Genomic DNA, 288,358 nt, shown 5'->3' with positions numbered 1-288,358 from the left:
ATGATGGGCTCCGTCTTCTTGATACAGTGGGCACTGGATGCTTTACTTACAGTCAGAGGCAGTGGGGCTACAATGGGACAGCAGGCTGTCCAGCCTCCATTTATTCCCACAGATTCTAGCTGACCCAGAGGGTCCTGCCGACAACTAAAAGGACAGAAAGACACGTCCCAGCCACCTGATGGACACCATGATCACCTAGAGTGAACTCTGGGTGGCATGCAAAGTGAAATTCATGACATAAATATCTGAAACTGCTTTGGGAATCTGCAAACGCTTTCATACTTCAACATTCCAGAAATCATTTTTAAATTTCTTGGATGACTAGGGAATCCATTATAGATCCATTTCTTTCCTCTCAACAAACTGAATTCCTTGAAACTAGCTGTCCTAACAGGGGGTTAATTTTCATTTCCTTTATTGCATTTTCAACCAAGTGATTGTGAGGAGACTGGGAATAACCAACAATCCAGGAAGTTCCTCCACTGTCTTAAAGCTTCAGGGACCCCCACCTCCCCAGACTTCAAGCCATTGCTGATATGCAGTGGACAATCATATCACACAATGAACAGACAGATATTTACTTGAATTTGACTTTTAAGGAAGCAACGGGGTTTAGGGTGAAAGGAAATCAATCTTGAGAGATCACAAAAATGCCAAATTGCAAAAAAATAAAAAATAACCCCCCCCCCGCAAACAGTACGTGAGCCGCTGCTTTCTTTGCACTTCAGTCCAAGCTGGAGGGAGGAGGGGTTCTGGTGCCTCTCAAAAAAATTACTTCTCATCAGAACTTTCCATTAATCATGCTGCCTGCGGTCAGAAGCCGGGATGCTGTGAAGGAGTGCAAAGTCTGCCTGAAACACAGACAATCTTCCAACTTGGGGATGTGCCCTTGGAGCTCTGGATGCCAACCACAATCACCTCTCACATTTACAAAGCCTGGTTTGGTTTGCAGAGAGCATCCTGGAACAGCCCATCATTTGAAATGTAATCTGGGGAGTAGGGTTTGATGGAGCTGCGGGTAAATAAATGAATGGACATCCAAAGAGAGGGACTGCATGGCTCTGCTTCTCTGAGGGGGAGATTCAGACAGCTAAGGTGTCCGGAAGGTGAATGGACTAGACTTATTAGTGGCTTCTGCTCCCAGGTGCAGCGTAACAAGCAAGCTGCCTATTGTTCCCATCACTGTCTTCTGGAAGCCACTTTAGTTTTTAAATGAAAGAGTGTTTTCACAAAGCAAGAGCTGGTGTTTCACCTCTTGGCTTTCTGAGGCCACCAGGTGAAGCTGGGAGCAGCTGCAGAGCAGGATTTCCTGATCTCAGCCTCAAGCAACTTCATTGCCCTAAAAGTAAAGTGTGCCCACAGGCGGGTACTAATCACCCTTGGAGCCAAATGCTGGCTGCCCTGTGTGCATTTTTATACCGATTCAGGAGCTGGTTCAGTGTGTGTCCTCACCACTGAGGGAGCACTGCCTATTTCCCCCTCACCCCACCCAGCCTGCAGAGTGTGTGGTGGGGCATGGATTCTTTCTTTCTAAAGCACAGAAGGGCATGCTAGACCTGGGTGGAAAGACAGGCCTGATGTGGCTGCCCGAGACTCAGTGGGTCCTTTTCCTCACCAGCAGAAATGCAGAGTCCCCAAAACACAGGACATTAACCCACCAGAAGCAGTCACCATGCCGGACATTAGCCTCGCCTCTTAAAACTTCTCCCAAAAAGATGTATGGGGCGGGGGGTGGCACACAAAAAGTATCATAAAGCTGTCTTCTCTTCTTCTCTAGTATATATGTTTCTCTGGCCTTATTCCTTCTGTTTTATCTTTCAACTAAAGGAAGCTCACCATGGAAAAGTTTAAAAAATACAGAAAAATCAAAATTAAAGAAGGATGTGCTATGCTGCTCCCTATAGAAAACACAGGTGGATTTTCTTCCTGTCTTTTCTCTATACGTTTATATACAACTTCCCAGGTGGCTCAGTGGTAAAGAATTCTCCTGCCAATGCAGGAGCCACAGGAGACATGGGTTCAGTCCCTATGTCAGAAGATTGCCTGGAGAAGGAAATGGCAACCCACTCCAGTATTCTTGCCAGGATAATCTCATGAACAGAGGAGCCGTTCGGGCTACAGTCCATGGGGTAGCAAAGAGTTGGACATGACTGAGCAACTGAGCATATATTTTATATAAGCATTTTATTTATAGTCTGTCTTTTCTTCATCTGCATACATTTATGTATTTCTGAATGCTCTCATGGGATACGTGTTCTTTTAACCTTGTTCTTTATAGTTTATAAATCTCGAGTATCTCCCTACATCTTTAACTTTAACATAATATACAAAGCTGGGTGACATTTTGAGAGATTAATTTCTGCTTCTCCTCCCTATATTTCCCCTTCCTTCCCTCCCTACTCTGGCCCTACCCTTAAAGTAGAGAGTAAGCTCTGTTTCCCCACCCAGTAAGAGTTTACAGATAGACAGAAAGAAGTTGCCATCAAAATGCCTCCTGTCCTGGAATTTGTTTCAAAAAGTCTGAGCCCCCTGGGGGTGGGGGGGAATAGTGAGCTGAGTCAGGTGAAAGGAGAGTCTGGGAGAGAAAGATGGAGGGAGGAAGGGGTGGATGTTAAGAGGCCTCTGGGATGTGTAAGAGTGAGTCTGAGAAGGTGGCCAGGGATGAGAGGAAATGGTCTGATGACGTGTCCAGAAAGACAGGATCTGGAGACAAGCTCCCAGCACCAGCAGAGACCTCATCCCCGGGGAGACCGAGGACAGTCAGGAGCCCCCCACTTGAGGGGATCTGTGTTCAGGGTAGAGGATGCTTGTGGTCACTGTTGTGAAAAGACGATTGTAATTACAGCCCCTACCCTTTCATTATCTCCCCAGCTATAACACTGAAGATGATCCAAAGCTTCATCATGACCAAGAGGTAAAATGGGTGGAGCCTTCAAAACAACAAGGGACTTGAATCCAACACATAGGTTGAGTCAATAAAGAAAATGGGCTTCCCCGGTAGCTCAGACAGTACGGTAAAGAATCTGCCCACATTGCAGGAGACCTGGGTTCGATCTCTGGGTTGGTAAGATCTCCTGGAGGAGAGCATGGCAACCCACTCCAGTATTCTTGCCTGGAGAATCCCCATGGACAGAGGAGTCTGGAGAGTTACGGTCCATGGGGTCTCAAAGAGTCTGACGTGACTGAGTGACTTTCACTTCACTTCAATAAAGAAAATGAGGCTTTCTGCAGAGCTGGGCTTCAAAAGTGGAGTCAGGCTCATTCTGTGTACTTAACCCACCCTTCCCACAGAGTTTAGCACAAAGTATTTCTAATTTCCCCACCATCTGATCTCCTGAATCTTAACTGTCATTTTGTTATCAAATCAATGTCTTTGTAAAATTTCACTTATCATTTCCCCCCTAATTTTTTGGTCTAATTTTATCTGTTTAATGCAACATTTTTTATTTGTATACAGCCCTTGTGTGCGTGCGTGCTCAGTCATGTCTGACTTTTTGTGACTCTATGAACCATAGCCCACCAGCTTCCTCTGTCCATCGGATTTTCTAGGCAAGAATACTAGAGTGGGTTGCCATGTCCTCCTCCAGGGGATCTTCCCAATTCAGGGATCAAACCTGTGTCTCCTGAACTGCAGGCAGATTCTTTACCCTTGAGCCACTGGGAAAGCCCATGGCAAGTGGGAAGTGTCCCCACCAGGCAGCCTGCAGGGAGGTTGATCTGTGGCCTGAGCAAGCCAGCCAGGGCATCGTCCTTCCCACCGCTGAGCCTGCAGTGACCATCCCCACCTCTGGGAGCAAGTCACATCACGTTCTCTGCAGAGAGGAACAAACAGGAGAGGCTGCCTGAATCGCTTTTGAATCTGGACAGTCCAGGCAAAGCCCGGATCAGAGTTCTCCCTCACAGTGAACAAGTCCTTCTCTCTTTGCAGGTTTCCCAGGTGGTGCCAGTGGTTAAAAAAAAAAAAAAAATCCAGCTGCCAATGGAGGAGACACAGGGGACCTGGGTTGGGAAGATCCACTGGAGGAAGGAATGGCAACCCACTCCAGTAGTCTTGCTTGGGAAATCCCATGGACAGAAGAGCCTGGCAGACTACAGTCCATAGGGTCACAGAGTCAGACATAACTGAGTATGCACGCAGCAGCAATCTTCTTTCACAGGTTCACAGGAAACCTCAGTCAGGAGACAGCAGCTCCTCCTATGCTACTAGCCTGGCAACCACTGTACTTGGATTTCTGCTGATCCCTAGCAGTGGGGTGTCTGCGTCTCAGTCAGGAACACACTGTGGCCTGGGTGGGGAAAGGAGGGGTCACAAGAGTCAACTTTTACTGAAAGGATCTCTCTGAGTGGAGACTGCAGAAGCAAAGACTCCTCTTTGGGGAAGTTGAAGAGAGAGATCGCGTGGTAATTGTGGCAGGCATGGTTCAAAAGAGGATTTGTTTGGATCAAGAGAGTTGTATGCTTCTAGACTGAGAGGAAACAATATAGGCAGAGAGAAAGGTTGAAGTGGTAGGATCAGGGGAGGTCTGAGCAGCGAGGCACTGGGGAGAATGTAAGAAAATGGGGTCAAGAAACTCATTTTTCAGAGTCACCCCTGAATCTTATCTGAATGACCGCTGCCCACTTGGGTCACTTTCTAATATCTGCTATTTAAGAATATCATAATGAACAGGAAAAAATAACATTTAAAAGTCAAAAGAGACGGGCTTCCCTGGTAGTCCAGTGGTTAAGAATCTGCCTTGCAATGCAAGGGACACCGGTTTGATCCCTGGTCTGGGAAGATCCCACATGCCACAGAGGAACTAAGTCCATGTGCCACAACAACTGAGCCCGAGCTCTAGAGCCCACAAGCTGCGACTACCGAGACGTCATGCTGCAACTACTGAAGCTGGCGCTAGAGCCTGTGCTCCGCAACAAGAGGGACCACCGCAATGAGAAGCCCACGCACCGCAGTGAAGAGTAGCCCCCCCACCCGCCACAACTAGAGAAAGCCCGCATGCAGCAAAAAAAGACCCACCACAGCCAAAAATCAAAAAATAAGTAAATAAACCTTTTTAAAAAATGGTCAAAAGAGAATAAAAATCTACCTCTCTTCTTGTTGTGAATTGTGGTTAAACCGATTTATATGATTGTCAAAGCTCATTGAACTGAATATTTATAGTTGGTGTATTTTATTTTATGTGTCCCAAGGTAAAAAAATAAACTTACCTCTCCTAGGAACTATAAAAATATTAATTAGGCATTCTATTGACAAACATGATTACAGTATTTAGAGACAGTCAGAATTATAAGATTTGAAAGCAAGAGTAATACAATGCTTTCATTTCCCAAATATGATTCTAAAAATGCATATAGAAGCTGGAAAATCACCATTAATTCTGCCCTTATTGGTGCAAATTAGATGGGAATCTGTCCCCATAAGTGCTGAGCTGAATCAATATATGGTTTGCATTTTGTGATCAATAATACTGATAGCTAAGATTATAATTATAACTAACATTATTTACCATTTCTATAAGCCAAGCGTTTCAAGAATGTTATCTCATTTCATCCTCATTATGAGCCTTTGAAGTAATGGCATTTTTGTAATGGCATTTTCCCAATGAGGAGCCTGAGGCTCAGAATGGCTGTACTATCTGCTTGAGGAAAATAACATATCTAGGGTTCAAGTCGATCTCTGCCTGTGTCCAGAGCTCAACTTTTGAATCACTTTGTGGCACTGAAATTTAAAAAAAAAAATCATTTTATTTCTGACATCTTATTGTAAATGTAACGGAGTTAGGGAGGGAGACCCGATAGTCAAAGAAACCAAGTGAGTAGTATTTTGGGTGAAATGAAACACTTTGTAATGTGATGAATCAGGGCATCTGTCCATTTCCTCACGATGGGTATGCCCATGTGACCAGGGCTAAGGGGAGGAAATGTCTCAGCCAGGAGTCTTTCTTTAATGAGGCAGAGACATGAATACTTAAGAGAGGAAGGCCACTTCTTTCATAAACATTAGTAAAAAAAAAATCTACCTACAATTTCTGCTCACACCTCCTTGGTTTGAACTGCGGCACATGGCAAGGGAAGTGGGGAAATAAATGTCACCTTTTGCAGCGTATACCTTCATTCCCAATTAAATCACTTGTTCCTTAAGCAGAAGGATACTGAGAACCCAGCTAGAAGCCCCCACCAGAGAGAAAGTGAAGCCAGGATTATGGGAAACCTGAGCCCAGACTCAAGAGCAGGCACAGTGGCAAGATGGGAGGCAGGAGTGTCTGGGTGTGAAGGTGGGAAGAACTCCTCAGCCCTCCACCCTGGTGCCAGCGCTGGAAGGGAGGTCAGCTCTTCTTCTCCTGGCTTCGCTCAGCTCAAAGTATGGAGGCTGGGAGAGGAGTCCTGGGAGCACGTGTAGATGAAGAGTTTGCTCCTGGCTTAGACACACAGCACCTGATGGACACACCAAAGCAGGTCTATAGGACCGTGGAGGGAAAGGCTCCCTCCTCCAAAACACATCCACGGCACCTCTAGGAAGGAATAATGATGCCAAGAGGCCAGAAATCACAAACATTCACACCCATTACACATGTCTTGCTGGTATATCAGGGTTGGAATGTGTGTGTGCATTGACTGCTACGTGGGTGCGTCTACTGGGGGAAGAAGAGTGGCCAGGACCCCTCTTCTTAGCAGGTCAGCAGGGCTATAGCCCTGTCCTATGATGCTGCTGTCATGTGGGTTGAATTGAATGGACTAAAATTGAGGACTATTGATTTCAAAAAGAAGCAAAGAAAATACACTGTAGTATTTATCAAAGTGTGCTCGGTGGACAAATTGCATCAGAATCACCTGGAAGTCTAGTTTAAAAACATTCATTCATTTATTCTTTCACTGAACAAACAGATATTGATTTCATGTGTGTGACAGGCATAGTGTGAGCAGCTGAGAACAAAGCAGGAAACAGGGCAGACATCATCCCTGACCTTCTGGAACATTCCGTTTAGTGAGGAAAATTTGTTGTTGTTTAGTCACTAAGTTTGTGTTTGATTCTTTTGCAACCCCGTGGACTGTAGCCCGCCAGGATCCTCTACACATACAATTTTCCAGGCAAGAATACTGGAGTGGTTTGCCATTTCCTTCTCCAGGGGATCTTCCTGGCCCAGGGATCTAACCCATGTCTCTTTCTTGACAGACCGATTCTTTACCGCTGAGCCACCTGGGAAGCCCAGTGAGGAAAAGAATGAAAAGTAGAAACTGTAGTAATAAGAAAGTAAAGAAAGCAATTGCACATTGTGATGTATTTCTGTGAAAGAAGCAAATCCTGGTGGTGACCACAAATTTCAGAAGTCTACAGGCTGTCTTCTATTATTCAGGTGCCGACTAAGTCCTTGAGCCCTCTCTTGTTAAGCCCTGGAAAAGGGAATGAGACCTTAACACAAACCGAGATCACTTATCTGACCACTTTGGATACCCTATAGGCAGTGTTAGTTTGATTTAGAAAACTAAAGGGACTTTTCAAAAAACATGACACATGAACTTTCCATGTTTATCTCCTTCACCAAATCCACTAAAACTGCAGGTATTAACCCACAAGTTCTGAGAGATTAGGAAGGAGAAAACAGCTATTGAAAGATGTCAGTGTGTTTTGGAAGACAGAATGCAAATGAAATAATGACAGCAGACGGCAGGAAGTTACCACCCGTGTGTGTGTGTTTCAGGGGAGAGGTAGAGAGACGGGAGGATGCTGATGACAAGAGATTCAGTTCGTCCTACAGAACTTCAAGCTCAAGCTCGGCACCACAGACTGTGGGAAGCAGACAGAGGAGGTCGATCCAAAAGAGGGTGGTTGGTTGTCTTTGCAGTATGCAATTGTCTCCCCACCTACCACCACCAGCTCCTCTCTGCCACCCCACACAGCCACAAACAAGCTCCACCTATCTTCCTTCTATAGAAAATGGACTGCTTAGTATGTGGAGAAATGTATACAGAAACCTACAAGCTCAGGGACATCAGAAGGAAATTCCAGGAGGCACAGAGATAAAAGAGTAAGACAAGTCAAGGTCTGCCTTCTGAACCCTGGGATTCCCAGCCTACCTCCCAAATTCTGCTCCTAGGACCCTAAAGCAAGATATACACTCCCTAAGCCAGAGATGAGCATGTACATTTAGGAAAACACTTACTGTAAAAAGACTGTAACATACCAAATATTCTGAGTTGCCCTGGGGATAGCAGGCTGGCTGATCACCCACACTGGAACCTATCAATTAATCAGCCCTCTGCCCTCAATCTAAGGCAGAGATCCACGTGAGTGTTTTTAGAGCTTATCATTTAATAAAGGTGGGAAAATAGCAATTTAAGGAAAATGGAAGATGAAAGAAAGTAATCTGAGGAAAATAAGGTTGGAAGGAAAACAGGATGAAGCAGAAACAAAAGTGTTTTTTAATTGTTATAGTTGATTTAGAAACTATTTTTTTTTTAAATACAGTTATTACTTAATGGTCCTTGGGGGAGATGAAGAAGCCATTCTACCCATAAAACAAGAACAAAATGTTTTTAGAAAATAACAATGGAAAATAAGATATAACTCTTAAAAATACAAATCTGTTGTTGTTGTTTAGTGGCTAAGTCATGTCCTACTCTTTTGCAGCCCCATGTACTCCAGCCTGCCAAGCTCCTCTGTCCATAGGATTTCCCAGGCAAGACTATTAGAGTGGGTTACCGTTTCCTTCTCCAGGAGATCTACCAGACCCAGGGGTTGAACCTGCATCTCCAGCATTGCAGGTAGATTCTTTACCACTGAGCCACCAGGGAAGCCTAAATTTTTTAAAAATCTGAGAGGCGTTTAAAGATAGTTTTAAAGAGTAACCCAGAAATCACCCAGGAAAATAAAACCAAAATATGAATAACAGAAGAGAGGAGAAATGCAATGAGAGAATATATCTGCAAGAGTCCTAGCAATAGGAGTTCTAAAGTGTGAGGTCAGAGAAACAGATAGGAAGAAATTGTTAAGAAAATAATGCAAGAAAATTTCCCAGAACTAAATTTGGGTCTCTTGACTGAAAAGGTTTGTTGGGTGTCCAGTCCTATGGACAGCAAAACATCCATAACAAACTTCAACATGATAATATTTCTGAATACTAGAATGAAAAGAAAACCACACACTTCCAGGGAGCAAAAACAACGGGCTACATGCAAAGTAGCAGGAATCAGAAAGTTATCAGTCTTCTCTGTAGCAAGACTGGATGTTAGACAATGGTGAGAAAGTCCTTTAAAAGAAGATGAGGGAAGGTTATTTTCAACCTAGAATTCTACACTGCCTGAAGGGTGAGAGTAGAATAAAGACCTTTTTTGAAGTGTAAGGACTCGAAGCTTTACCTAAAAGGCACATTTCTTTAGAAAGCAACTGAAGAATGTGCGTTCACAACATGAGAGAGCAAACCAAAGAAGACATTGGAAACAGAAATTCAATCCAGGAGATGGTGAAGAGCGGTCTAAGATCCACTGGACAGAGTCCTAGAGAACAATCCATGGACACTAGGACCAGAACATAGAGGGTAGTGGGAGAAAGGTCCCCAGCTAAAATTGGGACTGGCAGGTTTTTGTTATGGACTGAATGTTTGTGTCCCCTCCCCCAAATTTCATCTGTTGACGTGTGGACTCTAATGTGATGGCATTAGGAGGTGGGGGCCTTTGGGAGGTATTTGGGTCATGAGGATGGAGCCCTCATGAACTGGATTAGTGCCCTTATAAAAGGGACCCCAGAGGAGTTCTTTCACCTTCTTTCTGCCATTTGAGGACACCATGGAAGTCCGCAGGCTATAACTTGAAAGAGGACCCTCACCAGAACTGGGTCATCCTGGAACCTATCGCAGACTTCCAGGCTCCAAAACTATGAGAAATAAATCTCTGTTGTTTATAAGTCACCAGTCTCTGGAACTTTGTTATGGCAGCTCAGACGAAGATAATTATCCAGTGTGTATGGGTACTTTCTTTAAATATGGTAAAAATTTTAGGTGAATTTAGGAGGGAATTGACAATAGAACAATAGAAAATTATGCAAATTATCAACTATAAGGAAGACAGAACTATATATGAGAGAAAATAGTCATCATGTAATTACTTGGTACAATAGTAAATAATGTAGATGATAGCAATATAAGCATTTTTATATATATGATATTTACCAGGAATTGTGATACAATTCTATTGGTTAACTGGTAGTGATGGTAAGAGTTAATAGCCAATTATACTACAGTAAAAAATCAGTAAGTAGTATCGCCTAACACTGATAACTGAGAAAATAGTACTGTAAATACATTAGAAAAATAAAATTCCCAAATATTATGTCATCTAAATGCATTTTAAGTATTTGATAAATGTCATCACCTGACAAAGATAGCTGATATTAAGTTTATATTCAATATCTTTAAGCAGTAATTTCAAGATGTCAAATCGCACTTTATTACCATCCCAACTTACAAGAGCTGGAAAATATTGACTACCATTGCTTTCCTGTGTTGAAGTGGTGAAATCTAATTTCGTTAGCATTATGGAACAATTTACCAAGTGCATGATAACTATGAAATGGAGATTTTATATTGTCCCCCAAACCAATTTCATTTTTCCCTATTCATGCTTCTGGGTATAATTTAAAAGGTCTTAAAATCTGAATCACCCTGTACTATTTTCAGGCCCTATAATGTTAAGAAACACAAATATATACTTGACTTCTATTTTCCATTTGTTAATTTTTTTTGTCATGAGAAAGTCATACAAACAGAATGAGGACAGATTGAACATTAAGATTCAATAGACTCATTTTAATGAGAAAGGTTATAATAGGAAGAGGAAATAGAATAAAATTCACCCCGAGACAGCAAATGATCCGATGCTAACTCCTTCTTCTGGCTGCTTTATGCTTGCAGTCATCATTCTAGATGCCTTGGCCTGAAGGATCTTTTAGGTAATTTAAACATATCCTCTGTTCTCAGAACTGAGATAACCAATTTCGTATTTTCCATTTCGCTAGCAAAGTGGAAGAGGCTCTGGGTAGAAATGAGAGGAATGCTTAGTCTAGGCAAATATATAATTGCTCTGTTAGAAACACCTTCATCCAGAAAGATAAATTAATGTAACTCATTTTGGTGGCATCTTCTTGAGCCAAATACATTTCAAAGTGGGGACAGGATAGGATGTAAGCTCTAAAATTAAAATGCAGAGATACATTTATATCAAAATCATTTTCTCTCCATCCCTGTAAAACTGCCCAGAATGACCAGAGAGCACTTACCCACAGAGGTGATGCAAATAGAAAAATTCAACACTTCACATTGCTATTCTGATGCCAACCCTCACAAGGGGAGAAAAATCCACACTATATCCTAGACCTATCTCTACCAGGACTGCTCCAGGTTATTATCACATCTTTGGAGCCTTAATTATAATTTTCAACTTTTTTCCCACAGTGGGGAAAGGACTCAGTTGACTAGATGTTCTAATGAACTAAATGAAAAATCTTCATGAAACTAAAAAAGAACAATTTTTATTTAAGACTACTTTATTTAATGAAAATAAAATAAAACTAAAGTTAAACTAAAAGTTTTAATGAAAATAACAACTGAAAAACATTTGGGGTGGGGGGATTATTTCTCAAAGGCAGGTAAGACCCATGGATGAAGAAAATACTTTTGGCAAAGTTTGAATGGTCTCATTTGAACTCAGTGAAAATGAAAATAGTAATTATTTTACTGTCATTATTGTATTTTTGATTGAGAAAAAAACGAACTGCAGAATTTGTGTTTGTGTAATTCAAGAGATGGTTGCCAGCTGTCAAGTATTAAGTCCACAGGTAGAAATCTCAGTTTTGCTAAATTTTGTTTGACATTTGCTACTGAAAATACTGACTTAAATGTGCTCAGTTGCCCAGTCATGTCCAACTCTGTGCAATCTCAAGGACTGTAGCCTGCCAGGTTCCTCTGTCCATGGAATTTCCCAGGTAGGAATACTAGAGTGGGTTGCCATTTCCTTCTCCAGGGGATCTTCCCAACTCAGGGATCAAACCCAGGTCTCTTGCATCTCATGCATTGGCAAATAAGTTCTTTACCACTAGCGCCACCTGGGAAGAGCAGCTTTAAAATATACTACATCAAAGGTGGATAAAAACATTCATCAGTATTTCAGACGGGCATGTTATTGACAAGTTTCCTTCTGGAAAGACCTTGCCCCGAAACCCCAGGAGAAACACTGCCTCCTATGAAAATACAGGGGATTACTTGACGACATCACATTGCCTCTCAGTGTCTCAAAGAGCCAGGTGCACAAAGACCAAATGCCATGTGGTTGTCTGCCTTGACTTAAGATGGGGAAGGCTTGGAGCCCATGTGGGACACCCAGGCCCTGGAGTGCTGAGATAAGGAGCCAGTTTCCAGAGGGGCCAGAGAGGCGGGCTGAGGACGATTCCAGCATATGCCTGGTGATGTGACCTCTCCTCCTGTCCACTGTGCCCCCCAGAGGTGACCTCTAACTTGGCTGAAGGAAGGACGTCCCCTCCCCATCCAGCCCCAGGGCATTGCCTCTTCACCTGCTCTCTCCACAGCCTTTGGTCAAGAGCTTTGTACTCAGGGGCCTGGACTCCACTCCGGTTGTGCCAACCGTAGCTGCTACGTTCCCAGCAAGGGACTTCAGCGCTCTTTCCCCCTCTTTTCTCATCTAACAAGGAAGGTGATTCCAATACCTACGGCTTGGCGCATCGAGGTGATGATGTGTTTAGTCCTGATCCTGTGTACAATGTGTGAGGAGTGGCAGTTACTCATTGTTTGTTGATCTACTGATGCTTTTAACATCTGTTGGCCCCCTACGAGGGATTACCTAGTGGTGCTAGTGGTAAAGAATCCGCCTGCCAAGGCAGGAGACGCGAGAGACATGGATTCAATCCCTGGGTTGGGATGATCCCCTGGAGAAGGGCGTGGCAACCCACTCCAGTATTCCTGTCTGAAGAATCCCATGGACAGAAGAGCTTGGTGGGCTACCATCCCTGTGGTCACAAAGAGTTGGACATGACTGAGCAGCTGAACACACATGGCCCCCTACTGAGTGGCCATGCCCGGGGACACAGAGATGAATCAAACACAGTCATCCCCCAGAGAGACCACAGTTCCCATGTGGCTGCATGCCTGATACAAGCCCTCTGACTGTTTGGGACAGAGACTTCAGACTCCGTTTCAGGGCACACCTGTGATCCTCTGCCCCAGGCCTCCACCCAGCCTGTGTGTCCCACCCAAGATGTCACAGCTGCTTGTCCCTCTCTATAATTGCTATCTGCTCTCCTAGCTTCAGAAAATCTTTATCCAAGGGCTTTCTGCCCTCTCCGAGTCTTGTGGGGATGATGATAAACAGGTTTTGGAATTCATAAAGTGGGAGAGGTACAGTTTCACAAAGAGAAGGGATGAGAGAGAGACAAAATAGCAGGGATCCACTTTCCTAAGTGCTTGGCCAGAGCTTGTTGATTGGATTTAACAAACAGCTCACAGAGAGAAAGTTTTGTTCCTGACTAATGGCATTCATCCCACGCCCCAAATAACCAGGAACCATGAATACAGTCAGCAATCAAAGAGCAAGCAGGTAGCCAGTCCCCACCTACCCCGTTGTGCTAAAGGCATAAAAGGCCACTAGCCGAGCATGCCTTGAGCATTTGGCTGAATGGAAGTGGACAGCAATCACACCCCCCAGGAATTTTGCTGCCTGGTGACAAGCCTTCAGAATCGATCCCAACTTTTAGAGCTCCAAGTCCTCAGGGTCCTCATTATTTTATGCTGCAAAAGCATAAGTGCCCACAGAATAAGAAACGAGCAGAGGAGGCAGAATGGGAATGAGGAAGACTTGTGCTTGCAGGCGAATGCACAAGTGGTTAATATCATTTAACTCATGGGAGCCAAATGCATTTGGAAGCTGGATTTCTTTTCAGGATGCAGGGAGCAGATGGGTGTGCCGAATCCACAGAAGGATCCTTTAGCGTTTGGGAGGCACTCGGGCCCAGAAGGTAAGACTGGTTTTCCCTATGGATCTTCATCCTCAATGGCCCCACCAAGAGTCATCTCACAGAAGGGGGTTATTGAGGGCTTTCAACAAGCTTGCAGGAAGTCGGCCCTCCCTCCCCACTTGGCATGCTGAGATTTGCCTGATTACAATTTCCTTCCTTTCTTTTTAAAGAACTATATCCAACATATTAACATCCCAGAGAGAAAATGATCATATTAAAAGTTTAAAAGTTATAAAGATGTCTTCTAACTTTACGTAGTACAGTGTTTTTCAAACTTATTTGAACATTTGAATATAGACTTGTGTGTATGCAAAACTCCCACTAACACCCCAACTCTAGAGCCCTATGATAGCCTGCCTAGGAGCAAGAGCCAGGAGAGGGGGCTGTCCATGGCCTCACCCCAAGGAGTCTGCACTCACTGTCGGTCACTGTTACATCCACCTCTCTGATCAACCCATTGCCTGCTGCCCAAGTACCATCTTGAGAATCACTAACAACAGCTTGCTGAGCAGAGAATCCCATACAGTGTACAATTCTAGCCCTGTAGTGATCCTTTGCATTTATCTGATACAAACCAGTAATCATTCAGATGAGAAAACATCTAGAAAGGGGAAGCAAGTTGATAGCTAAGATGGAAATCAAATTTGGATTCTCCAGCTCTTTTTCCAGTGTTACTTTGTTCGTTCTGTTCTTTCCCCCACCAGTTACCCACCTCTGATTCACCTTGTCTAGGAGACTAGCAGTCCTGGTTACATACCCCAGATCATCTGACAACACTCCCCATTCCAATCCTGAGCTCTACTTCTCATTGAACATGACCACCATTCTTGTAATTACTTGCACTTGGAACACAAGAGCCATCTGGGATCCCTCTTATTCCTAAACATAATCAAAGACACAAACTTACATAAAAGTAGAAACATGAGGAGGTTTGCATGTTAGAACAACCACTCAGGCTGCAGTAACAAAATGGATGGGCCTGAGGCTGGTCTCTCTGCCAGGAAAGTCTTTCTCCCAAGTACCCACATGATTGACTCCCATCTCTGCTTAAATATCAACCTGTCATCTTCTCAGTGAGGCCTTCAGATGGCTACCTTAGACAAAATAGCCACCTCTCCCCATTCTTTTTAACTTGGTTTTTCTAAATGTCATTTATTAGCCCCTCCCATTACACACTATTTTTGTTCATTTGTCTTTTCTCTACTTGCCTGCATGACCTTATTAAGTACAAGGCTTTGCTTTAAAAAGAAATACATTGCCATGTATCTAATGCCTAGAACATAGTATCTGCTCATTAAATTTTTTGAACAATGTTCTAAAAATATTTTTGTACTTAGCCTCTTTTTTAGGAACATCAGGGTTTTTCTCAGGTATAAATCTAGAAATGGAATTGCTGGGTCAAAGAGCTTGTGCAAATCCAGTTTCTCTTATGATTTCCAAATTGTTTTTCAGTGTGGTTGTATTAAGTTACATGCCTACAGGTTGTGTTGCCAAATTCCTGCATCTTTATCAACCATTGATATTCTGTCTTTCTAAATTTCAGCAATAAGGGTAATGATTTTTAGTTATATAGGAAGAATGATTCCCAAGTATAGAAAATATATATTTTGTAATACTAGAAGGAAATGTATCAAAATATTAATGAAATAGTAATTGCTGGGTGATGGCTAGTGGGGCAGTGAAAGTGAAAGTTGCTCAGTTATGTCCGACTCTTTGCAATTCCATGGACTGTCCATGGAATTCTCCAGGCCAGAATACTGGAGTGGGTAGCCTTTCCCTTCTCCAGGGGATCTTCCCAACCCAGGGATGGAACCCAGGTCTTCCACATTGTGGGTGGATTCTTTACCAGCTGAGCCCCAAAGGAAACCCAGTGGGGCAGAGTTATACCTTGTTGTATAAATTTCCCTGTTTCTATGTGTCTTCCCCATCTCTCTTATCCCTTCGGACCACAAGGGCCATTTTTCCTTATGTTAAGCCATACTGAAAAGGAGCAAAGTCTCAAAACGGCCTCTTAATAAGATATGGAAATAACGCCAAGGTCCATCAACAAATGAATGGATAAAGACATGTAATACATATGTACAATGAAATATTATTCAGCCTCAATAAAGAGAGAAATACTGTCATTTTTGAAAACATGGATGTATCTTGAGGACATCATACTAGGTGAAATAAACCGGATAGAGAAATGAAAAACCCTGCATGATCTTGCTTATATGTGGAATCTAAAATCGTTAAATTCATAGAAGCAAAGAGTAGAATGCTGGTACCCAGGGGCTGAGGGAAGGTGAAATGGAAAGTTACTGTTCAACGGGTATAAAGCTTAAAGGAGAAGGAGGCGGCAGAGGATGAGAGGTTAGATAGTGTCACCGACTCAATGGACAGAAATCTGAGCAAACTCCTGGAGAGAGTTAAGGACAGGGTTGCCTGGCGTGCTACAGTCCACGGGGTTGCAAAAAGTCAGACATGACTTAGTGATTGAACAATAACAACATGCAAGATGGGTTAGATCTAGAGATCTGCTGTACAAGATTATGTCAAGTCAACAAAACTATACTGTGCACTTAAAAAGAAGATGGGTCTCATATTAAGTGTTCTTACTACAGAAAACAAAAAACTAAAAAAGCCCCAAAGGAACACAAAGGAAACTTTTGGGGGTGACGGGTGTATCTTTTACTTTGCTTGTGGTGATGGTTTCACAAGAGTATGCGTGCATCCAAACTCCTCAAATTGTTCACATTAAATATGTGCAGTGTGTTGCATATCAATTAAAACTCAGTAGAGCTGTTTCAAAGATAACACAGCATGGGACAAAGATGCAGTACCGACTTGCAAAGCCAGTTTCTCTCCCGCAAAGATGAGGCAAGGCTGAGGCAGAGGGAGGAGAGATGAGGCTGGAGAGGGAGGAGTAGGGACAGCAGAGTCTGAGAAGGGGACTCAGACTCTCAGAAGGAGAGCAGAGCTGCCTCCTGTCCTGAAATCTAGGAGCCGAGTAGGAGAAGGAGGGAGTCAAACTGTCATAGCATATGGGCAGGTGACCTCCTCACCCAAACCCTTTTGTGACCGATTTACAAGCTAACAGTCCTCACGTGGTGATGGTTCCAAGTAATACGTGGTGATGGACCTACAAATAATACATCTGCATTTCTTCTGAGTTTTGTAAAACCTCCTTGGATCCCCCCTCCCCCAAGGAGGACCTTTCTCCTACATTCTGCTTGAACTAAGGCACATGCCCCCACTAAGCAGTGATCACCCTGTTGTTCTTGTTTTAGTGACTGTCTCCTCACTGGGTTGCAAGATCCCTGAGGCCAGGGATCATCTCTGTCCACTGCGGTATCCACAGACCCTTGTGCAAGCTTACACTTCAGGCTCTTGATAAGTTTGGGTGCGTGCTCAGTCATATCTGACTCTTTCTGACCCCATGGACTGTAGCCCACCAGGCTTCCCTGTCCATGGGATTCTCCAGGCAAGAATATTGGAGTGGACTGTCATACCCTCCTCCAGGGTATCTTCCTGACCCAGGGATTGAATTCCCGTCTCCTGGATTGCACGTGGATCTTCACCATTGAGCCACTGGGGAAGCCCTTGATAAGTACATGTTGATATAATTATCGCCTCTGATCTCAGGAACCAGAAAACAGTGGTGCAGATGGTTCTGAAGAAAGTCACGTTTTGTCCCAGATTTCTTTTACTATCCTTTTTGAAAGAGGCATCCCAGACTCTGTAGGTGCTACAAAGGAGTCTCCGGCAGCAGCTAGAGGGTGGGAACCAGGCAGCCCTGGATCAGACTCAGGTTATGAGAGGACAGCTGTGACTCAGGAGTTGTGGACTCTGGAAGGATCAATGCAAATCTCTCCCTACTCCAGAGAAATAGCACAAAGCCTGTGCTTTTCAGGAACTTCCCCACAGGCTCAGCAGTAAAGAATCCACCTGCCAATGCAGGAGATGCGGGTTCAATCCCTGGGTCAGGAAGATCCCCTGGAGAAGGAAATAGCAACCCACTGCAGTATCCTTGCCTGGGCAATGCCATGGACAGAGGAGCCTGGCAGCCTACAGTCCATGGGGTCACAAGAATCAGACAGGACTTAAGCAACTAAGCAACAACAACTGTGCCTTCCTAGGGGGTGGTCCACAGGGCACGCCCAGCCCTCACTAGTGAATTATTCCAGAGACCCAAGGCAATCCGAAGGGGAATAATCACACTTTTTCCCTGACATCACTTTTAAAATATCTCCCCCTGCAAATAATCAAATGGAATGAAGCTGCCCCATTTTAAAGCCAGATCTTGCAAAAGATACTTCTGAGAGAAAAACAGCAATTTTCAGACTTTACCACTTACATATTGCTCAGATGAAGATTGTGTAAAACCTGCCCCAGTAAGTAAGAAATAACTTTTATGGCCAAGACCTAAGCCTCTGGGGCCTAAGCTTCTACTGTGTTTACCTCCTAATGGGCTCAGAGGGGACTGTGTTCTAAGAACTCAAATGAGCACAGATTCATGGTTTGTTGTTGTCACTGTTTAGTTGTTCTAAAAGGATAATTTCTGCATGTTAAATCCACATATGGATTTCAGCAATGTTACTATTAAGATTTATGTAGGTTTAGTTATGGAACCAGCTTAGAACAGAACATATGCCTGCTGTGAAGCGATAGTCATCACCTCCATATATCACATTATCAGGGCAGAGAGGACCTACCAGATTGCCATAATTTGTAAAAGCCTAAATATGTATTTGCATTCCCTCTGGGACTTGAACTGGGAAGGCCCCTTAGAGGGCTTCCCTGCAGGGATGAATTCACTCTATTATGGCCACGCAAGCATATTCCAGAGCCTTTGGCCTCTTCATCCCAGCATAGGTATGGGTCTTTGACAAGTCAGAGGAAACTCTGATTGCTTTCAAACATTATCATCCTGACTGTCCCTAAATACTATAATCATGTTTGTCAATAGAACCCCTAATTAATGTTTTTTATAGCTCCTCGAAGAGGTAGCTTTATTTTTTTTAATGTTGGGATATACAAAATAAAATGCACCAACTATAAGTATTGTATTTAGTTCAATGAGCTTTGAAAATCATATAAATTTGTATAACTACAATTCAAAACAAGAAGAAAGGTTGGTTTTAATTCTGCTTTCAAACTAGAGCTTGCCTTAGAATCACCAAGGAGACTTGTTACAAAAATATTGTTATACCCATCACCAGGGTCTCTCATTTTGTGAGTAAAGTAAGGTATTGAGAACTGGCATTTCTAGTAAGTTCTCAGATGAGGGCAATGTGCTTCTTGCAACTTTCCAGGTGATCTTAATGCTGTTGGTCCAATACTTGGAGAACCATGGTGTGCCTGATACTGCTCAGCCCTGACTCTGCATTAGAACACCCTGGGAAATCTTTAAGACCTGACAACCCTCTTCTCCTCCTCTCGTGTCTGACTTAGTTGGGGCTAAAGGAGACGGGGGCTTCCCAAGTGGCACTAGTGGTAAAGAACCTGCCTGCCAATGCAGGAGACATAAGAGACGAGGGTTCGATCTCTGGGTCAGAAAGATCCCCTGGAGCAGGGTATGGCAACCCACTCCAGTATTCTTGCCTGGAGAATCCCACGGACAAAGGAGCCTGGTGGGCTACAGTCCATGGGGTCATATAGAGTCAGACACAGCTAAGCGAGTAAATAGCGGCAGCAGCAAAGGAGACAGAGTAACCTGCCCTGCCTCTCTGGATTAGAGGCCAGCACCACCTTTAAAAAATAAAAATAGAGAAGCACACACAACAAATGTATAGCTCAGTGGATTATTGAATGGTGAGTATCTGCGTAACCACCAGACAGGGCAAGAAATTCAACTTGGTCAGCCACCCAGAGCTGTCCCTTCTCAGTCACAGTGCCCTCCATTCTGACTTTCACAGCAATCACTTTGGTTTCTTTTTAGTTTTTTTCATACTTATGAAAAAGTATGTATACTTGTATCCCTACACACTAGTTTCATCTTGCTTCATTAAAAACGTTGACACATCTTTTAAATTTCTTTTAATTTTCAGAATTACCTCCATTCCCTTCTTTTCCTTATGCGTATGTGTTGAAAAACCCAAGTGATTTAACCTGTGGCTTCCAACAGTGTGGATTTTGTTGGTTGTGTACTTGTCTTGCTGTTAGTATGTCCCTCTTTCTTACATGTTTCTAGGTCTGCTCATCCCCTGGGGATTTCAAAATGGTGGTATTCTAATTCCATATTTCTTTTTATGTTTTTAATTGGAATGATTTTATAACAGAGAATGTTGTCCCTGATATACTATTTGGAGACGCAGTAGGACAGTTCATATAGGGAAAAGATGAATAAATGCATCCTTCTTTCTCAGTTTTTAAGAAAATGAAACCCCATGAAGTTAGCCAGTTAGTTTGGGTTAAAACTATTATCAATAATTCATGGACCTAAAACATATTTGATGGATTTTAATTCCTTTCAATTGTTATCCTTATTGGAGCAAAACTGGGTCTTATATGTCAATTGGGAGCCTATTCAGGTTGGTCACTGAATCTTTTTGATATGACCTTAGTGGTCTTTGATAACTTTTTTGCCATATTCTAGGCTTATTGGTTGTTGTTTTTTTTTTTTTTTCTGTCTCAGACTTGGGATCAGCCATAATTTCTTTTAACAGGAAATGAAATCTGAAGATCACTTGTGGGTGGGTCATTGTTTCTAGGTTTTAAGTGAAAAGGGTATATATATATATACACACACACACACATATACATAGTCCATGGAATTTTCCAGGCCAGAATACTGGAGTGGATAGCCTTTAAAAAGGGAGGGAGTAAGAAGAGCATACAGAAGAAGGGGTAGCCTTTCCCTTCTCCAAGGGATCTCTCCAACCCAGGGATTAAACCCAGGTCTCCCACATTGTAGGCAGATTCTTTACCAGCTGAGCCACAAGGGAAGCCCAAGAATACTGGAGTGGGTAGCCTATCCCTTCACCAGCAGATCTTCCCGACCCAGGAATTGAACCGGGGTCTCCTGCATTGCAGGTGGATTCTTTATCAATTGAGCTATCAGGGAATTTCATATATATGTATATATTCCATATATATATATATATATATTCCTATTTATATATATGTGCTGAAAAGATAAAATGCTTCATGAGGTGATACAGCTATGTCTAATTTAAATGAAGGACTACAGGTCCCTTTTACACGTTAGACCTGTATTTCCATTGTTCCACCCTAAGAATCCTGATGAAATCCTCAGAACCAGAGGATTACTTATTTGTTCCATTTCACAATACACATCCACCAACTTCAGAATACCAATATCAATACAACAAATACCAATATGATTATGAAAAATAATTAAAGAAGTTCTTACGTATGCTCTTCTTACTCCCTCCCTTTTTAAAATTGTTGTACCATATCTACATTGTCACAGCAGATACATACCTCTTAATACTTTCTCTTTTTTACCTTTATTTAGAATTCATTCTATAAATAGCTGTATATGCAATGTTCACTGCCAGGCTTTATGTAAATATCTCTCTAGTTCCTTTGAGGATCTGAAGCTCATTCTCTGGTATATTTTCTGGGAAGGAGCCTGTAAACAATATTCACTGAGATCTTGCTTGTTGATAATACATTATACCCTTTATACTTATTTTATTCCTAAATCTTTCCTGAGTTGGTGTTTCCTTTTGAGTTTTTCCAATTTTAATGGATATTGTTATTTCATGTCATGTATCATTTTCCAAATGTCATTTTGCTCATTTTGAAATAGTGGATTATAGTTTTCTGGGCTTGTATTTCTGGCATGCATTCATCATCTTTAAGGATATTATCCTGCTCCTTATTCTCAGTTTTTCTACTATTAACTCTGAATGAACATGACTTTGAATCATACTTGCTGCTCATTTTTGTATGAATTTATTTTCTCCTGAACTTTTAGTAGGAGGCAAGGTCCAGAATAGCTTTTCTCATTTCTCAGAGTTCCTGCTTCTGTTGTTTTTGTTTGTTTTAGGAAGTGTGCAAAAGTTGGATAGCTGACTTCCTGAATTTTCTTGGTGTTTCCCCCCTCCTCCTTCTTTTTTAAAATTTTTATTTATATTTAGTTTTGGCTGTGCCGAGTCTTTGTTGCTGCAAGGGCTTTTCTCTAGTTGCGGTGAGCAGAGGGTACTCACTAGTTGTGGTGCCCAGGTTTCTCATTGCTGTGGCTTCTCTTGTTTCAGAGTATGGACCCTCGGACACGTGGGCCCAGTAGTTGCAGATCCTGGGCTCTGAGCACAGTTTAATAGCTGTGGTGCATGGGCTCTGCAGTATGTGAGATCTTCTTGGATCAGGAATCGAACCCGTGTCTCTTGCACTGGCAGGCAGATTCTTTACCCCTGAGCCACCAGGGAAGCCCTTCCCTCTGCTCCTTCTCTCTGGACTTTCTCTTTCCTTTTTCTCTGTTGTACACGTCCTGCTCAATTTTGTTTCCACTCCCAGATGTTTCTCTTCCATTTGAGTGTCTGTCCTGGAAAGCAGTTCTGATAAGTCAATTTCAAGTTCATTCAAACTGCCTGATCTTTCAAAACTTGCCAAGGAAAGCCTCCATTTACTCACTAATAGTTTTATCCACTGTTCACAAATCGATCGAATTTCATTTTCCAGGGAATACCCCCTGGGTATTTGGAGTTCTCCTCCTTCACAACCTTCAGATGCCCCATTGCCACCTTCCACTTCCTTCCATAGAAAGTGCTTTTAGACAACCTTCTTAGAACACTGGCATACTTTTCTTTCCTCTGCTGTTTCAATCAAGAAAATTCACCATGACAGTGTGAATTTTACAATCTATCCCTCCCTTGGAAAATATTTTAAAATATGATTAAGAAGGTGGTTACACTATAGGATTACAACAACACTGTGGGACACTCATAGAATCTACCTGAATCTCCACCAAAAAAATACATGAAAGAAATTAGACACTAAACTAAAAACTCATGGACAATATATATTTACACAATCATTAAGGGATAAGATATACCCCCTGCCCTGCACCCTGTAATAAAAGGAGAGGGGGACAAACCTGAATTGGTCAATACATGCCCCTTGTTTTTCCAAGAGAAACTTGTTTGTGTTTCACATTTTAGAAGAAATGAAACGTTTCAAGACGCTTCCTTTTAGCTGTGACTAAAGAAAATTACATCCCACACCCAAATATACACAGCTGGGTATGGGGGAGGGGGGAGTAAGAGCTTTAATGGAGTTATTAAAGCTGCAGCATAAGAAATAAAATTCTCAATGGAAATTCTTTTAAGCTCATGAAATTTGAGAGAAACAAAAAATTTAAGACCCAGTTTATTATTTGATTTCACAAAAATGCCTGGTGTGAAAGCAATTACCCATTTTAAATGCTTCAGCAGAGAAAATATACACTTCCTCATCTGAGATTTGGGGGGAAGAAGGCAGACAGTAGCTAGTAGCATCATAAATCTTTGAAGGATCTGAACAAGCATCTTCTGCACAATTTAAGAGTTTAACGAGTGCTAAACTTCAGCCCTGAAGAAACAAACCAGAGAGCAGTTTCATCTTTAGTAAATCTCAGCTTCCATCTGGAGCCTTTCTTTCAGGGGGGAAGTAAACATCATCCTTTTTAAGAAGAGATAAAATCTTAATTGCCTGTTTGACCCTCACACAGCTTTTCCCCATAAGCAAAATTTAATGTAGCCTGTTTGGATATTGATAGCTTATCATGAATATTCCTAGTGATATAAAATCAAGACAGATCTGTGAACACTTCCGAAAAATGGCAGTCTTTCTTTGGAGAGAGGGAGAAAGTTGCATCATCAAATACATCATCAAATACAAGCTATGTTCCCAAATGACACTAGAATTTTTTAAGTTATATTAATAAAGATGATGGCAAATAATCATACAAATCCAGTTATGACACAAATCAAGATAGTAAAGGAATCTCTGGTATTGATATTTTTTAAAAAAGACTATAGTCTACGAAGGGCAGTATAATCTAATTTTCTGAGTCGGCTGCACCAGAGAATTGCTTGAAAGGGGATCCACTTAGAATTCACATTTCCTGCCACAGATTATTGTCAGGGTGTTGAAGTGTAGTTTCCAGTATGTTCTTTCATTTTTGTTCCTTGAAACCTTGGACAAGGACTATCACATGATTAACAAAATCTTTCTGAAGCAGAATGATGGCCCAGGGACAAACTATGCTTAAAGACAGAGGAGCAAGAGCTAGAGAAGTCAGTAAAAGCCACACGTGATAAATTTGCAAATGATTGTCACTGCCAGATGGAAAACGACAGTTGGCTTATTAGGATTCAACGGATACATAGAGGAGTCATCAGAAAATTATGAGAGGTGCCACAGCATGATGCTTCAAAGCCTGTGCTTTAGATAGATGCACTGGGGTAGAATTTTTGTCTACCAGTTGTGTGATCCTGGGCAAGTAACTTAACCTGATCCATCATATTGCGCTAATGATAGTATCAATCTTGTAGTGTGTGTGAGAATGAAAAGAGATGATGCTCATAGATGCTTAGCACTGGGATAATTTCATAAAATTTTTACACATCACTCAAACATTGAGGAGGGATAAGGCTGACAGTACAAGTTGACATCCTAAGCTAACACTAGATGCAATTTGGTAGGTGAGCTAGTCTTATTTGGAAAGTAGTGAAGTTGCTCAGTCATGTCCGACTCTTCACGACCCCATGGACTGCAGCCTACCAGGCTCCTCCATCCATGGGATTTTCCAGGCAAGAGTACTGGAGTGGGATGCCATTGCCTTCTCCCTTGGAAAGTAGAGACCACCCCAAATGCCAAAAACATTGCAGCTGAAGAACTGAAAAGGAAATTAGGAGAATAAATTGTCTTATGTATAACAAAGCTGATTTTCAGACAAGAGCATAAGAGAGTGGAGAGTTTGTCTCATTAACTTCCTAAGAATCTGGGGTCTATTTGACTTTCCCTAGGTGAAGTAGACATGTTTGGGGTGTCCACTACTTTTTCCTTCCCTTTCTTCAAGGACACACAAAGGTGAGCCCTTGTGGTCATTTTTGTGTCACATCTCCCTACTCCTCCCTGAAACAGTCATTGAGACCAGCAATGGACGCAACCAAGCCCAATGAGGCCAATCTGATCCTCTTTCCAGGAGAAACTTGTCTCATGTCTGGATGCCATGTTATCTCAAGCCATTTTGCAAAATTCATCAACAGTTTCCAAATAAAATTAATTTAGATTTATAACTTTAACAATACATACTTGTAGTGTGTGTGTGTGTGTGTGTGTGTGTGTGCACGTGCGCTTAGTTGCTCAGTCGTGCCCAACTCTGTGACCCTTTGGACAGTGGCCACCAGCTCCTCTATCCATGAGATTTTTCAGGCAAGAATACTGAAGTGGGTTGCCATTTCCTCCTCCAGGGGATCTTCCTGACCCAGGGATCGAGCCTGTGTCTCTTGCATTGCAGGTGGATTCTTTACCTGCTGAGCCATTGGGGAAGCCCACTTGTAGTAGAACAGTCTTCGGGATAAGAAAGAAATTGTAATATTAGATCAGAGATGAGGAGTTCTAAACCTAGGAAGCCAATAAACTCAGTGCTGTCAGAGGCATTCTGTGGGTACAAGGAGTAAGAGTCTGGCTGGGAAGAGCAGAGAAGGCACAAAGCGATGCAATGCCAAGAGTTAAATTGACGCACAAAGAAGAAGTGAGAGATGGAACTCTGCTGAGAAGTGTTCTAATTCTCCTGGTTCCAAAGCCCTTTGCTTATTGAGATGAGTAGCTGGAAATGGCTACTGGGAACACCCAATATCTTCTACTCCTGCAGTAATTTCCAAAGGACATTTGCTTATTTTTGTTCTTGGTTCTCTATTTTTTAAAATCTCCATCAGCACAGTAGAGAAATATTTTTAAAATTTGAAGAACTGAGTAATGGAATTTTCACTTTGACCAAGGAATAACAAACTATAGAGGTTAAATGAAAACTCGAAACATCATTGAAGGCCAGTCTTCTCCTTTACTGCCTTTTATATTTTTCCTTTCTTCTTCCTAGACAGCTACAGGAAACTCACTTCAGGAACCAGGGAGGACCGTGTATGCTAAGCAGTCTGGCTCCTTCATCTCTCAGACTGACAGAACCAACCCTTTGTATCCTGTTCTTAGAAAGCTGGCTAGGTCTTTCACCACAGGGTGAGCAGAACCATTTTGCAACAGAGTAGCACAGCCTGAAGGCAGCTGGCAGGGTAAGCTATCTCTTCCTTTCTTTCCTTTGGCTGAGTTATGACTCATGTTTTCTATTCCTTGCTCCCCTTTAGCTATAGCTTTGGGCCAGTGATCTTGTTATGATATCAGCATTATGACACAATGTCAAGGTTTCACGTGGCCCTTGGGTTCACTTAAGAAGAAAGCTCTGAGCATATCTTCTCTGGGAAAGTTTGACACAGTAGAATATGAGGAGCAGGAATGAGGACAGGAAAGCCTACTTATTTACTAAATATCCATAAACTCACTGAGTTGGGGATGGCCCAGTCCAGAGAATTTTTCAGGCTTCAGTTCAGTTCAGTTGCTCAGTCATGTCCAACTCTTTGCGACTCCATGAATCGCAGCATGCCAGGCCTCCCCCTCCATCACCAACTCCCAGAGTTCACCCAAACTCATGTGCATCAAGTCGGTGATGGCATCCAACCATTTCAGCCTCTGTCGTCCCCTTCTCCTCCTGCCCCCAATCACTCCCGGCATCAGGGTCTTTTCCAATGAGTCAACTCTTCGCATGAGGTGGCCAAAGTATTGGAGTTTCAGCCTCAGCATCAGTCCTTCCAATGATCACCCAGGACTGATCTCCATTAGGATGGACTGGTTGGATCTCCTTGCAGTCCAAGGGACTCTCAAGAGTCTTCTCCAACACCACAGTTCAAAAGCATCAATTCTTCGGCGCTCAGCTTTCTTCACAGTCCAACTCTCACATCCATACATGACTACTGGAAAAACCATAGCCTTGACTAGATGGACCTTTGTTGGCAAAGTAATATCTCTGCTTTTTAATATGCTATCTAGGTTGGTCATAACTTTCCTTCCAAGGAGTAAGCGTCTTTTAATTTCATGGCTGCAATCACCATCTGCAGTGATTTTGGAGCCCCCCAAAATTAAGTCTGACACTGTTTCCACTGTTTCCCCTTCTATTTCCCATGAAGTGATGGGACCAGATGCCCTGATCTTAGTTTTCTGAATGTTGAGCTCTAAGCCAACTTTTTCACTCTCCACTTTCACTTTCATCAAGAGGCTTTTTAGTTCCTCTTCACTTTCTGCCATAAGGGTGGTGTCATCTGCATATCTGAGGTTATTGATTTTCAGGCTTATTCATGCCCAAATGGAGATCGCTAGGCTGTATAAAGCTGTTTCCCTTGTAGTTCAGTTGGTAAAGAATCTGCCTGCAATGCAGAAGACCTGGGTTCGATTCCTCGGTTGGGAAGATCCTCTGGAGAAGGAAATGGCAACCCACTCCAGTATTCTTGCCTGGAGAATCCCATGGACAGAGGAACCTGGAGGGCTATAGTCCATGGGGTCATAAAGAGTCAGACACGACTTAGCTACTAAACCACCAACACCAGGCTGTATAAAAGAGACTGAGACTAGCCGAATATCAAATTATTCCTGACGGTCAGATTCGTACAAAGACCATATCTCTTGAAAAGATACGTGGGGCTTTGAGAATTATTTGATAATTAGTATTGGAAAGAAAGAGCATTTAAATAGCTAAGGTTTGTTCTTCACTTACACAAATTCATAAAACGTGCAGTTTTCCCCTCAATTAAATAGTGATTTTTGTCCACAACGAGACATCACGACACACTGATTAGAATGGCTAATAGTTTTAAAAACTGTTGACAAGGATGAGGAGAAACTGAAACTCATATATTCCTCGTGTGTGTGTGCTCAGTCACGTCCAACTCTCTTCGACCACATGGACTATAGCCTGCTGGGCTCCTCTGTCCATGGGATTCTCCAGGCAAGAATCCTGGAGTGGGTTGCCATTTTCTACTCCAGGAGATAATCCTGACCTAGGGATTGAACCCACGTCTCTTGTATTTCCTGCATTTCCTGCATTGGCAGGCAGTTTCTTTACCACTATGCACTTCCTGGTAGAGGTGTCAAAAGTATATAACTAGTTTGAAAAACAGACAATTTCTTAAAAAGTTAACCATATAGCTGTCATGTGATTCAGCCATTCTTATTCTAGATATTTACCTAAGAGAAATGAAAGTACACTTCTATATAAAGATTTGTGCATGAATGTTCACAGCCGCTTTAGTTGGAATAGCCAAAAACTGGAAGCAATCCAAATGTCTATCAAAGGAGAAAGAATCAATAAGTTATAGTTTGTCCATACAATGGAGTACTACTCAGCAATAAAGAGGAATGAGTTATTGAAAAATTCAACGTTGAAGAAGCTCAAAATAATGATCCTGAATGAAAGAAGTCAGAAAGAATACAGCACATGCCATCTCATTTCATTTACATAAAGTCCTAGGAAATGTAAATTAATCTGTCATGACAAAAAATGCATCAGTGGTTGTTAGGGATGTGAAGGAGAAGAGGGGCAGCAGAAGGGTTTATCAAGGGGCAAGGAGAAACCTTTGGAGGTGATAATATTTTCAATGCCTTGACTGTGGTGATGGTGTCATAAGTATATAAATGAGTAAAACTTTATCCAACTGAACACTTTAAATATGTGCAATTTATTGCCTGTCAATTTTGTCTCAACTATTCAATTTTTTAATTAAAAAATCATGTCATTATGTTTAACATCTGTCTCTCCTAGAGACATAAGCTCTTTGTGGATCAAGCCTGGGATGATCTGGCTCACTACTATATCTGCAGTAACTAAAACAGTGCCTGGCCCACAGAAGGTATATAATAATTATTTATTACATGAATTAATGGATGAACTAATCCCTACTTAGGCAAGAATTTGATATTATTATGTCTTCCATTGTCAAGTTGAAGTTTACATTCCTAATGATTTTTTAAAGAACCTAATTGGCTATTCTTAGTCTGGCATTGAAAGATGTGCAACCTTACAGGTTATGACAAATATATCTTTGAATTTAAAATAATTCTTGCTTCTACTTATAACATGCTTATCATAGAAAATTTGGGAATATAGAATAAAATGGAAACTTTTTTTTAAAGACTGTGTCCTTGTTTCTTACCCTGAAATGTGACTAAATATGGAGATAACATGTTTCAAAGAATGAATATAATGAACTTGAATAAACTTTTTAAAAAATGGTTCTCCAGACTCTGTATGATTTCAGTACCTTTAGACCATGAAATTTTTGCACCTTGCTTTATGTCCTGGATATGCTCCAATGTCTCCTGGTTTGTAGTCTACAGGAACCCAATAGAATCTGTATCCTCCTGTGTGTGAAAATTGTATAAATCTTAATTATGTTGAATTGGTTCATAGTGCTTTTTAGCCTTACTATATACCCTTCTACTTTTCTGTCTATTCATTCTACTAATTTTTGAGAGCTTGATATTGAAATTCCAACTAAAAATCTTAATTTATCTACTTAAAAATAATTACACTATATAGTAGAACTATATGTAACTTTGTTCTATATTTAAGTTTCTGTAAATGTGTTATCATACTTTCATGTTTTAAAGAATAAAGAAGAAAGAAAAATAATGGTTCTCATCTCTAAGTTATATTACCAAAACCTGAGTGGAGTGAGCAAAACATACCTAATTTTCCTTTTTATATCAGATCAAGTCAGAAGGTTGACATGACTTCACTATTGACTTTGATAATCAGATATTACAGTTTATTCCTTAGAATACTTGAAAACAGGATGTAGGACTTTCATTCATACTGGAAAATAAAGTCAAACAAACCACAATGAATATGAAACAGAAGACAAGACCAACGAAATAGCAAAGATATAGAACCTCCCCCCATCCAAGAACATTCTCCAAAGAGTAGAGAAAAAGATTAGAGAATTAAGACCAAACATACAGAAATTACTTAAGTAATTCTAAACAGTTTAACTTCGACTGTTAAAAAACATATGGAACCTAAAATAAACCAAACAACCAAGCTCAGAGTTACACAGAACAGACTGTTGGTTGCTTGGAAATTGGGTTTGGGGAGTGGAAGAAACAATGGTTTTTGCTTTTTTTTTTTTTTTTAGTTTAAATAAATTGATTCATTTTTTTAAGAAAATGAATTAGTTAAAAATAATTGGACACTAGACTCAAACAGAGTTGGGCTCTAAGGAAAGAAGGAGAATGTGTAAGGAGGCTCACACACAAACATTTTTTTTTCCTTTTTTGTTTTTTGTCACACCCTGAAGCATGTGGGGTCTTAGGTCCCCAACCAGGAATCTAACCCGTGTCCCCTGCATTGGAAGCACAGAATCTTAACCACTGGACTGCTAGGAAAGTTCCACATACACATTTCTACCCTCAATTTATCTTTCTTCTGCATTTTAAAATTTGACTCTTCTATGTGAGCCACATTCCAGAAAACTTCTACAAAAAAAAGTTAGGGTCTAGGAACCTAAATTAGAGCTTTTCAGTCAAAGCTGTATGACCTACAACTGCAGGAAGAGGATTCCAAGCTCATTTGGAATGAGGTGGGTTTCTCTACCCTCTGAGCTTTAGGTGACCTTTGGATTCAATGACTGGTGGTTAAACCAATTTTTGTTTTCCTTTTTTCTTCCTGCTGAAATTCTACAAGGAAGAAAAAAAAAAACAAGGAAAAGGGACATCCATTTAAAACCTGGTCCTGGACTCAGCACATTTTACAAACTCTTGCATTCACGAGACTAATCTCATGACCACAGTTCCACAAAAGGATGGCTGGCCAAAGCAGAATGGGATGGGCATTTACCTCCCAGAAGTAACATCATCCTGGAGTGTGTTTGGTGGGGGTACTTTTTGAATGGACAGCCAGTTGTCCAGCCTCAGTGCCAAGTCGCTTAGCTTGGGGCCTGTCACACAGTAGGAGCTCAACAACAGAGCAAAAAGTCTCCCCATTAGCTGGCTTGATCATCGTAGACAAATTATTTGTTTAAAGTGAGGTTTCAAGCTGTGTCCTGGTAGGAACTGCATATTTAAATATAATGGGTTTGATTACAAGTGCTTCTTAATGATTTAAGTATTTAAGCTTTGTATTAGTTGTAAATCTCTTATTTTGGAAAAGGAAAAGTAAAAAATAACAGGCTTCTGAAAGCATGATGGGGAATGTCTCATATTTTTGAGTTGGGTTGGGAGGGACATTTGAGTCACCTTCTGGGGTCTGACTCCAGATAGACAACATCCCTGTGGTGTAAATGACCCCAGCTGGGCTGTGTTCTTTACAGACTCAAAACCTTCGGTGTTTCACCATGTGTTAATTTCCTATGCCATGTAACGAAGCAGAGGTAGAGAGTCAAACAGAGGTAGTCCCTGTGAAAGAATGCCTAGTAACCAGGGTCCAAGTTTGATTTCAGGTGCCCAGAATCCCTAAATTATCCCCGGGGAGCTTGGCCAAGAGGGCAGGATAGGAATGAGACCTTGCCTGGGTGGTGAATTCCTCCTGTAGTGAAAATATTGAGCCCCAGCAGGACCCTCGCCAAGTGCAAAGCCCCACGGTACTTGAGCACAGGCAGGAGGACTTGGTTTTGCTTTATTCCTCTTCTCTCCCTCCCAAAAGGAGTTCCCATGGAGCTGGGGCTCCCAGGCAGGGCTGGGTGGAGATGAGCCAGCACCATCTCTTCTTTGAACCAGGACAGATACTGGCTGGAGCTGTCCTTCCATGCTGCCTGATGAGCCCACACACCAGCCCAGAAGAGAAAGCCCATGTCTCTGCTAAGATAGCCAGGAACCCAGCACACACCAAGTTAACTCTCAGCCCAACGCTTTGCTAAATAGTCTTAAACCCAGGTGTCTAAAAACATCTGACTGGGATTCAAAAGCAGGTAGAAAATACTTGGTGGAGAGTTAAAAAAGCTGTGGCTGAAGTCACCTTCTTCTCATGCTGCTTTTTTGGGGGAGGGCATTACAAAGCCAGCCTTCATAATCTAGGCTTGTCAGCTAACCTGTTGTAATTTATAACTCACGTCTAATTTTATAACTCGGTCCTCTGTCCCATGCCTTCCCCCCACTGTTCCACTGTTTGCCATCTCTGGCTCTTTGTCACTGTTTGTTTGTAAAATGACACCTGGGATAATAAAAGAGCATTCCTGCAATCTCCCAGGCAGACCCAGTGAGGTGTAAAGGGTTCTGGATGGATGTCAGTTCAGTTCAGTTGCTCAGTCGTGTCTGACTCTTTGTGACCCCACAGACTGCAGCACGCCAGGCTTCCCTGTCCATCACCAACTCCTGGAGCTTACTCAAACTCAAGTCCATTGAGTTGGTGATGCCATCCAACCATCTCATCCTCTGTTGTCCCCTTCTCCTCCTGCCTTCAATCTTTCCCAGCATCAAGCTCTTTTCCAATGAGCCAGTTCCTCACATCAGGTGGCCAAAGTATTGGAGCTTTAGCTTCAGCATGTCCTTCCAATGAGTATTCAGGGTTGATTTCCTTTAGGATTGACTGGTTTGATTTCCTCGCAGTCCAAGGGACTCTCAAGAGTCTTCTTCAACACCACAGGTCAAAAGCATCAATTCGTCGGTTCTCAGCTTTCTTTATGGTCCAACTCACATCCATACACGGCTACTGGAAAAATCATAGCTTTGACTAGACAGACATAAAGTAATGTCTCTGCTTTTTAATATGCTATCTAGGTTGGTCATAGCTTTTCCTCCAAGGAGCAAGTGTCTTTTAATTTCATGGCTGCAGTCACCATCTGCAGTGAATTTGGAGCCCAAGAAAATAAAGTCTGCCACTGTTTCCATTGTTTCCCCATCTATTTGCCATGAAGTGATGGGACTGGATGCCATGATTTTAGTTTTCTGAATGTTGAGTTTTAAGCCAACTTCTTCACTCTCTTCTTTCATTTTCATCAAGAGGCTCTTTAGTTCCTCTTCACTTTCTGCCATAAGGGTAATGTCATCTGCATGTTTGAGGTTATTGATATTTCTCCCAGCAATCTTGATCCAGCTTGTGCTTCATCCAGTCTGGCATTTTGCATGATGTACTCTGCATATAAGTTAAATAAGCAGAGTGACAATATACAGCCTTGACGTACTCCTTTCCCAGTTTGGAACCAGTCTGTTGTTCCACGTCTGGTTCTAACTGTTGCTTCTTGACCTGCATACAGATTTCTCAGGAGGCAGGCAAGTGGTCTGGTATTTCCATCTCTTTAAGAATTTTCCACAGTTTTGAGATGGGTGTCAGGAAACAGGAACTCTGAGCCCTGTGACCTTCAACAATGCACTTAACCTCTTGGGAATTCAATTAACATTAATAAAAGTCAGCCAATGCAGGAAACACAGGTTCAATCTCTGGGTCAGGAAGATCTCCTGGAGAAGGAAATGTCCACCCACTTCAGTGTTCTTGCCTGGGAAATCCCATGGACAGAGGAGCCTGGCAGGGTACAGTCCATGGGACTGCAAAAGAATCGAACACAACTTAGTGACTAAAGAACATCAAATCTCTAAGGTCCCTTGTAGCCCCTAAATATATAACCCTATGTAGGGGAATAGGAAATGTCTGCAAAGAATAATGCTAGGGAAAACTGAAAATCCATTGCTGTGGAAGAATTCAATGGATTTGGGTATCCAGGGTTGCGTGTGCATGCTTGCTAAGTCGCTTCAGTTGTGTCCAACTCTTTGGGACCCCATGAGCTATAGCTCGCCGGGTTCCTCTGTCCACGGGATTCTCCAGGCAAGAATACTGGAGTGGGTTGCCATGCCCTCCTCAGGGGATCTTTGCGACCCAGGGATGGAACCCGCATTGGCCGGCAGTTTCTTTATCACTTGCACCATCTGGGGAGCCCATCCAAGGTTACTAAGGAGGAAATATTTGCCCACTGAGGCATTCCATGAGCTGTATGAATTACACATGGATAGTCTCCAAGGGCGAGTTCATACTGCCATTCGCCACCAGTACAATGAACTCAAATCAGTAATGCACAAAGCTCCAAGGGTAAATTTAATTTTGATAGAGAACAGGAAATTAATGCTCTGCCCTTGCTCTCTAGAAAAAGAAACAGATCCTGTCGTGAATGAACCTCTTACTACATTTTATGAGAGGGAAGCTGAAGAGTCTTGCTCCAGAGCTTTTACAGGCGTGCCTCTTTCCTGGTGAGGGTGTGCGCGGAAAGCTATTTAGTTCAGACCGGTTTCCCCAGGACTGTGTCATGCTCGGCTTCTTCCTGCCTTGGTTACTTTTCCATGAGATTGTGATGAGGTTGTCATGTCTGCAGGTTTATAGTGAAGGATGACACTAACCCACATGTTCCCAGACTGTGAGAACAGCAAGACACTGGCTCTTCTTGTCAATAAATGATGAGTTGTAGAGGTTTAAATGAAGTTGACACGGGTGACTAAGTGTTATACCTGAAGAACCAAATGTCCTGATAGATGTCAAAGAACTTTTCATCCTGAAAAGAGGGTTGAGAGGTTAGTCATTATTTGGGGCTGTTCTATTCAAACCCCTTCTTATAGATGAAGAAAACGAAGGCCAGAGAGGGGACTGCCAGCCAGAAGTCACCAGCAGGAGAATGGCAGAGCCACGCCTGGAAAGCGGGGCTCCAGGGAGAGCCCAGAGACCCAGACCAAGCTCTGTCCCTGCGTAAACCACATGTGATACTGAGGACAATTTTTTTTTCGCAGCTTAAAATTTTTGACTTCAAAGAATCTTAGATGCTTTCTTTGTGATCCCGTGTGTGTTTTGCAATTAAATTCTAAGAATTAAAACAACTTAAGAAAGTAAAGCCCTGGTTTGCCAGAAATCCTACGGAATGGGGAGTTTGGTCTAATTGAAATGTACAGCACTTTTATTTCACAATTAAAAGCTCCCATTTTGGAGTACTTTCATGTCACTGACTTGTGTGCAAGATGCATGGTCCTGATTGGCCCAGCATCCTCTGCGCACTGCTAAGCCCATCCACTTCCCTGACTTCATACCCTTTGCCCAGCAGGACTTAAGAAGTTCAGTTCTCCCAGGATTAGATGGCATCTGCGATTTTTCTGCACAAGTGCATACTCTCTCACCTACCCCTCCAAGTGGGCTGGAAGGTAACTCTTGAATCTGAAGAGATGGACTGGTTCCTTATTCTCCAAGATGACTTTGGTGGATTTGACTGCTCAGTGGTAACTGTAGCTGCTCCACATACCTCCCCTCTGCCAGGAGAGGCACCCAGCCTTGCTCACATGTGTTTCAGATGTATCCTGAGCACCTGTCCTGAATGCCAGGTACTGAACTAAGTACTGAGGATGCCGGAGTTGACAAAACACAGACCCTGACTTCAAGAACTCCAAGACCAGCAGATATTCCTCCTGGTCCAGTGGTTAAGACTTTGCATTTCCAATGCAAGGGGGTGCAGGTTCAATCCCTGGCTGGGGAGCTGTGATCTCACATGCTTCAAGCGGAAAAGCCCAAACATAAAACAGAAGCAGTACTGTAACAAATTCAATAAAGACTTAAGAAAGAAAAAAAAAAAGAACTTCAAGACCCGGAGGCAAGAGAGGCAAGGAAGGATTCATTACACGACTGTGGGCCACGTGTATTGGGGATTCTGACACGCGGGCTGCAAAATGGCCAAGGGGATTCTGGAATTCTGGAGAAATTTTCCTCTTCTGCCTTCCGGCCTTACGTGTGACCCACCCACCTGCTGAGGGCCAGTTGTGCTAAGGAGAGAGCTGCCACCCATCACTGATTTCCATCACCGTTACCGGTTCATGCAAAATTCAGGTGAGGATCTCAGCTCTCTGCCGTGAATGACTGATCAGTGGGTGCATATGAATCAGTCACATCAACATGCCTCGCTCTCCCTCCGAGAGGAACCATGGATGAGAGACCTCATTTAGCTGATGGGACCATAAGCCCAGCTTTCATCAGGAAGCATCCCAGGCTGCTCTGAAGGAAGCACTGGACCTCGTGAGGAGTTGATGTGGGCAACATCATTAAGTGATTCATTTTCCAACTGCTTCATCATGAGTTCCTTTTAAACACATGAGGCTAATAAAGAGAGCTTGCCGTTTGGTGATTTTTCTCGTGGTCCCTTTAGGCAGCCTACGTGAAGACACTGGTTATGTAGCTTCCTCGCTTAAACCATGGCCTAAGGTAGGAACAGCCTCTGGAGAGAGGTGGGCTGGCGCTGCCTCTGTGACCGCCCGGCCTGTGTCTGAAAACACACATAGGTGGGACAACCAGGCAGGACTCCAGAGAGGCCCTGGGCAGAGGACAGAGTTCCCACTCTCTCTGACTCCTCTCCTCTGTGTGAAAGTTCAGAATAAACCTAGTTTCCACAATGTTCCTGCTTTCTTTTCTCATCCCTGAGAAATGGAATGCTCTCTGTTTGCTCTTTCTCTCACCTTCCTTCCTCCAGCTCTTTGGTTTAAAGTCAGCTTCCTACAATCAAAAACATGTTCCAAAAGTATCTCCTTTGCCCTCTGCTGTATCCCAGCAGGTCCCAAAGTGCCTGACACCTCATAGGTAAGACCAAATAGTTGTTGAATGAATGAGTGACTCTTCTTCACTCTTCAATTTCCGCACTCCTCTGTTGGGGACAACTCCAGCCTCAAACTGTCTCCTAAACAAAGTCCCGCATCTCCAGCTGTTTGTCTGCATTTCTTTCTGCTGCCTGCTCACATTCAACATGCTTGCAACAGAAACCTTTTTCTTTTTCTCCAAACCGGCACCCCCATTTGACCTTCCTCTTTCTGCCAGCAACACCATCATTCACTCAACAACTCCAGGACCAAACTTCCGTGTGGGGCTGCCTCCCCTCCTTCTGTCCTAAAGCCACAGCTTGTCCTAAAGCCTGCTTACCTGTCCACCGCCCAGTTTCCAGCCACCTTTCCTTTCCTACCAATCCGAGTCCAAGGTCTACCTCGGAATCTCATCCCCTTAGATCTACCCTCTTACAACAGCCTCCTAACTGGTTTCATTGCTTTCTTCATTCATTGGAAAATTCTTCTCCAGTCAGTGTTCTCCAAGTTCTTTGTTCATCTTCCATTTCTCTATCCTAATCAAGATTCATTAGGCACTCTCTCGTGCCTACTGCTTTGAATTTGGCATTCAAAATTCTCCACGGTCACTCTTCAAATATTGCCCAATCACACCTCCAGTGATTCCCAAGATAGAACCTTCCTTTGATCGAGTATTATTTCTGAACATGTTTTAAATCTTCCCCCATCTGGATTCAAGTCCTCTCCTGTCCCTCCCCCAGGATTCTCTCTCCTCAACTCTTTCCAGGGAACTCTGACCCAGCCTTCAAGACCAGCTCAGATCACACCTCCTCCAGGAAGCCTTCCCTAACCAGCTGAGCCCACAGTTGTTTCTACTTCCTCTGAGTTCCTATAGATCATGTCCTCGGTATCCTCATTTGATCTTAGCATCAGAGCTATGTGGATATAGTGAGTCATTAGTAATTTTGTCATGTGTATTAGTCTTATCTCCCCAGCCAGCTTGTGAACTCCTTTTGAACAAAGCTCATGGCTCATGTTCTCTTATATTCCTACAGCAGTTAATCTCCTTGTTTTCCCAATCAAGACCTTGCACAGAGTAGGAACTCAGCTGATACTAGTTGATTTTTAAGTAAGATTAAGACTGAAATAAATGAACATCAGGATAGGAATCAAACTATGCACATTTAGGAAATGGCTTTCCTGAGGGTATTTTAACACATTTTCCCCTCAATAAAAATGAATATTTTAAACAATATTAACATCACATATTAGAGGTGAAATACACTAGCTTATGTTAGAGTTTATTTCATTATTATTCATTTACAGAAGAAAGAAAAGTAGAGAATGTTTTAAATTCCAGTAACAAAAGTAGGTCATCTGCAAATTGATCTTAATTTTCCATATTTAAATCACCTAATTTCAACAATAACATGGTAGATTTAGTAATGATGAAGGGCTCACAAAGTAACTCTTCTGTAGTGTTTGTGTTTTAAATCAACACGAAAGTGTTACTCATGCTGTTCTGATTCAAATTGGTTAAACTACATTGACTCTGGATTTTAGGAAAAGTCTACAATATGGTTCTTGACTCTAAAGCCCAGATTTGGCTCACCCCCTTTTCCTCTCTGTGGTGTTGAAGAAGACTCTTGAGAGTCCCTTGGACTGCAAGGAGATCCAACCAGTCAATCCTAAATGAAATCAGTCCTGAATATTCACTGGAAGGACTGATGCTGAAGTTCAAGCTCCAATACTCTGGCCACCTGATGTGAAGGACTGATTCATTGGAAAAGACTCTGATGCTGGGAAAGATTGAAGGCAGGAGGAGAAGGGGATGACAGAGGATGAGGTGGTTGGATGACATCACCAACTTGATGGACGTGAGTTTGAATAAGCTCCAGGAGTTGGTGATGGACAGGGAAGCCTGGCGTGCTGCAGTCTGTGGGGTCACAAAGAGTTGGACACGACTGAGTAACTGCACTGACTGACTCTTCGTTCTTTGTCGGGGATAAACGTCTGTGCCCCTCCCACAAATCATATGTTAAAGCCTAATCCCCAAACTGATGAAATAAGGAAGTGAGGCATTTGGGTGCTGACTAGGTCATGAGGGTAGAACCCTTATAAATGGGATTAGTGCCCTTATAATAAGGGACAGGAGAGAGCTTCCCCTCCCCACTCTGTTCTCCACCACCTATGGATAGAGGACAGCTGTGTGCAAACCAGGAAGCAGGTTCTCACCAGACACAGGCTCTAGCAGCACCTTGCTACCTTCATCTTAGGCTTCCCAGTCTCTGAAACTGACAAATAAGTGGTTTTCGCTTAAACCAGTCTGTGGTATACTTGTTATACCAGCTTGAAGAGTCCACTTTTCTACAAAGAAAGTCTGACCCCCAAATCTGACCAAATGCTGCTCTCTCCTGTTCTTTCTATGTGAGGGACATTAAAACGTGAAAATCTCATCCTCAGTTTTCTGATTAATTTCCCTGGTTAGACTCTGACCTGATTGATCCCAGAGGCGACATCCTATTTAGCTGTGTATCCACAGCTCCCATACAGTGTCTGTCCCACTGTTGCTCTTTGAATGCACACATGAATAAACGATGACCGCCCAGAGAGGTGTACAAGGGCAGCGGTAGCACAGAGGAGCAAGGGCTCTGAGCTGCTAGAGGGCTTTCCAAAGACTCTACAAAGGAAGTAATGTTTCCCTGGCTGGCTCTCCCCCTGTCCCCTCTCCCCAAGTCTGTCCCCAATCTGTGCCATCTGGGCATTTTCTGACAAATACAGTTTCCAGGCTCCAGTCTCAGAGCTATGGCTAATACTCTCTTGGGTGGGGCTAGGGACACGCATGCCAAAATGTTCCACTGGTGATTCTGATGAGAAATCAGCTTTGGGAATCTCTGATCTTCAGGCATGGGGGCTTCCCTGTTGGCTCAATGCTAAAGAATCTGCCTGCAATGCAAGAGAGATGGGTTCAATCCCTGGGTCAGGAAAATCCCCTGAAGGAGGGCATGGCAGTCTGTTCCAATATCCTTGCGGGGAAAACCCCATGGATAGCAGAGCCTGGTGGGCTCCATTCCATTGGGTCACAAAGAGTCAGACACGACTGAAGTGACTAAGCACAGCACAGTACAGACGGACTGAGCACAGCAGAGCACAGATCTCAAGCACAAAAAATCTAAGTGGCTTCTACAAGCAAGAGTGGCCTACAGTCAGTTCAGTTCAGTCACTCAGTCGTGTCCGACTCTTTGCAACCCCATGAATCGCAGCACACCAGGCCTCCCTGTCCATCACCAACTCCCGGAGTTTACCCAAACCCATGTCAATCGAGTCGGTGATGCCATCCAGCCATCTTATCCTCTGTCGTCCCCTTCTCCTCATGCCCCCAATCCCTCCCAGCATCAGGGTCTTTTCCAATGAGTCAACTCTTCGCATGAGGTGGCCAAAGTATTGGAGTTTCAGCTTCAGCATCAGTCCTTCCAATGAACACCCAGGACTGATCTCCTTCAGGATGGACTGGTTGGATCTCCTTGCAGTCCAAGGGACTTTCAAGAGTCTTCTCCAACACCACAGTTCAAAAGCATCAATTTTTTGGCGCTCAGCTTTCTTCACCGTTCAACTCTCACATCCATACATGACCACTGGAAAAACCATAGCCTTGACTAGATGGACCTTTGTTGGCAAAGTAATGTCTCTGCTTTTAAATATGCTATCCAGGTTGGTCATAACTTTCCTTCCAAGGAGTAAGCGTCTTTTAATTTCATGGCTGCAATCACCATCTGCAGTGATTTTGGAGCCCAAAAAGTAGTCAGCCACTGTTTCCACTGTTTCCCCATCTATTTCCCATGAAGTGATGGGACCAGATGCCCTGATCTTAGTTTTCTGAATGTTGAGCTTTAAGCCGACTTTTTCACCCTCCTGCTTCACTTTCATCAAGAGGCTTTTTAGTTCCTCACCACTTCACTCCTCACAGGGTGGTGTCATCTGCATGTCTGAGGTTATTGATATTTCTCCCAGCAATCTTGATTCCAGCTTGTGCTTCTTCCAGCCCAGCATTTCTCATGATGTACTCTGCATATAAGTTAAATAAGCAGGGTGACAATATAGAGCCTTGACGTACCACCAGGACAGCCTCATTTTGAACCACCCCACTCTCTCTAAGAGGGTGTGTACACAACACACACCTACCTGTCTACTCACACCTCTGTGCCTCTGCTCAGCTCTCCACATGTCTAGGTTACACTTTCCTACCTTGCCTATTCACCCAGCCCCTCCAGAGGAAATGTTATTTCCTTTGTAAGGTCTTTTGGAAAGCCCTGTAAAGCAGCTCAGAGCCCTTGCTCCTCTGTGTCACCGCTGCCCTGGTGCACCTCTTTGGGAGATCATCATTTATTCTTGTATGCATTCAAAGAGCATCAGTGTAGCTCCAGTTGTGTACCAGGCACTCTATGGGGGCTGTGGATACACAGCTAAATAGGCGTCACCTCTGGGATCAAGCAGGTTAGAGCTTAACCCAGGAGATTAACCAGAAAACCCAGGATGAGATTTTCAGGCTTTAATGTCCCTGACATAGAAAGGACAGGAAAGAGCAGCATTTGGTCAGATTTTGGGGTCAGAGTTTTCTTGTTGAAAAGCTGGCTCCTCACCTGAGGTTTTCTACAATATTAGGTGGCCCTAGTGGTAAAGAATCATTCTGCCAATAATACACCATGTTATCATCATTAATTTAAGATCAAACTATTGTCTAAATATCCTTTCTAGAAGTCCAGATGCATTCAGTACTTTTTCAAGTCCATCTTCCTAAGGAAACTCTCTCCCAGGGCCTTCAGCCAGGCTCCAGGCTGGCTGGTGACCCTGTGTGCCCAGCACTCAATGGTGGTCCTGGATCTCCTTATATCAGCATCCTTGGGACTCCCTCCCCTCTGCCCTGTGTACCAGGGCAGTAACCAGGCTGCTTTCTGCATCCCATGTCTTCCCCTTCTTTGGTTTATGGCCCTGTTTTGGAAAAGCACATTCTCTGGTATCTTCCTAAAAAGTGCCTAGAAGGTACATTTTTTGAGGCTTTGCATGTCTGAAAAAAGTTTTCCTTGTAACATGACACTTGGTTAATTGCTTAGCAGTTGGGTCTCTAGCTCTACTTTAAATGGCTCTACTCAGGCCAGTTTTCACAGTTTAAATGCTTCAGTTCTTGGGGAAATGTGTGTAGGAAGTAATTCATAGTATAGCGACAACCACAAAATCTTGGGATAACTCAAATGTCTTTTTAACAGGCAACTCTTAAAAATAATCAAAGATTCATTAATTAATCCACTTAGTCATTTCCCCAGCTAACACTTACTGAGCAGCTGCCATATGTCGGGCCAGGTTCTAAGTGCTACAGACATAACATAAGTTCCTGTCAGCAGGTACTTTATACTATCTACCTTTTTCTCACACTTAGGTGTATCTTTCTACATCCTAAGTGGAATCTGATTCTTGAATCTCTTTCAAGTCAAGGCCACCTGGGACAACACAAGAGTCAACCCTATTTTTTTTTTTTCACAATTGAAAGACCTACTTAATCCACATTTCTGTTTATGTAAGCATATAAGAGTCAGATATGACTAAGCGATTGAGCACACACACAAAACAACTTCAGTAGTTCAGTTCTGTTCAGTTACTCCATCATGTCCGACTCTTCGCAACCCCATGGACTGCAGCACACCAGGCTTCCCTGTCCATCACCACACACTTACTCAAATTCATGTCCATTGAGATGGTGATGCCATCCAACCATCTCATCCTCTGTTGTCCCCTTCTCTTCCTGCCTTCAATCTTTCCCAGCACCAGGGTCTTTTCCAATGAGTCAGTTTTTCACATTAGGTGGCCAGAGTATCGGAGTTTCAGCTTCAGCCTCAGTCCTTCCGATGAACACCCAGGACTGATTTCCTTTAGGATGAACTGGTTGGATCTCCTTGCAGAAGACTCTCAAGAGTCTTCTCCAACACCACAGTTCAAAAGCATCAATTCTTTGGCGCTCAGCTTTGTTTATAGTCCAGCTCTCACATCCATACATGACCACTGGAAAAACCATAGCTTTGACTAGATGGACCTTTGTTGGCAAAGTAATGTCAGTAGTAAAATACCAAATACTGCCATTCTTTGGTGTCTTTTCAAGGTCAATTACCTTTCAATTACTGTTGAAGCTAAAGACTTAGTAAAGATTTAAGATAATTTACCTAGTGTTTTTGTGTAGAGTGAATTTTCAAATCATAGACTCAAATTGCTAATTTATAATTTATAAATTATACATATTATAAATATATACTTATAACATATAAATATATAATTTATACCATAAATTTATAAATTAATTTATAATTAAAATTAAATTATAATTAATAATCTAATTTAATATTAAATAATGTAATTTAATATTAATTTAATTTAATATTAATTAATTTAGGTTAATTTATAGCTGAATTCACTGCATAAAATCTAAGTATCAACTTTAAAATTTTCTTTGCAATTTTAACAGGAAAGTTACTAAGGGGTTACTATAAGTTTGGAAAGCCACAAGAAAGAAAGAACTGAAGCAGTATCCTTAGAGGCCCCAGGTTTCAGGCTTTTCTCTGGAATACCTGGAGACAGTTTTGGCTGTCGCAGTGGAAGAACAGGGTGAGAGAGTGGTAGGGGTTCTAGTGGCATCTAGTGTGTAGGGGCCAGCCTTCTAAACATCTTGCAATGCACAGGACAGCCCCAGAGCAAAGGACTTCCCAGTCCCAAATATCAGGATGCTAAGCCTGAGAAACCCTGGTTCAAAATATTAGCCATAATAATAACAATAATAATCAGGTATTACATAAACAAAATAAGTATTTATTCAGGAAGTGGTAGCAAAAGTTTAAATCATGGTAATTTTAAGAGATATTTTTGAACATTAGATTGGAACCCCTGACTCTTTCTGTGCCTCTTTGAATTGTGTGTGTGCTACTGTAGGACTTTCACCTTTGGCTAGGAGACTACACTTTCATTCTTTCTAACCCTAACCCTAACCCTAACCCTGGAATATTTGGAATATTCCAAATGCCCTCTGAGGGAAGAGGACAAGCTGGTTGAGTAACACTGTTCTGAATAAAGACTTTGACTGTCATCTACTTGTTCTCCGCAATTGCATGTCCTGCTGGTACTTAGAAAATAAGACTGCCATGTACAGTTGGCCAGGTTACTCACTGTGTAAGGGCAGCTGGCCAAAGATGTAAGGAAAAGCCAAAATCCAGCCCTTGTTCTGCTTTCCACATCATGGTCCCTGTAATGGGTCTCTGTCCTGGAGGGAGAGACTTCTTTAGAACTCACATATTAGGTGCCTTGTGGGCTATCTTCTTGTAGCAACATTAAAAAGTAAGAGGAAGACAAGAATGTCAGATGGAAAACTCATCTAGCCCAACTCCTTCACTCTTAAATATAGGAAAACTGAGGCCCAGGAAATTATGGAAGGATAACTTTGAGAAATGTATTCAGGCTGTAATTGAAAACTTGGGAAGAAAAGGGAGACGCTGATTATACTTTAGGGAGCTTGAGTATCAAACGGGAAAATCTAACGTATATCTTGGAGAAGGGCCCTTGCATGGGTGGTGGGGAGGAAGCACAATCCAGTTTACAGGCAGACACAAGACAAAGAGATAAACTTTCATATGAAAGGCAGTGTAGACAGGAGGAATGGGATGTAATGAGCCACACAGAAAAATGTCCCTGGAGAAGAACATGCTGATGGTCACTGCTGCTGGGGGATCAGCTCAAAACCAAGACCAGAGTCTGATTCATCTTTGTGGCCTTTGGGTTCATTCCTGGCCCACATTGGCAAAGAGCAGAAGCACAGCAAAGTGCCAGCCTGGGTAAAACACTATTGACTGTGGAGACCACGGAGGCAGAAACAGGAAGCCCTCCTGGTGGAAAGCACGGGTGGTCCAGGAGGAGAATGTTCCAAGAAGCCACTGCCTCAGTCTCCCTGACCCTCAGAGAGTTCTCCTCTCTGTCTCTACGAAAGCACGGCTAAATATGACACCCTCCCTTCTCCAGTTGGCCCACTCACTGCAGGTGATACAGCAAGCTGTATTTTACCACCGTCTGCCCTGGTGAGTCCAGCTGCACCCACACACCCTGGACTCACCCGTTGAACCCACCCTCCCCAGGACAAGCTGGGCTCTGGGGCTCTGAGCCCACTGACCTCCTGGAACTTCAGCATGTGGGGATCTGGCCCAAGCACATGCTATTCCCCTTACTCTTGTAGATCAGCTTAACCTTGGCCAAGAGCTCCGTCCCTCTCACCGTCCCAGCGAGAAACCTGACAAATCCATGACAGAGTTAACAGAAGCTGCTCAGCACAGATGCTCAGAAGCCACCAGTAACACATCTCTCCTCCCTGGGCTTCTGGCTGCAACCCCGCAGCGGGTCTCCTCCTTTCTTCCAGTTCAGGGAACTCACAGCTTCACTGGTTCCTGTCTTTCCTGTTCCTCAGGGGCAGTAGTTGAACATTGAGGAAGCAACTAGAACGCATCAACTAGGAGCTTCCCCAGTGGCTCAATGGTTAAAGAATCTGCCTGCAATGCAGGAGATGTAGGAGATGCAAATCCGATTCCTGGGTCAGGAAGATCCCCCAGAGGAGGAAATGTCAACCCACTGAGTATTCTTGCCTGGAAAATCCCATGGACAGAGGAGCCTGGCGAACTATAGTCCATGGTGTCGTAAAGAGTCCATGCATAATGCACCAATTAACCAGGAGAGATGCCCAGAGGCCCCCTTCTGGGTCAGGTGTTAATTACTAGGGACTGGATCACCTGGAGGTGTCGGGTGTTGGGGACCATTTCCACTGGCACAGGAGTATTTCAAGGTTTTTACCCCTGGTGGGGTCTTCCCAGTGGCTATCAGACCCAGTATCTCTCTACTTCTTGGAAGTACAGTTTGACTCTGCTGGGCTCTTGCAAACACAGAGAAGCATCTGTGGCTTTTAACAGGTCCCCCGAGGGCAGTTCAGATTAGCAATCCACACGCTTTCAGAGGTGATGGGGTCCGGCAATAACCCGTGTCTCCCCTTGCAGGTCTCCTTTCCACAGAGCACCTACTGTGGCACTTTTTCAGGAGGAGCCTAATAATACAGTCCAGGCCACTAACTCCTCTACTTTGCTGCCAAACTTTACAGATGTTTCTGCAGGGTCTGACTCTGTAACAATCCATAAAGCACCAACTACAGCTATAATTAAATTGTAAAAATCAATCCAGACACGGCACGCAGCTGGGGAGGAATTCATCTCCTGCGATGTCCCCAGTGGGCCATAACCCTCCTCTGGCTGCCATGGCAGGTGGCAGAGGGCACTAAGTCAGCAGCACGGGAGCCCAGAGTGCACCTGTGGCTCTTGTTTCCATGGCAGGGTTTTGGGAACCATCAGAGACTCAGCAGAGCTGCAGCGACAATGACATGGAAAAATAGTCCATAGGATATGTGTTGTCAGGTTGAGAGACACTCCAACCGGAGCTCATAGAACTCAGAAATGATGGTGTAAGATCTGGTGTCTGGAAGGGACCAGCCAGGGTTGGATGTGCGACTGGGCAGAGAGGGTGGGAGACCCGGAATCAGGATAATGAAGGAAGAATGTGATCCAGGCTAAAGCAGGGGCAGAACCCCTAGCGCTTCAGACAACGGTTGTCATTGGTAGAGATTGCCAGCCAGACTAATTAATTAAATTTGTATGGTATTTAAAATTTTCTATGTATCTGCTTAAGTTGTGTGTGTGTGTGTGTGTGTGTGTGTGTGCATGTGTGGCTTATTCTACAATGTAAATTTTATTTTCAACGAGTCCATCTGTTATCTATATGAAATGTTGGAATTAAAATGAATCGCCTTGGATATTGTCAAGATGAAGTACTAAACTGAATTTGCATTTGGAACAAGTCTTTGGCAGCCTGGGCTGGAAACAGCTGGTGACCACTTGCCTCACGTCCACTTTCTCTTTTATGTGGGTTGAATGCTGCCCCAACTCCCAATCCCCCCCTTTCAGGATATGTCCTTCCTATTCAGGAAAAGTCTTTCAGGAGTAATTAAGGATCTCAATTAAGGATCTCAACTAAGGATTAGGATGGATCCTAAATTCGATGACAAGTATCTAGAAGAAATAAGAAGGGAGGGACTTCCCTGGCAGTCTAGGGCTTAAGACTTCACCTTCCACTGCAAGGGGTGCGGGTTCAATCTCTGGTTGAGCTAAGACTCCCACATGCCTCACAGTCAAAAAACCAAAACATAAACAGAAGCAATATTGTAACAAATTCAATGAAGACTTTTAAAATGGTCCACATTAAAAAAAAAAAAAAAAAAACCTTAAAAAGAAAGCAAAGGAGAAACTACAAGTCTACAGAGTGGCGCAGTGGTAAAGAATTCACCTGCCAATGTAGGAGACGCGGGTTTGATCCCTGGGTCAGGAAGAGCCCCTGTGGGTTTGATCCCTGGGTCAGGAAGATCCCCCGGAGGAGGAAATGGCAACCCACTCCAGTATTCTTGCCTGGGAAATCCCATAGACAGAGGAGCCTGGTGGGCTACAGTCCATGGGGTCCCAAAGAGTCGGACGTGACTGAGCACGCGCTCATGCATGTATGCACACATGAGTCTACAAGCCAAGGAACCCCAGCAATTGCCAGCAGCCACCAGAAGTTTAGAGGAGAAGCGTGGGACGAACTCTCCCTCAGAGCCAACTCTGCCAGTACCTTGATTTCAGACATCTGACTTGCAGACTGTGAGAGAATAGATATGCTGTTTTAAGCCCCCCAGTTTATGGAAGTTTGATATGGCAACCACAGGATTATTGTAATATACATGGTCACTCATGACATGGGGAGGAGCATCTGATACTAGTTTTGGAGTCACAATTACCTGAATTTGGATTTTATTTGTGTCTCTGCCATTTTCTACTTATATGATTTTAGTTAGTTCAGTATTTTAGACAGATGATTTCTCAATGTTCCCCTCTGTGCAGTGGGCTGGTAATATTTATTTTACAAAGTTAGAAGAATGAAATGAGATGCAGCCACATAGCATCTGGCACATAATGACAACTGGATAAATGTTAGGTCATTATCATGCCTCTATTATTAGAAGTTGGTTGGACACCCAAGTTAATGACTAGTTAAAGGGAAGACAGGAAGTTACTTTTTTTTTTTTTTTTAAGGAAGTTGCTTTTGAAATAGGCGTTCCAGAAAGAGATGATGGCTCCTCTTCTGGGAAGAAGTAGGGAGAGAGGACATTTGGGAGAAAAACTAAGGAAGGGAGTCCATTGTCTGTATTTGAAAAGAAGAGAGAAAAGAGAAGACAGAGGAATAACTAGGAAAGACATGGAGGAGGACTGGTTTTAAAATAAAACAACTATTGCTATTATGGAAGATGAATGGAGGGTGTTGGTCTATGTTTAGGAGAAGGACGGAAATAGAGAAATTGCTCTTTTCGAGGACAGAAGGAGAGAGGCTGTAATTATAAAGGGAGTATATGTATCTCTCATGCTGAGTAGTTAAATGAACAAGTCTTTATGGAGGCTTCTCTCATTATGGAGAAGCCAAGGAAGAGTGAACTTCCTTTTCAGGATGCCACCAGGTATCAGAAGGGGTACCTGCCCATCTGCTGGGCTGTGGGTGATAACAGGAAACAGAGACATTTCCAGGCAACTGCCCAGGATAGGGGAAGTGCACTGCCTAGGAACTCATGTTGGGCAGAAATTTAGATCCTCTCCCCTTTCCTCCTATACCACCAAAAGGATACAGAATATGTTCATCAGTTCTCATCAAGCTAGTCCTGTGACCCCATGCACTGTAGCCCACCAGGCTCCTCTGAATCCATCAGAAATTCTCCAGGCAAGAGTATTGGAGTGGGTTGCCATGCCCTCCTGTAGGGGATATTCCTGACCCAGGGATTGAACCCAGGTCTCCTGCATCATAGGAATATTCTTTACCATCAGAGCCACCAGGGAAGCCCTGAACTAGTCCTAAAGGGGTATTTCTGACAGCTGAGGGGGTGGCGTATGTTCTGGGAGGAAAAACAGGTTCAACAAAGACAGCAAGTGAATAAAAAACAAAGGTAGTACAGGAGGAGGTCACAAGCCTGCAGGATATATACAGGGGAGGAGTAGGAAAGAGGAGAGACACTGGGGCACCCATCACCCCGAGCAAGGGGGTACATGAGCACTGCTCGGGAAGGCCGATTAGGGATCTCCATGTAGAAATGGGAGGGGAAGGAGTGCTCAGAGTGTTTTGTTAACAAGTTTAAATTAGCCAACATTTGAGAATCGAGAGTTTTTCCTTGAAAAGCCAGATTACTAGCATCAAGAGAAAACAGAAGGTCCGGCAGTTCTGGCTCCTTACTGTGATGTAGTCGAAGGGAGGCTGAGGCAAGAGGCTGCTGATGGAAGGCTCAAGCTCTCTTTGCCACGGCCCCACCTTACGCTGCACTTCACACATTCACATGACCTGCCCAGGCCCCGGTGGCCAGAGGCAGCAAATGTAGATGACTGCAAGGGAGAGACTTCCCACCCTCTCTCCCCTCAGGCCCTAGTGCTAAAATGCATCTCTGATGTTGGCAGTTGATTGACAGCATTAATCAGACTTTCTTTATTCTTAACTATTTTTTATTTTGTCTACTGGTTCTATGAATTCTTGAGAAAGCAGTGTGTGTGTGTGTGTGTGTGTGTGTGTGTGTGTGTGTGTGTGTGTGTGTGTGTGTGTGTGTGTGTGTGTGTGTGTGTGTGTGTATGCATTTTAACCAGCTTCTTAGGAAGGAAAAACTAGTCAGAAATTAGAGCTGTCACACATAACCTGGCACATAAGTAGTCTATTGACCTGCACCTAGTTCTCCTTCCAGAGTGCAGGTTCAGACGTTCTCCTGGCAACTTCATGATGTCTTTAGCCAAGTGTGAAGATACAGTCTCTGGATGAATCCTCTTAGGCTTAATAAATCAATATTCTGAAAGTCAGAGTTGCTTAAACCAGGCTAACTGCTACAAATACTGTCTAATAAGGCTTCTTTTTTTTTTTTCTTGAGTAGAATACAGGATGTGAAGAAAAAGTATGGCTGTTTTCTGTTTTTTTCTGTGGTTTCAAACTCAGGGCAGGTATATCTACAGGCCACATTAACTGGATACCAGACTTTGTGTCAATACAGGCATCACCCCCAGGGTGATTTTTCCCAGGGAATTTCTTTGGAAAGCTTTCTTAATGTGAAGATGCTACAACACTCTTCAGTCAGCCTTGGGAGTTGCAAATGCAACCCAGAGATGGAACTAGCACTGACTTTCTTTAAAAAGACAGAATCCTAATGCTTATAGCTTAAACTGCAAAGAACTAACAGTCATCATGCAATTCCATTTGATGGTAATTAATATCTATTATTTCTACCAATTCATGGAATTTCCTCAGACTTATTTCCATCCTTTGAGCTAAATTTTGTTTATTCTCCATGAAAGTTGCTGATCCAATTTATGCAAGTCAAACAGTGACACTCCAGTGGTCCATGTTTTGACTTGACTAGGAATCAGTTTCAGGAGCAAAATAGATGCTGGCAAGAAACACTACATCCCAGCAAGGATCCTGGAACATATGATAAAATGAGATTACAATAAGGATGGACTGGAGTTGAGCTTGAAGTCTAGAATGTAGGTAGGCAGAGAGGACAGATGGGGTCTTCCTGATGGGGGTTGGGGAAGGAGTATAGCCAAAGAAAAACCACCTCTAATGACAATCTCCCCCACTGACCTTGACCTTCCTTGCTACATGATGGCATCATCTTTCACGTACATGTTGTTTAGGCTAAGTGCCCAGGATAAGACAATAATACACAGTCCTAATTAGCACCTGTTGTCACTGCTCAGAAAATAATGACTGGGATGGGATGGGTCAATATTGACCACAGGAAAGGGGAAGAATTTCTTTAAGCCAGGCTTAGATGGTACCCGAGTGGCTCTGTTCTAAACAGAGAAGATCAGGGCATGGCCAGCCTGTGCATCTCTACTGTTCTACCCCTTGGGGAGTCACTTATATGACTGTCTTCCCATTGCGTTATGATCTTCTCCCACCAGAGGGTCCTACTTTCCATTCAATTGCTTTATTTTCTGATGAACTGTTGGTTGCAGAAACGGTGCAAAAATGCACTGGAGACTAGGAAACTGAGAATGTCTAGTTCTGGTCGTGACAAGTGAACTGGTAGCAGACTTATCTTCCCACCATGAACTACTAGAAAACCAACAACTGTTTTCAGGTATGGGATAGTAGACAGCATAAGAATATGATCCCTAGAGACAAGAGATAAACAAGGTGAAAAAGATAAGCTCTACAATGACCTTAGTTTTCTGCCTGGGGGCACTTTGCAGATCTCAGTGTGAGGAGAGAGATGCCAAGCAGAACACAATGTGCTTGTTAAATTGAGAAGTGAAAGGGAAAGTTTTAGTCACTCAGTCGTGTCTGACTCTTTGCAACCCCATGGACTGTAGCCCACCAGGTTCCTCTGGCCGTGGAATTCTCCGGGAAATATTAGAGTGGGTTGCCATTCCCTTCTCCAGGATACCTTCCAGACTCAGGGATTGAACCCACGTCTCCTGCATTGCAGGCAGATTCTTTACCATCTGAGCCACCAGAGGATCACTCTAAAAAAGCTTAAACACCTAGGATCTTCCAAAGGAACAGTTTGCTCTCCAAATAAATTGCCTGCCTGCCAGAGCAAAGGCCAACTCTCTTTAAAAGAAAGTGACAAAATCTATATGATCAACAAGGTAAAATTTACAGTGTCCAGCATACAATTAAAATGTTCTAAGCATGCCATGATGGTGGGCTATAACCAGGAGAGGGAAAAAAATTAGTTTGTAGAAATAGAGAGTAAGAGCCTAAAGCTTTTAGGTATATTTGGGTCTCATATCCAAATTCTCCTCTTCATAATTAGCAACTTATTTTACTCCTGTCAGACTCTTTGAATAAAAAGCTACTCCTGTTTACCTACCATCTGATGTGCTTGACATCTAATTAACTAAAAATTTATAACAAGTCCTCAGAGGCCAGATGATAGTTTCTGCCTTGGAAAAAACAAAGGCTGGGCTTGTTTGGGTGAGATAAAGAAAAGTTGCTCACCCTAGCACATGAGAATAAATACTAGATAAATTCTTTTCAGGGAAGTGATGTGCCAATTTGCTCTTCAGCTTCTCTGGGTTTTAAATTGTCTCCGCTTCCTCCTTGCCCATCTCCACGCCTACAGTGATCTCAAAACCAACGAATGAGAACACACACATAGCAAATGTTGGCAGGATCCCGAAGAGACTCTATTTGGATGGTGCCTTGGGTTTCTCTATTATTCTTAGGGAATTGTGCCACATTATTTCTTTTCTTTAACAAGTACATTAAAAAGCAAGCCAATGTTCAATCACTATGATTTTACAAATAGCTGCCTAGTACAGCCTGCAGAAGTGGCCATCACCGAGTATGTAGCATACAGAGTGCCAAGAACAGGTGGGAGCAGGGCAGGTTTTCCATCTCCACTTCTATGTGGTAGTTTAGGAACTTCGCTTCATTTAATCAAGTGATCAGTTCAAATTTAAGTATTTACTTTGAATGTCAACCACCCCTACCACCACCACACACCATACAAAGCTCTTGATGTGTGGATTTGAGTGTGACAGCAAATTTTTAAACATAAGACGGATATTTGTCCACTCTTTGAGTGGGCTTCCCTGATAGCTCAGTTGGTAAAGAATCCTGCGATGCAGGAGACCCCAGTTCGATTCCTGGGTCAGGAAGATCTTCTGGAGAAGGGATAGGCTACCCGTTCCAGTATTCTTGGGCTTCCCTTGTGGCTCAGCTGGTGAAGAAGCCGTGTGTGAGTAGTGAGGTCCTGGCCAACAATGACCACGCATGGGTAGCTACCCGTTCCAGTATTCTTGGGCTTCCCTTGTGGCTCAGCTGGTGAAGAAGCCGTGTGTGAGTAGTGAGGTCCTGGCCAACAATGACCACGCATGGGTAGCTACCCGTTCCAGTATTCTTGGGCTTCCCTTGTGGCTCAGCTGGTGAAGAAGCCGTGTGTGAGTAGTGAGGTCCTGGCCAACAATGACCACGCATGGGTAGCTACCCGTTCCAGTATTCTTGGGCTTCCCTTGTGGCTCAGCTGGTAAAGAAGCCGTGTGTGAGTAGTGAGGTCCTGGCCAACAATGACCACGCATGGGTAGCTACCCGTTCCAGTATTCTTGGGCTTCCCTTGTGGCTCAGCTGGTGAAGAAGCCGTGTGTGAGTAGTGAGGTCCTGGCCAACAATGACCACGCATGGGTTGGGACTGAGTGACTTTTATAACCATCTCATCACTAGGTTCTGAGAGCTCCCCAGAGCTGACAGCACAGGGCTAATTAGAAAGGCAACTCAAGTAATTGACTAGGTAATGAGGGGAAATGCCTGTGATTTAACTTGTACCTACTATTGCTCCCTGTGGGGTTTTTGAAGGGAAGTAATCACCTCCTCATTACCACAAGTGTTACTTGATGTGTGTTTTGCGGTTGCTGCCATATTTGTTTCTTCTTCTGAACTCTCCAGGCTCCTGAGGTACAGGCAGACCTGTTTAGCATGCCTCACCTTAATGTGTTTTTCACAGATGGAAGGTTTGTGACAACCTTGCATCAAGCAAGTCTATTGGTACCATTTTTTCCAACAGCATTGGCTCACTTCCTGTCTCTGTGTCACGTTTTAGTAATTCTCACAATATTTCAAGCTTTTTCATGATTATCTTTGCTATGGTGATCTCTGATGTTATTGCAAAAGACTGACTCACTGAAGGCTCAGATGATAGTTAGCAGTTTTAGCAATAAATTATTTTTAAATTAATGTACACACATTGTTTCTCTTAGACATCAAGCATACTTAATAGACTACAGAATTGTGTAAACAATATTTATATGCATTGGGAAACCAAAGAGTTTATGGATTGTGATATTCACTTTATTGCGGTGGTCTGGAACTGAGCTCACAGCCTCTCTGAGGTGTGTCTGTATTTGCTTCCAAGAGGTTTGAGCTTCTCTTAGGGATCCTATTAAGATCACTTCAATTTTCAAGCATCAAACGTGAAACATAGACTCTGAGCAGTGAGTTAGTCTTACTTTTCCCCCAGTGAATGAATTCCTTCGTTGACACCCTGTAGGTGTCTGGTCTCTGCTTGCACATTCCCTGAGAGGGAACTCACTACCTCACTTGAAAACCCATTTCTCTACTAAGCAAGTTCTTAAAATTGAACTGAAGTCTCTCTCTTACTGTTGCTTCTAATTCTTCCTTCTGTCATGCAAGAAACAGTCTACTCAGGTTTCCAAATGATGGTTCTTATGTCATACTCTGCTCCAACCCTTCAACTGCTTCCCAAACCCCATCACCTCCCAAGTGTCCTCCCCTCAAGTGACACTACAATAGAATTGGCCCTTTCAGTTTCCTTTTCTTTTCCCTCTTTTTCTGTTTTTCCTCTGTCTTCCTTCCTTCTTCCCCTCTTTTTTCCTTCCTTCCTTCCTTGTTAAAAAAATATCAGGCAATGACAAATATATATGATATCACCCATACATGGAATCTAAAAAATACAATAAACTAGTGAATATAACAAAACAGGAGCAGACTCAAAGATGCAGAGAACAAACTAGTGGTTACGGTGAGGAGAGGGGAGGGTGGAGGGGCAACAGAGGGGTAGAGGATTAAGAGGAGAAACTATTAGGTATAAAATAAGCTACAAGGACATATTGTACAACACAGGGAATATAGCCAATATTTTATAATAACTACAAGCAGAGTATAACACTTAAAAATTATGAACCACTATATTGTACACATGTAACTTCTATAATATTGTACATCAACTATACTTAAATAAAAAATACACACACACACACACACATATATATATCAAAAATATATGCACAATTTGAAACATTGTTCAGAAACACCAATCACATACCTCCAGTACTCCCCAAGTCTCTTTGGAAGTACTAGACTCAAATCTGCTCCTAATCTAGTAGCTTTTTGCTCCATGAAAATAGACTCATGGATCCTATTTACTCAAAGGATCATGGTGAAAATTTTGCTTTGGGATCTTACTTTTTCCAGAGTGCCTATAGCTACCAGCCTCAGACTCCCAGTTTTCATTTCACTACACATCTCCTGAGCACAAAATAACTGAGGGTTAAGACAATAACTTGGTTCAATTCAGATGACAGATTTTTGGTCCCATGTAGCAGCTGATAGAAGAAAAGGAATTTCATGAACATGAGGCCTTTGGTGAGTGTCCTAAGCCTGCACACCATCACACAATGTAAAGAAAGACACTGTCTCTGGGGCACACCAAGCATAGGGACTCCTCTTTTCATAACCATAATCTGAGACTCTCAAAACTCCCAGCCTGCCTGCAGGGAGACAAGTCATTCACAAATCAAGGCAACTGTCCCAATGCTTGATGGAAGACGAATATCATAATTGTAAAAATAATTCTCAAATAGTATTTAATGTGTTTCATTATTCTTTGTGATATTGATGGTGTATTAACCTACTTTCTTCTTGTTTCTTTGGGAAACAAACCACGGGGACTGCCTTTTCTCTTCATGTCACATCAAAGTAAGGGTGGATTTAAATGTGGAGTTATTGATTTATATACACATATTTGGAAAAATTGGACAGCTATTTTCCTACATTTTCTGAAATGACATAGCAGGTATCAATAACAGGGTGAAACCGTGACTCTGAGCTGTCAGAAATGGAAGTCTCAGCCCAGCTGAGTGTATACACTCAGGCTGATGAAGTAAGGCCCTGGAATTCTAACCAGCACAGTGAGATGCTCTGCATTCAGCCTGCATCACCCGAGGCAGAAAGCAGTGCACTGATGAGGGAGAAGCATGAATAACACAAAGTTCCACTGGACAGGCTCCAGGCATCAGCCAGAAAACGGAGTGCAATGGCTGACTCAAGGGCTGAAGGTGAGCCAGAGAAAGGACCAGGAGCAAATGAAACATAAAAGGAATGCAAGTCTCAGAAAGACTCCCACTCAAAAGAAAGGAGACCAGTGAACAGGGAGGAAGTGGGCACTGCTTGGGTTTTAGGGCTTGTATTGGCACTTGCTGAAAGCAGTATCTGTTTTATTTGGTCACCTGGGATGCAGAATGAAACTAAACCTGGCTAAAGCAGAAAAAGGAATTCATTGGTTCAAGTAACTTAAAAGTCAGAGGTAGGGTTGGTTTCTGGAACAGATGGTGGAGAGGCCCAGACAATGTCTTCCACTTCACTTTCTCTATCTTTTGGTTCTGAATTCCTCTGTGTGGGCCCCACTTACAAGCAGATGCCTTCTTCTGGTAAGATGGCTGCAGCTGTTTGAAGCTTCCATTCCATCCTGACAGCAATCTCAAGCAACAGAGAACTTCTCTTTTTCTATGGGTCCCACAGAAGTTCTGAAACTGAGTCTCAACAGCTCTGAGTGGTCTGCTTTGGGTCACATGCTTGCCCCTTTACCAATCATTACACTCAGAAGCATGCAGCACACTGATTGGCCAGGCTCAGTCACATGCTTCACCCCTGAAGCTAAGATGGGGCAAGCCTCTTACTTACCACTTGGACAGAGAAAAGAATGGGTAGTTTTTCCCCAAAGTTGAGAGCTACCAAGGAGAAAGGCTGCAGAACAGGACACAAAATTACATAACCACTTCAAGGTAACAAAAGTGATTGAAGGGGCTGGGACAGAGTCTATGGATTACATGAAACTGCTAAATACAAGACTAAATGGTGACTTCATTTGCTATCATCCCAGATGAGCCTACACCTTCTGGGGATTCTGTTACCCATTAGGAGTCTGGTCTTTCCAGCCACCATTTTGACCATGGCCATTACTAAAGAACCATGGTACCCATCATGGTCTTATCTGTGGAAAAAAGCATGAGATTATCCAGGACAGTTAAAAATGAATTTGTTCACATCAACAGTCAGTCAGACATTTTGAGGACTGATAATGTTTAAAATATATAGGGATTGCCTTTAATTATTCTTGACAAACTTATTCTTGTAAGTTTCCATGTTTCCTCTTGTTGTTCAGTCACTCAGTTGCATCTGACTCCTTGGGACCCCATGGACTGCAGCATGCCAGACTTCTCTGACCTTCACCATCTCCCGGAATTTGCCCAAACTCATGTCCTTTGAGTTAGTGATGCCATCCAACCATCTCATCCTCTGTTGTCCTCTTCTCCTCCTGCCTTCAATCTTTCCCTATCAGGGTCTTTTCTAATGACTTGGCTCTTCGCATCAAGTGGTCAAAGTATTGGAGCTTTAGCGTCAACTACAGTCCTTCCAATGAATATTCAGGTTTGATTTCCTTTAGGATTGACTGGTTGGATCTCGTTGTAGTCCAAAGGACTCTCAAGAGTCTTCTCCAACACCACAGTTCAAAAGCATTGTTCTTCAGTGCTAAGCCTTCTTTATCATCCAACTCTCACATCCATACCTGACTACTGGAAAAACCATAGCTGTGACTATACTGACCTTTGTTGGCAAAGTAATGCCTCTGCTTTTTAATATGCCATTTAGATTTGTCATAGCTTGTCTTCCAGGGAGCAAGCGTCTTTTAATTTCATGGCTGCAGTCACCATCTTCAGTGATTTTGGAGTCCAAGGAAATAGTCTGTCACTGTTTCCAATGTTTCCCCATCTATTTGCCATGAAGTGACAGGACCAGATGTTTTCTTCACTCACTCTTAATAGTGAAATACTGACTGTTAATAGTTATGATTCATTATTTATAAGGTAGGTTTCCAATGTAAACTTGTAAAGTCATAGATGTTTCTGTTAAAAAAAAAAATTCAACCAAGTAAATTTGAAGTTTCAATTGATTGTGTTCATGAATTCTTGAGCCAGGCAGCATCCAACTCTTTTCAGAGGAGTTGTACAAAATGAAAAGTTTTAGAGGATAAGGAAAGAAGTTATTAGCAAAATAAAAGAAAGAATTGTTTCAGGCCAGGCCACCTTCCTTTGGGGGAAAAGAACAGGAGGGGTCTTTACTGTGCAGTTAACTCACCGGTATTAGTGTTGATCCTTGATCAGGAAATTTTAGATTAACTGTTTTAAAGGTCATTTCTGGGAGGGACTGAAACTGCAGTGAAGTCTTGGTTTGCTCTCGGGGGGGGGGGGGGGGGGCGGGAGATGATATTATTTTGACTTGTTATTTCTTTCTAACATTTCCCTGTTATTTTCTGTCTTATTAGAAGTTCAGGGATCATCATTTCTAAGTTTGTTCATTATGTTGATGTCTCTCCCAAGTGTTCTATTACTCTTAGTGGTAAACAACTGGGAGAGATCATTCTGAAAGTCATAGTGAGCAGCCTTCTGAGTGATGAATTCATTATGAGGCCATGACACATCAACGGCTTCCCTCTAGAATCTCTCTTAGTCACTCCTACTGACTCAGAGCAGTTCCCTCTCGGAGTAGAAGTTTCCCTGAGGCAAGTCCCCACCATTTGGCTGTTTTGACTAGTGGAAGAATTCAAAGTGATGCTCACAAAGCGAAGAGGTCTTGTGACTCCCAGGCAGCAGATCACTGTCAAGCGGAAGGGAGCAAGCTTGACTACTGAGCTAGCACTGCCAAGGGTGTCATTTTAACTTCCACACTCTGCTTCATGACAACCCACAGATGCTTGACTACAGATGGAAGGACATAAGTGAATAAGAGAGAGAACATGAAATATTGTCCAGTCATATTGTAAGCTTCCATACTCATTGTCTCAGATGAGCTGGAAGGAAATAAAAATATGTAACCCCAAAATATGAACACTTTGGCAAAAAGACTGCTTTTGAATTGAAAGCAATGAAGACAAAGCAGTTACCAAAAGAAAAATTGTTCTGCCTTCTCACTATTTGCCTAGAAGCAGGACTTTCTATCTAGAAGGACAAAAGTTTGTCACTGGACACAACTTTGTGTTGTCGAGACACTACTTTAGACAACTTCATATCCATCTGGAGACAAATTTACATAATAAACTTTACTAACTAGCTTTGATCTGCCACTGGTTTCCAATAGATTTACCTTCTTGCAGTTTGCCATCCTTGAAAGCCTAAAATCACCTTCTATGTTCTGTTATTTCTCTACAAATTTATTGTCTGCTGAAGATGTTACTTCAGCCTGAGTTCCAAGCCACCTCTCTTAGTTACTCACCTGTTGATGTTCCCATGTGCTACATGTACTCATGTTGATCAACTTGTTTTTCTCCTTTTAATCTGTGCTTTGTTTCAGGGCTCCAGCTGAGAATATAGAAAAATAAAAGGGAAAGATTTTCCCCTCTGCTTTATTCTTGGTCATTATCTTGTTGAGTTTACTAGGGCAAGTATTGCCACATTACAGATAAGAAGACTGAGGCTTGTACTATGTAGCCATCTTGGATCAACTACCTAATGGTACTTGAGGAATCCATCTCAAAGGGATTGAAGACATGGAAGGTCTGGCCTGCAGACACTTAACAGTCAAGATCATCTGCATATTGAGGACAGTTACCACCCTTGCTCTCCTACCACTTCATATAGCTCATTCCCAAGCTCTAGGCCTATTTGAAGCCACTGTCCTTCATCCCTCCCAAGGGACCAAAAGGTAAGGTAACCAAAGGGCCCTTGAATAAGCCCATTCCAATAAAGACCCAGAGTTTATGCAAGTGAAAAGCCTTGTTAAAGTTCTAGCCCCCTTCTAGCAAATTATTTTCTGGGAGTAAGATGAGCCAACTTATTTGTTTCAATGTCTTCTCCACTCTTCTTTTTCTTTTTCATTTATTTTTCAAATTAGCCATTCACTCTTTGGGGCAATTTTCATCACCTACTGGAAAGCAAATGTTGCAACCAATGTTGCAACGTAGGAAAGATGTGTTTATGAACCAGGCTGAGAATGCTGCAGTATACACAACCCAAACACTGCCTTATCTTCTTCCTGAATGATTCAGATGGTTGATTGGTCTTTTGTGAACCCCAGATCTTCCTCAATAAAGCATCGAGCCACTGTATTCTTAGTATTCTTAGTCTAATTTGCAATCATACCTTTAACCCAGTGTTAGTTAAAGGAAGAGAGGAGACTAAACCATATGAGATGCCATTGTCCTTGAGAATTAGAGAAGGACAGAACTTTAGACGTCATCTAGTTCAAAACTTCATGATGGGTCATCTCTAATGGTCCCTTTCTCCAAGATTAGTCAGTAAGAAAAAGTAAAAATTAGAGTCAGTACTTCTCAGCTACTTGTCAGATGCCAAGCACTTTTACCTCCATGCTTTACATGTATTGGTTTTCTTAATTCTCATATAACATCTCAGATAAATACTACCATGATCACCATTTTACAGATGCAACAAACTGAAGGTAAGAGAATCTATGTAACTTGCCCAAGGTCACATGATATAAGTGAGACATAAATCTGTGGGTGTGAATCTGTGTTTGAGCTAAGATCTGAAAAATCTAGAGCTGTCACTCTTACCCATTCAACTATGTTTTTTTTTTTTCAACCAAAACATAAGACTGAATTAACAGATATAAAGGGAATAAGGGACAATATTCTGTAGAGCAAAAAATTCATGTATCTGTACAACGCTGTGGAGCACACACTTTCCACTGAAGCCTGAGTCAGACTTAGAAGTTATTTACTTAAGTGGGGCAACACAGGTCAAATTACTTTATTTTCTTTAAGTCAAATTAATTTTGATTTTGAGTCCCCAACTCAATCCTTCTGGCCTGGCAAGGAACCCAGGCTGAGTGAATTGGGGGCTGTTCTAACCCAGCTCTGGGAAGGGCTCTGGGGGTCTCAGAGGAGAACATTTGGGGGCAGAGGAGCCCATGGTTTCCAATCCTTGCCAAGCCACTCTGCCCAAGCCCGTGCAGTCCCTTAGGTGCAGTGATTCTGCTCCTTCTTGCAGCTCTGGTGTCTGTCGATCTGGGTTAAATTTCAGGGTCTTGGTTAAGGTTGAGGGCTCCAAGGTGTAGGCAGGGTACCCCCTCTTCAGGAAGGTCACACAGCCAAACCTCCACTTCTCTCCCACGTTACTCAGGAAGCCCTTTTCCCTCATTGAGACCATCATTCTCGGTCTCTACCCAGTGTGGGCTCCACACGTGCAGGAATATCTGTCTCTTTTGTGTACTGATGTCTCCTCAATGCCTAAGTGACAGCTTGACACGTGGACTTGTGCTGCTTCTGCTCCCCCCCCACCCCTGTAGGAAGCCCTTCCTGCCTCCCTGCTCCCCTGGAACACCCAGCACCATCCCCACAGTAACCCCAGCTGGTTCTCGGGATCTGGAGGAGTGAGAAACCCAGAGAACAGGACAATAAAGCCTCTCATCATGTTGATTTCCCCTGCTGCAAAGACAGAACCCAAACTAATATCTCAATAAATCACTCTCCCCTTCGTGGATCAGCCAGTGGGCATTCAGCACTGTTCACCCGCATTTTAACTGTTGGGTAAAAGTAGACAGGAATGTGCAGATAATTATAAAGATTTCAAAGGTCTTTCTTACTGAAATGACAAAGTTTGAGACGTTCCTCTCTCCAGCCCCCGGATAATGAGATAGCATTCCTACACTTAAAAGGATTTCTCTGTCTCCTGGGTGGAACAAAACAGCTCGGCTTTCAGTGTGAGGGAGGCTGATGAAGTTTTACACAGACTGTCAGGCTCTGCACCACCAGAGCAGTGGCCAGAGAAAGTGAGAGGGAGTGTGGGAGCAGAGATACACTGGCAGAAGGAAAGATAAGTGTAGAAGTCACAGACACACATCAATGTACAGAAACCCAGAAAAGACACTCTGAAGGACACAGAGACAGAGAAGGAACCGTTAAAAAGAAAAGAGCAAGAGTTAGAACACACCGTTGCCGAACTGCAAATTAAATGCTCTATTATTCCCCAAACTTAACTAATTTCCCATTAAAGTGATAGCTATATCACTTAGGCACCATGAGAAAAAAAGACTTCCCTTAATGAACTGTCTCATTGCAAACCTGCTTCAGCGTTCAGCCACTTAAAGAAATAATATATTTGCTCTCCTTTGCCTGCCCTCATTTCCCAGACACTTTTCCATGTGTACAAGCAGACTTCAGAGATAATGTGGGTTGGCTCCAGACCGCTGCAATAAAGCAAATATCGAAATATAGTGAGCCGCTCCAGTTTTTTTGGTTTCCCAGTGCCTATAAAAGATGTTTACACTATCCTACAGTCTATCAAGGTGCTTCCCAGGTGGCTCAGTGGTAAAGAATCCATCTGTCAAGCAGGAGACACAGGTTCGATCCCTGGGCTGGGAAGATCCCCTGGAGAAGGAAATGGCAACACACTCCAGTATTCTTGCCTGGGAAATCCCATGGACAGAGGAATCTGGAGGGCTACAGTCCACAGGGTCGCAAAGAGTCAGACATGACTTACTGCCTAAACAGCAGCAGCCTAAGTGTGCAATAGCCCCATGTCTAAACAAATACACATATCTTACTTTAAAAACGCTTTACTGCTAAAACACACTAACCATCGTTTGAATCTCAAGAGTTACAGTACTAGCATCCAAGATCACTGATCACAGATCACCATAACAAATATTATAATAATAATAAAGTTTGAAATGTTGCAAGAATACTAACATGTGACACAGGGACACAACGTGAGAAAACGCTGTTGGGAAAACGGTGCTGATTGACTTGCTTGATGCACGGTGGCCACAGACCTTCAACTGGTAAAAAGTACAATATCTGCAAAGCATGATAAAGCAGAGCTCCATAAACTTGGTGGTTTGAATTTGCTCTCTCGCAGTTCTTCGGGTGTCAAATTAAGAGCTACCTGTCCTCTTCTTTTCTAGTCTTTTTGGCAAATACCTCTTGGTTTTGTAAAAAGTTAACAAAGAGATGCCAAGTCGCTTCAGTCGCGTTCCACTCTTTGAGACCCCATGGACTATAGCGTGCCAGGCTCCTCTCTCCATGGGGATTCTCCAGGCAAGAATCCTGGAGTGGGTTGCCATGCCCTCCTCAATAAACAGAAGCTTCAATTAAATTCAGTTGGGAGACCAGAAGGGGGAGCTCTCACGCCCTGTGAGGATGGTAGAGCCCGACAGGAAGAAGAATCTCCTTTCCTGACAAGGACTCAGTCAGTGGAAAGCCTAGTCTCTGTTCACTGTAGTCCGCCCAGCTTCCTTTTCCCTCTATACCAGTGTTCTCCTCTTGCCAGGGGGCGACTTGATTGCTGTGATTGCAGACCCTGAATGGAATTTTCTGCTGATACCAAATAAACCCATCTTTTTTGGAGAAATATCTGGTGGTCTATTTATCTCAGGTCAACAGCTTATAGGTATGTTTTAATCAACAGGCAAGTGTGCAATAGATAGGTTCTTGAAAGATTTTTGTAAATCAAATTGTAATATAGCAGTACTATTTACAACAGCCAAGCATGGAAGCAATTAGTGTCGGTTGACAGATGAATAGACAAAATATATACAATAGAAAATGACTCAGCCATATAAAGAATGAAACTGCCATTTGCAGCAACATAGACATAGAGATTATCATAATAAATGAAGTCAGACAGAGAAAGACAAATGTCATATGATATCACTTACATGTGGAATCTTAAAAAAGGATACAAATAAACTTATTTCTAAAATAGAAATAGAATCATAGACCCAGAGAACAAATGGATGGTTCCCAACAGGGGGAATTAGGAGATTGGAATTAAAATACACACACTACTAAATACAAAATAGGCAACAAAAAGGACCTACTGTACGGCATAGGGAACTAGACTCAGTATCTTGTAATCACCTCTAAAGGAAGAGAATGTAAAAAAAAAATAAAGTCTATAGATAGATAAATAGAGATATATATAGATAGATAAATAGAGAGAGTGAGTCTATTTTTTTTTTACATTCTCTGGAGCGGGTAGCTGTTCCCTTCTCCAGGGAATCTTCCAAACCCAGGGATCGAACCCAGGTCTCCCACATTGCAGGTGGATTCTTTACCAGCTGAGCTATCGGAGAAGCACTTATATATAACTGAATCATTTTACACCAGAAACTGACAAAGCATTATAAATCAACTATATTTCAATAAAAATTTAAAAATAAAATTGTAATAAATTAGATCATATGAGGATGGGTTGGGATAATAGTGTGATGTTCAATATTTAGGTTAAGGAAAGAAGTCTTTTGTTAAGTTGGTTGGTTTGCTTTGTTTAATGTAAACAACCTCCTTCAAGGTATCCAGTTTTGGCTGATACGTTGTTTTGTTGTTATTTTTGCTTCTCCCTCCACAGCCCAGGGGCTTCCTCAGTGGCTCAGTGATTAAGAATCTGCCTGCAATGTAGGAGACCTGTGTTCAATCCCTGGCTCGGGAAGATTCCCTGCAGGAAGAAATGGCAACCCACCCTAGTATTCTTGCTTAGAAAGTTCTCTAGACAGAGGAGCCTGCTGGACTACAGTCCATGGGGTCACAAATAGTTGGACAAGATTGAGTAAGCAGGCAGGCAGGCCACAGCCCAAATGTAAACCTTCTGAAGCACTTCAAGGAGAACTAGCATTCCATATTCTATGAGAAGGGAAGGCTGGTTGATTTTCTTTTTTTTTTCAAGCTGGCCCTCAGGGAACTATGGAATAATTGGAATGATGCAGGACCAGGAATCAAAAATTCTCTTGCTTTTAGCTGTGTCACCTTGAGCAGGTAACTTAAACTTCATGAGCCAACCTTAGAAGGATAACCGTGAGAAAGAATAAGAGGATGTTCCCATTCACTAATTCAGCAACACATCAAGGGCCTCCTCTGTGCCGGGCCCTGGGAAGAGAACTGTGCACGAGACAGATGGGTCCTTCACCCACCAGACCTACATGCCGGTGAGGACAGGATGGAAAAAAAATCTATTTGATTGCTCAGGCTGCAGTAACAAAGTACCACAAGCTGGTGCCTTAAACAACAGAAACCTATCATCTCACAGTTCTGGAGCTAAGAGTCCAAGGCTAAGGTGTCAGCAGGGTGGGGTCCTCTGAGGGTTGTGAGTGAAGGGTCTGTCGAGGCTTCTCTCCCTAGCGTGTCCATGGTGGTTTTCACTCAGTCTTCCCTCTGTATGGCCTATCTCCAAGCTTCCCCTTTCTATAAAGACATTGATCATATTGGATTAGTACTACCCTAATGCCAACTTGTTGGAAAAGACCCTGATGCTGGGAAAGATTGAAGGCAGCCAGAGAAAGGGGCGACAGAGGATGAGGTGGTTGGAGGGCCTCACCGATCCAATGGACATGAGTTTCAGCAAACTCCGGGAGACAGTGAAGGACAACAAAGCCCGGCATGCTTCAGTCCATGGGGGTAGCAAAGAGTTGGACACGACTGAGAGAATGAAAAACAACAATGACCTCATTTTAACTTTGGTTACCTCTGCAAAGACCCTCTCTCCCTAAAAGGTCACATCCTAGGATACTGGGTGTTTGGACTTCAATAGATGAATTTTAAGGGAGGCAATTCAACCTGTAAGAATACATGAATAATGTAATTACGACATGAAGGAACTTAATAGGGGAACCTGAGGGGAACCTGTGTGTGTGCATGCGAGTGAAGAGTAGAAGATTGGCCTGGTGAATGATGCTCAGAGGAGAAGGCATCTGAGTTGAGACCAGGAAAAAAAGAAAGAGGAAGAGCCAGGCAGAGCTGCTGGGTGCAGAGGGCACAGAGATGCAGAGACGATAAACCACTCAGCTGATTTATGAACCAAGAGGAGGCAGCCAGAGCAGATGTGAGGGAGGAGGCTAGATGGCAAAAGCAGACAGAAGTCAGAAACAAAAGGCCACATATTATGTGCTTGTATTTATATGACATTCTAGAAAAGGTACAGAGCTTCTCAGGTGGTGGGAGTGGTAAAGAATCCACTTGCCAATGCAGGAGATGTAAGAGACAGAAGTTCGATCCCTGGGTCGAGAAGATCCCCTGGATAAGGGCATGGCAACCCAGTCCAGTATTCTTGCCTGGAGAATCCCAAGGACAGAGGTGCCTGGCGGGCTACAATCCATAGGGTCACAAAGAGTTGGATATAACTAAAGCTACTTAGCATGCATGCATGCAGAAAATGTATAACCTTACAACAGAAAGCAGATCCACAGTCATCTGGGGCTAGAGATGGAGAAGGGCGTGGAAAACAGAGACAAAAAAGGAACCTTCCAGGAGGAGAGAGCACTTCTAATCAGTGGTGGTGGTCACATAGCTGTGTACAGTGATCAAAATTCAAAACACTGGACATTCAAAAAAGGTTGAGTTTATTCTATATAAATAGTACTGTGGTTCAGTCATGTCCGACTCTTCATGACCCCGTGGACTGTAGCCTGCCAGGCTCCTCTGTCCATGAGATTTCCCAGGCAAGAATACTGGAATGGGCTGCCATTTCCTCCTCCAGAGAATCTTCCCTACTCAGGGATTGAACCCACATCTCATGAGTCTCCTGCATTGGCAGGCAGATTCTTTACCACTGAGCTACCTGGGAAGCCCAATATAAATAATACCTGAATAAAAAAAGAAGACAGTTATGATGTGATTTGTTTTCTGTGAAACTTATAGGGTTTAAGCCATGTTTTTAGGACATGTTAAGTAGCCCGAAACAGAGAACGTCCACGTGAGTTGTTTTGAAAGACCTGCCGTAGGACTGTGGGTGTCCACGAGAGATAAACTAAGGGGGGAACCTGAGATAAGAAGTTTGATGGGCCACGTACATCACGGACACAGAAGGGACAACTGTTAGAGCCAAGAACCCTCCCCTGTTCCTCCTTAAAAAAAGACCCCCAAGTCACGTGGCTGCAAGGCTCTTCTGCTGAAAGGACCCGACTCCAGGCTGCTGGCAGCTGTTCTGGACAAAGCCGCCCTGCGCCCTGTTGTCTGACTGTTTGTGCAGAGTCATCTCCTTCTTGGACTTCTCCTGGGAGGGCTCACTACCCACTTGTTCTATTTTCCCTACTCTGTCTAACCTGTGTCGTGTGCTAATTGGGTGCAATAAACCGTGTGAGTTGTGAATTACATATTGACTATATTTCATACATCTCCTGCCCCAGGATATTCACCTGGTCTCAGGGCTGGGCCCTGCAACACACACACACATATACACACACGGATACTTTGGCTCCTGAGTGGATCGTGGATTAGGCGGCAGAAGTGGACGTGGTGAGGTAGGTAGGAGGCATCACAGCGGTTCACGTGAGATAGGGTGACCCCCTGGACTAGGGTGGCCACAGCTAAGGTCGGGGGGTGGGGGCGGGAAGTGGGTGAGTGAGGCATGGGCAAGTGTGGGGAGTATTTTGAAGGTAAAACCAAGAAGTGTTGCTTATGCATCGGATGAAGGGAATCAGGGAAAAGAAACCATCAAGGGAGACTCTGGGGATTTGGACTTCAGAGGATGAACTAACTGTGGCTCCATGGGACACAGCACGCAGCACAGATGGAAATGCCAACAGAAAATAAAACAACATGATCATCTCCGAGACCCTTCCCTCCCAGAGAAGAAGACGCCCTGAGAACAGCTCCATAGACTAGCCCCCTGCCCCTCCAGCCTGTCCCTCTGGGAGAAAGGGAGGCAGGAGAAAGACTTTCAGGCATGGGGTCTGAGAACTGCTTGTGAGTCCTCACTACAGATTCAGGGTTGTCTTTCCCCAGTGTCTAATTCAGGAGCTCTGGGGTGGCACCTGGGAATCAGTAACCAGATGAACAAGAAAACTACCACGCCTCCATGTGCAAGTAACCTGAGGACCTGGAGAAAGGGAGCGGAGGAAAATGATGCGGACTCTCCCCTGCAAGCCCCCTGACTTCTGGTTGGCCACAGGACAGAGTTCTAGCCAGTGCAGATGGACTCTGAGCACGCTCTCTCGGGTAGGGAAGAGCCTCACGGATTACAGCTTTTGGCTGGGCTCTGTGTGAACCGTCTACAACCTGCTTTGCCAGAAACTGAATTAGTAACCCCTCACATTCAAAAAAGACCAGGGGCTGGGGAACACATGACTTCATTCTCAGCCATTTTATTAGTGCTTTGTGATGCTACATTTCCTTCATCTTAATAGAGCATGAAATTAAAACACATGCACCCACAGAAACACCTGCCTTTTGTGAACTGGCTCATCCTGTTAATTATGTCTCCTAAGGATCCTGCCATACACTTCATGTTATTACATCCTTAGTGATTTTAATTACAATTTAATGAAAGCTTTTACATGACCTGTCTTAGGACTTTCAATTTAATAATCATCAGCAGTAACAATGCTCTGGGCTTTGTTACTTTTCGGCGTCCTTCTATTTATCGTTAAACGTAAGCTTTTATATTAAATTTACATTTCATGGTCCAGAGTGCTAAGTCATCATCATGAACTGAAGTGTGGTTCTCTCACTTTCCTCCTGCTTGCTATGCAGAGTAGGGGGAAAACCAGAATCAAAGAAATATACGGCTGGCATTGGGTGGATTGTTTTTAACAGCAGGTAGCAAAAGGATTCTTTTCCTGTATTTTTATATTTGACTTTAGTTTCAAAATTATAGAATTTTTAGTAAGATCAGAATACTGTTTCAATTTTTATATTTTATATGAATTTTGGCTCTGGATTTAAAATTGCTGCATGCTTTGTCTCTTTAATCATGTCCAACTCTTTGTGACCCCATGGACTGTAGCTTGCCAGTTTCCTCTGTCCATGGGATATTTTCCAGGCGAGGATACTGGAGTGGGTAGCCATTCCTACTCCAGGGAATCTTCCTGACCCAAGGTTCAAACCCTCATCTCCTCTGTCTCCTGCATTGCATGTGGGTTCTTTACCACTGAGCCATCAGGGAAGTCAGATTTAAAATTGTCTTATGAATTGCTATGATTTAGCTTTTAAAGTATCTCATACATGTTTTCAAAGTTACTCGTGAATGTAACTGCTGCAATTTAAAAATATCTGACTTTGGAAGGACTTCAAGACGTCCCCTCCCCTTACCCCACAATAGGATAGTTGCTCCCTGTTGGGTGTGGACACAGGGTTGAAATGATCATAGCTCTAGAGAGCTGCACTGGAGCTCACCTGATAAGATCTTTACAAGTGGTACAGGCACTCCTAGGCTTAGCCCACAGCCGAGGTGGCTGATCAAGGACCCCCTGATGGTTCTAACTGGCATGCCCAGGGCAGAGCTATAAGGGCGACCGCTTCGACAGCCACTCGAGTCCCTACAGATGCAGGCTGTTACAGGGACTGCTGGAAAGTGACAGTCTTCAGACATCGGAAATGCATCCTGTGGTTGGAGGATCTGGAGAACCACTTGGCACGTCTGATCAGAACCGAACGGAAGGTTGCTCGCTGCTTTGAAAAGAACAAGCTGGCCGAGGAGTGGCGGGCTCTGTACTCAGACTGCACACAGTTCTCCTCTGGCCACCTTTAAACAGTGAGAAGAGCTGAGCCAGAGACAGCGTATTTCTGTTTCTGTTCTGGCACCTTCTGCAGGAGCCCCATCATGCTGAAACGCCACCAGCCACACAGGATTGGGGACCCGCTGCTGCCATGTGAAGGACCCTTCGAGCACCAGGATCCTAAAGGGGAAAACCTCCTACCCAGGGGCAGCTTTTACTCCAGCATCACCCAGCCGTACCCTTGAAAGTATAGGGTACCTTCTGCCCTCAGAACACTGCTTTGACCCTCTCCCCATACTCTCGATCTTTATTTTCCTCCTGTTTGGTAGAAACCTATGTGTGAGATGATTCATCTCATTTCCTTCTAGATTTGTAACAGAGAAGAACAAAATCTGACTGCACCTTGTGTTTCTTTTACTTTAACCTTTGCTTTCTGTTGCTTTTGTTACTCTAATCACTGAAAGGATGCTATCTGTAATTATAAGCACACATAATGGCCTGTCTCAGGGAACCCCGCCCCTCAGCCTGAATGTTAAACTAAAGTGTCTTTGTTCAGCTCACAGGGAAACTCCCTGCCCTGCCCATGTGTGAATGGCTGTAGGAAAGAAGAAATTAATACATCCCCTCCCCTAGGATGACCAAACCAGGAGATATTCTGCAAGACTTATGGCCTTGTTTTTCCCTGACCTCCTTCCTCTCTCTGTTCCATAAAAAGAACTAGCATCCAGACCCCATCAGACAGTGCTGTAGGGCATTAGTCCACCATTTCCTTGGATGCCTGACTTTCCAGATAAAGTCACTATTCCTTGCCTCAAAACCTTGTCTCCCAATTATTGGCTCAGTGGGATGACCAGATTGAGCTTGGACTTGGTAACAGATTCAGTGATTCAAAGAGCCCTAGAGATATCAATGGAGAAGGCAATGGCAACCCACTCCAGTACTCTTGCCTGGAGAATCCCATGGATGGAGGAGCCTGGTAGGCTGCAGTCCATGGGCTCGTGAAGAGTCGGACACGACTGAGTGACTTCACTTTCACTTTTCACTTTCATGCATTGGAGAAGGAAATGGCAACCCACTCCAGTGATCTTGCCTGGAGAATCCCAGGGACGGCGGAGACTGGTGGGCTGCCGTCTGTGGGGTCACACAGAGTCGGACACGACTGAAGAGACTTAGCAGCAGCAGCAGCAGAGATATCAAGGCTGCAGCTCCACTCTGCAACTCCATTTCAGAGCTGTGATCAGCTGACAGTTCTCAAAGGTTGTCAGCCTCCACCCACAGCTCAGTACCTAGAACAACCACAGCTAGAGCTGGGCCGGTTCTCCACCCTGGGGGTGGATGTGAAACTCACCATGGCCCGGAATGATCTGTGCACTGAACTGCCAACACCATGTCTTCCAGGTGGGATGTTTTATTATGTTTTACAACCATGAAAACATAGGACGGTGGCCATGACAGCAAACATTTCGGAAGGAGGAATCAACAAGGCTGCACCCACCCACCCTGGCAGCCTCCTTCCACGTGTCTCTCACAAAATGTTCCTGGGCCCTTCTCTTGACCAGTTCAGGAGAGTTGAAAGTAGACATGGAATGTAGCAGGATCACCATCGGCAAAATGGGAGCAGAAGGAGAACTTGGAGAAACAACGGATGAGAAACATATTACAGAAAACTCTTCTACTGTGTGATGAGGTCAGGGTGGAAGAGCGTGGTCTGAGCTCAGAGTCCATCCCCCGAGGTCTGGGTCATACGGGGCCCTCGGTGATCCCCTCCAGGGGCAGGCTGGGCGCACTGTCGGCCGTGGGCCTCTCATCTTTCTTCAGCGAGGGCGGGACTCGGAGACTGACATAGGGTTTGTGACAGGCTGTGTTGGCCAGAGGTGGGTAATGCTGTCTGTAGCAAATGTAGGCAAAAATGAGGCCAATGACTCCGCCAACAAATGAATCTAGGACAGAAGAGCAGAACCGGGAGAAATGCATTATGATTCATTCAAATGAGGCCAGTTGTGATTTCCAGAAAGCACTTTCCTACTGATTTCGGTGACTGGCTTGCTGATGAGACCCTTCGAAAGACTATAAGGGGAGAGAAACAACCCTGCAGGTGTACATCTTGGTGGCCTCCGCAAACCCTTACCATTTCTAGAACTTAAACATCCCCTTTTCAGGGTGTACTTGACTCTTCTCGTTATTGATGGGATATGCAGCAAAGCACAGCACAAATTCAGAATTGCATTCTTGATTTTGAAAATCAATTCTGAATTCTGCAAGAAGAGTTCCAGCCATCTCCATGGAATATGAATACCCTCGGGGGCTGTCATTTTTCTTTAGCAAGTTTCTGCTGGAGTCCTGCACTGTTGCTGGTACACCACGGAAAGCCAGCGGGCATGCTGGTCTCCTCCTCAAAGTTAAGTGATTTCCCAGGGATGGAATGAGACTTCTGAGTCACAGAGTGAATACAACATTTTATGCTGCACCAGGGTGGGCAAAGTCAACATTCCCAGTGGGAGGGGCCTAAACCCTCTAACAAGCTGCAGGTTTTATCAAGTCAGAGGACGTGGTGGGGGCCCCCGCAGACAAGGTAGGAGATGGAACCTGTGGGCAAAACAGGCCCTTTCACCACCTCTGGTGACCCCGTGCCAAAGAGGGCGTTCAGCTAATGTCCACCAGAGACCCCATGAAAGTGGCCCACCCCAACAACCCTCACTCTGTGTGTGTGTGTGTGTGTGTGTGTGTGTGTGTATGTGCATGCCCTTTAAACTGTGTCTATGGGTTTATTCTTGCCAAAAAGATCCTAACGCAATGGAGAAACCTCCCCTGCCAAGAGAAACTTTGATTTCTCGTGAAGGGTAATGCCAGGCTGAAGTGTCATCCTCCGGTGGGGGGTTTCCACTTTCACCATCATTATCTTGTTGAATCGCCCACACCTCCTCTGGGCAGGGATACACTTTCTCATCTCCTGGGGATGAGAATGGCAAGTGGTGTGTCGAGCTGTGTGATGATGTAACATTAACACTGGAATCTCTGCTCCACCAGGGCAGGGGCTCTGTGGGGCTTGCTGACTGTTGATTCCTCAACAGCTGGAACAGCACTTTGCTCATCTACTGCAGAATTAAATTGGTGAATGGAAGTGGCTGAATGAATGTTGTTGCTTAGTTGCTAAGTCGTATCCGACTCTTTTGCGACCCCATGGGCTATAGCCCGCCAGGCTCCTCCGTCTGTGGGATTGCCCAGGCAAGAATACTGGAGTGGGTTGCCACTTCCTTCTCTGGGGATCTTCCTGTCTCAGGGATCAAACCCATGTCTCCTGCATTGGCAGGCGGATTCTTTACCACTGAGCCATCAGGGAGGCCCAGATGAATGAATACGTGCACAGTAATTGGGAGCTAGGCTCTGGTTACTGTCCTGTGTTGTCCCTATTCCCCTCTCTGAACCTAAGTTCCCTCACCAGGAATAAGTGTTTGGCAGCTGAGACTCTTTCTCATGTGAATGTTCTAGGAATTTGGTCCCCAGGGTCAACCTACTGAGACCAGCCTGCAGATCATTACGAAACTCTGCTGAGCATCTTCAGAAAATAGGTCATACCCTTCATTGGGATAAAATATCACTTGCAAACAAAAGTCATTCTAACAGGCCAGAGAGACTGAATAATTGTGGCTACTTCCTCTGCATAGGAGTGCAAACACGGTGCAACTGTGGCCACCACCTGGCAGAAAGAGGAGGGAAAGAGATTAGTGGCCACTCAGCCCTGATGAGTAGCCACCAAGGTGAGAGGGGTGGAGAGGACCACTTGTGAGATACGGTGAAACCCAGGTGCCCAGCTCTGCTCCCAGAGCAGATGCCTGGGGCCGCGGTAAGTTATCCAGCCTCTATTCTCACCCCGGACCTGAGAATCCTCTTGGCTGAGAAATCCATCACAAAGACACTGTAGACACACCAGGGCAAGTCACTGCACCTCTGAACCTCAGTTTCCCCAGCTCTCAAGTGGAAACCTCAATATCCAAGTCATTTAATCGTGACAATGATTTGATGAGATCTGCTTCTGAACAGTGCATGCCACAAAATAAGGCCTTGAAATGCAATATCTAAAACAATAGTCTTAGACTTCTATGGCAGTCCAGTGGTTAAGATGCTGTGTTTCCAATGTAGGGGACAAGGGTTTGATCCATGGTCAGGGAATTAAGGCCTCACATGCTATGTTATGTAGCCAAAAAAACTTTTTTAATTAAAAAAAAAAAATAGCATGCATCACTGTTACTCTGTTCCTCTCCAGCACTGCGTGCTGTCGCTTCAGATGTGGCTGACTCTTTTTGACCCTATAGACCGCAGCCGACCAGACTTCTCTGTCCATGGGATCCTCGAGGCAAGAATACTGGAGTGGGTTGCCATTTCCTCCTCCAGCGGATCTTCTCAGAACTACTGGCGACTTTCTAATCCTTCCCCACCCTTCCCTTCACACAGTAACTCAACAGTCTATAGTTGTCATCTCTTTGGCATGGCCACACTTTCACAGCATTTTAAATAAACTCATGAACTTAAAAAAAATTTCACCCAAGAAATTAGAAAGTAATGCTTACTATGAATTCCTCCGTGGGGTCATGAGGCAGGGGTCACATTAATTATGTGATTAAATCAAGTTCCTCATATTGAGAAACTTCATACCTCCTATGGGCAGGAGCCTGTGCCAGCAAATGTGCCAGGCTTTTTCATGTAAGTCTTGGAGACACACCATTGTTTTGTTTTTCCAATAACCCCAGAGAACAGGCCCACGGGGTATTACTTTTATGAGTATCTGAAATGACCCAGGACAACTGTGTTTGAGTCATTGACTATTGAACAGACCACACAGAGAAACCTATAAATAATGCCACTTGACTTTTATTTTCTGTGACAAGGCATTTGTCACACGCACGAGGTGTATCATGGACCAAAAGATACCAAATCATTCTGAATGTACGTTCCCCAAGCTTACTGACGTGGCAGCAAGCCAGAGCACGTGAGTGCTGTCAATGCTGTTTTCCCATTTAATGGAGTGAGCAAAAAGTGGTATCGTAGGTGCCACCGTAGTTATTAGAAGCAACTAGGGCAATGGAAGGTCTAGCGAAGGCGCCTTCTCAGCTGTTATTCAGGGCTTTGTTTATCACAAAGATGATGAATCAGATTTAAAAAATGACTTACTTAAAGAGAGAGACTCTCATTAAGTGCCACTTAATGAAATCCCATTCCCATCCCATAGAGCATGTGTTTAGAGAAAAGCAGGCAGGAGACAGGCGGCCCTTGTTAGGGAAAAAACTGCTTGGGATTGACTTCACCCCAAATATGGTCGCATGGAACTAGAGGGCTCCAAGGGGGGGTGTGTGGACCTCCATGTCCCCCGAGTACACAAGTTGGGCTCTCCTCACTCAGCATCGATGTCATTCATCCATCACGTATTTTGCAAGGGGATCAGGTGTCAGGAGTGATGCCCAGTACCAGAACACAAGGCTGAACCAAAGAGATGTGTTCCCAATCCTAGGGGCTAAGACGGACACTGAGAAGCGACAGTCTTATCAGCGAGTGGCAGCTGTGGTGAGCGCCGTGAAGGAGAAGGCGGGTCTGTGAGATCAGCCAGCAGGGTGGTCTGGCTTGTCTGGATCAGGGGAGTTTTGCTGAGGACAAGACCCAAGGGTCAGCCCTGCAGGATGAGCAGGTGCAAACCAGCAGTGTGGGAAGTGGAGGCAGGGATGGCAGCGCAGTCTTCTGGGCAGAGGAAGGAGGGGGCGTGGCAAGTTTGAGAAACTGAAAGGAGTGGTCCATCTTCTCCCAGAGAGGTGTGTCTCTATAGTTCTATAGGACATAAGTTGACCAGGCTTCTGGTGTGGGCTGGAGAAGATGGTTTTCCATGTCCCCTTGGGACTTTGTCGAGGACCAGGGGCTCCACTAGCTTTCTAGGCTGTTGTCTGTGCACCTCTCAGCTCACATCCACCTGTCAGCATTAACTGCCCCTTGAGTACCTCATCTTCATCTCCCCAGAGCCCAGCAGTTGTGTGCACTACAAACAAAGCTAGTGGAGGTGATGGAATTCCAGTTGAGCTATCTCAAATCCTGAAAGATGATGCTGTGAAAGTGCTGCAGTCAATATGCCAGCAAATTTGAAAAACTCAGCAGCGGCCACAGGACTGGAAAAGGTCAGTTTTCATTTCCATCCCAAAGAAAGGCAATGCCAAAGAATGCTCAAACTACTGCACAATTGCACTCATCTCACATGCTAGTAAAGTAACGCTCAAAATTCTCCAAGCCAGGCTTCAGCAATACGTGAACCGTGAACTTCCAGATGGTCAAGCTGGTTTTAGGAAAGGCAGAGGAACCAGAGATCAAGTTGCCAACATCTGCTGGATCATGGAAAAGCAAAGGAGTTCCAGAAAAACATCTATTTCTGCTTTATTGACTATGCCAAAGCCTTTGACTGTGTGGATCACAATAAACTGTGGAAAATTCTTAAAGAGATGGGAATACCAGACCACCTCTTGAGAAACCTATATGCAGGTCAGGAAGCAACAGTTAGAACTGGACATGGAACAACAGACTGGTTCCAAATAGGAAAAGGAGTACATCAAGGCTGTATATTGTCACCCTGCTTATTTAACTTATATGCAGAGTACATCATGAGAAACACTGGGCTGGAAGAAGCACAAGCCGGAATCAAGATTGCTGGGAGAAATATCAATAACCTCAGATATGCAGATAACACCACCCTTATGGCAGAGAGTGAAGAGGAACTAAAAAGCCTCTTGATGAAAGTGAAAGAGGAGAGTGAAAAAGTTGGCTTAAAGCTCAACATTTAGAAAACTAAGATCATGGCATCTGGTCCTATCACTTCATGGGAGATAGATGGGGAAACAGTGGAAACAGTGTCAGACTTTATTTTGGGGGGTCCAAAATTACTGCAGATGGAGATTGTAGCCATGAAATTAAAAGACACTTACTCCTTGGACAGAAAGTTATGACCAACCTAGATAGCATATTAAAAAGCAGAGACCTTACTTTGCCAACAAAGGTCCGTCTGGTCAAGGCTATGTTTTTTCCAGTGGTCATGTATGGATGTGAGAGTTGGACTGTGAAGAAAGCTGAGTGCCAAAGAATTGATGCTTTTGAACTGTGGTGTTGGAGAAGACTCTTGAAAGTCCCTTGGAATGCAAGGAGATCCAACCAGTCCCTTGTAAAAGAAATCAGTCCTGAATATTCATTGGAAGGAGTGATGCTGAAGCTGAAGCTCCAATACTTTGACCACCTGATGCGGAGAGTTGACTCATTGGAAAAGACCCTGATGCTGGGAGGGATTGGGGGCAGGACAAGAAGGGGACGACAGAGGATGAGATGGCTGGATGGCATCACTGACTCGATGGACATGAGTTTGAGTAGACTTCGGGAGTTGGTGATAGACATGGAGTCCTGGCATGCTGCGATTCGTGGGGTCACAAAGAGTTGGACACGACTGAGCGACTGAATTGAACTGAACTGAATTGTGTATGTGCAGTCACTAAGTTGCGTCTGACTCTGCGACCCCATGGAATGTAGCCTGCCAGGCTCTTCTGTCCATGGCAAGAATACTGGAGTTGGTTGCCATTTCCTCCTTCAGGGGATCTTCCCAACCCAGGGATCAAACTCGGTCTCCTGCTTGGCAGGCTGACTCTTTACCACTGAGCCACTTGAAAGCCCAACCCAGCAGTTATTACTCAGTAAATGTTGAGAGGCCCTGAACAACATTTACAAGATGCACTAAAGAATAGATACCACAAGACACAAAAGGCCACATATTATGTGATGCCAGGAATATGCAATGTCCAAAAGATGGAAATCCACAGAGAAAGAAAGTAGATTTCTGATTGCCAGGGGCTGTGGCGGCCGATATGAACATTTTCTGGAATTAGACAGTGGTGATGGCTGCACAGCTCTGAATATACTAAAAACCATTTAATTATACATTTTAAAGGGAGAACCTATGCATTATGAGTTATGAATTACACCTCAACAAAGCTATTTGAAAGGGGAGGTTAGAATCAATACCTAGTGGGCTCCAATGGTAATAGAAAGAGGGTTAGACTTTGAATCAGGTGACCTGTATTTCAATCCTTACCTGGAAAATGAGCATGACCTCAACCTCTTCTCATGAGGTTGAAGGGCAGGAAAGGATCTTGTGAGGTCTGGCCTATTGAGGTGCCAGTACTCAGCTCTGGCACCAACAAGCAGAAAGTGTTCTGATGACGTGCCATCAGGTCCCCAGGAGGAACACATCCCTCCCTGTTGTCATAGCAACATCCAACATCACTCAGCTGGCTTACTTGGGACCTTGTATGCCTTGGGCTTTATGACCCAAGACCCTAAGAGTAATGACCATTTCTGGAAAACTCAACAACCTCACATGATTGTTTCTGTTCTTTTTATTCTACTACTAATAACACATCTCATTTTTGTGACTTTGAGCTTTTATAAAAGAACTTACACAGCACAGAGAATGCACAATCTACCCGCTACACTGTAAGCTGGCAGGGCAGCACCAAGTCTGTCTGCGTCAATACTGTGCCTCCATCAGAGAATATGCCTGACACACAGGTACAAGAGATATAATGAAGGAGTGAGCGGATGGTTTTTGAAGTTTACTTTTTGGTTCATTTTTGAAGAGAAAGAACTTGCAAAGAGTAAGAATAGTTTTAGTAAAACCAGTGCATAGAGAAGATAAAATTAGAAAGGAATATGATTTAACAAAAACTATTAATTCCTGCATTACACACTTAGGTACTGAGCACTGTTAAACATAAAGAATTGTTCCTCCAAAAGATACGCTTAAGTCCTAAACCTCAGTACCTCAGAATGCAACCATATTTGGATATAGAATCTGTACAGAGATAATCAAGCCCAAATGAGATCAGTAGAATGGGCTCTAATCTGACTGGTGTGCTTACAGAAAGGGGAAATTTGAACACAGAGACAGATACACACAGAGGGAAGGTGATGTGAAGAAACTCAAGGGAAATGCCATGTGAAGATAGAGGCAGAGATTGGAATTATGTTTGCAGAAGCTGAGAACTATGTGGGGCTGATCAGCTGCAAGACGCAAGGAAAGCTCTTTCCGGTGCAGGTGTCAGAGGGAGAGGGGCCGCCAACACCTTGACCTTGGGCTTCTGGCCTCCAGAACCATGAGACAACCTTTATTCTTCTATTCAGTTTGTAGAATCTGGGAAACTAACACAAGCTCCTACTATGTGCCATACCAGCAAAAGAGACACAAATCCTTCCCCACGGGGAGAATATATTCTAGTACAGACAGCAGCAAACTATGTGAACCATTCATTTATAGGCTGGTGTTCACACCACCATCACCAGCTCGAGCAGTTACAATACAGACTTTATGGCCCACATAAAGCCCTAGGTAGTGACTATCTGATCCTTCACAGAGGAACTGTGCAGACTCTTGTTCAAGTGGATAAGAACAGACAAAAATCAATACCTAAGAAATGACTGGGATTTCCCCAGTGGCTCAGTGGTAAAGAATTTGCCTGCAATGCAGGGGACATGTGTTCGAACCCTGGGTCAGGAAGATCACCTGGAGGAGGGCATGGCAACCCACTCCAGTATTTTTGCTTGGAGAATCCCATAGACAGAGGAGCCTGGCAGGTTACAGTCCGTAGAGTTGCAAAGAGCTGGACATGACTGAAGTGACTGAGCAAGAAATGACTGGGTTTGTCAGAAGGTGGTAGATGAGCAAGGTGAGCACCACAGAGAGTGTGGGGACTGGGTTGCAATTTCAACAGAGTGGTCACTATAAGACAGCCTCACTTGAGCTAAGATCAGGAGGAGGGAAGGGAAGAGCCATACACACATCTGAAAGAAGTGAATTCTGGGCATAGGAGACAGCCAGTGCAAAGGCCCTGGGGTGGGAAAGCACTGGCATGAACAAGGAAGGGCAGTGCAGAACACCGTCAGAGAAGCAAGAACTGCAGGACCAGGTCTCATAGTCGCTGTAGGACCTGGGCTTTGATGCTGATGGACACAAGGAGTCCCCAGGGGCGGAGGAGCAGGCACCACATGTGACAGGGTTTAAAGGTTCTTCCTGGCTGCAGCGTAAGCGGCAGAGGAGAAAGGAAGGGAGATGGTAGCAGGGCTTCAGCAATAACCCAGGCAGCAGGTGATGGTGGTCTGGACTACAGCGGGAAGAAGAAGGTGGCTTCTGGAATTATTTTGAACATAAAGCCAACAGCAGAAAGCACAGTTAAATGAAGCCAGGTTGTCAAGAGACTTGGGAGCAGCCAACGCCTGTCTTCCCTGGGAACTAAGCAATAAGGGAGGTCAGGGCAGAGGGCAGGGGGCCTGGCTGAGAAAGCCTCTCAGGGCCTAATGCTCTCTGCCCAGTGGATTGTTTTTTAAAATATTTACTTATTTGGCCGCATTGTGTCCTAGTTGCAGCATGTGGGATATTCGTGTGGTGGCTGGGCTTCTCTCTGGCTGAGGCGCATGGACTCAGCAGCTGTGGCATTCGGGCTTAATTGCCCCGTGGCATGTGGGATCTTAGTCTCTGACCAGGGATCGAACCCGCATCCTCCGCACTGGAAAGCGGATTCTTAACCACTGGTCCATCCAGGGAAGTCCCTGTTTGGTGCATTCTGACCCCAGAAATGGGGCTCAAGCCCTCCCGCAGGGATGCCCCCGGTATGGTGGCAGAGACGGGTGGATTCACGGGCAGTCAAGGCCAGAGGTCCCAGACCCCAAGCAGCATTTGGCAGCTGGTGATAAATGTGAATGCAGACACACCACATGGGCAGCCAGTTGTGGAAGGAGGAAGAGATGAGATCGGTTCACCTGGGAAGGAGGATCTTGGAGGGAGGAATTTAGCGCTCCTGTTCTATGTAAGGCTGGTGGGTTTTGGTGGGAACCCTGATACATTCCAAAGTCTTCTTTTCAAGTCACTTCATTTAGAGAATCTAGAGATTGTTTCCGACTGCCCAGGGAGGCCTGGTGAGCAGGGTGTGTCCCTCACTGTGTGTGTGTTGGGGGGTGAATGGGACTGCGCGAGGAGGGAGCAGACTCCGCCTGGCTTTTTAGTCTGGTTCAGGTACTTAGGTGCAGGGCGCTCACTACGCTGCTCAGTCATGTCTGACTCTTTGTGACCCCCTGGTCTGTAGCCTGCCAGGCTCCTCAGTCCATGGGATTTTCCGGGTAAGAATACTGGAGTGGGTTGCCATTTCCTTCTCCATGTAGGCGCAGTGTCTTCATCCTCAAACACCCCATCTGCAGGGACCAGAAACTACACCTGAACTCATTGCATATCACAGACCCTTCACGGCCAAGTCAGGAAACCCGGCAAAAGTAGTGGCGCCATCTTGAAATTTTCAGGCCAGTCAGGCATGGTGCCTGTGACTGACATGGATGTGTCCCGGCCTCAGGCTGGGTGGGAACAAACGACTGCTTCCTCCCTTGAGGCTTGTTTCTCTGGATTACATTCAGACCTAGGTGCCCTTTCTTATGACGAAACACTACCTGAGGCACCCAGGGCTGCTTAAAATGGGCTATGGTTAGAGAATCAGTGTTGGTTAGAAGGTTACTTGCAAGCTGGAGTCACATAAGGAAACACTGGAATCAGATACAAGGATCTGAGGGCAGAAGGAGCTTGTTATGTCCGTTCACGAAGAAACCAACACACTCCTGCCACTTCCGGCTCTAACTGTCCCCTGACAGGAAGCATAAACCCACGAGACTATGAACTGAGGCGGAAGACGGTTCAGGGAGGTACTCTCTTCTTCCTGTGCATTTTTCTCCACAGATGTTCCCCCTGGCATGGGAGTTCTACAAGTCTTAATGCTAAAAACACACAGTTAATCACAAAGCTAGGCTTCTTTGTGAAGCGTTGACAATACCCAGGGATTCTCAAGTTTCCAGCTGGCCCAAAAGCCAGCATGTCACAGAGACAAGGAGAATTTCAGGCAGAGAAAGATTTATAATCTATCCAGCGGTTTTATTTGTGAAGAAGCCCTGTTACGTGTCTTACTGCCCCTCCAGACCATGGCCTGTGCCCTCCAATGTTCCTCACTTAATAAAACAACAGACTTGAGTGTTTGGAGTGGAGCTGGGAAGGCAGAGAAGACCGAAAGGGCGTCGATAACCATGATAATGAACAGAGCAAAGCATTTGAGATTATGGGTTATTTACTGGATATGAATATGTAATCGAGTAATTGGATATACTTCCACATTAGACACAGTTGCTTAAATCAAAATTGAAATGGAGTCATAAAAATCTCATAATATTAATGTTGTTAACTAAAGTCTATAATGAGAGGTTCTCAGGTTGTACTGCTGCCTAGGGGTCTCCCCATGAATTTTCATCATGATGGATGGCCCCTGCCCACGGTCACTGGGCAGCTCAATCCACCAACAAACAATACCTCCTTAAGCTCAGCCAAGCATCCTGCCTCCAACACCCTCCCACACAGCAGCCAAGGGCCTCACCGTCTATCCCTTCTCCAAGCCGCAAACCTCTCCAGCCTCCTTGATTACTTCCTTAAAAAGTGAGTGTTGAACGAATCAAATTTTCCACTCATTGAACACTGCTGCTCTTAACGTGTAATAGGGAAAGAAAGATGGAGCTGAGAGGTGGGGTGTGTGTGTGTATGCACTTAGTTGCTTCAGTTGTGTCCGATTCTGTCCAATCCTAGGGACTGTAGCCCACCAGGATCCTCTGTCCATGGGATTCTCCAGGCAAGAATACTGGAGTTTGGGTCGCCATGCCCTCCTCCAGAGTATCTTCCCAACCCAGGGATCGAACCTGTGTCTCTTATGTCTCCTGCATTGGCAGGTGGTTGCTTTACCACTAGCACCACCTGGGAGGCCCGAGAGGTGGTGTAGGTCAGGCTCTCTCAACCTCAGCCGTAGATGTTTGGGGCTGAGGAGTCTTCCCTGCGGAGGAGGTGCTATCTTGTACGCTGTAGGATGTTGACGAGCATCCCTGGCCTCTAGCCACTAGATGCCAGTAGGCACCACCACTCCCACCACCCCATCTGTGAAGATGTCCCCAGACATTGCTAAATGTCCCCTAGGAGGTTCAGTTGCTCCCCATTGAGACCACTGGTATAGATAGTGGCAGATGACCCCCTAAAGGGGAATTCAGATAAAATGAGTCCAAACCAGGGCCCATTAGAGGATCCAAGGAAAGGCACACTCTGCTCCTGGCTACCTCCAGGGTACAAGCTGAACAGGTGATGGCACAGCTGAATGGGTAGCTGGGCCACATCCATGACCTGTAACCCACTCAGGCACATTCAGTTTGGGCTGCAGGATGGGTCTACCATGATGCAACTTTGGCTTGCCCCTCCCACCCCCAAAGTAGGGCCCTACATATCACTGATCATAAATTCTCTTGCTTTGTTTTCCCATCAGCTCACAGAGCATTAGTATTCTCCCTCTACTGCTCCAAGTTCCCTTCTGTGCCAGTTGGATAGGATGGGCATGAAGCTCCGCTGCCAGCAGGGCTTGGGGGCACCAGCTGCATCAAGTCCAGCATCTCCCCAAAGCCAAGAACTGCGATTCTTCATCCTTTCATGATGCACCAACCACAGATCAATAGTAACAAAGGAGCATTTAAGACAGGCCAACCTCTCTTCCTAGGTTTTCAGGACAAGATCACCACACAAAGGTTCTTACTATCTTCCAAGATGAAGCCAAAATGTCAACTCTGAAATCCTTCATCATTTCTCAGATCCAATGTGGAGGAATAAAAGTGGAAACTAGGGATTCAGAGCTTACAAACGGACCATGTGCCAAAAGCATGTCTACCTCAAAATCAGTGGCTTGGGAGACACAACACATCTTTCTTTAGAAATGATGCACTAAGCAATTTCAATATCGATTCACAGTTGTGCAACATGCTTTCATTTACAAGTACACTCAGATCCATTATTTCATTTAGTCTATAAAATGGCTCTGGGAAATGTTGGGGGATTATCGTTCCCATGTTCAGAAGAAGAAACTACAGTTTACAAGGGATAAATGAGAAGCAGTTCATGAAATGCCATCCAGCCCATAACAGTCCTCATGGGGACATGCTCTAATCATATGCGTCACCATGATTCTGTTGGAAAATATTCCTAGTTCCAAGGGTGTGATGGGTCTGCCCTTGTGGTATTGGCTCAGAGATTCTCTTCCTGCCTACTCCCCCGCCCCCCATTGTGTGGCCTCATTATCCAGAATTTCATCCAAGTCACTGATAAAAGCGAGAACAAGGGAAGGCTCAGGGTGCAGCTCAATGGGCCTCTACTGACCACCCCCATCAGCAGGGCCTCAAACCTCCTTGATGCCTCCACCTGTCTAGACCATGCATCAGCCTCCTTTTCTCCCAGACCCTTCACCCCCAGGTTGAAGCTGCTGCTGGAAGCTCATGACACTCAGCGTGTGAGTTCCAGGAGGGTAGAAAGTGGAGCTGAAGCCAGAGAAGGAGCAGAAGGCCCCTGGAGAAGATGGGGCAAAGGTACCTCCAAGCAGGAGTTCCCCTCATCTCTGGCCTCAACTGCTGCCTCACTACCACTGGGACAAACACCTGGGAAGAGGTGAGAAGAGGGTAGTCAGAAAAGGGGGCAGAGGGGAATGAGCCCGGGGGACAGCAGGAGGACAGGAAAGGAAGAGGAGGGTCTGGCTACAGACATATCATGGAAGGCCATTCATCCAGGGAAGCCGGATTAGGATTAGGCACATTTCATTCAGTGTGTTTGCTGAAAGCTGACACAGTGGAGCTCTCCATGGTGCTTCTCAGACTTCATCAGAATTAATGGACTGCCTTGCTAACAATGCACACTTTTGGCGGTCACTCCAAACCCACTTCCAAGAGTCCAATCCCTAGCTCGGAGTGGCCTGATCAAGGTGATCTGAGTATCGGATTCTGGGAAACAGCCCTAAGCCCTGCACTCCTGGAGGGCACACCTTCTATGGACACTGCCTCTGTCTCTGCTCCCTTTCTTGCCGTGGCAGATGCTGCCATGGTTCAGGCAAGCTGAGAGCTGCAGCTGATCTGCAGAGGGGTATGGCACGGTTTTGCTTTATTCCAGGAACAAGCACCTCACTTGTCCTGTGTTATTCTTACTTGGCACAGACACCCCCAGGGCTGAAACATACAGGTGAGCCTCACCCAGCCCTGCAGTGGCTGCTGGCATCCATCCCTGGGCTGGAAACCTCTTCTGGAAGAGTATCGCTGGTGAGAAACACACCTTTGTAGGGTGGATGTGATAGGAGCCAACCACCACTTGGCACCAAGTCTGAGAACAGAGGCAAGGGATCCAGCAGGGAAGTCACATCTGAGTCTGTGACTGAGGTCCTGCCTTCCTGGGAAGACTCGAGCCACCTAGTTGAGCATGAAGGAATGGGAGGAGCTCTGATTCTGTCCCCTGCAAGGCCAGAGCTCACCTGAACACGTGCATTTTCTTTAAAACTGTGCCTGCTCTGTTATTTCAGCTAGCTCTAGTTTCTCACAGCAGGCACTTACTTCTCCCCGCAGAAGGTGCAAGTATCCCCCCATCCCTGCAGGAGAGTGGCAGATGGCGTGTGGACCGGGTGGGCCCGGGGCAGGGACTCACCTTGCCAGTGATGCTTGTAGTCACACATGCGGGACAGGGCGATCATCATGGCGCAGTACAGGGGCAGGATGGCAGCACAGAGCCGCCAGCTCTTCCCCCGCCCACTCTCCGTGAAGCAGTGCAGCTTGCCAGCCAAGTAGAACGTTGTGAAGCCAAGGCCTGAAAAGGCAACTGCCAAAGAGAAACAGCAGGTGTTACCCTAGCAGGTGGGAAGCGGCAGGGACACAGGGCACCCTGAGCATCCTGTCTGCTATCTTGCAACACCCCCAGGGTCAAGACCATGTTGGCACCAGACACCATCTCGGCAATCTGTGCTCTTGCTAGAACCACGCTGGTGTGAAGCTTTCAACAATGAGAACAACTTTTCAGGCTTGCATGTGATCAAAATCTACTCAATCTCATTCATTCATTCATTCAACAATGATCTGAGGGGTGGCTACTGTGTGCTAGACAGGCACTGTTCAAGGTGGAGGAAATAAAAAGTTGATTCAGAGGCTGTCTCTGCTTTCAAGGGGCTCATGGACTGATTGAGGGTCACGGTTGCGCGAACAGAGAGTTTTAATACTGTGTTTGGAGTTCTATATGAAAAAAGTGCCTGCAGAACAAATGACTGATGACAGCTTAGCTTTGAAAAGCGAGGGAAAGAAAGGGAGTTTTAGCTTGGAAGATGGGACCAGCAAATGCTATGGAAAAGTGGGTTTGATGGAGAAGCCAGTGGTGACAAATTTCTTATTTTCTCTCAGAAATTATGGTTATTAGTTTTTAGAACTGCAAAAACAACTCATAGCTTCACTGGATCCATTGTCAGAAGTGTGGAGTCAGATGGAGTAGGTAAGCCCTGAGCTTTTCATCTAGTCAGGTTTAATACACAGTTGAAGTCAGTGAGATTTAAGGTGAGTTTTCTGTGGACTTACAACAACAGTCCTCAACCCCGGGCGACATTCGGGCCACCTTTAAAACCTGGGAAGTTTTCAAAAATACTGGTAGTCAAACCTCATTATAGAACCTTCTACTTGCACCAGTCTGGAGTGAACCCTAATGGTGCACATGTGCATGCATGTGTGTGTGCGCGTGTGTGTGTTTGTGTGTGTGTGTGTATGTATGTGTGTGTGTGTGTTTGTGTGTGTATATGTGTGTGCGTGCGTGTGTGTTTGTGTGTGTGTGTGTGCGCGCACATGCGTGTGTGTGTGTGTGTGTGTGTGTGTGTGTGTGTGTGTACTCCCTGGGTGATTCTAACGGCAGCCAGGAGTGAGTTTAGATGCTTCTCCTGAGGACAGGGGCTACAGCCCTCACCTCCTCTGGACACCAGCCTACTCAAAACTTTCCTCTTGATCAGAAAATACTCCTGAGTGGCAAGGCTCCTAGGCAACCAGCCTGCACAGTGACTTGACAGAGTCGGTAGGATGGGGCTAAAGCTAGGGCATCAAGGACTTTAACAGACTGTCTGAAGCCTGAGCAGCAGCCTCGGCGCCAGTGAGTTAGTCACAAATACAGAACCTCGGACCTGCCCCGGATGTACGAAGTTAGAATCCCCTTTCACAAGATCCACAAGTGAGCTATGTGCACCCTGAAGTCTGAGGAGGCCTGGCCCATAGAACATCCATCCTCTTGATTTGATGTGTCTGAGAATCCATCTTCAAGAAATAATAAAAAACCATGGGGAGATGTAGAAGATATTCTGCTTAAAATTGTTTGTAATTATGGGAGGGGGGGAAAGTAAAGATAAAGAACTAGAATACTTCCATTCAATGAATTATGATGCAGCCGTGGAAATTATTCTGACTATGTGAAGGAGATCACACCAGTCAGTCCTAAAGGAAGTCAAGTCTGAATGTTCATTGGAAGGACTGATGCTGAAGCTGAAGCTCCAATACTTTGGCCACCTGATATGAAGGGTCGACTCACTGGAAAAGACCCTGATGGTGAGAAAGATTGAAGGCAGAAGGAGAAGGGGATGACAGAGGATGAGATGGTTGGATGGCATCACCGACTCAATGGACATGAATTTGAGCAAATTCTGGAAGATGGTGATGGACAGGAAAGCCTGGTGGGCTGCAGCCCATGGGGTCACAAAAAGTCAGACATGACTGAGCAACTGAACAACAACAAATGTAGCACTACAGACAATACTTAGGATACAACGTTAAGTGAAAGAAGCAGGACTCTAAGTTGTAAGTTCATGATACTCAGGGTTATAGTACATAAAGATGAATAACCTGCAGTTTTAATGAATTATCTCTGATAATAATGTGTCTTCTTAAATAGGGTTCCCCAAGTATGAACACAAGCTTATGCCAAAGCAGAACTTTTTCAGCAATCAAATTAAACAAGGTAACAGAGGATTGCTTGTTTTTATTTTTTATTAATAAAACAATATTAAGCCAGGTTTATCTTAGGAATAAAAATGAAGCACTTAAATATTTTGAATAATGATTTGTACTCAAACAGTAAAGCAGTGCCAACATATATTGAATATTCTGTTTAAAGTAAAACTCTGTGCAAAACTGCATTGCCCAGGCCAGTTCTAAATTGTTTGCTGTGATGAAGCGTATTATTAATAAATGGTTTACCAAGTGTTCCAAAGAGGCCCCATTTGGCCACCATCCTAGCAAGTGCAATGGGCTCTTAATTCCCCATCCTCATCCATTTTACTCTGTTTTGTCTCTTCATTCACTCTGCCCTGAGATATCAGAGTGGGCAGAAGAGGCTGGACACTTGGCTTTGGTGGGTACTGGCCTCATTCTGAGCTCTTAAGGGAGGTGTAATAGACTTTGTTCAAACCTGACAGCCTAGCCGTCTACCCACCTAACTACTACTACTCCCTTTATATAAGGATCTTGAGCATCGATGGATTTTGGTGTTCACAGGAGCCCTGGAACCAATCCCCTGAAGAATACTGAGGGGTGACTGTACATTGAATGTGATGAGCATAAAAGATCTGCCCTGAGGCTTTGTAGGGTTATGGATGGAAGTTTTCATGATTTGAATCGGAAGAGAGGCAGTCCTGAGTGTTGCCAAGTTGTCAATATTAAAAACAAGGTCAGTGGATATAGGGTGGATGTTGAGCAGGAATTTCTATGTGTCCCCATAATCAATGGTTTGGAGACTTTAAGATAGATGAGTCCAGACTCAACAGCCAACAGTCTTTGGGCAGATTCACAAGATGAACATGAGAAGGGGCTGCTGAAAATCCATGAAAGTCAAGTCCTGGGGCATGTGGTCCAAGGCCAGACCCTTGACCTCCACCCGGTCACCTCCCTGCCCCCAGGAACTCACGGGGCTGTGGCTCAAAGGAGAGCAGGCAAAGCACATACTCTCTCTCACAGTGGGGCCCACGCTGCAGGTGCTCCAAAATGGAGAGTTATCTGCTTCTTGGAAAAGAAGTGAAGTGAAGTGAAAGTCGCTCAGTCGTGTCCGACTCTTTGCAGCCCCATGGACTATATAGTCCATGGAACTCTCTAGGCCAGAATACTGGAGTAGGTAGCCTTTTCCTCCTCCAGGGGATCATCCCAACCTAGGGATCAAACCCAGGTGTCCTGCATTGCAGGCAGATTATCAGCTGAGCCACAGGGAAACCCTCTGGAAAAGAAAGAAGGGTTCAAAGGAATTTTAAAGGCTGAGTTCAACAGCCTAGATCCTGTGGGCATCCCGCAGCAGCTGATCTCCTTCAACACATCTTATTGGTCCTCTGGGCAGCATGTCTAAAGCAGCACGGTGTGTCCTCACTTGTCTAGCTGACATGACAGACTCTGATTCCATGTTAAACCTTATGCTTGTCACTTTCTCACTGATACTCCTAGAGTTATTGAACTGGCAAGCGGTCCTTTGACAAAAGGCTTCTGAGGCATCTCCTTCCAGCCGAGCCATGGGCAGCTCAGGTGCTTTGCCAAAACTGCTGTTTCCCCAAATACCAAATGAATGCAAATTAGGCTCTACCAAACCATAGCATCCTACGAACTCATAGGATCCCACAGTTTTCTGCCCCCTCCTCCTTTGAGGCTGGCAGTTTGGGACCGGGATGCTCCTCATGAGCATCTCATGAGCCTTTCAGCTCTGAGATCCTGGGAGTCAGAGGTAATACCAAGGCTTCAATTTAAGTTCAATTGGGAGAAAAAGAAAGCAGAAAGGTTTTTAAAGAAACGCTTTCCAACTCAAGCCAAACAACACCCTCCTCTTCTCAAAGAAACGAGCTTGTGAGACACTGAAGGGCCACAGAAGCTTGTATGCTAGTGAGGAGCAGGGAGATGACATTTGTTCCAAGGGTCCGCCTTCCCCCTGAAACATGGTCCCTGCTTCCAGCATGATTAGGAGATAAAACTGAGCATTCAAAGATACAGGCAGAGTACCAGACATTTTGGAAGATGGAGATGATAAAGTATGATAAATGCCTTCATATTTTGCTAACATTATTAGCAACAGAAATACGATTACAACAATGGTATGAGAGAAAAGAGTCGACCTCTCCTGGGGGCTCAGAACGTGTTTATTTGCTCTCCAGAGTTTAGAACACACACACACACACACATACACACACATATACAAGCACTCACACGGATCAAGGTAAGACCATACACCCCTTGTTTTCAAAGTCTGTAGCAGGTTTTCTCGGCAGGAAGCAGCTGATTGTAAATATTTCTCTGTTGGACTGGCTGTGAGAAGTAAAAATACTCTTGAAACCTCTAAACTAGGAAGCAGATGAAGGAGGGTGGTTTCCCCACTTGTTCCTGGCACTTTCGGGGCTCACTTGGCTGTCATCAGTGAGAGTCGATAACCAAAACCTCACAATACAAGTTGCTGGTCCAAGTGGTGATGCTAGGCATGTGGTCTGAACAGGGCTATCTGCCTGCCTGGTGATTCTGAAAGGGAGTTACTGATTCATCTCTCCGACTACGCAGATGAACTGTCACAGGTTTACAACATTCCCTTTGCAAGAAAGGTCTATTTACTGAGTCAGCTTAGGTGGCAACTGACTAGTATCCTTGCCTGGAGAATCCCATGGACAGAGGAACCTGGTGGGCTACAGTCCAGGGGGTCACAAAGAGTCGGACACGACGGAGCTACTAACACACACACACACACTTAGGCGAAATAAAGTCATTTTGCCTTTTCCTACCCAGCTGACTTTTAAACCAAGTGAAAGAGGTTTGGACTCCAACGACTGCAAGAAATGAGGAAACTGGCACCAAAGAAAAGGCTTTAAACACAAATGCGATAACAATCAGGGGGACAGACTCAGCTTTGGAGGTTGTATTTTTTACTCTAATTATAATGAGTTTCCCCAAACTGATTAGACCTGACACCACATATGGAATTGTGTTATAATGAGGTAATTGTACAAATTTTCCACGTGATGCTCAAAGAGTACGTATTTTCTTCTCCAAGAGGGAGAAAGGTGATACTGGGTAGTGGAATAAATTTTTTTTTGATTAATTAATTTATTTTTGGCTGTACTGTGTCTTCATTCTGCACGCAGGCTTTCTGTAGTTGCGGTGAGTGGGGGCTACTCTCTAGCTGCAACGCCCTGGCTTCTCACTGCGGTGGCTTCTCTTGCTGCAGAGTGCAAGCTGTAGGGTGCGTGGGCTTCAGTAGTTGTGGCTCACAGGCTTAGCTGCTCTGCAGCATGTGGGATCTTCCTGGACCAGGGATAGAACCCATGTCCCCTGCATTGGCAGGCGGATTCCTAACCACTGGACCACCAGAGAAGTCTCTGAATAAATCTTAATGTTGAAGGGTGTTTTGAGGCATTTGCCAGTACATCTCCACAAGACCACCCAAAACCAAGGATGCAGAACATGCATGCCTGGTCAGTCCCTACAGACTCCTAACAAGCAGTGGGGTGCTGTTGAGAGCATGGGGTACAGATTCCCATTCTGGCTCTGCCATTGACTGAATGCATGATCCTAGGCAAGTCTCTTTCTCACTCTGGGCCTCAGTTTGCTCTGTAAAATAAGAGGCTGATCCACAAGGGGCTACCACAACGTGACTGGAGGAGCCAGGTAGATAGGGAGCATGAGTTAAGTAGCTGGATGATGAGTCAACATTTTTGCAATAGAAAGCCTTCTTGGTCTGTCTTCTGTTACTCCTCTATTGCTGGACACTCAGATCCAAGAGATATTTTCAGAAAAAATCTCAATGGTTCATTTGTGATGATAAATGGCAACTAATACCCGGCCTCACCATTGAGAGACATTTGAGAGTGGTGAGGACTGGGGAAAACAGCAACATTTGCCTATTTAAAGATGCAGCCCCTTCCCTCTGCTCAAGGTGGTATCTGCCACATGGGTTCAGAGTTCCCAGAAGTTTTGATCTTCTAACAGAAGAGGGAAACCCTGATATTTGTGAGAAGTGTCTCCATTTAAATGTGAACAATTTATCAAAAATGAATACAGTACAGACCACATGAAACTCATCTGTGTACTAACAGGGTTGGGTCAGTGGGCTGCCAACTTGAGATCACTTAAATCTTGCTTCCAAGTGCTAGTGGTCCACTGTCAAACTGTGCTAAACGTGATGGACATCAATTTATCCCTTCTCTCCACACTAGAGCAAAGAAGCACTTGAAAAGTTTTAGAGTTGGTCTTGCATAAACCAATAGCAACAACAAATTAAGTGACACAGGAGATTCAGGGATTGAATACTCAGTTCAACAGGAGGGAGTACTGTGTGCTGTTGAGAAAAGCAGACCTTTCAGGACTCAGCTCTGCCACTTTCTCCCGTGTGAGCTCATCTCTGGGGGCCTCAGTTTCCTCATCTGTACAATGGGGTTAGTAGCACTCAACTCACAAAGCCATCTTGAGGATGAGCTCACAAGGAATTTTAACAGGCTTTTAACAGGTGTTGAGTGACTGCTCTCCTAACTCTGTCAGCTCTGCAGCTGCTGTTGAGTCCTGCCTGGTTCTGGAAAGTTTCATCCTCAAAGAAAAGCCTTCCTAAGCTCTATTCTTGCAATCTGCAGTTCATCAGTTATATAACTGCATGCTTGCTTACAGAGAATTCTGGAGCTGGGTTCCTAGCCTCTTAGCATTTTGTAGCCCCTGCAGCTCTCAGCAGATGTAAAACGATCTCAGCTGGTAAAATGAACAAACTTACAGACCCGGTGAGAGGAGCCAGCAGAGACACTGTTCCCGCTCTACTCGGGAGATGCCTGAAGCTCTCTGATGAGAGGGTCAGACAGCCAGGAAGCATTCTAATGGCAAATGACCCATCATGTAGCTTGTCTCCTATGAATCTGAGTTTCACCATGTTGACACCTACTTTTACATCCCTTTGGCCCCAAATTTCTTTTTTTTTTTTTCCCCAAATTTCTTAAAAGGACTAGTTTCTCATTATAGTTTCAGTTTCACAGTTTCTTAATTCATAGTTCATTCTAGCTAAGATGCTCACTGTTTTCTTTATATGACAAGCTATATTTATTAATATTCTAAGTTATTAAGAGATTTCACTTTCAAAAAAAGGATGAGAGAACACTGCTACAAATCTTAGAGAGACTGTGGATCCACAGGGCATCTATTGTCTAAACCATTCAACTGAACAAGAAAGACAGTTATTTATTCCTCATGAAATGACTGACAGAAGATCATTAGCCTCTGATGTAGCTATCGAACCAGAATCATAATTTCAAGGGGAAATTTTGATAAAAAAATAGAACAAACTCAGTAACACAGTGATTTTTTTTTTTAATTTCTCCTTTCTAATCCAGTGGTAAAGAGATGTTTTCGCTATGATGTAGGAGACGTGTCTAGCTTTGCTGGAATGAAGAGAATTCTCAAGATCTAGGAAATTTTCTAAATCTCACACCAATGATACCTCTTGATACAATTACAAAGAAATTGTAATAAAATTTTTTTCATTATAATTGATATAATCCAAGGGTGTTGGGGAGGCAGGGTTAAAAGTATTCATCCATGCAGTAAAGTTGCCTGTGATTCCAGAAACAGTCAGAATGCCCAACAGCCTCAGGTAGAATTACTTTTTCCAGTACCATCAGTCATAAGAGTTAATAAGAACTGCTCTGCTGGTGAGGAGCTGAAAGTCACCTGCTGAGACAAAGGAGACTGGATGGGTCCTAAGCACCTTGGGGAAGGCAGGCGGAATTTGAGCTGTTGAAGCCAAAGCCCTTCGACCACCTGATCCAGAGGGATGGAGAGAGCTATTTCAACCCACCGGAGGGGGCCAGGTAGCCAAGAAGACCCATGGCTGCAACACCAGAGATGTCACATGAATTGAGACCCCACAGCAAGGCAAGGGTGGTGTGGGGACTGAGCACGGGTCAGATGCTCTTGAGCACAGCTGGAGGGATCCGGGTAGGCACACTGACCCCCACCTCCTCCCTATGTGACCTAGGGTCAGGTGCTTAACTTCCGAAGCTCAGGCTTGTCATCTCTAAAATGGACACGCCAACAGTTGTCCACAGAGCCACTGAAAGAACCAATGATAGAGTGTCCAGGGCACACTGGACAAAGTGTCCGGCATGCTGTAAGCCCTAAGTTAAAATCTGATCTCTTTCCCCTCCATTTGCTTTTTCTACTTATTCTCTTCCTCTCTACTTATTCTCATCCCTGGAGTGAATCTGAGAACGTGAAGAGGAAATAAAGCAAACGCGCATAGAAAGCTAAAAGGATGTGAGTTCCGGGTTGGCTCCACGACCACGCCAACAAGATGGCATCTGTGTCTGTTGCCATTATATGCCCCACATCAAAAACTGGTGCTCGAGATGAGTGAATGAACAAATTAGTGACAGGAAGGATAATATGAAAACTGGACCAGATGGTGTGTACTCTTGGGGGCTCCAAGGAAACACAGTGATGAGCCTCCCTTTTCTGCCCAACGAACTTCTACTCCGCCCTGCAAGTCTTTCTTGGTTTACCTGACACTGCCTCAGAGGTCTTCCCCAGCTCCACCAGCAGGTGTAATGGGCTCTGATTGCCCTCTGCACCTGCCTTCATAACACTTAACACTACTCCTCTCATGTATGTGACTGTCCAGCATCTCTCTCCCTTCCACTAGATTCTCAGTTCTGGGGGCAGAGCCTGTGTCCCCTGTGTCTGCACTCACGAGGGGCTCCACCAACTCACACATTGAATGAATGGCTGAAGACCTGATAATCAGGGAAGGTTTCACCAAAGAAGATAGGGATGTACCTAGGGGAGGAGAAGGGCTAGAGCCAGGCTTGAACTGCACTGGGTTAGCATAGCGTGTGGGAGGAAGGTGAGTTGGGCCTCCATTTAATTCTTCCTTATCACACCCCACCCTTCAGACATACACAGAGAGTGTGTGCATCTCTTTTAAATATACTCACACACTTCCCTGCCCTCCTCCTACAAGAATGACCCCAGAGCTCTCCTGGAGCCTTCAGAGCATGGGTTTCTCTATTTTTCAGAGACTGGTAGCCACCTCCCAGATATCTGGGCTAGTTTCTGAGGAACAATGTGAAAAATTCTACAAAAGGAAGCCATGAAATTCTCAGAGTCTGAAGGATGGGTGGGTGGAGCAGCAATTTCAGTGAATGAGTAAAGAAGGAAAGCAGAAACTGTCTACTCGAATAGGTACCAGGAGTGTTCTGTCAGAAGGAGGATAAGGCCATCAGGCACAGAGAGCCGCCCTCTGTCAGACTCTGTGCTAGAAGCTTCCGCACCTTGGCTTCACTGCATCCCCAGAAAAACACAATGACAGAGCTATTGGGCCATTACATGGATGAGAAATGGAGGCTCAGGTCGAATTATCTACTGAAGGTTAATGCAGTCCTTAACAAATTGTTAATTAAGTAACTAGCCTCCAATTAAAATAAATTAATTTACAAAAATAAAATAAGAAAAAAAAGAAACTGAATTATTTCTAAACAGAGCAAAAGAAATCACATATTTTCTTGGCATGGTTGTACTTACAGCCCTTCTAGCTGCCTATTTGTTTTATACTCCCTGTAGGCATGTGAAGATCAGGGTCACTGTTCAAGCCTTAGAACCCAGCACACTGCCTGGGAGGAGAAGTCAGCGACACATGGTGACTGAATGAATATATAAATGGCAGAGATGATTTAGTCCTTTCACAAACATAACTTCACTCGAACAAGTACTCTGGCAAGAGGCCAAGCTCCTTAGAGAAAGAAAGACATACATGGCCATGAAAGGTCATGTCCTCCACCCACTGTTTCAGGCAGCATGATTCTGCAGCTACCTGAGCCAGAAGATGATTCCCACCTCATGATGGAAAGGATCACACCGCCTTTTTTGAGAAAGCGCCATGGGGAAAAGTAACTGGAAAGCTCGTAATTAGTCTGAATGCAAATGTCAGAGGCAGGAAGTGCAAACAGAGAAAAGCAGACTGTAAACTCTTTGTATAACCTTGGTTTGCATCCCCAAAGAGGACATTGTTCTGGAAAAAAAAAAAGAATCAACTCAGGCACAATGCACAAAAAATGCAGAGGAAGCAGGAGAAGTAGGGAAGAAACTGACTTTGGGAGAAGAAGGTGGTGGTCTTTTTGTCAAGCTCCAGAGGTACCAATCCTGGGAAGGGAAGCAGCTCAGCAGAGGAGGATTAAGGATTTCTAAATGACAGAAGTCACTTTGTCTCTCCCCCATCCACCCTCTACAGCTTGATGAAAAATTATCATTAGGAATCATAAATGTTACTCCTCGCTCCAGAGAGAGCTAAGTAAGAACAGGCACCAAGATGGAATGTGGTTTTGCATATCACTCTCTCCTAATCTATCGGAGGTCTAAATCCCCAGGACAACTTTTGTTCTTTTCAGTCTTGATTATACATCACAATGACTTGAAACATGAATATAAGAATAAACCTTCAAAAGGGAGAGATTACCTTTTTCCATAACACTATTAGAGGAGCCTATAAAAGCATGGGCAGGATTCAGATAAAGATAACATTTTAATGGAAAATCATTTTATTTTACCTCCAAAGGATGGCCTTAGCAGAACATAAATTTGATGGCGAGACTTGAATAGTAATGTACATATTTGAAAAACAACTAAAAAGAAACAACTAAAGGTAGCCATTAACTGACGCTAGTGGTAAAGAACCTGCCTGCCAATGCAGGAGACATAAGAGACCTGGGTTCAGTCCCTGGGTTGGGAAGATCCCCTGGAGGAGGGCATGGCAACGCACTCCAGTATTCTTGCCTGGGAAATCTCCATGGACAGAGGAGCCTGGTGGGCTACTGTTCATAAGATCACAAAGAGTCGGACATGACTGAAGCGACATAGCACACACGTGCTCATCTGATTAGCCTCTTCCCAGGGTGTATGGTCTTCAGGAGAAACCCTGGAAGTCTCACCGACTGATACTGCCCAGCTATCTTCTCAAGATGTGGCCTCAACAGCATCTGCCTTTTATGAAATGTTGTACCACCTGCAGTGTGATTTGTCAGTGAGAACACCCTTCGAACATGCCCCTGGCAGCCTTGATTGGGGCTCTCAGCCCAAACAGGAAGGGCGTGTGTGAAATAATAGAAATATAGCTCATGACACAGAGCTCCTAAAATCCTTGAAAATCCCAAGGAATGACAAGAGTATATTGTTCCTGTTAAGTTGCTAAGTTGTGTCTGACTCTTCTGCGACCCCATGGACTGTAGCCCACCAGGTTCCCCTGTCCATGAGATTCTCCAGGCCAGAATACTGGAGTGGGTTGTCATTTCCTTCTCCAGGGGATCTTCCCAACCCAGGGATTGAACCTGGTACTCCTGCATTGGCAGACGGGTTCTTTACCACTGAGCTACCAGGGAAGCCCGATAAAGAGTATGAGGAGCATCTTTTGTTCTATTGTGGTGACTCTGGGTGGGCTCCTGGAGCGGGGCTGGTCCAGAAAGATCAAGCCAAGATGAGAAGCTTAGAATTTTCATCTCCCATTCTCCAGAGTGGAGAGAGGGACTGTAAACAGAGTTCATGATAGATCAGACCTACATGATGAAGCCTCCACAAAAATCCCAAAGGTACAAGATTCAGAGAGCTAATAGGCTGGTGAACATATTCATATACCAGGAAGGTGGCCTTGACTCCATGGGGACAGAATTTCCTGTGCCCAGGACCCTCCCAGACTTCACCTTATTATCTTTCTTATCTGGCTATTCATCGGCATTGTTTATCACAGCCCTTAATGGATTGGTAAATGTCAGGAAGTTTCCCTGAGTTCTGTGGCTGCTCTAGCAAATGAATCAAACTGGAGGAGGGGGTCACGAGAACCTCAGATCTGCAGCTGATTAATGAGAAGTACAAATGACAACCTGGACCTGTGAAGGGCATCTGAAATAGGGGAAGTTTTGTAGGGATGAACCCTTTACCATGGGATCTGAGACTCTTCAGGCAGAGATGTTGGAAATGAGTGAAACTGTAGGACGCCCAGCAGAGAGCAGCTTGGTGGGGAAACCCCTGCACCTCTGGTATCAGAGGCAATGTAAGTGTGATAGGCATGTGGGAGGAGAGGAAAAACACAGGAGGAAGACTGGGTTGTAGCCACAGGCTGTAAACGGGCTGGCATTAAGAGGATCTACTACCTCCGAGGTGTTCGGCTCAAATGCTGGCCTCTAGGGCAGCTGGTGATGAGTGCTGACCACACAGTCCAACGAAACCTTCCCAATACTGTGTAACTGGAAAAGGGGAAGGAGAATGGACTTGACCCTTCTGTCCTAAGCTAGGCTTGACCAGTGTTTTGGTAACTGAAGAAAACCACAGCATCTGTCAGTTTTAGAACCAAAGTCTTAGGTGACTGGGTAGCTGGTGAGGCGGCTTCCCAGCTTTCTCCGACATCCCTGTCTCTCTGACAACAAACTTTCATCAACAAAGACCAGCTCAGTTCATCTCTCACTTACACCTCTAATGAAACTGATCGTAAACAGGACAAGAGCTTCATTTATTTGATGTATGCAAAGACTCTCTCTCTGTTACTTCAAAAGAGATTTGTTTGATGTTGATATGAATCGTGGATTTTTTTTTTTTAAGTTATGATGGCCATTTAAATTTTGGAAAGCAAATATATGGCAATTCATCTCCTGTGGTCTTGGCAACAAAGGACTTTATGCAGAAGCCAGCTTTGGACTCACAAACTTCCTTAAGGCAGAGTCCATGTAGTGACTTGCCCCACACAACAAGGTGAAATCCACCTTGGCTTCTTTTAAATCACTTCATCGAGGACTGCACAAAACAGAACAAAAATAGGACACTTCTGGGTGTTAGAAGATCTGGTTCTAGCACAGCGTGGGGTCGCCCTCGGTGGTCTCACCTGTTCACCAAATGGGGAACATCGTCCAGCTCTCAAAAGACATGGTGTTGGTGAAAATACTTAGGAAACGGAAATTCAACATAGAAATGGAAGGCGTTAGTAAAGCCGAGGAACGGGTAACTAGAAATGCTGAAGCTGGATTCAAGCCCAGACCTGACTGCTTCTAAGCCCAAGTTTAATCCTCTTTCTCAATACAGAAATAGCTGTAATTCTCAAACCCAGGACTTTATTTCCAGCTATGTGGCAGACTATATATCCTGATGGAAATAATTACATGTTCGATGAAATATAAATCAAACAAAAAGCTTATAAACCTATCACTGAGTTGACACCAAGAGAATTAAGGAAATTAATCCTTAATTAAAGAATTAGTGGAAACAAGGTTTCCCCAAATGACAGGAAAAAGAGGGTCTTAGATGCAAGGAAACAGCATAGCCAGATTGAGCCCTGAGTGTTTATGGAAATCTGCAGACCCTGGGCTTTGCAGGGTTGATGTCTCCCTGGGGCACAGGAGTGAAGAGACAGAGTCTCAGGCCCACCCAAGGTGAAGAATGTAACACAAGACCCCTGAATAAACATGAAATCCTAAAGCTTCAGAGCGAGTAAGAAAGGAAGCCTGATTTTCAGAAGAAAAGGCAAGGGAACTTGTCTGTCTCCATTTTCCTACTGGGTACAGAGATTCCATAAATATGACTTGTGTATATTTTTGCTGTCCCATTCATGCTTCTCATATGGTCCCCCAAAAACCTAAGGGGAGAATTAATTTCGGATGGTCCTGGAGTTGGTAGAGGTCTCTGGAGGAATTCATTTCAACTCAGACATCAAAATACTCCCCAAAATAAAGTTCTAGGGGAAGTTAAAAGCCCAGTGTAAGAAAACTCAAAACACAAAATATTTCAGGGCATATATACAAAAAGCAGATTCACAACAACTTTAGATGTTGTTAAGGCACAGAATATAAAATAGTTATTTGCAATATGTTTAAGGAAATTACAGGGAAGTATGAAAATGAGGACAAAGAAGAAGCATTAAAAAATAATGAAGCAGATTTTTTAAAATCCTAAATAAAATTTCTATAAATAAAAAATGAGTCTGGAACTTAAACTAGGGTTAAATGATAACCTGACAGATAAAATGGGAGGTGAGACAAAGCTGAATAGAGAATTAGTACATTGGAAGATAGATTCAGAATTTTTCTAGAGTAGAAGGAGGAAGAGAAGAGAGGAGAGAGTGAGAGAGAGAGAGATGAAAAATATGAAGAGAGGTTATGGTGAAAAATTCTAATAAGTGTACAACTGGAATTCCAAATTAGAGGAAAAGATAATTGAGAAAAGGGGGAAGAAGCAATATTCAAATAGCTAATGACAGAGGATATCTCAGCATGTAGAAAGATACAAACCTAAGAATTAGAAAGCCCAGTAAATCTCATACAAGATGCAGAAAGGAAACCCACACCGAGACACAGAGTAATAAAACTTAATCACACACAAAAAACCAAGATGCTAAAAGCATCTCGACAGGAAGAACAGAACACCAACAAGGGGCAGCAGGGACACAACTGGCTTCAAGCAGAAAATGATAGAAAACAGCAAAATAATAATATCTTCAAAATCCAGAGAGACAGTAAGTGCCAAATTAGAACTCCATATTTAGTAAAGCTATCTTTCAAGAATGGGGTCAAAGAAAATTTAGAAAAATGAAAAACAGTATTTTCCACAAAAGATGTATCAAAGAAGGAAATTTAAAAGATATATTTTTGGCAGCAAGTAGAACAACTGAGATGGAAAAGAGAATGGTATGTACATGGCTAAACTATGCACAGGTTAGTGGTTTTGTTGGTGGGAGAGAAGAATCAGGCTAGAATTAAAACACCAAAGAAAACTACCAGATGTGTTAGAATGTGTTCATCAGAGCTAAAATATTCAAAGTCTTTACATTGCTCAGAAGAAGAAAAATAAAAAATTAATTAATTAATTTGAGATTTCATTAACTACATATGTTAACCAAGAGTCTTAGTCCAACTTGCAAACAAAAAGAGTAAAGTAATGGAATATGAGGATGAAAATGGTACAAGAAGTAAGGAGAACACAGTACATAATGAATGATGTAAATAAGTCCTAATATATGAGTATTAACAACTATAATTGAAATTAGCTCCCTAGGTAAATGTTTAAAAAAATACATAGCTAAAACATAGAACATAATCAGTATAGGACAGAAAAAGATATAAGAAGCAGAATTTAATCAATAGAAAGTTTGTCTCAATAATAAAGTCAAATTGTAAAAAATAACACTAGAAATAAAGATGGACATGAACTTCATTATAAAGGTAGAAGAAGCAGTAGAAGGTATAATAAGAAGTAGGACAATTCTAAACTATATTTACACATCACTTCAAAATATATATATCAAAAATGGGCAAAAGAACGAAAACCACAGAACTACAAGATCTACTGTAAGAATGGAATTTTTAATGTACATTAAAAAATTAAGCATAAATTAATACTTTGATTAATTGTATGAACTAAGCATTAGGTAATCAGAAACAGAATTTAGAGAGTATATGTTAAGATTTGAACAACACAATTAACAAGTTTAGTCCAATGGACATATATACAGCTTTATTTCTAGCTGTTAAAAAATTTATATTCTTTTTAACCATATGAAACATTTATGAAAACTAAACATATGCTAAGCCACAAAACTAGCCTCAAGATCAAGAGTGATAATTTTTGTAGATCATATTATCTAACCACAAGTAATTAAACTATAAACCATTTAAAAAATAGAACAAGAAAAAATCATGCTTAGGATTTTTTTTGAAAGCTCTTCTAAACAACTTATGAGTCACAGGAGAAAAATTAAAATTAGAAAATTTTCAAAAGTAAATTTAATGAAAACAATATGGGGACTTCCCTGGTGGTCCAGTGGTTAAGAATCTGCCTTGCAATGCAGGGGACATGGGTTCAATTCCTGGTTGGGGAAGAAAGATCCCCCCTGCCATGGAGCAACTAAGCCAAGTGCCTGCAACTACTGAAGCCCGCAAACCACAACTAGAGAGCAACACTACAGAAGACCCCGCATGCCGAACTAAGACCCAATGCAAGCAAATAAATAATAAGAAAATTGAAAAAAACAACATGTATTAAAATTTATAGAATGTAGCTAAAGAAAGATTTATAGGAAAATTTATAGCCCAAATTGCTTAAGTTTAGAAAAGAAGAAAGGCTAGCATTATCAAGCAATGCATTTAAGTTAACTTAGTAAGTTCAAAAAAGAACAGAGTATACTTAAAGTTGATAGAGGGAAATAATAAAGATAACAGCAGAAATAATGAAAAATAGAACAAGCACATGGTAAAGAGGTTCATAGCAAAAGTTGGCTCATTGAGGAGACTAATAGACTAACTCAGTCAAGACTAGCAAGAAAAAAAATTTAGGAGAGAGAGAGAATATACATATATACAATACAGAAATGAACAATGCAGATAAAACCTGAAAACAAATGATATTTTAAAATACTATGTCAATACATTTGAAGGTTCATGTGAAAGAACTAAGTTCTAAAAATAAATTGAAGTTGCCAAAAATTTCTCAAGAAAAAAATTTTAAAACACGAAGAGTTTTATAACTTTAAGTAAATTGATTCAGTGTTTTAAATCTAGGACCAAATACTTTATAGGCATATCTGCCAGATATCCCAAAAGGAAATAAATTATCTTACACAGACTCTTTACAGAGAATTAAAAATAAGGGAGCACTCACTTTCACGAAGCTTGTTAACTGTGCTTTTCAAATCTTATATATTTTCCTATTTATATTTGATTTGTTAGTCACTGAAATGAATATTTAAAATTTCCAATCATTTTGGGGAATTTTGTAAGTCTTGTACTTCCTTTTTGTGCTTCCACCTGGTTTGATAACACTGATTATCAGACAACTGTGCCACAAGAAATGAGAATTATTGACCAACATCACTCAAATATATATATACATATATACATAAACATCAAACAGAATGTTATCAACCAAAGCTAGTAGTAAATTAAAAGGAGAATACATCTTCATCAAAGGGTGTTAATTACAGAAATTAATACTGGTTTAATATTTTTTTTTACTGGAGAAGGCAATGGTACCCCACTCCGGTACTCTTGCCTGGAAAATACCATGGACGGAGGATCCTGGTAGGCTACGGTCCATTGGGTCGCAAAGGGTCGGACATGGCTGAGCGACTTCACTTTCACTTTTCTAATGTTTTTAAAGTTACTCACCACATTAACACATTAAAGGGAAAGTAAACAACTTGTTGGAGGCACCAAACTTAACATCCGTTCTTAGCAGACTAGAAATAAAAGGACCTTTATAAAGAATGTCTACTCAAAAAAGCTATACTTAATGGTAAAATGTTTAAAGCATTCCTTTTGTATCAGTAATAAGACATGGATGCTTGCTATCCCCACTTCTAGAACCTTTACAGGGAGGTCCTCGCTAATAAAGTGATACAAAAACTAGATTAAAAGCTTAAGAACTGGAAAGGAAAAAATAAAACTGTCATTTGTAGGTAATATGATTTTCTTTGTAGAAAATCCCAAATCATCTATGAATAAGAAATGAGAATTACTAGGAGAGTTCAGCAAAATTTCTGCACTAAAAATCAATATACCAAACTCAACTGTATTTTTGGACACTAAGAAAAAATCAGACAGAAAATGTAAAAAAGTATTGACAATATAAACAATAATATAAACTACCTATGAATTACTGTAATAAGTAATAGGCAAGACCTTTAAGGAAGAAGTATAAAATGACTAAAAGATACTATCACCCAAAGTGACAAATATACCATACACTTAGATAGGAAGATGCCATTTCTCCCCAAATTAAAATCTCAATAAGGATTTTCATGAAACTTCACCAAGTGATTCTAAAATACCAATATAAGAGCATAGGGCTGAGAATAACCAAAATACTACTGAAAAAGAACAAAGTCACAAAGGGCAAACGATTCTCTAGTTCCAACTATAGAAGAATTGAATTGCCTTACACCTTTGAAATCAGGGTGGTCACGTGACTAGTTCTGTCAATGAAACAGGAGCAGAACCTAGGCGTGTCACTTCTGGGAGGAGGCGTTAGCAGCTGACTCTCCACACTCTCTTCTCCCCTCTGGAAGCACATGTTGAGATGGTAACAGAGCTTCAGTTTGTCTGGGTCCCGAGTGACTACAATTCTATGTGTAACATAAGGAAGAAACAATCTCTTTTGGTTTTAAGCCACTGAGATTTATATTCAAAGGTAGCCCACCTATGCTGACTAACAGGGAGATTTTCCCTATTAAATCTCAAGTCCTTATAAAGCTGTAACAATAAAAACACTGCAGCGTTGGTACAAAAATAAGCAAACTGACACATGGATTAGAATAGAGAGAGCCAATTAAAAGACCCATCCTTGAGTGGACACAAGACAGGCCAGAGGTTGTGTTATAGATCAATAAATAGTGTTGGGAAAGATAAGTCCACAGGGACAATAAGACTGGACCAGTACTGGACACTATTCACCATCAGCAGCTCCAGATGGATTACAGACCTAAAAGAGACCAATGAAATGGAAGAGCAATTAGAAGATAACACAGTCTTAGGAGTGGGAGATAAGTCTAAAAAGCCACAAAAAGTACTGACCATAAAGGAAAAAACAGATGAAGCTGACTACACTTAATACTGAACATTTGTTTTTTCCAAATATGCAATAAATTCCAGATTGGATATTGGTTTGACCACATCTACAAAGGATATTGGTAGTAGAGGGAGGAAATCTGAAGATGGTTTGCATATGCCATGTGATGAAAATTTACTGAAAGGCAAAGATGGAAACTGTTGACTGAACTTGCATTTTGATCACATACACACAAACACATACACACATACACAAATGCAACTCAGTAGAATATTCACTGAGATGTTTAGGCTGATGACTTCTAGGCAGTAGAAATACAAAGTTCTTTAAAAAAATTGTTTGCATCTCTGTATATCCTAACTTGCTACAGTATGCATGTACTGCTTCTATGATAATAAACAATTATTAAAATAAATGAATGAATAAGTAAATGAAACAATGAATAGACAAACTGTGGGAGGCTAAAACCAACACATAAAGATAATGAAAAAAGCAGAGAGAGGGGAAGATGTTTGCCTCACAAATAACCAACAAATACCTAATATGGAGAATTTCATTAACCTTGTAAGTCAGTGATATAAAGGCAGACAACCTATTTAAAAAATCAGCAAAATACATGAGGAGTAATGTCATATAAAGAAAAAATCTAAATTGCATTAAATTTATGAGAAGATGGGTCCAGCTCATTAGTCATCTATAAGAAACATATCACAACCCCTGGGAGCTACTATCACACCCTCCAGATCGGCAAAAATTAAATTCTGATGATGCCAAGTCCTGGCAAGACTGTGGGTGATGGGCACCCTCATAACTTGCTGGCAAGAATATATATAAAGTATGACATTATTTGTTAAAGTCACAGATGAGCAAATGCCCCAGAAATCTCATTGCCAGGAATACATCTGAGAATTATTTTTGCAGAGGAGAGTTCGTAGCAACACTGTTCATAACTGGTCCAAACTGGAGATGAGCCAAATTTTCATTAACATTAAAATGATTTTTAAAAAATTGTGGTATTATCATGTCTTGGAATACCATAAAGCAGTGAACATGAATAAATTCCTGTTACATATATCAATAAACAGAAGAACCTCAAAAACAGTGGTGAGCAAAAGTAACAAATCACAAAAATACATTCTGTATGACTCCATTGAAGTCCAAAACCAGGCAAAATCAAGTAATACATTATTTAGGAATATGTGTGTGCATGTGTGTGTGTGTGTGTGTGTATGTAAAACTATCTAGAAAAGCAAATAAATTAGTTTTAAAATGTCAAGACAATAGCTAAAGTGTGAGTAAAAACAATAAGCCAGGGGGTGGGGGCAAGGGTGGCAGGGGGTTGGACAGGATTTCTAAGACTATAGTTAGATTCTATATTTTAATTCCCAGTGGTGGGTATACCAGGGTCTGTTTTTCATTATTACTTAACATTTATTGATATTATTTAATAATAACAATAATATCTTTCTGTGTGTTTGTGTGTGTGTGTGCTCAGTCATGTCCAATTCTGTGTGATCCCACAGACTGTAGTCTGCCAGGCTCCTTTGACCATGGAATTTTCCAGGCAAGAATACTGGAGTGGGTTGCCATTTCCTTCTCCAGGGGATCTTCTTCATCCAGGGATTGAACCCGCGTCTCTTGCATCTCCTGCATTGGCAAGCGGATTCTTTACCAGTGCGCCACCTGGGAAGCTTTAATAATATTACATAATATTATACAGATATCAGTTATTGCAGATTATGTTTCATGTGTGATTTTGTACATGTCTTTCATGATTAAGTTATCCCTATAAAACAAGAGCAGGATATCAAGAAATGTATACAGTCCAGGAGGAAATGCAAAATTAAAACCAGTCACAAAACTGTACTAGTCACTGTAACAGAGACTATACAGCTATTCATTTGGTCATCAAGCAAGTCAGGCCGTTAAAAGAGGAACAAGTAAAATATAAAAAAAAAAAAGAAAGGAACAAGTTCAAGCACCAACCCTGGTCTCCTTTCTCTGTGACGCTTAACTGTAAAAGCTCCATGTTTCCAGGCAGGCACTCCGCATGCCAAGGCTACATGCACTGGCTCTAGCAGCTCACTAGTGAACCTGAAGTCCTGGATTTGGTTTTAGGAGACGCTGAGTGTCATGATCATGCAGGCTATAAATTGCATTTTTATGACGACAGTGATTGTTTAACCAGAAAAACAGAAGCAATGCGCCTGAAGAAAAAACAACAAAGGAAGCCTACCCAAACATCACCTCATTATTCAAGTGCAATGAACTCCGACTAATACTTAATTACAAGAGGCGCGTGGAGGCTCTGAGCAGAATAAGACATGGCACTCTCCCGAGGCACTTGATTGATTTCTCAGATTACTAAATTCAAGCCACTGAGAATTCTGAAAACATTGATTTAGCAAGAGTGAGCCCAGGGAACACTCAAGGCTTCTAATGGGAATAAATACAGAATAAATGAAACTGGCCAGGCTGCCTGTTACAGATCTTATACCAGGATGGATTTCAAACTTCGCTGATACTTTATTGTTCTAATGTAGCTATTTCTTAAAGGGGAAAAGACAGACCTCATCCCTTTTACACCTGTTCAGTGCAACAAAGGCCTGCGGCTCTGTGCCGTCTGTTGTGATGTTCTGCACGGTTTACATAGCTCAGAAATATGCTAAGCCAGGACTTGGATTATTTGTTTTTCTTTGAAAATTATTACCAAGGAAGCATGCCCTACACATATGAACATAAAATACTTTGGTTACCAAGTTTTCAAGGAAAGAAATAGCTTCTTCCTGCATGAATCATCAATGGGAGATTTCTTCACTAATATCTTGAATTAAATATCAGATAGAGTGATAGTTGGGCAAAAGCATTAGTCGTTCAGTCGTGTCCGACTCTTGGCAACCCCATGGACTGTAGCCCGCCAGGCTCTTCTGTCCATGGAATTCTCCAGGCAAGAATGCCAGAGTGGGTTGCCATGCCGTTCTTCGGATGGTTACGCAAAGTCACATCAAAATGCCTGGGTTTGAATCCTAGCTTCACTGCTTACTAGCTGTGACCTGGAGCAAGACACTTAACCCTCTGGGTCTCACCTGCAAAATGGGATTAATAAGAATATCTACCTCCTGAGTTTTTCCTGAGGACTAAATAAAATAATGCATGTAAAACATTTGGTGCTTGTCTAGAATACAGTAAAAGCTCAACAAACAGCTGTATAAAGTCAGTAGAAAGACTCAATGCTTAGTTCAAGATGCTCTACAGGAGACTGAATCTTCTCTGAGTCCCCACTATTGCAAATGGCAAGCTTAAATTTTATCCTCATGTCCATACCATTTGACATTCTGCTCATGCCATGTGAACACATCCTGCATCTACAAACAGAAGCTTGGGCCAGAAATAGTTGAACAGTTCCCGTGTCCTCGGTGGTTACCCACATGAGAAAGAGAACAATTTCTCCCCAGGACAAAAGAGCCCCTCCCCAAGTGACCAAAAATTACTTCTAGGGATCTTTGTAAAAGCAGGGGTAGTAAGAAAGGTTCTGGAAGCCTGATGGCAGGGGAATATCCTCGTTTGTCTTTTAATAAAGGCTTGGGGCTTCCCTGGGGGCTGTGGTTAAGACTCTGCCTGCTAATGAAGGAGACATGGGTTTGATCCCTGGTCCAGGAGGATCCCATATGATGTGGAGCAATTAGGTCCACACACCACAACTACTGAATCTGAATGCCTAGAGCCTGGGCTTTGCAACAGGAGAAGCCACTACAATGAGAAGACTGGGCCCTGCAACTAGAGAGCAGCTCCTGCTTGATACAACTCGAGAAAAGCCCATGCAGCAATGAAGACCCAGCACAGCCAAAATAAATAAATTTAAATATATATATATATATATATATATTTTTTTTTTTTTAAACCCTAAGGAAGCAATGAGATTCTGGAAGTTAAAGACTGAAGTATCTTCTATCAGTCTCTGGAAATAGTCACAGAAGGGGGTATTATTTCCTCACAGGGCTCACCACTTTCCTAAGGCAAGGACAGGAAAGGGCACCAGCCTGCAGAAACAACAGATCGGGGATAACTGCACCTCTAACTTGGTCTCCTGGTACACTGGGCCAGTGAGTCTCCTGCAAGAATCCCTCCCTTACTGTCTTTACCATCTTACAAGACCTTGAGGAGAGATGCTGTCTTATTCACCTTTGTAGCCTCAACACTTAATTTAGTGTCTGAAACCCAGAAGGCAATCAATAAATGGCTCCTGTGTGAATTAAGAAGTCAATAACTTGCTAAGGGTCACTGCTGGAAGTGATAGGTATAGGACTCAAGATTCCATCCATCCATCTATCCATCTATCCATCCATTCAGGCAAATAGGTGCTAAGTTAGTCAGACCTCTCAAGTCCCATGCTTTCTCCGCCTGCCACAGTGACACTCAGTGGGTCTTAATTTTAGTGAGGCATTTGCCAAAGTCACACCTGAGAACTTTACCAGAGTGCTGTTTTGGAGTTTTGGTAGCTGGCTGAAAAAGCAACTAAAAAAGTACAGATGCCAACCTAACCAGGAGCCCTTGGTCTTGTTTCTATCAAAAGTCTTCCTGGATGATTTGGATAAGAGATTGAAAAGGCAGGTGCCAAATAAAGTCCCTGTGATGCAGACAAGAAGTCAAAGTGCTTTCTACCCAAGCAGCTCCACATGCCCTGGGTACAACGCACAGACAATATAAAATCTGATTCAAACACTAAGGAAAAAGTCAATCGGGGCCAGCTCACCATTTGGAAGTTTCTGTATTATTCAAACCAGTCAATCCTAAATCAACCCTGAATATTCATTAGAAGGACTAATGCTGAAGCTCCAATACTTTGGGCACCTGATGAGAAGAGCCAACTCACTGGAAAAGACCCTGATGCTGAGGAAGATTGAAGGCAGGAGGAGAAGGGGATGACAGAGGATGAGATGGTTGGATGACATCATCGACTCAATGGACATGAGTTTGAGCAAACTCTGGGAGATGGTGAAGGACTGGGAAACCTGGTGTGCTGCAGTCTATGGGGTCGCAAAGAGTCAGACATGACTGAGCAACTGCATAGCAACAACATTTTACTCAGGTCAACTACAGTACAGAGTCAATTTTTTTTTTCAATCTAACTATGAGAGTAAAGGTTGGATTTGGGTTTTCCCTTTTCTTCTCTAGAGGCAAAGATCAATGCTTTGCTATTTGGGTTCTACTTGGTTTTGGTGTCCTGGATTTGTTTTTGCCTTTCTAGAACTAATCTCATTCCCTTCTGTCCCTCAGATTTGGCACTCAGTGTAACTACCAGCCTCTGGAAGGTTATCAACATTCCCAGGACTTCCAGAATATAGGTTTGAGGGTCCTATGCTGCCCAGAGGGGGCAGGCAGAGCTGTCTGCTATGGATCTAGGGGTGTGTGGGTGCTGGGGACAGCAAGGGGAATGGTCAAGTCTGGGTCACAGCTCCGTCCACCACACTGGTCCTCTCAGACCTCTCTCTCTCCACCTCTGTGATTCTCAAGGAGTCTCACATACTCATAGGCATCAGGAGGCCTCAGGTACACAGCATCCAGGTTACTGTCAGGGACAGGCACCCTTGATAACAGAAAGTTACTTAAAGCAAGTCCACTCAAAACCAAGAGCAAGCTTTCATATTAAAAACTGAAAAAAAAAGCTTTTATTAAGATTCAACAAAAAAGTTAAAACTCATAAAAATAAATTAATTTTATCTTATAGTTAATAAAATGCGAGCTATAATTGCAATTAAGCTAATTTTTAGAACAAGAGAAATAAAATTTCCATGATTTTTTATATGTGTGTGTTAGTTGCTCAGTCGTGTCTGACTCTTTGCAACCCCACAGACTGTAGCCAGCCAGGCTCCTCTATCTATGGGATTCTCCAGGCAAGAATGCTGGAGTGGCTTGCCATTTCCTTCTCCAGAGGATCTTCCCGACCCAGGGAATGAACCCTGCTCTCCTGCATCGCAGGCAGACTCTTTACCATTTGAGCTACAGGGAAGTCCCGGTTTTTCATATAATTAAAATAAAAACTGGTCTTCAGTTGCTAAGTCGTGTCCATCACTTTGCAACCCCGTGGACTGCAGGACGGGACTGCAGGACACCAGGTTTTCCTGTCCTGCAGCCATAAAATACAACCTGCACCCCTCAAAATCACCAGGAAGATCTTTTTTGAACAAAAATAGAGCAGTATTCATTACTTTTTTCTCAACTACCTCTCAATTTGCTGACATTCATATCGGTCTTTTCTGAAGCAACTCTACTGGCCTCATTCTACTGCATTTGCCTCCTTCCAGTTGTTAACTGGTCTCATTGTCTGAACTGGCAGCTCTGCAGCATCACTTTCACTGACTTCATGAAAGCCTGCATCTTTCTCAAGATGTGCAGTTTGACTTCATCACCACCTTGCAAAGTGTTTGTGTTGTACTGTCATATTAAAACACCCAATAATCAGTGAGAACTGAGCGAGAAGGAGGAAAGAAAAGGGACAGATGTTTGACAGCAGGTTAATTTGAGAGATGGTCAGTTCATTACTCTGCATTTCCTTTCATGGCATATTGACTTCGCCTTTCCTGTGCAACTTCATAAACTTGGTAAAGAATCAGATAATAATGTAAATGCTGAGAACCCCAATGTCTGCACCCTTCTCAAATGCAGTGGAGCTTTGTCTACATCATATAAATAATCAGAAGAGAATTTTGTAGGTGGGAGCCCAGCTTCCTATACTGCAGCATTCAAAGACTTTTTCCTGTATCGATGCCATCAGCTCCAGCTTTTGTCACTCAGCTCCTTGAAGAGATCTGGAAATCAACACAGTCGATTCCTTTCCAACATGCCTTTGCAATCACTGATGCAAATCTACAGCTTTGAGGAAATGAAGCTCAGAGGTGAAAGCTGGTTGGTGTTTTGCAGTGCTGATATGGGTCATGGAGTTAGTCAGTTGACTAACTTTCTTCTAAAAGAAAAGAAGAAGGAAAAAGAAGCTGCAGCAGTCACTTATTAATTCAGTCAAAAAAAAAAAACAAAACCCAGGCCAGACTACTTTCCTGAGAATGAACACAGAAGTTTGTGCATTTGGCATGCAGGAAATGATAAAATTCCTAGACTTCCCAAGATACTCTTTGATAGTCAATGGTGATAGAATGCAGATAGAAAATGTCGAAGACCTACAATTAAACCAGATTTCAATTTTCTACTCAGAGAAGGGATGATGATGTATTGCTCTGATTTTGGCTTCATTGTTTCATCCATTAGATAAAGAAGCTGAAAGGTCACCTAACTTCTGTTATTGTTGTTCAGTTGCTATGTCAAGTCTGACTCTTTTGTGACCCCATGGACTGTAGCTCGCAAGGCTCCTTCTGTCTATGGGATTTCCCAGGCAAGAATACTGGAGTGAGTTGCCATTTCCTTCTCCAGGGGATCTTCCCAACCCAGGGATTTGAACTCAGGTCTCCTGCATTGGCAGACAAGTTCTTTACTACTGAGCCATGAGGGAAGCCCATCTAACTAGAGGCAGCCAAATAATCCAAGTTTAGAGAAAGGTGATTTTATTCCCTATGATAATGTAAGTTTTTGTCGATAAATAATAATTTAGTCTGCCAGGATTTTGAAAAAATATGTAGGCTTCATGAGACACACACACACACTCAAAACAATACCACCTGGCATGATAAGGTTGAGAGTTTTATAATGAAGCCATTATTTCAACAAATATTTATTCAGTTCCTCCTATGTACCAGGTCAAGTGTTAATGTTCAGGTCTGAGATGAGACAAATTTGGTTCTTGGCTTTATGGAACCTAGAAACAGAAATAACGATAAACTACAAAAAGTGTTAGGAAAGGAATAAGCAGGCTTTTGGGAGAGTGTGGCTGACAAGGCCAGGGAGGGGGCACCGCCTTATGTAAATCAGAAAGATGAGAATAAGCTAGATATGCAGGGCATTAGAGAGTATCCAAGGTGGAAAATGGGCTTCCCTGGTGCCTCAGACAGTAAAGAATCTGCCTGCATTGCAGGAGACCCAGGTTCAATCCCTGAGTCAGAAAGATCCCCTGGAGAAGGGAATGGCAACCCACTCCAGTATTCTTACCTGGAAAATTTCATGGACAGGGGAGCCTGGCGGGCTACAGTCCCTGGAGTTGCAAAAGAGCTGGACACAACTGAGCGACTAACACTCACAAGGCAGAAAACAGCAACGTTGGCCTCAGAGAGGGAGAGATGGATACAAGCAAGGAACTGTCAAGTCAGTAGGTTGGCATGGAGCACAGCTGAGATGAAGCTAGAGGATTAGGCAGGGGCTAGATTTTTACAAGGCTTTGTGGAACATGAAAATTCACTTGACTTTTATTCCAAGAGTTGAAATTTTATGCTAAGACTTCTAAAAAGAAGAGTAGCAGAAAATCAATCCGTTGCCGTGTGAAAGATCAAGAAGTGAAATAAAAGAAGGAAGACAGAATAGGAGCCCACTAGTCTGGACAGCCATATCAGTGGACAACAACTGACCTCTGGTTATCTTGCTTTGTCACAGTGTCATTTCAAATGCCACTGAAATGGAATCACAATCTACAACTTGCTTATCTTTCAAGTTAAGATAAATGCTATGTGAAAATCCTCATCAACTACTAAGTTGTTCTTAAATATCCTTGAGATTCACTAATAAATACATAGACAGTATGTTGAAAATTTTTCTTTTTGGTTTAGTTTTTTTTGAAACTGAGCTTAAATTTATACACAGTGAAATGTACAGATCACAAGTCCTGAAAAACACAGACATTCTTGGAAGCACTCCCTCCACCCCTGCAAAAGATAATGTTACAGCCTTTCCTAGTCAGTCCCACCCCTATCTACAACCCCTCCCCTGATCAGAACAATCACTCTGATTTCTACTCCATGGACTAGTTTTGCCAGTTCTTGAACCTCATATAAACAGAATGCTACAGTATATATTCTTTGGTGTCTGGCCTTCTCCTCTTATATGCTTTTGAGATTCATCTCTATTGCGACATGTATTTGTAATTTGTTCTATTTTGCTATCTATTTTCCTATTGATAAACATTTGAATTGATTCCAGTTTAGGTCTCTTAGAGGAGAAGGGGGTGACAGAGGATGAGATAGTTTGATGGCATCACCGACTCAATGGACATGAGTTTGTGCAAACTCTGTGAGACAGTGAAGGATAAGGAGGCCTGGCATGCTGCAGTCCATGGGGTCCCAAAGGGTAGGAAACGATTGAGCGACTGAACAACAACAAAAGAAATAAAACTGCTAAAAACATCTGCACAAGTCCTCTTATGAATATGTGTTCTTCTGTTGGGTAAATACCTGGGAATGGACCTGCTGAATCATAGGGTAAGTATAGGATTGATTTCATTAAAAAGACTCCCAACTTACAAAGTCATTATATCAATTTATACTTCCATAAACAGCATATGAGAGACCCACTCAAATCTACATGTATCAACATTTGATGTTGTCCGTCTTTTTCAATTTAGCCATTAATAAATGGCTGTGAAGTGGTATCTTAATAGGGCTTTAATTTGTATTTCCCTAATGAACAATCATCTAACATCTTTTCATATGCTTACCAGCCATTCATATTATCTTGCTTTATGCAGTCTCTGTTTAGGTCTTTTGCCTACATTCTTATTAGATTGTCTTTCTGTTGCTTACCTGTAGGAGCTCTTTATATACTCTGGATGTGAATACATAAGTCTTTTGTGAGATATATGAATTACAAGTATTTCCTTTCAATAGGTGGCTTGCCCTGTTACTTTCATAATGATATCTTTGGCAAAGCAAAACTTTTAAACTTTGGTGAAGTTCCATTTATCTTTTTTTGTAATTGTTGGTGCTTTTATATTCCTTTTAAGAAGTCTCTGGGGCTTCCCTGGTGGCTCAGTAGTAAAGAATCTACCTGCGAATGCAGGAGACACGGGTTCAATCCCTGGTCCAGGAAGATTCCTGGAGAAGGAAATGGCAACCCACTCTGGTATTCTTGCCTTGAAATCCCCATGGACAGAAGAGCCTGGCAGGCTTCAGACCATGGGGTCACAAAGGAGTCAGACACAACTTAGTACTGAACAACAATAAGAAGAAGCCTCTGACTATCTCAAAGTACCAAAGACATCCTTCTGCATTATCATCTTGATTTAAGTCTCAGCATACAATTTGTTTTGAGTTATTACATATAGTGTGAGGTAGCTGTCAAGGTTAAATTTTTTCATAATTTTATTCAGGTTTTCTGGTCTATTGATTTTAAACTTTTACTTTTGCCACTGAAATGCCTTGGCACCTTTGTCAAAAAGTTTATTCCTATGTATTCATAAATTGATGCTACTGTAAATAGGACTTTTAAAGTAGGCATTTTCTATTATAATTATTTCCTGTTATACAGAAATAAAACTGATTTTTATATTAACCTTTTATCCTATAACCTTCCAAAATTCAAATGTTGATTCTAATATATTTTGTAGATTTCTTAGGATTTTCTAAATAAATAATCAAATTATTTAAATAAAATAAAAATTACTTCTTCTTTGCCTATTACTTTTTTTTTCTGCCTAATTGTACTGACCAGAACAACGATCACAATTTTTAATAGATACAGTTTTATATTTTTACATAGATAAAATAATTAAATGAAAAATTATAGTAAATGGACATCCCTTTATGATACCAATCATAAAAGGAAAGCTTTTGATCGTTAAGTGTGAAGTTAGTAGTAGATTTTTCACAGACACCTTTCATCAAAGTGAAGAAGTTCCATTTTATTTCTACTTTAATGAAAGAAGAATTTTTGAAAATTATGGATGGCTGTTGTTTTTTCTATGTCTATTGATAATATGATTTTTTCCTACATTTTGATAATTTAGTCAATAACAATGATTGATTTTTATTTTTAAATCAACTTTGCATCCTAGGATAAATTCCAATTCCCTCTTATTTATTACTGGACTTGACTTGAAATTTTATTAAAGAATTTTGTGTCTATGTTCATGAGAGACATTTGGCCTATAATTTTTCTTCCTTGCAATGTCTTTGTCAGATGTTATCAGAATTAGTCTATAACTTTATCTGTATAGTCTTACAGAACCAGCTGGGACATGTTCCCTTCTTTTCTACTTTTTTTTTTTTTAAGTTTTGTGTAAGATTGCTTCTTCTTAAATGTTTGATGAAAGATACCAGTGAAACCATCTGAGCCTGGAGATTTCTTTCTACAGAAGCATTCAATTACAAATGCGATTCCTATTTCATCTTTAAATCAGTCTTGGTGAGCAGTGGTTTGCAAAGAATTGGACCATTCTACATACATTGTTGAATTTATTGGCATAAACCTGTTCACAATATCCCCTTAATGTCCTTTTAATGTATTTAGAATCTATAGGAGTGTTTTTTCCCTGATATTGATAATGTGTGTGTTCTCTCTTTTTCCCTTGATTAGTCTTGCTGGAAGCTTATCAATTTTATTAACCTTAAAAATAACAATAAGGGCAAGTCCAATACCAGTTTCTCCCTCATGGCTAGAACTAGAAATTCATTATCCAAAAATTTTGGCATTCCAAACAACACTTGGCATCTAAATCAATCCCCCAAGTATAATACCAACCATCTTGGACCATATGTACTTATTATCCTTAAATTTAATAGAATGTGGCTAAAGCAAATTTTTAAATTAGCATATTTTAAAAGTTCAATGATACAATCCTCACAGTAACATTATGAAATATTATTGCATCCATTTGAAAGATGAGAAAACCAAAGCTTAGAAAAATTAAGCAGTTACCAAGGTCATAAAAACTAGTTCGGATTCACAGTCATGTCCTTCTGATTCTAACAGTCATGAACTTTCCAACAGTCATGAACTTTCCACTCAACCATGAAGTTTCCATGAACAAATGATTCAGGATCATATTATCAGCACTTGAGCAGCCTGCCTTTAGAAAGGTATTGTCCTCATGAAACTGGCCTAAATGCAGCAGGAAAAAGGAAAGTAACAGGAAAAAATGTCCCTTGGTTTTTTTTCACATGGCCAAGAAGCATCACATAGCACTGAATAAAATGTTACTGCTGATGAAAATTACAGAAAGCAATATTTTGACCAAATCTACATGAATGTAGGTTTTTTTTTTTAACTTATTGATGATCAATCATTTTCCTACTAGGTTTCTTCTCTAAATTGCCAATTGTTTATTTTTTAATAAAATTTTTAACCATCACTTTAAAAATCATGATTGATGAGGCTGGGAAATGTCACTTACAAGATTATGCCATGCTATATTTAATAAAAAATCATGCCATTTCTGTTTATCTAATAATGGGTCCTCAGAGCTATGCTTTCTCCTCTAATTCCTTGATATTTATTTCCTTATTCAAGAAATACTAGAGTTTACAGAGATGTACTGTAGCCATGAAATTAAAAGATGCTTGCTCCTTGGGAGAAAGGTTATGGCCAATGTAGACAACATACTAAAAAGCAGACACGTTACTTTGCCAACAAAGATCCTTTCTTCAAAGCTATGGTTTTTCCAGTAGTTATGTATGGATTGGACTATAAAGAAAGCTGAATGCCAAAGAATTGATGCTTTTGAACTCTGATGTTGGAGAAGAGTCTTAAGAGTCCCTTGGTCAGCAAGGAGATCCAACCAGTCCATCCTAAAGGAAATCAGTCCTGAATATTCATTGGAAGGACTGATGTTGAAGCTGAAACTCCAATACTTTGGCCACCTGATGTGAAGAACTGACTCATTGCAAAAGACCCTGATGCTGGGAGGGATTGAAGGCAGGAGGAGAAGGGGATGACGGAGGAGGAGACGGTTAGATGGCATCACCAACTTGATGGACATGAGTTTGAGTAAACTCCGAGAGTTGGTGATGGACAGGGAGGGCTGGCGTGCTGCAGTCTATGGGGTCACAAAGAGTTGGACATGACTGAGTGACTGAACTGAACACAAGAGAGATGTAGAGAACAGGCTTGTGGTGGTTGGAAAGAGCTGGAGCCTGCTAACCACACTGGCATCCACCCAGGCAGGAGACTCTGTGCCAGGCAGCGGTGAGGGTGCCAAGGTCACCTGGGCTCCACCCCTCCTCTGCCTCCACCATCTACAGGTAAGGATCAGTTCAATTCAGTTCAATCACTCAGTCATGTCCGACTCTTTGAGACCCCATGGACTGCAGCATGCCAGGCTTCCCTGTCCATCACCAACTACCGGAGTTTACTCAAACTCAAGTCCATCAAGTTGGTGATGCCAACAGGTAAGGACAGTGCTGTCTGAACAGAAAAGACATACAGACTGCCTCTAGGGGAAGAAAACTTCAAGCCAAGTGAGTGTTACAGATGCATGGAAGAATTTTTGAAGACTCTGGGACATGAAGACATCATTTACCAGCAATCAGGGTAGTCTAGCAGTGGTGGTTAGTTTAATCACTAAGTCATGTCCATCCGACTTTTGCGACCCCAGGGACTGTAGCCCATCAGGCTCTTCTGTCCACAGGATTTCTCAGGCAAGAGTACTGGAGTGGGTTGCCACTTCCTTCTCCAGGGGATCTTCCCAACTCAGGGATCAAACACCTATCTCTTGAACTGCAGATTTATTCTTTACTGACTGAGCCACCAGGGAATCCAATCAGGGGTCTAACTGTAATGTCGGGGACGAGATAAACCATTGAGGACAGCCACATGGCAGTGAGTTTTGTGGTTATTGTTACCACATGAAAAGCTTTTACCAGTTCATTTCTCAGCAGCAATTGAGAAAAAAAGGGCACATATGGGCTGGACGCATGAAAGGAACTAAATATACTTTTACAAAATCACGAGGCTTATACATTCCTGTATTGGGCCGAAGGCCTCCAAAGGCACCTCTTCTCTCCTTGGGGAGGTGGCCAGCTCCTCTGCAATGAACTTACACTGCTAGCCTGTGCTATTGCAAATCCCATGTCATAAAGAGATTGAAGGAGGCTGAGTACCAACCAGCGGTTCCCAGGTTGACTCTGACTGGTTAGGACAACCATCCCAGCCCTACCCAGAGGCCTCCTTGCATCTCAAGCGACTGCCTCCCTAAATCATGTTATTCACTTTGAGAACTGAGTGGTACTTCTGTGCTTCCGCTTTAGCCACCATCCAATGAGGAAAACAAGGGATGACTTAGCGGATGATGACTTCCAATCCTGTGGTCTCAGGTCAGGCTATATCTCTGGTGGTTTGTACTTGGGCCCATGCTGGCTGACATTCTGGCTGACTGCACTCCAATATCCCTGCCACTGTGAACTTTGTAGATGTGGGTGCAACTGTTCACCAACCTTCTAGGAAATGAATCTCCAGCAGGCCTCCCACTTCTCAGTCTGCAGCCATCAGGCAAGCGTGCCATGCTGTGGTCATTGATTTGGCCTGTCCATAAGCCTGGCTCAAGGGAGGCTCTTTGAAACACACACTGGTTTTTAAGAAGGATCTAAGTGGCATGCCATAATTCTTAAATACACAGGAGGCCATGATCAGAGAAATCTTTTTTTAACTTTTTACTTTTGTTTTAAAAAATTGTAAGACAGTGAGTTTCTGAAGTGTATAGATCTGTTGTTAAGTCACTCAGTTGTGCCTGACTCTTTGTGACCCCACGGACTGCAGCCTGCCAGGCTCCTCTGGCCATGAAATTTCCAGGCAAGAATATTGGAGTGGGTTGCCATTTCCCTCTCTGGGGTATCTTCCTGACTCCAGGATCGAACTCGTGTACCCTGTATTGCAGGCAGATTCTTTACCACTGAGTCACCTGTGAACCCCAGATAGATCTGTACATAGAATCAAATTAATACCATAGGTGTAGACAGGAGAACCACTGCAAGAGGAGTATGTTGACTGAATATACTTCACGAATCTCACAGCAAAACACATGCCATGAAGGACATTATTAAGGATGCGATAATCAAACACTCATCTTTCAGTAGGGAACTCAACTTGATGCATCTATAGTCTGCTGTCGTACAATGAAACAAACAAACACATTTGAATCAACACATGTTGGCCAGATTCTGTTTTGTTTTGCTCTTGCTTTTCCATTGCTGCCAAAGGGGACACAGACCAGCGTCTTCTGACCTTTCCCAGAGTCAGAGCTCAAGGGGGAATGGGCACTAAATCATCACATTTAATTTTCCCCACACCTTGAAAGGTAGGGATTAGAAATCCCATTTTACAGATGAATAAACTGAGGCAGAACCTAATGCAGCAACTTGCCCAAGATCACATCATTATAAAGTAATGGAGCCAGGCCAAACTCAGGTCTGTCTGAACCTGAAAATAATTCTTCTGTTTCTATCAAAACTAATACTAAAGTGTTCTTAAGTATGAAATTTTTTATGTAGAGAAATCGAATTATTACAAAAGCAAATTTATCATTTTTTACCCCATGAGAGGTCTTAAAATGGCATTCTTTTGACACCTAGCAATGGGTAGTTATGGACATATTAAAAAAAAGTAAATGAATGCTCTAATCGAATAAGTGGTTAGACCAGAAATCCAGAGGTCTTAACTTATCTAAGTGCCCTGGCTCTCTTCTCCACAGGCACCAAGACGATGGGTGGGGATGCTTGGGGTTCTTCTGGTGAGAAATGTTCTCATGCACTCCTCCTTTGGAATTGTCCCAGACACCTCTGATTATGTGAGACACTACTTAATAATTACGTATTAGGTCCTTTCCTTAATTGTATATGTCAGGCTTGTAATTAAATGTCTATTTGAGTAGTAATTTGTTTAATGTCCACTGCTGTCCATCAGGGACGCCAAGAATGTTTGTTCAGAATACTCACTGCCTAAGGGCTCCCAGCTGATAAAGGACACCTGCTTTCTGCTGATGATGCTTCATACCCGGGACTGCATCTGCTGGGAGCAAGAGACATCTTATCCTAATGGGCTTAAGACATCACTTGTCTCACTGAGGCCATGCTCTGTAAAGGCTGCTAGGACGGGATTGGTGTCTACCTCCTCTCACATAGACCTGGCACATAGAAGGTCTCCATGAAACATGGGTTGAATAAATGGCTGAATCACTAAAGAAATGCGCAAATGAATACTTTCTGAAATACTTACAGGGTATTTGGAGTTCTACCTAAGCTATTGTGACAAAGGCCAGATCATGAAATATGTGGCAGCGTCTCACTTGTTTTTCTTTTTTTGTTTGGTCACGTCATACAGCATGTGGAATCTTAGTTCCCTGACCAGAGATCGAACTGGCACCCCCTGCATCCCTGCATTGGAAGCATGGAGTCTTAACCACTGAACCTCCAGGGAAGTCCCTCTGGATTTTATAGCTAAATCCTAACAACAGAAGGAGACAACCCTCTGAACATAAGACCAAGTAATGAGGAGACATGGGCAGTTCTTCACTGGGCTCCCTGGCTCTATGTAGTCAGCAAATACCAGTCACTTTTCTTCTTTTCCAGAAGGGAGTAATTTTGAAAGAAAATAAATGGATTTTTGCCTTATTTGTAAGGTGTGGTAAAGAATATCCAGGCCATACCATGTTCATGGATTGGAAGAATCAATATTGTCAAAATGACTATACTACCCAAAGCAATCTATAGATTCAATGCAATCCCTATCAAGCTACCAACGGTATTTTTCACAGAACTAGAACAAAAAATTTCACAATTTGTATGGAAATACAAAAAACCTCGAATAGCCAAAGTAATCTTGAGAAATAAGAATGGAACTGGAGGAATCAACCTGCCTGACTTCAGACTTTACTACAAAGCCACAGTCATCAAGACAGTATGGTACTGGCACAAAGACAGAAATATAGATCAATGGAACAGAATAGAAAGCCCAGAGATAAATCCACAAACCTATGGACACCTTATCTTCGACAAAGGAGGCAAGGATATACAATGGAAAAATGACAACCTCTTTAACAAGTGGTGCTGGAAAAATTGGTCAACCACTTGTAAAAGAATGAAACTAGAACACTTTCTAACACCATACACAAAAACAAACTCAAAATGGATTAAAGATCTAAATGTAAGACCAGAAACTATAAAACTCCTAGAGGAGAACATAGGCAAAACATAAATCACAGCAGGATCCTCTATGACCCACCTCCCAGAATATTGGAAATAAAAGCAAAAATAAACAAATGGGACCTAATTAAACTTAAAAGCTTTTGCACAACAAAGGAAACTATAAGCAAGGTGAAAAGACAGCCCTCAGATTGGGAGAAAATAATAGCAAATGAAGCAACAAAGGATTAATCTCAAAATAATACAAGCAACTCCTGCAGCTCAATTCCAGAAAAATAAATGACCCAATCAAAAAATGGGCCAAAGAACTAAATAGACATTTCTCCAAAGAAGACATACAGATGGCTAACAAACACATGAAAAGATGCTCAACATCACTCATTATCAGAGAAATACAAATCAAAACTACAATGAGGTACCATTACACGCCAGTCAGGATGACTGCTATCCAAAAGTCTACAAGCAATAAATGCTGGAGAGGGTGTGGAGAAAAGGGAACCCTCTTACACTATTGGTGGGAATGCAAACTAATATAGCTGCTATGGAGAACAGTGTGGAGATTTCTTAAAAAACTGGAAATAGAACTGCCATATGACCCAGCAATCCCACTTCTGGGCATACACACCGAGGAAACCAGATCTGAAAGAGACATGTGCACCCCAATGTTCATCACAGCACTGTTTATAATAGCCAGGACATGGAAGCAACCTAGATACCCATCAGCAGACGAATGGATAAGGAAGCTGTGGTACATATACACCATGGAATATTACTCAGCCATTAAAAAGAATTCATTTGAATCAGTTCTAATGAGATGGATGAAACTGGAGCCCATTAGACAGAGTGAAGTAAGCCAGAAAGATATAGAACATTACAGCATACTAACACATATATATGGAATTTAGAAAGATGATAATGATAACCCTATATGCAAAACAAAAAGAGACACAGATGGACAGAACAGACTTTTGGACTCTGTGGGAGAAGGCAAGGGTGGGATGTTTCGAGAGAACAGCATCGAAACATGTATATTATCTAGGGTGAAACAGATCACCAGCCCAGGCAGGATGCATGAGACAAGTGCTCGGGCCTGGCGCACAGGGAAGACCCAGAGGGATCGGGTAGAGAGGGAAGTGGGAGGGGGGATCGGGATGGGGAATACATGTAAATCCATGGCTGATTCATGTCAATGTATGACAAAAACCACTACAATATTGTAAAGTAATTAGCCTCCAACTAATAAAAATAAATGGAAAAAAAAAAAAAGAATACCCAGGCCAGAAACCTGAACGTTTGATCAAAAGGACAAAAATATGAGCCATATCTATATATGTATATATATATATATATATATATATATATATATATATATATATATATATATTGTTTTTAACAAATTTACTAATCACCATGGGATCTGAAGTCTGTCGAGTTTCCCCTAGCCTCTAGCTAGTAAATGAACCGTAAAGAAAGCAATGTGTTTTTCGTCCCTTCCTCCCCTTCCTTCCTTGCTTTTGATGAAAAACTGTAGAGATTCTTATGGCCCGGAAAACTGAGAGAGATAATCCTATGAGAGAGAACCAACTGAAATTGAATTCATTTATTGGCAGAAATAAGCACAAAGACACTCCCAAATAAATTTTAACTTCTGAATATGTTTGCTTACAAAAACAAGCAAAGACTCAGGAAGGCCAAAGCTCTGGAGTAAAGAAGCTCATTGGTCTCTCCTCCCAGGAGTCCCCAGTTTCCAGCTCCCAGGCCCCACTCCAGGCTTCCAGGCACAAAGGACCCTCACCCACAGTGTCATCTGGGTCTCTGCAGGCATTAGCAGGATTAACCAGCTCGGCTGGAGGAGTCAGAGAGAGGATCTAGTCACAAAGTACCTACTGGGTGCTCAGCATAGTACAAGTGGCTTCACAGCCTTTATCCCTTTCAATATTCATCACATCTTTGGGAGTTTTTTTTTTTTTTTTTCCCTTTTTCACTTTAAGCAAAGCCTTGATTTTCAAGGCAAAAGTACATTTTTTTTTTTCACTTTCTGTTCTTGGCATAAATTTTAATTATTTCCAGTAGAACCAAAACCTCCTGAACCCCTTTCACTGTCATCTAAAGCTTGAACCTCGTCAATTTCTGGGTAAAATATCCATTCACAAGTAAGTTGTGCAATTCAATCACCCTTTTTGACTTCAAACTTTTCTTTGCCAAAATTAAACAGAACAACACTAACATCTCTATAATCTTCATCTATGACACTCCTACTTCTTATGAAATGTTTTGCCAAGTCAGAATGTGGAGCTTCTCTCCCATAGCACCCAGAAGGAAGAGCTATCTGAATGTTGGTTTTCACAAGGACTTTCTCCATCAGTGGTACTGTGTAATCATAGACCTTGTACAGGTCATACCCTGAGGCACACACGGACCCCATGGTTGGGGCAGTGGTGTGCTCCCAGAGCTGGGCAAAGCAGAGCCTCATGCCTTCCTCCTCCACAACCAGGGGTCACCTGCTGGGGGAGATGACTTGAGTCTCTTGAGAGCTAGGCAAGGGGGGCAGAACATGAGCACAAGAGGGAGCAGGGGAAACAAGAGCCTTTGGGAGGTATTTTTAAACCCTCTTTCAAAACTGATGACAGAGGCTGAAAAAGTATTCCATCATTCAAATGAGTTCTTAAACCTCATCTCAACTGTATCTCTTCATCTCTTAAAAGTGAAAGGGAAGACTGAAAAGTCAAGTGTTTGCCGTGAAATGACATTGCTGATTAGAAGGAGAGCTGACCACATTATTCTAACAGCTCGGGTCCCTTTCTTACTCTAGACAAAGGAAGGCAGGGGAGCTCTGAAAACTCAGTGTTGGTGGTGAATTTGGGGTCCTGAACACACTTTTGGACCATAAATGTAGCTTCAGCTGAGTCTTTATTCAATTAAGTTAACAAATCAATTAGTTCAATAAATATTTGGGGGCACCTACAGTGAGCTATTCACTGTGCAGGCCCTGGGAACATCTCAGTTCTGGGGATAATCAAGTCTCTGCTCTCATGGAGTAGATGCAGATTAAAAAAAAAAAAAAAAAACAGGTAAACAACCAGGATAATTACAGACTCAACCATGTGCTATGACAAGAACGATAAGAGTGTCAGCGTATTCAGGGTGGTTTTCCTGAACAAAGCCACCTTCAGGCTGAAACTCAAGAATAAGCAGGAGCTAGCCATGGTGATACCTTGGTCTGGGTGCCCTCAGGATGAGACCCTGAGATGGATTCAAGTGCAAGTAGCTGCCTAGGAAGATGATCCCAGTTAACACTGGTGGAGAGTGAGACAGGGATGGGCAGGAAGCCGAGAAAGCATATGACATCAAACAAGTCATTCTGTGGGCAGCAAGAGCTCGATCCCACTGGGGAACTCTGGGAGACAGTGTAAAATACACAACTCAGACCTATCCCACCTAAGGGACAAGGGAGCTGGGGTATTTATACACCGACCCCCAGAAATCACTGGCTGAGGGCTGCTCCAGGGAACAGGGTGAGCATTCACCCCCTATGTGCCCAGTCTGTCCTGAGCACAGACAGAGAGGGTTCTGGCAGCCAGCAGAAGCCTCAGAGAGAGAAGCAGGTGTTGGTAGTTGGAAATCAATGTGCAGGACATAGTAAGTGCTAAAGAAATATGAGTGGGTTCTGATAGCATTTGAGAGCTGTGGGAGAAGGGTAAGTTCAAAGCCAAGGAAGAAACAAACAAGAATGTCTCATGTTGAGGGGGCTGTCAAGAGTTGGGCTCTGAAATCAAGAGTCTGGGTTAAAGTCAAATGATTTGGGTACAAAGGCCAGTTTGGGGACACATTGGCTGTGTGACATTGGGAAAAATGATTATCTTCTCTCAGCCTCAGTTTCCTCATCTGGATAAGAAAACTAATAAGAGTTCTGACCTCACAGGTATGCTGTGAAGATTCAATGGGACAAGTCCTTTACAGCCACTAACACAATCCCTGACATGCTTGACATGATTGATGAATGATATCCTTTCACATTATCATCAAAAGGATAAAGTTGCTGGAATGTAGGAAGTAGGGGTTTGGGGGAGGGGAGCAGGACATGAGGGGAAGAGGCAACAGGGGTCAGATCACACAAGGTCTGAAGACTCTGGATTATCCCTGAGATGTGCTGGAAGTCACTGCAGAGTTTGAAGCTATAGAGTCACCTGATATCATCATTCTAGAATGTCCTACTTGTCAAAGGACCTCCCTGGTGGCTCAGTGGCAAAGAATCTGCCTGCCGAGCAGGAGACAAGGATTTGATCCCTGAGTCGGAAAGATTCCCTAAAGAAGGAAATGGCAACCCACTCCATATTCTTGCCTGGGAAACCCCATGGACAGAGGAGCCTGATGGACTACAGTCCATGGAGTTGCAAAGAGTTGGACACAACTTAGCAACTAAACAACTCTTTTAAGGCTTGAAATGCTTTTTCTACTTCTGTATCCCAGTGCTAACTCTACTGCTGGCACAAAAGGAAGGTGCTATTTAGCAGTAATTAGCAGACTCCAGAGGCAGATGGGTGGAAAGAAGCATTGGCTTGAAGCACCCAACAACTGCACACACTTGGCTGTGGGATGATCTGCTTCCTTTGCCTTCAGCAGACTTAACTTCCTAATTAAGTTGGCTCCAGCCAACATTCAAATGACTTTGCATTTTCCAAGTAGATGCCAAAAGAGCCCAGAGAGACGGCCCCCAAAGCCAGTGGGAGAAATGAGGAAGCAGGTCTGGAATGAAATACATGCTGTGGAGACCCTCATGGGAATAACTTATGTACATACACGAGTTCTATCCAAAAGGGAAAAGAAACCACTCTGGTTCTAAGGATATGTACACTAGATATGAATCTGAGAAAACACAAAGAAAGGACTCGGTGTGGTTCTAAAACCAGAAGATAATGTTTCCATGGCAGGTGCCCAGATGAGGCTGGGACTGGGACAGTTTCCAGAGAATGGGATTGTAGAACAGTATTATCTTATATTTATCTACCTATGTCCCTTCTTTCTTTCCATCTATCTATATCCCAAAAGATGTCCACTGCAGAAGACATGTGGTTATCTGAATTTTTATTTTTAGAACATATCTAACATCTTGAATAATCTCTGGGCCCAAATTTGGAAGACTGAGTTAAAAGTCAATGATTTGAAACAGTGATAAAAGAAACACCCACACAAACTAGCTGCCTATCCAATAATTCTTCCTTTATAATTCAAGTCCATTCTACTATCACGGGCCAAGAACAAGATCTATGATGAGCCCAGGGCCCTCACATCCACAAGAAGTCATTACATGCAATGGGAGAGAGAATGGAGAGCAGAGGACATTTCATAATGATTAAGGAAAGGGTCAGACAACACAAATAAATAGCAATCATAAATGTGTGAGTGCCTACAGAAAGAGCTCCAAAACACATGAAGCAAAACCAGCAAAACAAAAAGGAGAAACAGGCAAAATTTATAATCATAGAGAACACTACCAAACTCTCAACTGATGACAATAGACAAAGAAAAAGACTGAGAAATCTCCGAACAACATCTTAATCGGCACATGGGGAATGCCACACCCAACAAATTCAGAATATGTTTTTGGGTGTGAATGAAATAGCCACCAAGATAAAGAATATGCTAGGCAATAAAACAAATCTCCATAAATTTCAAAAGACTGAAATTTTCATGAGTATGTTTTCCAGTCACAATAAAACTAAGTTAACAATTCATTACATTAAAATAGCTGGGAAAGTCTCCAATATTTGGAAATTTAAAAATTCACTTCTGAATAACACATAGATCAAAGAAGAAAGCACAGGGATGTTAGAAAATATTTTAAATATAATAACAATAAAAATACAATATAACAAATTTTGTGGGGTAAAGCTAATATAGAGACATTTATAGCTTTAAATGCTTACATTAGAAAGGAAAAAATCTTTAAACAATTGTTATTTAAATTTCCAACTTAAGCTAGAAAAGTATGAGCAAATTAAACACAAATTAAAAGGAAGGAAATGATGATAAGAACCAGAATTAACAAAGCAGAAAAGACATAAAAATAGACAAAATAAAGACAAAAGTAGGTCTTTTGAAAAGTTTAATAAAATTGATAAACTGCAAGTAAAGTTAATCAAGGAAAAAAAGGATAGGAAAAAAATTACTATATCAGAAATGGAAGAGGGCCTAGCACCACCAATCTCAACAGACATTAAAAAGTCAATAAGGTAATATTATGAACGCCTTTATGTTAACAAACTCAACAGTCTAGATAAATGTACAAATTACTTTAAAATCACAATTTATCAAAAGTGACATAAGGGAGTTTCACTTCCACACTGGCATATGAGAAGCTCTGGGGACCCCACTCCCAAGCTCAACAGCAAAAAATTACTAAAAATATAATCAAGTCTCTGGACGTGATCATAAGAGCATACAGCAAATGAAGAAATATTCATTTAAGAAGACACTAAAACTCAGTAGGGACAGTGAAAATCTCTGACATCTGAACCTCGATCCATTCTTGCTCCTTCCCTCCCAGCCTAGAGTGAAGGAAGGTCCATCCCAGATGGATACGGCCCAGAACACAGGGCTCCCCTTCCCTCTTCTCACAGCTCCTAGTCGAGGGTAATGGCATCATGCTGGGAGAGACAGGCTGTTGGTATTCATCACCCTGAAGATCAGAAGCTACTGTGCTCCCCTCCTTCCAGTGGCCAAGTCCTAGGCATGAGCATCACTCAGAAGGAACCTGCCATTGTCCCTGCCTTCATCTCCAGAGGCAAGGTTCAGGAAGACACATCTTAAAACAGAGAACTCTGGAGCTCTTCTCAAAGGAACTGACTTTATTTGAACATGGTAAAGTTCAAGCCTAAGGGCGCACTCAGAAACACTCGAGGTTGTGATAAAAAGCAATTAAGAGGAAAATGGGAGCTTCACTAGAGATGTGAACTAAATAATACATGTTAACTCTTCTTTTCAAATTCTGTTGATTGAGTGTAATCCCAATTATAATGCCAGAAGACTTTCTTATGAAAATTCATAAACTGATTCCACAGCATATATTTTGGAAAAGTAAAGAACCTATAATTGCCAAAGTAACCTTGAGGGAAAAAAAGAACAAAGATGAAAGACTCCAGCTGCCTGACTTCAACAGACCTACCATAAAGCTACAGTAATCAATACAGTGCAGTTCTAGAAAAAGGATAGGCAGACAGATTAATGACCATTATAGACAGTACAGAAATAGAACCACACTTGTATGGTCTATTAATTTCTGCAAAGGCACTAAAGCTACTTGATGGTGAAAGGAAAAATCTTTTCAATAAATGGTGCTAAAAATGGATATAGATGCAAAAAATATTAACTTTTAAACACTGTCTCACACAATGAACAAAAATCAACTTGGTTTTAAATATAAAACCAAAACCATAAATCTTTTGAAGAAAACATATGAAGACAGGTTTATAACTGGAAGGTGGGAAAGATTTCTTACATAGAAAGCAGAAAGCAATAACCACAAATGAAAAAAGTGACAAGTAAGATTCAACCAAAATTTAAAACTACTACTTATCAACAGATACCATTAAGAAAATGAATAGGCAAGCCACTGATGGGAGAACATATTCACAAAGCATTTATTTGATACAAGGCTTCTAAACAGAATAGGAAGAAACATCACCAGTTAATCATAAATAGACAAAAATAATTAATGGAAAAAGGATTTGAACAGACACTGCACCAAGGAAGATATGTGAACAGCCAATAGGCAAATGAAAATGTCAGTGACATCATTAGTATTAGAGAACTACAATGAGACACTGTACATACCCACTAAAATGACTAAACAAACAAAAAAGACCAGTAACAGCAAATGTTGGTGAAGACCCAGTGTGGCTGAAATTTTCATACACTGCCAGGGGGAATGTAAACTAGCACAAGCATTTTGTGAAAATATCTGGCAGTTTCTTCTAATGTTAAACATATCCTAATGTTTTTACGCTAGCAATATCACTCACAGATATTTAGCCAAGATAAATGTCGGCACAGTTCATTAAAAGAACTGCACACAAATGTTCATAGCAGCTTAATTCACAATTGAAATAACCAGAAAGACAAAAAACCTGTGGAGTATTCATCACAATGAAATACATTGCAGCAATAAAAAAGAACAGATTATGGATACTTATAACAATGTGGATGAACTTCAAGATCTTATACTGAGCAAAAATTGCCAGATTAAAAAAGAATACACTGCATTATTCCATTTAGATGAAGTTCTAAAGTAGGCAAAGCTAATTTAAAGGTTAAAAAAAAAAAAAACAACAGTACAGCAGTTACTTCAAGGGAATGAAGATTGGAAGTGAACCTAAAGAACTTTCCGAGGTGATAGAAATACTTTACTTTGTGATAGGAATATGGGTTACATAAGGAGTCCATTTCTCAGGACCCAATGGCAATGACTTAAGCATTTAAATGTAAATTTTACCTTAAAATGCTAAAATAATTTTAAAAAACATATACTACCATGTGTAAAATAGATAGCTAATGGGAACCTGCTATGAAGCAAAAGGGGCTCAACTCAGTGCTCTGTGACGACCTAGGCGGCAGGGGTGGGGCTGGGGGTGAGAGGGAGGGGATATATGTATACAGACAGCTGATTCAATTCATTGTACAGCAGAGGTGAACACCATGTTGTAAAGCAGTTATTCTCCAATAAAAAGAAACTGTCAGCATTCTTCAGTGGTGGTAGGAAATGGGCAGAGAAAAACAGGAAGGAAGAAGGGCAGATTCTTGTACTTGGAGCATGTGGGGATTCATTAGTTCTGTTTTCTTTCACATGTCTGAATTTCTTTATAATAAAAAATTTAAAAAGAAAGACAGAAATAAAAAGGCATTAGGCTTTAATTACAACCTTTAATCTGACCGTGATCTTTTTTTCATGGAAGTCAAATGGTGAGCCAAGTCTTTGAGGGAGAGTATTTTAAATTAATTAAACAGTAACCATTTCTAAAAATATTCTGTTTATTCAGACCAAGAACCTGGAGAGTGGATGAATTTAACATATGAAAGATCAATATCTTCCATATATTTGCCTAATTATCCTAGAATGGCATTGTCAGCCTGGACATCATTGACGTTTGGGGCTGGATCCTTTTTTGTAGTGAGGCCTGTTCTCTGCACTGTAGGATGTTTGGCGGCATCCCTGGCCTCCACGGAGGAGATGCCAGTAACACCCTCTACACATGACCTTGTGACAACCACAAATGTTTCTGGACTTTGCTAATGTCCCCTGGGGGGCAAAATTGTCCGGTTGAGAACTACTGCCCAAGAACACTCATTCCCAACAAAGACCACATAGCCCTCGTTGTTCACTCACCCAGTCGTGTCCGACTCTTTGAGGGCCCATGGACTGCAGCATGCTAGGCCTCCCCGCTCCTCACCATCTTCCAGAGTTTGCCCAAGTTCATGTCCATTGCATTGGTGACGCCATCCAGCCATCTCATTCTCTGATGTCTTCTTCTTTTGCTGCCCTCAAACTTTCCTAGCATCAGGGACTTCTCTAGTTAGTTGGCTGTTTGCATCAGGTGACCAAAATACTTGAGTTTTACCTTCAGCATCAGTCCTTCCAGTGAGTATTCAGGGTTAACTTCCCTTAAGATTGACTGGTTTGATCTCCCTGCTCTCCAACAGACTCTTAGGGGTCTTCTCCAGCACCACAGTTTGAAGGAATCAATTCTTTGTGGAGCTCTGCCTTCTTTATGGTCCAGCTCTCACAACGATATATGACCACTGGGAAGACCATAGCCTTAACTATAGGGACCTTTGTCAGTCGAGTAATGTCTCTGTTTTTCAACACACTGTCTAGGTTTGTCATAGCTTTCCTGCCAAGAAACAAACGTCTTCTGATTTCATGGCTGCAGTCACCGTCCACAGTGATTTTGGAGCCCAAGAAGAAGAAATATGTCACTACTTCCACCTTTTCCCCCTTCTATTTGCCATGCAGTAATGGGGCCAGATGCCATGATCTTGGGTTTTTTTAATATTTAGTTTTAAGCTGGCTCTTTCACTCCCTTCCTTCACCCTCATCAAGAGGCTCTTTAGCTCCTCTTCACTTTCTGCCACGAGAGTGGTACCCCCCAAGGGGACAAAAATTGGTTATTGGGGAGATGAGAAAATTCTAGATATTACAATTTTTTGTGGCCTTCCAAAGGGCCATAATATTTACACAATATATCCATGGAATTAATATTTCATGGTAGAGAAGAGCAGTTGAGGAGGAAGCCTACAAAAATGAGGATGGGTGATAATGAAAGAAGAAAAAAAGATTGAAAAACATCACCCCATAAAGAGGTCTGATTCTTTTTAATGCCAACTATTTCCTCCAAGGATCTGGCATCCCCAAAGCAAGGCTTTCCAGCATTCAGGGGAGTCTTCATTTCAATGATGAAAAAGTTGCAAAATAAGTGCAGTTGCTTCCCAGAACCTCTGAAACTGTCTTGAAAGTTTGAGATGAAAGATAATACAAATTTAGGGGGAAAAAATAGGAGAGGCTCTTGCCAAGTGTGATGACATCCCATGACAGGACAGTGAATCTGGAAGCTCTCATTTGTCAGTTAGAAGGCAAACCACACAAATCGAACTGACCTCAGATAAGTGACCACCAGTTTGTCCTGGTTGAACATGACACATCAGTCCATGTCATTTTATACCATTTTTAAAAGAAGAAGATGATCTTTTTCAAGCTTCCCATCTAGCAGCAAAAACCCTGGACAGCAATTTCATTTCATTAAAAGATGCAAAACAAACGAATCTTGCATTTTCTTCAGCTCTCCGATTTCCTCTATCTTTATGCAAAAGCCTGTCTAACCACTCCAAAAACCAGCTGGCTTACAACATTAAATATTCATGCTTGATAGAGTTAAACCTGGCTGCTTAGCATAGATGATATCTTATGATAATATTTCAATCCATATTTACAAACCCTTTAGATTTGTTCCACAAAAGCAAACTCCCAGACACTCAGCCTACAGAGACCCTTTGGTGCATGCACTTCACTCTCCAGGACTCTGTCATTGAAATAACACTGAGGTTATATGAGAATCTTCTAACATACAGTGCCCCCACACTAAGGCATCAGAACATTACCAAGGTATTCCTGAATTTAAAATGATAAAGGAAGGAAGGAATAAGACAGTGATGATAATTTTGTGCATCAGCTTGGCTAGGCCATAGCACCCTAGCACCATTGATGTTTGGTCAAACATCAGTCTGGAAGCTGCTTCAAAGACATTTTTTAGATGTGACGAGTATTTGTAGTCAGTTGACTTTAAGTTTAAGGAGCTCACCCTCTATAATGTGGGTGCGCCTCATTCAATTAGTTAAAGGCCTTAGGAGCAAAGACTGAGGTTTCCCAAGTAAGAAATTCTACCTCAAGACTGCAACACAGGGATTTCCCTGCTGGTCCAGTGGTTAAGAATCAGCCTTCCAATGCGGGAGATGCAGGTTCGATCCCTGGTCGGAGAACTAAGCTCTCACATACTGCAGGGCAGCCACCGAGCCTGCGTGCTCTGGAGTCCACACACCACAACTAGAGAGCCCGCCTGCCACAACTAAGACCCAACACAGTCACAAAAAATAAATAATAAGAAAAGAGACTGCAACCTTGGAATCCTACCCAAATCTCTAGGCTGCAGGCCTTTACAAATTTCCGACCTGCCAGTCCTCGCAATCTTGTGAGCCAATTCCTTAAAATAACTGTTCCTCTCCCTCTGTATATACACACATCCTATTGGTTCTGTTTCTCCTGAGAACCCTGACTATGCAAACAGGGAGACAAATTCTATCTTCAGTGGAACGAAAAGCACCTCAACGCCACCCCACAATATACGAGGGTGGGAAGAAGCTGGCAGAGCAGATGCTGACTCAGAGAGGAAAGGCACATCTCCACGTGGTTCTGTAGACGGTGATGCCCGTGAGAAGCCCTAGTTCACCAGGAGGGGCCCTGCAAGGGTTTGAACTGGAGGCAGAGGTACCGCAGAGGGTAGGGGTCAGATGCCGGCTGGACAGGAAAGTAGGTGGGAAGTCCCCAGACAGCAGCTGAACTCTCCAGGTCCCCACCTCATCCTGGAACCAGTTAACTGTCACCTCCTCAACTCTTGAAGAAGGTAGAAGGTTTAACCATCCAAGGCTGTGCGCTTGGAAAAAGCAGTCAAATGGAGAAAAAGGCTAAACAATCAGGCTGAAAACAGCGGGGCTTAGAGAAAGTCTGCAAGGTAACCTGTGAGAAAGCAAGTCCCTGGGCTTGGCTTCCAGAATGCCAGGTTCATATATACCTGGCCAGAGACTGGGGAGGGGGCGGGGTTCCTGCCAATAAATAGAATAGCCTCTAAGTAAAGGCCAGATGCTAGCACTCAGGGTCAACCAGTGAAACCCCAGCTCGCTTCCCACCCACTCTTCAGTGAAGCCCACTTAATGGGCTCTGTCCAGTTAGCTTCAGCACTCCCACCTTAAATAAGAACATCCAGCCGAAGATCGTCAGATATGCAAGGAAAGCTAGACGCCAAAAAACATGCAGATAAAGAGAAGGCGAGGAGCAGATGACGCCTGCAGTCAAAGAGAAAAGAGAGAGTGTACCCATGAGAAAAAGAACCTGATGTTATTTTTTTGTTAAATCAGAGTTCAGGAAAGAGCTCTTGGAAATTAAAAATACAAAATTCATAATAAAATTCAATAGAAGGGTTGGTAAATAAAATTTTTAAACTCTCCTAGAGAGATGAACAAAAACACAAAGAGAAAGACAGTAGGAAATAAAATTAAAAGATAAAGTCAACCCAGGAGATTCAACATCTGCCTAACACAGGATCCAGAGAAAAGAAATGGAATACAGAGGGAGGGACACAGTTCCAGAGTAGAAGGACCTACTGAGAGACAAGAACAATAAATATAAAGAAAAAAATCCCAGGAAGGCACATCATTGTGAAACTTCAGACGACCAGAGATAAAGGCTCCTAAGAAGTTCCAGAGAGAGAAAGAGAAAAACAAGACAGAAGCAGGAAATGTCATAGGGTCTCTCTGATACACACAGTAAACTAGAATCCTGCACAGAACTGATTTTCAACCAAGAATTCTACACTCAGCTGGAGAGTAGCATAAAGATACTTCAAACATAAATGGCCCCAAACACCTGTTCATGTGTACTCTCCTGGGAAATGACAGAAGAGACAGCTTTACCTCCAAAGGCTTTCCCTGTCCCTGCACTGGAATTTCCAGCTCCCCAAACCCAGAGCACTGTGTGAAAGTACCTGGCATTTGCCCTGACCCCAAACAGGACATGGCCATTTCTGAGCATCCTGTACCCTAAATGCAAGCCTGTACCTGCAAAACACTAAGTGCCCAAGAAGAGTCTGTTAAATCACCATTAGTCAGCTTGATCTTGAAATTCTGTCATTTAAAGAATGCATCCCATAAGCACTGATTATCCTTCACGACTTAGAGACTGAACAACAACAACACCCTTTCTGTTCAGTTCAGTTCAGTTGCTCAGTCATGTCCGACTCTTTGCGACCCTATGAACCGCAGCATGCCAAGCCTCCCTGTCCATCACCAACTCCCGGAGTCCACCCAAACCCATGTCCATCAAGTCGGTAATGCCATCCAACCATCTCATCCTCTGTCATCCTCTTCTCCTCCTGTCTTCAATCTTTCCCAGCATCAGGGTCTTTTCAAATGAGTCAGCTCTTCGCATGAGGTGGCCAAAGTATTGGAGTTTCAGCTTCAACATCAGTCCTTCCAATGAACACCCAGGACTGATATCCTTTAAGATGGACTGGTTGGATCTCCTTGCAGTCCAAGGGACTCTCAAGAGTCTTCTCCAACACCACACTTCAAAAGCATCAATTCTTCGGTGCTCAGCCTTCTTCACAGTCCAACTCTCACATCCATATATGACCAGTGGAAAAACCATAGCCTTGACAAGATAGACCTTTGTTGACAAAGTAATATCTCTGCTTTTTAATATGCTGTGTAGGTTGGTCATAACTTTCCTTCCAAGGAGTAAGCATCTTTTAATTTCATGGCTGCAGTCACCATCTGCAGTGATTTTGGAGCCCAGAAAAATAAAGTCATCCACTGTTTCCCCATCTATTTTCCATGAAGTGATGGGACCGGATGCCATGATCTTAGTTTTCTGAATGCTGAGCTTTAAGTCAACTTTTTCACTCTCCTCTTTCACTTTCATCAAGAGGCTCTTTAGTTCTTCACTTTCTGCCATAAGGGTGGTGTCATCTGCCTCCTTTTTCTTCCATAGTGGAGTTGTTTAAAAATGAAACACCTGTGTGCAGAATTCAAGTGCACTGGTCTTGCTTTAGTAATGCCTTTTTCTTAGACTTTAGTTTCTGAGACCAGCATTAGGTATACAGCAAATTTTAAAAGGTACAGAGACTTCCTATAGATGCCAAGTGCCGCGCCCCCACTGCCCCTTCACAGCATCCCTCATTATCAACATCGTCTAACAGCTGTTACAATTGACGAACCTGCACTGACAGACACTTCAGAATCACCCGAAGTCCAAAGTTTACATTAGGGTTCACTCTTAATGCTGTGTAGTCTATGGGTTTCAACAAATGCATAATATAATGACAAGCATCCACCATTATAGAGGCATATAAAGCAGTTTCACTGTCCTAAAAACTCCTAAAAACTTGGCCTATTCTTCTGTCCCCCACCAGGAACCCTGAAGTAATGTTTTATAATACTATTTGTTTGGACTATGGACAGTATGTTTGTGGGCCAGGTCTCTTTTGCAACTACCAACTCTGCCATTATAAAGTAAAAGCCTCCACACACAATATGTAAGTGATGGGCACCTCAGTGTTGCAATAAAACTTTATTTACAAAAACAGGCAGCGCACATGCTGTCATTTGCTGACCACGGACTACAGTATCACTTTGTTCATTCCCACCATTTTATAGAAGAAAGTTTCTTAATACCTTGACTTGGTAATAATAAGGTTTTTTGTTTTTTTTTTTTTTCCAATTTTTCTCTCTGAAGTCTATCCTCTTTCTGCAAGTTGAAACAACACCCAATCAAAAGCTGAGATAATGTGATGAAAGACAGTTCTCTTTACAGAATACCCTTGCTTTGAAGCCACATCGCCTTTCTCCACTTTAAACCCCAAGCTTCTCAAAACTCTGAAGGAAACCACTCGCCCTTTGAAGCTGTGCCTCGCAGAGCCAGTCCCCTAACATGACTGCCACGGGACACGCTGTGCACTGAGAGGCTGTCACACGAGCCCTTCAGGGCAGTGCTGCTTGACTGCATGTGGTAAACTAAGAAAAAGATCTCTGGTTTCTAAGAGACATTAGTGTTTGTTCTTCTGTTCAAAGGAAACCAACTGATCTGCAGGATGACATGTACATGTGGACGTCGACTACCTTCCAGTCATCAATTATCTGTGAACAGAGCAGAAGGAAACCCCTGTTTACCCAGAATGGGGGATTCCTCTCCAGAGGTCCTTGGTCCAGAATCCCTGGGTCCACTCACTCAAGTGCAACCCACAAAAATGGATTTTTATTGAAAGGGGAAAGAGCCTGTGTATCAAAAGTCCACTGAGGTCACCCCTTCTGAAGCCTGCCACCTCCTCTAGGGAGCAATGAGTCACACCAACCTCTAGGCTTCCTATCAGCTACAGTAAGAAATCCAGAAAGCAGCACTGATGGTTTTCTAAGTGGATATGGCAGCTGCCTGCAAGGCAATCACTGATCTGTCATAAAAAAAGAGCAAAGGAAAATAGTCACCAAAAGCCTAGAGGCTAGGGAGGATTCTGTCAGCCAAATAGTAAAATCTTAACATTTTAAGCACATCTTAAGCAAAAGATAGTAATAGCCTCTGTCAGAAAGCTTGTGGAGCACAGAAGAGACATCAGCCTCCCAAGGGACAAGACAGCTGGTGGGCAGACCCACCAGGAAATGCATTTGACAAGGACAGTGTGCCTCTAAAAGAAACTTCTGTGGGCCTTGATTGCTACTCTTTGCAACCCAGCAGTCTCCTAGCGTGAGTCATTCACATGAGAGCTACTTCCTTCCCGAGTTCAGATGCAATGGTAGATACAAAACTGTGCTGCAGTCCTCAGTTAACCATCTGAAAACTAGGATGAAGGTTCCCCCAAAGGGTTTCACTTCTTACTGCTAATAACTTTTGAAGCCCCTTAAAGCTCAGCACCAAATCTTTGGGAGACCAGAACCTGCAGAGAACTTGAGTGACCCCACAAGGATACAGATGAAGAGCAGATGGAAGCTGGCCCCAGGTGAATACTATCCCAGTTATATCTAAAAAAGGCCAGCCAGGGAACTTATGATAACAAGGAGACAGGAAATCAATATAGCAGACCTTTCTCCAACTGGCACCTACACAACCTCCAAAACAGACTGACTTAAAACACGACTTCAGAGAGGAAGAAGAAGCTCAGAGAGGAAGTGATTATTCCAAACGGATGCTTGACCATAAATAACAGGAATGACTAGAGCCTAAAAACACCGTGATCCCTAAGCCTTCATGCATGCCGTGCCCCTGGCCATATTAACCTCAGGAACGCACGTTCTGTCAATCTCCCCTCCCCACCTCCAAGGCTCTAAAGCCAGACCTCTCTGTTAACCAGTATGTGTTCAGTCTGTCTCCTCGTTCCTTACTCAGGGCTGCTGTTGAGAGGCCTGGGACCTGGGACCTTCCCTGCAGTGCCGTGGTGCCTGCACCTGGACACACCTCTCCTTGAGCAACAAAATACAAAGAAACTGTAGGGTCTAAAAATAGCTGTGTGCAGGTGCAGGTGGGGCAAATTCTGGACAAAAGATACAAAGAGACCAAGAAATCCAGCGGCCACTTTTGAGGAGCCTGGAGCACAGAGTGTTGGGAGCAGAAGCAGGGTACTGCACATACCTCCACCTGAGGGGTGGGCAAAACACCTAAGCCGCCCCTCGGCCTGATCCCTGGACACAGCCCGACCCTCACCCCGTACAAGGAGCAAGCTTGCCCCCTGCTCAGGGATTAAGGGGAACCTGTTGCCTGTTCTCCGGAGAAGGCAATGGCACCCCACTCCAGTACTCTTGCCTGGAAAATCCCATGGACGGAGGAGCCTGGTAGGCTACAGTCCATGGGGTCGCGAAGAGTCAGACACGACTGAGCGACTTCACTTTCACTTTTCACTTTCATGCACTGGAGAAGGAAATGGCAACCCACTCCAGTGTTCTTGCCTGGAGAATCCCAGGGACAGGAGCCTGGTGGGCTGCCATCTATGGAGTTGCACAGAGTCAGTCACGACTGAAATGACTTAGCAGCAGCAGCTGCTTGTTCTCGCTCTCCCATGCTGCAGTACAGCTGCCAATAAAACTTTGCCTGAGTTTCTTATCTGGCCTCTAGTCAATTCCTATTGACTGGGAAAGGCCAAGAAGCCTGATGGATACCACTGTGACAAATCATCACAAACATGCAAGCTGAAAATGAAAGAAATGTATTCCCTCCCAGTTCTGAAGACCAGAGTCCCATATTAAGGTGTTGGCCAGTCCACAGTCCCTCTGAAGGCTTCAGGGGAGACTCCTTCCTGCCTCGTCCAGCTTCTAGTGGCTCCAGGGCTCCTTGGCTTGCGACTATATCACCTCAATTCCTGCCTCCATCTTCACATGACTTCCTGTCTCCATCTTCACATGACCTCCTTCCCCATGTCTCTGAGTCTCAATATTCCTCTACTTTTCTCTTATAAGGACATCTGTCATTGGATTTACAGCCCACCCTAAAGCCAAGATGAACTCATCTTGAGATCCTTAACTTAATGACATCTACAAAGACTTTTTTTTTCCAAATAAAGTCACATTCACAGGTCCTGTGGGCTAGGATCTAGACAATTTTTTTTTTTTTGGGTGCCATTATTCAACCCACTATAGTCTCCAATAAACTAGGGGAGGAAAAGTTATTTATTTAAATGAACGTGGACTGTGAATCAATTCAGTCGCTCAGCCAAGTCTGACTCTCTGCAAGTCCATGGACTGCACCACGCCAGGCTTCCCTGTCCATCACCAACTCCTGGAGCTTGCTCAAACTCATGTCCATCGAGGTGGTGATGCCATCCAACCATCTCATCCTCTGTCTTCCCCTTTTCCTCCTGTCTTCAATCTTCCCCAGCATCAGGGTCTTTTCCAATGAGTCAGTTCTTCGCATCAGGTGGCCAAAGTGTGAATACCTTGTTGTATATGTTGCTTAACCATCAAAAGCTCAAGACACTATCACGTTAGAGGCTGGCATGAAGGTCAGCTAGTATCCTTGAATAATCTGCTGAGTCTGTCTAAGCCTCCCTGTCCCTATGCACACAGTGGGGCCAGCTGGGCCTGGCAGGGCTATGGCACAGGCCGACGGAGAGTCACTCAGAGTGCCGGGCACCCCGATATTGCTGACAGGCCCTATTCTCTAGTGACTCTGAGCAAAATGGCCAACAACCACTCTGCAGGAAAGGCCATCCAGTTACTCCTTGGTCCAGCCACCATCAGGGTGTGTATTAGCCACTTAGAAATAAGAAAAAGGATGAGGGTAACAGGCTTGACCAAGGTAAACAAGGACTTCAAGTCATAAGAGCAGCTGGTCGTCTCCCAAGTGGTCACCTGGGGGCCTGGTTCCTCTCCAAGGATTTCAGAATCACCAACCTAAATACACAGCCTGCCACTGCCGAGGGACTCCTCAGGACATGAGCTGTGGCTCATTCATCTCCATGGCCCCAGCACCTGTCACAATGTCTGGCACCTGAGTCACTTGGTAAACACTGATGGAATGAAAGAAGATGTGACCAGGACACTCTGACATGGATAACTTGGTTTATACACCTATACGCTATATGTTGGTACAGTACACACACACACAGACACACAAAACTTTCACTGAAGGAGTAAACTAGAGAAAACACTGAGCTGAAAGGCATGAGGTCCCAGGAACACGGTTAACTCCCTTGCACTGTCAGGATCCTGAAGGATACTGCCAACGGGTAAAGTGTCGCAAGTTTCACTCTGCTGAGTTGACAAGAGCCACACATACAATGTTTTGTAAACTCCAGAGTCTTGGTCTCAGGCTTATTTCTTCCTGGGGAATGTCTTGTTTCTAAGACAACCACCCTACAGTGAAGAAAAGCGAACTACACTTGACATTCAGGTATCGACTCTTTTCCCTCCACCTGAATTCCCAAAAAGAGTGATCAGGAGACATGACCTAGGAATCAGAGTCTCCCAACCAGGGAACTTACAGGAGGAATGGATGCTGGGGAAGCTTTTGCGGCCCTCGGACACCAGATCGGGGTCACCGGTGCAGTGCATTTCCGAGTTCATCACTCCATCTGGAAAGCAGCGGTAAAAGAAATCGGGGCGAGGTCTACAAAAGACACCATGGACAGTTTCAATATAAAACGCTGCCATCACAAACAAACCCCAGCTGACCCCGCCGACCCCTGCTGCTGCCCCAGTTCCTTCTTCTGCCATCACCACTGCAGCCCCCACAGGAAGACACTGTGGGCTTGTGCAAAGCCTTCAGGGTCAGAAAGATCTGGGCTGGAATTCCCCACTCTGCCACTTACTAGTTTTATGACTTAGGGAGTCGCATCGCCACCCTCAGTCTCCACATATGTAAAAAAGGGGTATCAATACCTACTCAAAAGTGAGGTACGGAAGGTCAAGTGCGATGACTTCCGGGAGCCACCTGAGCATAGTGCTGGTGAAATAAAGATGGAGCCAGGGCTCCATCTACGGCTCCACTGGTCAGAGGCTGCTACCAGGATCCAAGCCTCCAGGCTCCTCATGGCCCTGTATCTTGAATCTGATGGCCAACTGCCTACACTTCCTTAAAGAGCAGGTCTCACTTAACCTCACTGAGAAGACCTGAAAACTCAGTTCCAAGCTTTGGCACACAGTCACCAGGCCAGCTCTCGGTCCAGGTTGTGGGGGAAGTAGGTGGGGAACAAGCTGGCCCCAAGGCCGAGTCGGCTGCCACAATCACGGCTAACATGTACTGAGTACTTACTGCATACCAGACCCAGCATTAAGTATTACCCATGGGTCACATCGTACGATTCTTACGACAACCCTGGGGCAGGTCCTGGAACTTCCTTCATGTCACACGTGTGAAAATGAAGGCTTAGAAAGATCACACTCCTGTCCAAGGTCACACACAACCAGTAAGTGCAAAGACAAGCTCTGAACCCTGGCAATTGGATTCCTGCACCTACACACCACACCCCACATGTGTCTACTTCACTCAAGTGCGGATTCCCACGCTGATGAGTGATGGTGGATTCTTCACATGAATTCAACTAACTTTGCCAGATGCCTGCTATGGACAAGGGTTTTCTAACATGGTAAATACAGTCCCCCTTTTCTGCACATACTGGGTTACAGGTCATATGGTTCTCACTGTGAACTATAAGGGCTCACTGGTCCTCCAGCTCTGGGATCTGGGTCCAATAACAATCTATCAGTATCTATAATGTATTGATTATCAATAATCTATCAGAACTGTTGGTGTGCTGTCTCTCCCCTATGTGTTTCTCCAAGTGTGGCTATTCACCTACTGAACCAGAGCCTCAGAGAGGACCTGGGAGTCAGCATTTCACTGGGCCCTCAGCAACTCTAAGCTCGGAAAGTTGGAAGGACAGTGCAGCCCAAGGTCACTCGCTAACCAATCTATATCCATCTTCTACCCCCTCAGTGCCTGACCAGCACTGCACACCAAGTACCTGACCACTAAATACTGAGGTTCCGAAAGGGAAACCAACCTGTTCAAGGCCAACAGCTAGTCAGGGCCTAAGTCAGGTCTCGAACTCAGATCTTTTGACTGTTTTTCTCTACAGAGACTAGCTCACTTCCAGAGCATTTGGGGGAGAAGGCAAGATAAACAGAATATAGAAATCATCTCGCAGGAGGGTAAGAGAAATTTGTCATGAGTCACAGCTCAAATACTAATCCATATTGCTTATCCCAGAGAGAATGATAAATAAGCAAGATTATCTATTTTTTGGATGCCAAAACTGACAAGTGAGTGGGTGTCTGGTGAGGCCCTGGAATAGCAGTGGGCTGGAAATGGGAATGGCTTTCTTGACTTTGGTCCCCAAAAAAGTATAGTCATTAGATACTTCTTTACTATTGATGTCCTGCTTACTGAAATAGTGAGTTCATCATTCAAAGGAGAGGAAAGATCTGAGTTGAGGACAGAAACCCCAGAAAGACAACAATTTAAGGGAAGACCAGATGAGCTCCAATCTGTCCCTCCTGTGGCCAAGGTTTCTATAGGGCTGACCTTGAGACTCTAAGTCACTACTTGTTTCTTTTTGGAACTTACCTTCCCACTATCAATTTAATAGTGTTTGTGCAGACTCCATTCAAAGCAAGAGCCAAGGACACAGCTACAAAACAAAACCAACAAACAGAAAAATAACCAGCTGGCTCTCAAATCAAAATCATCATCATTACCATCATCATCATCATTACTTTTCAATCACACTATTTAATTTATGACCATAGAAATATGAACTAATGCTTTTAAAAAAGGAGGGAAGTTTGAGTGGCTAGAGTAAAACATAATTAGAACTGGACTTTGGAGAGTGAAAGCTCATAAAATTCCAAGCCCCTATGACAATGAAATTCATCTCTTCTCCTAGACTGAAATTTTCAATATCACAGAGAAGCCCATGTATCAAGTTCTGACCTGATAGAACAGATTTAATACTACAGCATGTAGAATTTCTTTTACTGGTAGCAAGAAACATAACATTTTATTTCCTTCTGGCAACCTTCTCAGACATAATTCTAATCAGAGCAGCTGCAGGAATCCCTCTGCAAACAGGCGTGCCCACTCAGCCATCACCTCCTTGTTGACCTGTCCCCTGCTGATGGCTGTCCACTTGTTATCAAACAAATCACTATTTCTAAGAAGGTGAAGTGTCTCAATACCTCATTACTGGTGTTTGTAAAGGTTTGCCCAGATGCTTCTTTCTGCCACCTAAAACAGTAGGTACTTCTGGATGACATTCTTCAAAAATAGACAGCCTGGGGAATTTCTCCAAGCAGCTTGGAAGGACTTTGCTAGATGAAACACAGATTGTCCAAAGGAAGCAGGTGAAACGAGTCATGGAGTTTTCCCTGCAAGGCCCCTGCATCCCTCTCTTGGGTTTATCAAGACTACACAAAAGGCAAGTCAATGCGATGAAAGGTCAAATGCTTTGCATAAGCAATGAAAACCTATCGATGCCCCATTCCATTGATTTGTTGAATAATAAAGCATGTGAGTTACCATTTCCCTTTGGCAAGTATTAACTGTTCAATACTAGCTGAGATTTATGTAAGGAAACAGCAGTGGAGGGCCACTTTCGGGAAGGAGCTGCCTGGAGCAGTTGGTGATCATCAGGGGAGACAAATGTGTTATTCTACAAATGGAAAGGAGAGTGAACAGTCAACACAGTCACTAAGGGCATGGGCCACTGAGATAGAGACAAAAAACCCACCTGCTTGTATCAAGTCACGGGGAAGCAGAGAGAACGGGAGGGACCAGTTCAAATGAGCACCTTTGTCAAAGGGAAACTAGTCCCCAAAGTGGAGGATGGGCCACATTGCAATAGCTGGAAAGGAGGGCGGGGCCCCCTGGGTGCAGAGCAGGGCATGAGTCAGCAGCACCGGACCACCATTAAAACACCCAGCATGCAACGGGGTGTGTAATCTGGAAGCAAGCATGGAAGAACTTGGAGAGATCTGCTGATTACACTCTGCATGCACAGACCCTTCCTTCCTAAAACGCTGGCTTCCCTTCTCTCTCACAAGCTTGGAGTACTGCTGGGAGGTTTCCTATGCAGAAAGGAGGGAGAATTCCCTGGGCCATCATTGCTGCAGGATTCTCCCAAAACCACGACAATCAACAGGCTGTGAGATTGTCCTGAGATGACAGGGGTCTTTTCTTGTTAGGGTTGGTCCAGCAGGCTCACTGCTGCTGTGTTTTCCCAGAGGGGCTGAACTCATTCTCCTCCTGGTCCTAGCAAGGCCTCTGCACAGAAAAGGTCTCCAGGAACAAGCATCACTAGCTGACCTCCCAGTGCCCTTGGGGAAGTTCAGAGACCACAACATCAATCCAGAACGCCATACACGTCCCCAACCTCTGCCCCGGCTGGGTTTACTATAGTGCAGAGCAATTCTCTGAAAAGCTTCAAGTGGCTGAGCTAGAAAAGGTGTGGCTGTGATGGAAGCACCAACAACTGGCAGCTTCCCTCTCTGATCCAAAAGCCTGAAGGAGACAGAAGAGAGCAAGGATCTGAGTGGAAAGCGTCACAGCCTTCCGGAAGTAAGTAAACTGATTACTACGTTCATCTGCATAGCACAACCTCCAGGGGACCCGGACAGGGGACCTCTCACTGACACCACAGGGAAGGCTGGGCTGAGAGAAGAGGCATGACAGGCTGGCCGAGCAGGAAACGGATGACCCCAATCATGGGGGGCTGGCTTGTTGATTAACAAGAACCCAAGGCATCTGGTTCAAAAGGGGTGTACCAACAGCATCCCACAGCACTGCGGGGTTGAGAGGAGAGTCAGAAAGACAAGCCAGACTGTGTTCTGATAAAGAAATGCAAAGCAATGTGTCACGTGAGTTGGCCTGCAAGTGGCCTGTATTGAGGGTGCTCCTGCTTACAAGCACCCCCAGAGGATTAGAGGGGTTTTGTTGCTGTCACTTTTGCTGTTTGGGAATTCAACATTGCAGGCCTTCCAAAACAAGTTTCGCTATTAACACTGTCTTGGCCGTTCTGCAGCCAAATCCCTGGGTGGGGCGAGCCTTACTTGCACATGAACAGATGCACAAAGGGGGCTTCTGTGGACATGCAGCTAAGGGGCATTCTTAGGGTCCAGGTCTGCTGAAGACGCCTGGGTAAAGAAGGGACCTCAGACCAAACCACCCTCACTGAGAAAGTCCTGAATTCCAGATAATGGAGAAAAAGCTATACCTAATTTTCTGTCCTCGGTTTTGAAAGATCACTCCCACCAGCCCCTTCCAAGACTTCCTAAAAGTGGCAACTTTTTTAAAAAATTGTGTACAAAGGGAGGTTCTTCATCATTTTTACAAGGCAGCCTCTCATTTATCTGGGCAAACAGAACATCCAGTTAACTCCACCTTCTCTGTTAACATATAGGAGGCCAGGTATGGTGTACAATTTTGTAGTGTCATCCTAAGGGAGATTTGGCTGAGAATGAAAAGGTCTAGAGAAAGTAACTGTAAGCTCCTCAAGGCAATAACAATCTCCCAGCACCAAAAGCAGCCAGTAAATTATAACTGTAACCATGAGAGACAGTTCCTACCCACAACCATATGTCTCTGGACTCAGTGTCAGGGGAGCGGCTAGAATAAGTGAGGCAAAGAGATTTCCAGGTCAACTGAGAGAGGCTCCCAATGGGACATTTGGGGACCACAGTGATATGTGCCCAAACGCTGTCCCAGCTGCGTCAGCCTCAAGAGGGAGGGCATCCATACCCTTCCTGAAAAACATGACCTTTCCACCACCTCAGTTGAAGAGACACAGACCATGTGATGACCAGAGCCTCAAAGCACAGGTGAGCAGCCTGGGGAACACAGCTGTCTTCAAGCAGAGCATCCACAGGCTAGCCAGAGACACGGGACTTTTGCATCCAGGCTTGAGACTTGAGTCAAGTCCAGAGTCTCCGCCTGGGAAGTCTGGACCACAGGATGCGGTGATGCTTGGAGCTGGCACTGGGGCTGAGCAGTCACGCAGGCGTGGGCCAGGGGCACCCACCACCGCAAGCCCAAGCCTCACACAGACCAAGATGCAGGCAGCAGAGACGCCGTCCTCACAGGAGACTGAGGCGGGGACTGAGCAGAGAGGAAGGAAGCATCACTGGAGGAGTGGGGGGGGCGGGGCATAAGGCAACAGGGTGCCTCCACCCCTCATGGCCTGGATCTCTATTTCATCCCCAAGAGGGTTTCCCCTCTGATTCCTGAAGGTCTGTAAGATTGCTTGTTATAGTCCTATAACCAAACCTCTAATTTACCCGATCCAATTTGAGAGGAATTCTGTTCTTTTCAACTACACAGAGTCTAACCAAAGCCTGGCTATGTAAGAAACGGCCCCGGTCCTTCCACTGCTCTGCACACCCTAGAACTCACACCCACCCTCCTTCCCTTACAAAGAACAGGGAAGATCGAAGTTTGCTACGTTTTTCATTTCCTCGAAGTCCAGTAATTAACAAACACCATTTTTAGTGAAGAATCTCATATTTCCAGATTTACTACCTTACTGAATGGTGAGCCTACACAACACACCAACAACACAATGTGTGTGAGGGTTTGGATAACGTCAAGGCATCATGTCAGAAAATAAACCCAATTCAGTATTCCTGATGATCAAAAAGCTAAAACCCTGGCTTCCGGGGAGTTTATTTTGCTAAACAAGCCAAATAGTTTTGCTTTCTCTTCATGCTGTCATTTACTTTGTCTTTTGATTAATATGCAGATCAGGAAAAAAAAAATGGATTTAACCCTAAAAATATCAAACTCCTGTCACACGCAGATATGGCTCAGCTTAGAGAGAATTTATAAGCATTGTGTCATACTCAATGGCAAAGATTGTAGCATTCTTTATATAATAACAACTGATTAACTGCCAAAATGTCCCCACAGTGGCAATGAGTTATGGAGCTTGTTTCCAATTTATATTAAATTTTACATCTGCTTTTCCACATTTTTGCTTCCAGTCAATGGTGACTGGTCAAGGAGTCTGTGGTTGATGTCTGAATTGCCCCAAATGGGGGCCTATTAATTACAAATGTGGGGTTGGACAGTCAGCGGTGACAAAGTTTCAGATTCACTTTGCTTTACAGCCAAGAGCTGTCCTTCCGGTTTGCTTAGGAAGCACAGAGCTCTGGTAAGGAGCCTGACACTCATTTTCAGCACAAGGGACAGCGGCAATGGGCTGGCCGGCAGATGAGCTACTTACCACGCACTGGCTCTTTAAAAGGGCTAAACGTTTACCTTGTCTTGTGTCTACCAAGCTTAATTTGACCAAGAGAAAAATCAGTTGAGTGCAACTGAGATTTTTCGAAATCTGGTGATCTAATGAAGTTCAGCCCCATCCCCTAAAGCAGGAACTGGGAATACTCTACCTAGGAAGGCTTCCTTAATTTCAGTCTTGTCTGTCCGCCGGATAATTTTCACCACACAAATAACAGCCAGAGGTGTGAGGAAAGAAATTGCCTGAAAGAAATAACAAATAATCCCTTATGAAGGCAGTAGTTTGCTATCAGAGAGCCGAGTGATAATTAGTTCCAGTTAACTTCCTTTGGACTCACTAGTTGAATGATCTCACTGAACTCCTGACCTTACTCTAAGAAGGATTTATATCTATACTGAGAGATTCCACAGACTTGAAAAATCAGAGGTCTGATTATGGGTTATAATTGATTTGTAATTGCTGGGAGTCACATTTAAAGTGGTGACTTTTTAAACAGAAACGAAGAGTCTATAATTACAGTGATATCTTTGCCAGTAACCCTCCTCCCATCCTCCCCTGGGGAGGGGTGGAAGAACCCTTGGCTTCCCATCCCCAGCGCTCTGGCAACATGGGGACACATGGGATTTGCTTGGAGTCTATTGATTCATTCCCCTTCGGCATTCTTTGGTTGAATATTCACTTCCACTGCAAAGTAGAGGTTAGTCCCTTCACATGAAGTCTCTCCTCTTTTCTTCCTGCATCCCCTTTACTTCCCTAGACCAAAGCACTGGGGAGTACAGTATGCACTGCACTTAACGAATCAAGCTGGTGGGATTCAGATGCAAACAACTCTTATTACTGAACCTTCTATGAGGCAGGAGCCATGTTTGGATACCATCCAGTACTGGGGTCTCTTAAATCCTCACGCAGGCTTTGTGACAATCTTTGCCCGGTTCGGGGACTAGGTGATGTGGCCAAGGACACACATCTGGGAAACAGCAAGATGGGCTTCAGAGGTCAGGTTTTCTGCCTCCCATACCTAGTCTTTACGCAGCATTCTATAATTAGTATGCTGTTTGGTTTTTTCCCCAACATTTCAATGACCAAGAAAAAGGTATTACATTGGCCAAAAAGTTCATTCATTCAGGGTTTTCATCCTATCTTACCAAAAAGCCTGAACAAACTTTTTGGCATACAATATTTGTGTTACTTCCTTATGATTATAACATCTCAGGATAACAATCAAAAGGGATTAAATATCTCGCAAATCTACAGCTGGGCTCACAGATGATGGTGGGAGGGGTGGGCGTGGGAGATGGTAACTATTAACCAACAGTGTTCACAATTTGGGAAGTCTCCACCTGGGCTCTAATCAATGTTGCTTTTTGGAAAGGGGGCTTCCTAACAGGTCTAAGGCATGGCTGGAAGATACTTTCCTTTAAAAAAAAAAAAAAAAGAAAACACCAGACTTCCTCCAAATGCACACAGTCTATCAAAATTGGTGATGTCCTACAGACATGCAAGAGCCAGACCGTGAGAGCTCAGAGCATCTTGGGGACTCCTCTTTGGGAGCAATATTCACAGACAGCTCATGAGACATGAGAAAATCCTTCTCCTTACAGGCTGGTTTCTTTCTGACCACAAATGGAGTAACCAGCTTGATGAGCCTCCTTATTGGCCATGGCCCTGAACGACTTAACATCAGTAAGTCCTGTCTCCATGGAGGGTATTCAGAAGAGTGTGGCCCAGGTCTCAGGGAAGCTGCACAAAAGAAGATTCAGAACTGGAGCAGAGAAGCAGAGGATTTACCCCGGGTGACTGAAAAAGGCAACACTCACTCGTGTGTTCCAGCAAGTCTGTGAGTCTCCACCAGTGCCTGGGTGGCTCTCACACCTGCAGTGTTTGTTACACAGCTGCATCCCTCAGACCCTCTTATAGGACAGGTCTGGAATCTACATTGTGTAACAAGCATCTCAAATGACTCTGGTGACAGAAACACTGCATCAGTTCTGATTCACACATTCAGAGTTTAGAGAGTGATGGCTGAAGCCCCAGCTTACCTAAGTTCAAAGTTAAGCTTAAGGTCAAAGAAGTCCCGGGCTTTTGGTTTCCTCTCACTTTGGGCACTACAGACCAGCCGCTGCCCTCAAAGAGGAGAAAGCAGCTCACTGAACAGTGAACAGAATTGCAGCAGCCCCACCAACAGTCAAACCATAAATATGAGAGCAATAGTGAACTAGAGATATGCTGTGTGCTGTGCTTAGCTGCTCAGTCGTGTCTGACCCTTCTCGACCCCATGGACTGTAGCCCTCCAGGCTCCTCTGTCCATGGGGGTTCTCCATTCTGGTGGAAGTAATGATAGCTTTCCTCTTCTTGGGCTCTAAAATCACCGTGGATGGTGACTGCAGTCACGAAATCAGAAGAATTTTGCCTCTTGGCAGGAAAGCTATGACAAACCTAGAAGGTGTGTTGAAAAGCAGAGACATTACTCTGGCAACAAACGTTCACATAGTCAAGGCAATGGTCTTCCCAGTAGTCATGTACAGTTGTGAGAGCTAGTAAAGAAGGTAGAGTGCTGAATAATTAAGGCTTTCCAACTGTGATGCTGGAGAAGACTCCTGAGAGTCTCTTGGACAGCAAGGACCTCAAACCAGTCAATCTTAAGGGAAATCAACCCTGAATACTTGCTGGAAGGACTGATGCTGAAGCTGAAACTCCAATATTTTGGTTACCTGATGCAAACAGCTGACTCACTGAGAAAGTCCCTGATGCTGGGAAAGACTGAGGGCAGAAGGAGAAGAGGGTGTCAGAGGATGAGATGGCTAGACAGCATCAGTGAAGCAATGGACATGAACTTGGAAAACTCTGGGAGATGTGATGGACAGGGAGGCCTGGCATGCTGCAGTCCATGGGGTCGCAAAGAACTGGACAGGACTGGGTAACTGAACAACAACACACACACACACACACACACACACACACACACACATATGTATGCTATTGGTGGCTTCCCTGGTGGTTCAGATGGTAAAGAATCTGCCTGCAATGCAGGCGATCTGGGTTCAATCCCTGGGTCGGGAAGATTCCCTGGAGAAAGGAATGGCTACCCATTCCAGTATTTTTGCCTGGAGAATTCCATGGACAGATTAGCCTAGTGGGCTTGAGTCCCTGGGGTCGCAAAGAGTCAGATAAGACTGAGCAACTAAGTCTCTTAGCACATATATGCTACTAACATAAAAGGAAAGGAAAATGAAGTCGTTTAGTCGTGTCTGACTCTTTGTGACCCCATGGACTGTAGCCTACCAGGCTCCTCCATCCATGGGATTTTCCAGGCAAGGGTACAGAAGTGGGTAGCCATTTATTTCTCCAGGGGATCTTCCCAACCCAGGGATTGAACCCAGGTTTCCCACATTGCAGGCAGACACTTTACCATCTGAACCACCAGAGAAGCCCGCTATTAATATAAGACAGTCCCAGAAGGCATAGTCTAAGGTTAGACAGAATTGGAACCCCAGAGAAAATATGATTTGGGAAGACTTCCCCTCCAAGGTTCCAGAGGCTGCTGCAGGGGATGACCCTGAGCTGGACTGTCCTGACTGAACAGGAGATGGGTTGCTGTGTAGGAGCCCCGTGGCTCCAACCAGGAGCGGGAGCTGGAGGACGCAAGGGCCATGCCTTGTGTATCCACCAGTGAAGCCAACACAGGACGTGCCGTCCGTCCCCAGTCCAGACGATGGGTGACCCCTGGATGCTGATACAAGGCACTGTGTTGCCAGGATACTTCCGGGAATCCACCAAGTATGACACCAGACACAAAGCTTGTCTCCAGGGAAGGGCATGAGTGGCCAAGGACTTTTAACCACCAAAGGGGTTGAAGCCCGGGCACCCGATGCTAGGATGTTTTAGCCACAGAAGAGCTTGTCACTGGGGGTTAGTCACATCAGACAAAACAGTGGGCCCAAAGCGACTGAATTTTCAGCATCCGACAGAAAGGCATGTGTGGTCCACGGTGCTTCTAACAACTCAAGACACACACCCACCTGGGAAGGGCCCTGCGGTGGGCAGACAATCACAGTCTGTCACAGAGCTGGGAGCGAAGACTTGTCAAAAGTGTCTAAAAACTAAACTACCACGAGCCAGCTTTGTCTCTTTTCCTTCCCTCCTCCCCGCAAACTGATTTTATTTTTGTCTTCCTTAGAAGCATCCGATTACAGAATAGAAGCTCCTGTTATTAAATCAACACAATACCAGTAATACGCTACGGAAGTAAATCTTCTGGACACGTCATGGCCAGAGGAAAAAGATTGATCTTGGGCAGAGGATAGGTCTTGGGCAGATTTTTTTTAAATCAAGTTAAGAAATTGCAAAACACCTCCTTTTTCTTCAGTTCCCTGAATCTTGCCTGTCCTTCGAGGGTTTTCCTGGGAAGCCGAATGGTCTGACTTGTGTTCATGTCTCTGCTCCCACTAGACTAGAGACCATACCTACTCAGCTCTGCACCTCCACTACCCACCACCATGCTTGGTTCTAGGAAGGTGCTTCATAACTTTCTGTTGAATTAAGCAATAATCAACTAACTTGAAGTTGTCCACACTCTGCCTGTACCCCTGCCTCCCGCTGCCCCCTCCACCATGCAGTACTCCAAGCAAACTCCCATTCATGGGGCCCCCATGGCCTGGCTCCACTATGTCTGCTCCTTGACACCTGATCTTCTGTGTGTGACAGGCTGCACTCACCACCTGTCCACCTCCCTTCGACCCCCAAGGAGGCAGCACGGCTGAATGGCTCCAAGAGTGTCTGTACGCTGATCGGCGGCATTCAGACCCTGGTCCAGCCACTGATGGTTGTAAACCTGGGATAAGCTGTTTAATCTCATGACAGTTTCATTTTCTCTACTGAAATGATGGGATCACAAAAGTGCCAACCTCAAAGGATTCTGAGAGAATTCACTGAGACGCTATTTGTAAAGTGATGAGCACCATTACTACAGTCAAGAGATGCTAGCTGCTCTTGTGAATTACCATGGTGATGAGAAGGAGGAGGACAATGGTAAGGATGGGGACGAACATCCCTAAAAGTGCCCCTGAGCCTCTCCTCCCCTCTTTCTCAGATTACACTTTGCTTCAGGGTACCATCGCCCTCACAAGCCTGCAGGGGTCAAGTCTGATTTGACTTCACATCACCTGCAATTCCCATGGCTTTCCTCACCCTGGAAGTGTTCTCTGGACACACAAAGACACTACAGGCAACAACAGAGAGGGCACTGAAGAGCAATATGGAATACCAGCTGAGTAATCTTCCTACACCAAAAAGTAGGCTTTCAAAGATGCGCTGATACACTCCACATGTTCAGAAAGGAAGCATGGCCTCTTCTGAATAAGGAAGCGGCTGATAGCCTGTTAATATTTAACAGCAAATGTTAAAGTCAAGACCCAGTATGTGAGAACAGAGTTCTCAGCCTTCCTCTCTGGTCCACAGGAGCACAGGGGCATCATGGGAAACTCTCAGAATCCATGGTCCAACCACACCCAAGTGTCATGTTGACAGATACCCTCACCTTAGCTGATGGTGCCAAAGACAGAGAAAATGCCAGGCAATGGCTTCCAGGTGATGTCATTACTATTTACTCCTTACTTAATTCCCTAACCTTCCAATAATATTTTTGTAACATTTGACCAAGTAGCCCTTTTAAAACTGACACGCACACAAATAAGCACAACTCCAGAGACACTGATTTCACAAAGAAATCTAGATTCACAGCAGCTGCCTTTAAAAAACACTTCGGTTATTAGAAAGTTAGCAAGTTTGACTTTAAACATTCTAAACAAAAATAGAGGAGACCCCAGGATTATCTATGTGTTAACTAATGAAACTGGAGCTTTCTAAGGAAGCCAAGAGATTTTTAAAAAAACATTGAAAATATGTTCTCTTATACATTCTTTTAGAAACACCATAAGGTTTGTAAAGATCAAAAGCAGACAAATGATATCTTGTATTAAACTCTCAATAAAACCCAGGAGAACAAATCTAATTTATGTGGTGACAAAGCATTTTTCATCTTGCGTTGCACATATTCTAAATGTATCTACTGCTTTCCTTGTGTTATTATGGAATCGCACTAAATCTTGCAACCGAATGAATGAAATCCATCAACAACTATTAACAAAACAAAAGGTAGAACTTATTTCATTAGGAGATTAGAGGGTATGAATCAGTGTTTGTGGCTGAATACCCTTCTATTCTCTGAGAATCACAGCACTGAATAACTCCTTTACTGTCTCCTTTCCTCCACTGCCAACATGCAAATGTGCTCCATCCTATTTGTGTCTGCAGCCAGGATATTTGTGGCATTTGTATCTAGACTTCAAAACAATCCATTGTTCATAAATCTAGGACACGGCCACAGATTCATCACAACACCCCATATGAACAGTCATCTCCAAAGTGGGTTTTACAGCACACAAAATGTGAAATCTTTAAAAATGGGGATAAGTGATAAACAGAAGCTCCTCCTACTAAAACCATGGAGTAAACTAGTGAGACACATGCTAGTTACTTTATTTCTAGTATTTATGGAAGATGTGAGTTGGAACAAAAATGGGAAAAAAATCTGGTTTTAATACACAGATGTAAGGCAATGCCCAACTCACAAGACCCTACATTATTCAATTTCCCTGATATTTACAAAAACCTGATTTATTTTCCAGCAGGAAGGAAATTATGAAAAAGCAATAAAAATAAGACTGCAATGTTCATGTAGTGTTCTGGACACTTGGGGATGTCTGCAGACACAAAGATCTTTCCATCATCTTTGAGCCAATCACTGGTGATCTTTCCAATCACTGATGAACTTTTCAATCACTGATGAACAAGATTTCCTCCCCAAATCAGAGGGATTTCTTTCAAAGTGCAAAAATATCCCTTGTGTGCTCTATAAAAGCTCTGGAACACACATTTGAGTTCCCAGAGACAGGACACGTGATGGCTGGTCAATAGGCAAAGTCTTCGAGCTACAGCGTTGCCCATCCAAAAGCTACATTCTTGTTCTGTAACAAGACGGAGCTTCAATATTTCCTCTGCCACAGTAAGGCCTTAAAGCAATTCTCCAGGAGCTGGTGAGCCTTAGCAGAGTCCTAGACACTCAGCTCCAGACTGCAAGGCAACCTCCTGGCTGAGAGCGGGGCTCAGAGCTGGCTGCTCGGGTGCGAATCTGGGCTCTCCCACTCTCTAGCTTGTGTGGCTTTGGGCAAGCTCTCTCATTTCTCTGGGATACAGGTCTGCACCTGCAAAATTCAGACAATAAAGACATCTTCCTCACTGGGAAACAGTCAGTTCAGTTCAGTCGCTCAGTCGTGTCTGACTCTTGGTGACCTCATGGACTGTGGCACGCCAGGCCTCCCTGTCCATCCACCAACTCCTGGAGTTTACTCAAACTCATGTCCATTGAGTCAGTGATGCCATCCAACCATCTCATCCTCTGTCATCCCTTTCTCCTCCCACCGTCAATCAGGGTGGGTCTAAGTGAGATAATCCTTCCTAAGCTTTCAACAAGGGACCAGGACATAGTAGTGTTAGCCACTCAGTCGTGTCCCACTCTTTATGACACCATGAAATATAGCCCGCCAGGCTCCTCCGTCCATAGGATTCTCCAGGCAAGAGTACTGGAGTTGCCATTCCCTTCTCCAGGGGATCTTCTTGACCCAGGGATCAAACCCGGGGCTCCTACTTTGCAGGTGGATTCTTTACCACCCGAGCAACCAGAAAAGCCCATGGGAGGGGAAGTGTAAAAGGCTGTAATCAACATGGGGCAGAATGAAGAGGTAAAAATAGTCCTAATATATCCACCAATTATTTGGGTGTTCACCCACTTATCCTAGTATCAGAGATGCTACCCAGAGTTGAGTCATAACACGGTGGTCTCCTCACCGGTTAACTGACCAGCCAAGCCCAGAAAAGTGGCTAACAGAGCAGCTTAATCGTGTCTGAGCATGGCTAAATCGAGGTCTACTTTAAAAGAAGATGAAGCAGGCAACTCTGTTCACTAGTTTCTCATCTTATTCTACTATGCTGCTGCTGCTAAGTCACTTCAGTCGTGTCCGACTCTTTGCGACCCCATGGACTATAGCCCATCAGGCTCTTCCATCCCTGGGATTCTCCAGGCAAGAATAGTGGAGTGGGTTGCCATTGCCTTCTCCACTTATTCTACTCTAAGTATTTGGAAACAGTTTGGGTTTAGCTAAAGTAAGCAGGGCCCTTCTTTTCCAAAGCCTCGGGCAATTGCTTCTCACAAGACCAAGTGGCAAACCATTCCGATCTGGAATTAAATTTTAATTTGTCTGGCCACTTGCCTCTGTTCTTCAGGCTGCTGGCCGTCATCAGCAGGGGGTGGAAAAACAGAAGTGAAAACCCATGTGCCTCACACTTGGGGGAGTGGTCCCATCAGCCATGAAATCAGCAGTACTTACAAACATGAGGCGGGTGGGGATGTTGTCTGACTGCACCAGAGGATTCTTATAGAGCCAGATCTCTTCTGGCTGGATGACTCTCTGGAAGGGATCCAAAAATTCTGTAAAACTGAAAGAAAACAAAGAAAGAGGCGTGAGCACTGGGGAGAAGGTGGCCTACGCAAGAGCTCAGAGTGGACGAACTGGTCCCTGGGGCGGGGGGACAGGCTGCCCAACTGATGGATCTCGGGCAGCTCCAACGGGGGAAAGATGGAAGAATCACTAAGACTGTAGCATCTTTCGTCACCACCAGCCTGCTAGGACCAGCGGGGGGCATAAGAGAAGAACGGAGAGGCAGACATTCAAAGACCCTAAGAACTCGGGGATCCAAAGGGAACTGGGAGTTGAAGTTCAGAATGGTGGCTCGGACTGGGGCAAGGCCAGGCCAACAGCTGTCTCTGGGGACAAAATGGACTTGAGTTGGAGTGAAAGGGATGGAGCAGCGGGCAGGACTAGAGAAAAGAACCGGTGGTGCTCCTCCTCCACGTTACTCCAGATGGCGCCCCTCCACCATCACCACCACCAGGGGGCAGAGTGAGAGAAAGAAACTTCCAGAAAAGAGAAGGCTGGGACAGGAGAGACAGCAGAGGAGAGGAAAGAAGGAAGGAAGCGGGAAGAGGATGGGGGGCTGCTGTTAAGGAACCAGACAGCTCTAAGCCTCCACCTCCCGACCCCTCTCTCACCCTGGGAACCCGCAACACCCAGGTGGATGAAAAGGATCACCACCAAGAGAAAACCTGCGGGGAAGAACAACAGAGATGGCAGGCTTCTTTAGCCAGCTTTCAGCCCTTGGGTCCCCTCCCAGCTCTCCCGCCCAGTTCTCCACCTGAGTTCGGTTCAGAGTGGCCTCAGATGTGGCTGGGTGAGTCAGTGCTTGAGTGCCAGACTGAGGAATCTGCCTTTTGAACCAAGGAGGAATTTGGCAGGAAAGCATGGAATGAAATGTCCAACAGTGGTGAACGCGGGGCATTGGAGCAGAGCAGAGAGGCAGAGACAGTGAGGAGGTGAGGGCAGCTGTCCCAACAAGAGATGCCTGCAGAGAGAAGCAAAAGGCAGGACTGAAAATGGAAGAACAGGCACAGGCGGGGGTAGGGGTGGTGGTCAGAGCTGATGCCAAGGGCTCTGGCTTGGCCTCTCAGGAAATGGGGTACCATTGCCAAGATGAGGAGGAGGGGAGTTGGGGGACGGGAGTTGGAGGTCAGCAGTCGTCTCATCTAGGAGACCAGCCAGGTGACCAACAGTCCCGGTTTGGCCAGGACTCTCCTGGTTTTAGCACTGAAATTCCTATGTACCAGGAAAAATCTCAGTCTTAGGAGAAACCTGGATGGTGGGTCATCTTAGAGCCACTTCAGCCCCAGGACAGAGTCAGTGATCTGAGAGTCTTGGTTTCTTCCCTAGACTTGCAGCTTTGTTTGATCATTAGTCTGTGTGCCCAGTTACACTGGGAGGGAGTGGAGCATGGGGTCACTCTCCAGGGTTATGTCCTCAGAGTCCAGCAGGGTGGAACTCTCAGTGACTCTCCAGTGACTGCAGAATCTACTCTCTATTCTGGACTTTGAACAGCTGCTACAGGTAAAAAAAAATTACCCTGGGTCTGATCAGCCTCACACTGAATTCTATCATGTATATACATGTAGATATACATGTATATATCTACATGTATATCTAAACGAGACCTAAAATTCAATCTGTCTTTTGTGCCTCTATATACCTGTCCCTCCCTCTCTCTGTCTCCCTCTGTTCCTCTCCTCCCCTCTCTCCCCACAAGTGAGATTTTTCAAGTCGTAAATCTCTGTCCTGTCCTTGTATTTATGAAATTTCAAGAAGAAAGTAGTGCTGGCCCCTGACTGTTTCACTCAGCACTCAGCCCAGAATACATCTACTATAGGATCTTATTGCAATGCCCTAAGACCCCTGCATTAGTGTGTAAGTTAATTTCTGCTAACAGCCCTCCAAGCCTCCTCCAAGACACAAGGCTACATGCCATCTGGGTGCTGGGAAACCTGCTTTCTGCCCGAGCTCCACCATTAAGCTGCTCTGGGTCTCAGAACAACCCACTTCTCACTGGGCCTCAATGTCCTCACTTGTAACCTGGGTGCGTGAGTGCATGCATGCTAAGTCGCTTCAGTCATGTCTGACTTTTTGTGACCCCATAGGCTGCAGCCCACCAGGCTCCTCTGTCCATGGGATTTCCCAGGTAAGAATACTGGAGTGGGTTGCCATTCCCTTCTCCAGCGGATCTTCCCAATCCAGTGACTGAATCCTGTCTCTTCCGTCCCCTGCATTGACAGGTGGGTTCTTTATCACTAGCGTCACTTGGGAAGCTCCCTGCAACACAGGAGGTTGGGTTAGGTCAGAGGTGACAAATAAAGAAGCGTTAGAACCTCTGGAGACACCCTATCCCACACCTACAGCCTTGGTATGGACTGGGCCTGGTATGTGAATTTTAAAATACTCGCCAGGTGATTCTGAAGGGCCCGGCATTAAAGAAAATTCTCCAAGATTCCAAGAACCCTTGTCCACAAGGAGAGAAGACTTAGAAATTTAGCTCTCAACATTAACAATTCTTCTATCTGCTGCAAGACAGGCACTAGAGCCAGTCTCATCCATGTTCAAGTCCCAGCCCCTGCTGTGGGGCTCTCAGTGAGTTCATTAACATCTCTGAGCCTCAGTCTCCCATCTGTAAAATGGGCACACCTTACACCGTGGAAATAAAACTTAAATGAACGAATATAAAGTAACTAACAGAGCACAAACAGAAACCAGCATTTTGTCATTCTATCATTTTACTCTAGCCTCTAATTGCAAGTTTTTACTAGATAGTTTTCTAGTAAGAAACTGTTTTCTGGACAGTTTCCAGGCTTTTTTTGGAGGGATGGGGAGCAGATTTCATTTTGCAACAACTTACTCACTGCACTTGGGTATTTTAAAAGCATTTTAAATATAGCTAAGTAAAAAGAATTTTATTTGCAAGTTATTTTAAAGAATATGTTGGCTTCCCTGGTGGCTCAGATGGTAAGCATCTGCCTGCAATGTGGGAGACCTGAGTTTGATCCCTGGGCCGTGAAGATCCCCTGGAAGAAGGCATGGAGGCCCACTCCAGTTCTTGCCTGGAAAATTTCATGGACAGAGGAGCCTGGTGGGCTACAGTCCACAGGGTAACAGAAGAGTTAGACACGATGAAGTGACTAACACTTTAAGAATATACTTACGAAACCTAAAGCCTCCAGAACACTCCAATTACTCTGGATGCATAACAAATTACCCCAAAACCTAATGTCTTAAACCACTCGTTTTCTTTTGCTCATGATTTTGTGGATCAGGAAATCGAGACAGGTCCAGCTAGGCAGAGCTCACTTAACGTGGTCACAGCAGTTAGACACCAGCTGGGGCTGCATCACCTGAAGGCTTGACCAGGCTGGACATCAGGACGGCCTCTTGCATGGGTGCTGGCTGTCAACCGCCACCTGGAGCACCGCACACACCTCCCCAGCACGACAGACTCAGCATAGTCAGAATTTTTCATGGCTGCTGGCTTCCTCCGGAGTGCAGGTCTCAGGAGGTCCAGGCAGAAGCTGAATGGCTTTTCTGACCCAGGCTCTGAAATCCTGTGGCATCACTGGGTGACAGAAGGTCAGCCCCGATTCAAGACAGGGGAACTGACTTCACCTCTTAGCAGCGGTGTGGCAGAGTCCCATTATAGAAAAGCAGGTAAGATGAGAGATAGGGCTGCAGCCACCTTTCAAATACAATCTGTCCCCCATAGGCTGTCATCATGATAATGGTCTTGCAGCCCCTACTCTCAGAGACCCCAGAACTCTGATTCCCATTTCCTCTGCACACAGCTGGCCCAGGGCCAAGGAGCTGGCACGCTTCTGAGCACATCCTTCCTCATCTCATCTGTCCCCCAGGGGACACTATCCTCATGGTGATTTTTTAAAGCCTCGTGCACCCAGCCTTTCACACAACTCCTCACCCCACCCTGAGTGGCTGCAGCCAGAACACATCTGTCAAGGAAATTGTATCCTCTGGGAGCAGCACACCAGGAAAGATAGATGTCCCTTCTCCCCACACACCAGCCACTGGCGTCTGCCTCCGAGAATCCAGACAGTGAGGCAGCTACACAGAGGATAGGATGTGAGTCTCAAAATGCAGATGGGAGCAGAAGGGCATACAGTAGGATGGAAAGGTCTGGAAACATGAAAGCGTGCCCCCAAGAGAGGGCATGCCAGGCCTGGAAACATCCTTCCAGGAACTCTTTGTAAAGTGGTTTGGAAACCAGGAAATGGAAACCTTGCTTCCAGGGGAGGAATTCAGGCATGGGATCCAACTGCCTGCTCAGCAGGGCTCACTACGCACTGAGGACCTCCCCTCGCCCCCCAGCAGCATGAACGATCAGGGCTTCCCAAACAAGAATGTGCCCAGAAACCTCCTGGGGACTGCTGATACAGCAGGTCCAGGGCTGGCACCTCCAGCAAGCTCCCCGAGGACGCTGATGCTGCTGGTCTGTGGACCAAACCTAGAGTCACAAGAGGCCAGCACATCAGTATCACCTCGGATGGAACTGTTAAAAATACAGAAACTGGGCTTCCCTGGTGGCTCAGGGGTAAGGAGTCCGCCTGCCAAGTAGGAGGCATGGGTTTGATCCCTGGTCTGGATATATCCTACATGTCGCGGAGCAACTAAGCCCATATGCTACAACTACCAAGCCAGTGCTCCACAGCCCAGGAACTGTAACTACCGAAGCCCACACGCCCTAGAGCCGTGCTCTGCAAAAGGAGAAGTCAGCGCAGTGAGAAGCCACGCACCACGCACCACAGCTAGAGAGTAGCCCCCGCTTGTCTCAAGCACAGAAAAGCCCGTGTAGCAACTAACACCCAGCACAGCCAAAAAGAAATAAATTATTTTTAAAAATGCAGAAACTTGGGCCCCAGCTCAGATCCGCTGACTCAGAATCTTCATTTTTCACAAGATTGCTGTGAGCGCTATAGTGGTACAGACAGAGTTCTTGGGGAAAGCCCATGCTTCCCAACTTCAGCCATTCAAGAACCAAGGGAAAAAAAAAAAAAAAAAAGAACCAAGGGGGCCAGTTTTGCTTGATCTGCCCTCCACCTGCACTGTGACTTTTCTTCAGACTTTGTAACCTTCAATGAGTTTATTCTAGAAGAAACCTGATGTCACTGCTGATTTACAGGATTGGCATTCCTTTTATAAACCATTGGTAAATGTTAAAAGCAGGCTATTAAATTCTACCTTGATGCTTTTGCCTCTGGGCAGAGGCCGGCCTTCTCTGTGAGGTCAACAAGACCATTCCGTGCAAGATGGGAGGACAGGAGAGGAAGTGGGGTGCACGTGCCTTCTTCATGATACGGAGTCAGGTGGATCATGTCCATGGACAACGGAAATTCACGTTGCGAAGCCTCTACCATTATCTCCAGCATCACTTGTGCCACAGAAGAGGCAGAAAAAAGATGAAAAGCAAAAATGACAACTCAAAAGCACAGCAATCAGGGGCCATTCACTACAGAAGAAATAGCCCCACGGGTCTTAGGACCTCCTGCCAGCATCACCATAATGACTGACTATGCTGATAATCCCAGCATACCCCAGGCCAGTATAATGACCGATGTCCTTGCATTTTCAAGAAAATGCTGAAGGAAGAGGAGCAACTCTTTGGCCATTAGGAGGTATGTAAACCCACTTCACTTACTTTTATTTCCAATAAATATAATGCAGAGAAGAACATCTCAATGCCCAGAAAGACCCACCAATGCAGAGTTCCTCATACTCTGAGGCTGAGAATCAAAACTATCCCCACTGTGAATGGCATTTCCGCATCACCGCAGAGACTCACGAAGAAAAAGAGTCTTGGTGTGACGATCAGTACCCCAATTCTGTGGCTAAATGCCCCACTTATCCATTTTAAATCCAGACAGGCTTAAGAGTAGAGGGGACTTCTAAGACTTCATCAGACTTGATGACCAAAAGTAAGCAGAAAGGAAGAGTGGGTGCTATGAGAGAAGGATGAATGTAAATCTAACAAGTCAGAAATATCATGTATTAATCATTTCAAAGAAAAAATGCGAGTTAATGAGATCCCATAGGTGTGAAAGCAATGGTACTGATCAACTCTGATTCAGTATCCAGGACCAGTCCAGTCTCAAAATAACTGACTTCTCCCCCGATCAAATGCAGTCACTGAATTTTAACTATTATCAAAAACATCATTGCCCTTAATCATGATTTGAAACTAAAAATAAAATGACTAAACTATATAGGTCAACATGTTCTGATGTGAAAAGCATGAAGTTACTACTATAGGTGGTGATGGCTGAGTCACTAAGCTGTGTCCAGCTCTTGTGACCCTTGGAGCCTGCCAGGCTCCTCTATCCATAGGATTTTCCAGGCAAGAACACTGGAGTGGGGAGCCATTTCCTTCTCCAGGGGATCTTTCTGACCCAGGGATTGAGTCCAGGTCTCCTGCACTGCAGGCAGAGTCTTTACCAACTGAGCTACCAGGGAAATAGGAAATGACTAATTTTCTCTCCTGAAAATGAAAACTGTCCAAAGTCAGGTGACTTGCTGTGGGATTTTGACCCAAGACAAGCTCCTTCGAATTGGACAATTATCTTAGTCTAACCTTCTCTTAATTTCTCCCTGCAAAGTTTAGACAGTGTTACTCATCTTCTTCTTCAGTTCAGTTCAGTCACTCAGTCGTGTCTGACTCTTTGCGACCCCATGAATCGCAGCACACCAGGCCTCCCTGTCCATCACCAACTCCTGGAGTTTACTCAAACTCATGTCCATCGAGTCAGTAATGCCATCCAGCCATCTCATCCTCTGTCGTCCCCTTCTCCCCCTGCCCCCAATCCCTCCCAGCATCAGGGTCTTTTCCAATGAGTCAGTTCTTCACATGAGGTGGCCAAAGTATTGGAGTTTCAGCTTCAGCATCAGTCCTTCCAATGAACACCTAGGACTGATCTCCTTTAGGATGGACTGGTTGGATCTCCTTGCAGTCCAAGGGACTCTCAAGAGTCTTCTCCAATACCACAGTTCAAAAGCATCAATTCTTCAGCACTCAGCCTTCTTCACAGTCCAACTCTCACATCCATACATGACCACTGGAAAAACCATAGCCTTGACTAGGCTTGATTATACAGTGGAAGTGAAAAATAGATTTAAGGGACTAGATCTGATAGACAGAGTGCCTGATGAACTATGGACAGAGTTTTGTGGCATTATACAGAAGACAGGGATAAAGACCATCCCCAAGAAAAAGAAATGCAAAAAAGCAAAATGGTTGTCTGAGGAGGCCTTACAAATAGCTGTGAAAAGAAGAGAAGCGAAAAGCAAAGGAGAAAAGAAAAGATATTCCCATCTGAATGCAGAGTTCCAAAGGATAGCAAGGAGAGGTAAGAAAGCCTTCCTCAGCGATCAATGCAAAGAAATAGAGGAAAACAACAAAAGGGGAAAGACTAGAGATCTCTTCAAGAAAATTAGAGATACCAAGGGAACATTTCATGCAAAGATGGGCTTGATAAAGGACAGAAATGGTAGGGACCTAATAGAAGGAGAAGATATTAAAAAGAGGTGGCAAGAACACACAGAAGAACTGTACAAAAAAAGATCTTCTTCTTAGTTCTCTGATGATACAGAAGAATTTGGAAAACAGACAATAAGAAAATCCAAAGATGTTCTTCTAACTTTTCAGTGTCAGTGTTAGTCACTCAGTTGTGTCCAGTTCACTGCGACCCCATGGACTGTGCCCCGCCAGGCTCCTCTGCCCATGGATTCTCTAGGCAAGGACACTGGAGCGGGTAGCCATTCCCTTCTCTAGGGGATCTTCCCAACCCAGGGATCAAACCCGGGTCTCCTGCATTGCAGGGGGATCCTTTACCATCTGAACCACGAGTCTATGCATAGCATAGATGCTCTAATCCTCCTTAGACCAGATCTTATCTACATATCACACACACACACACACACATACACACACACACACTCCCCAAAACAGAACTTAAGTGAGCAGAAGGCAAGCAGAAGCAAGCAAGTTTCTAAGATACAAGAAGACCTTACCAAAACTAATTGAAATAGAAAAGGGGCAGAAGGAGATTGGATGTTGACACAGAGTGAAAAGCAGGCAGAAAGCTAAAGGAGAAATAAAGCCGAGCAGATAAAAACATCCTGGTGTTTTCCTTTTCCCCTCAGGGAGGTGACCAGTCACTGCTTCTCGCCAAATCACAGACACATGGCCTGCCAGCCTTCCGTGGTCCCCTGAACCCTCGCCCAGGAGAAAAGAATGCAATTCCAGTGTCACACACTGTACCATGAGGGTCTCTCCAGGAAAATAAAAACATTTTTATGTTTTTTTTAAATGTATTTAATTGGAGGCTAATTACTTTATAATATTGTAGTGGTCCATAGCAGACAAATGGATAAGAAAGCTGTGGTACATATACACAATGGAATGTTACTCAGTCATTAAAAAGAATACATTTGAATCTAGGGCGCAGCAGGGGACAGACAATCAACTTCCGCCTTTGCCTGCTATTTATTCATTCAACAAACATTTAGGTGAATGTGATGTACCAGATACTGTCCTATGAACCCTGGTGTATGAAACACATATGACCACACTCTAGTGGAGACTACAGGCAAGGGATGCTAAGCCCCATCAGACTGGGGAATGAGATGTCAAGGCCTTTAGTTACAGGTGTTAGAACTCTGACTACACAAAATCTCACCACCCCAGAGAGTGAATCTATTACTGTCCACTTGCTGAACATGGCAAGAGATTCCGTCCAAAGCTGGGAACCCAGGAAAATGGCCAATCTTGACATCCCAGTAGCAGGAACAGCAAGTCCCTAAACAAGGGACTATGATGCTACAGTCCTCTGGGCCTCTTCTGACTCAAAGTCAAGTTCTCAAAGCCCCAGGATCTCCCCATAATCTTCTAAGAGACTTCATAGATTTGTCAATGACATTTAACTCATGTTCCTTGATAATATGCTTTTTTCAAGATAGGTTAATATTTCTGCCACATACTTGACTCAGATTTCAACATCCTTTTCTCCAAACACGAGTAACACAAGATTATATGGAAATATGAACTTAGACCATTAAACTTGATTCAAGTCACTGATTTGGCATTTGCCAGCTGGGGGACTTGAAAAAAGTCACTTAACCTCTCTGAGATTTCAGATCTCCTTCCTCGCTTCCCAGGATGGCCAGGGCAGGGCAGTAATAATACTGCTATCATTAGCAAAAAAAATATTAGAATCTGGCACAGTGCCTGGGCCACCAAAGGGCTCGGTCAAAGCTGATTTGATTGGCTGCTCTTCTTGCAAATGTGGACAAGAATGATGCTGATGGCTGACATGACCACTGGGTCTAAGAAGTCTTCCCCTCTCCGTTTCTGCTCCACCCGGGACAGTGAGGTTTCATGTTGTGGGGAGGAGATGAGACAGGACAGATGAGTGCCAACAACTACCAACCACATTTTTTGAGCAAACAATGGCCCAGAAAGTCACTTTTGAACCTTGCGAGAGCCGAAGGAGGGGAAAACAAGACACACGATAAAGCTTTCCAGGCGAGAGCAGAAAGCAGGGCATGTTTCTTTATTGTACTATTGACTTTCCCTCTCTAGTGAGCCTCGCTCAGGCAAGAGGGAAAACACTTACAAATGGTCAGCAGAACAGGCAGGCAGCTCCAGTGGTAAGGAGGAGGTGTTTCAGATTTTCCATTAGTCCTGGGGACAGGCCATTGAGAGAACATATTGATGGATTATCTCTGTGAGGCAGTAAACCAGAGACCTGCCACCAGACAGGCTTTACCCTGAGTGGGGGAGCTTGGCCATCCCCATGACAAGTCCAACAAGTATAATAATAGTACCTAGTTATCACATTCGGAGCTGTCTTGTTCCAAGTGCTTTATTGGGTGTTTGCCAACATTACTTCATTTAACCTTCATAAGAATCCTATGAGGGTGAAATTACTGTTATTCCCATTTTAGAGATGGGAGCACTAAGGTTATAAGGCACGGGATGTCTTGCCTAAATCTGCACATTTCTATCTGTGCAGTCCACTGATGGAAGTCCACTCTTCCATGTCCTCTTTGGCACATATTCTGGAATTCTAAAGAGATCAAGGAACATGCATGCACATGCACAAACACACACACACACACACACACACACACACTCACAATTCCCACCAATGTAATGGCATCTGCAATTATTTTAATAAGAGATAAAATTTTCCACAATTAGAAACACAGCCCCACCGTTGGGAAACGCAGGATGTCGATCTCAATTTTCACTCAGTGTGAACAACTGAGATCAAATCCTTGTAAGGAGCAATTTGCTGTTTGTTGTGAAAGAGAAAAAGAGTAACACACCGTGAAGGAGGTAAAAAGAGAAATGGAAGAAGCTGCTCCCACCACCTCCTTCCTCCCTGTCCTTCAGAAAAGCAGTTTCCCTCGCAGCAGTTGACTTAATCAAAGCTACCTGCCCTTCACCTGGATGGAGGAGAACTGCATCCAGGAGACCAGCAATGGACCAGGCAAGAAACAGCTCCTGGAGTTACCACCACCCTCTGTGATGGTCCCCCTTGCTCCGTAATGAGCTCCCGATAAATAGAGAGTCTGGGGCTTCAGCAAGTTTAACTGCCCCTCGAGGCAGAGCCTGGCTTCCTGTCCCCCTTTCTTCACTCTAGATCCCATGTCCTTTTCAATCAAGTGGACACAGACTCCGGAGGGCAGCCTGGGTGAGCGTTCCCACCACCCCCTCTAGCTGCGGGACCTTGGTCAAGGCATTCCCCCTCCCAGGCCTCAGTTTCCTCATCTATAAAGTGGTGCTGCTGGCAGCACCTACCTCAGAGGGTTGGTATGACTGCTGAGGTCATCCCATAAGATGAACTGCTGGGGGCGGTGTGCCCGCGTGGAGAGAGTACTGTGGGGTGTGCTGTACTTCAGCGGAAAGCCAAAAACTAAGGTCCGATATCATGTCCTCCCTTGACATCTGAAACTACAAAGGCTTCTCATATCCTAACCATAAGTTCCCTTCCACTCAGCTCCGTCAGCCAAATAGCCCCCTTTATCCAGGAGACCAGGCACAGTACCTGCCCATCCCCAAAGAGCAGGTTTCAGAAACGCCAGCCCATGGACTTATTCTAACACGTCAATCACATCCTCCTGTGGGAACCAGGGGCTGCTGGAGCCCCTTGATAGTACAAAGCCTGCCTCCCACCGCCCCCGGTTGTTTGCTGTGCCCCTGGGCGGCCTGTGTGACATTCAGTGTCCTGCTTCCCTGGGCTGTGAGTCTGTTACTAATAAACTGCTTCAGTCTCATCTGTCCAGTGTTGGCTGTCATGAACGGTCGGGATCCCTGTAACTCCAGGCCAGGAATCCCTCCCTGACCAAGGGGAAAAACAGGAGGTGATTAAAAGATGCACTCCTCCACTATGCTCTCCTAAATTATGACGGGAACGGATGGGGTGAGTGGTGCTGTCCTTAGCCGTTCAGTTGTGTCTGACTCTTTGTGACCCCAGGGACTACAGCCTGCCAGGCTCCTCTGTCCATGGGGAGTCTCCAGGCAAGAATACTGGAGTGGGTTGCCATGCCCTCCTCCAGGGGATCTTCCCAACCCAGGGATCAAACCCAGGTCTCCTGCATTGTAGGTGGATTCTTTACCATCTGAACCACAGGGAAGCCCAAGAACACTGGAGTGGATAGCCTATCCCTTCTCCAGGGGATCTTCGATTCCCAGGAATTGAACTGGGGTCTCCTGCATTGCAAGTGGATTCTTTACCAGCTGAGCTACCAGGAAAGCCCAGGGGTGAGTGCTGGGACAGTGGAAATATATGGGTCAAGTCTGGAGGTGTTCTCATCCATCTAGAGCCCAGGAAGAAAGACAGAGAACCAGGCACAGCCTGCACGGAAAAGGCAAAGCCAGGGACTCAAAGATGCTCTGCTCACACCGACTCTTCTTCAGCTTTTTTTTTTTTTTTGGAAAAATGGCACAACCTGCACTCCCAACCTGTGGTCACCAATGCTAGGACCACAGACCCCTGCAAATCCCTAACATATGGTTATATGAAGTGCATGGCATCCCCATGAAGCATTCTTCCAAATGTGTATACTCTGAACCTGATCAGTATTTTGGACTCAACTTCCAGCTTGTCAAAATACAGGGGCAGAGGAACAGACAAGTCCAGAAACAAAGTTGCAATATTCCACATTACAAGAATCTAAAGACACAAGACAACCAAATGTGACCACTGTGCACTGACTGGATCTTGGGTCAAAAAGAAAGTATTTTTTTAAACTATTAAAAAGAAACTTTGAGGATGACAGGAAATTTTGGAACTAGAGAATGAGCTGGATATTAGATGACTGTAAGGAAATATTATAATTTCCTTCAATATAGAAGAAATGTAGAAGAATATTTTTGGGGAAGCAGCTTAAACATTTAGGGTGTTTAGGATCATGATATGTCAGCAGCTTGCTTTCAGATCAGAAAGTGTATAAATAAACACAGATACAGAGATAAAGCAAATAGGATAAAACATCAACTGTTTAATCTAGGTGGAGTATATGGTGACTCATTTTGGCTCTTTCTGTTTTTCTGGGATGAACACTGGCAGATGTCCCAGTGCAGGCCCCTGAGTGGGGGAAATAGCATAGAAGGTAGTGTCACCATGAAAGTGCAATGGGAGCATCCAGAGCTGTGGAGTGAAAACCTATTTTCTACCCTTGCCACTTTTTAGCTGTGGCCTTGGGCTAGTGGCATCTTCTCTCTGAGCCTTGCTGCCTCATCTGGGAGTGGAGATAACCATACCACCTGCCTGGAGGGCTGTGATGAGGAATGGGTGTGTGGACTTAGCATGGACTCAGCATCAGATCAGGCTGTTCTTTGCTCAGCTGTCATCCGCCCCGCCCCCCCCCCCCCCCCGAAGTCATCTCCAATAGTAGAGGCATATTCAAAACCACTTCTGCTTCAGGGGGAAAGCAGAACATATTCGGACACACCCGCGATGGAGCACAGGCATAAACGGAAGCTTGTTTTGCAGAAGCACAATGGTCATAAACCATATGTATCACCCCAGAAGTCCAAACATCCAGAGCAATTATTTTCAAACATTTCTACAAAGGGCGCCTTCCCTTTGGAAGGAGGCAAGAGAAGAGAGAAAATGCTTTCATTGCCTGCACCTAATCAGAAAATCCTGGCCTCCATAAACTCAAGCTGCAAAAACTAACACATCCGGTCCAGTCGGGGCTTCATGACCAGGGGCAAACTTCTGCCTCTGTAAAATGGGTAGAACACCTGGCTCGGACATAGTGAGAATCTGGGATCATCGATCATCATCAGGGCCCACAGGAAGCACTCAACAACTAGCAAGGACACACTAATCACTGAAAAATTCTAAATTAAAAAGTCATTCCTAAAATATCTGCACACCAAGTAACCATGTGTGGACCTTATTTGGATCCTGATATGAAGAAATTAATGTTAATTTTATTGGGTGTTACAAACGGTATTGTCGCTTGTGAGGGAGGGGCAATTAGAGAGCTTGTTTTTGTTTTCATTCTCACTAGGTAAAGTTACCTTTTGAAGTATTTAGATGTGATGTCATGCAATATTTGAAATTTTCTTTAAAATACTCCACAAAAAGACTAAACAAGGAGGACAGTGGCGGGAAACAATAAATAAAAGTGCTGATAACTGGAGGCAAGTGCTGTAAAATTCCACAACAAAAGGGGTTTTGTTTTCGGTTTTTCCTAATGATTTCATTCACTGGCTATAAAGACACTTAACAAAATTAAGTATCTTATCAGCCAAAGCAGCTGATACTCTTGGAAAGTATTATTAGCTTTGATTGGATTTCAGTAAAGCATGACAATGGGAAGGGTAATGAAAAAAAATCAGAAAGAAGAAGACAGAGAAATGAAAAGAACTCATCAGGTCATTCACAAAACGAGCAGCCTTCAAAACCCCACACACCTGGACCTACCTGGAAGCCCTCAGGTTAAATGTGCCCCAGAGCCTGGGGTGATGAGAAGCCCTCTTCCTGGCTCGGACGCTGCCTTGGCAAGCAGGTGCCTAATAAGTAATGAGGAGCCTGTGGAAGTGGGCCCTGCGGTGGCCGGTGACTAGGGGCAGAGCCAGGCCACTAAACTTGGGACTCGGGGAAACCTGGCTGCCAGGACTTCTTGGAGCCCAGACCCCACCCCAGCACAGGGCCCTCCTCTCCCAACAGCGCCAGCAACACCGAGCCCTCTAGGACTGAACACTCTCTGGGCCAGACATACTTCCCAGTGGGAAATGATGTTTGGTGCAGAGAATACTGTGCTGGATCTGAACCAGAAGCAAACAAAAGCCATTCCAACAGCAACAGCAAAAAGAAACTAGTAAGAGAAGAGGGAGAAAAGTGTACGTTTCTTTGCTAAGAGACCTCAGTCTCCAATTAATCTTTGACACTACAATGCCCAGTGAACTGTTCATTCCTAGATTAACTAGGAGCCTTTAGGCACTTACCAGAGCTTAAAGTACTCTGGAACATTCTATACACCCATCCCCAGACCAGGTCACAGCAAGATCCTGGGACTCATCACTGAGCCAAGAACTGGGGCAGAAGAAATGCCCCTCAACACTCAGGGCAAAACACAGTGAAGACAGACCTGAACTTGAAGATAGGCTTCTGAGCTATAATTTTAATTAACCACACCAACCAGAGAGCACTTGTTCCTAAATGGGAGACTGCGACATATCTTTGCGATCTTTCTACCCGCTCCCCCCCCACCCCCTTACAGCCTCATCTGATTTTCCCTGGTGTCAGCAGTGGCAAAGGACAGTACTAGGCCTTTCTTACCCCAGTCCTTTGCAGAAATCTGCCAAGTTTTGACCTGGACTAAGCCCCTGACCTTTCTCTCCATGACCTATTTTCCCCAGTGGAGGTACCAGGTCACATTCTCCTAAAATGATCTTCAGTGGGGCTGGCAGGTGAGGGGAGGCTGATGAATGAGATGGAGAAGCCACCAATCTAAAGGCTCAGGGCTGGGAACAGCTGTGATCAGGTGAGAGGCTGAGAGCAGGGCCCAGGCCACAAGTGAGAACAGAAACAGCCAGGCCTATGGCTTTTAAGCAGATCCTTATTTTTGCCCCCAAAGTTTGTTGCTGATGGTAAGCATCACTAAGTGTTTTTGTGGCCATGTGCCCTGCAAACCCCGAGCTCCTCAACACAGAGTCACATTGAGACACAGGCCTATGGATGTGGCTTGACCTTGAACAACTGGAGACATGCCTATGCTGGCGTCTGTGGCCCCAACAATGGCCAGTATCTAAATCAAGAACCAAGCCATGGCTGCCAGTTGGTATCACCGGGCTCTGTGGCTGGGATGTTGTTCAATCAAAATCTTCCTAAGGAGGGGATAAAGATAACCAGGTCATCATCACAGCTTCAAAGATACAGCAGCATGAGGCAGAACGTAAAGGCCACAGTGGAACGGCAACTCCAAGAGGCACCCAGGATCCCTGTCTATATTTAATGAGAGCTGCATTCACAGATCTTAGAACAACACCTGGTATGTAGTAGATGCCCCCAAAATATTTGCTGAGTAAAGGAAACCATCAAAAAAAGAAAAAGACAACCTACTGAATGAGAGAAAATATTTGCAAATGATATGAACAACGAGAGGTTAATATCCAAAATATACAAATAGCTCATTCAACTCAATATAAAAAAATGACTAAACATGGGTATAAGATCTGAGTAGATATTTTTGCAAAGAAGATATATCAACAGGAGATGGTCAAAAGACATATGAAAAGATACTCAAAATCGCTAATCATCAGAGAAATGAGAATCAAAACCACAATGAGATATAACCTCAAACCTGTCAGAAAGGCTATCATCAAAAAGTCTACAAATAACAAATGTTGGCAAGGATATGCGGAAAAGGGAGCCCGAGTATACTGTTGGTAGGATTGTAAATTGGTGAAGCCACTACGGAAAACAGGATGGGGCATCCTCAAAAACAAACAAACAAACAAAACAGAACTACCATATGACCCAGCAATTCCACATCTGAATAACATCCAGAAAAAATGAAAGCGATCATTCAAAAAGATACATGAACCCCAATGTTCAGCTTTATTTACAATAGCCAAGATGTGGAAGCAACCTAAGTGTCCCTCAACAAATGAATAGATAAAGAGGATGTGGTTTACAATGGAGTATTACTCGGCCATCAAAAAGAATGTGATCTTGCCATTTGCAACAATGTGGTTGGACCTAGAGGGTATTATGCTTAGTAAAACAAGTCATACAAAGACAAATATTGTATGTTATCACTAATATGTGGAATCTAAAAAAGAAAACAAAAGAATATATAAAACAAAACAGAAAGAGGCTGACAGATATAGAGAATAAACTAGTGGTTACCAATGGGAAGATGGAAGTGGGAGGGGCAGGATGGGGTAGAGAATTAAGAGGCACAAACTATCGACATTATGTATAAAATAAATAAGCTATAAGGACATATTGTACAGCACAGGAAATATAGCCTTTATTTTGCAATAACTTTAAATAGAAGACCATCTACAAAGATATTGAATCACTGTGCTATACACTGGAAACTAACATAATATTATAAATCAACTATACCTCAATAAAAACAAATAAGTAAATATTTGCTGAATCAAGACTTAACAAATAAGTCCAGCTGTTTCAATATAGATCCACTCCTCCAGCACATAGAATCTTAAGTCAGAGGCTGGTAGCTGGTTATCCTTAAGACTGAATTTTTTTAATGTATGATTTGTAATCAATATTTAAAAGCCAGGAGGTGTTGCAGCAAAGTTTGTATTTCTGGCTTCCACTGAGGAATTTGGTCTGGCAACCTGGGGCCCACATCCCTGCAGGGCAACAGGGAAATGGAGCTGAGAAGCACCCTGACTTTCGGCAAGCAGAGTCCCGTCCAGGGTCCTGCCCACCCATCTGTTTGTGACCCCCCCATTCTGGCCGTGCTGTGTGCCATCTGTGCTCCCCTCTCGTGGAGGGAGACCACCGGCAGATTGCTGGTCAGCCTGAGAGTGGGGGGCATTTAAGCAACCCTAGGACCTCTCGGACCCACTCTTTGAAGTCGGCTCCCCCGTAGGCGATGAGACCCTCTCTCTTCAGGAAGCTGGGCTTTTCAGAGTGCTCATCTGCTGAGTGGTATGTTAAGACTAACCAATGCATAGCACTTGCATATTTATGTTTCCTACCAGCACCACCATCACCACCAATTCTGCACTGAAAGGTCAGCATACAGACCTTGCACTCTTCCTCATCTGTCCCAAGTGGTAGAACCACCCTAGTCCAGGACCACTGAGAACTGGATGGGAGATGTCACGGGCTGCCTGAATGGTTCCTTCTTCCCTTGCTAAATGAGATGCTGTCTGCAGAGACATCTGGAGGGAGGAAGGGAGGAAGAGGAGAAGGGAGAAAGCGAATTGAGGGAGGGAGGGAGGATCCACTGACCCCTTTCTCAGAGCTTCGTACCAGCCAGCTGCCTGCCAGGCGCATCTTACACCTTCTCTCGAACGCTCCTCACAACTAGAAAAAGCAGGCCCTGTTATCCCCATTTTCCAGGGAGAGAAACTGAAGCCAGAGAGGCTTCTTGACCTACCCAAGTTTATTCAGCCAACCTGGAACCCAAACCCAGATCTTCTAACCATAATAATCCTGGGCTCTTTCCACGGCCCCCACCTTGGAAACACAGGCAAGTACACTCTAAGGGGGACGTGGGGCCACGGGTGGGCTGTAGATGACAACTCAGCTCAGTAGAGGGGGCGGTGGGAGGGCCCAGGGCCTGACTAGGTGGTACAGAGCCACAGCCTGGTGCTAGTGAACAGCTCGCTGGACTAGGAAGCAAAAGAGCTGCTAGCTCTGACTCCACCACTGATGACTCTGTAATTGTAGGAAAGTTACTCACCTTTAAAGTCATTATTTCTTAACAGGTAAGATGGAAATGCCCTCACTTAACTCATCCATTCATATGCAGCACAGCAAGGTAGTTAAATGAAAAGCACAGATTTCGAAAGGGGTCTGACCTTGGCCAAATCACTTTACTTTTCTGTGCCTCATCTGCAGAAGGACTACTATAAATGAGACGACTGGCACATAGGAAGCAGGTTCAATACTCATCATCCACTCTTCCAACAAGCATTGATATCACATCCATTGAGTGGGTACTGCAACCCTGGGTTCCTGGGGCACGTCCTCCTGTTCTTCCATCCGTCTCGCTGCTCACATGCTCTGTCCCAAGTGCCTCTCCTTCCTTCTAGGCCCTTCATGAATAATGTTGGCCCTTCAAGACCAAGGCCATCAGGCAGTGGGGACCACACGGTCCCACAGCCAAGCTCACCCCTGACTTCTTGTCTTACCAAATTGAGGTCTCCATCCCTGAGTTCTCACTCTCCCTCCTGGACTGGATCTCTAGTTGCTTATGACCTGACAGCCATGGCTTTCCTTTTGGCTTTGTGAGCAAGTCCCGAGCAGGCAGTAGCCACCAACTCAGGCAGCCAGAATACCTAATCTTGGCTTAGCTGTTAAATGAACTCCAGTAAAGGTTTTCCTCATTTTTTTCAGTAAGGAACTGGACCATCAGAGTTTTCTGTCTCAGTTCAGTTCAGTTCAGTCGGTCATTCGTGTCCAACTCTTTGCGACCCCATGGACTACAGCACACCAGGCCTCCCTGTCCATCACCAGCTCCTGGAGTTTACTCAAACTCATGTCCATTGAGTCGGTGATGCCATTCAACCATCTCATCTCTGTCATCCCCTTCTCCTCGCGCCTTCAGTCTTTTCAAATGAGTCAGTTCTTCGCATCAGGTGGCCAAAGTACTGGAGTTTCAGCTTCAGCATCAGTCCTTCCAATGAATATTCAGGATTGATTTCCTTTAGAAAGGACTGGTTGGATCTCCTTGCAGTTCCCAAGAGACTCTCAAGAATTTTCTGTCTAAAATGCTGCAAATCCTCCCCCTTCCAAACAACGGAGAATTTAACAATTATGCAACACCTATCTTCCAGCTGTGGAATTATGCACTTACCATATTATTTCATTCTACCATACCCTACAAGATAATTTTTACCTATTAAGAAACTGAGTTTGGGAAATGCAAATTAAAATCACACTGAAGTATCACCTTACGCCTATCAGAATGGACATCATCAAAAAGAGAAGAGAGAACAAGTGTTGGTGAGGATGTGACAAAAAGAAAATCCCTGGGAACCGTGGATGGGACCATAAATTGGTACAACTACTACGGATAACAGAATGGAAGTTCCTCAGAAAATTAACAATAGGACCACGATATGAACCTGCCATCTCACTTCTGGATATTTATCTAAAGGAAATGAAAACAGGATATCAAAAAGATATCTGTCCTCTCAAGTTTAGTGCAGGATGATAAAGGCAAGATACGGAAACAACCCTCCTCTGTCAGTGAATGGACAAAGAAGATGCGGTTTACACATACAATGGAATATTATTCAAACATAAGAAGGACATCCTGCCATTTTCAACAACATGATGGACCTTGAGGACCTTAACCAAAGTGAGAAGAGTCAGAGAAAGATAAATGGCTGAATGGTTTCACTTACATGCAGAATCTAAAAAAGCCAAACACAGGAACAAAGACAAGAATGGTGGTTACCAGAGGCCAAGGAGGTGAGTGAAAGCAGGTGATGTTGGTTGAAGGGTGCATTCAGCGTGTGTGCAAATTCAATCACCCAGCTATGCCTGACTCTTTGCAGCCCACCAGGTTTCTCTGTCCACGGAATTTTTCAGGCAAGAATATTGGAGTTGTTAGCCATTTCCTTCTCCAGGGGATCTTCCCAACCCAGGGATCAAACCTGCGTCTCCTGAGTCTGCTGCATAGGGCAGGTGAATTCTTTACTCCTGGGTGGCTGAGTGATAAAGAATCTGCTTGCCAAGCTGGAGACTCAGGTTTGATCCCAGGGTCGGGAAGATCCCCTGGAGGTGGAAACGGCAACCCACTCCAGGATTCTTGCCTGGAGAATCCCATGGACAGAGGAACCTGGAGGCTACAGTCCATGGGGTTGTAAAGAGTCAGACACGACTGACTGAACATGAGCCACCTGGGAAGCCTGGTCAAAGGGCACAAACTTCCAGCTGCTGAGTAAGTGCTGGGGGTCTAACATACGGCAGAGTGATGGCTGTTAGTAATACTGTACTATACACTTGAAATTTGCTGAGAGAGTAGTCTGAAATGTTTTCACCACAAATAAAGAAATATTAATTATGGGATGTAAGGCAGGTATTAGCTAATGCTGATTACTTCCCAATATATAAGTGCATCAAATCAACACATTGTATACAATGTTACATATCAACTGTCTGAGTCAATTGCCTGGTGGCTCAGATAGTAAAGAATCTGCCTGCAATGCAGGAGACCTGGGTCTGATTGCTGGGTCAGAAGATCCCCTGGAGAAGGGAATGGCTTCCCTTTCCAGTATTCTTGCCTGGAGAATCCCAAGACAGAGGAGCCTGGCAAGTTATAGTCCATGGAGTCGCAGAGGCAAACACAACTGAGCAACTATCACTTTCATACATCAATTGTATCTCAATAAGCTGAAAACAGGAAACAACTTGAGTTTAAAGGTCAAGTAGTATTGGGAAAAGGAGGCTAAAAGTATGTTACTAAACAAACCAACTGATGCTTCTGGCCTTAAATGACTTCCTAAACTTTCTTTAATTTTTTATTTTACCAACAGTATCACGTGTCTTCAAATGAATCATCATCCAGTGCAACTGGCAATATTACTAATCAGCATGACAACCTTGCAATATGCCAACAGTGGGTCTGTATCACTATACGCCCAATCAGCAGAAGAGTGGGTACCTTCCCACCTGCACATGTAACATGACAATACAACTCCCTGGCTATCGATGAAATATAAAAACATTCAAAGCAGAAGAATTGTCCTCACCATCCTCAACCTGTTGGCCAATTGACTAGACTTACGAGAGCAACTTCCCTAGAATCTGCGGTCATTATTGGAAGGTCTTAATTGGCTTTCGGGATTTTGTACAGCCTTGCAAATTTGGATAATCAAGTTTGGGAAAGTGTGTAATCAAGCTGATTTATCCACAATTATCTCCCCCTATTATCCTCCTTGTTACCCCATACTGCAATTACTTGCATGGAAAATTTTTATGTACTAGAGACACACAGGAGAAGGCAGCAGGTCCCTTCTAAATACTAGAGTGAGTGAGGGGCTCAGCTCTGTCCACGGAGCCTGGGCCCTGACAGGAGATGGCCCTGAGCAGGCAGACCTCAAGATGGGGAGGATCAATAGGAGTAAATGCCCAGTGAGCCCTCACTTACACTTGCTTAGAAACTCACAATTACTTCCTCCAAGAGAAGACTCTCTCTCGTCCAGTCAAGGAGTGACCCACTGGGCACTGTCCAAAATAAGCTGAAAAGCAACAGTGAAAAATGATGCATCCATTGACGCTTATTACTGGCTCTGATACTTGAACTCTCATTCTCTTCCCTCTATTAATAGCAATTTCATACAATAATATTATTTATAACATCTGGCATTCACAAACCACACACTGTTCTGGGCACTCTGAATGCACTGTATGTCTTCTTTCAAACTTCACAACCCCCACGTAGTATTATTACTACTATCCCCATTTTACAGATGGTCAAACTGAGGCTCTCAGAGGCCATACAATCTTAGTGCTGCCAGATCTCACAGCCTGTGCTCATACTCACCAAGTGGTCCTGCCTCATCAAGGGACGGATGGAGAGAGACAGGCCATGTTTGCATCAAAGCACCAGCTGATCTCTTTAAAAAATTACTAGCTTCTTATATTTTTTTACTTATTATTTTTAATTGGAGGATAACTGCTTTACAATATTGTGTTGGTTTCTGCCACACATCAACACAAACCAGCCATAGGCAAGCTCATGTCCCCTCCCTCTTGAACCTCCGTCCCACCTCCCACCGCATCCCACCCCTCTAGGTTGTCACAGAGCACCAGGCTGAGTTCCCTGAGTCATGCATCAAATTCCCACCGGCGATCTATTCCACATCTGGTAATGTACATGTTTTCAACCCAGTCTTTCCATTTGTCCCACCCTTTCCTTCCCCTACTGTGTCCACAAATCTGTTCTCCATTGCTGCCCTGTAAATAGGTTCATCAGTACCATCTTTCTCGATCCCATATATATGTATTAGTATATGATATTTATTTTTCTCTTTCTGACTTACTTCACTCTGTATAACAGGTTCTAGGTCCATCCACCTCATTAAAACTGATGGACATCAAGGTTGCTTCCATGCCCTAGCTATCGCAAATAGTGCTGCAATGAACATAGGGGTACATATGTCTCTTTCAATTATGGTTTCCTCAAGGTATATGCCCAGTAGTCATATGGTAGTTTTACTTCTAGTTTTTTAAGGAATATCCTTACTGTTTTCCATAGTGGCTACATCAATTCCCATTCCCACCAATAGTGCAAGAGGGTTCCCTTTTCTCCACACCCTCCCCAGCATTTACTGTGTGTAGATGCGTTGATGATGGCCATTCTGATCAGTCTCAGGTGATGCCTCATTGTAGTTTTGATTTTCATTTCTCTAATAATGAGCGATCTTGAGCATCTTTTCATGTGTTTATTAGCCATCTACATATCTTCTGTCAGCTGACATTTTAAAGGCGCATTTGGCACAGATATAGAAAACAGGCTTTGGTTACCAGAGAGGAAGAGAGGGAGGGAAAAATTGGTACATACACACTACTACATATAAAATAGGAGACTAATAAGGACTCACTGCATAGCACAGGGAACTCTACCCGATACTCTGTAACAGCCTATATGGAAAAGAAATCTGAAAAAAAAAAAAAAGTGGACATATGCATATCTATTGCTGATTCACTTTGCTGCACAATAGCAAATAATACAGTTTAGTTTTACAACATAGCTGCAAATCAACTATGCGCCAATAAATGTTTTTTTTTAATAAAGGAGCATTTGGGAAGAAGTAAGAAAAAGTGTGAAAAACTGAAAGAAAGTCACTCACAGATGGAAGCTGGTGGGATCTTTCTGGTTTGAGGCCATCGACAGCACCAGCTGGATCTGTGGAGGGCATGCACAGCCCGCAGGTGGAGGCCCTGGTCTTGGGACCTTGGTTTCTCCATTTGTAAATGCTTGAATGTAATACCAAGTAATAACACTGAATGACTTTCAGGGTTTGGAGGCTTCTCACAGGAGAACAGAGCAAAGCAAGAATGCCCAGGGGCATTGATTCTCAACCCCCTCCAAGTTCACTCCAGGAACTTCTAAAAGTCTCCCTGCCCTTGCCCTGCCCCAGACCAATTAAATCAGACTCTCTGGGCATCCAGCGTGGGGCATCCCTGTTCTGGGGCTTCTATACAAAGACAGGCAGGCAGGAGGTGGCTCGGAAGGTCAACGGCCACATCTCTTCATTCTTTCAGCTCTTTTAGTCCTTTATTCTTTTGTTTGGCTTTTCTCTTCGATTTGTCTTTACCTCACTTATTTCCTTGCTGAATGAATCAATAATGGTCCTTTAAAAAATGTTACAAGGAAGCCACAGTATCCAGCATCAAAAAAAAGGAACACGTGCATGTTTTGAGTTCTGCCCGTGAATTCTTCTCCTTTATAAGGACATCCCTTTGGGAGGAGGCCCCATTAGCTAGGAGCTGAGCAAGAAGGCCGTGCTCTCTCTCCATCAGCGTCACCTGTTCGGGGCTGAGAGTGGCCTGGCCTGACAGCTGGTCCCTAAGCCTTGGAGCCTTTTCCCAGTGGGTAGCATCAAGACTAGAGTTTGGATTTAGGGAAGAGAATCAAGGAGGCCATTCCACCCTTAATTCCAAGGTATAGCTCTTGATCGGGTGCAGAGGTTAGCTAAAGTTTGTTTAGCCTGAAGGCAGTGCCCGGCACTGGGGTCCAGAGTGAATGAGGCATGGCCCCTGCCCTCAGGGAGCTCACGGTCCAACGGGGAGGCCATGGGCTTAAAAATCAACCATAGGGAAGTCCCTGGTGGTCCAGGGGTTAGGGCTCTGTGCTTCCATGCCAGGGGGCCGTAGGCCTGGGTTCAGTCCCAGGTTGGGGAACTGAAATCCCACAAGCTATGAGGCACAGCCAAAACACAAAAAGTGACTAAATGACTATAGTATTAGGTTCCTTTCACCAATGTAACAAATAACCACAAGCTTATTAGTTTTAAACACATGTTCCAGAGGTCAAAAGTCTGATGCAGATCTCACTGAGTGAAGATCAAAATACTAGGCGGGACTGCATTCCTTTCGAGAAGCTCTAACTGAAAATTTACTTCCTTGCCTTTTCCAGCTTCTGGACACTGCCTGCCTTCCTTGCACAGGGGCCCTTCATCTTCAAAGCCAGCAACAGTAGGTCCAGTCCTGTCCACAGGAAATATTTCTGCCTGATCCTCTGATTCTCTTTCCATTTTTAAGGACTCATGGAATGAGACAGATCCTAGCCGGATCATCCAGGATAATCTCCCATCCTCAAGGCTGACTGATTAGCAACCTTAATTACGTCTGCACACTTCATTCCCTTTGGTGTGTAAAGTAACATACTCACAAGCTCCAGGAGTTGGGATGGGGACACCTCTGGGGGAATATATACTGCCACACACTGGTAGTGATAACACACTGGTAGGTGAAGGAGTTTCCTGGGCTCTCCCCTTTTGTTGCTGATGTTATTTACATGACATGCGAACACACACAGGAGAGAAAGAGAGACGTGATGAAAATCCCCCACATGTTAACATATTTATATCTGCTCAGGCACTATTACATCACACTTTGAATTTCCAGCGTGGCACTTACATGCAAATATTTGCTCACTGTTGCTGGGGCCTGCCAGGCTGGAAGCACCATGAGCGCACAGCATACTGTCTGTCTCTCTGTCTTCATCCTGGGACCAGGGCAGTGCCAGGCCCCTGCTAGTGACCACAGCAGATGGTGACCAAGGGTCCATGCTGTGCCCAGCACATTTTGAGTGCTTCTACATGCATTAACTCACTCAGGCCTCGTGAGACCCCTCAAAGCATGAGCTTATTAAGCGTCACTGTCTGCACAAGAGCAAACCACTTCACCTGCCTCTCTCAAGGTCACCTCACGGCCCTGGAAAGGGTCACTTGGCACTCTTACCCGCCCCTGCTAATGGAGGCCAGGACCGACTCCGTGTCCTGTCCTTGAACAATAATTTCTAACACCTTCTAATTCCAGCCTAGATAAATACAATTCCCACAGAGCTTCCACAGGGATGAGGCTGAAACCTGGACAGGGAGTGCCCCACAGGGCGGAGGAGGAAGCAGAGCTCTGTTCCTGGCTGGTGCTGTGGACACCTGCAGGGGTTAATAGTCAGCCACATGTTGCTCTGGCTAAGCCATGAGAAAATCACCACGGGAAAAGAATAAAAGCACAATACAGCAATACAGCGTAACCCAAATAAAGGTACATGGGGTTGATCAGTTGGGGTTGTCACGCCCTGCTCAGCTAAGGAAAATCATAGTTTGCACCTTGGAACGCCAGATCAGTGCAAGTTCAGAACACTGCTTGTACACACCATAAGATGTTTTCCCAAGGCATATGCGGGTCTATGACCTCCAGCTAGGTGATAGCCCTTGTACAAGAAAATAGCAAAGATAAAGTAATCAATAAAATGGGAGACATGACCGGGGACACAGGAGGCTGACTTCATCGCAGCACAACAGATGCTTTCTGCTTGCCGAGATACTAAATAAAAGTGATGTGGCTTCAAGGAACAGGGCTCTTGACCCAAGAGGTCTTGAGTCCCCCGGTCCCATCTTGAAAACTTTAATTCTGTCTCTAGTTTCTTTTTCCCAAACTGTGCATCGACCCCTTTCGATTGCCACCTGCTGCGCTGGCTGCAGCGGACACCTCTGCAGGGCTCGAGCCCCCTAAGTTGAGCGTGTACCCAGGGAACCAGAAGGGTGACTCTTCAGAGCAGAGGGAGAGTGGGGTCTCCACCAGCTCAGCCTGGTGCGAGCTGCAAGGACTTTAGAATCATGTGGATCTAGGTGAGAATCTGGGCTCACTACCCAGAGCTAAGATTCTGGGTGTGTCACCGCCCCACACTACCTCTCAGCGGAGAAGCAGGACTTCTGGACAGTGGGGACCAGCGCAGATGCACAAGGGCAGCTGGACCCAGGGCCTGGCATCTACTGCCCAGGCGATCCGTGCGCTGTCCTCTCTCTCCATTCTGACCACACTGGCCTCCTGAGGGTCCTAGACCTTGCCAAGCAAGCCTGACTCTGGAATTGCGTCCAGGTTTTTCCCTCTACTGGGAATGCTCTTCTCCAGCACCTTCCTGGCTCCCTCCTCACTTCCTTCAGTTTCTGCTCAAGTAACATCTCTCCGTCAGATTTTCTCAAACATTTTTACTTGAAATAGCAACACTGCGTCCCAAATCAGCTCTTTCCTCCTCACCCATATAGCTTTTTCTACTTTTTGTCACCCTCCAATTCACTACTTTTACCTGTGTACTTACTAATCTGGTACTTCTCACCCAATTAGGATTTAAGCTGCAGGAGGGCAAGGTCTCTGTTTTGGTCACTGATACATCATCAGGGTCTGGAATTCTGCCTGACATCTAACAAGTGTTCAGAAGAATTTGTTGAGTTAAAAGATCCTTCTCTATAATTTCAGAGAAGAAAAACCACACACCTATTTACTGATATTCCCTCGAACAAATGGTCTGTAATCATCTTCCTGGCTACAGAAGAGAGTTATAGAAAACACCTTGAGAAGATACACACACACACACCAGACAACTGACAAGGCCAAGGACAGTCAGGATGACAAAGGGCAGCAAGGCCTGGATACAGAATATACCCTGGGTTACATGAGGCCAACAGAGTTCAACAATCTATTTCTGCCCCTTCCCTCTGCCCTGACACCTACTAGGCAGGAAAAGTTCTACACAAAAGTTCTACACATACACACAGTGTGGACATATTAAGTCCATTTTGTTTTCCTGGACATGCTCAGCTTATCTGGACAACAGATTTCTAACCACTTCAATACATGAGCAATACAGCCAAGAATCTGATGGCAGATGGGAACACAAGCCATCTTTTGCCAGGGGGCCCCCTGCATCAGGTGCTTTACAAAACTGGAGGCTAACTCTACATTTCACAGCTGAGGCTCAGAGAGGTTACGTGACTGGACTGGGGACCCACAGCCAGCAAGTGGCAGGGGACACTCAAACCCAGGATTGTCTGGCCTCTGGATCTGAAGGTCTTCCATCACCCTACTATGCCTCAAGGCCCACAGAAGTCAATGTCTGCACATCAACAATGCAGCTGACTGAGCCAGTGAAGGGTTGACACACACACATGGATGGAGGAGGTGGGGAGGGGCTTTAGGAAGCCGGCCCAACTCTGAGGCCACGGAATTTCTACACTTCCCAGATCCTGGAGGAGATGCTACTTCACCTTCAGACAGCAGATTCCCAATATCAGAGGCCCTTAGCATGGGAACAGGCTTTGGTGATCTGCTGCTTACTAGCTGGGTGGCTTGACACAAGGTCTTGGAGTCTCATCTGCTCAGTGGAGATAGAGGACCACCAAACCCCCCAGGGAGGCCGTGAGGACTCAGTTACACAAAGTGCCTGACACCCGGGGAGGCCGTGGAAGGGTTAGCTGTTGTGATGGCTGTTATTATCATTAGCTTTTGGCTTCTACACTTGCAATCTCACCAATTCAGTATTCACAGTTAATGAGTGGCTCCTAGCAAGTCAGCGGTCACATGTGCTCGGACAGCTTCAAGCTGTCTTCATGCTCTGGCATTCAAGGAACCGAGGCTTTCTCCCTGTCGTTCCCTGCACTGCCCTGGAACTCCTGAGATGGTCCACACCCTCCTTTCTCGGAGGCTTACACCTGGGCATGGTCTGGCTGAGCATCTGCAATTCTATTGCCTGTTCCTCAGGGGACAAAGTCTGCAAACCAGTCACTACCTGGTCCAGGACCCTACCCATATTCTGAGAAGGTATATACCCCCAACCAGGGCATCCACTGGCCTCTGTTGTGCACCGATCACAGTGTTACTGCTCAGTTCAGTTCCGTCGCTCAGTCGTGTCTGACTCTTTGCGACCCCATGGACTGCAGCACGCCAGGCCTCCCTGTCCATCACCAACTCCTGGAGTTACTCAAACTCGTGTCCATTGAGTCAGTGATGCCATCCAACCATCTCATCCTCTGTCGTCGCCTTCTCCTCATGCCTTCAAATCTTTCCCAGCATCAGGGTCTTTTCCAATGAATCAGTTCTTCGCATCAGGTGGCCAAAGTATTGGAGTTTCAGCTTCATTTATCACTCCTTCCAATGAATATTCAGGACTTATTTCCTTTAGGATGGACTGGTTGGATCTCCTTGCAGTCCAAGGGACTCTTAAGAGTCTTCTCCAATACCACAGTTCAGAAGCACTGCTCAGAATGGGGCATCCAGGGAGCAGATACAGTCCCTGCCTTCCAGGAGCCCTGGGTCCAAAGAGGAAGATGGACAGTCAGACAGACAGCCACATGGTGTGGGGAGACTGCAATGGGATGCTATTTGAGCACCCAGGAGAGCATAACTCACTCCATCTTACTGGCTCAGGGAAGGTTCCTCAGAGAAGGAGCCCGGCTGGGGTCTGAACACTGTGTGAGTTGGGTGAGGCTGTGGGGAGATGGGCAATGAAGAGACGTTCTTCTGTGGGAAGGAATTCCTATGAGGCAGTTTGCCATCCTTAGATCTGGAGGCCATACTGCTGTTAACAGTATATAAAGCATACTTAGCTTTTTTAAATGCTGCATCTAAGAAACCCATAGACCTTACGAGGTCTTTGCTACCCAAACGGCCTTCAAATCAGGCCCCTCCCATCGCTGGCAGCTGCAGCCGACTCTGTTGAAGTGAGATGCAGGACTTCACACGTAATCCTGTTAGGGCTTACCTTGTTAGTTTCAGACCCATCATTCCTGCCAAGATTTTTATGAATCTTGATTCTATTATCCTACGTATTAGCCTTCCATCTTGGTTTTGTGTTATTCACAAATTTGATAAGCCTGCTTTTTCTGTGTCCTTATCCAAGTTGGTGATAAAAACCTTGGACAGAGGCATGGCCCTTGAGAGCATCCCCCAACCACGGCCCAGATGCACAGACACTGACAATATTCTCTAGATACGCTCGTTGTTCAACATCTAACTACTATGTTAGCCATGCTTCCCCTTGTACTCAAGGGAGAGACAGCTTCAGTAACAAGAATTGCAATGCTTTGCTCATTTGAACTCAACTATCAACACTACCCTCCTATAGTAGTAGTGCTTGTTGCTCAGTTGTGTCCGACTCTTTGCGACCCCACGGAGTGTGGCCTGCCAGGCTCCTCTGTCCATGGGATTCTCCAGGCAAGATTACTGGACTGGATTGTCATTCCCTTCTCCAATCCTTCTATAAGAACCGAAAAAAAAAAAAAGTCAAAAAAGCCTCTGGGCACACAGAATATTCAAGCACTTAAACACAGCAGAGCTATTCAGACCTTCTAGCTAAACCTATTCATTCTTATTTTATACACAATGTTAATAAGGTGGCTTTCTCCTTTCAAAGCTTTAGCAGACTAGTAGCTGCAAATCAGAAGCAGAAACATAACTTGGATAACTGTCTATAACCTTTCAAGAAGAGAGAAAAATTAAGCTAAAAGAAACAAACCACAATAATAATAAACCCGAGTTAGGGCTTGGGAAAGGGGCCTTACCCCTCAGTACACCAAATGGAATCATGGCATCACCTGAGGGCCACTGGTCACCAGCAAGGGGTTAAGTGATGCTTGGCATCCTTTCTTTTAGAATAAAAGTAACAATTTTAATGCATGATGATACAAGTGTCATTGACATTATGGGTAAACATATGTTCATTCAGCAAATTTATCCTGCACACCAAGATGCACAAGTGTAGTGGAAACAGCTGACTGGTTGAAAGGCACTGGCAAACAGCAGTGACCCCCTGCAGGCAAGGTCCCTGCACTCACAGAGCTTACAACCTGCCAAGTGAGTTGCCATTAAACAGGGATGCCAATAAATAATGGACAGCATCATTACAGATTAAAATAAGTGCTATTAAAAAGCAAAGGGGGTGATATGATACAGTGATAGGACGAGACATTGAAAAGAATGTTCAGTGAAGACTTCTCCATCAGGAGACAGTTGAGCAGGAATGGTAAGGAGAACCAACAGATGATATACACTGCAAGCAGCAACGTTAATTGGTACAAACTTTCTGGATGGCAAGCTAATGAAAATAGATGGGAAAAAATGCTTTGACCCAGGAATCCCTCCTCCAAGAATTAAGCCTATGAATATAATTAGAGATGTGTATGGCAAGGCATGAGCCATAAACCCTGTTCAACACAGGAGTGTCTCTAGTTCTAGTTCAATCGCTCAGTCGTGTCTGACTCTGTGACCCCATGGACTGCAGCATGCCAGGCTTCCCTGTCCATTGCCAACTCTCGGAGCTTGCTCAAACTCATGTCCATCGAGTCGGTGATGCCATCCAACCATCTCATCCTCTTTTGTCCCCTTCTCCTCCTGCCTTCAATCTTTCCCAGCATAAGGGTCTTTTGCAATGAGTCAGTTCTTCACATCAAGTGGCCAAAGTATTGGAGTTTCAGTGTCAACATCAGTCTTTCCAATGAACATTCAGGACTGATTTCCTTTAGGATGGACTGCTTGGATCTCCTTGTAATCCAAGGGACTCTCAAGAGTCTTCTTCAATACCACAGTTCAAAAGCATCAATTCTTTGGCACTCAGCTTTCTTTATAGTCCAACTCTCACATCCATACATAACTATTGGAAAAACCATACCCTTGACTAGACGGACCTTTGTTGGCAAAGTAATGTCTCTGCTTTTCAATATGCTGTCTGGGTTGGTTATAGCTTTTCTTCCAAGGAGCAAGCATCTTTTAATTTCATGGCTGCAGTCACCATCTGCAGTGATTTTGGAGCCCAAGAAAATAAAGTCTCTCACTGTTTCCATCGATTCCCCATCTATTTGCCATGAAGTGGTAGGACTGGGTGCTATCATCTTAGTTTTCTGAATGTTGAGTTTTAAGCCAGCTTTTTCACTCTCCTCTTTCACTGTCATCAAGAGGCTCTTCAGTTCCTCTTCACTTTCTGCAATAAGAGTGGTGTCATCTGCATATCTGAGGTTATTGATATTTCTCACAGCAATCTTGATTCCAGCTTATGCTTCATCCAGCCTGGCATTTCCCATGACATACTCTGCATATAAGTTAAACAAACAAGGTGACAATATACATCCTTGATGTACTCCTTTCCCAATTTTGAACCAGTCTGTTGTTCCATGTCTAACTGTTGCTTCTTGACCTGCATTCAGATTTCTTAGGAGGCAGGTCAGGGGGTCTGGTATTCCCATCTTTTGAAGAATTTTCCACAGTTTATTGTGGTCCACATAGTCAAAGGCTTTGGCATAATCAATAAAGCAGAAGTAGATGTTTTTCTGGAACTCTCTTGCTCTTTTGATGATCCAACAGATGTTGGCAATTTCATATCTGGTTCCTGTGTCTACATCAGCTAAAAACCAGAGACAGACCACTAATGCCCAACTCCAGTCTGTTTACTGTATTAGATTATTTGCCTGATTTAATGGATTGTCTTACAGCTGTAGGAGAGGAAAAAAACAACATTCCCTCTACCATCCCGAGTTCTTGGCTGAAACTCCTATAACAAAAGGAAAAAAATTAACAAGAAAAAAAAAGAATCCGAAGTTTATTAACATGGATATCTCATGTATACAAGGGGGATATCCAGGGGAAAATGAGTAACTCTAAGCAGTGGCTTAGAACTCCAGTTTATATAGCACCCCCATGAAAGAACAATGATTTAGTGAAGAAATGACAGGACAAAGGAAAGATGTTTTAGGCTTCCAAGGGCAGCAAACTGTGGGGAGGTTAATACGTAGAAGGAAATATAGTTCAGTTGGTAAAGAATCTGCCTGCAATGCAGGAGACCCCAGTTCGATTCCTGGGTCAGGAAGATCTCCTGAAGAAGGGATAGGCTACCCACTCCCATATTCTTGGGCTTCCCTTGTGGCTCAGACAGTAAAGAATCCACCCACAATGTGGGAGACCTGGGTTTGATCCCTGGGTTGGGAAGGTCCCCTGGAGCAGGGAAAGGCTACCCACTCCAGTATTCTGGCCTGGAGATTTCCATGGACTGTATAGTTCATGGGGTCACAAAGAGTGGGACACAATTGAGTGACTTTCACTTTCACTTTCAAAGGTCTCTGGCCTTCTTGGTACAGATTGGTGGAAGGACACCCTTGAAAGTTAATGCTCTGCTTTTAGGAAAATACGGGAAGGGCAGGAAGCTCTTCCTGCATCTGCTTCCTATCAACTGCCCTCAGCCCCAAATAACCTTTATGCCAGAGTGGCATATTTGGGGGCAGCATATTCTGCCCATCACTCCCCTGCAAGTTGGGGAAGAATATTTATTGGTATAGAAAGATGCTGAGCGTATAATGCCAAATGAAAAAGGCAGCCTACACAATTTTATTTCAGACAAGGCATACCTTCTCTGCAGAAAAAGTATCATGTATCATGGTATGAGTCGGGGTGGGGAAATGGAAGAAGACTAAAAGAATGCAAAACCAAAATGTTAACTCTGGCTTTCTCTGGGTGGTAGGATGATAAATAATTCCATTTTCTTTCTTTCAATTTTTTTTCTTTCTATTGAGCTTTCTGCACTGAGCCTATATTTGTTTCATAATTTTAAAAAAAATCATTAAAGTAAAATGAAAGAATTCTAACAAAGATGACTTGTTTAAAAGCTGAGGTCCCAGAAGAGGTAAACCTCAGGTCAGAGGTAATGCAAACAGACGAAGTAGCTAACCCCCAAGAAGGGATGGGAAGTAACTGACCTCGGAGCCTGCACCTGGGGAAATGAGCGTGACTCCGCTAAGGACCCCTTACCAGAAGGTCGCCCGGAGAGTTGTGGGTGTGGGCCCTGTTAGGGGGCAGGGGAGGCGGAGATGGAGACCTGGCAAAGCCTGGTGTGTGTCTGGACATTTAATCAAACACACACACGCCACACTACCCCACTGCCACTTTGCCACCTCCCTGCTCGCTCCCACCCTGCATGGTCTCTAAACGACAGAGCCCAAGGAGGGCAGACCAGGGGTCTGCCAGGCTCCCCAGGAAGCTGAGAGAATTGCAAACCCACAGGACATCTCCATGCAGCTCCTGGCCCTTTGTGCACTGCACTTCTTCCTGGGGGGGAAATGTTGTCTTCCTTTAGTGACACATGTCCTCCTACAACTGTTCCTCCCAGCTTCTCTGCACTTCTGAGGACAAGCCTTGACTTCTGACTTCCTGTCTGCAGGCCTGGGAGGCCCCGGCCGGAAGAGCTCCTCCTCTAGTAGCTGATAAAGTGACCGGAAATCACCTCACCACAGTTATATCATTCACTCCGCATTTCCTGAGCATCTACTATGTGCCAGGCACATATGAGGGGCGGGACAGAGAGTGGTGAACACAAAAGTCCAGACTCCTCTTCTTGAGAAGCTTATAGTCAAATGAGGAAATGCTTTCAAACCCAAGGCCACACGGGGAAGTTGTGCCAGGACTTGTTTATATCTGACATTGATTTGTACCTAGGACTTGACTCCGTTCAGTGTGAAATCGAACCCCACTTAGTCCGGGGCGAGCCCTGCTTCCTGATTTCCTGACGTAAGCAAGGACTTGTGATTTCCAGCACAGCCAGCAGAAAAACACAGAGTGATTTTTGAAACATGTCAGACACAAGCAAACAAAATTGGCAAGGGGGACACCTCTTTCCTGAGCAGGATCTTCACAGAGTTCTTTTCCCTTCTTTTTTACAAACTTGAAACAATTAAATTGAATCTAAAAATTATTCGACACACCTTCAGATGCTCTAAGAAGTTCAAAGAAAACCCTCAGGCAATAATTCTGAGTGCTGACACAGCAGTAGGGAGATTTGAAACAAAAACAACAAAAAACACTATATGGCTGGATTGATTCAAAGCAGGCAACTCACATTCTTGAGAAGAAAATGAAAACCATGATTCACGCTTTAGGCATAAAAAAAGTACATAGAAAATTAATCAAGCTTCATCGGATGCTTTTTATGTTTGCCGTTCCGAGGCAGGCACTGTTTTCCAACAATGCCTGCTGACATCCAGGGAGAGGTTCCACTTGGTCAAGAAAGAAACAATGATCACATAAGGTGAGACACATAATTCTTACAAACAAATGGCTCTCACAGGCAAGATAAGGTCGGGGTGACAAGAAGACCGCCAGAGAAGTACAGAAAAAGACATGTTGTTCTGAAGACAGGGCAAAAAGGAGGGTAGGAAAATTTCTAGACGAGCGCTTGTGAATGTGACAATAATGGGCATTGACACATATACACTATTGATACTGCGTATAAAACTGGTGTGTACAGTCCACGGGGTCACAAAGAGTCGGACACGACTGCGTGACTGAACAACAACATAAACCAGACCACTGATGCGAGACTATCGTGTAGCATAAGAACTCTCCTTAATGCTCTGTGTGACCTGAAAGGCAGGGAAATCCAAAAGGGGGAGTAGCTATGTATATGTACGGCTGATTCATTTTGCTGTACATACAGCAGAAGCTAACACAACACTGTAAAGTGACTATACTGCAGTAAAAAATAATAAAAAATACACTACACCAGGGCTTCCCTGGTGGCTCAGCTGGTAAAGAATCCATCTGCAATGCAGGAGACCTGGGTTCCCTCTCTGGGTTGGGAAGATCCCCTGGCGGAGGGAAAGGCTACCCACTCCAGTATTCTGGCCTGGAGAATTCCATGGACTGTATAGTCCATGGGGTTGCAAAGAGCTGGACATGACTGAGTGACTTTCACTTTCACATTTAAGCAAGAAAAAAATAATAGGTTACATTTGTGCTCCCTACGTGCCAGGCATCGCTCGGCCAGTATTCATCCCCCGACAGGTTCCAGCAGGTACTATTTCTATCCCCATTTTACAGGTCAGTAGACTGAGGAAGGAGAGGTTAAAGTAACCTAAGCCGAGGTGGAGGCAGCAGTGGATGCCAAGCAGCCTGGCTCCAGATTCTGGGACCTCAGTGCTAGACTCGGCTACATCTGACTATGGGTTTGTTGTGACCAAGATCCACACCAGACAGAGCGGGCAGCAGGGCATCATGTGGGTGGGGGTTTAGTCACTAATCCATGTCCGACTCTGTGCGCCCATGGACTGTAGTCCACCAGGCTCTGTGGAATTTCCCAGGCAAGAATACTGGAATGGGTAGCCATTTCCTTTCCCAAGGATCATCCTGACCCAGGGATCAAACCTGGGCCTCCTGCATTGCAGGCGAATTCTTTACCAACTGAGCCACCAGGGAATCATGTGGGTGACTCGGGGCAAAGCTAATCCCCCACCCAAGTGCAGGCACAGAACAATGGGAACAGAGAGCAATCAGAGCCAGGCGGGCCTGGACTCCAATTCCACCTCCACCACCTATGAGCAGACAACCACAGACAGATCACACCCCTCCCCGCACTTCACCCCTCCACCCCCTGTAAGGTGAAAAAAAATCACAACACTCACATCATGTTGTATGGATGAGATGAGCTAATTGCCCACAAAGCACAGAGTAAGTACTCAGAAAGAAAGAAGCTGCTATTTCTCGTGGCAAAGCAGCTCCAAGGACAGTCCTTGGGGCTGGAGGGCCAGCCGCAGGTCTACCTAGAGAAGGGCATGGCTGGCCCCAGGCAAAGCTGCTCCCCGGCGTCCTCTACGCTACTTTGTCGCCCAGCTCTGAGCACTGTCGTTTTTGCCCCCAAGGCCCTGACCCCACTGCAACCTGCTAACTCCTGGCATGTCCTCTTGCACTGGTAAGTCCCCAAGCCAGAAAGACTGGCCTGGCTGTAACCCAACATACAGAGGCCCTGCTGTCCACTGGCCATGTGACCGGGGCTGGCGTGTGGCATCCTTCATCTCTGTGCCCTGGGCCTGGTACAATGGGACTCAACACAAGCATGGGTCAGGCTGCAGAAGTGAAGGAATGGAGGGGATTTCAACAGTATCTTCAGTGAGGGCAGTGCCTCCCTGCGCTTATACGTCATCTACTCCTGCTCGCAGGAGAAGGGAATTGAGCCAAAGACAGTGATGCGTCAGCAGCTGCAGACACTCTGCCCAAAGCACACACACTCTGAGTGTGACACGTGGTGCCCCTCGGGTTCTAAAGCTGGACTTTGGGGAGAAAACACCTCCAGACACACCCACCCCGGAACTTCAGGTTGCATCCCTTGTCCTGACACTTAGAACAAAGTCCACAGGAAGCCTCAGGTCAGGCTCACCACCAGGAGTGGGCACCACCCTCAGTCATGGCTGGCTCGTCACCTCACCTTCTCTCGGCCTGGAGACACCCCTCTGCTGTGTCCTGTGGAAGTGTGGCAAGCACATGGGAGGGAACTGTCAGGACTTCTTTTTCTCCCAGCTTGATGGAGATAGAGTCGACCTCATGTGTGTTTAAGATGTGCGATGTGCTAGTTTGATAAGCATGTGTTGCAAAATGCTCACTGCAGTAGTGCTAACTTACACTTGCATCGTGTCACATAACCACCGTTTCTTTCTTGTGGACAGAGCAGTTACAACCAACTTTCAAATATATAATAATCATTAACCATCATCACCATGCTGTACATTAGATCCCCAGAATTTATTCATCTTATAACTGGAAGTGGCGGTGGTGGGCAGAGGGAGATGTTGGATCAAGGACTTCCTTTAGAGCAAGAGTGTGTGTGGTTTTTTTTTTTTTAGTTTATTTATTTATTTTAATTGAAGGCTAATTACAATATTGTAATGGTTTTTGCCATACATTGACATGAATCAGCCATGAAAAGCAGCTCCCCAGGTAGCTCCCCACAGAGGCTATCAAGAAAGGCAATACTGCATTCACATGATCCCAACAAGATGGGAAAAAGAGGAGCCCAAATGCAAATGCGCAGGACCTATGCCATATTAGAAGCAGAGGAGGTCACATGCTGAGCAGCCCCTGGGGCCAAGAGTCAAGAGACTGGGAGTCTAGGTGGGCCTTCGTTGCTAAACAAGGAGGACATGATTGAGGCCCTCTGTTAAAGACAGGGGGGAAGAAAAACAGAGGGGGAAGACAGATGAGACGATCCCTCGAGACTCTCCCAGGTCAGACACAGGGTAAGATATAATTCACTCTGTGGTGCCTTCTGGTAAAATGTCAGAGATCCATTTGCTCAGCGTACGTCAATTCCCTTCACGTCCATGACTTCACTGAGGATGTCAGGGTCATTTAATTACCAGAAAGCCACCAGACCCTCTCTCCCCTCTCTATCCAAATTTGATGCAACTGTTCCATCACATTAAACACTCAATTTAAATGTTTCACGGAAGGCACTTTCATCTCACTTATTAACAGTCTGACACGGGGTGAGCTCTTAAACCTCTCTAAGCCTTGGATTTCTCATCCAAAAATATGAAGAATTATAAAATTCCTACCTCATAGGATTGAAGACTTAAAGGGTAAACTGCCTTGGTGCACTGCCTGGCATACAGTGGGTGCTCAATAAATGCTAGCTATTATCATCATCATCACCCCTGGAGCCAAACAACCCCAATCTGCTCCTTTTAGGAAACAATGAAAGGATATTTTGCATTTGGAAAAAAAATCAAAGCATAAGTATCTCTGTTTCTTGTGTTTTTCCATAAATAAGGTATTCATATTTTTTTATATCTGATTTAATATGTTCTCATTACATGGCTGAAGACATTTTCACTTGTCCATAAGACTGAATTAAAACCTAGTACACCCAGAAAATCAAGTATTTCCATCATTGAAAAAAAAAAGACATATGTGGGACTTCTATGTAAGTTTATCATCAGTATTATATACATTCAGAGTTAGTATATTTAAATAAGATACCACAGAAAAGCAAATTCTGAGTCATGTCTTGGAAAATAGGTAGGATTTTATATTAGCAAAGAAGAGATCACTTACTTGATGACTCAGAAAACCATAAAAATATTCACAAGTGTAAGAATCAATTTTTAATATAATATTAATATAAAATATAAACACTGTATCAAAGAAAAATTTGAAAAATGTTTTTGAAAGAGCCATCTAGTTCAAGAAAACTAATTGAACCTGCACATTTTGTCTTTTTTCCCTCTCAGAAGTCCACTCAAAAGAATGAAAAACATAAAATCCATATCCAGGCTGAAGAGCCTCAAGGGGTACCAGTTAGCAAAGCAGAATACAAAAAAAAAAATTATGGAAAACACAAAGAATATGGGGAGAAAATACTGGATAATACAAGAAAGGAGACACATCCCTGTTAAGGAGTTTAGACAGAGAGTGGGAATCCAAAATTCCATGTCCAAATTTCTTTCGAATCACTGGCAAACTCAGAAATTCCAACATGCAAGAGAAGAATACAAACTACAACAATGGAAAGTAACAGCCACATGGAGATGGAAATGGCAACTTACTCCAGTATTCTTGCCTGGGAAATCTCATGGACAGAGGAGCCTGGCCATCTACAGTCCATGGGGTTACAAAAGAGTCAGACATGACTTAGCGACTAAACAACAACAATCTAGTTAACCAGCGGATCAAACTCAATATAATGTTTACTTTGTGTTCTGGGATAATTCAAATTTTTAGTAATGAGTTGTCTCAGGCAAAACTGGTTGTTTAAGAAGCCTATAAACACTGGCCTTTGGCCACAGAAGAACTAAGCTTGCTACCTTAGGTTTATTAAGATTTGCCCCATAAAAACTTAAATTTAATTGAAAATCCCTATGCAGTATTTGAGAGGAGAGTGAAAAAGTTGGCTTAAAACTCAACATTCAGAAAACTAAGATCATGGCATCCGGTCCCATCACTTCATGGAAAATAGATGAGGAGACAGTGGAAATAGCGGCTGAGTTTATTTTTCTGGGCTCCAAAATCACTGCAGATGGTGACTGCAGTCATGAAATTAAAAGACGCTTATTTCTTGGAAGGAAAGTTATGACCAACCTAGACGGCATATTAAAAAGCAGAGACATCACTTTGCCAACAAAAGTCTGTCTAGTCAAGGCTATGGTTTTTCCAGTGGTCATGTATGGATGCAAGAGTTAGACTATAAGGAAAGCTGAGCGCCAAAGAATTGATGCTTTTGAAGTGTGGTGTTGGAGAAGACTCTTGAGAGTCCCTTGGACTGCAAGGAGATCCAACCAGTCCATCCTAAAGGAGATCAGTCCTGGGTGTTCATTGGAAGGACTGATGTTGAAGCTGAAACTCCAATACTTTGGCCACCTCATGCAAAGAGCTGACTCATTTGAAAAGACCCTGATGCTGGGAAAGATTGAGGGCAGGAGGAGAAGGGGACGACAGAGGATGAGACAGTTGGATGGCATCACTGACTCAATGGACATAGGTTTGGGTGGACTCCAAGAGTTGGTGATGGACAGGGAGGCCTGGCGTGCTGCGGTTCATGGGGTCACAAAGAGTCGGACACAACTGAGGGACTGAACTGAACTGAACTGATGCAGGATTTATTTTAGCAACTGTAGATTGGGGTTTAACTAAGTTTTCAAATTTTCTGTGGTTGTGGAAGATAGTATTTGAGGCAAATGGCTGTAGCAACAATACTTCCTAGCGTTATTATTTGGGTACACCTGTTAGTGACAATATTTCTAGGAGTAGAATATCCAGAAATCTCAGTTTGGGCAGTTTTAATTAGTTAAATTGTAAATATGGCTGGAAATGTGAATTCTTCTTCTGAAAAATATATAATTGCTTAAATAATAAGGAAATGCCACCACCTCCGTTAAAGGTTTGGTCTTATTAAGTGCTCTCTCTCACAACATGGGCAATCATGAGTTTCTGTGGTACATTTGACATTATTAACATATGTGTTTGTACTGGAAACACACACACACAGAGTAACACCATAGTCTAAAGAGTGACGGACAGACTTCAGCAGCCTCTATCTCCTGATAGAGTTTGGAGTTGAAATTTCCCCAAGTTACACTTTCTACTGAAACCTCAAAAGGGTCAAACCACAGGAGTAAGAAACACATCCTAGGACTTAAGGACACACCCTAGTATCTAAAGCAAAACCAACACAGACTTATCCAAACACAGCCTAGAACCGAGGCTTCAAGGATTAAGGTGACTCCACAGTAAATTAACTGCACACAAGGATAAAACTCAACATTTTTCAGAGGACAGTAACAGTCAAGTGTCTCCACAATGTGTGACTCATAATATCCAACATATGATTAAAAATTATGACACAAGCAAAGAAACAGGAAAACGTGATCCATAATTTAGAGAGAAAAAAACAAAACCATGGATCATCCTAACAATGGAGATAGCAGAAAAGGACTTTCTACTGTAAAATATGTTTAATTCTAGGGGAAGATGAAAAGAATACGTGAACCAGTGGAAAATATCACAAAGAAGCTAAAACTCTATAAAAAAGAATCAAAAGGAAATTAGCCATATATAACTGAAAGAAATAAGCATTTGAAATAAAACATCTGTTGCATGGGCCTACCAAAAAAACAAAAAACAAAAAATAGATACAGCAGAATAAAGAATTAGTGAATTTGAAGAAAAGTCAATAGATATTATCTTAAACTAAGTCACAGAGAGGGAAATTAAAGAAAAACCAAACTGAAAGAACTACCCAAGACCTATGGAATAATAAAAAAAGGAACTGTCTGATATATGTGTAACTGAAGAACCAGAAGGAGAGGAGAGACAGACTGGGGCTAAAGAAATATTTGAAAAAATAATGTCTTGAGAATAACTAATTGATGAAAGATATCAAACCATTGCTCCAAAAATCTCTATGAACCTAAGCAGCAAAAATACAAATGTGCCACTCCTTTAGGGATGGCCTTCTCCCTTGTCTCAGGAATGTACTATCTACTGTCTATCTAATAAAAGATCTGTCTACTTGAGCTGTAAAAAAAAAAAAAAAAATACAAATGAGACCACATGAGACATATCATAGACAAATTGCTGCCAACCAAAAATGAAAATAAAGTTTTAAAATCAGCCAACTGGAAAACATGTGGCATTCAGAAGAGTGACAGTAACAGTGACTGCTGACTTCTCATCAAAATATTAAAATCTACAATTCAAAGCCATCTCTAAAGTACTGAAAGAAAATTGTCAATCTAGAATTCCATAACAAACAAAAATATCTTTCCAAAGTTAAGGCAAAATAAAGACAAATCCAATAAAGCAAAAGCCAAAAGAATTCATTCCTGGCAAACCTTCCCTACAAGAAATGCTAAAGGAAGTTATCTAGGCTGAAGGGATATAATCCTAAAGGGAAAATCAAATATGCAAGAAGTAATAAAGAGTACTAGAAATGGTAGATGTGTGGGTAAACATATATTTAAAATTTAATTTCTGTAAAAATGTATTAATTGCAAAGACAGAATAATGTAAATGTTTTACGGGGCTTACACATAAAAGTGAAATCTAAGACAATGTACCAAAGGCATGAGAAAAACATGTTTTTTAAAGATTCTTACATTGTACATAAAATGGTATAATATTGACTTAACAATGACAAGTAAAAAGTGCATATTGTAATGTATAGAGAATCATATGAATTTTTTAAAGAGGTATAATTAAAATACAATAAAGGAGATAAAGTAGAATACTAATAAGTATTTGATTAGCCTGAAAGAAGACAGGAAAAGGGAAACAAGAATAGATGGAAAAAAATAAAAATCAAGTAAGAAGGTGGTAGGCTTCAACTCAACCATGTCCATTGCGTTAACTGTAATGGCTTAACCGCTCCAACTGAATGGCAGAGACTGGTCAGACTGGATAAAATTAAAAGGCACAACTAAAAGCTGTTTATAAGACTCATAGTTTTATACATTAAACATAAAAATACAGATAGGTTGAAAATAAAAAGACTGAAAAATACATTCTGTGCAGACATTAATCTCAAGAAACCTAATGTACCTACGTATTAAAAGTAGATAAAGTAGACTTTAAGATAAAAAATATTGAAACAAAGATAGAAACTTTGTAATGATAAGACGTTCAATTTCATCAGAATGAAAGATAATTTAAGAAAACTACCTAGAAATGGACATAGTAATTTCACTTACAAATCATTAAAGGAAAAAAAGGGAGGTAGCAAAGAAAACTTGAACTATTCAGCAAAGCAAGAAAGAAAAGGGGAAAGAAAAACACAAAAATGAGCAGCACTTAAAGAAAACAGAATTAGGTTGGCAGCAATACAAAAGAAATATTAGTTATCTCAAAAAATGTGAAAGCTTTAATTACCCCAGTTTGACATAGGGAGCATATCTTCACATTTAAAGGAACAAATTTAAAGGAGTGAAAATACGAGGATTTGAACAGCACAGATAACTTGCTTTAATATATTTAGAGCTTTATATCCACCAAACAGAAACTATTCATGTCCTTCTCCAAACACTGTAATCATCTCCATATTTAAGACTAGGGAGCTGAAACACAGAGAGATAAAGCAAACCACCCAAGTTCACACAATTAGCCAGCAGCAGATGAGTATTTTGAGCCCCAGACTTCCTGGTTCTGGATCCTACAATCTAAACCTTCTCAGGAAGAAGGGGCCATTTCCCTTCAGATAGCTCAATAAACTGTAAAGTTACAATAATTGAAATGTTATATTGAGCCACAACCAGGCAAACAAATAATCACAATAGAATTCACTTGCAATCTACGGACATACAGAAGTTTGTTACATGATGAAGAAGTCACTGAGAAAACAATGGCTATTTTGTAATTGAAAAACCACATGTCAGAAAAATGTTAAATCCTCCACTTCACTCCATAAGTTTAAAAAATTCTCATACAGAATTAAATTATTAAATCTCACACAGAATTAAAATTGCCATAAAGAATTAAAATTAAAGAGTGAAAGTATAAAATACTAGGCAATACAGAGAAAAGAATGTTTTAGCTGAGAAAAGTGAAAGTGAAAATGAAAGTTGCTCAGTCAGGTCTGACTTATTGCAAACCCAATGGACTATACAGTCCATGGAATTCTCTAGGCCAGAAAACCAGAGTGGGTAGCCTTTCCTTTCTCCAGAGGATCTTCCCAACCCAGAGATTGAACCCAGGTATCCCAAATTGCAGGCAGATTCTTTACCAGCTGAGCCACCTTTCTAAATAGGACAGAAACTCTGAAACCATAAAGGAAAAGGTTGATAGATTTAACTATATCATTGAATTATGCACAATAATAGAAAGTGCAAAGAAACTTAAAAGTCAATCATAGAGGTGTAAAAGTCTTGCAACTTATGAAATAAAAGGCCAATAGCTATTAAGAATAAAGCATTCCTACATATCAGGAAGATAAATGTGAGGATCCAATAAAAGCATGAATAAAGGAAAATGGCAGATATTTTAGTTAAAAATACAAATTTCCCATACATGAGTGAAAAGATGCAAGTGTTATATTCCCTCTCATGGTATAAATATAAAATGTTAATAACATCCAGCATTGGCAAAGATGTTAAAAAAAAAAAACAAACAGATACCTCTGAACTATTGCTAGAATGTTAAGTAGGTATAGCCATTTGGGCAGCAATTTGGTAATACCCAGGGCTTCCCTGATAGCTCAGTTGGTTAAGACTCCGCCTGCAATGTGGGAGACCTGGGTTCGATCTCTGGGTTGGGAAACTCCCCTGGAGAAGGGAAAAGCTACCCACTCTAGGCCTAGAGAATTCCATGGACAGTCCATGGGGTCGCAAAGAGTCAGACACCACTAACTGACTTTCACTTTCCCTTCTGGTAGTACCCATCAGAATTTACAATACATGTGGCCTTTGGCCCAGAGATTTCATTTATTGGGTTTATCACAGCAGTAATTTAGCAGGTACATCACAATATATGCACAACTTCAACGTTGTCTATTATAACAAAAGATGAAAATACTCTTAAAATTCCGTGAATAGGTTAATACAACAGAATACTACACAGCCAGCAAAAAGAATCAAGTAGATCTATAAAGATAGAAAAATATCTCCAAGGTATATTAAGTTAAAAAATTAAGCTATAGATAAAACGTATTTTCTTTTTTATTATATAAATATGTGTTTAAAAGTTTAACTTTAAAAAGTGAAGGGAATGGAATTGGCAGAAGTGCAGGAGTTCTGGGAAACTTACACCTTTTGTATTGTTTTAATTTTTAAAATAATGTTCAAGTGAAGGGGAATATTCATTCCCATCCACCTTCATTTTTTGTAATCTTTTCTAACATTTGTCTGAATCAGACCTATTTCCAAGTCTGGAAATATATATTTTTTGTGTAGTGCTTTCCTTAACATTACTTCATAAAATTTTACCCTGTTTCTTCATGATTTTCAAAAATGCTACTTTAATAGCTATATAGTATTTCTTTATATCCATAACTTCTACAACTTTTCTTCAAACATTGACCATTTGAAATTTTTTTGACCATTTGAACTTTAATTTATTTTTATTTGACAAGTGTATTTGCTTGGCATGGAACATAGCAATGAACACCTTTATATATGAGGATTTTGCATCTTTTATATCAGTGTTTCAACGTATTTTTTAAAGCATTCTAAGTCAAAGAACAGGAATAATCTTTATGGCTATCTATGCACTGTGATATTACTCTTCAAAAGGCTTATGTCCATTTATAATTCCACCTGTAGCATCTGATCATATCTGTTTTACCATGATCTCACACATCCTGTGTGTTAATCCTTACTTTCTGATTTTCCTTTAAACATTTTACTTGACATGAAATATATAGTAAGGTTGATTTTTGACACATTCCCACTTCAGATATTTCTAAAGCAATCAGAAAAGAATCATCCAGTGCCCTGTCTATGGATATTTCATTAGCTTCTTTTTTCCCCCATAACAGGAAACATCTAAGTCAATTTCTAATTATGTATGAAAGTAATAAATGTTTACTGTAAAATAATTACACAACAAATGGTATAATGAAAAAAAGCAAATATTATATAATCCCATCAGCCTGAAATAACCACCATTAAGATTTCGTTGTTTATCTTTATAGCTATTTTCTTACAGACATAGATACAAATTGATTTTATTCTATTACCACATTACAGTAGCTTTATACACACTTATGTAACCTGCTTTTTATCACTTAACAACAGTTTATGGATATCTTCCAAGCTAACAAATAGTTATCTACATTATGTACAAAACTAAGTTCAATGGCTACATTTGTTCATCGGAGCCCATAAAAAGCTTGTGCTAATCTATAGGCAATGTATTTTATCATTTTTAGATGCATATCTTGAACTTCTATGGAAACCAAAGGTTTAAAATAGATTATTTGTAGTTTTGTAGTTTTGTTAGTTCCTGTCCACTGTCCTTTTTTTTGCTTGTTTTTGGAAGAGCTCTTTTCTTCTCCTATTGATTGGTAAGAGTTCTCTGTTTTTGAAGAACATTAAACTCTGTAAATTAGGACAGCAGTATCACCTCCTAGAGTAAAGGATTGAAAAGATTAAGTCATCTAGGGTGTGACAAATGCCTAGTATGAACATGGCATATGGTTAGTATTAAAACTTGTTTCCTGTAACCAAGACGGAGAGACAGGTCAATTAAAGGGTACCCCCCCCCACACACACACACATAAGCAGTCTCCTGCATCGCAGACTGATTCTTTACGACTGAGCCACCAGGAAAGCCCCTATCCACGCATATAAGCCTCTTCTTCTTCTCAGTGACTTCTTGGACAATGATTCAGAATACCCACTCAGCCTTCCCAGATACCAGCTCCAGGTTCATCTCTGCTGTGGCACTGAGAGCTGCACTCGTTATTATTATCACATTGTGACTCCCTTCTTGTCGTTCAGTTGTTCAATCGTGTCTGACTCCTTATGACCCTGTGGACTGCAGCATGCCAGGCTTTTTTGTCCTTCACCATCTCCTGGAGTTTGCACAAACTCATATCCATTGACTCCGTGATGCTATCTAACCATCTCGTCCTATCCAACCCCTTCCTCCTCCTGCCCTCAATCTTTCCCAGCATCAGGGTCTTTTCCAATGAGTCGTTTCTTTGCATCAGGTGGCCAACGTTTTAGAGCTTCAGTTTCAGCATCAGTCCTTCCAATGAATATTCAGGGTTGATTTCCTTTAGGATTGACTGGTTTGATCTCCCTGTTTGTGACATTAGGTATCTTTTATTTACCTCTATCTCAACCTCCCCCTTTTCATACTGTTCATGGAAGAAAAGCTATGATCAACCTAGACAGCATGTTAAAAAGCAGAGACATTACTTTGCCAACAAACGTCCATCTAGTCAAAGCTATGGTTTTTCCAGTAGTCATGGTATGGATGTGAGAGTTAGACCATAAAGAAAGCTTAGCACTTTTGAACTGTGGTATTGGAGAAGACTCAAGAGTCCCTTGGACTGCAAGGAGATCCACCCAGTCCATCCTAAAGAAAATCAGTCCTGAATATTCATTGGAAGGACTGATGCTGAAACTGAGACTCTAACACTTTGGCCACCTGATGTGAAGAGCTGACTCATTGGAAAAGACCCTGACTCTGGGAAAGTTTAAAGGCAGGAGAAGAAGGGGACGACAGAGGATGAGATGGTTGGATGGCATCACCGACTGGATGGACATGAGTTTGAGTAAGCTTTGGGAGTTGGTGATGGACAGGGAGGCCTGGTGTGCTGCAGTCCATGGGGTCACAAAGAGTCAGACACGACTGAGCGACTGAACTGAATCTCGACCTCCCCAGTGGAAGGAAGAGAGGCGGAGGAAGGAAAGGAGCCTGGCTTTAACACATACCATGTGTCACAACATTACATCCCTTTACCTTTAAGCCTCCTCAGCAATGATATCTTGTCCCCACTTTACAGATGAGGAAGCCTGGACACATCTCTCTTACCAGCAATCAGGATACAGCTCCACTGCCCATGAGCAGACTTTGGTGCCAAGCTATCCCACTCCTGCAGAGTAGAGACCCAGGCTCTGGGCATCCTCCTGTCATTCACCACGTGCTTTACACAAAGTGACTGATCAACGGATGGAGATTAAAGCAGCATACAGACTAGTGCTCTCTCTCAGAATCTGAGCCAGACAAAAAGAAGCCAAATCCTCTTTAAAAACCTCAGATGAGTTACTGAGCATTTCCACTCCTCAGTATATAGCCCACAGGAATTACAGATATGTTCATTAAAAACAACAGCAGCATTATGCTTAATAGCCAAAAATAATAAATAATCCAAATATCCATAAATGATATCCATATAATGAGTAAACAAAAAGGGTACCATCATTCAATAACAATGAGAATTAACAAACCAAAACTACGCACAACAAGGAGAAGTCTCCAAAGCATGCCCCAAGCAAAAAGCCCCAAAAAAGCTACAGAAAACAATATACACAGTGCATGATGCCATTTACACAAAGCTCAAAAATGTTGTTAGAAGTTTAGAATGATAGAGACCCTCAGGGTGAAAGAAGGGGCTGTGAGGGTGGAGGGTGCTCTGTACAATCATGAATCATGCACTTTTCTTTGTGGATATTATTTTTAGTTTGGACTGAGATGAAATTCCTGAGTCTGTAGGTCAAAACAGTCAAGTATCAGCAATTCCACATGGTTCAAACTGATACTTCAATAAAAAACACATTTAAAAAACCCTCTGGTAAAGGAGAAAGATATATCTAGTGCTGATCAGCAGACTGTTTCCTTTCTGCAAACCAGCCTAGATGCTCCTGCAGCCTCTGACCCCGTTTCTCACTCCTTTGTCTTCAGTGGAGAAAGAATAACAACTTGTCCCTCACCTCGACGGGACAATTTTTCACAGTCACGTATTAAAAGACTGTGATGAAGCAGTCCTTGGGCTCCACAGCCCCAGCCCCTCCTGGCTTCCTGCTCATCCATCCCAGGCATTGCCAAGTCCTGTACGAATTTACTTCCTCACGGTGAACCAGGGCTTCTAATTCATCCACAGAACACCAAGATTATATTTTTTAAAGAAACAATATTACTGAGACAATTTTCATATTTAAAAACACTATCACAGAAAAATAGAGATATGGAGCTTTTACGAGCCTTGTGTGGGTCATAAAAGGCATAATCTTTATAACTAATTGAGATAACTTTATCCCGAAGCTATAAAACTAATGATCTCTTTTTGGGGCGTTGTAAGCATTTATCTCCCTGTGGGAAAACATCACCAATTCTCAGAATTCTGGGTACAGCCAACTCATTCTACAGTGGCAAATAATATTTCAAACAGAAGGATGCTCCATTTATCAGAAGACAGAGCAGATGCCCTCCTGGGTGGGGGAGAAGCACTGGGTGTACTTGGTCTGGTATGCAGAGATTAGAGGGTACAAGGGGTGTCTGATTGAAGAATTGTCTGCACTAGCAGAACTCTGTGTGACAAGCACAGACTCAAAAGGCAATGATGGGAACACGGCGTTTTCCTTACGTATTAGCGAATGCCGATAACACTTCTGATTCAGTGTCCTAGAATCACTGCTGCAAAAGGGCAGTGATTTGTCACTGCTGAGAAGCTACAGGGCTGAGACGCCATCAGAGAGACAGCACCCCATGCTTTTATACGGGGGTACAGCTCACTGAATGAACTCATGGCAATTTATGTACTCACTTTAGGGGGCTAAAAGCAATCGTTCGAAATATAAAGGAGTTAATTATTTTACAGAAATCTTGTAGTAAATCATTTGCAATAAGAGTATCATTAGCTACCTATGGCAATTTCCTCAGTGTGTACATTACGGATTCATCTCAATAAAAGGATAATAAAAATCATATCACCATTTGTTGAGGCTCTCTCATTTAGTACTCACAAGTCTTACATCCAAGGGTGCTGTTGATGGAGATCAGATGGAGAAACATGGGCTGAACTAGGATAAACACTTTGCTAAAAGGTTCACACAGCTAAGTGACAAAACCAGGATTCAAGCCCCAGTAACCCGATGCCAAGGGCCTTGACTGTGACCACTATACTACACTGCCATGTTCTGACACTACATATAATAAGGATTCACAAGAGTGGGGAGCAGACACCTATTATTGGTGTGTGTACTATAGGCACTTACAGCACCTTAATAAAACCCAGTGAAGTAGGAACTAACCCGTTTCACTCATGAAAAAACTGAGGTTTTAGGCAATTTGCTAGTTGGTAGCAGAGTCAAAATCCCATCCCAGCCCCGATCCATCTAGCTCCAAAGCCCACGGTTTGTCATTTGCACTTTGCCTCAAACAACCCTTTGTTTCTAGAGAGTGAGCAAAATTATTACAGGTATATTAGGTAGAATAGATTTCTGCTACAGTAGCTAAAGTGAAAGTCACTCAGTCATATCTGACTCTTTGCAACCCCATGGATTATACACAGTCCATGGAATTCTCCAGGCCAGAATACTGGAGTGGGTAGCCTTTCCCTTCTCCAGGGGATCTTCCCAACCCAGGGATCGAACCCAGGTCTCCCGCACTGCAGGGTGGATTCTTTACCAGCTGAGCTACCTCAGTCTGCAAATCACAGTTAAGGAAAAAAAGCTTCCTTCTGTCCCACAAGTCCACCTCCAATAGCAGCTGGCATCTGGCAACTTTGCCATCTCAACACAGAGCTCCATGCTTGCCGCCAACAGAGAAGGACAATGACAGGTCACCAAGGGGGCCTGATGCTGCCTCAACCTGAAGCTGACCCCTGTCACTCTGCCCATGTTTCCCAAAGCCCCACCTAAAAGCAGGGATTTGGGAACAGTTGTCTCCCATGTAACCAGAGGAGAAAATAACCAGAGGCAACCCTAGACCACAAGAGGGTCTCAAGCCACTGTAACTGCACATCAGTAGTTCCCAAATGTGGTGGACAGAAGGATCACCTGATGAAAATGCAACATTCCACAGGCTGATGGGAGTGTTGACCCATTCCAGGGTGGGCTCCACTCTGAAGGGTGATCCAGTTAGGCCTGAACGGGCTCAGGCAATTCAGGTACAGGTGGTCCGCAGGCTGCCCTTCAGGAAGCCTTGCTCTCCATGGATGCTGAACATTCAGAGGTCTGTAAACATGATCTTCACAAACCAAGTGCCAGCTGGTGAGCTCTGCTGAACACCAACCTTGCAAGGCCCAGGGGAAAGAGCAGGGAAAGCAAAGGAGGCAGGGATGTGGATTCCTGCACAGAAGGCAGAACAAACCTCGGGCTCCCCGAAAGCACAGAGGAGCCCAGAAGCAGAGCTGCACGTGGTCACTGACAGAAGGACCAGGGCCTCGGTGCCCAAGGGAACTGCTGCACCCCTCCACAGTGGCCACATATCTGTTCATGGTGCTTTTTTGTTTCAAACTTCCCAGGGCTCCCCAGGGACGTTCCACACAGGGGACTATCCAGGCTTCATGCAGGGCACTAAGACGTCCTTGTGCCAGGCTCATTTCCTGACCCTCCTACAACCCAACTCCCCAACCTCGAAACCCACACTTTGTATTGAAGCCACACATGGTGAGCTTAGTTAGTGTTAGTCACTCATTCATGTCCTACTCTTTGCAACCCCATGGACTGTAGCCCAGCAGGCTCCTCCGTCCATGGGATGCTCCAGGCAAGAGTACTGGAGTAGGTTGCCATTCCCTTCTCCAGGGAATCTTCCCAACCCAGTGATCAAACCTGGGTCTCCACTGTAGGCCGATTCTTTACCATCTGAGCCAATTCCACCCAAAATGTGCCTCCAGGCTTTGGCTCCAGGACTCTGTCTGCAGCAATGTTCTCGGGCCCAGGCTCTCTGCACATTCCATGCCCTGCTCAAGACTCAGGTGAGAGATGTCAGCTCTAAGCAACCTTCCTTGGCACCTGTCTCTTCCTTGTCATTCCTCCCAGGGCTAATTAATTCCTCCTTCTAAGTAAGACCGAGCAGTCTGCTCCAAACACCATAGCCCTCCCCAACCTCGAGTCTGAAACTAGAATCCTCGGGGTAATAAAGAAAGATCTATTAGCTACTGCCAATATTCCAAAAATCCATGTCACAGCCAGGGCCCTCGAGCAAGTCACCTGGATCGGCTAAAGCGCCAAGTTACCCTGTGTCTGTTTGGAATTACACAAACAGAGGTTTACTAATGAAAGAGAAAAAAAATAACCACTATAACTGCAGGCACCTACAAGATGCCAAACATGCACCTACAGACTGGATGGATAATAAAAGGGAAATGTTTGGAGGCAAAACTTTCAAAACCAGTGATTGCAAAGTGACGGGGGTTGGGGGTGGGGAATAACAAAAAGCAGTGTGTTGTATGATTGCTCTGCCAGGCTGCGTGCTCCTTGGAGGCCCCCTGGTCTTCCTTACCCAACCATCCCTGCCACCTGCTCAGGCCTCCAGCATAGGAAGTGCTCAAGGAGGGAGGCTGAATTGATCTGAAGTGAAGCAAACACCACTGCTTGGCATCCTGAGCACTGGAGGGACATCCCAGACAGGGACCCTCCGGGAGCCACAGGGAGGGAGAAAAAGAGGATGGAGGGATGTGGGGAGGAAAAGAAAGGTTGAGGACCCCAGACTCACAAATGAAGTAGGCAGCTCATCTGTGCCATCCCCCACCTACCCCATTAGCATTTCAGGTCATCATCATATTTCCAGGGTCCTTTCTGCAGCGCTATAAATAAAGGTTTCTCCCATTTAACTGATGCCCCAGCAGGGAACGGCCAACAATGGCAAGAGAAAGCAGCGCTAGTCCTTTAATGTTTTTACCGGCAACTTCCTCACCACATCATGCTCTCTGGGCTCCAGAGACATTAAGGAAGACCCGTAAAATCTGTAACAAGCCCAACCCCTCCTCTTAGGGAAGGTGAACCACAGCTGGCCCCCTCCACCACTGAGATGTCGGAGAGTCTGGTTTTAGAACTAGAGTGACATTAGTCCAGACCGAGCTTCTCTAAAGATAAGGGACCACATAAAGGGATGGCTTCTAAGAGGTGGTCACTTTGGCTCCAGTCTGGAAGCCTGGAACTGGACACAGTTCGTCTCGGCAGCTTTGGGAAGGGAAGGCAACTGCCTGAAACCATGTTATACCTCTTGCTGACTGAGTACCTGCAGACAAGTTACTTAGCCTTTCTAAACCTTGGTCTCCTTATTTGTAAACTTAGAAAAATTAAGAGGATACCTTCAAGTAAAATGAGGCTTAAAGGAGAAATCGCATGGAGTTCCTTTGGTGGACAGGGAGCCCTCAACAGACCACTGCTGGCTGTTGTTGGTTTTTTGGTTTTTTTTTTTGTTTTTTTTGTTTTTTTGAAGCTGTACAGCGAGCTGACTGAGAGCTGGAGCATTGAGATTTAGATCTCTGTACCCTTACCAGCTCTATGGCAGTTCCTTAATCTGTGTTCCAGATCCTTCATCCATGATTAGAAATGTCAGCACACCCACCTCATCAGGTGCATATAATGGTTAAATAGTACATGCGATTGTCTTTATTAGTGCCTGGCACATAGTAAGCCCTGAATAAACGGTAGTTATTGGAGTGGCCAAGGTGGAAAAGTAGAAATAGTGCACCACTGGTAGTATCCACGCCGTGGGTTATAGGGCCATTGACTGACCACCTTGTATCCACGCTCCACTCACTCAGCAATATCCAGTGCTGGCTTTAGCAGGTGCAGGAACACTCACGGTATCCCTGCTGGCATCTCGGGTGATGGCAGAACGGAGGAGCCTGTGGGCTCCTTCTCTCTGCTTTTCCCACAGCCATTGCCGGGCCATACTAAGTCACTTCAGTCATGTCTGACTCTTTGCGGCTCTATGGACTGCAGCCCACCAGGCTCCATAGGGTTATCTAGGCAAGAATACTAGAGTGGGTTATCAGGCCCTCCTGCAGGGGATCTTCGTGACCCAGGGATTGAACCACATCTCACGTCTCCTGCATTGGCAGGCCGGTTCCTTACCACTAGCGTCACCTGAGAAGCCCTCCCATGGGACCCTTGAGGAAGAGCAAAGCCCACAGTCTCAAAGTACTAAATTCAGCCTCAAAGCTGCACACTGTACTTCGATGTTTCCTAAACACTGATTCCCCAAACCAATTTATTTCCTGGTAAGTTAAATTTTACATACCAACCCTGATGGGCATTACTTGTTACTAATTTTCTCCTCGGAGATTGAGCTTCTCAGGCAGGACAAGCATTTCTCGGGTGCTCTCTGGAGAGTGGTCCATGAAAAGCATCCTCTTAGAATCCTGAGTCATCAAAGTTCAGTGCTAAACCTGGTTTAGAGACAGAGAACCGGTTCCCTAAGAGAACAAGGGAAACCTTGTTTCCTAGTCTATCCCCACTATCCAGGGATCCACAAATGCACTGTAATAGCACTAACCTCACACCTCTATGGGGAGTTTCCCTGGTGGCTCAGCCATAAAGAATCCGCCTCCCAATGTCAGGAGATGCAAGTTTGATCCCTGGGTCAGGAAGAACCCCCTGGAGAAGGAAATCGCAACCCACTCCAGTATTCTTGCCTGAGAAATCCCATGGACAGAGGAGCCTGGTGGGCTACAGTCCACAGGGTCACAAAAGAGTCAGACACGACTTTGGGCACCAGGAAGTGGGGTTCTAATTTCATGCAGAGCAAATCTGATCAGAGAACAGGTACATCTACAGGTGATGTTCCCCAGAGGCACAAGTCTGCAAAGAAATAAAGTATCCCCCAGCAAAAGATTATTCCCTTATCCTCAGAAATAAGGTAGATACATCAAGCAGAACCAGATAGTGTCATCTAAGTTGTACCCAACAGCAGAGAAATGGATTTGGCTTGTCCAGAGGGACTTTCTAAACCTACTAGGATGAAGCCCTCCTACTGAGACCACCACCTTCATGACTAGAGGTGGGTTCAAGCCACTGAAGCCTGCCATCAGACCAGCATCAGCGAAAGGAAGAATAAAACTCCCCCCACCCCCGAAAGCCAGCGTCTGTCATCTCGCCAGAAGCTTATCTAAGAAAACAAAGGGTCATCTGTATCTCCACACCAGTCCTTCCGGAAGTCAGTATCTGCCTGATGATAACAGCATCTGAGTATCCAAGATTCCCACCCAGGGAGTTGAGCACAGATACCGAAGCTGGTCTTTGCAGGTAAAAGAGCCACAAGTTGGACACACTGTTAATATTTCCAATTTGATACAAAACCAGGGAATCGTACGAAAATGCCATCAGCACCCAAGATTTCGGGTGATAACAGATCCCCTCTGGGTGATAGCAGATCCCCCATTAAGTAAGTAATACAAAGGGGAAGCTGGAGAAAAAAATACATAAACTGCCTGGTTTTTACATAACATCTTTAGAGGAAGCAAGAAGCACATAAAATGATAATTATCAAATTTCCAAATCCACTGCATGGACCATTCATTACATATTTGTAAACATGGCATAAATGTTTGGTTGGGGCAGATATTTGAAGGAGTGTTACTTTCATAATACAAATATTAACATATCATTGGATCTTTTTTTTAAAAATTTGATGATTGCCAGTGGCAAACAAAACTAGCAGCCGAAAAGCCTATCTCACTTTATTTCAACATCACTCACACAAACATTCACCCAACAAATGGTAAATTTTGCTGTGCACTGAACACTATTTTATCATCTCTATCACATAATACTTTAATGGGGCTCAGACTAACTGCCAATTGGAAGCTGTCCCCATCTGACCGCAGGGCAAGTACTAGTTTGAATGTATATTCCAAAGGTAGAAAAACAGACTAAGAGGAGGGAAAAGTGTTTTCTGTTTTTTTTCTTAAGTGCCTCAGGAACCACCCGAGTTCTTCTTCCCACTGAATAACACCAGTGTTTAGTCAGAAGCTAGGAGAGGGGGTTTCTGCATCTGGGGGAAGCTCACGGATGTTTTTCTAGCAGTGTGAATAAACACGCTGGATGAATTTAGTCACTGGTAAAGAAAAACATGCCAGAAAGGGCGTTTCTTCGCATTTCTGGATGAACAAAACCAAAGTCGTCTCACAGCCTTCCCACCTGCCACCAAGGACTCCGGATTCGGGGCAGAAATCCAGAGAGGGGCCTCCTGTTTGGAATGGCTCAATGGGCTTTTAAAAAAAAAAAAAAAGCAAATCCAGAAAGTTCATGCAACTTAAATATTTAAAATGTGTCTGAAAACAGCCCTGCGCAGAGGAGGAGAGAGAACCTGAACCCCTAATGGAGGGACAAATGTAGACATGGGCGCCTAGGTGACAGGAGATGACAGAAGGCTAGGAATGGGTCTGAGCGGATGTTCTGGGCTTGAATCTGAAGGGCAGAGACGCGACAGATCGCTGCTGCTTGGGCGCGGGGGAAGCTGCGGGGCGGCGGGTCCCCGGGGGTACAGTGGGGCTCAGACGTCTCTGAAAAAACCCATTGCCAGATACCCCTCCTCCTGCCAAGCACCCGCCGCTCAGGGCCCCCGGGGCATCTCGCTGCTGCCCTAAGTGGACATGGACTCCGCACAGAGCTCTGGGCGTATGGAGCCCACATTCCGGGCTGCCGGCCCTTCGACTTCTCAGCCGGAGCAGCAACAGTTTTCCAGCCGGAGAAGTACCGCAAATGCCTCCAGGGGAAACGCTCACCAGGACCCACCCCCCCAACCCCCCGCGGCGCTAAAGCCAGGGGCGCGAAGGGAGACCCAGCCCGGCCCTGGGCACCGCGCGGATCCAGGAAGGATGGAGCCAGGAGCAGAGACTGCAAACGTCGGGCTCCGAAGATCACACACAGGAAGAAACTTCCCCAGGGCGCCAACGAGGGTGCGCGTCTGCGTTCCCGGGAGCATCCAGAATCCCCGGCAGGTGGTGCAGGGCCGGGGAAAGGCGCCGGCCAGGGGACCTGGCGCTTTGGGGTGACGGGAGCCGGCTCAGTCTCGCGCGCGGGGGTCCCTTCGTGCGCAGAGTCCCAGGAAGAGGGCCAGAAGGGTCTCTCTAGGCCCCCTAGGACGCACCCCTGGGCGGGGAAGGGGCCCTCCAATCCAGGCCCCGGAGGGACGCAAACAAACTTGGGGTGCCCAGACTCTCGGTCCGTGGGTCCCCGAGTCCTCGCGCCCCGACCTGCGGCGCGCCACTACTTACACGAAGACCCCGAAAAGCAGGGCTCGGACCCCGATCTCGATGGCCAGTTCTCGCATGGTGCGGCCGGAACGGCTCCCGCGGCGGCGGCGGCGGCTGATGCTCTCGGTGGCTCCCGCAGCTCGGCCGGTGCCGGCTCGCCAGACCCGGGGCGGCGAGGGAGGCGCGCTCCAGGCCGCGGGCGGGGGCGGGAGGCGGGAGCCGGGAGGGGCGGGCGGGCGGCCGGGAGGGCTCAGCCCAAATCTCCCGCCCGAGGCTCCGGGGTTCGGGGACACCGCGCCGACCGCCCCCGACGCTCCCCGCCCCGCGGCCCCTGCGCCGAGCGGGAGGACGCCTCGGGGACTCCCGGGTCCCCCGCGCCGGCACCGCCTCCGCGCCCTGGGCCGGCCGCGCCTTGCGCTCGCGCCGGGGCGAGGGGAAGCCCGGGGAAGCCCGACCGCCGCCGCCTCTCCTGCGCGCTCCCCGGCTCCCCCGCCAGTGGGCGGCCCCTGGGCTCGGAGCCCGGGCAGCGCGCTCGCTGGGTCTCTGCCTGCGGCCCCTCTGCGTCTCCTCGCTCGGCCTCGCCTCTCGCTGCTCCCGGGGCTCTGGCTCCTTGGCACACGCGCTCACGTGGGCAGGTAGTAGCGGAGCGCTTTGAGGATTCTCTCGGACTCCAGACAGCCCTGGCAGCCACTGTTCGTGCAGGGCAGCGCTCCTTCCTTCCTCTCTGTTCTCCGCCCTTCCCACATTTTTCTAACCTGGATTCCCTCCCCCCATCCCCCCGCAAGAAGTTCCCCGAGATTACTCTCAAGCTTTGCTTTGCCCCCCGGAAGAGCCGGCCAGATTCCAGGGTCCTGGCACAGACTGAGGGCCAAGGGGAGCCTGGCTCTTCGCCAAGCCAACAGCGCCAGGCCAAGGGAAACCGCCCTCACCCCCGACCCCGCGCAGCCCCCGCGCAGCCCTGGACTGCGCTGTGAAACGTGAGAGAGACAGAGAGACTGGCACAGACCCTACCCCAGCCGGTGGGCAGGGTCGCTCTTTGCTGACACAGCATTGTCATCAGCAGCTGGGGCAGCAGGGGCTCCTGGGGGGACCACGAGCCTCATCCAGAGGGTTCGGGGTCAAAGGCCAGATCCTCACCGGTGACCCGAGGGTCAGGACTCAAACCAGAGCCCAGCAGGGGTTAGGTTTGCTTTCCCATCACCTGTCAGGATTATATGTTTCTCAGAATTTGAACTTCTTATGTTTATTAATTTAAAACAAATGGACATTCAAGATGCAAAACTCATATTAACCATAACCATCAGGTTGTCTCTGGGGAGCCCAAATCTCTCCTGGGTTTAGAGATCTGGGGAAATGGTAGTTACTGGGAGGGAGAAGCCAGAGCGCTGCCTCAGACAAGAGGGAGGGTAGGAAGAGGAAGACCTTAGAAGGAGAGCTTAGGCATCAGCAGAGGGCAAACTGACTCCACCTCAGAAGGGACCCATGACAGATCCAAGATTCTGGAGCCAAGACATCTCAAGGACTAGGGAGAGAAAGGCAGACAGACGAGGAACAGTCCTGGCTGGGTGGAAGGGACGCCATCCTGGAAGCCCCAGAGGCAGGCACTGCATCTAGTTAGCCTGTCAATGTATACATTGATGCCTGGCACATTGTGCTTGGTAAGTCTTCCGCGAATGAATGAAGACTATGTATATTACGCATGTGGAGTGTCAGGTGTGGGTAGAGTAATGAGGACTTGGAGGAAGGAGGTCTGTTTTCTCTGTTCCCCAGGCCTTGCAACTACCCTGAACACACTGGACTGAGTTGGGGTGTGGGAGAGTCCATAGTCAACCCAGTGAATGCTAGGAACCCAGATCCAAGAGGATCTGGTCAGGTGGCCAGATTCCAGATTACTAACAAGAGCCAATGATATTAATACATCACTTACCTATGAGCATCAACGGAGCACAGCCTCTGCAAAGCTATGTGTTGGGTACGAGGACTCAATCTAAATCTGCCCTCAAGCAGACAGACAGACAAGGAACCGTGAAGAAACATTAAGGAACTTGGCAAAGCAGTACCAATCAGTCCCAAAGGAGTGCTTCTGAAAACTGGATCACTCTGAGATCAGAGGTTGGAGTCCTCCCTTTGGTCTGGGGTGGTCAGAGCACAAAGCCTTGTTGAGGAGAGTTGGTTCTTAAAAGGTCAAGGAAATTCCTAGTGAGGGCAACAGCATAAATAGGTGAAGGGAGAAGAGGTGGAAGGGGTCTGGAGGGCAGTGGATCAACCTCTCTGGCAGTCAGAAGGGCGGACCAAGGTTAAGTTCGTGGTCAAGACCTAACTGTGTTGGTGCTGCCCACCAGGGACTGTTTCCAAGATAGTAGATTTAGAATCTTTGTGCCACATGTTCCTGATCATTGCTTGCTTGTGTTAGAGATGCCTAGAGAAAGAGTTTGAAAGGGCATGTGACCACACTGCTATCATCATTAAAAAGGGACTTTGAAACACAGCTCTAAAGAGATGCCCAGGTAACCCCCACTTTTGATGCTTGAATTGATTCTATGTTCTCCCCTCAATGTGGTCATTCTGTTTGGATCAAAAATCCTGCTCCTGATAAAGAATTCACCCTTGAGGGAGCCTGTACCCTCTCCAAACAGCTCTGTCAAAATCTCTCCCCTATAGGGAATTACAACAACACACCGTCCTGTAACATATAATGACGGATTAGTCCTACTTCACCTGTTCCCACCCTAGGCCTGCCAGCTGCACCGAACTGATACCATTAGAACTTCTGTGGAGCAAGGAACAGATGGTTCAAGCCAAATTCATTTTAAAGAAGAATTGTAAAGTTCAGAAGAAGATCAGGCTTCAGGCACAGCTGGATTCAGCATCCCAGCAATGTCACCAGGACTTGATTCTTTCTACCTCTCCACTCTGTCTGTATTTGTATTGGCGTCAGTCTTGGGTTCCTGGTGAGCTCCAAGGTGACTGCAAGAATCCCAGCTTTCCATGCTCTTAGGATCAAATCTGATGGGAAAGACCTCTACCTTGAAGCCAGCAGCCCCAACAAAAGTGTCATTGAAGGTCACTGGCCCTGCCCAGCCCTGAACGAGTCACCATGGTCTGGGAATTATGATTGGATTGATTGTCTCAGGCCCGGGCCACATGTTTCATCCCTAAGCTGGGAATGGAAACTTCACCCACAGCTTCTGAGCTGAGAATGGGAAAAGGTAGACCCACAAATGATGCTTTGGAGGAGGAGAAATGTTTCATGTAGAGCAAATGAACATGGACCCAGAAACCCCCTTCCATGCCACAATCGTGCAGATTAAAGAATGCTAGCGTGCCTCCCTGAGTTCTTGTCCAGCCCCTCCATCTTTGAGTAGTAGAAGAGTTACACATGGTAAGGCTGTCTTGCCTTTGCTTTGCCAGGCAGACTGGCAGAACTGCCCTTACACAAAGCGATGATGTCACCCAGGGTCTCCTCCTTCTCTGCTCCCTCTGGTAACTCTGTCATCTGCTCTAATCATCTCCTTTCTCGTTCACCAAAGTCAGCTGTCAAGGGAAAGCTCTAGCCTTCCTCATTACCTGGTGACTCAGATGGTAAAGAGTCTGCCTGCAATGCAGGAGATCTGGTCTCAATCACTGGGTTGGGAAGATCCCCTGGAGAACAGATAAGCAACCCACTCCAGTATTCTTGACTGGAGAATCCCAAGGACAGAGGAGCCTGCCGGACTAAAGTCCATGAAGCTGCAAAGAGTCGGACACGACTGAGCAATTCACACTTTCACTTTCTTCATTACCGATCCTGGATCAGGATATTCCATGGGCTCGCTCTCTGACACACACAGAACAGATTATTTAAGGCGGGTCCCTCTTGAAGGGCAGTTCCCAGAAATAGCCTGAAGATGGCATCCTCTGTGTCCCAAATTGAGCACAATGGGAGGCCACTCCCTTGTGTGGAGGTGGCCGCCTCCAGCAACTGTCCAGCTGTGCATGAGTGGTCAGTCACTTAGTCCAACTCTTTGTAACCCTAGAGATTGTGTAGCCCACCAGGCTCCTCTGTCCATGGGATTTCCCAGTCAAGAATACTGGAGTGGGTTGCCGTTTCCTCCTCTAGGGGATCTTTCCAATCCAGGGATCGAACCCAAGTCTCCTGTGTATTGTGCATTGGCCAGAGGATTTTTTGTGTTTGTGTACCACTGGCACTACCAGGGAAGTCTGGTCTAGCTGTGACTATGTGCCAAATAGTAGAGCCCTTCAAAGTGCCATGATGCTACTGCAGCAATGAGTTGACAAGGGAGTGAAGTAAAGCAGGTTAGATAAAGCTGTCCAGCCAGATGCCCAGCTTGACAGCTCTGCTGGGTCTTCAGAAGACCCCCATGGAACATGATGAGTTCTCCCATGAAGGAAGCATGGGTCAGAGGTTCTAGCAGTCTCAGAAACATTCTATCATAAGAAATGAAATAAACATGCCAATTCCTTACCGAGATAAAGTGAGCACCGTAACTGTAAAGTGTGAGATTGATCTTTGAAAAATCACTGCAGGATGCAAACTCTCAAATGAGTGCATCTTCCTTTGGTGCCTCTGTGGCGGCACACCTTTTCAAAGTGCCAGTCGGGGGAAAATCTCTCATGTTCCATACTGAGCTTATGGGCATGCCAAGGAAATCACCTTTGTCCCTCCATTGTCATGCCTCTGTTGTTGGATTATTTTTTAAATCCCCAAATGGTGTCCAATATGGTGATCCCATATTGATCAGATTTGGGGCTATTTCTAAGAATCAACGCCACTTTCAGAAAACACAAATCTGCAACAATTTCTTATCATTTCCAAAAGTTATACATTGTGATTCAATGACTGCTACCTAGCTGCCCTACGAGTGTGTCCTGGAAAAAGTTAGCCATCATAGCGATCCTTCCCTATGGAGACCCACAAATCCAGTCTTTCCACTCTGGTTGCCTGGTGTGAACTTGCTGATGTGCAGAGATTGAAGAGGAATTTCAGAAGAGGTCATCAAGTTCAACTTGTTCCATAAATATCTTCCACAAGGGTCTCAATAAATATCTGTCTGCTTGAACACCTCCGGGGACGAAGAACGCATTCACTCATCCACTGCTCACTTCACCCCTGAAGAGATCTATTGTCCTTGATGTCTGAGTAGAAAGAGACTTGCCTGTAGCCTAAGGCATCCGTGGGTCCAGTTGTGCTTTGAGGACCACACAATATATTTAATGCCTACTCTTGTACATTATGGCCCTTTAATTATCCCTCAACTGGAAACAGAGATAGAGATGAGAATGGAGGGAGGGAGGCAGAGAAACAGAGGAAGAGAGAGTAGGTCTGCTCCTAAACAAGTTAAATATTCTCAGCTCTTTCACCTTCTGGTAGTAATATTTATTAGACCTCTGAGGATACAGAACTGCAGACCCAACACTGAAGTGCATTAAGCCAAATTCCACATAATAAAAGGGAATTTTTCTACTTCCTGGAAGGAGATAAAGCACACTGAAAGTGACTTAATGCGTTCCTGTCTTCAGAGCAGCTGTTAGGCCATCAAAGCAGAAACCGTACGAATTGATGAAGCCTTCGGGAGAAAATGTTACTGCAGTTCTTAGAAAGCTTTAAGTTAGAAACTTTCTTTTTTAGCAGGATGTTGTCTCTTATTTTCAAACTCATTGTGTGAAAAGTCTGAGTATCCCTACCTTTGGGTATGTGCCAAGTCACTTCATGGGCTTCCCTGGTGGCTCAGATGGTAAAGTGTCTGCCCACAATGCGGGAGACCTGGGTTTAGTCCCTGGGTTGGGAAGATCCACTGGAAAAGGAAATGGCAACCCACTCCAGTACTCTTGCCTAGAAAATCCCATTGATGGGCTACAGTCCACGGGGTCGCAAAGAGTCGGACACGACTGAGCAACTTCACTTAAGTCGCTTCAGTTGTCTGACTCTTTGCAACCCTATGGACCCTGTGGAGCCCGCCAGGCTCCTCTGTCCATGGGATTCTCCAGGCAAGAATACTGGAGTGGGTTGCCATGCCCTCCTCCAGGGGATCTTCCCAACCTAGGGATCAAACCCACATCTCTTATGTCTCCTGCATTGGCAGGCAGATTTTTTACCACTAGCGCCACCTGGGAAGCCCTACCTTTACTTTGCCCCAAAAGAAATCTTTATGCAGGAGCCACCAATAGGATTCTCACTAATATTCCTAATTAGAAACCTGGAATATTAGTGCAAGGGAAAGTGAAAAGTGAAAGTGAAAGTTGCTCAGTTGTGTCCGACTCTTTGCAATCTCATGGACTATACAGTCTATGGAGTTCTCCAGGCTATAATACTGGAGTGGGTGCCCTTACCCTTCTCCAGGGGATCTTCCCAACCCAGGGATGGAACCCAGGTCTCCCGCATTGCAAGCGGATTCTTTACCAGCTGAACCACAAGGGAAGCCCTCCAGTGCAAGGGAAGGAAATTCAAAATTAAGAAGCCTTTGTTCTTAGGGTGCAGCGATTTCTGCTCCTTCTCTTGTGGGTGGTCCATGGCCTTGCCAGGACCCCCACCCCCACCCCAGGGTGTCAGGGACATAGCCAGGAGCAGGACCCAAGTCCCTCATTCACAGTCCCGTGCTCTTGAAAGATACTCAGCTGCATCCTGGCTGACATCTGATTGTGATTGTGGTTTGTGTCTCCCTGATGGTTAACGATGTTGAGCTTCTTTTCATGTGAGTTTTGGCCATTCTTTCATCTTTTCATGTGAAGTATCTCTGTGTTTCTGTTGCCCATTTTTAAATTGGATTTTTGGTTTTTATTATTGATTTGAAGGAATTTTTAATATTTATCTCAACCCCAGTTCCTTCCTAGATGTACATATTACAAATATCTCCTACCTCTGCCTTAACTTTTTCTTTACAGTTCTTTTCGAAGAGTACACACATTTAATTTTGATGAAATCCAATTTATCAATTTCCTCTTTTATACTTGTTCCTTTTGTGTGCAAAGAAATCTTTGCCTGTTCAGTATCTGTGAATATTTCCCTTTGTGTTTCCCTCTAGAAGCTTTATAAATAGCTTTTACATGTAGATCTATGTTATGTCTCAAATTAATTTTTGCATGTGGTATAAAGTAGGGGCTGAGGGACTTCCCTAGTGGTCCAGTGGTTAAGAATCTGCCTTACAATGCAGGGGATGTGAGTTCAATCCCAGGTCGAGGAACTAATATCCCATGTGCCATGGAGCAGCTAGAGAAGCCTGCTTATTGCAACAAAGACCCAGTGTAGCCAAATTACAAAAATAAAATAAAATAAAGTAGGGGCTCTCAGTCAAATAAAAAAATAATAAAGTAGGGGCTGAGATTCTTTTATTTGTAGATTAGTCCAGCATTGCTTGTAAAGAATACAATCTTTTTCAGCTGAATTGCCTTGATGCCTTTGTCAAAAGCTGACCATTGTATGGTCGCCTCAATTCTTTTCATTTTCTCCACCCATCTCTTTGGGGTCCAGCTCAGTGCTAGCCAATATCAAGGGACTTGTACCAATGTTCATTACAGCTTTATGCATGATAACCAAATATTAGAAACAACCCAAATATTTATTAACATAAACACAGATAAAGGATAAATGGTGGCATATTAATACAATGAAATACAGTGCGTGTGTGTTAAGTCACTTCAGTCGTGTCCAACTCTTTGTGACCCTATGGGCTATAGCCCACCAGGCTCCTCTGTCCGTGGAATTCTCCAGGTGAGAATACTGGAGTGGGTTGCCATTCCCTTCTCCAGTGGATCTTCGCAACCCAGTGATCGAACACACGTCTCTTATGTCTCCTGCATTGGCAGGCATGTTCTTTACCTCTAGCACCACCTGGAAAGCCCACAATGAAATCCTATTCAGTGATAAGAAGCAATGAGCTACTGATACCTGCAAACACAAGAATAAACCTGAAAAGCATATTTTGAGCAAAAGAGACCAGACATAAAAGAGAGCATATCATAGGATTCTATTTATATGAGCTTCTAGAACAGGCAAACTGGGCTGTGGCAATAGAGAACGAAAGGGTGGTTACCTCTGAACAGAGTCGAGAAGGTGACCCAGCGGAACTTCCTGAGGTGTTAGGAATATTCTATGCTTAGTTGAGGTGCTGGTTTCATGGGTACATTCGGGCTTGATCCCTGGGTGGGGAAGATCCCCTAGAGGAGGGCATGGCAACCCACTCCAGTACACTCTTTGCCTGGAGAATCCCACGGACAGAGGAGCCTGGTGGGCTACAGTCCATAGGGTCGCAAAGAGTTGGACACTAATGAAGTGAGTTAGCATGCATGCACTTATCTGGTTGTATATTTTATATCTGTGTATTTAATTGTGTACAGGTTATATCTTAACTTCTTTTAAAAGAGGAAGAACACAGGAGAAGAATTAGGTCACAGGATGTGGAGGAAATTCTCAGTGGGATACCTCCAAGCAAACAATGCCAACTCCTCAGTTCGTTCAAGTATTGTGTGTGCCATGGGGTCAGACACACTCAGCAAAACTGCCGTGCTTGTCTTTCAGAGACTCAGACAGAAAGATCTCTTCTGGGGAGTCTGGAAGCTGCCCAAAGGCTCCTTGTGAGGAGGCACTCAGATAACGGTGAAGGTTGTTTCCCTGGCCGCTGACCTGACCAGTGAACTCAATACTCCAGCCCGTTCTTCCAGGTCAACTCCTCATTTGTTTTCAAAATTTTAGCTTTCATTAGCCAAAAATCTTCTTCCTGGGATCTTCTCATGCTGGTCACCTCCATTCCCTCACTCAGCTCCCCACCTGCATTCTTGTCCATCAGGAAACCAGGCTGTCCAGCTGGTCCTTTCTCTCAACACCGCCTCTTCCCTTATGTGTGCATGCTATTGCAGGCATGCTCAGTCACGTCCGACTCTGTGACCCCATGGACTGTAGCCCACCAGGATCCTCTGTCCATGGAGATTCTCCAGGCCAGAATACTAGAGTGGGTTGCCATTTCCTCCTCCAGGGGATCTTCTCGACCCAAGGATGGAACCTGCGTCTCCTGACTCTTATGTCTTCTGCATTGCAGGTGTATTCTTTATCATTTGAGCCATTGAGGAGTGCTGCAAAAATATCTACCAACGAGAAGAAAAATGTTCTCTTTAATGAACAGATTCTTCCAGGTCCTAACTGCTGTCCTGGGAATGAAGTCGGCTGCAGGGTTGGGCTGGGGAGCACATGCCTTCACTGGATAACTCAGTTATCCCCCCAAAACTGTAACCCTGGCTAACGGCTATTATTTCACCATTACAACTTCATTTGTGGGGCCAGGAAATCTTCCCTCCTCAAAGATCCCCTATTAAAGTAGACATTCTCCCAAGCAGAGTGAGACCTTAAGCTTTATTGTTATGTTTATTAACAATGATATCTTCTTTTTCACATGTCGACTTGCTGTTTACAACATCATTCCCATGCATCATCTCCTTGATCCTCACCACAAGATCACATGGAAGAAGAGGTATTATTATTGTTAGTATTATGATCTCCACTTCTTTTTTTGGAATAGAGAGTTCATGGTTATGTGTTCACCCAGACCACCTAGATGGTCCAGAGCAGAGCAGAACTAAGGGGTGAATATTCCAGTAACAGGCTCCATGCCCTCCCCAGGGTGCCAAGGCCCCTAGTCCTCAGTATCCAAGTGAGGATTGATGGGCTGCTGGGAGACCAGAAAGAGAACACAGGACCAGTGTCTGGGGAAGGCAGGCAGACGGCATGCGGCAGGATGCTGGGGAATAAGCAGAGGGCTTGGTGTTAGGAAGGAAGGGGTGACCAGGCCCACCTTCATCTGCTCCATTGTTTGGCACATTCATCCCCATGCGAGCATGCTCAGCTGCTCAGCTGTGTCTGACTCTGCAACACCACTGACTGGAGTCCACCAGGCTTCTCTGTCCACGGGATTTCCCAGGCAAGAAGACTGCAGTGGTTTGCCATTTCCTGCCCCAGGGGATCTTCCTAACCCAGGGATCAGACTCATGTCTCCTGCATCTTCTGTACTGGCAGGCATATTCTTTACCACTGAACCACTTAGAAAGCCTATATCCATCCCCAGAGAACCTTAAATACCCCAGGAATTCTGAATATGCATATAGATGAAACTACTTCACTGAGTCTTCCAGGCCAACAGGAAAATAAATTATGATTTCTCTACTAGCAATTGATAGAAAACCTAACTCAAATTGACCTGGACAATGATCAGAGGGGAACTCTGGGCTCAGGAACAGCTTGATCCAGATTCAAAACAGTGTCATGAAAACTCAGGATCTTTTGCACATCACTCAATATAACTTCACTGTGGTCTTCATACTCAGCTCTACTCTCTCTTGTTAGGCAGCTCCATCTTACAGCCTCTTAGGTTCAAGTTGAGCAGAGAAAAAAAGTGTGTGTGTTTGTGTATGTGTGTGTTTATTTGTTTTCCAATAGCTCTTGCAAAAGTCCTGAGATTTGCTCTGATTAGACCAGTTTGGGTCATGGGTGTAATGACCATGGACCCATGTTGGTGGGGAACTATGCTAATTGGGATAATTCTGGGTCATAAACCCATCCCTTTAACCCAAGAGGATCAAGAGTCGAAAAGGGACAGAACCTTGAGCTAAAGTTGGTTACTATTACCAAAGAAAGGTGAATGGATATAGAGAAAGCAAATTTCAAATTCTCACCACACAACAAGATGCCCACCACAGAGATCTCACTAGAAGGTAATCACCAACAGAATAGAGTTGTTTCCATGCCCAGTGCTATGGCCCCTAGAAAAACACCTGGCACAGAGTACAATAGGTACTTAGTAAATAGTGATATTTATCATACAAATAAGTGAGTGAAACTCTAGCTTTCAGAGGAGCTGCTAATACGGTATCACACGGTTTGTTTTGCTTATCGCTTTCTTGGCCCAAACTAAACTTTCAGGAGAAAACTGGGTGCACGGCCACCTCCAGCAGTTATGCCTGTTTGTGTTACATCATCCATCTGAAAGTTCATTTGCCACTTGAGCTTAAATCAGACAACACATGTCATCTTCTATCATGGTGCAAGTGACACTGATGTATTGACTTGTGTTAAGACTGCATCTTGGAGCCTAGCTTCTAAAGAAATCTTTCCACCCTTTGTTCTTCCTCAAAGAGATTAAGGAGAATCTACTGCAAGGGGACAATGTGTTTATAGCAGAAATGGACAAATATACACACATATTGGCACAACAGCCCCACACAGCCCTGCCAGTGAAACAGCACAGACTTCTAAATTTCCTAAAGGTATTGCCCTGTAGATGTAGTCTTTGCAGTCAAGGAACTGGGAGTAAAGGTTGTGTTATCTGAATTGTGACTCACCAACTTCTCCAAATGTTCCTGAGTAGAGTTCTCTGGGGCTGCCCTGGGGGCTCAGCGGTAAAGAATTCGCCTGCCAATGCAGGAGGTGCAGGTTCAATCCCTGGATAGAGAAGATCCCCTGGAGAAGGAAAATGGCAACCCACTCCATATTCTTGCCTGGGAAATCCCATGGACAGAGGAGCCTAGCAGGTTACAGCCCATGGGATCACAAAGAGTCAGACACAACTTAGCAACTAAACAACAACAATGGAGCTCTCTAATCATAATGCATGTATGACACTGGGACTTCAAGAATAACATGAAAAACTCATAGTTTGTAAAGTCTGGAATTTATTTTATTTTTCTGAGAAGAGTGTCCATAATTTTTACCTGTTTCTCAGAAAGCTTCATAGGAAAAAAAAAAAGTCAAGAACATCTGCTTTAGTGATTATCAGATCAAATCACCTATGAGTCCAATAAGGTTTGATCAGCAGCAACCACAGCCTTGTGCCCCAGAGGCATTAAACAGTTTTTTTTTTATGATTCCAATTGAATAACAAAGATTCCCTCCCATGGTCAGACTTGGAATCAGGTCTATCTGAGCATCTAACCTAAGTCAACCAAAACACTCAATCTACATTTGAATAGGTTGAGGGCCCCTGATCATGAGGAAAGAGGAGTGAAGTGACCTGGGGTGGAGTTGCAGGTCCACCCAGAAAGTGATAGAAGTGTTAGTTGCTCAATCTCCAACTCTTTGTGATCCCATGGACTGTAGACCACCAGGTTCCCCTGTCCATGGGATTTCCCATAAGAATACTAGAGTGTGTTGCCATTTCCTTCCCCAGGGGATCTTCCCACCTCAGGGACAGAACCCAGGTCTCCTGCATCACAGGCAGATTCTTTACCATCTGAGGCACCAGGGAAGCCCAAGGTGAGTCCACCCAGGTGTCCCTGAAGGCTGACATTTCAAAACCATCCACAACAAAGGTTCGCTTCCCAAAAGGAAGACCCACCTTCTCAGAACAGCTGTCCTCGGGGATTTGTCCTGTATTATCCACACTTTCTTCCCTAACCTTCTTCATTAAGACCTTAGAGGCATTTAAACAAGATTCCCAAGACTGGGTCAGCACAAGGATGACCAGTCCAGACAAACCAGAGGACTGGCATTTGATGACCAGTTACCAATGACCACTTTCAGAAAATCTCTTGACTTGAAATAGTGGATGTCCATTGTTTTTCTTGTTGTCGTTCAGTTGCCCATTTGGGTCCAACTCTTTGCAATCCAATGGACTATAGCATGCCATGCTGTTTTTCTATCCAGCATCAATTTGTCCTGGACAACTAACGACTGGTCCCTCATTTTCTTCTGGGAACAACTGTGGTAAAAACCTAAAGCTAAGATCCAGTAGTATATGCTGTGTGGACATCTGGTGAAACCAGGAGGGCCCGAAATGGCCTAGTTTCTAGTTTCCCTCCCTGCTCTGCTGTTGTGCATAGACCCCCTAGGCAATGCTCTCCTTGTCACACGGGAACCAGGCACAGTTTCTGCTTATCCCAAGGGCCAGGCTTCTGGCCTAGAAACTTATTCAAACAGGCCGATCACATCTTCCCGTGGAAACCAGGGTTCACCCACCCCTCTTGCCCAAGCTGTTCCTGAGTGCAGCCCTCACAGGGCCCTGTATGCCATGCTGTGTCCTCCTTCCTGGGACTGTGACTGCACCTGACTGCCTACTGTTTCATCTGTCCAGTGTCATAGGTCATGTGTCCTATGCTGGCCATCCTTATAACCCCAGGTCAGGAAGCCCTCCCTGGCCAAAGACGGGGACAGGAGGTGATTAAGACAGTCACCACACTCATACCTTGTGCTCCCAGGCTGACCTCACCCTAGCCTCAAATATGTGACTTTGACTCAGACCTGGCCAATCAGAGAACAGATTCTTCCAGCCACAGTGATTGGTCAGGGCTGGACATGTGACTTGGTTAGAACCAATGAGATTCAATGCAACATCTCCTCCCACTGCCGAGAAAGCTACTTTTCTTCTTTCATCTTAGACCTTGGAGGAGATGGGACTGGAGTGGTACCTTTTCACCACAAAGATACTGAGAATTAAGCTACCATGGAAGAGAGAAGGGATAAGGTTTAGAGAACTCAGGCCCATTGGCATTGTAAGGGGCCCTGGGGGAAGTTATGCCTAAAGCTACTAACATTTAAGACTTTCGAGTTCTCTAGGCCATAGCATTCTTGGTTTTGGTTAAGACAGTTTGCTTGAGAATTTTTTTTTTTTTTTTTGTCATGGAGATGTTTGCCAAATATCTACCATGTGCCGTGTGCTGGTAAGAGATATGTGTGGGACACAGAGGTATAGGGGCCACAGAGGTTTAGTGAGCGAGATCAACATCCATAAAGCCAAAAGCTAATGAGTAAGGACTGCATTCAATGGCATTGACGCGGGCAGGGATCGTTGAGAGTGACTATCTGTCCGTCTATCAGTTGTAGAATAAAATTCCATTCCAGAATGACTCACTCTCTCATAGCCTCTAGTGATCCACGTGCCTGACCAGGAACTGTCAGCGGCAGACGGGAGGAGAAAGTGATGTCAGCAGAACAAAGCTGGCCCCTTCCCACTTTACCTGAAGCTCATCTCCTTATTCAATTCACAGGTCTGTTTTATAACTTTCCAGGACACAAGATGTCCTGACACCTGAATAATAAGTGATATTCACAAGATGTTTTCCCCTTCTCCATACCAAGGGTGCTAATGAGAATGGTGCCATACCTCCCCTCTTCCCAGCCTTTGTCCAGGCAGAAAGGTGATGGTCCTCCCTCCCTTTCAAGTTCATCATCAGTAGAGCTAGACAACCACAATGCCTCAGTCTACACAGAGAGAAAGCAAAATAGAGATGCCAACTGCCCAGAAGAGTTTCATCAGTTTTGTCCTGGTGAGCTGAAGCAGAAAGTTAATACTAGGCCAGAGGCTCAGTGGTCCCACCTGGCAGGACAGCCAGACAGCTGTAATCACTAAGAGCATCTCCAGAGCAGGGGCCCCTGGATCGGGGGATGGTCATTTGAGTGGCTCAGCCATTCACTAAGAGAAACACCCCACAGGGGATGATCCTGTACTAGCAACAACCACCCTGAGGTTTTTATTGCAAACACAGTTCCAAAGATCTACTGGTAATAGATAAAAATTTAGAGAAGTTGGATCTCTGTGGGTGACAGGTGCTATATATGCTACCCGTTGAATGACTTGTTGTAAAAGTAGGGAACATGACTATACATGATTCTTTGCCAATTTTTACTGAGTCCTACCAACACTGTGAAGATAAAAAGATACCTTCTTTCAAGAGGAAGTGAAGTGAAGTGAAAGTCACTTAGTCGTGTCCAACTCTTTGAGACACCATAGACTATACAGTCCGTGGAATTCTCCAGGCCAGAATACTGGAGTGGGTAGACTTTCCCTTCTCCAGGGGATCTTCCCAGCCCAGGGATTGAACCCAGGTCTCCCTCATTGCAGGCAAAAGTCCCTTATTTTCAGGCCTGCCTCATCCACGCCATTAGGAACAGTTAACACATTTGTGGAATGAAGGAGGCACAGCTTGTACATGGCAGTTAAGCCCATCAGAGACTCCTTTGGAGTTGGAGGGTAGATTTGAACCCCAGCTCTGCCTCTCTTTCACTGTGTGATCTTGAGCAAGTGACTTAACCTCTCTGTGCTCCTTTCCCTATAAATTGGCGATGGTAATTATATCTGCCTCTCAGAGCATTTGCGGTGCCCAGGGAGATGAAGCATGTGCATGCTGCGTACCATGCGTGGGACATGGCCAGTGCTGGGAAAACAAAGCTCCAGGTACTGCAGACTGGAAGAATGAGGAACCAGGAGTTTTGCAGGCTAAACACCAGAATATGGTGGTTTCAAACCTGGCTGTGCTTCAAGGCACTGTAATCAAATGGGTGCTGTTTTAAAATATATTTTAAGCACTTTAAAAACTGTCATAAAACAAAAGAACACACACCTACTTGGGGTGGCATACTAAATCTTAACATATCCAGGATTGCTAGAGCGTGAACTGGTGCAGCCGCATAAACTCATTTTTGTGTGAACTTCAGGAAAGAACGGGTCTTCCATCTCTGTGTTGGCCTGACCTTCATAGGAAGGTGGCACCAATTAGGCACCAATGCACTCTGGTGGGTTTTTTTTTTTAAATCCAGCTTCTGCACATTTCTTTGCCTCTAATGCACAAACGAGGACACCACTGCCTGCCTGGTGCCACCACAGGTGAACATAGGGGCATTCACGCCGCACACCCACGATGCAGCCGTCTCAAGGTAACCCTGTATGCTGGGCCGGGAGAGGTATTGCTTTTCTCAAAGGGTTCTGCTACTTCTTGCTCAATCTCCAGAATGGAAAATGGTTTAATTCTGGGGTGCTTCTCAGGTGAAACCTGAAACTGGCTCCCACATACAGAGGGCCAGGAGAGATGGAGGAAGAGGCAGACCTCCCCAGACGGGCTGTTGTTGTTTAGTCGCTAAGTTGTGTCTGACTCTTTTGCAACCCCATGGACTGTAGCCCACCAGGCTCCTCTGTCCATGGGATGTCCCAGGCAAGAATACTAGAGTGGGTTGCCATTTCCTGCTCCAGGGGAGTCTTCCCAACCCAGGGATCAAGCTCATGTCTTCTGCTTAGCAGGCAAGTTCTTTACCACTAAGCCCCCAGGGAAGCCAGATGGGTAGGTGGCAGGCTTAATAAGCACATGAACTTACGAGGCTTGTCTTGGGTGGTTAGTTCAGTTCAGTCACTCAGTCATGTCCAACTCTTTGCGACCCCATGGACTGCAGCACGCCAGCCTTCCCTGTCCATTACCAACTCCAGGAGCTTGCTCAAACTCAAGTCCATCGAGTTGGTGATGCCATCCAACCATCTCATCATCTGTCATCCCCTTCTCCTCCTGCCTCAATCTTTCCCGGCATCAAGGTCTTTTCCAATCAGTTCTTCACATCAGGTGGCCAAAGAATTGGAGTTTCAGCTTCAGCATCAGTCTTTCCAATAAATATTCAGGACTGATTTCCTTTAGGATGGACTGGATGGATCTTCCTGCAGTCCAAGGGACTCTCAAGAGTCTTCTGCAACACCACACAAGATGAGTTTATCTCTACACCCACTCGCCAGAGTCTTAAAAGTTTGTGCAAAGGCCTTAACGGGGTTCAGTCACGTGCACTGTCCAGATGGTCTCAACAATGCCTGACTCGCAAGGCTGTGACCTTGAAAACAGCTCCCATTGTGAGAACGTTGGGCAGAAGACAGAGTCCAAAGACAGGGCAGGAGTGAGGAGCCCAATTCCAATCTAAGTCAACAAGAGTCACTTCTCCTTAATGACCCCTCCCTATCAAGTGCTTGTTAGAACTTGTGGATGATTAGACCTTGTCAGTCTGAAAATGATTACTACCCATTTCCCACGCTTTTGGGAGTTTAACTGAAGAATGCATACTGTAATTGCAAGGTGAGATCTTAAAAGCCCACTGATAATGCTACTGCCATGTGTAGAATAGACAGCAAGGAGCTTCTCTACAGTACAGGGAACTCAGCTCGGTGATCTATGATGACCTAGAGCGGTGGGATGGGAAGAGTGGCAGGGAGGCTCAAGATGGGGAGGATCTATGTATACATACGACTGATCCACGATGCTTACCGTAGAGACTCACACAACATTGTAAAGCAATTATATTCCAGTTTTTAAGGTCCAAAAAATAAAATGCCAAATCTAGAAGAAAAAAAATTGTTAGATTTGCAACTCTGTGCCGGTGTGAAAAGGGCTTCCCAGGTGGCTCCATGGTAAAGAAGCTGCCTGCTCCTGCAAGAGACATGGGTTCGACCTCTGGGTCAGGAAGATCCTGTGAAGAAGGAAAGGTGGTGGGTGGTAACCCACTCCTGTGCCCATTTTAAAGATGAGTAAACTGAGGCTTGGAGAGATTAAAGAACTGGCTCATGATGCCATCGGTCCATACAATCAACTACAGCACTTGAACCTGGAGCTATCTGACTTCAAACTCCTTGCCCCTTACCATGCCACCGAGGTTCAGTCTCATTCATTCTCATGTATGATGTTAACTAGTTGGTTACTCTGATTTCTAGTCCATAGCAGACTAGAAACAGAAAATGTCAGGCAGACATGTGGCTGCAGCATGCCAGCACTCAGGGATGATGGATCAATCTCACTGTAGAACAGCTCAGCCCAATGACGAACACCCAACGCAAATAATCACAGAAAGCTCAAATGATGTGTAGTACCTCCCAAACAGAACCTAAGGATGCTATGAGGTTTCTGAAAGATTTCCAATAAGAATCACAAGCCATGTTCAGGTTTGTGCTTTGGAAGAGTCTATCTCAATGATCTGATTATCCATGTCCTGGCAGAGCCGAGTTCCCCACTGCAGAATTTCTAAGCCAACGTGATGAGTCTGGAACAGAGAGGGAAAGGGCTGAAGGGCTAAGGGGATCATTTTGGGAGGACGGAGGTGCTGCCTTGTGGGTAGGTGGGGTTAGCAAGGCCACACTCAGGAGGAGGAGGGCTGCGAGGGCAGGCATGGCAGCATCTCAGCTGACAGCTCGTGACACCCCTGCGGGAACAGGACCAGAATTGGTTTTCCGGAGAGGCTGCAAGACCAGATTAAATTAAGGGGGAGCAGCGTGAAGAGAAAGCACCTCCTTTTATCTTCAAAGCCCTTTGCAAAAAGTGAATCTGAAAGCAGTCCGACCTCCTAGGAAGCACTGCATGGGAGGGCTTCTGCCGGCCAGTTTTAAAGGAGGAGTGAGATGGAGGCAGCCTGATGGGGCCAGAACCAAGGAAGAGGACAGAACCAAGGAAGAAGCATCCTTTAAATCAGTGCTCTGGTCTGACTACCCACTGCTGCTCCCAAGAGGGCTACAACTTTGAAAACCTCCTTCAAAGGGACTTGGCTGCAGACCATTCCCTTCAGTCACAGCCTAGGAAATAGACATCTGTCACACCACGAGTCTCACCTAACTGTTTACTCCTTGTCCATTAGGGAGGGGGCAGTTCCTACAAGCTGCTGCCTCTGGTTCTGGTCATGCTGCCTAGTGACTCTTAAATCCACATTATAAACCTGTCAGACAGTTAATAGCAGTGCCTGCCTCTCAGGCTTCCCTGGTGGCTCAGATGGTAAGGAATCCACTGGCAATGCAGAAGACCCAGGTTTGATCTCTGGGTCGGGAAGTTCCCTTAAAGAAGGGGATGGCTACCCACTTCAGTATTCTTGCCTGGAGAATCCCATGGACAGAGGAGCCTGGGGGCCTACAGTCTATGGGGTTGCAAAGAGTCAGACATGACTGAGTGACTAACACACACACACACACACACACACACACACACACACACACACACACACAAACCTGCCTCTCACCTGACATCAGACGAAATTCACCAGGAGTTCCCTTCTGCTCTGCCCTGGTTTAGCCAGCTCTGCAATGACGCACTGGAAACAACACAAATGCAACACATAGACTGGGAGCAACGTTTAACACAAAAGTTTGAAGCTGACGATGTTCTCATCTTCCATCCCACCCTCATCATTATTTTCTGTGATTTCAAATCATCTGGTGGAATTTTTCAGTTGCATTCAATTAAAAAAAACTCTGCCCGAAAGATTTATGAAGCATGTCCTTGTGGGAGAAAATGTGAGAACTTCTAAACTGATGGACTGCAAGAGTAAACTCAGCCTCCAGGGGAATTATGAAGAGCTTGGCCAGTGATTCCAGGGTTTCAGCCATTCACTCACTGCATCTCAAGCTGAGTGTCACTCAAGCAGCAGGAGCCAGACCAGTTCTGGAGTATCAGACCAGACTTGGCAGGGGAAGGTGGGAAAGGGTCATTGCTTTTTATTATTAAAATCCCCTGCTGGAGGACTTGTACGCCAATGTTTATGGCAGCATTATTCACAATAGCCAAAAGATGGAAGCAGTCCAAGTGTCCACAGATAGAGGAATGGATAAACAAAGTATGATTAAACATAAAATGGAATTTTATTCAGCCTTTGGAAGAAGGAAATGCTGACAGCTGCTACAACATGGATGAATCTTGAGGACATTATGCAAAGTGGAATAAGCCAACACAAGAAGATAAGCATTATATGATTCCACTTACAATAAGAGGGACCTGGAGGAGCCAAATTCATGGAGATGTTACCGAGTCCAAGCTCATTCTGCTTGCCACGCTCTAGGCCAGTGAATCCAAGAGGAGGTGTTGAGGCAAGGAATACGACTTTATTTGGAAAGCCAGCTGACTGAGAAGATGGCAGACTAGTGTCTCAAAATAACCATCTTGTCGAGGTTTGGATGCCAGGTTATTTTATGGATCAGAGATGGGGGGAGGTGAGGAAACAGTAAAAAGGACGTTTAATCTTGCTAGTATCTCCTGGAATCCTCGCCTGGGGGTTGTGTTAATTTCTTTTTTCCTGCAGTCTACAGGTGGACAGGCTTATGAACAAAGGCACTTTAGTTTAAGGGTCAGGGAGTGCTCAGTTGTTCAGTCATGTCCGATTCTTTGTGACCTCATGGACTGTAGCCCCCAAGGCTCCTCTGCCCATGGGGATGCTCCAGGCAAGAATACTGGAGAGGGTTGCCATGCTCTCCTCCAGGGGCTCTTCCCAACCCAGGGATTGAACCCAGGTCTCCTGCATTGCAGGTGGATTCTTTACCATCTGAGCCACCAGGGAAGGGTCAGGGAGAAGGGGCAGGATTCTCTGAGGCAGGACATTATGTGTGATTATAATGACAAAAGTGACAGAAAGCAAGTCAAAGAAACAGTTTCACCATGGAGTCCGAATCGACTTCTCCCTGCAACAGAGAAGACAGTAGCATGGTCTGGGGGTGGGGAGGAGAATGGTATGTTAGGATTTAATGGGCATGGAGTTTCGGTTTGGGAGGATGAAAGCTTTCTGCAGATGGTTGGTGGTGATCGTTATTAAACAATGAGAGCACACCAAATGCCACAAAACTATACACTTAAAATGGGTAAATTTTATGTTATTTCCCTTTAACCACAGTAATAAAAAAAAAAATCCCCCACTGGAAGAATTTCCCATTGCGTTGTCTTTCCATCAACCAAAGAACCATGAAGAGCAATGATTCACACCATCCCACAAAATTCATATTGTTTACCATTTTGTCCTCATTTCCATTCTCATCTGCATTTTCTCTTCATCTTTTCCGTGCCTGACAAGGTGTTCTTTTTTAGAAACTGATTTTTTCTAAGTTGGAAGTACTTTTGACTGGATATTAACAAATAAACAAAAAACAGGAAAAAAAAAAAAAAAGGAAGAAACACTGGGTTGTAGTATCCTAACACTAACATTCCAGCCTTCTTATTTCAAAAGTTTGTCACAGAGACTCACATTGGGTTACGCTTTTTAATACAGCATGGTAAAAGCTCTGATTTCTTTCTGGCTGAAGATTTTAGGCACACATAACCTTCTGCTTAATGACCTCTGAGCAATTTATCTAATTTTTCATAATATGCAAGGAATGAAAAGGTCAAATGGAGAAAATGACTTAATGTTTTCGAAGCTCTCTGCACTTCATAAATTCATCCTTTAATGCCATCACACATATCTATCTGGCAGCACTTTTTTCACTTTCTTCCTTTCAAAGGGGACTTGGTGCCAGCAAAAAAAAAAAAAAAAAAACTACACAGAAAATTCTAAAACAATAAAGACATAGTAACATTCCCCTTTAAAAAGGCAGAAGTAGAATTTCCAAAAGTGGGTTTCTTGAACTGCCTGTATTAGAATCACGAATGTGCTGATTAAAGATGTAGATGCCTCACTGAGTCAGAATCTCTGGGGTTCTGGCCCTGAACCCACTTTTTAGAATATTTCACAAGGTCCCAGGTAACTAAAGGAAGGCTGGACTGAGGCAAGATGATGGACAAGACACAACTGGATTGGCTCAGAAGGGCTCCACGTCAAAAGGCTGGCTAAGGAGAGCAGACACGTGAGCCCAGGACTTCACCTACTTGAGGCCCAACCCAGGTGCCTCTCCCCTATGCCGCGGGGCCCCAGCCCTCCATGTCCAGCATCCTCAGACATCCCCACTGGTGGTCTTTGAGTGGACAGCAGACACTGCACTCTTAGCACCCTTACTTAATGAGCACAGAAGAGTAATGGCCAATTTGGGCAGCAGCCTCAACTGCCCTCCTTCAGCCTCCAACTGGCCTCACCACTGTGGGCATTGCCCTGACCTGCTGCCACACTGCATGCACCTCATTCAACCAGAACCCTGTTCCAGGCCTGCTGGAGTGGCAGGGCCAGGGTGAGCAAATGGACCTTGGTCTTAAGCACTCAGTCTCAACCACTGCCCATGACCACCTGGGACCTGTGCTGTCTGGCATGGGCTGGGAAGGGCAGGGCAGTGTCCGTTTCCAGCACGCCCTCTCTGCCCTTTAATTGCTTTAAGACAGGGGTCCCCAGCCTCTCAGATCTAATGCCTGATGATCTGAGGAGGCGCTGATGTGATAATAATAGAAATAAAGTGCACAATGAACGTAAAGTGCTTGAATCATTCCGAAACCATCCCCACCCCCACCCCCAGCCCCAGCCCATGGAAAATTTTTCTCCTAGGAAACCCATCCCTTGTGCCAAAAAGGTTGGGGACCGCTACTTTAAGACAATACTTTTCACAGCTCCATGAATTATTTACTCATTTATTTATAAGTACTTATGTAGCACTTTGTATGTTCCAGAAACCTTCTAAGTGCTTTATAAATATTAACTCATTCAATTCTTATAAAAACATTGAAGCAGAGACTCTTTGTGCTGTCGTGTCTGACTCTTTGCGACCCCATGGACTGTAGCCTGTTAGTCTCCTCTGTCCACGGAATTTTCCAGGCAAGAGTACTGGAATGGGTTGCCATTCCTTCTCCAGGATCTTCCTGATCCAGGGATTGAACCTGCATCTCTTGCGTCTCCTGCATTAGCAGGTGGATTCTTTACCACTAGCACAACATAGGAAGCCCTAGAGACTCTTGACCCTCATTTGAAACTGGGACAGCCGAAGCACAGAGAAGTTCAGAACTTTGCCCACAGTTAACTGGCAGAACCGATTCAAGCCAAGATGGTCTATCTTCACAATCTGTACCAAGCTGTTTAAATAGGGTATATATGAATTAAAGGCAAAATAAAGCACATCAATAAAAACACAGAGGGTATTAAATTCTGGTTACTGTTCCCTATCCTGAGGCTTTGTTGAAAGAGGAAATTAAAGAGCATCTTTGAGAGGTGTTAAAGGAAAAAGCATAGAACTGAAGCTTTCTCATTGGTATTGCTGGAACTGAACGAGAACTGAAAATCAAGCAACTTTCTCCTTTTGTCTGCCAGTGCTACTTAAGGCCACCCAGTGCACGACTGATGGCATCTTTTAGAGAAATAACCTGCTGATAAATTATTGCTTTGTACTTAGCCCACCTTTCTAGTTTCTTTTCTTATAGCTTAAACCTCTTCTTCATATCTATGCATGCTGTGGATTCACTGAAAAGGTCTTATCTTTTTTGGTGCGAACTGACATCTTAGCCCTAGTCACACATGAACCATGCAAGTTGAGTCTAAGTTGAGAACACCTTTATAGTTGAATATCTCCAGCCAACACACAGCATCAGCTGGACTAGGAGAGCAGTTTTCAATACGTGATATCTGACCAGCAGGAGCAGCATCACCCAAGAATGTGTTAGGACAAATTCCCTGTCCCACCCCAGAGCTACTGAAAAACTGGGGACTAGAGTCCTATGTTCTGTGTTTTAACAATTCTCTGAATTTAAGAAAATTAGTCTAGAAAAAATAACCAAATACCATGCATACACTAATAAAAAAAATAATGTCAATTTCTTACTATGAGTTAGTTTTCTAAGAGTTTATCTGGGATTAAATACTGGTTCTACATTGTACACTGGTCCTACATTGTACTGCCTATATGTTTTTAGGCAAGCCATTAACCTCTGTAAATCTCAGTTTTCTTTTCTGTAAGATGGGAATAACAAGACTTGATGTTACCTGGATTAAATGGAAAATATGCATCCAGAATGCTGACAGCACATAGAAGATGACAAATACTCAAGATATGTTTGTGTTAGTATTTATCACTCTGGTCACCTTTATGGGTGCAACAGCATGTGTTAAGGAATATTTTAAAAGGAGAAGGACTGTGTTTTGGGTGGGAATTCTCAGAGAATACCCAGGCAAAGGTTGTAGAAGATTCCATTTTGTTCAAAATATGTGCCTGACCTAGAGGGGGTGGGACTGGGATGGGGGGTGGGAGGGAAGCTCCAGAGGGAGGAGATATATGTATACACACACACACACACACATGCACACACATACACACACACATAAACACATACATACACACACATAAACACACACATACACACACATACACATATACACACATAAACACACACATACACACACATACACACACATAAACACACACATACACACACATACACAGATACACACATAAACACACACATACACACAATACACACATACACACACACATACACACACACACACACACATACACAGATACACACACATACATACACACAGATACACACACATACATACATACACATACACACACATACACACATACACACATACACACACATGCACACACACACATGCACACACATAAACACACACATACACACACATACACACATACACACACATACACACATGCACACACACATACACAGATACACACAGATACACACACATACATACATACACATACACACACATACACACACATACACACATACACACACATACATACACACACATACACACACACACTGAGAGTCACACTGTTGTACAGTAGAAACCAACACAGCACTGTAAAGCAGTTATTCTCCAACTTAAAAAAAAAAAACAAAAAACTATGAGCCTGTCTGGCCAAACTCTTTCCCCACTGGCCCATTAACCTACAGCATCAGCATCCCTGACTTTCAAGATCCCTAGAATGCAGAGATGGTCCTTTCGATAGACCCTGCCAGCCAGACTCTTCTCCTCCCCAGGAAGTATGTGAAGACAGTGGCTGGGGGAGGGGATGGGGTTCAAGGAGGACCCGATAAACAGGGATGGGGGATGAGGAGGAAGATGGGACCATCCTGGGCAGAGCCCAGGTCCTGGGTCTTCCCCTCTGTCACCCCCCCCCACCCCGCCAAGGCCTCTGTCCTCCTGTGGCCACCGTGGCCAGCCTTGAAAACATGCTACTCTCCTGTCTCTGGACACAAACCTTTCCCTCAAACCCTCCCACACAGGCTGGAATTTTCCAACCCAACCTGTACTAAATCCAAAGGCAAGAAGAGGTGGGGGAAAAAAAATGAGCATGAAGAAATCAGAGAAAACTAACACAAATCCCAGACAACCAGGGGTGCTCACCAAGGACTGGGATCTGACCCTACAACAACAGCTCCACAAGCTTCTGCGAACTGATTTTTCTTGTTAAACTGGAATAACGGGGTAGAATAACAGATAGTGGAATAATGGGGTGGAATAACGGTAGTAATCCCAAGGGGAGCGCTACCAGCCAAGGAGAGCCCTCATTGATTCACAGGCTCTTTGATTCTTGTATCTGAATTCCTAACCCTAACCTACCTCTCTTCATTCTTCCCACTTGGTCCTTTGGGCTAAGCTGGCTTAGTGGGAAAGAATCTGCCTGCCAGTGCAGGAGGTGCAGGAGACCCTAGTTCAATCCCTGGATAGGGAAGATCTGGGGAAGGAAATGGCAACCCACTCCAGTATTCTTGCCTGGAGAATTCCATGGACAGAGGAGCCTGGTAGGCTACAGTCCCTGGGGTCACAAAGAGTAGGACACGACTTAGCACACACACCCACACCCCCAACAGCAAGGGAGGTTACGACATTTGCTGACTGACAACAGATAAGTTCAGCAAGCTAGCTCATAGGTGGGTTGAACCATAGCTGAGGATAAGAAAGAGTCCATCAGATGGAAGACAAGAATAACCACAAAGCTGAGCACCTACGAAGTGTCAGGAACTATGCTGAACTTGTTACATCCACCCTCTCATCCACCCTCCTAACAAATCAACAAAGGCAATAATAATAGTTATTGCAATCGACTGAGCACTCACTGTGTACCAAGCACTGGCCTAGATACTTTACATAAAGTCTGCATGTGTTTAATTCTTATTACACCTGTATAATCTGTAGATCATTGTTATGCCTGTTTTCAACATGAGGAATTTGAGACTCCGGGATATTAAATGCTGGACCCGAAGTCACACGGAGTAAATATAGCAGAGGCTGGAGTTGAACCCAGGGGCTGACCAGAAAATCCACCGTCCCCAGCACTAGGAAGAGGGGACAGCAGTCGTCCAGGGAGAGCGGGAGTGGCATTGGCCGGAAGGTTTGCTGAGTGCTGGGAAAGTGCGGTCATTTTAGCTTCAGGAAATGATTTGCATGAGATGAAAAAAATAATAATAATGTGGAACCTGGGTCCACAGGGCATTCAGGAAAAGAAAATTCAGTCTCCAAGGAAAACAAAAGAATTGAGAGTGAAGAGGGTGAGCTGCTTGCTCTCTCAATAGCTACATCAATCAAGGGTTTCAGTAAAGAAAAGAAACAAAGTTCTTAATAGCAGTTCTTTGGATGGATTTTATAACATCAACAGAAAAGACAAAGAACCAGACAAGCAGATCCAAGCAACAAGAAATACACTGCGGCCACACCCCAAAGAACAATCGGGTAGGACTCTCGCTGGACCTTCTGCTGGTACCCTGTCCCCGATTCAGCTACCCTTGGCTCTGAATCACCTCTCAGTTCCCTCCATTGGTGTGTCATATTCTCAGCTGCAGGCACTGGAATGGCTGAGTGTGGACAGGGACAAACCCTCATTCAGCTTCTAGGATCTCTGGCATCAAGATTCACACAACACAGGATGCCCTTCCTTTTCCTCCCAAATCCACACCATCCGCAACAGTTGCTGAGGCCAGCTTGAATAGATACACACCGTGCTAGGTCAACAGAGATCCTGAAGACCAGCAAGCCTGGAATAAAAACAGTTGGCGAGGGATCCAATATAGGGGCGAACTCACATGCCTCTTTGAGTAGATGTATCAGTTTTAATGACTGAGACGCTGAAGCCTTCTTCCTGAGTACCAGCGTCACCAGCCTTGTGAAAAGGTTCCCTCGACTCAGGAGGGTTTAAGACTTCAGGTCCCCATGCCTCCTGACCACGCAGTGGCTGAGGATGATGACCAAGTGCTCCTGGAGTCAGTGGGCTGGAAACTCCTCCCCCGAAGGTCCGCTTGGACCCACCATTCTCTGTGTGACTGATGCTCAGAGGAATGGCAGCAAAAAGTGCCCTCTGGAGGGGCAAGTTCATGGTCATGTGCTGACCTCCTAGCAACAGAAGGAGGCACCATGGCCCTGGAATTTTTTCATCTGTGCAAAGGCTGGCCCTGCACCCAGTTCTTCAGCCTCTGCTGTGCTGACCTGGAAATCTCAGCATGAACTCCCCTGCGCAGTGATAAGCCTTCCCAGCTCCCAGAGCTCCCTTTGTGGGAGATCCCTCTTTTTGCTTAGCTCCAGCAGGGTCAGACAGTGAATCATAAGCAGAACTCATTCATGCTTGCACACGCCACGGCCTAGCAGATCTGGCCATCAGAATCAAGACAGAACGTGCCTCTGGTGGGGAGAGAACAATCACCACCACGAATGGGACCACACAGCTGGCTGAAGATGACAGCGAAAGGAAACGCTCAATGGGGACATTTAACTTCAAAGGAAAAACCTCCAGAAGATGACAAATGCAATCTTTGGATTGAACCATCTGCAGTTGAATAGCTCCCCGTGATCAACACATTGAAACATTTATAGAATTAAGATGCTAAAAAATTAATGTTTACCTATTATAGAAGTGCTTATAATTGTCTGACGTGCGTCCATCATCAAATAACAGTTTCCAACATTCCAGGACAGGCCCCATCCAGCGAAAACTGTCAAAAGAGAACAAGGAAGATTTATTAGAGGGAAAGTTTGTGAGCTGCGAGCCCTCTTGTGGCCACAAAGTGCAGTGCAGCCTGTGTCTCCATCCCCACCCCCAACCCTCAGTGCTGGAGGTGGTGTTGGGGGCTAGAGTGCTGAATTTGTGGCCTGACTCCTTCACCAGACCAAGACCTCTGATTCAAAGAGAGAGACTGCTGGACAGCAATAAAATGCTCTTCCTTCCTTGTGGTATCATCAAGGACATTAGGACAGGGCACAAAGCTTCCCCCACCTCCACTGTTATTCATCAACAGTGCTGTATCCATAAACATTTATGGAACTTTAGAGATGCATTGATAGGCAACATCATTTATCTAGAAAGAAAACACCACTGAAACTGAGGCTCCAGGAGACAATGTGACTTGCCTGAGGTCTCTTATTCTTCCAACCTGATCTTAAATATCACCTCTTCCCGATTTTCAGCAGTCATCTGCCTTTAAATGTCTTCCCTGACCCTCCTGTATAGTCTCACACCAGCACCATCCACACCACCTACTGTCAAACACAGTCCACCGTCTTTGCCTCCATTTCCACAAATGGTCACATGTTGGCTATATGCTCCTCCCACTAGAGTGGAGACGCCAGTGGGTTGAGAACCATCTCATTCACCCATACTCCAGGAAGTATCCGTGGAACCATGAGTGACGTGATCAGTAAGGCATGTGGTGAAACACAAGCACAAATCCATTGACTCCAGACTCACTGGAGAAGCACAGGGCTTGTTGACTTGGTGTCAGCTCCTCGACACCCCGCTGGGCTCAGCCTGCAGACCCCTGTGTGTGAGGTTGACTCTGCCCTTTGTCACGCAAACTCATTCCTCCTCCTTTATCCCCCACGTCAGGCTGGAGGCACCACTCTCCACCCAGTTGTACAAGCAAAACATCAGGAGGTCATCTTGCCTCCACTGCATGTGAACAGCTTCTTCATCTCCACCCATGTCACCAACCCCAAGTCCCACTATTTCTATTAATACCTCCCAAAGGGTCCCTTGTGGCTCAGCTGGTAAAGAGTTCACCTGCAATGCGGGAGATCTGGGTTTGATGCCTGGGTTGGGAAGATCCCCTGGAGAAGGAAAAGGCAACCCACTCCAGTATGCTGGCTTGGAGAATTCCAAGGACTGTATAGTCCATGGGGTCGCAAAGAGTCGGACACGACTGAGCAACTGAACTGAACTGAATGCACTCGCCTGGATGTGCCCACCTGCTCTCCATCCCAGCCATGCTCCCTTGCACAGGTCATCATGAATCATTCACATTAGGGCAGAAGCTTGTCAGCTGTCCTTCCAGCTCTGGGCTGCTGTCCTGGCTGCAGCCAGAGGGTGGTTGCAGAATCGAGCTGCCTTGTCACTTAGAACCCTCCAGAGCCCCTTGTGGCTTTTTGGAGAAAGTCCAAAAGGGTTCATTTGACCCCTTTGGCTCCTGCTGCTTCCTGTCCTCTGCCCCCTGCCCCTAGTTCCACCCCTCAGCTCCAGCCTGGCAGACATTCCTCCAGAGAGCTCCTTACAGCCCGCCACTACACCACACCCTTTCAGGGACATTATCTTGCTAAACTCTCACAATACCTTTTCAAGAGAGCTATTACTGTTCCCATTTCAAAATGAAGCAGCTCAGAGAGGCCAAGGTGACTTGCCTGGAGTCACCAGGCCTCTTGGTTTGAGATTCATTGTACTTTCCTATTCCCTATCCTCATTACTGTCATTGACGGTGTTTGTTAAGCACTTACTGTATACAGGACAACAGGCAAGAAAACTCCAGGGCACTCTTATGAGCAAGTCATAAAGCACCCTTGTTCACACACAGCTACCCAGGCGCTCACTAGAGACCACGTGACCCTTGCATCTTCAATCTCCAGCCTCTAGAGCAGTGCCCAACACACAACAGGTGCCCAGTAAACACGTGTCAAGTGAAAGATTGTCCATTCTCTTTCCCCTTTCAGAGGGCATAGTTTGTAGTGTTTCTAGAGCCATCTGTCTTGTAAAAGACAAAGCACAAGAAAATATGAGCTGGGACTTCACTGGTGGTCCAGTGGCTAAGACTCCATGATCCCAATCCAAGGGACCTCGGTTTGATCCCTGGTCAGGGAACTAGATCCCAGATGCTGCATGCCCCAGCTAAGACCTGGCACAATCAAATAAAATAAAAAATTTTTTTAAAAAAGGAAAGAAAATACGAGCTTTTCTTTTTTTCTTCTTTGGTTCTTCGGGTTCCTATAGGTCTAGAAAAGATTTGTTCATGGCTCCAGATAGAACATGAATTCTGACATCACACAGGTGTCTCACCCCCATCGGCAAGTCCCATGACAATGTGAATAAAAACTGTGTTGAAGATACTAGGAAATGTCAGCCATTCATGGATTTGGTCCCGAGGCAATATGGCAGGGGCTTCAGGTGTGACCTGTATTGGAGCTGGAACACAGAGCGGAGCTCTCGTGAAGTCCCAGTAAAGAAATGACTGCAGGGAGACAGGGGCAGCCCCAGTGGGAGAAATGTTCCAGGCAGCCACTCATCCAGTTACAGGAGTAGTCCGTTCATACTAGTTGCCATGGCAACCCTGCCCTTCAAATTCAGAAAGTTTCATGAACAAGATCACTCTGGTGTTAAAGATTTCATGAAAAAAAAAAAAAACAACAACAAAAAACTGGCCAACTCAGCCCCAGGGGGTAGGTGTACTTTCTTTGGAGGACTTCTCCCCTCAAGCCAACCACAAGATAAAAGGACCCTGAAGGCTGGTAGTAGGTTGGTGCAAACATAATTGCGGTTTTGGACTGTGAATTTTAAATCATTATAACTAAGTTCAAATACATCTTTATTCATCAAACTAGGAAACATTATAATCAACACATTTTGGCCAACGAAAAATATGTTTGCTTATTCCTGTAGTGTAAAACTCCATACTTCGGGATTTGACCAACTCTTGGAAAGCATTTTTCGCATTCTGCTAGTTGTGGAAGCAATTTCCCTGCAAAAAGTTGTCGAGATGCTTGAAGCAGTGGTAGTCGGTTGGCAAGAGGGCAGGTGAATATGGCAGATGAAGCAAAACTTGGGAGCCCAATTCTTTCAGCTATTGAAGTGTTGGTTGTGCGATGTGCGATTGGGCATTTTCATGGAGAAGACTTGAGCCCTTTCTGTTGACCATTGCTGGCTACAGGCCTTACAGTTTTCAGTGCATCTCATCAATTTGCTGAGCATACTTCTCAGATGTAATGGTTTCACCAGGATTCAGAAAGCTGAGTGGATCAGACAGGCAGCAGACCACCAAACAGTGACCATGATCTAATTTTTGGTGCAAGTTTGGCTTTGGAAAGTGCTTTGGAGGCTCTTCTCAGTCCAATCACTGAGCTGGTCATTGCCAGTTGTCATATAAAATTCACTTTTCATCACACATCACAATCCGATTGAGAAATCGTTAGTTGTTGTGTAGACTGAGAGAAAACAACACTTCAGAATGACAGATTGTGGGGGGGGCGGGGGGCGGGTTAGATCAGCTCATGAGGATCCCACTTATCAAACTTTTTCACCTTTCCAATTTGCTTCAAATGCCAAATGACCGTAGAATGATCAATGTCGAGTTCTTCAGCAACTTCTCATGCAGTTGTAAGAGGATCAGCTCCGACGATTACTCTCAATTGGTCACCACTACCTCTGATGGCTGGCCACTGTGTTGCTCATCTTCAAGGCTCTCGGCTCCTTTGCAAAACTTCGTGAACTCCCGCTGCACTGTACATTCGTTAGCAGTTCCTGCCAAATGCATTGTTAATGTGGTGAGTCGTCTCTGATGCTTTATGACCCATTTTGAACTCATAAAAAAATCGCTCGAATTTGCTTTTTGTCTAACATCATTTCCATAGTGTCAAATAAATATAAAGTAGGCAGCAAGTAATTAAGTCATTAGCAAAAAAAAAAAAATACACATTAAAATAATGTATAATGTAACCATATTTATTTAGAATGTATTCCAATATCAAACAGCAAGTTTCAACAATGCAAACACAACAATTATGTTTGCACCAATCTAATAACTATGAATAGGAAAACAACACAAACTGCTTTATTTTTCATCCCACTAGTTAAGGATTTGTGAAAATCAGAAACAATTACCCTGGCATGCAGCTGGTTCGAATACTGTATGCTGAACATATGAGTGAACAAAGGAATATTTTAAAGTACTGACTTGATTAAAATAAAATATTATTTACATTTACAAAAAATTTTAATATTTACAATTTAAAATTTATTTATCTTATAAATAAATACAGATCTAATATAGATATAGATATGTTAAAACTGCCTGGAAAAAATACCTGGCTCTGAAGGTTGGACTTTCGAATGCACTATAATTTATGATTAGAACATAAACACTGACTAGCAGGAAAAGCTTGGGATTTGGGCCTAGGATCATAGTCTACTAGAAAGCTAGTTTTCTCATTTGAGGTAGTCATGATAATAAATAAGAGAGTATATGCTTAAAAAGGGGCTTCCCAGGCAGCCCTAGTGGTAAAGAACCCACCTGCCAATGCAGGAGACATAAGAGATGTGGGTTCGATCCCTAGGTCAGGAAGATCCCCTTAAGGAGGGCATGGCAATCTCCAGTATTCTTGCCTGAAGAATCCCATGGACAAAGGAGCCTGGCAGGGCTACAGTCCATAGGGTCGCAAAGAGTCGTACACGATTGAACAAAACAGCTTGGAAAAGCTAATGTGCTAAACCAACGCTAATAGTGTTTTGTTTAATCACATCTCACCAGGTTCAGATTCTTGTGTTTCTGCAAACTTGGATCCTACTTCTCTTTTATATGGTTAGTAAATATTACTTTCCTTCTGCCTTAGGCAGCCACATCCAACCAGAGGGTTAGACCAAGATGCAGCCTGCAGAGCGGGTATGTTTGTGGGCGCCTGGCTGCATTTGTCTGTCCATGGGTGAACACAGTCGGGGCACCAGTCACCCTGAGCAGAAATCCCTGGCCATCTGGACAGGTAAGCAAATGCCTGGGCACTGAGCTCTGAGCATTCATTCAGTTTGTTTTCTGACAAACTCACAGTTGGAAATGGGAGGCTTCCATGAAAACCCTTCCAGGCTTGTCTGGATGAAATGTCCATTGTCACTTTTTCTGTGCACGTGACCCACACAAATTCCTTCTTCCAGACTCCTATCAGTTTCTTGGCAGGTGGCCGTACCTAGGTGCCATTCGTGATCTAAGGGGCCTTCAAATCACATGCAGACAGAGATCTCTACCCACGTCTCCCACTCACCAACTGACCACACTACCTGCTTCTTCTCCAGAGGCTGGAGGGAATGAAAATGGGCAGACAGTACCTGGAGCAAAAGGAGGCCTCTAACTCATTCATGTCATCCTTTCCTTTCTTCACTCATTGATCCATCCATCACTGATAGACTTTTTTTATGAAGCCGTTGGATACTTACACAGTGATAGGCCCCATGGTAGGCAGTGGGATCCTAGAGTGAACAGGTCCTGACCTCACCTCTGCTCCCCATCCTCCCATCACATGGGCTCTGTTCTTACACACCATGTTCCTGCCCCAGGATGTTTGCACTTGCGGTGTCCTCTGCCTAAACTGTTCTTCCCCCAACTCTTCCTAGAGCTCATGCCTCCCCTATTTATCTGGCCCTCAGCTCACAAGTCACCTTCCAGAGAGGCCTCCCCTGCTCACACTATGTAAAAGAAATCTCCCTTGCCCACCACCCTGCATTTATTTTCTTTATAACCAATGTGAAATTATTCAATTTTTGACAGTTTTGTCTTCTTCCCTGCTGGACCCCCAGACTGATACACTGATTAGCATATAATAAGATGCAATAGATAAAATTTATTTAGCACTCGCTGAATGCCAGTTGGACTTCCCTGGCGGCTCAGGCTCTCTCACCTGCCAATGCGGCAGGTATGTGTTTGATCCCTGGGTTGGGAAAATTCCCTGGAGAAGGAAATGGCAACCCACTGCAGTATGCCAGTTGCCGTTTAGGGTATTTTATACACTCTCCCAATCAATCATTCCTACAAGCCTATGCGCTGGATATTAATAGAGGGTTAGGGAAGCTATGTACCTTAGTCATATAGTTAGTAAGAAACAAGGTTGTTTTTTGAACCCAGGAAGTTTAAGTCCAGTGCCTGGGCTCCTAATCCCTGCCAAAGACAGTCACTGAATCCATCACCCAGTGTTTTGAATAAATGAATAAATATAAGGATGAATGAACGAATGAATCTAAGACAAGCACTAAACTATTATTTGACAGCTACATTAGTGCAAGGAAATATATTACTATGATGTGCGTTTTTGATAGAGAGATCAAACCTAGGTAGAACATCAGGGGAGACCAGCCAAGGGCAGTGACACTTGGACAGCCTGGAGTACGGGCAGGAGGCAGTGAGAGAAGACGGTCACTCGCCAGGTGATCTGCGGGTGACGGCTGAACACAGGCGTCAGGCCTCAGGTTCAGGATAACATCCATTCGGAACGGTGTGGAGGAGCAGGCAGGGCACGTATCAAGGTAGGAGCAAAAGCTGGTTATGTGTTTTGGAAGGCAATTTGCAGAATCCTTGCTATCTACAATCAGTTTGCAGACTTTAAAAGATGCCCACTTCTCAACCCAGCAATTTCACTTTTAACTAGCTAACCTACCAATATGCTTGCCTACCTGTAAAAAGGAGTATGTATAAGGAGGGTAGCCATTGAAATAGCCCCAAAATGAATAAGGAAAACCAAATACTTCTCAACAAATAACACCATACTGTGAGGAATATTCCAGAACAAGTTCTTAAATGATTTTATCAGCAATTCTATCAAGACATAGTAGCACTCTAAGATCTACAAGACATAGTGCCAAGTGAAAAAAAGTCAAGTAACATTTCACTATGTAAAAAATGATCCTATTTATATATTTTTAAAAAGAGAAAATGAAGCTATATGTGTGTGGATACAATGCACACACACACACAGATGTAAATGCATGGTTTGAAAAACCATTCAGCAAATTTTTATCTGTGATTTCCTGGGAGAAAAATAGAGGAGAAAAAGACTCTGACTTAAAAAAAAGCAAAGAATCTAAAATGTTTGAATATTTATAATGAAAATGTAGGCGTATATTACTCTGATTTTTTAAAATCTCATTTTGAAATAAAAAGATTAAAAGCCAGCACTGTAAATAGAAATCCCCCTGAGAGTATCCCACAGGGCTCCAAAGAGGCCCCATCCAGCCGAAACCCTCCCAGCCACACAACTAGATCTGGACCATCTTCCTAGAGTCTCCTGCTGGTCCTGATTTGCTTCCTCATGGCTTCCCTGATAGCTCAGTTGGTAAAGAATCTGCCTGCAATGCAGGAGACCCTGGTTCAATTTCTGGGTCGGGAAGATCCCCTGGAGAAGGAATAGGCTACCCACTCCAGTATTCTTGGGCTTCCCTTATGGCTCAGCTGGTAAAGAATCTGCCGGCAATTCAGGAGACGTGGGTTCATCCCTGGGTTGGGAAGATCCCCTGGAGAAGGGAAAGGTTAGCCACTCCAGTATTCTGGCCTGGAGAATTCCATGGACTGTACAGTCCATGGGGTTGCAAAGAGTCAGACATGACTGAGTGACTTTCACTTTGGCAGGAAGAAGGCTCTCTTCAGTCAGCAGTTCTTGGATTCTGATCCCTGGCTAATTCCTGATTGGACATTTGAACTTCATCCAGGGTCCAGGACACCTGTCTGTCTATCCACCATTCAACCGTGACCCTGATTTGTACCAATCTGTGTAGCTTCACTTAGTTCATCCTCAGGTTTCTGTACTCTCATGGAGAAGCAAGGTAAAATACCCTCCTCGGTCCCTTTGTCTCACAGATGAAAAGACACTCACTTTTAGCATTACCTGGTGATAAGGTTAAGGCCAAGTTTTCCACTGGAATTTCCCTTTTCTCTGCTGTGTTGCTGAATTCTCCATGTGGTTCTGTTCTCTTTCCAGGATTCTGACATAGAGTACCTCAACATACTGGCAGGTGAAATTACTCTTGGTTGGCTGAATCTTTAGCTACATTAATAAAATAATGTCTTAATGATCTGGGATGTTTGGGCAAAGTAGTGACTACTTCTCCGAGACCTTGCCTTCTTAGAGTTTCCAGTCCAGTTTAGGAGACTGACACATAAGTACATAATCTCAACACTATCTGGTGAGTGGTAAAAATAGTCAGATGCATGAGAAAGCTATGAATACAAACATTAGGGGTCCTTGGCTTAGCTGGAAAATTCTGGGATGGCTTCTTGGAGTAGACAGATGGGTGAGTAAGAGTATCTTGGCAGAGAAAGATGAAGAAGCAGAGGGAAAATCATGAGTGAGCACATGGAGATTTGAAATGAACAGATTGACACTGTGCAAAGATTAGCAGTGATTGATGTGGCCGTAGCAGGAGATGGCACAGGAGAGGCAGGCAGGGCCCAGACAACAGAAGGCCTAGAATCCAACTCATACCATTTCCACTGCATCAGAACATGCCAGCTGGCATTTCAGTAGTGACCTCCAAACGACTATGGTTTTAGCACCTTTATACTGATGCTTTTGAACTGTGGTGTTGGAGAAGACTCTTGAGAGTCCCTTGGACTGCAAGGAAATCCAGCTAGTCCATCCTAAGGGAAATCAGTCCTGAATATTCATTGGAAGGACTGATGCTGAAGCTGAAAGTCCAATATTTTGGCCCACCTGAGGCAAAGAACTGACTCATTGGAAAAGACCCTGATGCTGGGAAAGATGGGAGGAGGGAGGAGAAGGGGACAACAGAGGATGAGATGGTTGGATGGCATCACTGACTCGATGGACATGAGTTTGAGTAAACTCCGGGAGTTGGTGGTGGAGAGGGAGCCCTGCCATGTTGCAGTCCATGGGATCGCAGAGTCGGACATGACTGAACAGCTGAACTGATACTGAGCCCATATTATGTTCAAATGGGTTGGGGAAGGGAGAGGTCAGATTTGTTAAATATTGGTGAAAATTGTATTTGACATTCTTTCCTAAAATAAAATGGTCCATTTTTAGAAAGTTCTAGATAATGAGCATTAGGGCGACTGCTTTTCAGAGCCAGCCCCCCACATACGGATGGCTTACAGTCGTAAGGAGGTAAATACAGAGCTTGGTGATGGTGCCAGGCTCAGGATGTACCCTAAAGGATTCCTCTCCATCCTAATGAATCCTGTGTTTGGAAGGTGTTTATGCAGAGGTGATTTGTCTCTCTCTTTAAGAGAGAACAACCAGATGTTCCCCTGCTACTAGGATTTTGTGATAAAGCCTGGACCCCAGCACTGTAGCATACTAGAGGGTACTGATGTGGTACCCACTTGCCATGGTAATTCCAAATGCAACAGAGCCAGGTTTGAACACCAGGTGATTCCGCATACTACAGTTGTCCCTTGGTATCTGGGGATTAGTTCCCTGACCCCCACAGATACCAAAATCCATGGATGCTCAAGTTCCTCATATAAACATGTGTAGTATTTGCATATAAACTACATTCTCCCATATACATTGAATCTTCTCGAAGTGACTTATACAATACGATGTAAATAATTGTAAATACAATATAAAGACTATATAAGTAGTGTTTGCATGCAACAAATCCAAGTTTTGCTTTTTGGAATTTTCAAATATTTTTAGTCTGTGGTTGGTTGAATCTGAGGATGCAGAACCTTCAGATATGGAGGGCCAACTGTTCTAGATTCAAACAGGCATTCTAAATTATATTTATTAGTGCTTTTTTGATAGAATAAAGAATAAGAAAAAAATAACCTACTTTCTATCACTGATAAATTTACTCTATCATCTCAATTTACTTTTACTTTATTTTTTAAAATCTAAGCTTATTGAGGTATAATTTACACACAGCAAAATTTAGCCTTCTGAGGGGAGAGTTCAGTGCATTCGGATAAGACCACGTAACCATGACCCCAACTGAGATACAAAGCATTTTCATTACCCCCAGAAGTTCCTTCATGACTTTGTGTGGGTCATCTCCTTTGCCCACCAATGATCCCTGAAAATCACTAACCCAATTTCTGCCCCTACACTTTTGCCTCAATTATTAAGAAATAATTTAAGAATCAAGTAAGAAATTTCAAATATTAAGCTATGAAAAGAAAGATAAAGGGTAATTTAAGAAGTCATTTCTTCTTTTTTTGTGAACATTCTGGAATTGGAAGGTGAAGTAGAATCCTATTTTGTCAGTTACTTTTCCTTTACTGCATAGTGGTTAGAAAATGTAGTCTTAGACTTCTGACATAATGGAACTTACTGAGATTTTCTCCATAATTATTATATGGTCGATTTTTATAAATACGAAACAACTACCTGAAAATAAGAGTGCTCTCCACCAGTTGATAGGCCAATGTGTATTAGAGTGACCAGATTAATTTTAATTATTGTGTGGGTACTCAGTCGGGTCTGACTCTTTGCGACCCCATGGACTATAGCTGACTTGGCTCCTCTATCCATGGGATTCTCCAGGCAAGAATACTGAAGTGGGTTGACATGCCCTCCTCCAGGGGATCTTCCTGACCCAGGGATCGAACCTACGTCTCCTGCATTGTAGGCAGTTTCTTGACCACTGAGCTACTGGAGAAGCCCAAGCAAGACTAATATATCAAAATAAACAATGACTCAAATGCAGTAAAAGTTTATTTCTCACTCTCATAAAATATTCTGGTCACAAGTGGTTCTCCTGAAAGCACTGGTTCAAAGATCCAACTCTTTCTTCCTTGAGACTCTTCCATGTCTCAAGGCCCTATCATTACCTTGGGGAAAGAGAGAGCAGAGTGAGTTTCTTAAAAGTCTTAGCCCATAAATATCTTACATCAGATTGGCTGGAATTCAGTCACATGGTCATATCTAGCTGCAAAGGAATCTGGGAAATCCAAAGTTGTGTACTTGAGACGAAAAGTACACAGACTCTGATGAGCAGCTAGCAACCCCTGAGCCAGTTCTGTGTGCTAACGGGAGTGAGTTAAAATCTCTTTAATGTTTCTGTGTACTTATCACTGTATTCCTTGCCTTTTTTTGCTGTATCAGGTCTCAGCTGTAGTTGGCGAGATCTACAACTCACCAACTGACCAGGGATCGAACTTGGGCCCCCTGCACTAGGAATACAGAGTCTTAACCACTGAACCACAAGGGAAGTCACTCCTTGCCCTTCATTCTTTACGTAATTTGATGCTTTGTTGTTTGGTACATGTATCTTGTTCAGTCTCTAAGTAATGTCCAACTCTTCACAACCCCATGGACTGCAGCACACCAGGCTCCTCTGTCCTCTACTATCTCCCAGAATTTGCTCAAATTCATGTGTTAATAGTGGCTTAAACAATACAAAGGTATTACCGTACAGCTCTGGGGATCTGAAGACTCACTGGACTAACATCAATGTGTTGGCAGGGCTTCACTTTTTTCTGCAGGCTCCAGGGGAGAATCTGCTTCCTTGCCTTCCTTGTTTCCAGAGGCTACCCTTATTCCTTGGTCTGTGGCCCTCTTCCATCTTCCAAGAGAGAAATTCCATCACTGCAGCCCCAGCTTCCATCATCATAACTCATCCTCTGACACCACTCCCTTCCTGTTTCACTTATGAGGACCCTCATGATAGCATTGGGTCCACGTGGATAATTCAGGATAATCTCCCCATCTCAAAATCTTTAATGGAAATTCATCTACAATGCCCCTTTTGTCGTGGCCACATATTTACAGGCTTCAGGAATTATACACAGTTTCTTTGGGGGAAACCATTATTCTGCCCAACCACAAAATCTGAAGCTCCATATAGGTGATCATCATGGTCTTGCTGTGGATAATATCTTAAATATTTAGGATATCTTAAATATCCTAAATGCCACTTCTGCCTTATTTCAGTTCTTGGCTTTAAATTCAACCTTGCATGACATTAGCACAGTTTGTTAATAGTTGCTTATTGCATCTTTGTCAAGCCTTTTGCTTTTAACCTAATTGAATCACTTATTTTGAATGTCTTTCATTCAAAAATTGAGTTCTTACAAACTTGAGTCTGAAGTTTTCTTTTTTAAGGGCATGAGTTTGACTCTCTTACAGTTACTGCTGTTGTTTTGCCTCATTCTGTCATCTTCTTTTGTGTATGAGCTTCTTTTTAAGTTTTCAGTGAAACTGAAAACTTTTGCTATATGGGTTATCTTTTTGTTATATGGGTTATCTTTTCTCAATCTTATTTAGAGTACTTGCTTTTTCTTCTGATATTTTCAAAGTTTTATTTATCTGATTTTAGTTCTTCAAGTGGTTATAATTATACATTTTCAAGTAAGCTTGAACCTCTTCATTAGTTGGCTTACCAATATTTGACACATCTATTGAACCCTCTCCATGAATAAAAACACTTATCCTTCCTCTCATTTATCTACACAAATACAGCCCTAATTTTCACTTACAATATTATTATTCTTTTTTCTTCCAATTTTATTGAGATATACTTCTAAGTCACTTCAGTCGTGTCCGACTCTGTACGACCCCATAGATGGCAGCCCATCGTGCTCCCCCATCCCTGGGATTCTCCAGGCAAGAACACGGGAGTGGGTTGCCATTTCCTTCTCCAATGCATGAAAGTGAAAAGTGAAAGTGAAGTTGCTCAGTCGTGTCCGACTCTTAGCGACCCGGTGGACCACAGCCTACCAGGCTCCTCCGTCCATGGGATTTTCCAGGCAAGTGTACTGGAGTGGGGTGCCATTGCCTTCTCCATATTGAGATATAAGTGACACACAAAACTGCGTAAGTTTAAGGTGTAAGCACAATGATTTGACTTACGCACATCATGAAATGATTATCACAGTAAGTTTAGTGAACATTCACCATCTCATACAGACACAAAACTAAAATAGAAAAAAAAATTTCCTTATGGTGAGAACTCTTGGGAATTATTCTCTTAACATTCATATATAACCTACAGCAGCATTAATTATATTTACCAACTTGTGCATTTATCTCAAGTACTTACTTATCTTATAACTGGGAATTTGTACCTTTTGACTGCCTTCATCCAATCCCCCCCTCCTCTCATGCCTTGCCTCTAATAATCTGATTTCTTCTTCTGAGTTTGTTTTTTGTTTGCTTGTTTTTGAAGTAAAATTGACCTACAAAACTATGTTAGCCCCTGTTACACAACATAGTGATGTTATATTTCTATACGTTTCAAAATGATCACCAGGATAAGTCTAGTTACAACTTGTCACCGTACAAAGATACTACAGTTAATGACTATATCCCTCACACTGTACATTCCATTCTGATGACTCATTTCTTTTGCAACTGGAAATTCGTACCTCTTAATCTCCTTCACTTGTTTCTTTCATTATTCTTATTGTTGGCATTGTCACAGGATTGAGCACACTTTAAAGATTTATGACATTTGCCATCTACAATTATGATATGCAGTTCTGTTCCTTTCATGATAATCTCAAGTTCAGCGCTCACCCAACTCTTTTGTTACTGCCCCCACTTACCTGTTTCTGCCCAAGCTCTACCTCGAATGTGTCTGGCTTTGCCCCTCAGATATCTGAAGAACTCTTTCTTTCCTTTGGCATTGTATTATCTGTATTGGAGTATGTCTTAGTATCGATCACTCTATATCCTTTTTATTTGGGGCAATAATAAAGACAATGATCAATACTGCCTTTTGATCAGCAGAGGCTTCATTTTAGGAAGAACATGAGTTTTTTTTCCCCAATAAATCTTTGAATAATATTTTTGTTCATTTATTGGATTCTCTGTTAGATCATTTCCATTCAATATCTTTATTTTTATTCTCTGTATGCATTATGATTACCCCAGCTTTGCATTCTCTTTATTGTTGTTGAGTCTCTTATTTTACCTATTATTTTTTGTTTGTTTGTTTTTTTGGCTGTGTCACACAGTTTGTGGGATCTCAGTTTCCAGACCAGGGACTGAACCCTTGCCTTTGACTCTGAAAGCACAGAGTCCTAACTACTGGTCCTCTGAGGAATTCCCAATTCTCTTATTTGTTTTCTTTATTTTGTATTCTTTCTTGAAGGTTTATTACTATTTTAAGTTGCTGATGAACAAATGCATTGCCCTAAGGAAATGATTCAGGGTAACAGGTCTCCCCACTGCACTCCCCCGGGGCACCTTTGATGATTCCGCCAGTGCCCATTTGAACATCCACAGTCCCAGAACCAAGGTTACAGGTTCACAGTCTCAACTTCTTTACTGTTCTGTCATGGGAAGGCTTTACTCCCAGAAAACCAAGCGATAACTATCTGCTTCCTCCTCCTCCACATAGGATGCCCCCAGGGGAAAGGGGTCACTGCACGGTTCCCGGGAACAATTTCCACTTAAAATGACAGGGTAACGTGGTGAAGGGGTTTCTCCAATCCGTCTGCCAATGTAAGAGATGTGGAATCGATCCCTGGGTCTGGAAGATTCCCTGGAGGAGGAAATGGCAACCTGCTCCAGTTTTCTTGCCTGGAAAATTCCATGGACAGAGAAGCCTGGCAGGTTACAGTCTATGGGGTCACAAAAGAGTCAGACAAATGAATACACACACAAAAGATGTTTTAGAGATTCTGAACATAGCCACCTAAAACCCTTCCACGTGTAACTTTCCAGAGAAACTCAGAGAGAAATGTTACAACATTTTAAAGAGATTTGGCATTTGCTGCCACAAGAGAGTTCATAAAGTGAATTAATTATTTAGCTATTTTCTGTAAAGCAGCCTAGAAATACCTTTGAGGCATCTGTGTTTAATTCTGCTAAAGGGTGAGCAGTCTGCCTAATTTCTCCTTTTCATATTTTACTAACATTTTCCTCCTCTATTTACTCCATTAAAGTCTACAACAGCATAAAGGATGAAAGAATGCGTTCAATTGTTTTAAAATGCTAATTTCATCAAGCCTGTGGTGGCTGTTCAAGGTGATTTCTCCTTTAATGAGGAGATGACTTGGTAAATTTCTGACTCTCAATGTAAACTGTTCAGTGTTCCGTTCACAGCCTCACTAATTTATGTGTTAATTTGATCAAGAGTAGTTTACATTGCAAACCACAAAACCTGCATTTCCTACATTGTTGTTGACAACAGGGAATCCACTTCATGTATGTAAATCAGGCATTTACTCCTCTCTGAAAGGCAAAGTGCAGTAATCAGAGGTGATGGAAACCATGAGTTAGTAGAAATTCCATGGGCACGGAAGCTATGAGGAAGTAGAATAGAATAACAGGATACAAAGACATTCACAGTATAGGCAGAAATTATTATTGCTCTGTGGGTTGAACTCCAGAAAAGGGAACACTAAACAGTCACCTTGAGTAGGGGATTAATAATGTGACCTTGAGAATGACATTGGAATCCAAATGGCATCCCAGTCTCCCTAGGAGGCTCAGCTCTACCACTGATTTATCTTTCTAATTAGGAAGTATATTTATAACCATCTCCATTACTGGGGATAATCTGAATGGTCCTGGAAATTAAGATTCAAACCAAAGTCATGGTCCCATGAGGAGACCAGATGGCAGGTATGGCTGGATCAGGGCAAACCAACCAATGGTTTGGTTTCAGTCGCTAAGTCATGTCCGACTCTTGTGACCCCAAGGATTGTAGACTGCCAGGCTTCTCTGTCCATGGGATTCTCCAGGCAAGAATACTGGAATGGGTGGCCATTTCCCTCTCCAGGAGATCTTCCTCCAACCCAGGAATCGAACCCAGGTCTCCTGCATTGCAGGCAGATTCTTTACCAACTGAGCTATGACAGAAGCCCCAAAGCTAACCAATGTCGGAGAGAAAAAACACTCAAATGTAGGTGCAGTCAAGGGAGAGAGGACAGCCTGTCTCCATAGATAAAGGAGGGCATATTTCACTGGTCATGCTAGAGAACAGTCTTCATCACGCATTCAACTAGTAGCATCAGCACGGGACTGGCAGGATCACACACGTGAACACACAGACTGTGCAAAGCCACAGCCCCACCTCCCAGCAGAGGGACGAGAGTACAGAGCCCCTGGCCCTGTGGAGCTCACCTTTGAATGGGGCTCACAGGGGACTGTTTGCTGAACTGCATCACAGGACGGGCGGGGAGCTGGAGCCTTTATCCTCTCACTCCTGCCGTCTCCTGACCAAGGGTTGCTCTGCTCTTCCACGAAATCTCCACACTCACAGCCAATGAACAGCCTTGGACAATCAGGAGGCTACTGTGGGTTAGAGAGCTGTTCCCTGTGGCCTCCAGGCCAGGCTGGGCTAAGGGGAATGGGAGGGACACTCAGCCCCTGTTATGATCACAGGTCACTTTCCAGAAGGGCTGGGCTGCCACGCAAGTGGAAGTGGCTGTCTTAAGACCATAGCATGTGCTCTTCCATGGTCACCAATGGGAGGGAAAAAAACACAGAGGAGTCGGACTGGCTGATGGCAGAGGATGGCAAGGTCTCACCTATTTTCTCAGCGACACGAGAACAGAGGTCATCAGCCAACAGAGCGGACAGGGGAAGATGTTGGAGGTTGGAGGAAAGCTGAACTGTGAAATGGTCATCACAAAGTGTAGGGAGGTGCGTTTACTGAGAAATAGCTTGGAGTGGGATGGTGCTGAGCGCCCTTCCGAGATCAGAAACCACCATCCCAGTTATATGTTTTCTTCCAGCAACACTCAAGCAGCAAACAGGTTGTCTGGTTTAATTAGGGCTGGGACGTTGTCAGATGTGTGTGTGAAGGGGGAGAGGAGATCAGAGAGTTAAGGGTTAAGCTTTGGCATCAGGAGGAATCCAGGTTTGAGGGGGTGGGGCTAAAACGTAGACACTTTGGGTGCCCTCTTTAAGAGAAAGTTTACCAAATCACAGATGTGAAATTAAACTTACAAGTGAATTTTTTTAGAATCAGAAAATAAGAAATTTTAAAACTCAGTGCTTACTACAGATGTCATAACATCCAAAACAATAACATGCTTTTTAATTAGCTGTCTGATACAACTTTCTATTACTTTCTTTCCTGCCCTCTTTTGCCTATTCATGTGAAAATAATCTTAGAGAACAGAAACATAATTCAGTCTTTCCTCTAGCAAGGTTGATGGATATGTTTTTTTTTTTTCCTTATTGATAGTTGCAGAAATAAAACATATGACTTCACACAGATATAATTACTATGTGTAATATTGATACAGGTTTTATGCTACTAATATGGAAAAACTGGTAGATTCTATTATACATCACACCCATCAAAAAAGAGAGGATTTATAAGTGTAAATGTTGCATCACTGAGGATATTCTTTCCTCCAAGGTATCTATGAGAAATTTCCACACACCACCTTCTGGGTCCACACGTTTTAAAACTCGGTTCTCCCTCATTACCCAGACACTTCCCGAGCTGAGCTCTATAGGACCTGCTCAAATCACAATATGACCCTGGGCTCTGACCCCTTGTGTCCTGATGATGGATGGATCAGCATAAAAGGCAGTAGGAATTTTCTGGAAGCGAGGTTTACATGAGGACAGCTAGTGCTATTCTTACTATACTCAACTTTCCCTTAGCCACAAGCTGAAAACTGCCTCTGGGCAATTCAACCCCACCCAACAAAAAGGCATATGCAACAGACTGGAAGTGTGAATAGAAAGATCCAGTGATTTTCAACTGATTGTGGTTTAAATAGCTCACTTTGGCAAATTTTGCAATCACACGTGAACTTATGGCTTCTCTCAAGATCACAGGAGGATCTCCTACAAATGGGGACCCCAGGACCTAGATGTCACTAGCTATACAAATACCTCTTTGAGGCATAACTGTAATAAAGGGTCTTCTTACTTCTAGGCTAGATGAGAAGTGTGGATGTGGAAACACAGCAAGATAAATGTTATTAATAGAAGGTGTGGATCCTGTTGAAAAGTGCTGAGGTGGGTGGTTTGGAGTCAAGGCACCGAAAATACAGATTGAGGTAGGTCTCAGCTGAGATGTCTGAATCCAAGATCTTGGATTTCATGACATTTCAACAGAAATAAGAACTAAAGTAGGACCACCGGGCTTACACAGGATGGAGGCAATGATAGCTGGACACAAAAAAGCCAGGCATTGCATGGATTCCAGAGCCACACTCTCCCGTACGGTGGCCACTAGCCACATTTGATTACTCACATATAACTCAACTAAAAATTCATTTCAAGGGCCCAATACCCATACCTGGTGAGCATATACCCGTATCTGTCTACTACATTGGAAAGTGCAGATATATTGACAGAACAGTCCTCTGATTGAACATTCCACTGGACAGTGCTACTCTAGAAGATGTTGAAATCAGTAAGAATTATGACCAAAGTGTTGGGATATAAAAAAAATGAGCCACGCTGCCTGAGTTCAAGTCCTGGCTCCATCAAGGACTAGCAATGTATCACTTTGGATACATTACTTAGCCTGTCTGTGCCTTAGTTTCCTCATCTTTAAAATGGGTATTATCATAATGTTTACCTTAGAGGGTTGTTGTGAAGATAATACAGCAAATGCTTAGGATAGTACCTGGCACATAGGAAATACTATTCAAGTGTTAGCTATGCTGATTATGTGCTACAAATCTGCACGGAATGACGGAGTGTAAAAGGAGGGGAACCAGGATCAGAAGATGACCGCAGCATTGAGGGGCAGCAGTGCGACAGTCTGAGGGTGGTGCTGGAGAAAAGCTGGAATTTTGAAGAGAGGAGGGCAGAGCCTGCACTGGGAGCCAGCAAGGCACCTAACCCTTCTCTGGGCTCCAAGAAATGTGGCTGGAAACAATACCATATTGGAGAGGGCAGAGAGGGCTATAGTGGAAGCCAAACTCAGGGCACAGCTTCGTTTCTGCTGCTAGGAGAAGGTCGAAGAAACACTCCGAGAAGAGGCCGATGTTGGATGGAATTTTGCTGACGGTAACCCCAGTGTCCCAGATGGCCCAAGACAGAAGCTGGGGAGGCAGGCGTGGTGGAGAACTGGATCAAATGACAAAGCCTTGCCTGGACGAGCATCGCTGTGGCCATGTTCCCCTGGGAAGCTCACGCTTCCAGTGTAACTGAGGCACACCAGAGTGGAGGACATGAAGGTGTGAAGAGGCTGAGGGTCTCCTAGGGGCAGGTGGGGACCCCGTGGTCATCACAGCCTCCTCTGCAGGTCCTTTTGGCAATTTACAATGTATGCTGGACAGTGTCACAGCCAGAGGTGCAGAGGTCTGGGTGACTTAGCGTCAAAAATCAGGTAGCCCTTCTGTTTTAACCCACCTTCCCCCTACATCACTCCATCCTTCCATATCCCCCACCCATCTGTCCACTCACCCATCAAGTCACCCACAAATCCATCCACCCATCTATGCATCCAGCTGCCCACCCACCTACCGAATCCCCACCCAGGTACCTATCTCTGGCTACCCTTATAAGCACCTGATAAATGAAAGGCTTAGCGTGTCATTTACAGGACTGAAGCCTTTTCATGCTTTTTCATTTCCAATCTCATTTTCTCCATTTCTCTTTATCACGATGGATTTTATGCACGTAAATCCCTTGTCTCATTTATAATTTCATCTTCAAGACCACAGTTCAAGCCGTTGTTCTCCCCACAGAGGCCCCTTCTCCTCCACGCTATTTGCAGTGCTTGGGCATGACTAATTAACTTCTCTAACCGTCATAAGCCTCCTCCCAACACTGTCGGCATTAGGCAAGAGCAAGTTGAAAGCATTGTGCCGTTTCCTAAAATTTAATAAGGAAACAATAGCTTGGGATTTATAAGTTTTCCGACAGTACAGACATTTGCCCAAGGAGGGATGGATAAATAAAATCCAGTTCGTCAGCTGGAAAGAAGTGCATAAACAGAGGAAAGGATTGTTGAAAATATATGTTGAGCCTGAGCTCTAGCCAGCATAGTGTTTGGAGGAAGGATGATAAGAGCTGACATTTATGCAGCTCTTACTAAGGGCCAGGTTCTCTGTCTGCATTGTTTTATTTTATTATCACAGCATAAAGGGTAAATTTAGCTGTTATCCCATTTTGCAAATAGGGAAACTGAGGCATTGCTCAATGTCACAGTCAAGTATAGGCAGCTAGGAAGTCTGCCTCTTGAGTCCACGCTCTCTCTCTACTCTACTACGTGGAGGGTTGAGGCTTAACTGGAGACCAGGTACACAGTGGAAATAGTATAGCAGAGCCTGGGGGGCAAGTGTTTCAGGCCCTTGAGCCTCTTTGCTGCCAATACCTCATTGGGTGACCTTGGGTGAGTTTATGAAAACTCTGGTTTTCATAAAATGAAAAGGCTGAGTTGATGATCTCCCGTGGCTGTTCCAGCCCCAAAGCCTGGAAGATCTACATTCCTATATCACTGGCTATGGAATTCATTTACAGCATTAAAGTCAAAGCTGCTGAAAAGTTACCCAAGCAGCCAGAAATAACCAGAGCAAGGACTGTAGGTGGAAATATCAATACACCAACCTTAAAACACAGTCTGGGCAATTCTGTGTCCAGGGAGGGCACCAGAGATGATCCCACCCTTGGAAACTGTGAGTCCACTGCCCATGGATGCCTGGAGAATCTGCAAAACCCAGCTTTACAGAAAACGGCTTACAAGGAGGCATACAACCCATCCCTAGCACAGGCAAGATGCTGAGTAGACTCCTCTGTTCAAAAACCTGCTGTGTACTGCCTACCATTTTGGAAAAGCCCCTGATGCTGGGAAAGATTGAGGGCAGGAAGAGAAGAGGACAACAGAGGACGAGATAGTTGGATGGCGTCACCGACTCAATGTGCCTGAGTTTGAGCAAATTCCGGGAAATGGTGAAGGACAGGGAAACCTGGCGTGCTGCAGTCCGTGGGGCTGCAAAGAGTTGGACATGACTGAGCAATTGAGCAACAACCACCACCACCTACCGTGTGCCCAAGTGCTGAAGACGCCAGGCGACTAATCAGAGACGGTCCACAGACACCCAGCCTGGGGAGCTGGAACACGCCCTGCGTGGGAGCATGTTCTAAAGGTTTGAGGGCCCAGATGGGGGAATCCACATTCTCCCCAGTCTCACTGGCTTCCCTCAGTCCCTCAGACTCGCCAAGCCCCTTCCTTCTGCTTCCCCGGGTTCTGAAATGCTCTTCCCCTGCTCCGGGGACAGCAGGCTCCCTCTCATGCTCCAAGGGACAGATCACCTCCTCAAAGAGCCCCCCTTTCACTCCTCACCTATGAGCTCCTTTATCATTCTCCATCCCAGCATACAGTTATATATATATTTTAATTTTATTGCAGTACAGTTGGTTTATAATATTGAGTTAGTTTCTACTGGACAGCAAAGTGAATCGGCTATATGTATACATATATCCCCCCCCTTTTTTTTATTTCCTTCCCACTTAGGTCCTCACTGAGGGGAGTTCTCTGGGCTACAGGAGGCTCACACTTGTTATCTGTTTTATGCGTGCACACACAGTTGCTTCAGTCATGTTTAACTCTCTGCGACTCTATGGACTATAGCCCTCCAGGCTGCCCAGTCCATGGGATTTTCCAGGCAAGAATATTGGATTGGGTTGCCATTTCCTCCTCCAAAGGATCTTCCCAACCCAGGGATCAAACCCACAACTTCTGCATCTCCTGCATTGCAGGCAGATTCTTTAACCGCTGAGCCATGAGGGAAGCACCATTTTATACATAGCATCAATAGCATATAAACGTCAATCCCAGTCTCCCAGGTCATTCTCCCCTTTTTCCACTTTGGTGTCCATACCTTTGTTCTCTATGTCTGTGTCTCTATTCCTGCCCTGCAAATAGGTTCATCTGTACCACTTTTCTAGACTCCACAAATGTCAATATACAGTATTTGTTCTTCTGACTGACTTCACTCTGTATGACAGATGGCAAATGCCATGCAAATGGCATGATTTCATTCCTACCACTGCTGAAACCACTGGTGATAATTTTTCTTACACCCTCACTAAACTGAGTTCACAGAGGGCAGCTGCTGGGTCTACTCTAACCGCCGTGCCACTCCAGTGCCCCCAGGCAATGATGTCACATCATTTCAAACATTTTGTGAATGAAGAGATATCGGGGGGAGGCAGGGACGGCTCCACAGGGGAGACGTCGGAAGGAAGAGCAGTTTCCCAGACTTGCAGGGTGAGGACACGGTGCACGTTCAGGAGGACATCGGCACGTGCCAAGACACGGGGGTAACACTGGGAAGGGTGATCCCGGGAAAGTGTCTGATGGGGAATGAGGGGCATGGCCCCTTTCTCAACACCTGGGGATCAAAACCTTGGAAGAACCTGCCCTTCCTTTTTCCTTCCTCAGAAAAATGTTGTAAGCAAACACAACCGCCGAGTCTGACATAAAACAAGGCTAATAAAAACAAGCAAATGATGCAAATGATAGCTTACAGATGCCCGAGGAGGGAAGAAACCTCACAGCTGATGATGCCGGATGTGACAATGAATCATGATTTGTGTCTCCAGATGATCCTACCAAAAAAAAAAGGCTATGCCAAGTCTGTCTTGGTGCATCTCCACCACATGAGTCTAGTTTACACCTGCCTGTAGGCCCACTGAGTTCTTCTCATCACAGACAAGATCCACATTCGAGAGCACAGCTCTGGCAAGGAAAGCAGCGAGGCCTGGCTCACAGATGCATCTCCCAGCCCTCTCCTCAGCCCCTGTTACCCAGCGCCCTCTTCTCATCTCATCCTGATTGCACTCTTAGGCAGTAGTCTCCAACCTTTTTGGCACCAGAGATTGTCTTCATGGAAGATAGTTTTTCCACGGACGGGCAAGGCGATGGGGAGGGGGAGGGAGGATGGTTTGGGGATGATTCAAGAGCATTCCATTTCTTGTGCATTTTATTTCTATGATTATCCCATCAGCTCCAGCTCAGACCATCAGGCATCAGATCCCAGAGGTGGGGACCCCTGCTCTTACGGATGGGATGATGCAGTTGAGGACTTCCTCTGAGTTGCTGAACATCACAAAACTGGTTCTATGTCACCTTCCTATCTCCCCCGAAATGCTGATGCCAAGTCTGTTCCCTCTGCCTTAGGCATTTGCATAGAAAGTGTACTCAGGAGCTTCTAGTGTCGAGAGGGGAGATTAACCAATGCTAATGACAAGGATGGCACATTACATCCAGATCAACCCCCAACGCACTCATCACAGGGCTGGTGCCACAGTGCAGACACCAAAGGAATTAGTGATAATGCGACCCCTCCTTGTCAAGTGGAACTGGGGAAGTGATCATTACTTGGAGTTTATATGCTTCCTCAAATGAAAATGAGCAAGCACCTCCTTCCTAACAGAAAAACTCCCGGAGCCAAGCATCAGCTGCAATGTGGGTTTCTGGTGATGCCAGCTCTGTTATTAACCTCCCTAATGGAAGCAGCTCATGGAACTGAGAGGCTAGATCCTCTAGGAGGATCTTGCTAGAACTAACTTAATGGTGAGATCAGTCAGGGAAGTGATGGCCTGTATCCCCAGAGATTTACTGTGTGCTTTGAAAGACAGCTGACTGAGTACAATGTAGAGTTTCTGCTTAAACAACAAAATGTTTTTCTTCCAGATTTGAAATCTACTGTTGAAAAATTTGATTCGGTTCCCACCCAGTAACACTTTAATTTCTAAAATGATCAATCCTCCTCTGAAGGGAAGCTAAACTTCTAAATCAATGAGAAACTTCTTAGCAATGACATATTCCAATAAAACCCCTCCCTTCTGGTTTTGGAATGGTGTCTGTCTGGGCCTCTTGGGGCCATGTGACAGGGTAAAACACTTAAAACTTCAGGAAACAACCACTCTGACAGCTGGCCTACACAAATGACAACCAGACTCCTTGAATTTCCAAAGAAAGATGGGATTTCTTTCCTGGTAGGTTGTGATATACATTAGCAAACAACTCCTTGAATTAAATAGCCTAGGTCCAAGGAGCCTGGTGGGCTACCATCCATGGGATTGCAAAAGAGTTGGATATGACTTAGCAATGAAACAACAAGAAGAAGAAAGCAGGGAGGGGACTCAGGGCCCCACGCCACTGTCACCACTTTCATGGGTTAGATGGAATGAAGACTGCACCTCACAGATGCTCATGCAAACCGTTCCACTGCATCTCTGCAAAGTCCAAACCCATCTAGGAGCGTGGCATGCTTCTTCCAGGAAACTTGACTCTGCTAACATCGGTGATTTGCAGGCATAAAATATACAACAGATGATTGTTCAAAGACATACTAGGTGTCTCTCACTCTCTCAGGCAAGGTACCTCAGTCAATGCATGGCGCCCTTTTATCTATTATTGAAACGGTGATATAAAACAAAGGCGAAAAAAAAAAAAAAAGGCGAATACTTCTATCATTTGGCCTAGGAAGTGAAATGGACTGGAGCTCCAGGCTACTGGGCTTGGCTCACTCCAGGATGTAACTGCAGCAGTCAGCCTGCATGGGATCCTGTCATGTGATCCCAGGGAGGACCAGGCACCCCAGGCCCAGTGAGGCCTGAGGCTCTGCAGGGCTTGTCCCCCACCTGACCCTGGGCTCAGGACTACTCTGCAGAAGACTGGCCTGTGAATGTGAGAAAGAGAATTCAAGGGAATTCCTGCAGCTGCCCTGCTCCCAACCCACATCGTCTTTATTTTAATAAAGGTAGTCATGCATGGAAGGGGAAAGAGGACCTCAAACTATACAGAGAAAGGTTTAGATTTTTTTAAAAAGGGCCATGTGCAACAGACTCACAGATTTAGAGATTGAATTTATGGTTGCTGGGGGAAGAATGAAGGGGAAGAGATAGTTAGGGAGTTTGGGATGGGACATGTACACATTGCTATATTTAAAATGGATAACCAGCAAGGACCTACTGTATAGCACAGGGAACTCTACTCAATGTTATGTGGCAGCCTGGATGGGAGAGGAGTTTGGGCAAGAACGGAGATACACGTATATGTATGGCTGAGTCCCTTGGCTGTCTACCTGAAACCATCACAACATTGTTAATTGGCTATATTCCAATATAAAATAAAAAGTTTAAACTGAAAACAAAAGGAAAAAAAGGACCATTTTCTCTCCCCTCACTTCTGGTCCTCTACAAAGGCAACCACTATCAACATTTCTTGCACATCGTTCCAAAATATTAGTATACATAACTACATATATTTTCATATGCTTTTAAAATATTTGATTAAGGTTATATTTATAAAGAGAAATATATATGGATCAAACCTGTGTCTCCTGGATTGCGGGCAGATTCTTTATTGTCTGAGCCACCAGGGAAACCCATATATACAGAAATGTATACATTTTGGGGGCTCCAAAATCACTGCAGATGGTGATTGCAGCCATGAAATTAAAAGACGCTCACCCCTTGGAAGGAAAGTCATGACTAACCTAGATAGCACATTTAAAAGCAGAGACAATTACTTTGCCAACAAAGGTCCATCTAGTCAAGGCTATGGTTTTTCCAGTAGTCATGTATGGATGTGAGAGTTGGACGGTGAAAAAAGCTGAGCCCCGAAGAACTGATGCTTTTGAACTGTGGTGTTGGAGAAGACTTTTTTTTTTTGTCTACAAAGTGATGTCTCTTTATTTTTATTTTTTTTTCATTTATTTTTATTAGTTGGAGGCTAATTACTTTACAATATTGTAGTGGGTTTTGTCATACATTAACATGAATCAGCCATGGAGTTACATGTATTCCCCATCTGGATCCCCCCCCCCACCTCCCTCTTTACCCGATCCCGAACATTACAGCATACTAACACATATATGTGGAATTTAGAAAGATGGTAATGATAACCCTATATGCAAAACAGAAAAAGAGACACAGATGTACAGAACAGACTTTTGGACTCTGTGGGAGAAGACTCTTGAGAGTCCCTTGGACTGCAAGGAGATCCAAGCAGTCCACCCTAAAGCAGATCAGTCCTGGGTGTTCATTGGAAGGACTGATGTTGAAGTTGAAACTCCAGTACTTTGGCCACCTCATGTGAAGAGTTGATTCATTGCAAAAGACCCTGATGCTGGGAAGGATTGGTGGCAGGAGGAGAAGGGGACGAAAGAAGATGAGATGGCTGGATGGCATCACCGACTCGATGGATGTGGGTCTGGGTAGACTCTGGGGTTGGTGATGGACAGGGAGGCCTGGCATGCTACGATTCATGGGGTCGCAAAGAGTAGGACACGACTGAGCAACTGAACTGAACTGAATACATACAAATATCTAAGTATTTATATATAAATCTATATATATGCTATTCTTGATTTTTTCCTTAATGTATTGAAGATAATTTCATATTACATGCATCTATTTTTATTTTTTATGTTTTGTTTTCCTTTTTTATTGTGGTCAAGTACACATGACATAAACATTACCATCTTAAGAGCACAATTCAGTGGCATTACATACATTTGCAACACTGAATGTGTAACCATGTGCAACCATCACCACTATCCATTTCCAAAAGTTTTCATTATCCCAAAATGAAACTCTTTACCCATTAAACAATAACCTCTTCTCTCCCCTAAGTCCCTGGTAACTTGTCTTTTATGAATTTGTCTATTTTAGATACCTTATGCAAATGAAATCACACAATGTTTGTCCTTTTGTGTTTGGCTTATTTCACTTACAGACTGGTTTCAAATAGAAAAAGGAGTACGTCAAGGCTGTCTGTTGTCACCCTGCTTATTTAACTTATATGCAGAGTACATCATGAGAAACGCTGGACTGGAAGAAGCACAAGCTGGAATCAAGATTGCCGGGAGAAATATCAATAACCTCAGATATGCAGATGACACCACCCTTATGGCAGAAAGTGAAGGGGAACTAAAAAGCCTCTTGATGAAAGTGAAAGAAGAGAGTGAAAAAGTTGGCTTAAAGCTCAACATTCAGAAAACTAAGATCATGGCATCTGGTCCCATCACTTCATGGGAAATAGATGGGGAGAGAGTGGAAACAGTGTCAGACTTTATTTTTTTGGGCTCCAAAATCACTGCAGATGGTGATTGCAGCCATGAAATTAAAAGATGCTTACCCCTTGGAAGGAAAGTTATGACCAACCTAGATAGCATATTAAAAAGCAGAGACATTACTTTGCCAACAAAGGTCTGTCTGGTCAAGGCTATGGTTTTTCCAGTAGTCATGTATGGATGTGAGAGTTGGACTGTTAAGAAAGCTGAGCAAAGAAGAATTGATGCTTTTGAACTGTGATGTTGGAGAAGACTCTTGAGAGCCCCTTGGACTGCAAGTAGATCCAACCAGTCCACCCTAAAGGAGATCAGTCCTGGGTGTTCACTGGAAGGACTGATGCTGAAGCTGAAACTCCAGTACTTTGGCCACCTCATGTGAAGAGTTGACTCACACGAAAAGACCCTGATGCTGGCACGGATTGGGGGCAGGGGGAGAAGGGGACGAGGGAGGATGAGATGGTTGGATGACATCACCAACTCGATGGACATGGGTTTGAGTAGACTCCAGGAGTTGGTGATGGACAGGGAGGCCCGGCATGCTGCAATTCATGGGGTCGCAAAGAGTCAGACACAACTGAGCGACTGAACTGAACTGAACTAATGTTTCTGAGGTTCACCCATATTACAGTGTGTCAGGATTCCATTCATGTTAATGGCTGAGTAATATTCCATTGTATGGATAGACAATATTTTGTTTATCCATTCACTTGTGATGGACACTTGGATTTCTTCCACCTTGTGGCTACATACAAGTATTGTTGCTTAAATTTCTTGGTGCATATAAGCTGAAGTGGAAGTACTAAATCATATTGTAAGTCTGTGTATAACTTTTTTAAAAATTTATTTGTTTTTTAATTGAAGGATAATTTCTTTCAGAATTTCATGGCTTTCTGTCAAACCTCAACATTGTGTATAACTTTTTGAGAAACTACTAAACCATTTTCTATAGTGGCTACATAATTTTACATATCCACCAGAAATATGTAAAGATTCCACCCTCCTACAGTGTTGGTGGGAATGTAAACTGATGCAGCCACTATGGAAAACATTATGGAGTCTCCCCGTGTGTGTCTCCCTGGGTGTGTCTCCCTGTATGAGTCTCCTGGTGTGTGTATCTCTGTCCAAATCTCCCTCTTCTGACAAGGACACCAGTCATAGTGGATTAAGATCCTCTCTAATGCCCTCATCTCAACTTGATTACATCTGCAGAGACCCTATTTCTAAATAAGAGCACAGTCATAGGTACAGGAGGTTAGTCAACATATGTTTTGGGGGAGACATGATTCAACCCATAACCGATGCCTAAATCCAGAAACCACCTCCAAAATCTCACCTTTCCAATGCATTTTTCGCTTTGTCACTTGAGCAATTTTTTTCCTAAATTATAAGATTTTATTCCCATGCTCTCAGAAACCTGTCACAGCTCCGGCCATCTGCAGGCTCTAATCCAAACCCCTTAGCACAGAAGGACCTCCACTTATCCAGTCCTTTCTAATTTCTGCCTCTCCTCTGCCCACTTCCTGTCCATGTGCTCTGCATCCCAGGAGCTCCCAGTCATCTGCCCCTCCCCAAACACAGCCTGCGCTTTGACTTCTTTCTATGCCCCAAATGCCCTTCCATCAGCCCTTCTACCTCTTGAACTCTTACTCATCATCTTCAAGTCCCAGAGGTTAAGCTGAGTTCCTTGAGGAGTATAAAAGGTATAGTAATTTGGGGCTTCTCTGGTGGTCCGGTGGTTAAGAATCAGCCTTGCGGTGCAGGGGACACCAGTTCGATCCCTGGTCCAGGAAGAGCCCAGGCGCCGCAGGGTATCCAGGCCTGTGCAATCGACTACCGAGTCCCTGCTCTGAGCCCTCGAGCCACAGCTGCTGAAGCCCGAATTCGCTAGAGCCCGCGCTCTGCCATGGGAGAGGCCACTGCAATGAGAAGCCCTCAGTGGGATACCACAACCAGGGGGGAAGAGAGACGCCCCTCCTACAACTCAAGAAAGCCTGTGCTCAGTAACAAAGACCCAGTGCAGTCAAAGATAAATATATATATATATATATTATATATGTACATATAGTAATTTGGTGATGTTAATTGAGGGGAAATCTGAGAACTTGTTCCCAGAGGAACTAGTGGCACAAAATTCAGCAGTAGCTTCCTCCTTGTGCAGAGGGGAGCTGCAGGGTACATACCAGCCAGACCCAAACAGCACCGTAAGGACGAATTCACAGTTTTGCGAACCGTCTCTCCACCCCATGCCCCTTGTCTACCTGGTTCTAGTCCTGCGCTTTCCATCACAGTGAATGGCTCCATCCTGTAGACAATAAGGAACTTCAGTGTCACGCTTCACTCTTAAGCTCCCCATCACCTCGCAGGCGGCACTAGTAGTATAAAGAATCTGCCTGCAATGCGGGAGACACAGGAGACGTGGGTTCGATCCCTGAGTTGGAAAGATCCCCTGAAGTAGGAAATGGCAACCCACTCCAGCATTCTTGCCTGGAGAATTCCATGAACAGAAGAGCCTGGCAGACTACAGTCCATGGGGTCACAAAGCATCAGATATGACTAAGCACATACGCACCTCTATTTCCAAATTCAAAATTATATCCTGTGGTTTTTATCTTCTGAACTGCACTCAAAGGTTCAGGTATTTCTACCACCATTTCAGTGTAATTTCTCATCATCTATCACTGGTTACTTAACTGCTCTGCCATTTCCACTCCTGCCCTCCCACACCGCAGCTGAGAGAGCCTTTGAAATGGAAAGCAAATCATATATATTACACACGCACACACACACACACACACACATACACACGCAGACACTGGTTCTTAAAACCTTTTAACACGTTCCCACTGTACTAAGATTAAAAAATAAAAACAAAACAAGAAGTCCCAGCAATGCCTACTAGGCTCTACATAGCTCACATAAATGCCTCCTCTTCAGACCCACACTGACTTGTTCACCCCTACCCTCATTCAATGCCACACTGGCCTTTTCTTGCTTTGTGGAACATGATCCCTCATACCTCAGACTCTTTGTTCTTGTTGTTTCATCTTTCTGGAATGCTCTCCTCTTGCCTTAAACCAGGTTCAAATCAGATCTCCAGTTTATCAGATCTCCACTCAAGCCTCACTTTCTCAGTACATCCCTATCCTTCCTGAATAAGTTGGATTTCCCTTTATAGCCTCTCCATTACCGTGATGCTCTTATTTTTCACACAAACTATAGTTTCTGTGTTAGTGTTTCATTGTTTATCTGATACATGGTTCTCACTATACTATACTACATATTAATACTATACTATATACTGTACTATACTATATACTATACTACACTATACTGTACTATAAGCTCCATAGGGCAGGCACTGAGCTTCTTTCTTATCACTTAGATCCTAGGTAACAGGGGTATAGGAAATATTTGCTGAATGGATGAATGACTAATTGTAAAGGAAAAACTGAACTCCTCGAGCCATTGTTCTTGCCCCAGTGCCCACGTGATTGAAATTCCTGCACCAAAGAACAGGGAAGACCATTTGTCTTGGGGAATGTATAAAGGAAAATGTTACGGATCACTCAAGTTGTCATAAAATAATCTCAGTAGTGTGACCACTGCTCCTGCAAGGACAGTGAGTGAACAAACCACATGGGCCTGCCCCTGAGTTGGCACGAGTGGGAACTGCTTCCCAAACAAGTTAGATGAAACTGTTCAGTGAGGTTATTTGCACTGATTCATTCATTGGAACACTGCAGGGATGTCTTCCAAGAATCACGATTTCCATTCCAGCACAGGTAGTGTTTCTTCTAAAGAAAATGCCAAACATGCTTGGCTGGCTCTCCAGGCACCTGGTTGAAGACAGACAGAGAAGTGATGCCCACAAAGTAGAAAAGGGCCTCCATTTTCCTCATTCACTCTGCCAAATGAGCATACAGCCTTTTCACTAAAACTCAAGTAATTCGGGCAGCAGTAAAAAGAAGGAGGGGTGGTAGCGATGATAATGAGAATAATGCTGAGGCATGAGGCTACCATTTACTGAGCTCTCTTTATGGGTCAGGCTCAGTGCAAAACATCCTCCAGGTATAATCTCATTTAATTCTTAGAGATACTATCTTCTTCTGATTGCCTGAGGAATGAGTGGTTCAAAGAGTTTAAATGACTTGGCGAAGATCCACATCAAGGAAATCACAGCCCAGCATGGAGCCCAGAGCCTCAGACTAGTGTTCTATGATTTCAGTTGCATGTGGATTATAAACTGAGTAAATCACCTACCTACTGCCCTCTAACTCAGCTAGTCTTCCTACAGTGAAATTAGTAAATAGAACCCATATTTGAATGATAATTGTGTGCCTAGAAATTTGGTTAATCCTCACAACAGCCCTGCAGAATATTGCTATTTTCCAGTTTTACAAATAAAGAAGTGGAAACCTGGGGGAAGGTAATAATACGCCTACAGACACATAATTAGTAAGTGCCCATCCTGGTGGCTGAACCCAAGACTCTGACTCTGGGGCTTCTGTTCATTTGATCCCCTCCCTTATAAAACACACCCCGCTTCTGCTTGTAGCCAGTATCTCTTTCAGTCCCAACAAGAGGTTCCCAGGAACACATCCAAAAAAGAGATTAGTAAACTGAGACCCAAATTAATGGAGAAACGGATGCCTAGTTTTTTTAGAACCAGCCTGTTTTCTTTGCATTCATGGCAGGTGCTAACTGTAATAATTACTCTGCTCTATTTCCAGGGGCTCAGAAAACATTCAAATATCCAGTCAGAGATCACTTAGCAAAACAAAGACTTTGCATTAAAATCACAGGTCTGATTTAAATTAATTCTCTGTGATCTATCTGTCTATTCAGGGAGATCAGAGACCGTAACAGGATCTTCCCCACAAAGCTGCTTTTTCTGCCCCCAGTGCAAGCTTATCTCATGACACAACCTGGAAAAAATGAACTGAAATTACTACTGCTGGGAGGCTGAAACTGCCCTCCAGATTGCTAAAATACCTTCCCTCTGAAGTTCTAGAAAGATGTCAGGTTTGCAGATCTTCGTCCCCAGACACCTCAGAGACTGAGAAAGCCTCAGAACGATGGCTTTTTGAGCAGGTTGAATTACATCTGCTGAGAAAGGAAAGTTGCCAAAATACAATTGAGAGATTCCATCAGTGTTTCCCTGACAAAAGATTTCTTCCATTATGACTTCAATTATTCTTTCAGAATTTCTGATTAAAATATAATCACTTTCACATGGGTCCATAGGAGACAGGATTCTGGAAAATAAATTACTCTTTCTGCATAGAAATAAAAGTTACAGAGTTTTAGAAGATACAAGAGAGAGTTAGTGATACGGTATTTGGGCAGGACCTCAGTGTGTAAAATCCTCATGCTATCTGACACATCGCATCCCAAAACACACCCCGTGATCAAGAAGAGGATTCATGTGTCCACTGCAGGAAACTCCATGAGGGCAGGAATCATGGCCTCAAGTGGACGCTGGCATTTAATAAATGTCTGTAAGTATTTATGGAATGATCAAATAAGGGGCAACAACCCAAATATCATCAATAGGGAATGCTGAAATACATCAAGGCAGAGCAAGACCTTGGAACAAAGGTCAACTATAAAATACATGCCACAGTGAAAAGAATAAAAGCCCTGCAAGAGTGAGTGTGAGTGAATGAGTGAGTGTGTGTGTGTGTGTGTGTGTGTGTGTGTGTGTGTGTCTGTTCATGGGCATAGCTAAGGGTCTGGAAAGATACACATCAAGCTGTTACCAATATTATATTCAGGGATTGGAAAGAAAAGAGGGCTGAGGGGCTGAAAGCTTCCCACTATTTATACTGGTCTGTTGGGTTACCAGTTTTTAGCCATCATTCTGTATTATGTTTGTGAGTAAAAATCATATCAACAATACAAAAAGTGATATCTGTTGCCTGCTGACTTGTCGACTGAGATCTCAGCTGCACAAGCTTCCAAGTTCCCAGCTCCCTGAAATTGCAGCATCCCTTGGCATTGATCTTTCTCTCTGGTGCTCCGAGAGTTCCAGGTTTGAACATCAGCCGGTCTTGGCTGCCAGTCCAGGACAAGGGTGATTCGTGGGCAAGGGTGGAGGCTTACGAAACACAAGGCTGAGCCCTGGTCAATCACTTTGCATGAAGCATCAGAAATCAATTTATCCACCTGATGTAACTAGAAAAACTCGCGTAGGTGACCTGTCACTGGGATTTTGAGATGAAGCTCTGGGGTGACTGACCCTAACCAAAAATTCAAGAGTGAACATGTTCAATCCACTGGGGAGGGGCTTTCTGTAAGAAATGCTTATTCACCCGGCAGGCCTGGCAGCAAACTGTAGCCAGGGCTGTGACGGGTGTCAGGGCAATAACAGGTGACTGTCGGGTAGCTTCCACCTCCTTCCCTCCTTTTCTCTGTTACAAGCCCTCAAACCCTTCAAAGGACTTCACTGCCCCCATTCCCAGGGTTCACACCACTCTGCTCCTTTGTTTTCAGTGACCACCAAATCCCCTCGGGTTCTCCTCATTCCACAGTAGGCTCTGGTATAAAACACTAGTTGGTTACCTCCTGACTATTTAAAACAAGCACTACAGCCCTCCTTTTGTCTCTGAAGAAGTCTACTGCCAGTTATGAGGGACAAAGAGGGCATTATAAAACTATGTGCTTAGAGGAATTACAAAACCATTAAGCAGCGGTTCCAACTTTGGTACTTATGCTCTAAATGCTTCCAAAAGCCCCTGTCCCTAAAGACTCAGTGTTAACTGATATGTGTTCACATAAAATGTTTCATGTACATTTAAATTTTTCCACATGTAATATAGATTAGTCAAATCAATGGAAGATTTTAAAAAATCTACCAACGTAGAAAGCTAAAATAGTACTGACAGTCCAATTAACTGCATTCCAGTAATAACATAAGGAATCTGAAAAGAGCAGAAAATAAGTGGAGACCAAGAAGGGGAAAAAAGTATGTAGCTTTTTATGCCTAAAATTAAGTTCAAATGTTTTAGAAAATATTCTAATTAAATATTAATTTTACCACCCATGAGTGCATATTGGAAATATAGCTCATTGGCTTTCCCTTAGAAGCCCCCAAATCAGCATTTAATATTTAGAAATGGTAGGAAAAAAGAGACAATAAAATTCTTCTGTCATTAGGGGCTTCCCAGGAGGTACCGTTGGTAAAGAATCTGCCTGCCAATGCAGGAGATGCAAGAGATGCAGGTTCAATCCCTGGGTCATGAAGATCCCCTAGAGGAGGAAATGGCAATCCACCCCAGAATTCTTGCCTGAAAAATTCCATGGACGGAGGAGCCTGGGGGATTACAGTCCATGGATGTCAAAGAGTCAGACAGGACTGAGCAACTGGGCACACATTCTGTTGTTACATAAAACCCAAAACATGAACATATAGGACAAATGAGTGGCCAAATAGAAAATGCTATCAATGGCAGATGGAAGAACTTAGCATAAAAGTAGTCCAGGGCAACCTCTAGACATCAGAGATGGAGGGAGTATCCCAAGGTTCTTCCTGTCCGTATTCCCCACAGGCATCTCCTGCAGCACAGGCTAACAGCAGAGCTGCCCAGGGAGGAGAAGCAGAGTCAGGATGCAGCCCTAAACCAGAGTTGGGGCAGAGGATGCAAGAAGGGATGAGGTCATGCATGGACCATGGTCTTACACCTGGCCAGATTTGGGGACAGGCAGGACTTAACAAGAACACAGAAGGGATAGGACACCATGGGTATCTGATGGCCTCCTTTCCTCCCTGCAAAGTTTTTTGATTTGCAAATGGCAGGCCCACGCTAGCTAGATAGGAGCATACCTGCTGCTCCGTGTGCTCAGGCGAGTCTGACTCTTTGCAACCCCATGGACCAGGGGTTTCATAGCCCACCAGGTTTCTCTGTCCATGAGATTTCCCAGACAAGTATCCTGGAGCAGTTTGCCGTTTCCTGATACAGAGGATCTTCCCGACCCAGGGATTGAACCTGAGTCTCTCATGTCTCCTGCCCTGGCAGGTGGGTTCTTTACCACTAGCACCAGCTGGGAATCCCTAGGAGGAGAATGAAAAGGAATTCTTGGAAGGATTCTGGAGCATCTCATGTGCTGTGGTATAGCTGAGGAGCCTGGGGTCTTTTTTCTAAATTTCTACATTCATACAACGTGGCTCCTGCTGAACTGTGACATGATTCTGATGTTTACCATCTGAGGTTGGCACAGCCTCCACAGGTCAAGGGCTCAGTCCCCAACAAGACTGCCGTCAGATACCAGCCACAAGCTCTGGGGGTCCCTGGCCACCTGCATTCCTAAACAACTGGCTACAAATTCAGAAGTTTCTTATGAGTCCTTCAGGTTGAATAATCCCCTAGAACCATCCATGTGTGAGTGTGTTAGTCGCTCAGTCGTGTCCGACTCTTTGCAACCCCATAGACTGCACCAGGCCCCCCTGTCCATGGGACTCTCCAGGCAAGAACACTGGAGTGGGTTGCCATTTCCTTCTCCAAAAGGGACCATAGAAAGAAAGAAAGTGAAGTCACTCAGTCATGTCCAACTCTGCTACCCCATGGACTGTAGCCTACCAGGCTCCTCCATCCATGGAATTTTCCAGGCAAGAGTACTGGAGTGGGTTATCATTTCCTTCTCCAAGAATCATCCATAGAACTCAGGAAAAAAAAAAAACTATGCCCACAACTGCAGTTTTATTTTAAAGGACTAACCAAATGAAAAGACACACAGGGCAAGGTCAGGAAGGGACTCCAACGCAGAGCTTTTTTGTCCTCCCCCAGGTGGCACTAGTGGTAAGGAACCCGCCTGTCAATGCAGGAGACCTAAGAGATGTGGGTTCGATCCCTGGGTTGGGAAGATTCCCTGGAGAAGGGAATGGTAACCCACTCTAGTATTCTTCCCTGGAGAATCCCAAGGATAGAGGAGCCTGGTGGGCTACAGTCCATAGGGTCACAAAGAGTTGGACAGGACTGAAATGACTTAGCACACACATACCCTGAGGACAGGGCACACCATCCTCCCCAAACATCTGTGTTTACCAACCAGAAAACTCATCCAAGTCTGGGCGTCCAGAGTTTTTGTTGAGGTGACATTTGACAGAAGTGACTGGCTGAATCATCAGCCAGGTGATTGAACTTGATCTCCAGCCCACCTGCCCAGAGGCTGGGCTGCTGTCACCCGGCCCAATGCCCAACCTTCTAATTACATGGGTGAGCTTTCAGGTGTGACCAATCCCATCTGCAGTCATTTGAGCATAAACTCAGGTGTGGTCCAGGTGGTCACCATGAATAATGAAGATATTCTTGCCACTTGAGGTCTCCTAGGAGGACAGAAGCTCCCTCCCAGAAACTGGGTGTGTGTGCTAAGCCCTTTCAGTAATGTTCAACTCCGTGTGACCCCATGGACTGTAGCCCGCCAGGCTCCTCCATCCATGAGATTCTCCAGGGAAGAATACTGGAGAGTGTTGCCATGCCCTCCTCTAGCGGATCTTTCAAACTCAGAGGTCGATCCCACGTCTCTTACATGTCCTGCATTGGCAGGCAGGCTCTTTACTACTAGTGCCATCTGGGGACAGAGGCCAAATTCTCTATCACATAACTTCTCTCCATGCCCTGCTTCTGGTTCTGCATTTGTTTTCTCAAGAGAACAAATCTTATTGGGCCAGCATGGGCCTAGAATTCACTGTTAGTTTAATAAACCAGAGACCTAAGAGACAGGAGCAAAACTGCCAGGGTAAAATGCTACAAGGGAAGTTTTGGAGAGAAAGGGACAGGCAAACCCCCTCTCTTTATGAGTGTCTACTACACTCTGATTAATAGCACCAAATCAAGCATCCAGCAGTCTGAAATCAAGATTCTAACCTTAGTATTCCCTAGAAAAAAGGATCATTTTTATATTATTAATGGAAGAATTGAATATATCCTTAGAAGCGTGTCAGAGTTGAAATAAGCATTATAAAACCTGTCAGAAGTGTGATAGAGAAGGCTAGAACTTTGTATGAGACAATGTATTTCATTAAAATGAAGACTTTTTTTCAAGTAATTGAAACCTTCTTCAATATTGCTATAGCACTAGCAAGAATGTATTGATTGTGTGAAGTTCAGAAATTATATTTGGTCCTCAACTTTATAAAATAACTTTGGAAATTTTATATTAAGGAAACACCCATCACTCTGAAGAATCTAAATTCAAAAACAGCTAAGGATGAGGGGAAAAGATTGTATGTTTGAACTTTAGAAACAAATTTGGGTGAATTTATAACAAAGAAAGCTGAAACGGTGAGATGGCATTGTCCTGCCCGATGGCACAGAGACAAATTAACATCATACAAGGATGGAGAAATCTCATGAAAGTGCTAGTATCTGAAGACAGAAGGTTCTTTTTGCTTCAACTCTTGTCAATCATTTATCCCACAGAAACTTATGCACGGTCAGCCCATAAAGTGAGTTGAAAAGGAAGCAGTATTTCCCTTTCAGAAACAATTGGACACAACACACTTGGATGCTCAGAATCTTGTTATGTTTATGACACACTTTCCTTTTCCAACTTGTCAAGTCCACTTGGAAGTAAAGATTGATGATGTCCATGTGGGACCGCCTGAGCTCCTCGACCTTTGCACTGGTTTATCTAACCTTGACCTGGGCAGCCACTATCAGCCTTAGCAAACAAACGGGATTTGGGCAGCTTCCTTCTCAATGCTGTAGTTACAGAAGACCATCTGTGTTTTCCCCCTCATTCTAATTTTGAGGAATAAGTACCAGATTTCTCTTCTTACAAGTCCAAAGGCTTATTGGCTGGTCAAGAGGTTGGCCAGGTGGGAGAGCTAAGAAGTGAGGACCAGCGCAAATAAGAAGTAGGTGTGGCAGTAAGACAGTTTATCCTTTGGCCTCAGGCAGCATTGCCCAGTGGGTGGGATTTACCTTCAAACAGACACAGTCACATCACCTTTTCCTTTCGGCAAGCAGGCTGGTTCTAACCTGGGTATACACACAGAAAGTAAAATACACGTTGGGGAAAAGCAAAGCAATTGCAGAAAGCCAGGAGGTTGGTGGGTTCTGCCATTGGTGAGATCCTCAACAGTGCTGTTTCTTTCTCTTTTTTTTTGCCACACCACGCAGTTTGCAGGATCTCAGTGCCCCAACCACGGACTGAACCCAGGTCATGGGAGTGAAAGCTCCAAGTTCTAACCATCAGACCACCAGGGAGCTCCCAACAGGGCTGTATCTTGACCCCACACCGCTGATCCCACAGCTTCTGTAGATGCAGTTGCGTTTCCTCATAGTATCCATCCACCCCAGAAGGGCAGGAGAGAGCTTCCTTGGCGTGCTCTATTAGGGATTCCCTTCTCATACATATTTCACAGGCTCCTGGTCATCTTCACAATGGGAAAGTTAAAAAAAAAAAAAAATAGTCCCATCTGGCTATTTTGAACACTTACATTTTAAAATATTTTACAAGAAATGGTATTTTAAAATAGCACTCAGCAAGATTAAAATCTCACAATCTCATTATTCAAATTTTTACAAATATGCCAACAAAGCATTACCTTGCTCCAAGTGGCTCAAAGAGCCGTTACAAGTGGATTTTGTTCTTTTAACCTTCCTGTAAGTATATTTCTATTACTGATCAAGACTACGTTAATGTTATAATAGTTCTATACCGCCAGCTAATGTGATGTATTGTGAAGTATGAAGGACTGAATAATTTCCAGACTATGGGACGCAAATCTATTCTTAATAGGCACCTGAGTGTGTATTTATGTATTACCTCACAATAAATCACAGAAATGACCCAGAAGTCTTTAAGCACATATTTGAAAACTCCTAACAGCTCCAGAAGCTTCAATAAATCTCACTGTACAAATTAATATGTAATGTTTCATTTGACTTACACAAGACAAATGTGTTTTAAATGCCTACAGGGGGAGGGGAAATCTAAGTATGTCACCTTTGAGTTCTTTGTCAAAAGGAGGAAAGGAAAAAAGAAAGATGTGCCAAACTACTGAAAAATCTATTGACTTAATTTTACTTCTCATAAACTAGATATTTTATACAAAAAAAACAAAAAACAAAAAGAGACCATCCTTTGTGGAGAAAATGTGAGTTGAGTATCCAGATAATTTAATTAATGTCTGTTTGAAATATTTAGATTATTAGACTCAGTCTAACGTGGAGTGGCTTGAATCACTTGTTTGAAATCCCATTAACTGTCCTTCGAGCATCTTTGTCACACTCTGTTCTAGGAGTGCCTCACTCTTGGCAAAACCAGAGGCGGCCAGAAAATTTTGGTGCTTTCTTAACTCTCTATCCAGAAAGGTCTAGACTGTTTTTTTCTTTCTTGGAAAGAACTAAACTGATCCCGCTGATTGAAAACTAGCAATTGTCCTGCAGAAATTGCCTGTAATGAATTGCAGCTCATTAGTTGTAAACAGTCTTTTTCAGTGGTGTGGATTCCTGCCCACTCTCTGGGTTCGCTCCTCCGTAGGCCAGGATGCTCCTTGTTCACAGCCACAGAAGAATCTCAGCTTAGTTTTTGGATGGTTTCCACTGACTCCTCTGATCCTCCACCCTCCTCCACCCTGCACTGTGTCCTGAAGCTCCCCAGGGACAGCGTCCCTGGGCTTGGTTGGCTCTACCGTGAGAGGCACTGCCTGGAGATAGAGGGAGGAGGGAAAATGAGGCTGGTGTATCCATGCCCCTTGACATATTCTTGGTCTCTGCAGTTTGGCCAGGTCCCTGTACCGAAGGCCATGGCTCCCACTGGGAGGCCTTCTCCTCCAGCTTCAGTTCCTCCTCCTGGATTCAAGCAATTGTCCCCCTCAAGCCAAGGGGTGACAGAAACATCCCAGGGTCCTGCATTATCCTGCGGGGTTTTCTCTTAACCCTGCTCACACCTTTGTAAACAGCCTCCGTGTTAGTCAATTCTGTGTCAACTTGACCAGGCCATGGATGCCAAGATACCTGGTTATCTAAAAATAACATTATTTCCGTGTGTCTGCTACAGTTCCAGAAGAGATTAGCATTTGAACTGGTGGACGGAGCAAATCAGATTGACCACCCAGTGTGGATGGGCATCACCCATTGAGTGATTAAGTAGAACAAGAAGACAGAGGAAGGCTGGCTTTGCCCTAGCTCTGCCTGAAGACACAGCTGAGACGTCAAGCTTCTCCTGTCCTCATTGCTCCTGGCTCTCAGGAGATCCGGATCAGAAGATACACCATCAGCCTCCTAGCTCTCAGGCCTTCAAACTACACCCCTAGCCTTCCTGAACCTCCAGCTTGCAGGTGGCAGATTGTGGACCTTCTCACCCTCCATAATCATACAAGCCAATACCTTAGAGTGAGTGAGTGTGTGTGAGTGTGTGTGTGTGTGTGCGCGTGTGTGCGCACACACTAAGTTGCTTCAGTCGTGTCTGACTCTTTGCAACACCATGGACTACAGCCTACCAGGCTCCTCTTGCCAAGGGATTTCCCAGGCAACAATACTAGAGTGGGTGGCCATTTCCTACTCCAGGGGAATCTTCCTGGCCCAGGGACTGAACCTGCGTCTCTTGTGTCTCCTGCATAAACAGGCAGATGCTTTACCACTGAGCCACCTGGGAAGCCAATACCTTAGCATAATGGGACTTCATTTGGAAATAGGGTCTTTGCAGATATAATTACTTAAGATGAGGTCACACTGGGTTAGGGTGGACCCTAATCTAATGACTGGCATTCTTAGAAGAGAAAACACAGACACACACAGAGAGAAGATGGCCACATGAAGATGGAGGCAGAAACTGGAGGGTCACAGCTGTCAGCCAAGGAAGGCCAAGGACTGCTGGCAACCAGAAGCGAGGATGAGGCTAAAAAGGATCCTTCCCCAGAGCCTGCAGAGGAAGCATGGCCTTGTCAACACCTTGAACTTGAAATTCTAGACATCAGAACTTGAGAGAATAAATGTCTGTTGTTTTGAGCCACCTGGTTTGTGGCATTTTGTTCTGGAAGTCCTTGACATCTATTTTTCTCCTAAGTTGTCTCCTTTCCCCACTGAAGCAGGTGATAGGAATGTGCCTGAGTGGAATGCAACCAGCCTGAACCTTCTTGGATTTTGTTTTCCCAAATCCTGAGCCTGCCAAGCTGGGCAGAGCTTGAGGAAGTGGCAGAGGGTTCCAGAGAAGCAGGGTGATGCAGTGAGGGTTCTCCCGCTGAAGAAGAGGTTTCCTGAGATGAGGAAGAGAGTGGCAGGGATCTGGCACCTACCCCTAGAGACATAGTCAGACCGGTGGGGGAGAAGGGGCCCTGAGGGAGATGGTCAGCGGCAGTGAGCTCCCCAGCCTCCCCCCAACTCCACGCCCCAAGCACAGAGCCAAACAAGCCTTTGACCTGAATGGTGACCTGGTCAGCAGAGGAACTGGCGTGGCTGGAGACCCTTCCCCTTCCAGGCTCTGGTCACAACCCTGGGAGTGGAAGGAGTCCCTACATGACCGAATGGGATTCCCCCAGCCTGGTAGTGAGAGGACTTTGGGTTTAGATTTTAATAAAAAATTACAGTGATATTTCTTATACACTTGACCCTATGGCCTAAGCAGCACTGTCTGCCTCTTCATTTCAATGAGGATTGAGATGGTTGAAGGATAGATAAGCCCTGCAGGTAAAGTACCAGGAAGCCAACATCTCTTCTTCTAAATAGATGCATGGCAGGAATGTGGGCATATGCTGACCAGAGGACATGTTCCAGAATGTTCCTAGGGGCACTCTCCTTAGCAGCCCCTAATCAGAAACTTCGCAAGGCCTACTGACAGCATCAATAAACTGTGATGTGTGCACTCCACGCCACAGAGCCCACCATGAGGATGAGCAGTTTACAAGTACATGCAAAGTGGACAAGCCGCAGGAGCAAAAGGCTGACTGAGAAACAGCTATGTGATTCTACTCATGTAAACTGTAAAAACAAGCAAATGCATTTACCCTGTTGGAAGGCAGGGGCGTGGCTGTCCTTGCACAGAGGAAGGGACTAGAAGGGGACTTCAAGGATGATTAGAGCTTACGAGAATGCCCTGAGCTGAACTCTCGTGATCTGAGCATTTTCTGTATGCATATTACCCTTCAGCACACACACACACACAAAAATCAAGGTCAGGAGAGGTTTTCTGATAACATGAGCAAAGATGAAGATGGACACAGATCCACCGGGACAGCAGGAAGCAGACAGGGGCAGGAGGGGACCAGCACTGGCGGCCATCCCCGCTCCCCGAAAGCCTGAAGTACGTGCCTATCATTCGTGCATGCTTAGTTGCTTCAGTCGTTTCTGACCCTTTGTAGCTCCATGGACTGTGGCCCAGCAGGCTCCTCTGTCCATGGGATTCTCCAGGCAAGAATACTGAAGTGGGTTGTCATGCCCTCCTTCAAGGGATCTTCCCAACCCAGGCATCGAACCAGTGTTTCTTATGTCTCCTATACTGGCAGGCAGGTTCTTTACCGCTAGTGCCACCATCACTGGGATACTAAATATACTGGCTTGGGGTGGGGGGTTTGGGGGTGAAAGGTACACCATCTGAAAACAGGTTATCTGGATTGGGATTCTATTTGCAAGAAAAGGTTGTCGCATAACAGGCAAGCCACCAATGTAGCTCCCAGCCTTCCCTTTCCTCTGAACAACGGTGCTAAAAGTTTTGAATTTTATAATGAGCAGAGCTGTGCAAACTCTTATAAATACCCAGCACAAGAGAAAAGGACTTCTATATCCAGAGACAAACATTTGCACTGGTTCTTTCCTGAGTGCGGTAAAATATAAAACTTGCAGTGTTTCTTGGAGGGGGAAATGATGCTCATTCATAAGTCATAGCAATTTAATGACTTATAAATTGCTAAATAATTTTTTTTCAAAAGCCACAATATTGCTGGAATTGTGTAGAGGCACAGAAAACTGTGCTCAGGATAATTCCATTTTGGAAAGCTAGGTCGTACTTCCCACTCCTGATGAACTAATTCAGCATTCCATCCAACCCCACGTGTGGCACAAACAATCTTCAGACTTCTTAACAAAGGCCCCCAACATGGGTTTTTCTGATAAACAGAGAAATGTTATTTTAGCTGGGCACCTACAAGCCTCCAGAGGATAGGGTCATGAATTATTCATTGCTGGTGTTAATGTACATCAAAAGAGTATATATTTGGACACGACCCTCATTACTGCTCAAGCATTTTTTCCACTTGATTTATTCTTCTCCCTTCTCTGAATGCATGTTCATAATCTACATTACCAGTCTTCTAATGATGCCATGTCAGATCCAAATGTCACCTCATTATTTCTGACACACACAGAACCCACAACAGTAAAAGCCAATTATAGACTAGAAAAATCCCAGAAGACCTCACTGCTACCACAGCTAATATGCTTCGGCATCATGAAGCTTGGAGAGAGCCCCACACGGTGGGCATCTGTGCACACCCATCCTGGGCCCTTCCATTCACAGGAGCAAGGAGATCTAGTGTGATAGAGCTGGCTATTGGGAAACCAATCTGCACACCCTGGCAGGAAGCCATGGAATTCACAAGCAACAGCTTGATGACCAAAGTGTTGTGTTTTACTCCGACACATGAATCGGTTTCATTGACTGAATCAACTAGACTGAGCTGGGACCATGTTTATGGATTTGGTGGAGAGTTGGCCAGATGCAAGATTTGTCTATGACCTATATCATAGAAGGGAGGGACCACCATAACTTTTGGAAGGTTGTCATGGTTACACAAGGGGAAAAGAGATGTTGAGAATCAGGTAGATTTCAGCTTGTCCTTGCTCTCCCCTCAAAGTGCATCCAGCTCTTTTCAGATGCCACCCTGCTGGCCAGCAGTCCAGGCCCTCCCCAGGCAGAGACATGGACTCCACAGACTTCTCCTCCAGCCTCCAGATGGTCCCTCTCCAGCACAGGAACCTAAGTGACAGTTTCTCAGAGTTCCCCGCAAACTCGGCTACTTCCACCCAGGTTAGTATTTCTAGAGGACTGGTTAATGACTTTTCTCTGACCTTCTAATTCTCCTTGGATTTTCCTTCCAGCTTGAAGGACTGACCTGGTTTCAAGGGGTCTTAAAGGACCCCTGATCAATGCAGGCAACCAGTGGGAATTCATCCCTTCAGCAAATATTTATCTAGAATTTCCCATGAGCCAAGCACTGGGATCCCACAGGGAAAAGGCAGCCAGTCCCTGTCCTCCTGAGCCTGCACACCTATTAAGAGGATGTAAACTGCTTACAAGGTCACAGGCTCTGGGCTAAGTGCTTTACATGAAGGATTTCATTTCATCTTCACAAGCACAAATTTAAAACGTCGGTAGGATTATTACTTCCATTTACAGATGAGAAAACCGAGGCTTCCTGAGATCAAGAAACCTGGGTGCCACCAATTCCAGGATTCAAATTCTGATCCATTCCACTGTTTAGTCTCCTTGTGCAGGAAGACACTCCCCGCCCCAACTCAGGAAAAATGAAAACCCAGGCAAAGTCCCAGGGCACGAGGCATACACAGCAAGAACAAGCCGATGCCTGAGTAAACCTCTTGTCCACAGCCAGAGCATTTAAGTGACTCCAGTTGAGGAAAACATTAATGCTGAAACCAAGCTATTTTAGCATCTGAAAGAGGTCTCTGGAGGACAGTGACCACAGGGGGCAGGCCAGCTGCTGACCAGAGACATATCCTGACAGGGAAGCAGGCCCAGATCTACGGAGATTGTTTACTTTTTTAATGCGTAGATATATTAAGCTACAAATCAAGCTCAAAATATATTACTTGACTTTTTCTCTGTTAATAAACAAATGAGTAGCAGGGAGTTCAAAAATAATGACAAAAGCCATATGATATCACTTGTATATGGAATCTAAAATATGACACAAATGGACACATGTACAAAATAGAAACAGACTCACAGACACACAGAACAGGCTTGTGGTTGCCAAGGGTGAGAGGGGCTGGGGGAGGAAAGGATTGGAAGCTTGGGACTAGCAGATGCAAACCGGTATATAAAATGGATAAACAAGGTCCTACCACACAGCACAGAGAACTACATTCAATATTCTGTGATAAACCATAATGGAAAAACATTGATAAAGACTATATGGGTATACCTGAGTCATCTTGCTATACAGCAGAAATAGCACAATGGTGTAAATCAACTTTATGTCAACACAGTTTTTAAAGAAATGATTGCAAGAATACCCAACTCTTAATCATGGTTTTCTCTGAGACAGGGAGAGGAGTGATGATTTCAGAGAATTCTCCCTTAGCAAGTCAGACATTTCATAATATGCAAATGTTTAACAGCAAGTATATACACTTCCATAAGCAGAAAATAAACAAATGAGGCTACTAGCAAGGCCATGAGTTTACACTGTAGTACCAGTTCTACAATTAGATAACGCTGTGCCAGGAAGCACCACCTAGACCCAGGTGGGGTCTTCCCAGCTGGCTCAGTGGTAAAGAATCTGCCTGCCGATGCAGAAGACTCAGGTCTGATCCCTGGGTCAGGAAAATCCCCTGGAATAGGAAACGGCAACCCACTCCAGTATTCTTTCCTGGGAAATCCCGTGGACACAGGGCCTGGAGGGCTACAGTCCATGAGATCACAAACAAATGGACATGACTTAGCAACTAAACAGCAAAAACAAAGTCTAGATGGAGCCTGAGGCCCAGACCATGCCTTCTTCATTTCCTGTCCCCTCCCTCTGCCTCCACATACATTCAAAGAACAGTGCTGAAATACCAGCTATTCGCTGGTAATAAAGTCCAAGTTCACCTATGAACAATCTTGCTTTATACCTCTTTCCCAACTCAAATCAAGGGCAAACCATTAATCATTCCAGCAGAGCCCAGAAAATTGCATACACTGATCTTCTGAATTTTATCACTTGCTCTTCAAGGAATATTGAGCCCTGATGACTTGACAGTGATTTCATTACAATTTAAGAATATCATATTTAACCTTTTTTGTGATCCTGTCACTAAATAATCAGTAAATACTTATTATTGAAACAGATGTACTAATGAAATGGACAGGTTTGAGTTTGTCAATATTCTTCTTGGGTTGATTTTACCTTTTTATATCAAAGAAAATAATGCAAAAACTGAACTAAAACTTTGCAAAGAGACAAGTTTTCTTCTTTGACAGTATCAGTAAGAGCCAGGAGTCTGACCATATAGCTTTACCTTATGAAAATGAGTCTTTCTGAAGTCAGTAATTCCAGTTCTCAGGGATTCCCAGTTCCATTGTATAGTTTGGAGTGGCAACAAAACAAGACAGATCTCAATAATAATTTCATCCATAACGCAACATTGTAAATCAACTATACTCTAATAAAAAGTAATTAAACAATAACTTCATCTTTTAGTGAATAAAAGTGTTCAAAAGGCACAAAACTGTAGACTGAGTCACACTGGGCTATTTGTCTTCCCAGACACTGGATATTTGCATCTCCCTTGTACTCTGGCCTCCAGCTCCCCAACTCATCACCTCTACTCATCATCAACCCTGAGGGGTTCCACTTTAGAAACCATTACAGGACCTTCAGCTCCCCTTGGACAGAATCGATCAGCAAATCCTCCCCAATCCAGAAGCTTCACATAGTTCACATGCTCTGTACTTCTATTGTTGAGAGCTCCTTGCAGCCAGGAACTATTGCTATTGCCTTTGACCCCTGTGTCCAGCCTGGCACCCAACCCAGAGCAAACACTCAATACTCGACAATAACAAACAAACGTGACAGTAACTTGGATTCAACGTCCAGACTTACCACTACTGGCTGCTTCATGCTGAAGAGTCATCGATTTCTCTGGAGCACTGTCTCCTCATCTGTAACACACACACACACACACACACACACACACACAAAACAACCATGATCATCACACTACATGACTTAGAACTGCCGGAAGAGCCAGGGCTATACTGAATGAGAAAGCAGTTTGTAAGGCATAAACTAAAGCACTAGGTGAATTCTTTTCTAGCTCCCCACATCCTGGGGAAGCCACGGCAGGCAAAGCCTCCCACAGCGGCCCTGGGCACCAGGACTCTGTGGAGCAAGGACTTACAGAGGGAGGAGCAGAGGAGCAACCCTTTGTTCTCAGCTGGATCCAGGGATGCTGACTGCCTTTCCACAGTGTGGAGATGTGAGCAGGATGCAGACAGGGTGGGAAACCCCTGTGCCCTGCGCCCTGTCCCCTCCAAGGGAAAGAAGTGATGGAGGCCGGGGAGGGGGGGGCCTCTGTGGCCAGAGGGCCCTTGGCAAGAGTGCCCCTGTTGATGCCAGGCACAGGCAACCCAGGTATGAATGGATTACAGCAAGGAAACACACCTTAGTAAGATCTGGAAGATACCAGCAACGCTGGGGTACATGACCTTCTGGAGGCTGCAGCCAGCAGGAAGCGGAATGCTCAGACAAAGATCTAGCTGAGCAGGTGGAGCTGCCCTCCAGGCACAACCACAGGAGGGGTTTCATGTAAATACCTTTACCTTTGGCAAAAAGGAGGTCACCGAGTTTCCTCTGCTTCCTGGTTGTTTTCTTCCTGTTTACTGAACTCCCTACTACGCATGCTGGGAACCTGTACACACATGCACAGAAGGTTAAGGGGCCCATGGTAATGACCCCTCACACCTGTAGAGTGTTCTGAAATTTAAAGAATGATCTCACCCACAGCCAATTTGAGCCTGACAATAAATAACCTTCCTATTTCATAGACGTGGAAAGTGAAGCTCAGGATGAAGTGTCTTGCCTAGAATTCCTAAAGCTAGGACTCCAACCCTTCTGCCTCACAATATCTCTACCCTCCTGCCTTGAGAGATGCAGGTTTGATCCCTGAGTCTGGAAGATCCTCTGGAGGAGGAAATGGCAACCCTCTTCAGTATTCTTACCTGGAAAAATCCAGTTCTCATTCCAAAGTCAACATTTGGATTGGCCTGTCCTACCTTGCCTCTTGGCCAACCTTGTGCCAGCCAGACATTTTAACTGAGCAGCTTCTGGGAGGCCCTGCAAGACTGCAAGAAGCGCCTGTGACACTTGCTTTTTGGGAGACACAAAAAGTGGTCAACTTTCAGGAGGAGGAAGTTCATTGTGATCAAGGCCTTTGTATAAACAGGGCTTTCCTGGTTGCTCAGATGGTAAAGAATTCACCTGCCAATGTAGGAGACTCGGGTTCAGTCCCTGGGTTGGGAAGATTCCCTGGAGAAGGGAAAGGCTACGCACTCCAGTATTCTTGCCTGGAGAATCCCATGGACAGAGGAGCCTGGTGGGCTACAGTACATGGGGTCCCAAAGAGTCAGATACAACTGAGTGACTATCACTTTCACTTTCAAGCATTTCAAGGCACTAAAGCCTACATTATGAGACTATTCACTGCTCAATTCTAAGCAAGTCTGAAATCTATCTAAAGGGAAGAAGAAGCATGGTTTTCCAATCTTAATTCTAAATTCTTTCCAATTTATTCAAGCTCAAGTAAAGAATCCACTTACATTTATTAATACAAAGCTCTTACAAAATTTGTAATTTTAATAGACTGCCTGTAAGATCTCAACTGCCTTAGCCTTTTTCCCAGTTGGTCTCTCAGTGTGTGTGTGTGTGTGTGTGTGTGTGTATAGGGGTGTGGGTGCGTGCACACACGTGTGTGTACTATATGTTGGGTATTTTATTGGAAAGCTAAGAATAAATTTACAAAGTCAGAAGCTATGTTTTCTTCAACAGGAAGATTCCTGTTTCAAATTACCATAATGCGTTCTATTTTTTCTTATTTGGAAGCTGCCTTAGGAAATTGTATCTTAATACCCCTACAGAATTTTCAACAGATCTACTTTGAGTTAATTTTCTAGAACATTTCCACCCCATTTTCCAGTTTTCCCCCTCTATTTACTACATTCAACCAAAAAGCAACAAACATACATTTTATAGACTTAATTACCCCTGAAGCTAAAAGTAATCTGAACACTTGTCCAATGCAAAGGCTAAAATTCCAAAAGCAATGATGAGTAAGCAGATGGCTGCTTAGAGGGAAACAGGAACAAAAATGATGCAGCCTTCTTTATACACCTTTTCTGGGCAAAATAACTCCAGGTTCTTTACCACATTATTAAAGTTATAAACTAATCCACCTTGAGGGCTTGGCAAAGACATAACAACCACAGACAGAGAGGAGAGTAGGGGAAAGAATGAAATGAGGGTGAAGAAACGGGAGGTTAGCCCAGGAGCTGGTGGGAGGCACGTGGCAGGATTCTCAAGTATATCCTCCTGCTGCCTCCAGTAGGAACCACCTCCACTGAGTTTATCCTAAGTTCTTCCTCCTAATGTCTAATAAGACTGGATAATAGACAAAGCAGCATTCAGTTTGAGAACGGGAATGCCCTTGGCTGACATTAAGTATGAGAGGTCTCTCTACCGATTTCTTTTTCTGATTTCTAGGCTGTACTAAGCCAATCTGCCACTTTGACATGACCCTGCATCGTTCTGGTTAATGGTCATAAGGAATGCAGCTTCCCCATGTAAGAACTGTAAAGTCACTGGGAATAATAGCAATTGTATACATTAGGTGCCGATAGTGAAGTAGGAGATAGATGGGCCCCTGTGTTGGACAGTTGGTGTTTGTCAAGTGGAGTAAAATTGAAGCATTGTTCCCACCCAGACACTCCAAGGACAAAGATAGTGGCAAAACTGAGCTGTGATTAAGTTAAAAGATAAGATGACCTCTCCTGAAGTCAAGGAAAACCTCCCTGTCTTCACAAGTGCCGGAAGAATCCTTGGGGGTCAAAAAGGGAGGGTGCGCTACCCCATAATAAGTGTGGGCATGCACCCACAGGCCTCTGCAGTGGGATCTATCTTTACAAAATGTTGAACACACATATTGGGGAGGGTCCTAGAACTGACCAGTCAGGTGTGATAAAAGAAGATAATTGGCCAAAGTTAAACAAAGACCCAAGAGGACTGTCCTATATAAAGGATTTAAATCAAATCATCTCTTTACCATGCTCTTCCTCATTTAGGGGGGAAAACCCACA

At 44.2% G+C, this 288,358-nt stretch overlaps 1 protein-coding gene and 1 pseudogene across 3 annotated transcripts; both read right to left on the bottom strand.

Moving 5' to 3' along the window:
• Positions 1-70,313: 70,313 nt before the first annotated feature.
• Positions 70,314-211,568, bottom strand: PLPP4 (phospholipid phosphatase 4). 3 transcript variants are annotated; one of them, XM_043926982.1, is made up of 7 exons: positions 211,091-211,558; positions 154,886-154,994; positions 146,593-146,683; positions 141,779-141,842; positions 139,695-139,819; positions 84,510-84,680; positions 70,314-70,863 (listed from the first exon to the last, which is right to left on the bottom strand). In XM_043926982.1, exons 1-7 carry the CDS (start codon positions 211,144-211,146, stop codon positions 70,664-70,666), a joined length of 816 nt encoding a protein of 271 aa, XP_043782917.1. In that variant the 5' UTR covers positions 211,147-211,558; the 3' UTR covers positions 70,314-70,663. The 3 variants fall into 3 exon arrangements, with proteins under 3 accessions (XP_043782917.1, XP_043782918.1, XP_043782919.1); XM_043926983.1 differs by lacking the exons at positions 139,695-139,819; positions 141,779-141,842 and having other exon boundaries at positions 211,091-211,557; XM_043926984.1 differs by lacking the exons at positions 139,695-139,819; positions 141,779-141,842; positions 146,593-146,683 and having other exon boundaries at positions 70,728-70,863; positions 211,091-211,568.
• LOC122709522 lies at positions 122,468-122,884 on the bottom strand (annotated as a pseudogene).
• Positions 211,569-288,358: the final 76,790 nt, after the last annotated feature.

Source organism: Cervus elaphus, chromosome 15 (genome assembly GCF_910594005.1).
Source record: "Cervus elaphus chromosome 15, mCerEla1.1, whole genome shotgun sequence".
Taxonomy (NCBI): Eukaryota; Metazoa; Chordata; class Mammalia; order Artiodactyla; family Cervidae; genus Cervus; species Cervus elaphus.
Note: the sequence above shows the minus strand (reverse complement) of the source record. Positions and strands in the feature narration are given on the sequence as shown.

Excerpts from the sequence above, each read along its gene's own strand:
- PLPP4 (XM_043926982.1), bottom strand. The coding sequence starts at position 211,146 with ATGCGAGAACTGGCCATCGAGATCGGGGTCCGAGCCCTGCTTTTCGGG. Across the intron at positions 84,681-139,694 it reads CCCCAGCATCCATTCCTCCT|TTGCCTTTTCAGGCCTTGGC; the intron begins GTAAGTTCCCTG and ends TCTCTTTGGCAG. Across the intron at positions 70,864-84,509 it reads CTACAAGCATCACTGGCAAG|ATTCATTTGTTGGCGGAGTC; the intron begins GTGAGTCCCTGC and ends CTTCTGTCCTAG.